This window comes from Dermacentor silvarum, chromosome 1 (genome assembly GCF_013339745.2).
Source record: "Dermacentor silvarum isolate Dsil-2018 chromosome 1, BIME_Dsil_1.4, whole genome shotgun sequence".
Lineage (NCBI taxonomy): Eukaryota > Metazoa > Arthropoda > Arachnida > Ixodida > Ixodidae > Dermacentor > Dermacentor silvarum.
The window spans coordinates 17779434-18041231 of record NC_051154.1 but is presented as its reverse complement, the minus strand read 5'-3'; the positions used below and the strand labels follow the sequence as shown (position 1 = coordinate 18041231).

General features: G+C 45.3%; 3 protein-coding genes across 5 annotated transcripts in view; 2 read left to right on the top strand and 1 right to left on the bottom strand.

Moving 5' to 3' along the window:
- The first annotated feature begins 19799 nt into the window (after nucleotides 1–19799).
- On the top strand, nucleotides 19800–162226 carry LOC119457473 (phosphatidylinositide phosphatase SAC2). Its single transcript, XM_037719048.2, has 19 exons — nucleotides 19800–20153; nucleotides 20918–20998; nucleotides 38403–38539; nucleotides 43917–44045; nucleotides 48600–48647; nucleotides 48733–48915; nucleotides 53954–54338; nucleotides 64356–64548; nucleotides 64608–64685; nucleotides 77036–77156; nucleotides 88117–88245; nucleotides 108313–108383; nucleotides 118012–118254; nucleotides 122424–122495; nucleotides 133567–133640; nucleotides 133755–133910; nucleotides 145160–145488; nucleotides 157571–157870; nucleotides 159725–162226. Exons 1-19 carry the CDS (start codon nucleotides 20057–20059, stop codon nucleotides 160130–160132), a joined length of 3234 nt encoding a protein of 1077 aa, XP_037574976.1. The 5' UTR covers nucleotides 19800–20056; the 3' UTR covers nucleotides 160133–162226.
- An 88-nt stretch (nucleotides 162227–162314) lies between these two features.
- LOC119457478 (casein kinase I) lies at nucleotides 162315–216708 on the bottom strand. 3 transcript variants are annotated; one of them, XM_037719061.2, is made up of 7 exons: nucleotides 216262–216708; nucleotides 215905–216011; nucleotides 215353–215479; nucleotides 203977–204075; nucleotides 184351–184864; nucleotides 164018–164083; nucleotides 162315–163721 (listed from the first exon to the last, which is right to left on the bottom strand). In XM_037719061.2, the coding sequence occupies exons 1-6, from the start codon at nucleotides 216391–216393 to the stop codon at nucleotides 164067–164069; spliced, it is 996 nt and encodes a 331-aa protein (XP_037574989.1). In that variant the 5' UTR covers nucleotides 216394–216708; the 3' UTR covers nucleotides 162315–163721; nucleotides 164018–164066. The 3 variants fall into 3 exon arrangements, with proteins under 3 accessions (XP_037574989.1, XP_037574997.1, XP_037575001.1); XM_037719069.2 differs by lacking the exon at nucleotides 164018–164083 and having other exon boundaries at nucleotides 216262–216705; XM_037719073.2 differs by lacking the exons at nucleotides 162315–163721; nucleotides 164018–164083 and adding an exon at nucleotides 170711–171007 and having other exon boundaries at nucleotides 216262–216707.
- An 18885-nt stretch (nucleotides 216709–235593) lies between these two features.
- The window catches only part of LOC119457459 (E3 ubiquitin-protein ligase KCMF1-like), an 83365-nt gene continuing 57160 nt past the window's right edge, over nucleotides 235594–261798 (top strand). Inside the window, exons 1-2 of the mRNA XM_037719028.2 lie at nucleotides 235594–235815; nucleotides 252808–252975. Of these exons, the coding sequence (XP_037574956.1) occupies nucleotides 235800–235815; nucleotides 252808–252975 (184 nt within the window). The 5' untranslated portion in view covers nucleotides 235594–235799. The remainder of the gene's footprint in view (nucleotides 235816–252807; nucleotides 252976–261798) is intronic.

Genomic DNA, 261798 nt, shown 5'->3' with positions numbered 1-261798 from the left:
GAAATAAGTACGTTCGCCCAGGGCAAAGAGTGGATACGGGGGACAAACAGGTCTGGCCAATGGTTCAACGGGGGCAATACAGTTCTGGTACTGGGTTCAAACGGGGACAAACAGGTCTGGGCTAAATGGGTTCAAACGGGGACAAACAGGTCTGGGCTAAATGGGTTTCAAACGGGGACAAACAGGTCTGTCTAAATGGGTTCAAACGGGGTCCCGTTCCATAATCCTATTTGATGAAACCCGTTTAAAATCAAATAGGATTTTTTAGTAGGGTGGTGGAGGTGCTAGTCCGTTCATGCACCGAACGCCCCCGCAAAGCCGCGACCCAAGCCCGAAACCGGAGGACGAGACCAACGTCGCCAAGGAACAGCGAGCTAGCCGTAGGCAGCAAGGACTTGTGCCGGAGTTTCCCGAAAAGGACCACTGCAATCAAGGCCAAGTCAACGACCAAAATGGCAGCACCAGCGTCCCCCATCCTGCTGCAGCAACCTCGGGAGCCACCGACTTTTCGTGGATCATCCGCTGAAGACCCTGAAACCTGGCTGGAGACATACGAGAGGACCGCGACGTTCAGCAAATGGAGCGACGACGACAAGCTGCGCCATGTTTATTTTTCATTGGATGATGCTGCTCGGACCTGGTTTGAGAACAGAGATACCACCCTGGTGACGTGGGACCTATTTCGTGAGAACTTCGTGAGGACTTTCACGAATGCCGTGCGAAAAGAAAGGGCCGAAGTTTTATTAGAAACCAGAGTGCAGTTGCCGAACGAGAACATCGCGATCTTCACGGAGGAGATGACTCGCCTCTTCCGCCACGCCTACCCCGATATGTCTGAGGAAAAGAAAGTTCGGTTCTTGATGCGGGGCGTCAAAGAGCAAATATTCGCCGGATTGATGCGCAACCCGCCCAAGAGTGTCGCCGAATTTCTTTCCGAGGCCACAACGATCGAGAAGACGCTTGAAATGCGCGCCAGGCAATACAACCGCCGTGCCCTAACCAACTACGCCGATGCTCAAGCACTAGGCGCCGACGACCTGCGCGAGACCATCAGAGCAGTCGTTCGCGAGGAGCTGCAGAAGCTCTTTCCCGATAGATGCCTCAAGTGGCATCTATCGCCGACGTCGTCAAAGAAGTTCAGCGCTCACTTGGAGATCCCGATGTGCAGCCGCAATCGCCACAACCCCAGCCGGAAGCGCTGACCTACGCCGCCGTTGCCCGTCGTCAAGGCCCCCCTTCACGCTCGCGCCAGGGCGCCGTAACGCCGCAGTTCCGTCGTCTACCGCCGCCGCCGCCAGCACGCCCGCCCGTCGCCCAGCGTAGCTACCCAAGAAAGACAGACATTTGGCGCGCCCCCGACCACCGCCCGCTCTGCTATCACTGCGGGGAAGCCGGCCATGTCTATCGCCGATGCCCATACCGCGAGATGGGCCTACGAGGGTTCGCCGTCAACGCGCCGCGTCCACAGCTTGGCGAGCGACCACGTGACATCGCCGACTACCTCGCCGGAGCCCAGTGGCAACCACGACGACCCTCACGCTCGCCGTCACCGGGCCGCTACATCTCGCCGCATCGCCGTCAGTACACCGGTCCCACCCGGGGCCGATCTCCGAGCCCTTACCCGGGAAACTAAAGGCAGCAACCGATGGAGGTGCGGTTGCTGTACGACGCAATGCCGAAGATCCGCCGCCGCCGACGACGACGATTCGCGAATCATCACGACGAGATAGCACGCCGCGTAGCAACAGCCTTGACAACACATCGCCGCCGAACGAAGAAGACCTTCCGACGCAACGTAGCAGCAGCAGAGCAAGCCGACGCAGCCGTGATCCGACGCCACGAATTAACCGCAACGCCAGACGCCGGTCTACCGATCTAGACGTGCTCATCGATGGTCATAACGTCACCGCTCTCGTCGACACTGGCGCCGACTATTCCGTCTTCAGTGGCGCGTTCGCCGCCAAGTTGAAGAAGGTGAAGACGGCCTGGCAAGGACCCGATATACGGACAGCGGGAGGCCACCTAATAACGCCGACTGGAATCTGCACAGCGCGAGTCACGGTAAACAACCGCACTTACCCGGCGAGCTTCGTAATCCTGCAGCACTGCTCCAGGGATGTCATCCTAGGCATGGACTTTCTAAATCAACACGGTGCAGTCATCGACTTCAGGTCCAAGTCAATAACGCTTTCAACGCACAACGCGATACCACCGGCTACAAGCATAAGTTACCAAGCCTTGAATGTGCTTGAAGAACAAGTCACCGTTCCGCCTCGCTCCATCGTAATGATTTCCGTCGGTACCGAAGTGCCTGCAGACATGGAGGGCGTCATCGAGGGCGATCATCACTTACTGCTCTACCGTGAAATTTGCGTCGCTAGAGGCATAGCTGAGCTACGTGCAGGGAAAGCAACGGTGATGCTCACGAACTTCAGCCCCGAATACAAGCACATTAACAAAGGCACCACGGTCGCCTACATCGACGAAATAGTACAAGCCAGCAGTGCTTTCGCCTTCACGGATTCCAGTGCAACCGCAACGACGACTATAGTACCTGAACCAACTTTCGACGTCAATCAGAACCTTCCCAGGCATAAGAAAGAACAACTAAAAGCGCTGCTCCTGCAATACAAGGATTGCTTCTCGTCGTCGTCAAAAGTTCGACAAACCCCTGTCGCCAAGCACCGCACCATAACCGACGAAAATGTCCGCCCACTGCGTCAGAGCCCGTACCGAGCTTCGGCGCGCGAACGCGAGGCCATAAGGCAACAAGTCGACGAAATGCTACGCGACGACATCATCCAGCCGTCCAAGAGTCCGTGGGCGTCCCCCGTGGTGTTAGTGAAGAAGGATGGAATCCTACGTTTCTGCGTCGATTATCGTCGCCTCAACAAGATCACGAAGAAGGACGTATACCCCCTCCCACGGATTGACGACGCCTTGGATCGACTCTACAACGCAAAGTATTTTTCGTTGATGGACCTCAAAACCGGCTACTGGCAAATCGAAGTCGACGAGAGGGACCGGGAGAAGACGGCCTTTATAACACCAGACGGACTGTTCGAGTTCAAGGTCATGCCGTTTGGTCTTTGCTCGGCACCTGCGACTTTCCAACGCGTCATGGATACAGTACTGGCAGGCTTGAAGTGGCAGACTTGCCTCGTCTATTTGGACGACGTCGTTGTGTTTGCCTCAAGCTTCGAAGAACACCTGCGGCGCCTTGAAACAGTTCTTCAAGCAATCAAAACCTCCGGACTCACGTTAAAGCGAGAAAAGTGCCGCTTCGCATATGAGGAGTACTTTTTTTGGGCCACGTCATCAACAAGTCTGGAGTGCGCCCCGACACTCAGAAAACTGCGGCCATCTCCAACTTTCCTCTGCCCGCTGACAAGAAGGCAGTGCGTAGATTTCTTGGACTGTGCGCCTATTACAGGCGCTTCGTCAAGGATCTTTCACGGATCGCAGAGCCACTGACGTATCTCACGAAGGCCGACGTCGAGTTCAAGTGGGAGACGCCGCAACTCGAAGCATTTGAAGAACTGAAGCGACGCCTGCAATCGCCGCCAATACTTGCGCATTTCGACGAAAACGCCGATACCGAAGTCCACACCGACGCAAGCAGCGTAGGACTCGGCGCCGTGCTTGTGCAGAGGACTGACGGACTAGAAAGGGTTATAAGTTACGCTAGCCGGTCGCTATCGAAGGCGGAAGCAAATTATTCCACAACAGAAAAGGAGTGCCTCGCCATCATCTGGGCTACATCAAAGTTTCGCCCCTACCTCTATGGCAGGCCCTTTAAAGTTGTGAGCGACCACCACTCCTTGTGTTGGCTAGCTAACTTGAAGGATCCTTCAGGCCGCCTCGCACGCTGGAGCCTGAGACTTCAAGCATTCGACATCACCGTCGTTTACAAGTCCGGGCGAAATCACTCTGACGCCGATTGTTTGTCTCGCGCCCCCGTCGAACCGCCGCCACAAGACGAACAGGATGACGACACTTTCTTGGGACCCATCAGTGCCGACGAATTCGCCGAACAACAACGAGCCGACCCGGAACTAAGGAGCCTTGTAGACTACCTGGAAGGCAAGACCGTCATTGTGCCGAAGGTGTTCAGGCGAGGATTGGCGTCGTTTTTCTTGCAAAACGACATTCTCCTAAAGAAGAACTTCTCGCCTCTCCGAGCCAACTACCTCCTCGTGGTACCCTCAGCATTGCGTCCAGAGGTTCTGCAAGCTCTCCATGACGACCCAACGGCTGGACATCTCGGTTTTTCACGCACTCTCGCGAGGATACAAGAAGAATACTACTGGCCTCGCCTCTCTGCCGACGTCGCCCATTACGTAAGGACATGCCGAGACTGTCAGCGACGCAAAACACCGCCGACAAGGCCAGCCGGACTTCTACAGCCAATCGAGCCACCTCGCCGACCGTTCCAGCAGATCGGGATGGACTTACTGGGGCCTTTTCCGACGTCGACGTCCGGGAATAAATGGATCGTCGTCGCTACGGACTACCTCACCCGCTACGCCGAAACAAAAGCCTTGCCCGAAGGCCGTGCCGCCGAGGTAGCCCGATTCTTCGTTGAGAACATCCTCCTGCTTCACGGTGCCCCAGAAGTCCTCATCACCGACAGAGGCACGGCCTTTACGGCAGAACTAACTCAAGCCATCCTGAGGTACAGCCAGACAAGCCATCGCCGCACCACCGCCTACCACCCGCAGACGAATGGCCTCACCGAGCGCCTAAATAAGACCATCGCCGACATGCTGGCAATGTACGTCGACGTCGAACACAAGACGTGGGATGCCATCCTTCCGTACGTGACCTTCGCATACAACACGGCCGTGCAAGAAACGACGCACATGGCCCCGTTCAACCTGGTCTACGGAAGGAACCCGGCAACGACGCTTGACGCCATGCTACCAGACGTCGCTGACGAAGAAAATCTCGACGTTGCCACTTATTTGCAGCGTGCCGAAGAAGGTCGACAGCTCGCCCGCCTGCGCATCAAGAACCAGCAGAGGACCGACAGCCGACACTACAATCTACGACGACGCTACGTCGAGTACCAGCCCGGCGACCGTGTTTGGGTCTGGACTCCGATACGCCGACGAGGACTTAGCGAGAAACTGTTGCGTCGCTATTTCGGACCATATAAGATAATCCGACGTATTAGCGCACTGGACTATGAGGTCGTGCCAAACGGCATTTCGCAATCACAGCGGCGCCGGGCACGACCTGAAGTCATCCATGTGGTGCGTCTTAAACCTTTCTACGCCCGCTGACGACGTTAGGTACTTTGTTGCTATGTTATTTTTTTACGCATGGTTTTGTTTTCGCTTTCGCGTTTGGTTGTAGCATCGGGACGATGCTTTTTAAGGGGAGGGTATTGACACGTATACATGTTTATCTCTCGCCGATGGCCGCTTTCCACCGGCTAACAAATGTTAAACGTTATCGCTCGGCGCAGGACGCGCCTGTATCGGAAGTTTCTATAGAACGTTATCGATGCTTCTTTCCGTTGCCTGTTTTCACCGACGCTTATGTTATCTGATTGTATGAGCGACGCGAATTGTCTAGAACTTTCTGGAAGACACGCGCGTACCAGGGATTATTCTGGAACCTTCGATGACTCAGGTATAAAAGCCGACGCGTTTTGCCGCTGATCAGATTTTCGACGATCGCCGACTGTGTTCGCCGCTATCGTTGTGCTTTGAGTGTAGCTTGCTTTTGTGGGCACAGGTTCGCCCAATAAACAACCAGTTTCGTCATACACAGTTTTGCGACTGTTTTCTCTACCGTCACTACTACGTGACAACATGCCTTGTTTGGTGCTGCACATACAACCGTGACGCCTTCCTTTCCGGCTATCTTCTTTAGCTTATGGGTTAGGCCGTGTATATAAGGCACAACAGCAACCTTCCTTTTCTGTTGACTCTTTTCTTCTTTTTGAGGCTTACTGTTCAGGAGTTTCATCTTCTTTAGTAACCCTTCGGCGACAGCTGTAAGCAGCCCTTTCGAATAGCCAGCGTTTTTGAGCCTGGTTACCTGGTGCATGAAGCTTTCTTCCATGAGGTGATAACACGACTTCTTTAGGGCGGCTTGTAGCACTGTGGTAACGATGGCTCGTTTTACATTCTTAGAATGGTCGGAATCGTATGGCAGTGCACAATCAACCACCAGAAGTACACTACCTGAAAGACAGGAGTGATATATGATATACCTTTATCATGTGGCCGAAGATATATAGGACAAACAGGCAGGTGTGTCAATGACAGGACAAGAGAGCATGCAGCATCTTTAGAAGGAATCTCCGCTGGACATCTCGCTTTTCATCATCGCCAGCACCATTGCACCGTACAACTTTACGACATACAGGTTTTAGAAAAAAGTAAAGACAAGCTGACGCGTGAAATTTTAGAAGCCATGGCCATTGATAGAAGCGGGCAATCATGCATCAGTACACCATCGATACTACTAACAGAAAAAAAAAACTACTTGCGCAAAGACGATATTTCGCTCTGAAAGACGGATAACCGGCATGACAAAAGGAAAAAAGCATTGGCTGTCCTGTGCTATGAAATGTGTGGGAAACCAAGAATAAACATTTAGTTGCTAGTCCAGCGGGTGTCGTCCCTTTCTGTCCGTGTCCATACTTTCTGCTGGAAACCATTTGTGCAACCAACGAGCTCAGGCAAACACTATTCTGAAGTTCCTTGCCGATCGCAAGTGAACGAACAGTACAATCAATTAAATTTGTGGGTTTTACGTGCCAAAACCACGACATCATTATGAGGCACGCTGTAATGGAGGGTCTCAGGAATCAGGCCTCAGGAAAAGTCAAAGTACACGGTAACAAGTGTATTCTTGCATTTCGCTCCCATCGAAATGCGGCCGCCGTGGCCGGGAATCGAGCTCGCGTCGTCGAGCTTAGCGGCGCAACACGTATGCATTTACGGCGTGGGGATCAAGGTGCCTTCCCGCGACTCGTCCACCAGCTCGCGCGTGGCGCTTTCTCATGGAACCGCCTCCGTAACGGCAACATGGCGGACATGGCTAGCGCGCCGGACCTACTTTCCCGCGCAAACCGTGCTTCTCCCCCCCCCCCCCCGGGATTGGACTTGCCCCGGGAGAACACGTCACCGGGACGCGCCCTGATTGGCCTCCCGCGCGGCGGCCCCCGGGCACTCCCTCCACCCGAGCTCTCGTCCGCTGAGCGCTTCCTCGCCGCGGCTGATGCTCACAGCACAGGCCGGCAACGAGGTTGTAACATCAGACCTTTGTTCTCGTGACTACTCGTTCTCGCGCTCGGCGGACCGCTACCCGGTTAGCCCTAGCGCAACGGGCGCTCGTACTCGATCGGTCTTGCGGTGAGCCTTGGCCCGTAACTTAAGCGCCGTGACTGTCGCACTGTGCTGTATCTTGGGTGAATAAACCCGTGTTTGTGGGCAATCTGACTCCGGAGCCTTCTCTACGCCGTGTCGGAGAGTCGACGAACCCTGCCGTAGCGCCTTTGTGCGTTGCGGAGTGGTGGAGCGTCGTGCCCTTTCCTGACCATCGCTCGTAGGGTAAGCCTTGTGCAAACCCATCTCCACATAACTGGCGCCCAACGTGGGGCCCGGCTAGCTCAGTCGGTAGAGCATGAGACATGGAACGTTATGAATAAGTGTGGAGACCAAATCATTTAGAAGGGGTGCTTTATTGATGATGACACTTATTGTCTACTAAAGTGTTCTGATAATGCAGTTTCAGCCAGTGTATTGAAAAACAGTGTCCCCAGTCAGTGTCCACTATTTCGAATTGCTGTGCTTTAGAAATTCACATAAAGCAGTGCTCTTAAATTACAGTTTTTAGCTTGCACCATTTCCAGTGCTATTAATGGCAGTTCGCCTTTAACAATTTTAGCCCCGTTGTAGAATGATGGGAATTGCTTTTTGCAAAGCACTTTTTAAACAATATTTAACATGCACACCACTTACGTCATAAAACTGACATTGTGCATCTGGAACAACTCCAAAGTACTTTACTTAACGGGACATGGAGAAAACCAGAAAAACAAAATAAAACCCGAGAGAGTTCTTTTCAAAGTGAAGAAATTGGCACATACCTGCAACATTTATTGAGAGAACTTTGTAACATCCAAACAAAATAGGCTCTTTCTAGGACTGTTTATTACGTTTTGTGCAAATGCACCTAGAGGTTAAAACAATATCCAGTGCTTTGATGCCGTGTCGATGTCGAATTGCATTGATAGGACGTAAGCTGCAGGATAATCGCAAGGGTGCTTTGCTTCACTTTGAGGGCGTCGCGCTACTTGTCCTTAGTAGTAGTGGTGGAATACGACATCTCTATCTCACAGGTTCCGATCTTGTCGGGATGGATTTCACGCATCGATCCTCGCAGCGTAAGCTCCTGCACCTGCATAGGTCTCGATTATATCAGTCGGCAGGACACAAGGGCACTTTGGTGTTTGGGACGGAAAGTCTCCCTCTAGAAAACTTGAGGGCGTCGAAGCGCGAAGCCCAGCCACGACGCACAACGAGACGCGAAGGGCGCTGGTGATGAGAGCACTTGCTAGGCTTGACACAACGGCGGCGTCCCCACAGCCGGCAGCCAATAGCATACATAAACAGTCCGAATATCGCATGTGCACACAGCCGGAGAAAAAAAAAAAAAGTCAGGCCTAGCACTAGCCGCAGAACACGTGCGTACAGCCGTTAAAAACAAAACGCTTGGAGCGAGCGAGAAAAAAAAAAAAAAAATCAGTCCGAACATCCACGTGCGCACAGCCGGAGGAAAGAAAAAAAAAAAAAGTCAGGTGTGACACTAGCAGCAGAACACGTCCGTACAGCGGTTAAAAAAAACACACTTTGGAGAAAACAGTTCGATCAGTCCGAACACAACACGTTGGCACAGCCATGGCGGGAGCGACTAAATCCCCACCAGAACACACCAGTGTTGCCAGATCTCGTCTTGTGCGGTTCCCTAGATTTGCGAGGCGGAGATGTCCCTAGTGAAGTCACGCGACTGCGTGCGCGCTCGCCTTCTTATCGCCTCCCCCTCCTCGTACGTGCGTGCGCCAGATTTCAACATGTGTGCACGCAGGAGATGAACGTGGGCGCAAGGTTTACACTTGCAGCTTATTCTGAAGAGAAATGAAACTATGTTGCATTTATTAATGAGAAATCTAAGTTAGCACGTGTAACGACACGGTGGGTGAGCCTCAGCTAGGCGACTGGCCACGGCCGTCTGGTGTTGAGCGATCGGGCAGTGACGAGACGCTCTCTCGAATCGTTCTTGACGCCTTTTATAGGGTCCCCCCCCCCCCCCCCCCCCCCCATTCTCAAAATTATTTTCTGTTACGTTAGTCACTGTCGCACTCTTCAACATTCACCTGATTTTTGAACGGCGTGGCGGCGCCTATAGCATTCCTATATATATATATATATATATATATATATATATATATATATATATATATATATATATTTTCTGCTTGGACTTCGAGGCCATTCACCTACCTGCCCTCCCACCTGTTTGTTGTGGCGGTTTCTTAGCTTCCCTGGCCCAGCCCACCCGTCCTTGACATACCTTGCTGTGCGCAAATCAGCGTTCTGTAGGTCGCTCGATGTTGTCTATGCTCAACACATTTAGCAAATGTAATGCTATCTATTCCGCAAGGCAGTTGCTGAACTTATGGTGGTGCAGTTTATTTTGCAATCAGCATGTCATTAGCACTGCATGGTTCCAGCTAGCAGGCTGACCTGAACCGATTATTATAAAAATTTTGCACGTCTGAGAAAACTCGATCTCGGTTCCGTTTGTGCCTTTGCATATTCTGCATCTCATAGCAGCACACACTTCACGACTTATCGATTCACAAGTTAGCCTATAACTTGCGTTGACAAACGCGCTGACGATCTACAGGTGCATTGCAACAGTCGATCGCCTTACTTTTTCAAAGACCTGCCACGCGGACTTCGCGTAGCTCTAACCGGCAACAGCTTACTGGTTCAAGAAAACGGAAAGATCATGTTTCTAACGTGACTTTTTGGAATCATAAGGTTAGTGGGTGCACAGATGTGAACAGATTGCGCAATTTGAGAACACAGAAAGAGCCTGAAGCTTTACCGCGGAGCGAACTAAATTTCTGGTCAAATAAACACACACAGGTTAATGCGACTAACCGATTCCTTATCACGCACAATCGATCACTTACATACACAAAAAGGGTCGCCACCAAGACGATTCATCCAAATGATCGCACATGCTACACAAGACATAAGGCATCGCCGAAGATGAAGTTGTTGACAGTCTTAACAATCTCCCCGTGAATTCATGTGAGCGCTCGCGAAATAACGCAATACTGGCTAAAACAAACAAACACAGAAAATATTATAAACAGAACAATGCGCATTGGCGGGTCCATCATTAATCATATGGGCAGCAGCGAAAAAATAGGCACAGCGAGTTTCACTTCGCCTGTTCAACTGGTCGACTTGACTAGGGAATTTCGGCCTCCATTCTGGGTACATGAAAGAGCTAGTTTTGGTGAGCAGCCCAGAGTTGCCAGCATGATGTTTTCTATACCGCTAACTTTGGGCGATGTTGTGGTCGGTATTTAGTCTCGCGCCAGCCATGGCCTCTTGATCGAGCGGCCGCGGCACAGCCGTGGCGCTGGGGAAGAAGAGCCAGGCGATAAAGCACCGAGAACGAGAGAAGTCGCTTAGGCGCCGTTGCTAGGAGTGACATCAGAGCGTCCCGCAGGCGTGTAAGCCAATAGCGTGGCTCTGCGGTTGCCATGCGTTGTGCTTACTGGATATTCTAAATAGGCAGCCCGCACAACAAGAATCGGCCGACGTCAACGCGAGAAGGCCGGTCCACTCCGGCTACTCCAGAACCAACTGGCGCCGTGCCTGTTCCTTCGACAACACCTCCAACATCCCTTCCAGCCGAACAGGCTCCCTGTTCCCCAAGTCCGCCGGTCTTACGGAGGTCTGCCCGACAACGAAGACCCGTGCAAAGACTGCAAGTTTAAGAGAGGGAGAATGGTGGTGACGCAGCCCGAGGTTCGTCGTCGTAATATGGGCGCGGAGAACCCACCATAGGACTTGGCGCATATGGTGTGGCGCTAGGCGACTGCATGCAACTACAGTGGCGTGCGACGTGGCCTGCGTAGCCGCACGCAAAACACATCGGCCGATTGTCCGCCGTACGCCACCGAGTCGCTGCGGCAGGTCCCATCCATGTGGAAGGACGCGTTGGACGGGGCGGCTGGTGAAGTGATTGCACGGCAGGTTGTTGTCGGGGCATAGCGAGTACTTCGGCGTACGTGAGAGGTCCCCGTTGAGGGAGTTGTTGAGGCTGGGTGACGACTTCCGCGTAGCTGAGTGGCACAGTCGTCGGGATCTGTTGGGGCCTGGCCATGACTTCGGCGTAGCTGTGAGGCGCAGCCGCAGGAACGCGCTGGGGGTGCTCAGGCTAAACCTCGTGCAGTTCTTGCGCTATGACGCGGCGAAGCGGCGGCGCAAAACTCGGCGTTGGCGCGTGTACCGGCTGCGGCTGTGCAAGATCCATCAATGATAGTTGCCGGGCAACTTCCTCGCGGACGAACGCCTTTATTTCTGCGAGCACAGCTGTCTGGTCGGACATGGCAGCCTAACCAGCGAGGTGTTCGTCACGCGGCAAAGATCGACGGGTCAGTGACCGCTGCCTGCGGACTTCTTCATAGCTCTGGCACAGTGTGATAATTTCGGCCACAGAGCGAGGACTTTTGGCCAGCAACATGTTAAAGGCGTCGTCTTCTATGCCCTTCAGGATGTTTCGAATTCGATCCGACTCCGCCATGGTCGAATCGACTTTCTTGCATAGGTCCAGGACATCTTCAATATAACTGGTGAATGTTTCTCCTGGCTGTTGAGCTCGTTCTCGCAAACGCTGCTCGGCACGCAGCTTGCGAACAGCAGGGCGACCAAATATATCGGCGAGGAAAGTCTTAAATTCGGACCATATCTGGAACTCTGCTTCATGGTTGTTTTACCACAGGCTGGCCACTCCTGCGAGGTAGAACAGAATATGGCTCAGTCTGGCCGCTTCGTCCCACAACGTTATGGGCGCTTACCCTGTCGTACGCCGTGAGCCATTCATCCAGGTCAGTGTCGTCCGCTCCAGTGTAGATAGGAGGGTCGCAATGACGAGGCACCCCGGGACACGCAGTGGGTGCGGGAGGAAGCGTTTGCTGGGAGGCGTCTTGGGGCATGGTAGATGGTAGGGTGCGGGACCGGAGTTCCATGATGATTGTCTGAGGGTACCCAGCACACTCCACCAACTCTAAAGGTGTTTATTCGGAAGTGCCCGGAGCAGCGCAACGTCGACGGGCAGAAAAGTGCACCCGGCAGGGATCTATAACTTACAAACTACTCGGTAACATGAGCGGTGCAGCGGCCCGCGGCCTCCTAGAGCACATCAACGAAGCCTGGGAGAACTCGTGGTTGCCGAAGGAATGGAAGGACGCCGAGGTCCGCTTCATTCCAAAGCCCGGCAAGGCCCTCAGGATAGACAACATGCGGCCCATCTCCCTCACGTCCTGCGTGGGGAAGGTGATGGAGCGCGTGGTCCTTCGCCGGCTGCAGAAGCACCTCGAAGAAACGGATCAGATGCCGGTGACGATGTACGTCTTCAGGCAACATCTCAGCACCCAAGACGTGATGATCCAACTCCACGAACTGGTCGTCAAGCAGGCAACGAGGCACGCACCGCGCGGGATACTCGCCCTCGACCTGAAGGGAGCGTTTGACAACGTGTCCCACGCGAGCGTGTTGCAAAGTCTGAACAAGACCAGGTGTGGCCAAAAGACATTCGGCTACATAAAATATTTAAACGGCGACCATCAGGATAGGGGAGGTGAAGTCGGACCCTGTCGAGCTCGGCGATAGGGGCCCCCTCAGGGATCGGTCTTGTCGCCCCTGCTCTTCAATCTGGCCCTTCTGCCCTTGCCCGATCTACTCAAGCAAATCGAAGGCGTGGACCACGCGTTCTACGCCGACGACATTACGGTGTGGACGGCCCAAGCCGGGTCCGATGCCTGGATGGAGGAAGCCTTGCAGCGGGCGGCAACAACCGTGCACGAGTACGCCAAGTCGTGCGGACTGAGCTGCCCTCCCCAGAAATCGGAGCTGCTCATGATCAAACCGGGAAAACTAAAGAAGGAGCTGCCGCCGAACGTGATCATCACCATCGACGGAACGGACATCAAGCCAACACAGCAGATTAGGATTCTCGGCCTACTGCTTCAGAGCTACGGGAAGGCACACGCCGCCGTCACAAAGATCAAGACTACAACCGACAAGATACTTAGTATGCTTCGGAGGGTATCTAACAGAAACCGAGACCTTAAAGAGGACGATGCCATGCGCTTGGTACGCGCGTTCGTCATGTCGCGGGGTACCTACTCCGCCCCGTATCTCCAGCTGACGAAGGCGATTAGGGACACCCTAAACACAATGCTTCGTAAGGCAACGAAGCAAGCACTGGGCATGCCCATATACTCGTCCACGCAAAGACTGCTAGACATGGGCGCCCACAACACGGTGGAGTCCTCGCTCATCGAAGCCCAACTCTCTAATCAGGGAATCCGGCTCAGTCACACGGAACACGGACGAGCCGTCCTACGCAAGATGGGATGGCAGATCGAGCCAGTACCCATGAAGGCGGCCCTTCCGGAAGACTGGAAGACGACCATTCAGACCAAACTTCTTCCTCGGAACATGACGCCGGGCAACGACGACGACAGGCGCACCGCGCGGGCCAAAGCCATGGCCCGGAAGCTAAAGAGAACCCCAGGGTCCTACGCGGACGCCTCGCTCCGAAAACACAGTGACCGAGCAGCGGTGGTGGTTACGTCAAAAGACAGGCTGATCGTCAGCGCGTCCCTGAAGACAGCAGACCCCGCAGCTGCGGAAGAAGCGGCCGTGGCCCTCGCACTCGCACAGCCGAGCGTGGACACCGTGGTCACCGACTCAAAGACAGCCTACGGAAGCTTCCGCAGGGGGGTAATCTTCTCCGAGGCCCGAGCCATTCTATCCAAGTGCAAGCCTCCGGGAAGAGCCATAGAGCTCGTGTGGGTCCCGGCTCACTCCCAGGTAGCAGGCAACACCATCGCCGACTACCATGCCCGTGAAATGTCAATCCGGGCCGAGCACGAGCCGGAAGAGCTACCGCACCCGGTTACCAGCTTTCGGGACATTACCCGGATGTACCGAGAGGAAAGGTGCAGACTGCCAGAACCGCACCCCAAACTCACCAGGCAACAGCAGACCATCCTGCGTCGAGCGCAGGCGGGATCGCTCGCGCATCCCGTACTGATGAACCGTATGTACCCTGCGGAACACGATACGCTCTGTCCTTTTTGCAAAAGGGAAAAGGGCACCCTGCCACACATCTTGGCAGAGTGCACAGAACTCAAGACCCCCCCTCCTCCCCTTCCCGCCAACACCCCCAATCCCCAACCCCTTGAGCGAGGGGAGACCTTGTTATCCAGCCCCGCCCTACCGATTCAGCTCGCGCTGACTGACAGGGGCCAGGAGGTGCTGAGAACATATGGGTCCCCGTAACTAGGGAACCACCCCGTCTGATGCCTGCGTGCACCACCAATATATTTTGGGTCCAATAAAAGTTTATTCATCATCATCATCGACGGGCAGGGCAGTCACAGCTTCCCAGCACGAGAGCCGTTGCTGAGCGAGAGCGCTCGACCCACTAGCGTTTAGAGCCAGCAGCGCTGAACCCACTAGCGTCTCTCTTCTTCGCTACATTTCTTTAATTCAATTAGTAAGTACAAGTAATTTCCCCTATGTTTTCCTTGGTGTTTTTGTCAACTTCGTATGATATTAATAAACATCGCGCCTACCTGTTTCCTGTCTTCTCGTGCATATATATATACATATAATGTGTGGCAGATACACACACACACATTGTGTGTGTGTGCATGGAGGTTGAACACCGCACAAGGACAACTGGACAAACTCCTAGCACTCCCCAGACAAGAATGCTTTAGCAACGAGGATGCACGTTTTTGCGTTGCCGTGACAACACTTTGCGTGAATTCTGAGAAAAGTTTTGCATTGCTAAGGCGTGCAGCAACTTTGCATCAGATTATGCTATCATCCTTATGCTATTTTTAAATATGATATTAAAAAAGTTAAATTTCGTTTACGAATTAATGCATTTATATAATGTATGTCGATGACCTAGGTGGTACATGACTTGGAAAACCGAACAGTGCTTTCGGCGTTGTTGGCATGCTATGTTAATCTATATTAAAAAAAAACAGGAATGAAGCTTTGCGCTAGAACTACGATAGTATCCTATGATGCAAGTTTCACTCACTTTCCATGACCTCCCAACTGAAATTGACCGACGGCCGATCGTTGGTAAACAACTGGGCAGTGCTCGGCAACCGGCATTCTCGGCCAACCAATGGCGGCCCAAGGTGGGGCCCTGGTTAGCTGCCAAATACGTTGGTTATTAGTTGGTCAAAGACGTTCAGCCAGCGATTGACTAATGATAAGGGATTAGTCGGCACCCAATGCTCAGACGACCAAACGTGGTCTTCTGTGGTGTAAGTGTTGTCCTTCTTGGTTTTAACAAAGGCCCCCACTCGCTAGATCAGCAATATTTCTGCTTTGGAGCATCAAGGCTGAACTTGGGAAATGGTAAGATGCCAACACCTGTGAGCTCCTTGAACAAATTTCATTGAGTTCAAGAAGCTCACAATTTGCATTCTTTTCTAATGTCATCTGCGATATAATGTCTCTGTGTTCTGTTGTGCTGTTTCCTGTCAAGATGCCTGCACCTACAGAAATCTTCATAGCCGAAATGCAGTTTTTAAGTGTAATGTGGGTAAGGTAACCATAGCAAGAAACTGGCCTGATTTATAATACAGCTGCGCACCAGCTGATGTCTGCAAGGTTGGCCTACGGCCTTGGGCCTATGGTAGCAGCCATAAGTCGGCCGGTGTAAGGCCAATCACCAACCCTGACCTGGGCCCGGCTTTGTTGACCAAGCTTGGGCCAGCATAGGGACGAGGTCGTTTTTTCAGTTGGGCTGCTGTCGACTTGTTTGAAGAAATGTTTGTAAGTAACTTTCGCGATCATGGTATTGGAGTCATCACGCGATGCATATTGTTATTTGATCACACTCGGGAATTGATGAGACAGACAGTCCGAAGCAGGGCTGCTTACTGTTTAGAAGCCTTTGTGCAAATTACGGCATCCGTAGGTCGCAGTAAAATAAGGGCCAGTACCTCCGAGAAATATGAAAGTATCGTGTCTACGGACACTGTCTATTCTTTAGTTAGGATTCGTATAGTTAAAATGCGCTCTCCGCAGCAAGCAGCACGTGTTACGACTGGGTAGGTGAGCCTCAGCTGGCCGCGGCTGTCTGGTGTTGAGCGATCGCGCAGTGACGAGACGCTCTCCCTATGTCCATATATTATTTTACGCCAACTTCGTTCTTGACGCCCTTTACGCAATTCTTGTCGTTTAGTCACTGTCGCACTCGGCGGCCCCTAACATTCCTATATTTCTGTTTCTGCGTGGACTTCGAGGCCATTCACTTACCTGCATGCCCTCCCACCTGTTTGTTGCGGCAGTGTCAGCTTCCCTGGCCCAGCACCCCCGTCCTTCATATAATATTGCTATGCGTAAATCAGTGTTCTGAAGGTCTTCCTTTCCTTCTTGTCCCGTTTTTTTTTTTTCGTTTTCATTCTTAAAACAGCGTGTACAAACTAGCCCAACAGCAAGGTTTCTCAAGTTTATTAACATAATCAAAGTCAGAGACAAGGGAGAGAAAAAGAAGAAGCAAAAGAAAAAATGTGGTTGATCCCTCTTATATAGGAATCGGTATAGAACACGAAAGTGAAACGTGTCTTCACAGAAGTAGTGTAATGTTTATTGCACATTGATATATAATGTCTATTGGTGTTTTGTGGCTAAAGCGCCCTTAGGCGTTGATGCACCCACGCTGACGCCTGGTGGCACGTCTCCTCCATCACGACTACCAACGTCGATGACCATGAGCAACCGTCGTGCATATGGAAGCTGCACTACGCTGCACACGCTAGCACAACGCGAAAGACGAAGCACGTAACTGACACACTAATACAACGCGCAAGACAAAGCACGTAACTGAATCGTCACCGAGTCAAATCAGCGCGTACAGCGCGTCGTAATTGCAGCCTCCGCGATCAACTTCAGAAACATTTTCAGAGCTAATTGCGGAGGCCACGCTCCGCTGTGCTGAGTACGGTGAACGCCACCTAGGTGGCGTTGGTAGTGCTTCTTGATGCCAGCGTCCCTTCGAATGCTGGCATCGAGGCGTCGTAGTACTGAGACCACCGAAGCGTTCACTGTCGGTGCGCGTTAAGGCCGGAATACATGGAGCGAATAACCGGCGTCCGAGCGAAGAACTTCGTCGGGCGGCGAACGTCCGACGGCCGGCGTCAAGAAATTTGCCGTCCGCAGCCGATCTGCCTGTCCAAACATTTTCGTCGGGCGAACGCCGCCGCCGGAAGCGTCTAGCGCGCAGCGGTGGACGACAGCCAATCAGGAGGCACTAGTTCCGGTCGCAATGCATGCTGGTGTTTCGCGCGCGCGCGCCTTTTCGCGTCGTCTGCAATCGCGTTGGTGTTGCCGTGTCTGCATGTCTCTGCACCGATTGAGTAGTTCCTAGTATGATCTCTCAGGAATCGCGTTGTATTTGTACATCCCATATCCGCTGATCTGCGAGGAAACAGACAAGCAGTGCAAGCTCTCTACAACAACCTTCAACAGAAATCTTCTGATCTCAGAGGCCACATGCTGTCGTCATGCCTATCTCCCGACTTCCCCGATAGATGGCGTTGGCATCGGATATTTCTTTCGCTAGGCTTAGACGCGTTCGAAACGAGAAGCGATCTCGAAAACTACTCAAGGTTATCCATAATACTCTGTCGTCGAAGCGGCCTGAGACTAAGCGAAAGCCGTTTACGCAGTCATTTGCTTCCAACTAAGTGAATTCTACAAGGACAACGCCAAATTCAGTTCGAAGCGGGCGGCCGGGACCGCCGCCAACACGGCGGCCAACGCGCGGCGGCGTTCGCCGCATGTATTGCAACACAGCAAACATCCTGCGTCGTGTCGCCGCGTCGTTACTTGACGCGTGAAGTTCGTCGAGAAAGTTCGCTCCATGTATCCCGGGCTTTAGTGTCATAATGCAGTACTTCTCTTTTCTGCTCATAGGCGGCGGCACCGCCCCGAGCAAGAGCGCGGGTACACGGAGGAGTGTTAGATATATAAGGCGCGTCTGTGTAGCTCTCTGCGAATGCGTTTGTGGCGCAATGGGTTAAACGCTCGGCGATCTATCGTCGCGGACCGAGAGGTCGTGGGTTCGATTCCCAAATTTTGCATGTTTGTGGAACTTTTTCTTCTGGTTTCTTTCTTTGTATTATGTTCTATGACGTATTTCCGTGACGGAAATACGTCAGTGAAGTCTTGGTGGACCCCGGAATAAAACACTTTCGTGTTAAAAAAAAAGGGGGGGGGGTGCTTGTAACTCGTTTCCTAGACAAGCAAGTGTCAATATTTTCGGAATGCTTTTCTTCCGCGCTGCGTGGTCGACCATTCGGTCAAGTACCTGAAATGAGAATTGCGCTTCGACGACACGAAGGCCTGGTGGAGAGCAACAATGCTGGAGAGCAACAATGCCTCCAAGCTCCAGGCCGTGGACAGAGCCGGGGAAGTGGCTGGCAGGCACGACCTGACAGACTACCTCCCCCCTTGAACGACACCTATTGTCGAATAAAGTTGTACCTACCTATACCTATATGCATGCGCTCGTCCCATCTTTAGCTGTGTGTGGAATGTTCTCGCACCTCTCCCCCCTCAGCAGTTAAGGTTATCACGATCCGGAATGAGGTAGAGGCGCGCCATGAGGGCCACAATGTTCTGTGCATGGGAGAGGGTATCGACCCCATCACAACCCCCCCCCCCCCCCCCCCCCCCCCCCCCCGGACCGCCACTAGCCCTCGCCTTGCTTTCAGATTCTGCTTGCCCTTTCATCCATGTCGCTCTTTCGGAGCCCACCTTCTCAAACTTTCTGTTCCGTGGGAAAGGGGAGAAGGGGGGTGGGTTTGTCAGACAATTTCGTGGACCCCCCCCCCCTCCGTCTGGCTAAACCAATGCACTGCGCATTGTGAACGATGCTGTGCACAAACATAAACACTGCATGACAATAAAGGTGTGACCTTTTGTGGTGGATATATAAGCATTCCATGAGATTACTCAATCGTTCCTTAGGACGAAAGTAAACAAAATTGTTCGCATCGCCGTTAGTTGTAAAGCATTTAATTAGCCGCTTTTACTGAATCATCGCGTCACATAGATTTTTGAACATGTACGTTGAAGCTGCATTTTTTTTTCTTTTTTTTTTTTTAGCTTTGCATCTCCTCTCCTTGCTCGACAACACGCTCGACAACCACCTCATGCCCCTTAAGAGCGCCTCTTCCTCTCTCATGCGCACGTCGCCCAATCTCCGAGGCCATGCCTCATGTATTCCGAGCGTCTTTGCCACATAAGCAGCAGTTTCGTTTCTTGCTGCGCCAAATGTTTTAATTTAATGCAGGTATTTTTGTTTTTGTCTTGGACGAAGTGATGATTCTGACAGTTTCTAATGTTGATAAAATTCCGCTTATTCTTTCTCTACTTTGTTTCTCTCTCTCTCCTTGCATTTTTTTTTCTCACTCACAAGTTCATTTGCGTGTAGGTGGTGGTGCTACGGTGCTTCTTCTCTCCCTGCTGTCACTCTGTCACTGTGCGGTGCCTGGCAGGGCCGAGCGGCCCCCGTGTGAGGGGTGGTAATGGGGTCCTATTCACTCGTGTTGTTTTTACGCACTCCAATCTGTGCCCCATGTGGCGAACAATCGGTGTTGCTAAGCTGTGAAATCATGGAGAAGTTTGCATGCTAGGATAAATTAGAATTTCTCCCTGCCCCGGTTGCAGTGGTGGTTTTCCTTGTCACCATGGAAATTCTGATGACTCCCGATTATTATGTGATCATCGATGGTGAAGAAACCTTGTGGTGCAGCCGTATTGACGGGAAGCTGGAACCGAGAAAACGTACGTCTGTCATTATGTTTGGCTTATGATTGTGTGAGCAGCCAGTCGTTATGCAGAACGATTATGTCGACGTACGTCGACTGCTTCTCAATTGCAGAAATTGTGCTGACATATACCACCGGGCGTAACGTGTCTACTATTTGAGGGTATTCTTTTTTTTTTTTTTTTTTCTTGCTAGGCGAATGCGGTAACCAAAACATCGCATATGCTGATCCATCGCATATATATGAAGACTATACATATCGATCGGTCAGTGTGTCTTGTAGCCATCGGAGCATGTCATTGGGTATTGTGGCCGTCTTTATTCATTGCCCGTGAACATTGCATTTGACCGTCTGAAAGTTTCGTTTAGAACATTCTGTGTTACTTTGAGAACATAATACAGCGGCAACAGCTGTGGTTTATAATGCTTCCTTTAATGACTTTGAATTGCACGCGCCACGGTAAAGTTTCTTAGTTTCGCTTATTTCTATTCCCGTTGGAGACACACGTTCGGCATTTCTTGCGTTGCTACAGCCACAGAGTAATTCATTCATGAACTTACACGCGACTCTCATTGGGAAGAATTCGCGCTTGGTTTGATGCAAACGTTTAATTGATGTATAAATAGCATTTAGTATGCGCTATAAAGAAGTTATGCACCGCGCTGCATGTTTTTATTTATTTATTTATTTATTTTTTTTTTTTTTTGTGGTGCACGCTTCATGCTGGGTTCGCTGCTTTTGTTAAGACCCCTTTTTTTTTTCTTTTTATTTACTTTGCAGGATCTGAATTGCATCAGCTGACAGATGCTGTCTGTTTGGGCACAGTCTATGGAATCATTGGAAAATTCCAGCCACATCCAGGTTTGCTCCTTGGCTTTTCTTTTATATTTTGTAACTATCTGCATTTCCCAAGCCATCGTACTTGCATTAAGTCTGATAATTTGCTAACAAAACCTCCATGCAAAATTGCTGATTTCTAAATGCTTCTGATTAACTATTTTTGATGCAATGTGGTGCATGGGTATTCAGAAAATTTGCTATATATTCAAAGACGATGTGGTATCATTAAACTTCTAACATGTTATGATCGGCTTGGAATTCGACCGCTCAGCTGTGGAAGCATCCCTGAGAAGCTGTCATTATATTCCTGGAAACTCGGATGTCTCAAGTGTGGGAACCATGCCTGTGCGCTTTCCCGTGTCGAGAGGCTGTGATCATTTTCCTGGAAACTCGGATCTCTTAAGTGTGGAAATTATGCCCGCGTGCTTTCCCGTGTCGAGGTAGTCGCCTTCATCCCCGAGAAAGCGTCACCCTTCTACGCTCTGAGCAGACGCAAAGGCGAGCAACCAAAGGAGAAGGCATGAAGGGGAGAAGGGGAAGAGGTTGTCTAATTGACAACCTGACAAAGGCACTGACACTTACACAAGTTCCCCAGGGAAACATCGGCTACCACAAGACCGCGAAGGGTTATTTAAGGCCATCCTGGCCCATGTGTTTGGCAGAACTGCTCGAGACTCTGATAGAGTCACATCCATGTACTAATGAAGTGAATACAGTCTTTTCCATTTTTCATCACGATGCCCGCCTTTGTTGCCATCTCCTGATACTTGCGGTGACGACCCATCTACCCGGTCGAGATCGTATCAACAGGGAGCCAGGGCCACAAATATTTTGTACCGATATCATGCACTCAGAATGTGTCCTGCTGACCAGGCTGAATTTCCTTTGCATTGTTTGCCAGTAATAAACCATGGCAACGTCTCTTCAAGTGATTGGTCTGGCCCCTAATTTATTTTATTTGGTATTTGGAATATATTTCATTAGTGTGCTCAGGCAGTTGTATTTATAATTGACGTGTTTTTAAAGATTCCCATTTTTCTCTTGCAATTTTCATAATAAGTGATGAACTCTGTGGAGATATGTTTAAATGCGTAAGCATTCCTGTGCCTACCCAACAAGAAAATGTGTCCGTCCGTCTGTCACGTAATTAATGTACAAAACAAAATAAATTTGAAACAATATTATTGGAGTTGGTGAGTTTCGAACCTACGACCCCACGCTCAGAAGTCCCGTGTCTTACCTATTTGGCTTCACACCTATGCTTGAAGAAGGTGAATATATCTGAACCACAGGAATGTGTTGTACCATCGGTACAAAACAAATGTCAAACGAGAACTGTTTGTATGAAGGTTTTGTTAAAAGATTTGGTGATGGTGGTACAAAAGCCATCTCTAAGACCACATGTAGAGCTGACTTGGAGCATTGTAGAAATCAGGAAAATTTCGACATTGAGAAAATTTAATGCCAGACATGTCACTTCCCCGATGTGTTTTGGTGGTCATGGCATGCGCCTTCTGCTGGGGGTGTACCTTCATGGACCGAAATACAAACAATATCTGAGGGCTCATGCGCTTCACGTTGTGCAACACACGCAGTTAAGTAGTCGGTGAGTTGATAAGCATGATAATGAGGGATCAGGGTTTATATGGGTCTCATCAGGCGGATGGATAAGGGGCTAAAGAGCGATAAGGGCTTATAATGGTCAGAGAAATTCTGATAAGGTTAATCACCGATAAGGGTTGATGAGGGTCGGATCAAGTCCGATAAGGACTGATAAATGTTGATAAGGGTCGGATCACGTCTCATAAGGTTGATAAGGACTTTACTCTGCTTGTAGTGGCAGAGTAAAGTGAACGCGTACCCTGGTGTGGTTGCGTCCGGCCACCGTGTCTGCTAAATTCTGCATGGCAGGCCGGCTATCTCTTGTGTTGTTTTGTGTAGCGCATCTGCTACTACGTGCGGGGGACGTCGAAATGAATCCCGGCCCTAACAAGGTAGACCAACTCTTAACCATTGTCAAGGATATGGCAACCTCTAATGAAAAATTTCAGAAAGACATCTTAGGGAAAGTAAAAGACGCCCAAACAAATATGACCAAACTAAAGAGACGCCTTTCCAAATTAGAAGGAACCACTGCCCCTGCCGAGGTAATTCAGATGCTTAAGGATGCCCAAAACAAACTGGAAAGCATAGAATCGAAACAATTGCAACACTCAAGTTTGGTGGTACATGACCTTAATAACAGATTGCGTCGAAACAACCTTATCTTTAAAGGAATCGTTGAGCAAGACTCGGAGATATGGCAGGAAATGGAAGAGCTTGTAACTGAGTTCGTTTCTAAAAATTTAGGGATTGCAGCTGGTGAAATTGAACATGCCCATAAAATAGGAAAGAAAAGACCAGGCCATACTCGGCCGATAATTGTGAAATTCCTCAATTTCAAAGAAAAAACCAAAATACTGCAAAATGCATTTAGACTAAGAAAGTTAGAATCGTCTCGCGTGTGGATTGAAGAGGATTTTTCACCGAGGATGCAATTCATTAGGAAGAAGCTCCGAGGTTTCGCCCATTCCAAACAGAAGTCCGGTGAAAGATTCAAACTTCTGTTTGACAAGCTTCTATTAGACAACGTGATTTATGTCTTTAACCATACCACCAATGAAGTAACTGCCCTCCCGAAGCGTTCACGTCCCCGCAATAACCCAGTGATGTAAAAATGCACGCTGTGATGTGTATCTGTCAATTTTTGTGTCAAACTTCCGCAGTTTATTTCGTACGGAAGATCACCTTTGTTCTTATGAATCCTGTTCCGTAGACATTGTTCTAGGCACCGAAACCTGGTTGTCACTTGACATTTCGGATCACGAATTGTCCTTGTCTCGTGAGTTTTCATTATTTAGAAAAGATAGGACTTAATCGAGAGGGGGCGGTGTGTTAATCACAGTAAAATATAGTTTGGAAGCTTGCTTTATTGAAACTGATTCCTGCCTCGAAATTTTATGGGTTGCTCTCTGTCTGCTATTAGATCTTGCCGTTGAGTGCGGAAGTTGGCCGACGTTGAGGTGGACTTAGGGAAATGGAGGTTTATTTACATTATTTACAGTAATAACACAAAGTAATGAACAGTCATTAAGTCATCGACGGCCGGCAGCAAATCGGACGCTGCGGCCCGTGGCAAGAAGAGGAATGTCTCTCGCTTTTAACCCCTTTGGTCTCTCGGGGTCACATCATTTTCCTCCCCTGGTATTGGCCCGTGCAAGTGCTGTCATATTCGGCCAATGGGGACACTCCAAGGGCTCCCTTGTCCGATGGTTGACATGCCTCCGGCGTTGCCTCCTCGCCTGGAAGTGCTCAGCTAGAGGGAATGGGTTGTCTTGAACGACGTTCCAGAGCTGCAAAATATCTTTGCTCGGAACCAAGGTCAACTACCTGGAACCGTGCCAGCCTCTCGTTGCACTTTCGGGAAGAGTCAAGCAGGGGGGAGACAATAGCTCGACGTGCGGCGCATGAGGTGGGGGTTGCCAACCTGTCTGATGGGTCCAGTAACGTGGTAGACGCGCCCCGGCGCACCATAATTCGAATGCAACGGTGATTGGATGTGGTCGGGTAACTTGAGTGATGCCAGGAAAAGGGTCCGTATCTAACACTGCCCACACATTCTACCTGTGTTTTTGGAGTCTGCTATCGTCCACCTGATTCATCCCACAAATTTCCGGATCATCTAAACGAGTCTTTTAAGTTTTGTTCAAAACAAGTACCCGACATCACCACTATTTCTTGCTGGTGATTTCAGCTATCATAATATTGAGTGGCATTCATGCAGACCTGTGGATGGCACAAGAAAACATGAGTGTCAATATTTTCTTGACGTGCTCTCATCGTTCGATTTGCATCAAATGGTACAAGTACAAGTACTGGTCCCACTCGTGGTGATTCACTTTTAGACCTCATACTAACCACAGAACCAAATGTCTCGGTAAATGTATTAGATGGCATCAGCGACCACAATATCTTGCATTGTGAATTCGTAGGCACCCTGAAAAAACGTTAAAATATAAAGAAAGTAATATTTGATTACTCGTGCACGAATGTGGACGGGCTTATCAGTGACCTTGCCACCTTTTCTGTCGACTTTTTGCAGTCATTCCATCATCGTGACGTAAACGCGAACTAGGTACTTCTTCGTGACAAGCTTAAAGAAAAGCATATTCCAAAAGTCAAAATAACAGCGTGCACGTAAAGCACTTGGTTTACGACGCATGTGAAACATCGTATTAACAAAAAGAAACGTTTATATTCCAGAGCTAAACTAACAGCATCTGTGGAAGATTGGTGGCGCTATCGCGAGCACGCGCACTTATGCAGAACCGTAATAACAACAGCCAAAGATAAATTTTTCAACCACGACATTTCAAACATGCTTCGCAATGACACAACAAATATTTTGGAGAGTTCTTAACTCAAATTATGCATCAAACTCGATGGTATCGTTATCCAAGGATCATGATGGTAAAATTCTTTCTCCGGCACATGTCGCTATTGAATTCAACAAGTTTTTTTTCATCTGTTTTCACGGATGAGACTCCTGCACCTAGTAGCCTTCAGGCCCCTATTTTACATTCAAGCATGCACGACGTTAATATCACTGCTGGAGGAGTACAGTCCTGTATCGATCGTCTTCCAACTAACTCGGCTCCTGCTCCTGATGGCGTCTTCCCTAAATGTCTTAAAATGTCGAAACCTGCAATATGTCACATTTTAGCCACACTATTTCAGCAATCTATCGACACGGGATGCGTCCCAAACGATTGGAAAGAAGCTCGCGTAATTCCCATATTTAAATCTGGTGACTCGTCTAACCGATCAAATTACAGACCAATTTCTTTAGCCAGCACATGTTGCAAACTTCTCGAACACATCATTTCATCTGCTGCAATGAAATTTCTTACAGAACATAACTTTTTCTTTATCAATAAGCACGAATTTTCACATGATCGATCTTGCAAAACGCAACTGTTTCAATTAATTAATGATTTGCATCACTCCATTCATTCCTTGCATCAAATTGATGCGATATTTATAGACTTCACGAAGGCTTTTGACAAGGTTCCTCACTTGCTGCTTATTCATAAACTGACATATCTTAGCATAAATGCAAGAATAATTAGGTGGATTGGATTACCAACTTTTTAACTGACCAGTTGCAATCAGTTTTTGTTAATGACTATTTGTCTCTGTTAATACACTTGAAATGAGGAGTACCGCAGGGTTCCGTGCTCAGGCCTATTTTGTTTTAGTTTATATTAGCGATATTGGTAACGGTATGCGTTCCATAGTCAGACTATTTGCTGACGATTGCGTGATCTACAGACAAATTATTAACCCTGATGATACCTGTTACCTTCACTCTGACCTAAACAATCTCAGTAAATGGTGCAATAAGTGGCAAATGGAAATTAACATTAATAAAACAAAAGCTATCAGATTCGGGACTACAGCTAAACTTGTGTTATTTGATTAAATATTTAAACAACGTGCTCATAGCCTCTGTATCCACAATAAAATATCTGGGTGTTCATTTGTCTTCCGATATGTCATGGAACACTCATATAGACACGATTGTTAATAAAGCATCCAGATCACTTGGCTTTATAAGGCGCAATTTGCACTTGGTTAACTCGAAGACCAAGCTTCTTGCTTACACCACCTTAGTACGCTCTAAAATCGAATACGCCTCCTTAATTTGGAATCCACATCAGGCGTACCTCAAACACAAACTGGAGTCTCTGCAAAATAAGGCTGCTCACTTCATCACAAGAAACTACTCACGTACATCAAGCATTACGGAAATCAAATCTTCAATTAATCTAGCTCTTCTCGAAAAACGCAGGCTACTGACACTACTGTCGTTCTTTCATGAACGTTACCACAATCAGTCGTCCCACGTTCCTCTAAATATATCAGGCCAGCTCACTATGTGTCTTCGCGACTTGATCACCAACTTAAAATCATACCTATCTTCACCCGTACTAATCTGTTTTTCCACTCACCTCTCCTCCTCGCTATCCGTCAATGGAATCTGCTTCCTGCTGACATCGCATGCATAGTTAATCATGACTCGTGTGTAAATAGTTTAAAGTTGTTCCTAGAAATCTGAACTAATGGTTATCAGTAATCCTTGCCCCCTCCCCAGGAAAAAAAACAAAAACAAAAAAAAAACGGAAAGAAAAATGTAAAGATGAAAGAATGAATGATAACTTTATTTATAATCCGGCGAGTTCTTCGGGGATTTGGGCAAATACCCCTGCCTAGGTGTCGGCCAGGAGCCCTTGAGCTCTGGCGGCTTCCTCGGCCCGCTGGACGGCCCAGAGTTGGTCTTCGAGGGCGGAGCTGAGCAGCGTAGTCTTCCAGCGCGTTCGGCTCGAGGCTACGTCCCCGTCTGGAACCCCCCCTTGTTTGCACTCCCATAACATGTGTTCCAGGGTTGCCCTGGCCTCACAAAACTTGCATTGGTTGGACGAATAAAGCTCTGGGTAACAGAGATTCAAGATCACCGGGTTTACAAACGTTCTTGTCTGCAGCTGTCGCCATGCGACTGCCTGTCTCTTGTTCAGTTTCTGGTGTGGTGGCGGAAATTTGCACCTCGCCAGTCTGTAGTGTTGCGTTATTTCTCTGTAACTCGTCAGGCGATCCTCCCACTCCCACCCCTCACCAGACGTCGTGGCCGAGGCGGCGGTAGTGTGGTTGGCGGCTCGGTCCGTAAGCCCTCGAGCCGCCCCGTGCGCCGCCTCGTTGCCGGCGAGTGATATGGTGTGGGCGGGTGCCCATAGGATGTAAACTTCTTTATTCCCGGTTTTGCCCGCGAGTAGTATTCGTAACGCCTCGGGGGAGATGCGGCCGTTGGCGTAGTTGCGAATTGCCGTCTGGGAGTCGCTGATGATCACTTCGGCCTCGGTGGTGGCCACCGCTAGCGCAATGGTTACCTCCTCCGCTGTTTCCGCGTGCACCGTGCGTACCGTGACACTAGTTTTGCAAGTGTTCTCGTGATCTACCACTGCGGCCATGAAGGCGCGCCTGCGCGCGTACCTGGCCGCGTCCACGAACACCGCGTCTTCACATTTGCCGTACTTCCTCTGTACGTCCTGCGCTCTCTTTTCTCTTCTACCCCTGTGGTATTCCGGGTGCATGTTCTTTGGTAGCGGAGGGACGACCAACTTGTCCCTGAGGCTGCTGGGTGCGTCGACTTTGATGCCGTGTTGAGCGTGATGCCCGATGCCTAACTTTTCTAATATGTATCTGCCCGTCCTGCTCTTGGAAAGACGTTCGTATTGCGCTATGTTCTGTGTCTCTATCAATTCCCCCAGCATATATTATGTAGACCTAGATCCAGTAACCTGTTCGTGCTTGTGTTGATCGGTAGCCCTATTGCCTGTTTGTAAGCCTTTCTGATTAAGCGTTCCATCTTTGTCTTCTCCGCAACGTGCCAATTGAGGTATGGTGCCACGTACGTTATTCGGCTAATTACGAAGGCCTGAACTAGTCTGATCATGCTACCTTCTTTCATCCCGCTGTGTCTGTTGGATATGCGTCTGAGTAACCCGACGGTCTGTGCAACCGCGCCTTCCAGTCTCCTGATGGTCTCGCCATTATGTCCGTTGGCCGCGATGTGTAAGCCCAGAACCCGCATGCTATCTACCCTGGGTACGGGGCGCCCGTCGGACGTCGTTAGTCGTATGTCCCTACTGGGATCCTCGTCGTTCGTCTCGCCGTTTGGCTTGCGGCCTCTTCGCGTAGGTCTGTAAACTAACAGTTCATACTTTTCTGCGGAGCAGGTCAGTCCGGTGTTCTCCAAGTATTGTTCGACCGTCTCGATAGCACGTTGCAACGTGTGTTCTATCTGGCCGTCGCACCCCTCGGTAACCCACAACGTAATGTCGTCGGCGTAGAGGCTGTGATTGAGCCCTTCGATTTCGTTTAGCTTGGGCGGCAACCCCACGAGAGCTAGGTTGAAAAGCATGGGCGATATCACCGATCCCTGCGGGGTGCCGGCGCTACCCAACTCTATTTGTTCGGTAGTAAGCTCCCCGAGAGTAAGCTTGGCCTTTCTATTCGTCAGAAAGTCTCGGAACGTAATTGTACGTTCGTTCGCCAAGGCCGAGTTCCTGCAGTTTGGCCAGTACGGTTGCGTGCATTACGTTGTCAAAGGCCTTCTTCAGGTCCAGGCCGAGTATGGCCTTAGTGGACCTGGTCGGGCTGTTTATGACCTGGTGTTTGATTTGCAGCATCGCGTCCTGCGTAGAGAGGTTTCTCCTGAGCCCCAACATAGTGTGGGGGAGCAGGTCGCGGTCCTCGAGGTAGTTGGTCAGCCTTGTGAGGTCCACGTGCTCCATTACCTTCCCCACGCACGAAGTCAGGGAGATCGGTCTGAGGTTCTCTAGCTGCAGTCGCTTGTCCGGCTTCGGTATCAGCACGACGTGCGGTCTTCCATTGCTGCGGTACGCGTCCGGTTTCCCAGCACGCATTGACGTATTCCGTCAGTTTCTTTATGGATTTATCATCTAAATTCCTGAGCGTTTTGTTTGTGATTCCGTCGGGCCCGGGCGCCGATTTAGTGTTGAGCTTATGTAACACGGCCCTGATCTCGGACTCGCCGATTGGTCTGTCTAGCTCTTCATTGATTGCGCCTTCGTATTCTGGATGCGTTACCGGTGGGACCGAACTAATGTACCGTTCCCTGATCTCCCGTAAGATCTCCTGTTCGGAGCCTTCATACGCATGTATGATTCTGTTGATGTTCTGTCTATACGCGGTTTTCGTCTCTTCTGGGTCAAGCATGTACCTAAGCAAGTTCCACGTCTTCGCGAGCCCTAGCTGATTCTCCATGTTACTGCAGGTGTTTTCCCACTGTTGCTTGCACAGCTGCTGTGTGTGACTCTCAATGTCCCTGTTTAGTTTCGCTATCTTTTTCCTAAGTGATCTGTTGTGTCTTTGCCTTTTCCATCGTTCCTGCAAACTTTGTTTGGCCTCCCACATGTGTAAAAGTCTGCTGTCTATGAGTTCGAGTTGCGCCTCTGGTGGGACCGTTTGTGTCGCCGCGGCAATGTCCCGCTTCACCGCATCGGTCCAATCGCCAATGTCCTGAATTGCTTCCTGCGAATCTTCCGTCTGCCTAATTTTTCTGAATTTGTCCCACTCGACCAATTTGAGCTGTTTACCTCTGATCTTGCGCGGTCCCGCCGTGACTCTAATCTCTATTATAAAGTGATCACTACCGACGTCCTGTTGCGTGTTCGTCCACTGCGAATCGCCAATGTTTTTCGTAAAAGTTAGGTCCGGTGTGGTGTCTACGCTAACGCTGTTACCTCTGCGCGTTGGCAAGGAGGGATTCGTAACGAGGGTGAGCCCCTCTTGCTGCGCGTCGAGCCACAGGTTCCTACCCTTGACGTTTTCGAATTTGTAACCCCACGCGGTGTGTTGAGCGTTGAAGTCCCCAGCAATCAGTACCGCCTGCCTGCTCGTGATAGCGATCGTTTTCCGAATGAGCGTGCGGAATCTGTGTTTGCATCGCGGACTGCTGTAGACGTTGAGAACGAAAAGGCTGCTAGGTACTTTCCGAGTCGGTATTATTTCTATTAAAGTGTGTTCAATTCCCTTAATGTCTGTGTCGTGTTGGACGGCCGTGAGATTTCGTCTGACCAGCGTGGTAACGGCCGATTTCTCCCCCGCGGCGCCACTGTAGGACTTGTAGCCCGATAATTTTCCCTTCCCGTTAGTTTCTTGTAATATTATGATGTCTGGATTTTCTTTGTTAATCAGGTATTGCTGTAAATGACATCTTTTCTTAGCGTAACCCCTGCAATTCCACTGCCAGATCGTGTATCTGTTGTGTTTAGCCATGGTGTTAAAGTTTTCCGGCGATCTCGCTTGTCTCTGTTACCGCAGGCCGACTGTACGGTTTGCCAGCCGTTTTAATGGGGCCGCAACTGCTTGCTTGCGAGGCTCTCATAGGTAGACTGACTGCCACCGATAATTTCGCTTCTAGCTCTCCCACGCGCGCTTGCATGGAGCCTAACTGCTCCTGTATCTGCTGCTGAATCGTGGCGAATTGCTGTTGCATTAATTTAGTGATCTGACCAATCATATCGTCCATTTTCTTTTCAAGTCCTTTCTTATCTTCCTCCATTCTTAGTTCTAACTCTTCCTGCAGTCTTTTGGTCTTACTCTCTCGCCTATATGTTATCCTTTCACTGCAGTCTGAATCTACTTCTATAGCCCTTCGTTTTGTGGGTACGGGCACTTCGTCCTCACCCTCGAATATTTCCGCCTAAATGAAATATTGTTTTCTCTCGATGAAATATTGTTCGATGGAATATTCTCTCGATGAAATATCGTCCTCACCCTCGAATATTTCCTCCTAAATGAAATATTGTTTTCTCTCGATGAAAAAATTAATTTCATCCTCTTATCCTTGCTGTTTTAGTCCAATTGCATTTCCTAATGTTCTGATTTAATCTGGAATTCCTTTCATGTTCAGTGATGTATACCAAAAATCATTGTCTAATTTGGAGCTGTTTTATCAGATGCATGTAATACCCCCCATTATGATAAGTGTTTGAAGTATTTTAGGAACCTTGAACCTTGTGATTACTATACTATTTTTTTTCTCCCGCTCATTGTATATGCTCTGTAATAAGTCATTGTTTTTGCTCTAATTCGTGTTTACTGATTCTTGTTGTTCTGATTCATGTCTTCTTGTTTAGTTATATATTTTGTGTATTTTGTGCCCCATTCATTGTAATGCTCCCTGTGTAATGCCCTCTGGGCTTTTAGGGTACCTGAATAAATAAATAATGAAGGGTTGATAAGAATCGGATCAATTGCAATAAGGTTGATACCAACCGATAAAAGTCAATAAGGCTTGGATCGACTCCGATAAGGTTGATAACCAATAAGGGTTGATAAGGGTCAGATCTAGTCCGATAAGGTAGATAACGACCGCTAAGGTTTGATAAGGGTTTATACTGGTTTGATGAAGTTTCATAAGGTTGATAATGATACCGGGCTGCGGGGAGATGAGCAAGTGGCACAATGCTTACGCATACGGAGACAACTCCCGGAGGAGTTTCTGCGTGAATATTTGCGATCAGGATATTAAAAATGTTGGAATAGAAAAGTTGCATGATGTATTTTGTTCTCCCTTTCTCTTCTCTCTCTCCCTCTGTCTATATATATATATATATATATATATATATATATATATATATACAGGGTGTCCCAACTATCATGCAGCACGATTTAAAAAAAGAGGAACGGCATTACGCGAAGCCAACCTAGTGCATATTGTTTTCAGTACAGTGGAGTAGCCGCCAGTAATTTTTTTGTCACTGGGATTTAATTAATTGTAAATAATTATCTAACTCGAGAAGTACTGTCTTAATTATCAAAGTGTCAATGAGAAATTTGTAGAGCAACATGAAAAACTCCCGATACAGCTTTCTACGTGCTACATAATACCTGCTACATAAATGTGTTTTTCCGAGTGTCAAAGAAGCCCGCGAATACACGCAGAATTGTCGCACGACTGGCCGCTCGAGGGACTTTGCGTGTATTCGCTGGCTTCTTTCATGCTCGGAAAAACACATTTATGTAGCACGTATTGAGCAACAGAAAGCTGTATCGGGAGTTTTTCATGTTGCTCTACAACTTTCTAATTGACACTTTGGTAATTAGGACAGTACTTCTCGAGTTAGATAATTAATTACAATTAATTAAATCTCAGTAACGAAAAAATACTGGCGGCTACTCCACTGTACTCGAAACAATACACACTAGGTTTGCTTCGCGTAACGCCGTTCCTCTTTTTTTAAATCGTGCTGAGTGATAGCTGGGACACCCTGTATATACTGGGTGGCCCAGCTATCACGCAGCACAATTTAAAAAAAGAGGAACGTCGTTACGCAAAGCAAACCCTGTTGCCTATTGTTTCCAGTGAAGTGGAGTAGCCGCCAGCATTTTTTTCGTTCCTGAGATTTAATTAGCTAATTGTAATCAATTATCTAACTCGAGAAGTAGTGTCCTAGTATATGGTTACTTCTATGATTTTTCATTTTTTTTTGTTAGTCAAAAGCTCAAGTATTAAGCTGTGCTTTATTATGGTACAGTTATACATTATGAATAGCACATATTAAACTCTTTAGGTGCTGGGTGTTTTTCTGAAGTGCAACAAATTTAATTTCTGTCTAAGTAACACATTAGCAGGCTGTGAATTCACATACTATTTATTGACAATATGTTGCTAACATTAAAAAAAGTTGTATGTACTAATTAAGACATGCTAATGCATTATTCTCATGATAATTAGTGTGTCTCAAGGGATGTTACCTCTTTGTCATTGCCATCGTTCCTTAAGTACACATCGTAATCAACACCAAAGTCTTCTGAATCAGAGTTCATACGAAGTTCTGGAATTTCTGTATCATTTTGCACTAGTCCACCATGTCAGAAAACGAGAGACGGGAGCAATGCCAACAGTCAATAAGCTTTACTGTGCTGTCCTACCATAAAATTTTAGTTTAACCAACTTCTCAACACATGGAACAACCAGTCTACAGATGTTTCATGTTCACGAATTATCTCTGGCATTACACTGGTGGCCAGACCAATATACTTGGGCACTGCACTTATGTGTTTGAACGAGAATATGAGAAGGCGCTGACTAAAATCACTGCTTTCTCAACAGTAAAATATATATATTGATAGTGCGCGTTTAATGGTAGATGCGCTCGGCGTTTTTATGAATGCGCCGAAACAGGCAACGGCCAAATGGAGCGAGCGCGAGCACCAACAACAAACGTCTTATTCTTCGTCTTCTGCTGGCGCCCGTATTTCTCACTACAATCACTCCCCGCGGCGAAAAAGGAGCCATCCTGGCGACCTATGGAACAGGTAGCACTGGTGGGTCGTAGTGCGGCTTCAGTCGATCGATATGAACAGTTTCGCGTCCGCGACGCCGTTGGTCCGTAGATGGGTGAATAGGCTCAATGACGTAGTTGACCGGGGATGTCTGTCGGCGAACTCGGTAAGGGCCGGCGTACTTTGAGCTGAACTTTGTTGAAAGGCCGGGAGTAGAGGAGGGAACACGGAGCCATACCAGTGTTCCAGGTGAATATGATGTAAAACACAAGCCTGCGTCGCGACTATGTTTCTGGCTGGCCTGAACTTGCGCGGTAAGTGAGCGGGCAATCTGACGACATTCTTCGGCATAAGTGGCGGCTTCGGATAGAGGAGTAGATTCTGAAGCGTCGGGGTGATACAAAAGAATCGTGTCCATAAACGAGGAAGGTTCGCGACCATAAAGAAGAAAGAAGAGAGAGAAGCCCGTGGTAGACTGAGTAGCGCTATTGTAAGCATACGTAACAAAGGGAAGGATGCGGTCCCAGTTAGTGTGGTTAGCGGAAACGTACATATCGAGCATGTCGCCGAGAGTACGATTAAAGCGTTCAGCCATACCATTCGTTTGCGGATGATATGCGCTTGTAGTTCTATGGACAATGTTGCATTCCCGGAAGAGGGCTTCTACAGCTTCGGGGAGGAATGAACGACCACGGTCACTCAGTAGCTCGCGAGGTGCACCATGTCAAAGAACAAGGTTGCAAAGGATGAACAAGCCGACTTCACGTGCTGAGGCCGCCGGAAGCGCTGAAGTTTCGGCGTAGCGCGTGAGATGGTCCACGGCGACGATAACCCAGCGGTTGCCATCTGGGGTGTACGGTAGAGGGCCGTACAAATCGATGCTGATACGGTCGAAAGGCCGGTAGGGACAAGGCAATGGTTGGAGCGGCCCTGTAATCTTGTTAGGTGGGCTCTTGCGGCGTTGGCACTTCGAGCACGAGTGGACGTACTGGCGAACGAAGCGGTACATTCCGCGCCAGTAGTATCGAAGCCGGAGGCATGCATACGTCTTTAGTACACTGGCATGGGCGCATTGCGGATCCGCATGAAAAGAGGCACATATGTCGGAACGTAAATGGCGAGGAATCACCAGCAACCATTTACGGCCGTCAGAAAGGTAGTTGCGGCGGTACAGAAGCCCATCGCGGATGGCAAAGTGACGAGCAGCGCGCCGAAGCGAGCGGTCGGTGGTGTGTGGTGACGGCTGAGATAAATACTCCAGAAGAGAGGCTATCCAAGGATCGTGGCGTTGCTCAGCTGGCATGTCGGTGTATGTAAGAGACGAAGAATCGTAGCTGGAGACAGACGCAGCACCATCCTCATCGGGCAGTGGCGAGCGCGAAAGAGCGTAGGCATCCGAATGCTTATGGCCGGACCGGTAGACAACACGGATGTCATAGTCCTGGAGACGAAGTGCCCAACGAGCTAGGTGACCAGAGGGGTCCTTTAACGACGACAACCAGCACAGGGCGTGATGATCAGTCACGACGTCAAATGGACGGCCATATACGTAAGGTCGAAATTTGGTGATTGCCTAAACAATTGCAAGGCATTCTGTTTCGGTGACTGAATAGTTCATTTCCGCTTTGGTGAGAGTTCGGCTGGCGCAAGAGACGACGTACTTTTCGAAGCCAGACTTACGCTGGGCAAGAATAGCGCCAAGGCCTACTCCACTAGCGTCCGTGTGGATTTCTGTGGGAGCGTCTGGGTCAAAGTGGCATAGGATAGGTGGGGATATCAAAAGACAGCATAATGTGGCGAACGCGTCTTTGCAAGCTGTAGACCATGCCGAGATGGCTGTCGGCAAGCAGCTGCGTTAAGGGGGCGATTATGGACACAAAATTACGAACGAATCGGCGAAAGTACGAACACAGCCCGATAAAGCTACCGAGTTCTTTCAGCGTAGACGGCCTGGGGAACTCGGCGATGGCGCGAAGCTTTGCAGGGTCGGGAAGGACACCGTCCTTGCTGACAACATGGCCTAAGATGGTAAGTCGGCGGGCGGCAAAGTGGCACTTCTTCAAATTAAGCTGCAATCCAGCGTCTGAAAGGCAAGTGAGGACGCTTGCGAGGCGACTCAAATGGGAGGCAAAGTCCTTTGAAAAGACTACGACGTCGTCCAGGTAGCACAGACACGTGTGCCATTTGAGGCCTCTAAGAATGTTGTCCATGAGACGTTCGAAGGTGGCAGGCGCATTACAAAGGCCGAATGGCATCACGTTAAACTCATATAGACCATCTGGGGCTACAAAAGCAGTCTTGGGACGGTCAGTCTTGTTACTGCCAGTACCCAGATCGAAGGTCTAAAGAGGAAAAGAACTCTGCTCCTTGCAAGCAATCGAGGGCGTCGTCGATTCTGGGCAGCGGATACACATCTTTTCATGTGATCTTGTTAAGGTGCCTATAATCAACGCAAAATCTAATGCTACCGTCCTTTTTCTTTACCAGCACAACTGGGGAAGCCCAAGGGCTGTGTGAGGGCTGTATTACGCCACGATGAAGCATGTCGTTGACTTGTTCATCAATGACACGGCGCTCAGCATGAGAAACTCGGTATGGACGCTGGCACAGGGGAGCATGGGTGCCAGTGTCAATGCGGTGAATGATGGCGGATGTGCGGCCCAAGGAAGACTGCTTATGATCGAACGATGTCCGAAAGCGGGCGAGCAGTTCCAAGAGTTGGGTACGCTGTGCAGGCGGGAGTGTGGAATCAGTTGACAGGAGTAATGCCTCTAAGGAGGACGAATCGGCGGAGGTAGCAGGAGTAATGCTGTCGACGAGAAGGCCTATCGCGTCGTCAGGCAGTTGAGTAGAGTAGGCAGAATCAATATCCTCAAGCCGGCCTATACATTCACCACGGTATAATGTGGCTGTGGAAGACAACCGGTTCGTGACGTAAATGGCGCTGCAAGAGTTTTTGACCGTGAGAACGGCAAAAGGGAGGAGGAAGTTCTTGCGAGAGGTGAAGGCGTCGGAGGGCGCAAACAGGGCGGTGGAATCGGAAGCAGAGTTGCAAGAAAGTGGCACAAAAACAGAAGACAAAGGAGGGATGTCAGTGTCCGCGGCGACGACCACTCGAGAAGGTGGCTTGTCAAAAGCGGCGGCACACATCGGCGACAACTCAAGTTCGACACGCGCACAGTCAACAACGGCATGGTTAGTAGCGAGAAAGTCCCAACCCAAAATAACGTCGTGAGAACATGGCGAAAAAAACAACAAATTCGACTGCGTACAAAATGTCCTGTATGACAAGACGAGCTGTGCATGCCACTGAAGGTTGAATGTGGTGCGCGGTCGCGGTACGCAGAGAGACATGGGAAAGCGGTATCGTTATCTTTTTTAACTTGTGGCACAGTTCTCCACTAAGCAGAGACACAGCAGCACCAGTATCGACGAGTGCTTGCACAGAAACACCTTCGATATTCACGGTTATTTCGTTCGCAGGTAGAAAACGAGGCCTTGAAGTTGTTGACACGAGCGCAGTTCTTGCCTCCGGAACTGCGAGGGCTAGTTTTCCGCTTGGACTGGTGGGGGGCGACGAACCATTGGGGAAAGTGAACGGCGACGTGGTGAGGGCGACCGACGTGTGTCGTAGCCACGGCGATTCGGTGAGCAGGTGCCCATCGTTGAATGGGAGGACATCGGGCGCGGTGGCTCAGAACGAAAGTAGTCCCGATTGTCTTCGCCTGCACTAGGACGGAAGTCACGACGATGGCAGAAACGTGCGACATGGCCAGGCAGACAACAGAAGTAGCAAATAGGCCTGTTGTCCGGGGTGCGCCAAGGATTAGTGGACGGCGGCGCGGGACGGCGAGAAGGTGGCGGGTTCGGGTGGACAGGCGCACGCGCAGCGAAGAAGGCATTTGCTGGTCGACCAGGATCCGGGCTGAGCGGTATTGCTGGTGACTGTCTGCGTGCGACTTCAGCGTAGGTCAGAGGAGCGGAAACAGGCGGATGCTGGAAGGTGGTTGGTAGCGTCTCAGAAATGTGCTCCTTTATGGCCTGTCGTATCGTCGGAGCAAGCCCCTGCGCTGAGGCTGGGACGCAGGGAACAAGGGACAATTGCCGTGCCACTTCCTCTCGGACGAACTGCTGGATCTGCTGCCATAACATTGTGGTGTCAGTAGAAACAGGATGAAATGGGAACCAGCACGCTCCACCAATTGATAGTGCGCGTTGAATAGTAGATGCGCTCGGCGTTTTTATGAATGCGCCGAAACAGGCAATGGCCAAACGGAGCGAGCGCGAGCACCAACAACAAACGTCTTATTCTTCGTCTTCTGCTGGCGCCCGTATTTCTCACTACAATCTATATGTATATATACACACACACACACACAAATAAAAGGGGGGGGGGGGGGAGAAAGCATCATGAGCCACAAATTATGTAAAGGGGAGCTTACAACTTGCAGTAAAAATTATGTGGCAACTTGCACAATTTCTTTGCCCGATAATCAGACTTGTTATTTTTCAGACTCGGACCAGCGGTTAGTCCTGATTCGACAAACAAGTCTTATAGGATCCCTGCCAGGAAACCACCAAGTCTTTAAGGTTAACAAGGTTGTCTTGGTGCCACTCTCAGTCCATGAAGCCCCGGAAATGGAGATGGAGGTAAGCCGAAGCTTCCAAAGGCAAAAACTGGAGAAAACAATTTTAGGCTTTTACTCTGCATATATGTAAAAAACTTCCAATGATTGTGTCTCTTGTCTTGTTTCTTACATTTAAAGTTTGTCATCTGTTAAAGTGACACTAATGAGCAATGCTAAATTGTGATTAGACTGGTATTCGTGTAAAACTCAATTTTCAATAATTTTGCAGAAAACAATGGAGAAATTAAGTTCCAAGCTTTCCTTTTCCAATTTTAGCACCAATACCTCACAATTTAAATAAGATCAAGAATTTTATGGTGTTTTTTTCTCATATTTGAACCATTTTGGCCCATGAACTGTTCTTGAAACTTGTTAAAATAAGTCTCTTTCTTCCTCAGAATGCAATTTCATCCTTCTTATCTCCCCCCTGCTCCTTTTTTTTTTTTTTTTTTCATATTGAGGAAGCGTAATTTACAGATAGTTTAATATTCCTCTCAAATATTTCTTTAAGGAGGGATGTGTCTCAGAAACCCATTTTTATTGCTAATGAAGTGAGAATGGTCAAGCTTGATGTGATGATTAGTATAATTTGCCCTTATTAATATTCCCAATAACGTTTATGTGGCTTCTCAACATGTTCTTTCATGTGGCCTAAAGGTGCAAAATTTTGCTTTTGTGGTGAAGGAAAGTCAGTAAATCCAACTAAAATCATGTATTGAATTTTCAGTATAAAATAAAATATTCCTAAATAGTGCCACTAGCGATTCAACCTTTATCACAGTGATGTGGTGTAACTAGGAGCCAGACACGCTAACCATAGAGCTTTTGCCCAATTTTCTTCCTATGACTACTATATTAGTAACTGTTTACAGTAGAGGTAGTCAACCCTAAACTTGGCAGACATGTTGAATACTAGTGGGTACAGAAAAAAAGGAGCAGAGAAAAAGTAAGGAAGAAAGAAAAAAAAGAAGTGTACAGGGGACTTCTACATTTATCTGTGCTTTACAAGCATGTATATATCCCTGCTTTACACTTGGAACTACTCTGTTGATAAATTTCCAGTTGTGCTTTGTTGGCTTCTGTGTTGTTTAAGAATTTGCCTCCATAGCAAACATGTTTGAACACCACCCCAGTAGAAATGAGAACAAGGATGGGGGAAGTGAAGCATCTGCAGGCTGAAGAGGCTGAAGAACACCAGGTGGTAGGGATGGTATAGGGCCTTGTGCGCTGCACCTTTGAGTCGAACATCCAGCGCCACCTGTCAACAGCGGCAGAAATCGGTTGGGGCCAATGTAGTATGGAGTATCGTTGCTAAAAGCTGAATCCTTCACATAAGAAAAAGAAAACGCAGATGTGCACTATTATATAGTGCTACAATAGCTCAAGAAGTGCAGTCGGGAAGATTTCGAATGCGGGTGAATGTTCTGTAGAGGCCGTAGAACAATGACACGTGGTAGCGCTTTGTCAAAGCTGATGGTCTTTTATACTCGGGAGGTGTTTACATATTGTCAAGCTGCTGCGAACAGCTTTTTCCAGGTATCTGTCCTCAAAACCTGTGCAAGTTTATGAACACACTCAACTACAAAAATTTCATAAACAAGCAGTCCATAAGCAAGCCAAAGCGACTTTTCCTGTTTATAAGGCGAACTTTTATGTTTGCATTGTGGAGGTTTGTGAAAGGCAACACCTCTTGATTAATCTTGTTTTAACACAAAAGTGTTTTATGCCGGGTTTCCCGACTGATTTCCGGCAACGGATGTAACGATGATGATATGATGATGATTTATTGGCATCCCCTTTGAAACGGGGCGGCAACAAATAGTCACCTAGCCTGCTTGATTTAATCAGGTATACTATACATGTTCTTTATCTTGCATTTTTGTATACCTATCATTATTTTTCTTTTTCAAAAATTTACCTTGTACCGCTGCCTATGATTTTAAGAGATCAGGTCGCATCCATCTTCTCCCTACTTTTTTTTCCACCAGTACTCTAATCGTCTCTTGCTGATCTCTACGGCTGATCTGTTTATGTTTCCTTCCACTTTAAACCCAAGCGCTTCTGGGAGTTGCACGTTACCTACGGTTCTCGCTGGGTGGATCCCGTCGCATTCCATTAGGATGTGCTGAGTGGTCTCTGGATCTTTACTGCAGCATACACATGTCTCATCTAATTCCGAATATTTGTTCCGATATGTTTTCGTCCTTAGGCAACCGGCTCGAGCCTCAAATAGCAAGGCACTGCCCTAACGTCGGACTCCGGCGCCGCCATCTAGGAGCTGGTGAAGCCAAGTACTGCATCGTGACATTAACGAGCGCCGACAGGGAGCACTTCAGTAGTCACAGTACAGCGGAGGCTCCGACGCGGTGTTGCCATAGAATAAACAACCAGGTGTAAACGGCTTCGTGACTTTGTAAACTCGTCATTTTCAATGAAGTACTGTGTAATAAATAATAAAATAAACATCATTAAAGTGTCTGATAGCAGGATTCGAACCCAGGACCTCTAGTACAGAGGCCCGACATTGAAACCATTACGCCACAGACGCATGCACCGCCACGTGGCTTAGAACGCCCTTATCAATTTCTCGCGGGCAAGTCGGCTCTTGAGGCGCCTGGCGTGTTTCAACACTGCTCGGCAACAGGACGCCGCGCACGAAGCAAACATGCAACACAGTCGTCGTTCCACAAATCGTGCGCCTTTCGCTGCAGCGGACCATGAGTTCATGAAGCAAGCATGCTACAGCGTCTCTGAAGACACGTTTCACTTTCGTGTTCTACCAATTCCTATGAGAGAGGGATCAACCATAATTTTTTCATTTGTCATTAAAATGGCCAATGTTTCTTAGTGGCGGTGAAATGGTTCTGTTTACGTGCATTACGCATTCTTTTTTAGTGACATTTTGATTTTGCTCTGCAGTGCAGACTCTGAGGCACTTAAGTGTATTGTGTCCTTCGTTAATTCAACTACGTTCATGTTGCAAAGACACATTTCAATAGGCTGTGAACATCTAAGAATAGACTATCAATGATTATTGACCGCCATGTTTACTTCCACGGACTGGTGCATGGTAAGGTGTTACGCATACATAGCATTATCATGCAATACATAACCTCTGGAAAGAAATATTCGCAGTTCCTATCCAAAAAATTAATTTTTGGTAGCTTACCTTGCATTCCTGTGCCACATGTTTTGCCTAACACTACCAAACAGATGGTGATCTTCTGCATGATATATGTGGTGGCGGCTAACACAAACTGGTGTCGCTGTGGCTCAATTGCATGATCTATAACATTCTGCGTTATGAGGAAGCTTAGCTGGGGACTTAATGTCTAAATATGCAGGAGCGAAGGAATCGTTTTTCTTCGCAACTACTGCACCTATTTCGATGAAGTTTGTTGCTTTAAAGGAAAAAGTTAGAACCTAGTGACTTTACAAAGTGTAATTAGAAAACAAAAATTGTTGGAAATTACAAAATCGAAAAAAACTCAAGTACCAGGTTTTCAACTCTGTAACTCAGTAATAAGTGATATCACACTTCTCTATACTGCACCTAATAGGACATATAAAGCAGACAAAAATGATGTATTATACACCACTCTGAAATATACCACTGCAGAACCCTCATAAATACTAGACAGTTTTAGTTTAGCGTACGCTATAGCATTGCGTACGCTATAAAATAGCGGGTCGTCAATGCGCATGCGCAGAACACTATATGACCCATAGCGTATAGCGTACGCACGCTATTTCTCAGATTTAACGTTACCGTCTTTGCGTGGCTTGCGTAGTTTAAGTAAAACATGGCGGTGGTCCCCGCTGCCCTCTTCAAATTTAATTTAGCGTGGCTTTTGTACAATTCGCTTTGTTCGTAGCAAATGACTGCATAAACAGCTTTCCCTTAGTCTCGGGCCGCTTCGACGACAGTGTATTATGTATAACCGTGTGGAGTTTTCGAGATCACTTCTAGTTTCAAACGACACGAAGCCTAACAAGGGAAACCTTCGAGATATGTCAGCACCAGCTATTGGGGAAGTGGAGAGATAGGCGCGACATTGACATATGGCCTCTGAGATCGGAACATCTCGCAAGCCAACTAAAACTGTAATAAATGTGCGCTGCTTAGCGTACGCTGTACTATAGCGTATAGCGTACGCTGTACTAAAACTGTCTATTGTAACAAATTCACGCAGGCTGGAAATTAATATATGAAATTTGTCCACATTAGATGCTCGAACGGATGCAGTTTACAGAACTGCAATATCTGTTTTTGGTGCAAGTTTACGGATTTATAAAGTTCGTGCTTCAAATTTTTTTCAACTTACCAATTTTAGGAAATTTTTTAAAAAACATTTCAGGCTATAAATTAAAATTTTTCCTTTCTATATTTTTCCTAGAGTCAGTAGAGCTTAATTTCTTCTCTCAAATGCAACAAATTTTATTCAAATTGGTCGACCAGTTCTGTGATAAAAGCGTTTCTGCCTTTTACATGTGGGTATTTGGGTAGGGAAATCCCAAGATAAAGCTTCCTATTATGTCTGCAGCTTGAATTAGTCCAGTTCTTTACAATGGTAACAAAAATATAGCAACAGCTAAAAAACCTGCATTTGAAATAATAATAGCAAAAATGGTGTTTACTTCAAAGTGCGTATCTGCTAATTATGTGTACCGCATATTTTTTGGTGACGTTAGATATTGCTACATAACAATATACATGCCGCATGATGCATTGGCCTTTTCATTTTCTTGTCATGGATGCTACTATAGTGCGCAGGCAACACACACATGGTTTAGACGTACCTGTTGCAGCACACAATGACGTTAAAGCAGCAGGTGCTGTTTCCGCTTCTCTGTCATTCAGTCTATGCTCCTGGAAGGCCCCAACCAAAATGTTCCAAAATGGAACATTTTCATTTGCACTTTGCATTTGCACTTTCCATTTGCGCTACCACTCCAAAGTGGAGAGGTAGCGCCATCATACCAGTGCATGAGGTTTATAGGAAAAAAGAAAAAAGAAAGAAATGACAACATGACACATATTTTGTCTGTTCGTTATGTGTGGGCTTATTACTTGATTGTGTGATCGTTACTGACTACTTTTTAGTTGTTGATTGAGACAGCATGCTTTATAGATAGGCTTTTGTGACTTCAATTTGAAGAGCGTTGGAGCATGCAAATCTCCCAATGGAGTCTTCATGGTGAAAGCATGCATAGAGAGGTTTTGTCTTCACTTATCTGGTTCCTCCTTGTCCAGAGTGTGGTCTGAAACTTGCATGACGTATAATTGTGCTTTCTTTCGAAGCAGACACATAAAAAGCAGCAGGAGGTGAAACAGAAACTTAGGTTGACTTAGTAAATAGTAGAGCAGATGCACTGACTGCTAGCACTCATCTTGACAGCCATGCAGCAAGCACCCATCAAGCTGGAGAAGACCTGAACGAAGTCCTGCGTCGGAGCTACAGCAGCGAGCTTTCCAGAAAACATGGCAAACCATCAAAACTGCCACAGGTCAAGTCAAGCCACGCAAGGTTTGCATGATGTCTATCACCATATTAGTATTAAGCTGTTGCCAAGTGACACTTTTGTCATTGGCGATACTGTAGACCTTTGAATGGCGGGCACAGTCTAATAGATTATGTATCAGGTTTCTAGCTGCTGCCCTGTAAGCGATTTATAGTACTATTTCTAGAGTCAGTAATGATGAAAGCTCTGTGGTGCTTAAATTTCTACTGCAGGGTATCATGTGCACATACTTACTGTGCATTGTGCATAAATGTTCATGTTACTTACATTCTGACCTCTGTAGTTTTGTAGGCAGGCAGTTGTCCTTTTGATTTCTATTAAGGTCATTCCATGCCAACTGTCCTGATGTTGGCATTCGGACCATCTCCGATTTCTTTTGAAAAGCTTTAGGCGCTTCAGTAAGACACAAACCATCATTTGATGAGATATTTTTTGTGAAAAAATATTTTCACCAGCTCAAGCATCCCTGGAACTTTTACTTATGGTAAGAAGGTATGTGTCATAGAAGGCTTTGCCAAAAATTATGTTTCTCCATGAAGTCTTCATAAATGAGTGTGAACGAGTGTTGCCTACAGGAGAAAAAAAAAAAGTTTGTTTCTTGCCGAGTTTTTCATTTGAGTTCAAAGTTTTTGGCTAAATTTCTTCCACCTATAGTGAATGATAAGTGGCAAGCATGATTTCTTGCATTAGAGCAGTAACAGAGGGTGAGGAAGAATAAGTTTAGCACGCGATTGCATTCTTTTACAAGCACGATCAGAGAAGAAAGACTAACTCAAAATCCCCATCTGTAATGGTATCGCACAGGTAATGTGGAGCAAATACAATGTAAACCACCATTTCACATCTGGCGAAAACTACTTGTACAAGTTTCACACAAAGCCACAGGCGGCTTGGGGTGAAGCTTGCTTTCAGTGTTTTGCCGCGTGTTGCCTACAGGCAATAAACTTATTGCTGAGGCACAGAGTGAGGCACACAGTGTGCCTCACTCGGTCCTTGTCTGCCAAGCACACCTTACCACAGCTCAAGCAAGGCTGTGTTGATTCATAAAATTAGTTATCTGAACAGGACTAACAACCGATTTTATTGCGATAGTAATTATATGGACCCTCCAAGCGGATTTCTGCCATCCGCATCGCCGTGAGGTTCCTTATTAAGTCCAAGGGACATAAAATCGTTGCCGCGCGCCGTATACTGTATGCGCGAGTGAAAGCGCACAAGGGATGCGCGCTTTCATGGAGAGCAAACGCGACGTTTCCATCGTGTGAAAAGCCGTGGGGGGATGGAAGCGAGGGAGGGGGGGGGCGCCGTTGTGCTCCGGAACCAACTGCACAGTTAGCAACCCGGCGCAAGGGGATCCGGCGAGTCAATCTCACGCATGAAAGGAGGAAAGTGGGAAGGCAGCGCGGGAGGGCAGGGGTGCGGCTTCTACTCTGTCAGTAACTGCATGCTTGTGCTTTGCGCGGCTGTGGACTGTTGCGCGCACCGTATCTTGAAAGCAATCTCCACATGGCTCTTATTTTGTATGTGCTGGGCTTTCGGCGCTCAGTTTCCGTTAAAGCAATAAACTGCACGAAACTTCGCTCACTGCTCCTGCCGTGCTTGCTCACACCAACGTTTTGACAGTGCTTGTCTGCGGTCTTCGAGTGGGATCTATTCATGTTTGCTTGTGCGCGCTGACACCATGCTTGTTAATTCAATGAGTAAGCAAATGTGTCCAAGTTTATGCAGTCAATAAAACTACTATCCTTACTCCGTTTAGCTCTCTACTACCGTATTTAATCGATTGTAACGCGACCGCAATTGTAGCGGAAGGGGTGACTTTTCATTGTGTCCATCAAGAAAAAATAAAACCGCGAAAGTAATGCGAGGGGTGACTTTTTGTTGCGTCCAGCAAAAAAAAAATGAGGAAGAAAACCGCTAAAGTAACACGAGACCACGGGATGCATGAAAAAGTCGCAGCTTCGCCCGAAAGGCGAAGCATCAATTGGGATAGCAAATTAGTAGAGAGCTATACGGAGTAAGGACAGTAGTTTTATCGGCTGCATAAACTTGGACATATTCGCTTACTAACTGAATTAAAAAGCATGGTGTCAACGCACACAAGCAAACATGAATATATCACACTAGATGACCGCAGACAACCACTGTCAAAACGCTGGTTGAGCAAGTGCGGCGACAGCAGCGAGCGAAGATTCGTGCAGTCTATCGCTTCAACGGAAACGGAGCGGTGAAAGCACAGCACATACAAAGGTCAAAGCCGTGTGGAGATCACTTTCAAGATATGGTGCGCGCGACAGCCCACAGCCGCGCAAAGTAGAAGCCGCACTCCCTCTCTCCCACGCTGCCTTCCTGCTTTCCTCCTTTCGCATGGGTGATTGAGTTGCCAGTTCCCTCTGCGCCCGGTCGTGAGATACGCATTTGGTGCCGCAGCTAAACGTTGCCTCTCCTCCCTCCCTCCCATTCTCCCATGGCCTTTCGCGCCATGGAGTCATGAAAGCGCACGTCCCTCGCACATTTCACTTGTTGAGTGGAATTGGGTGCATCATTGCACTTTTTAGACAACTTGAATTTCGGTATTCGATTGTAACGGGAGGATCGACTTCAGGTAGCAAAAATCTGGAACAAAACTCGCGTTACAATCGAGTAAATTAGGTAATTTGCTATCGTAATTGATGCTTCGCCTTGGCGAAACTGCGACTTTTTTAAAGACCTAGTTTTTTATGGTGCAATGAAAATCTCATCCTCGTAAGTGTTTATAAGTGCAGCGGTTACATCCAAAGGCGCGTGGCAATTTTGCAAGGAGTATTTTTTGATCTGAGCAGTCTCTAAAGAATAGGAGTCCCTGATGCCACTACTAACACTGAAAAGTGAGAGCGATGCCAATAGCCCGCCTGGCAAATTGGTAAAGCAGAACGATGGGCAAATTTCGCAGGTGTGAGTGCAACTTTCATTAACCATCCGCATTTTGACCTTTTCAACCACTTGTGAAAATAAAACACTGCTGCAATCAGTTGCTGCATTTGTGACTCCTGCAAATCCTAGTGGTAGCGGCAATATAGTGCCCTCTTTTGGCCATGAATGCAAGTTATCACAGTGCCATTATGGCCTCCGAGAACAGCTTGCGCTGCCCAATCTCGGAACCCATGGCACCACTTTGCCTGCTCATATAACAATAGAAGATTTAGCTGCGCATTGTAAGTTACAGAAAAACTTATGATAGAAGAAATGTATTGCGTTTAAATATTTGAAAAAGGCCCAGGAGCCGCATACGCTAATAGAAGGTCATGCAATAGGCCGTCTTGTTTGTTGTCATGCTTTTGCTGTGTGGGGGCGCCAAAAGTAATTTTTTATGACTTTTTGTGAAGATATAAAACTATAAATCTTTGTTTAATGAGGAAAACAGTGCTTGTTTCAGTCAATACTAGACACGATCTTCTATCAGGGGGGATATCTCAATACTTGTTCTGAACAGTTGTCTGTCCCTTTCAGGTGATGAATACTTTTTTAATTACTGCATCTTTGTCAACTTCACTGTTTTAGCGCAGGTAACCATATAAGTAAACACATCACTGCGAATGCATTTCTGGTGCTGCGTGAGAACTAGAAGCTGGTAAACAACAGACAGCAGTTGTAGTTTAGCTTGACTGAGGCTGCTCGTAGCTACCTAAGCAGAGAAGATAACAACTTGGAAGAAGTGTAGGCGCTGATAGACAAGCCATCTGTCAGCTCAGGAATGCTCGTGTCCATGCATTATATAAGCTCATATTTTCTGCGAAGAGGCTAGGTGGCAAAGATGAAACACAATGCAAATTTCAAGACCAGTACGTGATAGCTTCACAAATTTTTTTCTTGCTTAAAAAAAATGCCTAACCTGATAAAACTTCCTCAGTTTAGCAGCACTACAATGTGCCACCAGATGATCTATTTGGCGTAATTTTACTAGGACCACCTCCACATATGTCGAAAGTTAGTTTTTTGCATATTTATTATCACTTGTGCAGTGTTGTGTAATGCACTGTCCGAAAATATTTTTTCTGAACAAATTAAAGTTCCTGAACTTTAGTTTTTGTATAACTTTAGTTTTTATACAAAAACTTTAGTTTTTGTATAAAACCATGTTAAAGAAAGCCAAATATTATCATTTTTGTCCATTTAACGCCATATAAAAAATTGGAGGAGTGACTAATAATCAATGAATGCAATTTTAGGTGTAAGGCCATTCTTCATTCTCCTGACAAAAATTAGTATTGCTGTCTTTGAAGGAATGCAGTTTTTGGTTATGCCTTTTGTGAGAGATAATTTTGTGCTTTACGAAATACTTCTGGTGGTGCTTGAGCCATGAAATTAAATCTTTTTTTTTTTTTAAGTATTTCATGAAATGACATTTTGTGTTCTACTGCAGTGTGTGAAATTATAAAAGGAAATCGGAAATTGTCAAGCGTAAAGGTGGGGACAGTTGGCATGGCATGACCCATTGCAAAGCTGAATGTTTTATTCATAACTAGTGCAGATGCTTTGTGAGGCCGAACCTACATTTACAGATTTTCCTTCATACCTAGACTGTGCAGAATCGAGAGCGGGACAAATATGAACGGAGACTGCTGGATGTGAGTTTTTCTTTTGTTCTGCATATTATTGTTTGCTCTCAGGAGAACTGAATAATTGAGCTCAAAATGAGAACCTCTTTTATAGGAACTCTTGAAGATGTTTAATGATACAGACTCATTTTACTTCTCTCCAACTGGTGATCTGACCAACACAATGCAACGGCAAGTGGAACAGCCACCACTCCCTGCAGAATTGCCCCGCTGGAAAAGTCTGGATGAAAGATTTTTTTGGAACCTTGAAATGCTTCGTGACTTGACGGAAATTGAGGTCAGTTTTATCATTCTCAAATGTCTTGCTTCATCTTTTTAGTTTTTGAATATTATCAGCCAGTTAACCCTTTCAGTGTCCCTAATGTACCGGTACATTCCCACATTTCTGTCCTGCAATGTCACTGACCTACCTGTATATTCTCTACTCTCTCCCCTCGGATAGTAAGAGTGCATTTTTAATTAATGACAATTTTGATTCGCTAGCAATTATATGGACACTTCAGGCGCATTCCCGCCGAGATCGTCGCTGTCGCGGTGATGTTCCGTATAAAGTCCAAGTGCGATAACATTGCAGCCGTGTGCTGTAAGCTGTGGGTGTGAGGGAAAGCGTGGGAGGGTAAGCCGAGAAGGATGGTGGCTCGATCTTGCGTGCGCAAGGCAGCAGGGGAAAGGAAGGGGGGGGGGGGGGGGGTTCTACTTCAGCATGGTCAGGCGGGCCCTATCTTGAAAGCGATCTGCGGTGGGTGCAGAGTTTAGGTGCGCCGAGGGCTGATGCCTTGGTGTGTGCTGTGTCTCACCATTTAGTTTGCATTGAAGTGAGTGGCAGCGCAAAGGGCAATTCACTTGCTGCTGCTGCCGCTCTTCCTCGTGCCAGCGTTTGGACAGCGAGTATCCACGGTCATCGAGTGAGATGTGTTCATGTTTGCCTCTGCGCACATGACACCATGCTTGTTAATTTAGATAGTAAGTGAATCTTTACAGCACTCCATACAGCTAATAAATCTACCATTCTTACCGTGTATAGCTGTCTAATAATTTGCTATCGCAATCAGTGCTTCGCCTTTTGGATGAAACTGCATTCATGCATCCATGCTATTCTCCAATAAACAGTACAACATCTAGTACACTTTTTTACACCGACCTTCAGTGAGAGAGCCTTTCTCACTCCGTGTAAGGAAATTGAGTGAGGATGTAGGTGTTCTGCTCCTTACACATAAAATAGTGGCTCCAATGAATCTGCTTTTGCCATGGCGTTGGCAGGAGAAGAATAAACATGCTCCAAAGATACATATTCGTATGCACTTCCTTGAACTCCAGTGGAAGCACTTTTGCGCACAAGTTGCCCACAGATGCATTGAAGTCACATTCCGGCGTCTCGTATGCAGTTGCTGGCCCCATCTTTTTCAGAATCCGATGTCCTGCACCGCGAAACCAGCATCTTCACTGCAGTAGCCTATGCAGTGATAGTGGCGGTGAAACATAATAGGAAAACAAAGCTGCAAAAAGCCATTATGTTTACAGACTAAGTGTAGTGAAAGCTTTAAAAGCATTACACAAACATAAACATCTTATAAATAACGACCTTTATATATCTAACCAACATGACAACTTATATATCTTACCAACACTTTGTTATATGCTGGGTGCCTGAGCACAGAGGCACCGAGAGATAAAATGGCTAAATCCATAGCAGCGAAAGCTAGCAATCTGTCAATAGCAGTTCCTGCCACAGACTTGAAGCCATTCCTACATAAAAAACCAAGGAGCTATTGGCAACACTTGTGGGAGCCGAAACGTTGAATAAGCTCCACGTAATTAAACCCCACTTGGGGAATTGGCCGTCACTATCAAAGTCACGATAATGTGATGTGCTCTTTTGTCAACTGAGACTAGGGCACACATATAGCACCCATTCTTATCTTTTAGCTGGTGCTGAACCTCCCATCTGTGGTAGATGCGGCAAGAGGCTGACTGTCCTCCACACCTTGCTGGAGTGTCGGGAAGCAGAACCTGAATGGAAAAAGCACTTTCCCGTAGCATACCAATAACGTAGCCTCCTTCATCCCGCACTGTTTCTTGGTGCAGAATCGTTCTTCGAGACCAAAGCAGTGCTTAATTTTTTAAATGATGTTATGTTGCACGTTATCAGCCCAAGAGATTCGAAGCACGCCCTCTCTCTAGAGGGTACTGCTGTGATAGTAGTGTTGTAAGGCACATGATGCCTCTGGGCCCTTGCGCTCAAGGGCCCCGGTGAGGTGGTTGTGCTACTGGCAGTGACACATTTTATTGTATGATCTTCTTGTACAATATCTTTCATGGTCAGAGGCCATATCACTTGCCATTGTCATTATTTTAATGTCTATATATTTTACGCCATTTACAGCGAAGGTTTTTAGGCCTCTATACAGGCATGTTACATTTACCATTTGTCATTTACCACTTCATGGACTGCTTCATACCATTTTTCTTGGCACTCTTTGGCCATCCCTGGCGCTTGGGCCAATAAACCCCATAAATCGTCATCATTATTGATGTGTTGGCAATAGAGTGGGCGTACGTTTGTGTGCAAGTTGGAGTGGATGTGCATAGATAACGTGCGAGAAACTCACTAGGCCAGGAAGCGGCAGTACTCTATTTGTCACTGTGTAATGAGCAGTACTCACTCTTAATGATGTTCCGGAGTGTAAGTCCTTTCTTTGGAGGTTAGCGATACAACGGTGACGGATCAGTAAATTTTCTTCTCCTAGAGCAGGGGTTCTCAAGCATGTTCGTTCCAGGGAACCCTGCTAAGCTCCATGAAGCGCCAAGGAACCCCCCCCCCCCAAATTAAAATGTCCTAATTAACCGATTGTCGAATTATCGAGGCTATCAAGAAAACAATAAACAAATGCTTAACTACGTCGACACATTTTTATTTACTCAATGAATCAGCAAATCCTGTTTATATTTAGTACAAGACCAGTGCGGAACCTGAAATTCTCGTCATCTCACGACTGATTAGCGCTAGCAGCGGCGAAGGCCTCGTGCACGTGCATCCCGATTATTTTTTCGCCAGTCAGCTGCTCGCCAACAAATTGTCCATCCATCGCGATGTAGCCAGTGCTCTTAATCTTCGACAGCTTTGCACTGAGTCAAAGCAAAACTACTGCTTGCTGCAACCGCTGCGCACGAAACCGCGACCACTATCGACGCGATCATGGACGGCGACTTTGCGGTTCAGAAGGCAGGCGGCCAACGCATGCACAAAGTCAAAACGAAACTACCATTCGCTGCAAGAAGTGCGGACGAAACCGCAGTCGCTATCGACGCTACCATGGTTGGCGACTACGCAGTTGTGAAGGCATGCAGCCATGGCACGCAGTCGACGCAACCGCTGTGGACGAAACTGCGGTGGTTATCGACGCGATCATGGATGGCAACTACGCACTTATGAAGGCATGCGGCATGCCGCCAATGCTTTGTCACGGTAGCGGCAAAAAACGCACGTGTCATGCTGCGAGCGGCAAGTTACCGCACGGCAGCCCCTTGCCGCGAGGCCACCGTGGCAAGCGCGTCGCCGCGCGGCAGCGCGATAAGATCTCGCGCGCTCTCGAAACGCTGAGTCACTGTGAGCGGAAAGTGTACGATCGGACAGCGTCCACAAATCCCTCCATGGAACCATATGGAACCGCGAGAGACGATGATCATCGATTGGAAATCCGCTGCGGAGCGGCGGCAGTCCGGTTGCCAATGCTCCGTGACGTCAGCCTCGACGCCATTCACCTCGCGGCACTCAGCGCTTGCTGCAGAAATGGGTCTTGAACCCATTTCGCGCGGCATGCTACAAGACCCCTGATTCTTGCCGCTTTTGCCGCGCGCACTTTTGCTCCTAGCGTGGCCGTACCCTTACGCGCGACGATAAACGCAAGAATAAAGTCTTTAAGGGCACAATTAGGCACGAAGTGTTCCAGCATTGCTGTCAATCATGTGCTGCGCACGATTGCTGCTGAGGACCACGGCGATGCGGACTGCGCCGCTTCGTTTTGGTTGGACGCTAGCGCCGTTCTTGCTCTTCTGCGGCGCGTATTTGCGATGCTCCACACATTTTTTTTTCTTCATTTTTTTTTTATTCCTTCAAAGTACATTTCAGTGCGCACGCAATCGGCACCTACGCTATCTACAAACGAGAGAAATGCGCATGTTGTTAAATTACGGCCTTCGAGATTTAAGTACGAAAGCTAGGCGCGCTGCCCGTTTTCGGAGATTGGGCGGCTACAAGCTGCTTGCAAATTTATTGCGCAGTTCGCGCGTTGCCGTTACGCGCTGTGATGTGCTTTTTGACACTCGGGCATGAGTAATGGATGCTCTGGGGATCGAGCACACCTCCTTTTCGCCGTTTTAGCCACTTGGCGAGCACGGGACCACGGAAAATTTATCAGTGGCTCGCGGAACCCCGAGCAGGGGCCTGCGGAACCCACTTTGAGAACCCATGTCCTAGCGGAAAGCTGTGTATCGCAAAGGGCCAGCAATGCAGGCAGTCATTATGTAGCAGCGGTCCATAAACTTGGCCACACAGATTAATTTCATTCCTTAATATGCCAGTCACTATTTTTGCAGCCAACTACTGCACATATCTTCCCTCTGCCATTCGACAATTTGCAGCATGAATGGAGCACAGTCCATTAGCGAACACCAAGTTGCATTTCCGACAGCTCATCGCACAGTAGCAGGGCAGAAGCGGTAATGGCTTCGTATACGTGCGCTTTCGCTGAGGTAACTTAAGGCGCACCGTCGAAAGCATCATCGTTTCCATAGAGCAAACCGCTCCGCGAAAAAGGTCTATAAGCTTAAAATATTTCTCACGAAAGGGCTCATGCTACCTTGGTAACGTTCCTGGTCTGGTGTTGTGCATAACTGCACTGTATGGTTTCGTGTCACAGTGCACAGCACTGTGCTGTCAACCACATTTGTACAAACATTACTGTTGTACATGTATATTTGATGTATTGTATATCTCCCCTTTTTCACTTTTCTGTACGTCTATTATTTAATAATTTCTTTACCCTCATTTTTTCTCTACTCTTCCACCTTTCTCACGGCCGCAGGACAGTTCTGGCGTCCACTGAGGAGTTAGACAGTTACGAAGCCCGCGGCCACTCATTTCCTACCTCCTTCTTTTCCCCTTCTAATAAAACGAACAGTCAATCAATCAATAAGCCATAGGATGAAATTGGCTGACAGGGTAATCGCTGGGAGAGGCCATTGTTCTACAGTGTACTCAAGTAGGATATAGTACTGTCTTTCTAAGGTGCAGGCTGATTCATTCTCTCTTGCAGGGTGGCGACCACTGGGTCTTGCCTATTATTCAAGGCTTTGTGCAAGTTGAGCGCTGCCAGCTCGACCCCATCGATGACAACCAACCAGAAGCAGCACTTTGCCAGGATAGTTCGGGTGCCTGGTTTGATGTGCAAAGTGCTACACGACCATTGGCCAAGGAGTTCACCATGACCTTAGTGTCACGGCGAAGTCGTTACCGGGCAGGAACACGTTACAAGCGGCGAGGGGTGGATGAAATGGGCAAGTGCGCCAACTATGTGGAGACTGAGCAAATTTTTGAGCATGCTGCCCATGTGGTATCATTCGTACAAGTGCGTGGCTCAGTGCCCGTCTTCTGGAGTCAACCCGGCTATAAGTACCGTCCGCCTCCACGTCTTGACAGAGGTAGGCTTTTGTTTTCAAACATTGTAAGATGTTTAATGTACTCTACTTACCTGCTCATTTTATTCCTTCATGCAAGTGTTTATGAATTTGTCTGGCTTTACAGCATACATTTAAATATATACATGTAAAGAAGACAAGGTAGCATGCAAGTTCAAACAGGCATTCTACAGAAGAACGATGTGTTTGTGGAAATATAGGCTGGTAGATGCTGTAAAATCTCGGTGATACAACTCTCATTTGGTTGGATAAAATGTTCGTATGAGCTTAATTCGTATACAATCAAACCCACTTATAACAATATTCAAGTGCCACAAAAATTCCATTGTTACAACGAATAATTGTTATAACCGGGTTGCATAATAAAAAAAAAAGCGGGGGGGGGGGGGGGGGGGAATGGCACAGCTGTTGTGAGAAAACTACAATGACGGGGAAGGGCACTGACGTGGGAGGCCAGTGCCCCTCCCCACCACCTTCCTCCATCCGGCTGCAGATTGTGTTGACTCGTTTAACTGTTTAACTCTGCTTCCTGCGCGCTCTGATCGCGTGTAGCAAGTCGCGGCTGTCGGCGTTCAAGAATGGCACTGCTATAGTAAAACTTCGTCAAATTGGATTTCACGGGACCGAAAAATTGTCCGAATTAACTGAATGTCAAATTATCGAGGGTATCAAGAAAACAACCAAATGCTTTCTACGTCAACACGCTTTTATTTACCGAATGAATCAGCAGAATCCTGTTTCTATTTTGCACAAAAGCAGTGCGGAAGCTGCAATTCTTGTTAGCTCGTGACTCTCGTCCTCTCTCAACGCACTGCACTGAGTCAAATCGAAACTAAACCGTGGTCACTATCGACGCGATCATGGATGTCGACTACTCAGTCATGGAGGCACGCGGCCAATGCGGTGCTATGCGCGGCGGTAAACGCGAGAATAAAGGCTTTAAAGGCACAAATAGGCATGAAGCGTTCCGGTGTTGCTGTCATTCCGGTATGATTTTCACTGATGACTATAGTGATGCGAACTTTTGTTTTTGTTTTCGCTGACAAACACAACCTTTGTATGATGTAGCCTGCTACTGTTGCCACAATTGTATTAACCCCCATTTGTTTCCCGTTTAGGAGGTCCCCTCGACAGTTTTTACTTCGGGACCTCCGATTGTGCAATTATACTTCACCTGTTATATTTTTTTGTACTACTGATGAAAATAAATTCAACTTCAAATTCAACTTCAACTCCGTCGCTTCGTTTCGGTGGACGCTAACGCCGTTTTGGCTTATTGCGTCGCACATTTGCGGCGCTCTGCCAGCCCAGCACTATCAGCGCAGTTGGCGTGATTCATTCGTGTTTCAGAGGGTGGCGCGGCGCAGAGCTATGGGCACAGCCCATTCGTGTTCGGAGGGGTGGAAGGGCAACGAGACAGAGGCGTGCGAGGCTGGTGATGCGGAGAAGGATAGAAAACAGCGCGCGGCGGCGTGCAACGGCTCAAACTTATTTTTTTTCGTTTCAGGGAGTTCGCATTCCATTCCCTTTCGGCACGCACACCCAGTAGCCAGATTTCATCATTATAACCAATGTATTGTTAAAACCAGCATCGTTATAAGTGGGTTTGACTGTAGTGAACAAATGTGTGTGGAAGCAGCATAAATATGTTTATTAAATGTATACATGGCTGAAAAAGTCTGGCACAATTACAGACCAATATTTCAGACATGAATGTAACTGCAAAAATGTTGAAAAGGTATGGGGCAGAAACTTGGAGGTTAACAAAGAAGCTCGAGAACAAGTTAAGGACCGCACAAAGAGCGATGGAATGAAAAATGTTAGGCCTAACGTTAAGAGACAGGAAGAGAGCGGTGTGGATCAGAGAACAAACAGGGATAGCCGATATTCTAGTTGACATTAAGCGGAAAAAGTTGAGCTGGGCAAGCCATGTAATGCGTAGGATGGATAACCGGTGGACCATTAGGGTTACTGAATGAATACCAAGAGAAGGGAAGCGCAGTCGAGGATGACAGAAAATTAGGTGGAGTGATGAAGCTAAGAAATTCGCAGGCACAAGTTGGAATCAGCTAGCGCAAGACAGGGGTAATTGGAGATCGCAGGGAGAGGCCTTCGTCCTGCAGTGGACATAAATATAGACTGATGATAATGATGATCATTTTTGTGCTTAGTACAATAATATTTATTTGATGGTTGACGAGAAATGTGTGTTTCACATTCCTCTGACATGCAGTTGATTTGTGCTGTGCATTCTCACGAGGTGCGGATGCCATATGTGACTTTGACTGTGCATTGCTGGCAGCTTAGGTCTTCTTGTCTGGGGAATTCATTTTGCAGCCTACATGCGTTTTCTCTATTACGCCTAGTAAGCACACAAAATGACATGGTAAATGATAGGTACTCACAGAGGTTGCTAGCCAGTCACCTGTGGACCTGCAGACCACTTTTGAGTGGCTGTCAGTTGAACCCATGTGCATTATCTCCGACTTGATTGCCTATGATTGATTACTGCAGTGCCAAAAGTGTGGAATGGTGATATCTAGCATGGAGGCTCCCCCACAAAACTTGTGTTCACTCATCATACTCGAATGCAATATCCAGGAACTGCAGTGTGAAATGCAGCCCATGCACTTGAATTCATAATGATCCTGCATATAATTGCATATAATTTACAAGGACCAGATTTGAATTACACTATGAATCAGAGCTTACATTATGGCAAGCAGAGATGCTATAACAGTCTATTGATATGCTGACTGCTTTTTGTGCAATTGCCATTGCTCTATTATATGGTGTTGATGATGCCAGGCATGCTGGCAAGCAGATGAATACAAATAATTTTTTTTTAATGTTTATTTTGGTAGACTTGCGGCCACTAAAGAAAGACACAACTTGGTGGATTGATGCAACTTAAAATTTGCTTCTATATATAGAACATCCTCATGTGTTCTGGGTCAAGCATAGATCACCGAGGCAATTCCGCATCCATCTAATGGGCCCATCATGTTGAAAGTGGCTAGTGAAGCAGTAGCACGAGCAAAAGTGAAAGCATGATAACACTGATAACATGCAGAAGCAATTGATAACAAAGAAAATCTCTAGCGAAGATCCCATGGCAGTACCCCACTTCCATTCTTTGCCTTAAAAAAAAGCATTCTCCGGATGCTGTAAACTGAACGTAGAAGGAAAAATACAAAAATAAAGACGGAATCGAAAGTTAAACATAGTAAATCCAAATAAAGCCCAATAATCCATTGATGTGAATAGAAATGACTTTGAGCTGTACTACAAGTACACCATCTGGTCAAGCACTTTGTCACTGTTTATCACTCCATCGGGGGCCAGTAGTGCAGTGGCATTCTGCTGCTGCTGAGAACGAGTTGGTGGGTTCAATGCCCGGCTGCATTACAATAGAGGCTGAATGCAATAAACACTTGGATTTAGGTGCACGATAGGGAATCCCAGGTGGTCAACAGTGATACAAAGCCCTCCGCACTACGGCATCTCTATATACAGTGGAATCTCGATGATACGAATCTCACGGGGTCACGAAAAATATTCGTATTAGCCGAAATTCGTATCATCGAAACACAATTAAAACTAGCTAAATTGAAGAGTCGGAGGTGAACTCACTCAGGCACACGCACGTAATAAGCATTTACAGTATAGATCACTTATAGCGTAACTGTTTATAGTGCAGAACTGGCTACAACGCGGCCTTTTCCGACTCCTGTTTACCCTCCCATAGAACTCCATGTATACGCATACCGCTTACAGTGCAGCCGTGTGAGACGAAATACCGGTTATAATGCGGCTTCCGCTGGAAAATCTCGCCGACAAGGGCGGTAGCGAGCACGCTTCTCAACGAGGTGCGCCCACCGACGGGAGAGGAGATCAACGAGGGCGATGTGGAGAAGGAGCATGAGATGTGGAGCATGAGTCCAAGGGCGATAAAATCGTCGCCGCGCGCCGTATGTGCGAGTGAAAGCGCGCATTTCACGCGGGGGATGCGCGCCTTCACGCACGGAGAGCGAATGCACAGCGGAGAGCAAACGCGACTTCCGTCACGGCCGGGCGCGCCAGTCGAGCCCGGCCCTGCTTTCGTCGCGCGAAAGGCTGAAGGGAGGGGGCATGGAAGGGAGGGGAGGGGGTGACGCTGTGCTGCGGGGCACCAAATGCGTATCGTACAACCGGGCGCAAGGGTAACTGGCGACGCAATCTCCCACGCGAAAGGATCAAAGGGGGAAGGCAGCGTAGGTGGGAGGGAAGGGGGGGGGGGGGGGGCTTCTACTCTGCCAACAAATGCATTCTTGTACTTTGCGCCTGTGCCGGCTGTCGGGGTTGTCGCGCGCACCGTATCTTGAAATCGATCTCCACACGGCTCTGACCTTTGTATGCGCTGTGCTTGGCCGCTCAGTTTCCGGTGAAGCGATAGACCGCACGAACCTTCGCCCGCTGCGGCGGCCGCGCTTCCCCACGCCACGCCTGCGTGGGAAAAAGTGCAAAGGCAAGAAAAGCGCCTCCACGTCAAACTCTTTGCGCCCAGTCGCGGCCTCCGTGCTGTCTGGCGCCGCGTCCGTGCCTCCGCACCAAAAGAGAAAGGGAGAAAGCGCGTGACTGCGCGCTGTTCTCTTTCGCGGCCGTCGGATGGGGCGGCGTTTATTCGTATCAACCGCCGCAGGTCGAAAATCGATTCGTAACAACCGTTCTCTAGCACATTGCAAAGTAATGGCGCTCGGCCGGGACCACAGAAAAATTCGTATCATCCGGAAATTCGTATCATCCGGAAATTCGTATTAGCCGTGATCGTATCATCGAGATTTCACTGTAACTCCAGTGTTGCTTTTGCATGTTGAACCCCGCGAACCAACAATGTCGACAGTTTGGGTGAGTTGGTGACTAATCATCTTAACATGCGAAGCAGCGCGCAGAAACATGACATGAAGAAGCAGCAGTTGTTTTGTCTGTTCATTCTTCTTTTTGTCTTGTTTCTGTGTGCTGCTTCACATGTTAAAGGGACACTAAAGGCAAATATTAAGTCAAGTTAAAGTGATAGATTAGTGCTCGAGAATCTTTAAACCATCAATATTATCTCAATCAGAGCTTTAGTAATCAGAAATTGAGGTAAATGTAGGACATGATTACAGACTCCCTCGAGACATTCAAGTAGTTGCCTGATGACGAACGCACTCCTCATTTAAATTCTGTCACTAGTACTCAACCACTCATTATAAAAGCATCATTGTATTGCACTGGTGGCTTCGTGGGCACTTCTTTCCATGCGCCTAGTGTTCGAGGTCGCGTAACCTCAAATTTCGGAGCCAAATTGAAGCAAGAGGCAACACGAAGCAAGCAAGAGGCAGCACAAAGTGTGTGCTTCCTGCTGCTGGCACTCTTCATCATGCCAACATTGTAACAGCGAGCATTTGCGGTCGTTCAGTCAGCTCTGTTCATGTTTGCTTGTGCACGTGTAACACCATGCTTGTTAATTTAATTAGGAAGTGAATGTTTACTACAATTTATACAGTCAATAAAAACTGTGGACCTTACTTCGTGTAGTTGTCTAATAAGTGCAGACCGCTTATAACCTGAGTTGCTGGAGTCGTGAATATCCGCACTATAAGCAGTACCACACTATAACCAAAACGGCATTTTTGAAAAGCTACCCACATGCAAAACATGTCGACAAAGCAGCCGTGCGTATCCGAGAATCAAAGCATACGACCAAGATGTCTGCATCCGTTTAAATTGAGAAATGTTGAAAGGTTAGCATCCGAGGACCCGCGGCCTTCACACAAAGCAGGCAAAGTATAACGCACAAAAAGAAAGAGGAATGTAAGTCGTTGACTAATTTTTCAGATCTGCTCACTTATCTGCGGGCTTCCCCATGGCACCGCCACCAACTCCACAGAAACAATGTAAATTGGCGACCAAAATTTCGGACGTCGTATGGTGTCTTCCTTGATTTCTCAAAACGATTCACATGCGCACGATGGCAACCACAAACCAAGTTGCGCCCATTCAGGTGTTGCCTGTGCCACCTGTGCCCTCACTTTCGTTGCCAAGGTGGCTCCTCCGCTTTCCAAGTGCTGTACAGCCAGTGCAACGTTTTGATGGCTCGGCACCAAACCACAACTTTGGGTGTCGACTCCCGACAAGGCACGCTGGTTAGGCCTAGCCAGCCATGGTGTCCGGCGGCATGCCATCGCGAGAAGCTTGACCTTGATATTTGTACCTGTAGACAGTTACATAATAGAGATCGGGCACACAATATCTGTACTTCGTGACGACGTGCATCACGATGGGCAATTACAAGATGTACTCGTGGCCTCGACTGTCTCAAAATTTTTCCGACTCCGTCTGTGTCCGAAGAGATCAGTTAGCGACTGTATTTACTTCCTGCACTCAAACTGAAGAGTCAAAAAGTGACAGCGTGCACACGTTAAGTGTAGAGAGCGCGCTGCTGATGAACAGCTGGAGCAAATGTTTCTCCGTCACCTAGGCAACCCCTGTGTGCTTGCAGAGCAGATATACAGTAAAAGCTCGATGATACGAATCTCACGGGGTCACGAAAAATATTCGTATTAGCCGAAATTCGTATCATCGAAACACAATTAAAACTACTGTCGAATCTAGATAATTCGAACTCGAAGGGGCCCGAAAATTTGTTCGAATTAAAAGGACGTATTTTTGAAGTATTCGTGCACCATAGCACGATGCACGAACGGTGCAAGTCGTGAAATATCGCGGCGCGCAAGCGCATAGCAAGCGCGGGCCACGAAACTGCCCATAACGGTCGCTTCCCGATAACGACAGAAAATGAAGCTTCAGGGAGCGAGCGGGCGGCGCCGGCACACGGGTGCGCGCGGAGACCGTCGAAGGTGAGGGAGGAGGGTGGCAGGGAAGCGGATTTGGCCGCGTCAACTCCGCCGCTTCGGTGGCCCCCCTCGCCCTCCCTCTCAACTCCCTCGTAGCTCTCTCACCTTCCACTCCGTGCGCGCCCGCCGCCGTGCTGGCGCCAGCTTATTTTAGCCGCCCCCTGAAGTTTCGTTTTCTGCCGTTATCGGGAAGCGAGCGTTTGCGGGCTTGGCAGTTTCGTTGGCTCGACTGTGCCTCCGCCGCTGCTTCCCTCTGCGCTGCTGCCGCAGCGTGCAAGGTCAACATGTGACTAGAAAATAGAGGAGAAGGGTTCACTGCCATTTTATCCGCGTGGCTGAGACGTCGGCACTAGTGTGTGCTAGAATACGGTTGTCTAGAACACTCTAGTCGGCACGTACACGCTTGTTCCGGCGCGATGCAGAAACGGCGGCCTTGCAATTTGAGAGAGAAGGAAATTTCCGCCGCGGGTTCTTTTTTTTTTCGTTCCTTCGCGCGCGGCATTGAGGGGTCTCTCCTGAGCTTTTGCTCTATGGCGGTGTCGGAGCAATGCCGGTCGGAGGCGCCGCCGCGTGATTTGGCGCGCTGCTAAGAGCATTGTCGGTGCGCGGTATGTTCGAAATAAGCGTGTTCGAATTCGCGTTAAAGTTGAACGAAAGCACGTTTTTCATGATAGTCTCGCTGTGCAACAATTGTGCTCAGTGTTGACGTTGCGAGGCCTAGCTCCTTAGCCAACTCCGTCCACTTCCTCTTGGGATCCTCATCGACCTTTCGAAGAATGTCTAATTTCTCTTTAAAGGAGAGTGCTTTCCGCTTGCGAGACATAGCTCGCTGCGACTAGGCAAAATGGCGCAAACACGAAGAACGCGGCCCGAAGCGCAGCAGCCACTCTATCTGACGGCTCCCAGAAAAGGAGGAAAAGTACAAAAGCACCAAAAGCGCCACCGCTTCAAACTCTTCGCGCCCAGTCGCGGAGTCCGCGCTGTCCGGCGCCGCGCCTCCGCACCAAAAGAGGAGAGAAAGCGCGTGACTGCGCGCTGTTCTCTTTCGCGGCCGTCGGTGGGGCGGCGTTTATTCGTATCAACCGACGCAGGCTGAAAATCGATTCGTAACAACCGTTCTCTAGCACGTTGCAAAGTAATGGGGCTCGGCCGGGACCACAAAAAAATTCGTATCATCCAGAAATTCGTATTAGCCGTGATTGTATCATCGAGCTTTTACTGTACATATGATGCGCTGCCGCCACATTTTCTTGTATATAGTTTTTCTCAGTTTCTTGTTCGTTTGTTCCGCATCTCTCCTCCTCCACATCGCCCTTGTCTTGCTCCCCTCAACCATCGCGAACACTGTTTACCAAAAAACCCCATGCAATAACACCACTCCTTCTCTGCTTTGAAGAGAGATGCCAAGAATTAGACATAATGGACACATTGCCTCATATAGCCTGGAATCCCAACCCACTCCCGAGGCCTTGGTATTGCCTGCCCTCTGTGTACGACTTCACATTAACACATTTTCAGAAAAAACAAACACCGCATGAATATATATTACAAAAATATTTTGCACTAAACGAAAAATACACAGAATACACAGCGTTTTATATTGATGGTTCCAAAATAGCAGGCTACATTGGAAGTGCCGCGATACAAAACAAATGGGAAAAAACGGTGCACCTTGGTGCACCGTTTTGAATGCACCTTAGTGTGCATTTATTTTCACTGCGGAGTGTTATGCAGTCTCTGTGGCTGTAGAAAAAATAATAAATGAGAACATTGAGAACAGCATCATTTACACAGATTCACTAAGCGTACTCACAGCACTTCAGCCTATAAATGCAATTACACCGTTAATCGGCGACGTCCTACATAAGAAGAGCCACAAGCCAAGGACACAACATAAAATTTTGCTGGGTGCCGAGCCACGTCGAAATCAGTGGCAATGAGAAAGCAGATGAATGTGTAGCGAAAGCTCAGCATAAAGAAATCATAAATGTAAGAATTCCATACAAAGATTCCATGAAATCCATAAACTGTGAAATAAATGGCAGTCTGCATGGAAAAAAATGAAGTAAACAATAAACTACACCTAGTAAAACCTACCATAGAAGAATGGAAGTCATGCTTACACTAAGAACACTTCATCAAAGTCGTTTTATGTCACCTCCGCATTGGACACACGCACCTTACTCACAACTTCCTACTGACAAAGCAAGACAAGCCTGTTTGTGAAAAATGCGGAGATGAACTTACCATAAACCACATATTAATATCATGCATGAAACTCGAAACACTGAGAAAAAACTATTTTACTTCATTCTACAATCAACATATTCCTTTTCATTCATCATTGGTTTTAGGCAAAGATGCACTAGTCAATATGGCATACATTTTTAGCTTCTTAAGGGAAGAAGCTGTCCTTGAAAAACTATGAATTCTGACCCCGCGCTCCACTTCATATTATGGTACACTTCATCCACCTTGTCTGAGAAGAAGACTGAGGTCTTTAATTTGTTGGGATCCTCGGGGTCCTTGCCCAGACAAGGACTGTCGCTCAGGTTACCCAACTTTTGAAAATAAATTTTACCTTGTGTTTGGCACATGATAGCCTTAGTTGCTTATGCACCATTAAACACACAACACAACACATAACTTGAAGTAAAGCGCAAAAGAGCATGCAGGACGACACGAGGAAACGAAGACTGTGTCTTCGTTTCCTCTGTCGTTCTGCATGCTCTTTTGTGCTTTACCCCAAGTTAAGATATTAAGCTGTCATATGCCCCCACACTCTTTTTTTTTTCATCTGCAAGGGTGCAAAGCCAGGAACTTATCAGCACCGCCTCATATAACTGGTATTTTGTTTCGTACAGCTGCACTATAAACGGTATGCATAAAAATTGAATTCTATGGGAGGGTAAACAGGAGTCAGAAAAGACCTCATTATATCTGGTCTGGCACTATAAGTGGTTACGTTATAAGTGGTCTGTATTTACTTTGCTATCGCTATCAATGCTTCGCAGCTGCAAGTGCAGCTGCAACTTTTTATTTTACTTTCTAATTAGCCACCTCACACCTACGCATACTGTGCTTACAAGCTGAAATTGAACTTCGACATGGCTTTTATTATTTTTGCTGTTTCCATCTGCAGATGAAGAAGATACAAAACAAGCCTTTGAGAAACACTTTGCTGAACAGATAGCACTCTATGGCAGCCAGGTTATAATCAGCCTTGTGGAACAAACTGGAAAAGAAAAACTTCTTGCAGATGCATACCTGAATCATGTTCTTCACCTGGATTGCCCTGAACTGACATATGTCAGCTTTGACTTTCACGAATATTGGTATGTAAAGGAAGGTTACTTGGTGAAAAGTTATTCTGAAAATATGTTATTTGTTGCAGTAGAGGTATGCGTTTTGAGAATGTTTCAGTTCTCATCGACGGTATCAAGGACTTGATTCGTGACATGCGATACTGCTGGTAAGCATGCCTGCTCATTATCCACTTTTCACTTCTGAAACAGAATTTTTTTTTGTGTGTGTGTGCGTGCATGCATGTGTGTGTGCACTTGCAACTATGATCATTATGTCACATCTGTGTTGTGTCTCGCTGTTCGTAACCGAAAAGGCATACAGGCAATTTTAATATAGATGCTGCTTTTAATGAATGATGCATTTGTAAAATAAAAAATTTTATGGACTTAATTATCTAGTTTTGCGTGCACTAGTATGTTAAGACATCCTAATTTTACATGTCGAAGTGAAAATTTAGACAATAGAAAAAAATGCATCTAATGCAGACGTGGTGGCTCGAGAAACTTTAGATTTTGTGCTTCAGCTCTGACCATTTAGAACAGAGGTTATAGCTAAGCTTGCACTTCACTGGGGTAAAAATGTGACGTGAAGGTGGCAGAATGAAATGGAACGCAGGATAGTAAAGAGGAAGAAGCAAAAGCCATGGTTTTTAGGCGTGCAGGAATGGGATTGTTGCATCAGTACGCAGTTGTAGATGACAGACTGTAGGGAGAATTGCTGAAGGGCAACATGACGTCTTGTTGCTTTTGGTTTGGTTTTCTGCATTGCATATTTTTTCATGGGTTTGGGCTACCAGCTCTCCTCATTTTCAGGCTCTGGATGGTCCCTAACCAAATTCTCAGCTAACCTGATTGGTGGGCTGCATGCAAAGTTCTGTTCCAGGTGGATAGTAATACACAGGTTGTTTACTCTTCGCTACAAATGTTTACTGTTGCTTATACTATGTAAAACACAATAGCTGTGGCAATTACTGCTTGCACTTTGGGCAAAACTTTCGATTTTTTTCATGTTATCGTAATGTGCAGGCTGTCCCGGCTAACTTTAGCCAGTGCTCAAAAATATTTTAAAAAATTTTTAATTACCTTACAGGCCTCGATTGAGGCATTGAGTAAGAGGGGCAGTACATAGAAAATACATAGAAAATATGATATACATAAAACACAACCGGAAACGCAACCGAGGTACTAACGTGACATAGCGACATAATGGTACTAATGCAACAATAAGGTCCAAAACATGCAAATACTAGAATGCATGGTGTGACAACCATATAACACCTCACATTTTATTAGTCATATAGTCGGTCAAGGCATCACGAAATGAATCATAGTTGGACAGGCATGCGATGCTATCCGGGAGAGAATTCCAAAACCTGATGGCATGAGGAAGAGTAGAGTATTGGAATGCATGTGTAGAATCTTAAATGCGGGCATAGCTGAAATTATTATAAATCCTGTGTGATGTGAAGTAGGGTCATTCAAGCATGCCGGTGTTCAAGTGGAGTGAATGAATTTGGGAACAGTATTAACAAGGCAATATCTCGGTGAGAGTGTTCAAGGATTGTAATGAAAGTGTAGGTTTTATTTGTGTTACACTGGACTGGTAGCTGTAATCGTTTAAGATAAAGCGGCTTGCCTTTTTCTGAATCCGTTCTAGTGATTCAATTATTTCTGGTGAGGGGACCAAATGGGAGACGCATACTCGAGCTGGGGACGAACGAGTGTTAGGTAAGCTAGCTTTTGAACATTAGAAGGGAGATTTCTTAAGTTGCGTCACAAGTATCCTAACGATTGGGAGGCGTTAACTGAAATGGATGTGATGTGTTCTGACCAAGAAAGATTCGATGTGAATAGAACTCCTAGATACAGTTGAGTCCCGCTACAACGAAATTCACGGGTCACACGAAAAATTTTGCTGTGGCGGAACTTCGTTGACGCGAAATTAGTATGTATATACTTACGCCTAACAGCAAAGCTGTAAACGAAACCGAAACCATCGTCCGCGAAATCTTCTCAATGGCGAGGCAGCAAAAGTTGACACGTACCGAAGGCGGTCAATAAAGTGTCAACTTCACAAGAGAATGCATTTCGCGCCGCTGTTACAGCATTTTTCGTACATTGCAGCCGACACCTAACTCAACGTACGTGCCCGGCCGATCGCGAAACACTTATTTTGCGGCACATTCACCGTCGCAATGAAGCGGTTTGAATTATCACAATTTCATTGCATATTTATGACAAAGTCGGCAAAACTTGGCCGCTTACCGGAAGTTTTATTTCCAGAAGTCAGTCAGCCTGGATTTCTTACGCTTCACGGCAAGCAAAGGCGTTACGCAAGTCTCACAGTCCGTTAAAAGAGCTGTCGCAATGTCATTTTCATGGGCTCTGAAACTTTTAAGATGAGGTCAAAAGGATCCATTACTTTCAAAGCAGTCGCCGGAGTCAATGTGTCTAGTGGGTTGTTATTTTCCCCAGACGACGAGACGTTGGCATCATGTTGGCAACAGCGACTGCGGTGCGGCCGCTGTTTCTTGAAAGCAATCTGTGACATGCACAAAGTGCGCGCCCGCACGGGCCTCATCTTCAAAGTGATCTGCGATGTAGGCAAAGTGCAACTAGTGCCGATAGAGTCGTCTGCACTGTACTTTCGACGCTTAGTTCGTGTTGAAGCGAGAGATGGCATGGAGGTCAATTCGCTCGCTGCTATTGCCGCGCCTTCTCACTCCAGCATGTTGACATGTCAACACAGAGTTTCCGTGGTCATCGAGCGAGATGTGTTCATGTTTACCTGTGCACATGTGACACTGTGCTTGGTAATTTAGTTGGTACTTAGTGGTAACCGAATGTTTACAAGTTTATACCGCCGATACAACTACTATCCTTAGTTCGTATAGCTGTCTATTAATCTGCTATCGCAATCGGGCGAAACTGCGAAATTTTTCCCTTCCGCTTTCTGCCTCGGCGATCGTATGTGCCCTCTCCTCGCGAGAGAGAAATTTACGCTTCTTTGCGTAGCCATTTCAACCGGACACACACCACAGAAAACGGCAGCGATTTTAGTGATCCCGTGTAATCTTGCGCAGGCGCGTGATGACCATGCGTGGCTATGGATTGCAGCGGCGTAAATTGGTACTTTGAATTTGATTTCGTTCGCAAAAACCTCATTCAAGCGTACATACGATCGTCACAGGGCCTTCTATAATTTGACTGCTCGGCAGTTCCAATTTCAATTCAGTCCCAGTTCATTGAAGCGGAAATATCAATTAAAATGCCTTCGTTATGAAGAGACTTTTTTTTGTATTACTTTCTATGGGCAGCTGATGGGAAATTGGAAAATCTTCGTTGTGGTGGAAATTTCGTTGTAGCGGCGTTATTCAACTGTACTTATATTGTGTAGCCATTGCAACAGGGTAATTATCAATAGGGTAAGGATACATTGAAGTTGTCAGCTTCCGAGTAAACAACATTTCTTTGCACTTTGACGTATTTAAAGTCATTAGCAATTTATTGCACCAGCTAATAATTTGTTCAAGGTCTTTCTGAAAAACGAGAAAATCATCTGAACTTTTACTTGGGCGATAAATTATGCAGTTGTTGGCGAATATTCTATAGTGGAGGACACATTGTGTGGTAGGTCGTTAATAAAGATTAGAAAAAGCAGGGAACCGAGGACACTGCCCTGTGGTACACCAGAAGAAACCTCTGTTATGGAGGAAGAGTAGTTATTTGCAACACTAAGCTGCTGATGATTTGACGGAAAGTTACGGAGCCATGAGAAGGTAAGACAGTCCAATTGGAGTGCGGACAGTTTTGATATTAGGTGACATTGTGCAACACGGTCAAATGCCTTCGAGAAGTCAAGAAAAAAACAATCAATTTGTAAATTATAATTCAAGTTGGTGTGTAGATCTGTTGCAAATTCAAGTAGCTGTCTCGCACGGGAGGCCCTTCCTAAAACCATGCTTTTTATGAAAAAGGAATTTGTTAGTCTCAAGGTGTCTGTAAATCTGTGATGCGATAGTATGTTCGAGCAACTTGCAGGAAATACATGTCAAGGAGATGGGATGAGAATTTTCACAGGAGTTTCTGTTGCCATTTTCAACTACCAGTATAACTTTTGCTATTTTTCAATCTGTGGGAAGGTGACCAGTCGCAAGTGACTGTCTGAATATGTGAAGGAGAATTTTGCTTGATACTGCTACGATATTTTTGAAACCTTTGAGTTTATACCGTCTACGCCGCATGAAGAAGACATCTTAAGGTTATTTATCAGAGAAGAAAGGCCTCCAACAGGACTTCAGTAGGTTCCATGTATTGGTAGCTGAACTCGTGAAACACAAGGTATAATTGAAGTCTCCTCCTGTGTAAATACAGAGCTGAAGAATGAATTAAAAGCCTATGAACATTCGCTGTCTGGAATTGGAATATTGCTGCTGTTTTGTAAGGACACCTGATCTGATTCGTTGTTGGGCTTTATTATTTTCCAAAACTTGGCTGAATGGTTCTTAAGTAGCTCAGGAAGATCATTAGAAGAATATTTCTCCTTAGCTTCGCCTAAAGCTGAGCAGTGCGATTTAAGGTGAATTTTTGAATTCTGCCACGCAGCTGATGTGCGAGCTCGCTTAGCAATACTATACAAGCGTTTTTTCTTATTCCTTATGCGCTGAAGCTTTTTAGTAAACCAATGGTTTAACTTATCATTTGTTATATACTACTTGTTAATATATACTTGTTATCATTTGTTATATACTTGTCTACTAACACGCAGTGTATTTTTAAGCAGTAACCAGTTTTCTTCAACAGATCTATTGTAAAATGAAGGCCACATCGTGTTTACAAAAAAAGTTTCAAGTTCTGAGATTATTATTTTATAATTTCCCTTATTGTAATTACGAATTGGCTTTCTCGTTACACCGGTAACCGGTGGCATTATGTTTATTGCTATTTGGAGCCAATGGTGTTCGCTGAAACAATCCAAGTATTCTAAATGACTTATAGTTTAAGGTCCAGTAAGAAGGTCAAGAACATTGGCACCACATGTAGGTTTTGTAACAGCTTGAAATAGATTGAAATCTAAAGACAATTGATGCATTCAGACGATATATGACAAGGAGATGATAATTGCACCCAATCAATTAGTGGATAATTGAAATCCCCAAGAAGATAAACTAAGTCAGCTGGGAAGAGTTCAATGGCTTTGTTGATTGTGTCGCGCAGAGCAATTGATGAAAGAACTGTTCGAATCCGGTGCATGGTAGCAATTACCAGTTGGTATCCGAGAAAAAGAGATTGTGTAGGCCAACCCAATAATCTCGAGGTCGCAATTAGTGTTGACCAAAAATGACGTAATGGCTTTCTTTACCCTAATCAAGACACTACCCTCTCTTTTAAGAGGGGTCACACCTATATATGTCATACATTTTTGAAAATGAAAAGATTTCATCATCCTTTATTGCAGAATGTAGCCAGCTTTCCGTGAAAGCAATAATGTTGGATTTACTGTTTTCCAAGAAAGAAGAGATGTGATTGGACTTTGATAATATTGTAACGTAGGCTGAAGACGGCGGCTTGAAAAAAATAGACGCGTCCCTTTAATGGTGGGCCAGAAGAAGAACGAGCAGGTTACGCGCTTCATCGTCTTTCATGGCGCCGACCTTTGCGCGCGCCGTCCCGCGGTGCGGAAGCCCCACCGCTGTGTCAACTGCCCCCCATGTGAAAAGCAACCGTCTCGGTCGCGTCAAAAAGTCCTGTCAGCGAAGTCGACGGCAAGAAATAGAGCTTCTGAGGTGCATCTGGACGTTCACGTACGCGCATGGTATGGTTTCATGCGCACTACATGAACAACTTCAGCGCGGGGACGACGACGGAGTGAACCGGGGTCAGAACTGCAGGGGACGACTTCGTAGGTTACAATATGCTTTGTATGTTGGCGTACGATACTGATAGCGAGGGTGAGATCAGGGATAGCTTTGATGCTTGGCGACTTTGTGTGCATGCTCTCAACCGTAACTATCTATTCAGTGGGACAACTGTGCTTACAGAGGCATCGTTGATATAAATTCTTGAATCAATACACAGCTTGTCTACTGAAAGCTTAAAAGTTTTGTTCTGGGATTTCGCAAATTCAATTAGCTTTTGTCTAGCGCGTCGAGTTTCCGGTGAAAAGTCTTCGCGAATAGAAAATGACGTTCCCTGCAGTTTGTGCTCGGAAGAGAGAATGCGATCTTTGTACAGTTAAACCTGCTTATAACGAACCTCCATATAACGAATTCCTGGATATCATGGAAGTTTTTCTATTCCCCACCGTTTCTCCATAGAAGCACATGTATTTGAGACCTCTACGTAACGAAGTGGCAGCGGGAGACCCCCTCGAAATAACGAATTTTCCCCGCCGACAACATAGAGATTTCGCCCCAAATTTTGTCACTTTTGCGCAAGCAACAACCGGAAGCGCCTTCTCCGCCGCGACGATATGCGAAGCGGCGGCGGCGCGCTTGGCGCGCTCGAATTGACGGCGACTGTGAGGCGAGAGCGAGAGCACGTGTGCGTGCGTGCGAGCATGCGCGAGGCGGGCCTGCATCCCTCGACCCGGCGATCTTGCCGCCGCGGGCATGACCTTTCCCCCTCTCTTCATTCAAACCTGATCCCGCCGCTTGCTGCAGCTGGCCTAGCCCGCCAAGCCGGCACTCCAATTTTCCAGTTGATGTTGCCGATGTTTTGGCCTATGACGTGCCAAATTCAGGCTTACAGTTGAGTTCACAGTGTCTCATAGATAGCTCTGTGTGGTTGCATTTTTTCGGACTGAGTGGCATGAGTAGCACATTACCTTTTGCACTTATCTCTACGGCAAATCACACAATTTCTGAGGCTCGAACGAAACGTCGTCTTTATGTTCGCTTATGCAAGTACGTTGGCAGCATGCATCAGCTCAGCAATTGATGCCGCACTCCGGACTCTTATTGAAAGGATTCCTAATGTTATAGCTTCGACCATGATGGCGACACACCCCTAAGGTGTGCAACTCGGGAAGCAGACGACCTGTTCCAGTCAGTTGTTGGCGCTAGGGCTGGCTGGGTCTGCACCTGGAGCCCCCTTACTCACAAAGGCTAAGCAGAGCACACGGTTATCCTCAGCGTCTCAATGGAGCTCGCGGTAGCCGCAGTATCTACGCTACACAGCAGATGCAGCTACATGCAACTGTAGTTAACTGTAGTGTGTATAGCCAGCAGTGTTGTACACGCTCCTCAAAAATGGGAATGAAGGCTTGTTCCTCGTTCCTTTGCAATATTGAAACGAGTTCCCGTTACAAGTTCGTTTAATGCGAAAGGAACGCGTTCCAGTTACACTTCAAACATTGGAACGTGTCGTTACATTAACGTTACATTTGATTTTTGAAAATTAAAATATAGGGTCGGATAATCTTGAGGCGAAATAAAGTGAGCAATTTAGAACTCACATTGAAATACGTATATTATATGAATTTGAACATCACCGACAGCAGATTATCTGGAGATTAAAAGAATATGAAGGAATGCTCCTAGACGAATTTGTTCAGGGAGCATTGGACATACTCCAGGCATGTCTAACTGCAACGTTGGTGCTCGTCTATTACAATGCAACATATATGGCACCTTCCACTTCGGTCTTCAAATGCGCAGTCAGGATACTGCGCTTCAGATGTGTGAATAGAAAGTTACTCACATGCGTCAAAATAATTAAATTTTTTGCACAAGAAACCGCATCGAAAGGAACAATACATAGGCGTTTAATGAATGCTGATTCAATATTGCACTATGAGCGGAAGAAAAATGTACACTATAAATATTCGCAACTTAGTAAAGTCCTTGTTTGAACTCGGCAAGAGTTGCATCTCGATGTTGGTGTCCGACAGACCAACCCATTTCTTCGTCAGCACTTCGATGGCAATGTTGAAGAGCCGTTCCACCGAAGTTCTTGAGGGTAATTGCCGTGCTGTACTTGAGGAAAAGTTGGTTCAATCCCTTGAAGTTCTTCATCTGTGACAGCGGGTAGTCAACTGGTACCAGCAGGTACCGCGACAGCTCATCCTGTTCCTCGGCTGGAAGGGTTTGGTGCCCGAACTAGAAGAAATCTTTGGGCGTGGACGAGATGGCAACATTTGCGCTGGCTGGTTTAGTCACCACAGCCAACTCTGTCGTTATGTTGATGGTCTTACAGGAGGGAACGTCACGTGACAATCTTGAACCCTAGTCATAAAAAAAATAGCGGAGAACTCACAGAAAAAATGCACTATAGTCACGTGACAGGCAAGCGCTAGTTCCTTGCGCCTCACGCGGTTGCCCATCTGCCCTGCATGATGTGCTGCGTATGTGCGTGCGTTTGTTCAATGCCGTGGAACGTTTACAGAAGGAATGCCGTTCCCTTTGCCGTTCCTTCGTAAACCTAACGAGTTACCATTACAGTTCCAATTCAGTTCAGTTACAGTTCCAATGGAACAGTGGCGTTCCTCCTTTCCTCCCAAAAGGAGCTACTAGTTCCAGGAACGTCGTTCCGTACAACACTGATAGCCAGTAAGCGCAACATTTGCTGTGTGCCCAACAGGGCTAGAGCGTGCACTTGAGCTTATGTGCTTCAGTTTGGCCGTACCATGTGGTGTGAACTGGCTTTGTCCTGCACCAGCTTGACCGACGGATAGTAACCACATTCAAATTAGGCATTTTTAAGCATTTGCAGTAGCTCATTGTGAAGCAATGCCTGCCAAGACCGCCTAGCCAGGAGTGGCTAGGAGTGAGGATGTGCTGGTGTGATGGGTGGTGTGTGTGTCAGGGTACGTGTGGGCTGACCTTAAGTGTTAAAAACTCATAAAAATCATCAAGACCCGACGGCTACAACACCGATAAGCAGTGTGGCCAAAGTTAAATTCCTACATGGGTGGGTGTGGCTGAGCGTGAGCAGACAATATAGTTGGCTTTTTCTGGAAGTATGCAATTGTTATCAAAATTCGAAATGCAGATTTTTGGTTACTTCAGCCTGTTTAGTAAACTGTGTTAATAAATATATGCAGTAACACTAGGAAGAAGCGCACTGATGCAAATATGGTTGCAGGGGTAGGGCTTAACTGACACAGGACAAAAGAAAGATACAGAATGATGGACAAAGTGCTGACTTTCAACTGACAAATTGTTTTAGGAATACGTTTGCTTATCCAGGGCTTTGTCTGTCATTTTGTGTCTTTCATCCCTTGTCAATTCATCACTACCCCTGTAATCATGAACAGCTATCAACTCAGCCAGTTTACTTTTCTGCTTGATCCAAACCCTTCTTGATTGATGTCAGCTATCGGCGAAGAGCGGCAGTCTATGGGAATCAGTTAAATGACGAAATATGGCAGCTGCCGGCAACTTCTAAACGGGTGAGAAGAAGGCTTTGTCTGAAAGGAGAGTGTGTGAGAAAAAAAACTTTGCGCTGCACTAATGAGCTCCACGTGCTGTACACGACTGCAAAATTTGGTTGAGATGTTCGCAGCAGTGTATGCTATCTGCGGACTGTATTTTTTTTCATCAGGCCCGAAGAGTGGTTCAGGACCCCTTTAAGCGGCACTTACAAGGGAGCAAAGCACACCATCCTCCGTAGCACGTAGGAAATGCACATGAGAAACAAGAGCCCCCAGCAAGAAGTCCCCAGATGTCGCAGAAATCTCCAACCAAAATCCCCAGATATCTCTCTCGCAACTCTAGCATGTGCATGATCGTTTGAGTAATTACGAGAAAGAAGCTCTCGTGTAGACTGTGACTACCATGCGTCACAGGTCTGCGCAGTCGTATCGGGAAGCGTTGCGCGTACAAACGGACAAACACAGGAAAAAGACGTGAACGGATAGAGCGCAAACTTTCAACTGGTTTTTTTATTTGTGTAGAAGCCACATTATGTAGACTGCTTTGACACGTGCCCGAAAAAGGAAGGGGGGAAGGGAGAAGGAGGGGGAGGGTTGCAAATCACGCCCACCTCAATTCAACAGCAGCTGCGCAGAAAATTATTTTCCGCTCGATACAGGGTAACAGAAGTGTCACTTATGCAAGTATCGCCTTTTTTCTTGATATAGAAGGCTTCTAAAAGTTCTCGGGAAGTTTTGTCGTTACTCCTGCCTAAAACCTTAATGCTATGGAACATAGGCACACAACCTTTGCATGCAATGCAATGAGCGGGCAAGTGCGCTCCTTCTCTTTTTTTTTTGATTGACAAGGCATGCTCCCCCGCGCGTTCATTCACGCAGCGCCCTGTTTGGCCCACATATACCCGTCCACATTTGAGCGGGATTTGGTAAACAACGCCCGTGGCACACTTCACGTACGGTTCGGCATGCTTCACTCCGCAACCGCTTCCCCGAAGTCCTCCATTGATCCTCGGGCATAACCCAGATAGCTTTTTTGGAGCGGAAAAAACCACCGGGACGCCATGTCTGTTGGCCACTTTTTTTATGTTGTGGGCAACTTTGTGCATTGTGGTTTTTTCCGCTCCAACTTTGGGCAACTTTGTGTCCCGGTGGTTTTTTCCGCTCCAAAAAAGCTATCTGGGTTATGCCCGAGGATCAATGGAGGACTTCGGGGAAGCAGTTGCGGAGTGAAGCATGCCGAACCGTACGTGAAGTGTGCCACGGGCGTTGTTTACCAAATCCCGCTCAAATGTGGACGGGTATATGTGGGCCAAACAGGGCGCTGCGTGAATGAACGCGCGGGGGAGCATGCCTTGTCAATCAAAAAAAAGAGAAGGAGCGCACTTGCCCGCTCATTGCATTGCATGCAAAGGTTGTGTGCCTATGTTCCATAGCATTAAGGTTTTAGGCAGGAGTAACGACAAAACTTCCCGAGAACTTTTAGAAGCCTTCTATATCAAGAAAAAAGGCGATACTTGCATAAGTGACACTTCTGTTACCCTGTATCGAGCGGAAAATAATTTTCTGCGCAGCTGCTGTTGAATTGAGGTGGGCGTGATTTGCAACCCTCCCCCTCCTTCTCCCTTCCCCCCTTCCTTTTTCGGGCACGTGTCAAAGCAGTCTACATAATGTGGCTTCTACACAAATAAAAAACCAGTTGAAAGTTTGCGCTCTATCCGTTCACGTCTTTTTCCTGTGTTTGTCCGTTTGTACGCGCAACGCTTCCCGATACAGCTATGCACCAACTCGCCCAGCAAGAAGTTCTTCTAAACTATCTGCGCAGTCACAGCATCATTGCTGTATACAAGCATGCCTTTCACATTATGGGGCATGAAGTGCTCTTCAAAATTGAAACTTGACTGGTCATAAGATGCGAGCATATAACGAAACATTTGTCACACACTGGAGCAGATGAGTTTCTTCAGCATGATTACTAGGTCAGTAGCTACTAAGTGCAAAAAACAAAGCCCAAAGAATTTTGTGTCAGTACTCCTTTAACTTCTGTTTGGGCTTAGAAATGCAGCGCTCTACTTATAATTTTAATGGTTGCTATAGTATCTTTGTTGCAATCAAAATTTAACATTCCTCGCAGAAAAATTATACTTAAAGGAGCCTCCACCAGGTTTGAGCATTGCAGACACTCAAGCACGGTGCATAATCACGTGATGATTTTGCCTGTAAAGTACTGTACCAATGTTCACCTGCAAATGGAGCTGAAAATTCATATGAAAGCCTACGCGCTCTTGGAGGAGCCATTCTTTCCATCGGCAGAGATATAGAAAAAGTATACATCGCACAAATAGCCAGCAGCAGCGCAAATTATTTAGGGATTCTTGTAACATGCAGCGTGGGCAAAATCGTATCTGGAAATTAGCCGTGCAATGAGAAAAGGAGGGAGAAAAAAAAAGGGGGATGGGGGGGTTGTGACATCATGTGGCTTGGGAGAAGTCTGGACAGGTTTTCAGGCCTTGGTCAGGGCAACGGGAGAGATCCGGTAAGGGTAGCTCTCTTCCTTGTACAATAGCCTTGCAATGTTTAATTTGCTTCGATCTCACCTACTAATAAACTCTTTAAAAATTCTTGTGGTAGAACACTTTCTTCTAGTGTATAACAAATATTTTTGATGGGGCCTGGTGAGGAGCCCTTTAAACGAAGATAAGAAAAAAACACCTGGTAAAAACATACATATACATCAAACAAAACGTCCACATGCCAGAACTTGCAGATCAAATCACCAAATTAGCAGAATACTGTCAGCTGGTTTTCAGTGGCATTTTGTCAAGCCCTTCTGTAGTACATCATTTGGCAACATATAAATAATGTTAATTTGCTTCACTAAGAAAAAAATTATTGCCCTACAACATTTGTTATTGTGAACATGCGGTGTATATGTTTCTGGTGGAACTTCATTCAGGATTGAGACATTTCTGGGGCAGTGTTAGCAAACAGTGCAAATGCATTTTGTAATATACCGGACAAAGGAGTCTCATCATTCGTTAACGTTTTCTGTGGTTTTAATACTTAATCTTTTTCAACTGTTAATGATATTTTTAAATGTCTGAAGAAATTGATGGCTACATTTGTTCCAAACTTTTTCTTTCAAAGGTTGGACCAGCAGGGACTTATATGTGGTCAAAGAGGTGTCTTTCGAGTAAACTGCATCGACTGCTTGGATAGAACAAATATTGTGCAAACAGCCATTGCCAAGACTGCCATGGACACTCAGGTTAGTACTATGAACTGCTGAGCCTCCTAACGGCTGTGGTAGCTCTTCTGCTGAACAAGGTTCAATTCCTAGCTGCACTCTAAAGGAAATACAGAAGCGCTCCTTTCAGTGCATCTCAACTCTTTCATTACCACGTCTATACAAATCAATCACTGGTCTAGGATATTGACCTGCAATTTCAGCAGATTTCTCTGTTTCTCGGATACTTAGCGCTATCCAGTAGTTCGCTCAGGAAAAAGCCTTTTTGGAATCGGTTTGTATTTTGTTACTGCAGTAGAACCATAATTTTTTATGCAACTTTGGTAAACTGAAGTGCATGCATTGTGGCAAAAATTTGTAGTTTACATTGTAGTTTTTGAAAGTGTGTGTCTAGTGATTTTGATGCATCAGCATCAAATTGTTGTGATCAGTACATCAGGAATAAGTTGGAGGACAACATTACATCGTCAAACTTACAATCCCATAGTGCTGAAGGCCGATTGAAAGAAAAGGCCTGTAAGTTAAGATTAGGTTTCAACTCTGAGCAGTTTTATTCCTCTCAAGCATACCTATAAAGGTTTGGTGCACATCTCGCATGCAGAATTGGGTGTTTTTACAATGTTTAGAACAGTTTTAGAAAAGTGCTAACTTTCCAAATGTTCAAAATTGAGCTTGTCTGACAGCTGCTGCTGGTACTCCACAGTGAAAATCATGAAGACATTTCTGCTCAAAAACCAGTACCAGAACCTAAACACCAACCCAGGATGATGCATATGAGGCAGAACTTCAGAGTGTGCTATCTGGAGTGCTAAGCCAAACAACAAACGAAAGGGTGAACCAACTGTCGACGCTAAAAAATATAAGGTCGATGTACATGGTGGTACAGATGATTCTATCATTAAATGTTGAATATATCTCTCTGCAGTAGAACCCCGTAGATATGCTTTGTCAAGGAACTGCAAAAAAAAAAAGTAACAGCCGGGAAAATCCAACTGAGGAATACCACCAATTGCCACAGCTATGTCAGAAACAATTCTAAATGGCTGCCAGTACAGTTATTAGACGTCTCAGTGCTAGTACTCTGACCGAGGACGGTGTGTGCGTGCATGTACAATGTTTCGCGACAATGGCCCCTTTTAACTCTTAATATGCTTGACTGCTATAGTTTGCTTATGCTTCACCGCATTACACGGCTCTATTGCGGCGAAGCTGACTTAAGAGAACCAGCAAATCGCTGGTTATGCTACCCCCAAAATAAATGTAATGCTGCACTCATTGGATCTGGCCCAGTGTGTGGTTCCCGGTAAGCTTTAACTGATTCACACTTTGCCTCAGGTGCTTCGCCAACTGCTCTGTGCACATGTGCAGCGCCTGGCTGTGCAACTTTGGTTGCTTACCGCAAACTGTAGTCGCTTACTGCAAACTGTGGTCACTTACTGAAGACTGTGGTCGCTTGCTGCAAACTTCGGTTGCTTGTTGCAACGTGCCAGTCGCTTGTTGCAATGCACCGGTTGCTTGTTGCAACGTGCAAGCTGGCTGTATCGCTAAATTTACGTTACCACCACATTCAAACGTAGCGTAAGATGCAGGAACATTATAGATTGGCAACGTATCAAGGGGAACATAATACATGGAAGTCAACGTGATTTATGTCGGGACCGCGAAAAAGCGACTTAGCAGCTGGGAAAACGCAGCAACGAGAAATGTATCGGCGGGGTTCCACTGTATTCTGTTTCTTTCTGTCTCTTTTTCATGTTCATTATTCACTCATTTCATATCTTATTCGTATTGTATTTCATGTGCAATTACGTCGATTTTGTCTTGTTTAGCAGAGACTTGGTTTACCTTTTCTTTTTTCAGCATTTGACACTCATATGCCCCTCACTAAGTTTTCTTGTTCCTCTTTCACGCAACCACGAGGCATAGGGCCTATTTGCCTCAAGTGTTTGCAGCTTATTCAAGTACACCAAGGCTCAGGCGACGCATTCGCGAGGCCGGTGGCTTTCTGCTCTACCTGCTTCTCCGATCCAGCTCTCCTCCATTCCGAGCTAGGACACTTCACGCCATCTAGTGGAGGGCACAGCAATTAAGTTAGATGGCACTTGGCAGCAGCACGGCAGAAAGCAGCAGCAATACAGGCACACACATCCCACCCCATTTCGGTTAATTATACGCATTTTTGATTATATCCTTAGTTGCTAACTATTGCTACGTGTTCCTGGCATGGAGAAGTATCATTTGATACCATATTCAAATTCATACATCTACAAGTCACCTAACCAACTATTTTTTCTGGAAGTGGTGAAAAAGTAATAAGGTCACAGATATACCAACCCCGTGTGAAGTCAACTAAGAAGACCTTGTCTTCAAACGTAACGTTTGCTGCCAGAAATAGTCTACATCAAGAAGTCAAGTAACTGTTTCACTGCATGACACAAGCTCCGGAAAGACTCATCTTTTTATGCTTTGTACCCTAACAACAGTTGTGTGCCGATTACATTTTTTAGAAGAGTGATCCTCGAACATTTACCCAATTTTTTTTGACATTTATCTTCTATAAATATACCAATTTTTTACAGTCTTTTCTTTTCCAAGTGGCCATAAAAATGTAAGCTTCACAAATTAAAAAAAAATTATTTATTAAAGAGTTGTTTCTTGCTACTTAAGTGTTTGAAAACACCAGCTAGTTCTCTGCAATTTATAATGCTGCATTACATGCTTAAGTGTTGTTTAATTTTCTTTTTTTAATTGAGACCCCTCAAAATGGGAAATTGATGCATTCCTTGCGTTAATGTGTTCCTTACAGCATGAAATGTGTTCATTTCTAGTGCTCTTATATTTGTAATTTTATTTCAAGAAATATTACTCCTAACATATACTATGATGGGTACCCGCCGTGATGGCATGGTGGCTTTGGCGTTGCGCTGCTAAGCCTGAAGTCACGAGGTCAAATCCCCGCCACGGTGGCCGCATTTCGATGGGGGTGAAATGCAAAAACACCCATGTTCTGTGCATTGGGTGCGAATTAAAAAATCCCAGGTTGTAGAAATTAATACGTAGCCCCCACTATGGCCTGCCTCATAATCGTATCTTGGTTTTGGTGCATAAAACCTCAGAATTTAACTTAATTACTATGATGTGTAAAATCACCATTGTTTTGAATGAGACCAAAGCAATTTCACTTAGAACATTCCTGAAAGTTCAGTAACTTCAAAGGAGCAATCAAAAAAGCGTAAAGAAAAACTGGTTGGGATTTTACTGGAAAGTACTGAGAGTAAAAAAAAATGGAAATAAATTGTACAAAATTTTTGCCTTTCCCATGGTTTCCAGTTTCTCTAAGTTAGACCATGGCAAAGCAATTAGGGCAGGTTTTGATGTTGTAGCATACACCACTCATAACGCAAGTCGCTGGAGTCGCTAATTTTCGCACTATAAGCGGTACCGCACTATAACCAAAACATTTTAAAAAGGCTGTTGTACTCAAGGAGCTGCATGTGTCTGGTAATCTAAGTATACGACCGGGATGTCTACTCACTTGCATTGGCAAGGAGGTTCCTTCACTTTCCAAGTGCTGTACAGCCATTGTGAAACATTTCATTGGCTCTGCACCAAACCACAACTTCGCCTGCTGACTCCCGACGAAACGGAGCTGGTTAGGCCTAGCTGGCGGTGGTGTAGGGCGGCATGCCGTCTTGGGAAGCTTGCCCTTGATATATGTTCGTACCCATAAATGAATGCACGTTGATCTGGCATGAGATCGTGCGCACAGGCTGCACTGATGGCAGCACGCATGGCAGCACGTATGAAGATCAGCCAGCAACTACCGCGAATGCATATCGCGAAAGTTTATATGTGCGTGTACTGGTAGGAACGGCAAAAGCTCATGTGTGGACAATGTTCCGAACTGATGAATTTGCGAATGAGTCACTGTCCCGAAGTCAAGGTCGTACGTGCAATACAGTCAAACCTCAATATAACGAACCTCGATTTGATGAAATTCGCGATGTAACGTACTATCTTTATTTCCCCATCTTAGTTCTATTGAATTAATGAAACCTCGATATAACGAAATTCTCGATATAACAAAGTTTTTCGCTGCAAGTACAACTTCGTTATATCGAGGTTTGACTGTATGTGCACTTCACGACGACATGCATCACAATGGGCGACGCGAAATGCATTTGCAGCCTTGGCTGATTTTTCTATGGTACTGGAGTTGTAAAAACAACTAATTGATTTTGGCACCACAATTCATTTTTCCGACCTGCTCGATAATTCAGAGATTTTAGCTACCTCGTCCATGCTAAAAAAAAGTCAGTCTGCAACTGTTATTTTCTGTGCATTCCGCACACAAACCAAAAATCTAAAGAGCAACAATGTATACGCGTTCCGTGTGGACTGCGTGCCGCTGACACACGACCGTGACAAAAGGATTCTCCATTGCCTAGGCAACCCCCACGCACCCGCTGAGGCCGCACGCTACCGCCGTGCTTTCTCCCCCCCCCCCGTTCCTTGTTCACTCGCTCGTTCTGTCTCCTCCTGCTCCTTAGCATTGCCCTCGTCGCTCTCCACTCGGCCGCCGCACCTCGTTGAGAAGCACGCTCGCTGCCTCGCTTGTCTGTGGGATTTTTCAGAAACTGCATTATAACCGGTATTCCATCTCGCACGACTGCACTATAAGCGGTGTGCGTATGCATTGAGTTCTGTGAGAAGATAAATGGGAGTCAGAAAAGACCGCAGTACTATAAGCGGTTACGTTATAAGTGGTCTAAGCTGTATTGATAATGTCTGAATGATGCCCATGCTATGCAGAAGGCTGGTGTTGCATAATTGTGAACAGGTGCATGTCATTAATTAGGCAGAAAAGAGATTTTTTTTTAATCTTTGTACCCAGCTTATGGTTCTTTTCTCTGTACACTCTTCCCAGTTTTTTCTGCGGTAATTGGCACAGAAGGGAACATTCTCTACCCTACTTGTACTTAATATAATATGCTCCTCCAGCTATTCTAGAGAAAAGCTGATTGAGCACCTCGCCATGCACTTTGAACTAGCACTGAACCTGTGCATATTGTGCCCAGTATTCCTAGCTAAGCTTCTATGTAATGTTCAGCCGATATCGACAGTATATTCTGTGTGTGAAACACGACGGTTAGCTTTTCTCATAGTGTGTTGTACATAACACTGTTGAAGCTACAAAAGCGACCCAGAGGAGGGAGAAATGGAAATGCTTTTGATATTACTGGAATATAATCTAAACAATATGCACTCCAAAGCATGTGCCAAAGCTTGAGTCGTTGTTGAAGCAACATATATGTCAAAGTGGAAAATCATGCAACCTGACAAAATTTGTTAAGTTTTTACTGCTGTTAGCATTTAAAAAAAATGAAGTCCTGAGTTCAAAATAGTGCATGGCAGTGTTTGTAGAAGTATTCGAAAGTTGGTGTTCGGCAGTGTATCGAATAACTATCGACAAAATCAGTAAATTTCTTAGGGCATGTTAAGGAAAGACTCAAAGAACTCCGGGTTGTCAAGATTAATCGGTTGCCCTCCACTACTACAGTAACTTTCATAGCCACTGTATTGCTTCGGGATGTTGAATCAATCAGTCGCTCAACAGAAACTTGTCCACCTTGGTGGAACTTGCAGTGGTGAGAACTGCTCAAGGCAGGACAAGTTTGGTTTCCTCATCAAGGAGTGGGGAACAACCCATTGTGTTGGGCAAAAGGTGACTTAGTGTGCTCGGATTTTGCTGATATGGCATCACCTGAGACCACTACAGTTTTGCAACTTGGACATTGATGTTTTGCGATACGTGGTCACCAGCTGCGATTACCACTATGTTGCTTTAATCTACAATGCCATGCTGCTTGTAGCATGTTTAGAAGAACTTGCTGGGCGAGTTGGTGCATAGCTGTATCGAGAAGCATTGCGTGTACAAACGGACAAACACAGGAAAAAAGACGTAAATGGAAAGAGCGCAATTCCGTTTACGCTCTTACGCTCGGATTGCGCTCTTTCCGTTTACGTCTTTTTTCCTGTGTTTGTCCGTTTGTACGCGCAACTCTTCCCGATTGTAGCATGTGTTGTGAACTGGCCACATTAAAAAATATGATTGTTTATTGTGTGCTGAAGCAGCTAAAACTTCATACTGTGATTACTGTGTCGACAGCTACCTATCAAAGCAGACAAATAGGAAGACACACAAATTTTGTATTATGCAGTGGAATCTCGATAATTCGAACTCAAAGAGGCCTGAAAGTTTGTTCGAATTAAAGGAAGTTCAAATTAAAAAAAGAACTTACCGTAAAAACCGGAATATAGGTCGAACTTTTTTTCAAAACACCATTGCGAAAAGTCGACCCTCGTCTTATATACCGGACATTGGTGGAAAAACTACGGAAGTCTTGCAACAATGGGCAGATGAAGTAAACAGCTGCCTTCGCCATCGCATTCAGGCTGCTTTTTCGCATTTTCTTTCAAAATGAGCGGAAGCCGACGGCAATTCACCGTCGCCTTCAAGAAAAAGGCGATTGAGTACGCGGAAGCCGCCAGGTTGCCGTGGGCTTCGTATCGTGCGACCATCGACCCGCGTGTTTGTCAGCACCTTATCACGGCACGGAGCAGCATTTAAATAAATACTGTCACCATTGTGCAACCGACTGAATCGCATTTGTTTAAAGGTAAGGGTGTCTTTCGGTACTTTTGCCATTGAAAAATATATATATATTTTTTTCATTTTTAGAATCGGTTAGTTGGGGGGTCGACCTATATTCCGGTTCGACTTATAGTCCGGTTTTTACGCTATTCTTAAAGTATTCGTGCACCATAGCGCGATGCACAAACGGTGAGCGAGGACCACAACCCGGCCCACGCCGGCCAACGCTCACTTCCCGATAACGGCAAAAAACGAAACTTCAGGGAGCGAGCTAAGCCGCCGGCTCAGCGGCGCTGGCACGGCAGCGTCGTGGAGACCGTTGAAGGTGAGGGGGGAAGGCGGGAGGGAAGCAGATTTGGCCTCGGTAACTCCGCCGCTTCGGTGGCAGTGGATTCGGTGGCTCCCCTCGCCTTCCCTCTCAACTCCCTCACCTTCGACTGTCTCCGTGCACGCCCACCGCCGGCCCAGTCGTCCCGGCGCCAGCTTAGCCTGCTCCCTGAAGTTTCGTTTTCTGCCGTTATTAGGAAGCGAGTGTTGACTGGCGTGGGCAGTTTCGTTGGCCGAACTGGGCCTCCGCCACTGCTTCCCTCTGCACCGCAGCTGCAGCATTCAAGCGATGCCATTTTCTCAACGTGGCTGAGACGTAGGCATGTACACACATGTTCCAGCACAACGCAGAAACGGCGAGCTTGCTATTTGAGATAGGGTGAAATTTCCGCCACATTTTTTTTTTTTTTTTTTCCGCACATGGTATTGAGGGATCTCTCCTAAGCTGCCACTGCATGATTTGGTGCACTGCTGAGAGCATTGCCAGGGCGCGGTATGTTTGAATTAACTGTCGTAAATGCTTGTGTGTTCGAAAAACCGGCCGTTTTCGCCCATTGGGATACACCTAACTTTGACAGGACCACAGCGTCAGTTCGAATAAACCAGAAGTTTGAATTAAGTGTGTTCAAATTAATGAGATTCGACTGTAGTTATTTCACTATTAGTACCCACACTTGGGGTGTTGTCTCAAGCAGTTCATGTTTCAATGTGTGCATGCAGCACTTGAGATTTTTCAATGTCAATAAGACAGTTATTGGTAATTTAGATCACTTCATGCTTGCTTGTTTGTCTATGTGGTTATGCTGGTTATTATGCTATATTCTATGACCTAGATCAGGGTCTACCAAACTACCCAGCTTCAGAGGATGCAACCAAGCTTCACAAAGTGCAGAGGAACCCTGAACTCCCGTATGGCCTCTTGAGAAATGAATGTAGCAACAAATGAATCATTACATTTAGAGTTCAGTGTTCTCAGTTTAAACCAAAAAATGCAAAATACGCTAAATTTTACCCCTTTAAAATTTGGCTTAAACCAAAATAGGTCAGAGAAAGCAAATGTATAGAAAAGCTAGATTGACTGGCTTAACTGGTTAACATGTGCATAAAACCAAGAGGAAAAACATTTGCTGAATTTTCAAAAAATACAGAAATTCCTAACTTTAATTATGTTCTATGGAAACGAGAATCAAACCAATTTTTTGCAGGAAATTGATATGTGGCTCAGTGCCACATAGGATCAGTCTCAACTTGACTGTGTGTTTATGGACATCATACTTCGAGTGGGAAATGCTATAAACAAAAATTTTGTTAAATTGCGTTTTGCCTGTTTTAACAATGAAAATAATGCTGCCTATAGTGAACTAGAAAGACTAGGCTAGTGGTGCAAGCAGGAAGGAATGCACATTCTCATTTGGGTTGAAAACACCAGGTTCCGCCACAGCGACTATTTCCAGTAGTTTCCCGCTGCCATAATTGCTGATTGATGTAGTCACTAGCGTTTCTTTGCTAGTTTTGTTATTTGCAGTAATAAGGGTTTGTTACAAAACAGTATGTGCTATAATTAACTTAACCGGCCAGCTTCTTTTTCACTTTTCCTTATTTGGACATCTTCAGCCATTTGACGATTATTTAGAATTGTGTGGTTCAGCGTCGTCTGCTAAAGCTAAAAGACTGTGTTAGCTCATGCGGTACCTTTACTATAAATGCCTGTTGCTGGTAAATATTTCTTACTGGCCTCGCTTTTTTACTGCGATTGCATTTAGGAGCTTTAAACTAAGCTTTCTCCGTCTATTCATTCTGTTACACTGTGGCCTGTGGCGTCTTCATGCCGCCGCCATCATCATCATCTCTGTCGTGCCGTTCTTTTCGCTGCATACAGTGGGGGAGCTTGCAAAGGATTGCAGAATTTTTGCGCTACGCCGTGGACATTTGGAGTAATATCTGCTGTTGTAGTAAATAAGCTAATGTTTATTGCCCAGAAATCGCGGAAATGTGTGCGTGTGCATGCATGCGTGCATGTGTGTGTCCTTTTACTCGTGATTAGATCAATGCGCATACAGTCGATTTGCTTCTATGGAAACTTGTTTGACTGTTTTGCGTACGTTTATGAGCAGCGATAAAATTTCAGTGGACATTTTCCTTAAACCACGTAATACTAACTATGCCTGCTTTAATTCACTAACTACTTTAAATGTTTATCCCCTCGTATTCTGCTTAATTTTCTGGCAGTATCTGCTAATTAATATCGCCACCAGTATGACGCGAGATACAAAAAAGTTAACTTTTTTTCGTCATTATTAGTGCTAAGTTTGTAGCAATTCAGAAGAATAAGTAAATCAAATTTAGACTGGACAAGTGGCACATTCGTGATCTATTTTGGAGTTAAATATCCATGCCAGCTTAGTAAATTAGTGCCAAATACAAGCTTATTATAGAAAGAGGTCCCAGAGTGAAGCCACCATAATATGATTTCTTAGACTAAATATAGAAATGCAGGAAGCAAGAATGAAGAGAGTGAATAGTAGCAAAATATTTAGTGTGTGAAATGTAAGAAAACACAAAAGCAAGAAAAAATAATGTAATTGTCCCGGAAAAGATTTCATCCATGTCATTCATCAATGTGCTCATTTGATCGGTACATGTTATTGAGAATTCATCACGCAAACTAGTGAAAATATAACAAAATATGGAGCATACCAGTGACAGCTAGTGGAAGATGAGTTCGATAGAAACCATAGAAGTAAAAACAATGCATTGTGCATTAATAAGTGCAATAACTTATCTATAAGAATTAGAATTCGCGTAGGCAGATACACTGCAGATAAGAAATGATTGACAGATTGTGACCGAAGCAAAGAAATAGGAATGCAGGAAGATGAAATAATTGTACTAGCAAATCTAAACATATCTGTAGGCAACCTCATAAACAGTTATTACAAATTAGCCAAAATACAAAAGAGTAATGGTGCAAAAATGGCATTGAAGGACTGAGAGAAGTAAGCAGGAAAAAATGTATCATGCATATCTAGGTGCACCGATTAAAATTAAGAAACTTCGAAGCCTGGCATTTTTTGTCATTGTTCTTATTGACACTCTTCATAAAGAGGTGCAGCCAAGTCATCACTTAGAAAGCAGTGAGCGCAGCTGTTACATTTTCACTGTGATCAAGGCAGCCAAATTGACGTTGCTGCCTTGCCTTAGTGACTTAGACAAAGCTTTCGCCTGGAGCAATACAATGGGAGTCCATCTTGTTTTTCAGCATTGTCCTGTCAGCACTGCCTTCATAGGAATATTTGAGATGTTAGTCAAAATCCTGTATCAACAGCACCTAGAGAAGCTACCAACATTCACAAAAGTCATGAGCTTCATTGCTGGAAAGCCTCATCATGCCCTATAGAGCACGCCAGTACCTAGAAAAAGGTGCAACAACACCACTCGACGGCGGCTATCGTATTTTGCTTCAGCCAATGTGCTGGTTTGCTCTCCCGCTCGCGCCACTAGAGTATATTCTAGTTCACTGTAATGCTGCCAAAGCAGTTCTCTCGTAATTTTATTTTAAGAAATATTAGTCACAGCATATACTCTGATGTGTCGAATTGTAGTTAATCGTTCATGTTTTGAATGGAAGCAAAGCAACCATAATTGTTCAAGCGTTCCTGAAAATGTTTGGGTAGTTCCGAAAGAGCATTAAAAAAGTATGAACAAAAGAAACTGGTTGTGATGCCTAACCTAACCACATTCATACTGCAGTACGAAAATTGTTCACTAAATTGAGAAAGTGTGTAAGTAAAGAGGAACGGGAGTGGGGTGTTGAACTCAATTTGGCCACTTGCAGAACCCAAAAGTGCCACCCACAAGAACCCTGAAACCACTTTGGAAACACTTTTGAGTCCCAGATTGCAGTTATGCTTTTTGTTCAACACAATGTTCAGGTTCCCCCACCCAAAAAGTGTTGTTTTGCATTGACTCAGTCTGGATGAACGTATGTATGTTTTTCAGTTTGTTCGTCTGGGCTTGCTGCCACCTGAGGGAGTGCTGCCTACAGCTTGCCGGCGTATTTTCCAAATGTTATGGGCCAACAACGGAGACATTATCAGCCGCCAGTATGCAGGCACTGTAGCTCTCAAGGTCTGTACTTTATGGCTACTGGAATGTGCATTTGATTTTATTGGTGCCTTGGTTGAAATGATGAGCAACTTGTGTTAGCCATTGCAATTTGAAATGTGCAGCACCATTGTAGGTAATCACATTATTTCTTGAGCTGAAACTTTCTGGTTGCAGAGGCATTATTGCTGCTCAATGACCTGACTTCCTTAGCCTCCTTACCATAGTTTGGCCCTTTCTCTGCCTTGTCTGGTCAGTAGTACATAAACCATTTAATTCTGAACCAAAATGCATTACACACTGGTGAGAACTGTGGGGGGGTCATTCAGCTGGACTTTTGATTGGACGGGGCATCGACTTTTGGACAAACACACATGCAGTGCTGCCACTTTCGACAGTACACAACATACAATTAAAGTGCATTTGTTGGACCTCCTGCGACTAATGACCAGGACTCTAGGCAGCCTCAGTTACTTGGACCCTTTGGTACTGCTTGAAGTGAAAGCAGGTGGCACAGTGAAATGGTAAACAACAATACCACAGTAATAGCAATAGGCATGCACTTTTCAAACTAAGATGCTCTGTGTTCAAATGTTTGCCTGGGGTGAAAATTACAGGAGTTTAAGAAAAGTTTGTGTAGATACTAGTGGCAGGGCATGATAAAAATGCTTTGGTTAAAATGTAAGAGCCAATAGTAATTGCTAAGAATCAAGAAATTGCACAACACTTTCCACAGGTAGCGACAGTGTTTCCAAAACCTGTAAGCAATTGCTGGGAGAAAATAGGAGGAGCTAGCTAATTGGGTAATTAAAAAAAATTTGAGGTCGCTGAAAACCCTTGCGGTGTCTTGGATGTTACGGGTAAAGAAGCAGAGGAAGTGCTAGCAACAACATATTTCAAAAGATCTTGAAGAAAGCTTTTAATCCAAGACAGAATCTTTTGGTCATGGTTAAAGGGAACTCTGGCAATTTTTCAAGGTCAATGGAACTCAATTAAATTTGCTGGGTTCATTCCTCTGCACATTTTGTCATTTTTTTTCAAAACAGCAGGCTTGAGAGAGAAAGATGTTTATTAAATTAAAAAAAAAATTGTACATGTATTAAAGGCAACCCCAGTGTTTTTCTGGTGAGGTGCCTAGATTAGTTTAATGGTTTTCCTTCTTATAAGGTAGATGAGCAATCTGTCATATATAGCTTTGCGGTGTTGAGAAGTCTCTCTTGGAAGGATCCAGTTATTGAGTGTGACAACTGAGTTCTGCAGCCCAGCAAGACAGATTCTTCGCAGTGAGGATAGGCCAGGACATGCTCCCTCTTTTCAAAAGTGTCTCGTCGCTCATACCAGCGTGGCTCATAGTGATGCGACGTTGCTTACATGCACTAAATCTGCATGTTTTGCTATGTTCTGGCATGATTCAGTCAATCTGCGCATCAGTGACATGTCATGTCACTGATGTGCAGCTTGCATTGTATTTCAAGCGAACGGCAAGCAGTCGCTGTACCATGCCAATGTAAACAAGTGCACCGTCGGTGCTTTGGACTGTCAGCGGTGTTCTTTCGATGAAATTGTGTGTTCTATAAGTCGACATACAAATGCGGAAAGCAGCACTTCACAATGTCTTGTCGTGAGTATGTGCAACGCTTACTTGAGTGTGGAGATCGAGGTGCCTTCCCGCGCCTCGTCCCCCACTCGCGCGTGTGGCGCTTAGCTCGATCTCCGGGAACCGCCGCCATACCGGCAACATGGCGGACATGGCTAGCACGCTGGAGCTACTTTCCCGCGCAAACCGTGCTTCTTCCCCCCGGGATTGGACTTGCCCCCCGAAAACACGTCACCGGGACGCGCCCTGATTGGCCTCCCGGGTGGCACTCCCCAGACACCCTCTCCACCCGAGCTCTCGTCCGTTGAGCGCTTCCTCGCCGCGGCAGATGCTCACAGGCCCGCAACGAGGTGGTTACATGAGACCTTTGGTTCTCGATGAGAACATGTTCCTTCCTTCAACAACGTCTTCAGCGTGGATGAGGCGGACGACGGCATGGGCCAGCTACCACTTTGGATATGCCCGACTCCAACTCTTACCACTGGCGAGGCCACGACTCCCAACTCCTACAACTGGTGGGCAGCGGTGAGATTGACCTCACGGATCTTGGGATGGACGTGGTGACCCACCGGTATCCTGATCAAGTTGGAGGCGACTTGGGAATGACCACCTCTTGCAACTGACTGAATATGGCGGAGAAGGACTGGTGATATGGTGCTGCTTCTGTGGGCAAGCGTTTGGCTTTGGCTGTAAGATTTACCAGGCTTTTATTTCTCTGTGTTTGTCGAATTGAATCGCTGGGGATCTATTACATGTATTCTGATTTGCGTGGGTATCACAGCAAGTATTCTGTGACAGCAGAGCCAAATCTTAAAAGTAGCGACCATGGTCCTGTTGAGTTTGACGAGAGCTAGCCTGTTGTGGTTGTGTGAAGAGCTCACGGTAGACGTGGAGGAGAACTTAGCGGAAGCAGAGATTCGTAAAACCATTCTCCAAAGTGACAATGATTTGTATATCATTGAACATCTCAGCAACAAAATTCTAAGCAAAATACAGAAACAGGAAGCAATTAGGCAGGAACAGGGAAAAATTAAACAAGAACAGGAAGAAAATAGGCAGAAGTTGAAAAGAATTTAGCAGGAGAAATGCAGTCCGGAAGAAAGGGAAATAAGCCGGAAGTATGTAGCATCGTTGGATAGATACATTGGATGTTTGGAGCAGTCAATCAAAGACAGACAACGGATGCTTGAAAAATCTGTAGGTTGGAGGCAGCGAAAGTGGGAGGAAGTTGCTAGCAGGGTTTTGTCGAGAGACGAAGAGGTTAGTACCTGTGAGGTTAGCAGCGAGTTCAAAGATGAACTCAAAGTGTTAGCTGCTAACGATGCCTTATGGCGACAAAGGCCGTTGAAGGCCTTAGTGAGAGTGACGAGGTGCTGTGCCAACAGAGCACTGTAGAAACAGCTAGGCCAGCTGTGAATGAATTGGCACAGTCACCGTGTGTGGGCGTCGCAGGAATTGTTAGCGAGGTCGTTAACGAGGAACAGGGCACTGCTGACCCGACAGACACGAGCACCCAGGTTGAGTCAGGGCTGCGTGCTGATGCGCAGTGTGAGCTGGATGATGCAGTTGTGGGCAGTTCGCAGGATTGTGAGCTGCGTAGCTCAAAGGAAAACAGCTGCATGGTTCAGGGATCGGTAAAGCTGTCCGCCAGTCTAGGTTGCCAAAAGAGGGATGATTTAGGTACAAATCATTCAGACTGTGCGGGTGAGACAGCGATTGAGACTGACGAGCTGTGTGCCGATGCACAGCGTGAGCTGGAGAATGTAGTAGAGGGCAGTTCGCAGGAGTGCGAGTTGCGTAGCTCGAGTAAAGACTGCTGCATTGTTCCAGAGTCGGTCGAGTTGTCCACCAGTCGGGGCAAAGAGGGAGATGATTTAATAATAAATCACTCAGACTGTGCGGGTAAGACAGTGATCCGGACCGAGAAGATACATAACGGTCAGCACGAGGCATGGGCAGATGACTCAAAAGTGAGTTTGAAGAAAAGACATCATAGAAGGAAGCATTGTAAGGATTGGAATGCGGTAGAGAGTCCGACGCAGCCTAGCAAAGCGATAGGCGCAAAGATGCATGAACGGGGCGCCAAGAAAAGAAAGGTGCGATCGGCGTTTTCGATTAAAGCGTGTCCGAGCCGCCGGCTTAAAAGCGTCAAAGGAGCATGCTCTGCACGAACGCGGACAAAGGGCACGGAGCAATTATGTTCCCTGTCGTTCCGTCGTTTTTTTCGGGGTGCAGCATGCAGTGCGAAGGGGGCGCAAAGTGGCAGGACGAGGTGAATTGATAGGGAGACGCGACGCGGTCAACCGAGGTTGTTTTGAAAGCATGTCACCAGGGCACAAATTGGCAGGGGACTGTGACGTCTCTAATGAGCTCACGGACTGTCAGGCCTTTTGTTGTTCCTGGATGGCCAGAATAGCTTTCAGGGTGCGACCACCTCGAGTACGGCTCAAAATTATGAGTCCGTCATAAGCAATCAGAACGAGCGGAAGAAAGTAAAGGTTCCGCAGAGACAAACTTTGTTTTGTTTGCTTATTATTGAGCATTTAAAAGTTTCGCGATTTGGGATTAGAATTTCTTTCAATTAGTAATTTTTGAACTTTGTTAATTTTATCGTTTGACAAGCTCCGGGTTTGAACGATTTGATTTCAGTAAAGCTTTAGTTTCGCGAAGTAGTCAGTAATGAGTAGTTAGGCTTTCTTTTTGTGAATGACTTGAAAAGTCGAGGTCATTTGTTGAAAGTCTATAATAACGCAGGTTTGTATCAATTAGTTAACCTTTGATAAAAGTGTAAGTTTTCTGTCAAGGATAAGCGTGTTGTGTTTGCAGTGAGTGCACAATTTGCACTGAGAAGCATACGTTCCATTAGCGCGTGTCCTGTGCGGACAGACGGAAACAGAATATTTGCGACTGGTCTGGCTCATGTGTGTTGAGGGCGGCAGTGTTCTGTGTTTTCTATTAAGCGGGCGTGGAAGCAGTTATTGGCAGACGCGTTTTCTTCTAAAATTCTTGTGAGTGCGTAAGTTATGCCTGTTTAGTTTTTTGTTCTTTTAAGGCGTTTCCTGCAAAGACAAAAGGGAAAGAAAACATCTGCGTGAGACGCAAGTATGCGTTGTGATTAGGGATCTCAAAATTGGGATTTTGTATCCTTAGAGTTCACGAGGCTGTGCAGTGGCGCCAGTAGGTGCGATAAGTAGTCCACTGTGATAAGGGTAGGAACAGGCTGCTCGTGAAGTTAGGCTGCTGAAGGTATGTGGAAGTGTAGGTTATTTAGAGCCTCTGGTTCAGCTCTACGTGTGCCTTTGCTCTCGTGCAGCGCGACAGTCGGGTTTCGTTGAACTCAAAGGAACGTGAGCGCTCGCTTTGGCGGCACAAAATTTTGGGGGTCGAAATTTGCAGTCCCCAGTTGAGCAGCTTATTTTGAAATTGTGGTATGAGGCCTGGTGAATTAAACAGCTGATTCCAGGCGTTTGCACGCTGAGTGGTACTGTGTTGCCGGGATCGACTCTTCCGTGCCGGTTGTTGCGAGATGGTTGGGGGCATTCTGAGTGTGCAGTTGTTGCAGAATGCCAAGCCATCTTCTTGGTCACCAGCCATTCTCTTCCTGACCAGTGGTTGTCAGCGCTGGCCGGTCGAGATTTTCCGGGCCGTGGAAGAGCTGTTACGTTCGGCAACCAGCGGGGGCAGCGATCTTGGAAGTATCTCCTGATTGCCTGTGACGAATCGCTTCGGTAGGCTGAAAAACGTCCCGCCGGGAAAAATCAGCGGTGACACCATGCCTCTACACCTTTCAAAGAGTACATGTCACGACGCTATAGGAAGAGGAGACTCTTGGAAAAGGGCCGCTACTACGACACTTTCTCACGGCCGCTCGACAGACCAGCTGGCTGCCAAGGCCGTTCTCCAAACAAACCCGTCGATGGCTGGCCATTCCAGGAACAACCGATGCGTCAGTTCAAGTCTGGCGCGAAACCACCTGTCTACGAGTGTCCCCTCCTTTCTGTGGGGGAGTGAGCAGTGTGTGCCCAAGGGCACTTCTCCGAATGTGTTCGGGAAACGAAGGCGACGGGGGATTATGCGCACTCTCGCCCTCAAGGCGGACTCTTCGGTGACTCTCGACGCTCCGATTGGAGGATGGTGGGACCGCAGCTTGAACAGAGGGGTTTTAAGAGACCTTTGGGGGCCATCGGGAGTGCTCTCCCGTCTGCCCTGAGATGTAGGAAGATGCTTCGATCCAGTGTGCCTCGACCCAGTCATGCTAGACTGATGAGACGTAACGTCTCGTTCTCCTACTTCTCATGTAAATAATGTAAATAAACCCGGTACTCTTCTCATCGACATGTTCTCATCGAGAACATGTTCTCAATGAGAACATGTTCCTCCCTTCAACAACGTCTTCAGCGTGGATGAGGCGGACGACGGCATGGGCCAGCTACCACTTTGGATATGCCCGACTCCAACTCTTACCACTGGCAAGGCCACGACTCCCAACTCCTACAACTGGTGGGCAGCGGTGAGATTGAGCTCACGGAACTCGGATAGACGACGACTCCCAACTCCAACAGCGCTCACGGATGGACGCGGCCCTTGACCTGGCCCGTTCCAACCTGGCAAAAGCGCGAGCTGGACAAAAAGCCCAATACGACCTGTCACGTTGGGACGTGCACTACGGTATCGGCGATCTCGTCCTCAGATGCAACCACATTTTGAGTGACTCCGCCGAAGGCATCTCTGCCTCCCTGTCGGCCAAATGGTTGGGTCCGTACCGAGTGGAGACCAAAATGTCCCCTCTGGTATACAAGCTGGCTCACTCCGAAGGGAGACTAGTCGGCGGTCCAGTTCACGTCTCGGACCTCAAACCTTTCAATGCCCGTAGCAACGACTGGGGAGAGGGGGAAGTGGTTAACGAACCGCAGGCAAACCGTGACACGGCTGGCCCCAGGCCACGCCACCGGTACAACCTGCGGAAACGCGCCTAGGCAGGCTTTCTCCCATCAGCTGGTAGCCAGACTTTATTCCCTACCACGCCGGTGAACGGAGAGACACAGCTACGGTGCGAGGGCGCAAGTTGAAGCGGTGACAGGCCTTTTGGCCTAATATACCCTCTCGTACTCACCCGCCTTCTGACGCCCCTAGTCAGCTTTCTCCCACTAGCAGGTAGCTGGACTTCATTCCCTACCATGCCGGTGAATGGAGAAATGTAGCTATGGTGCGAGGGTGCACATCAAAGCGGTGACAGGCCCATGTGGTCTAGTATATCCTCATATGTGTTGCCCAAGCCTCAGCCTGGCAAACACCCCTTTTTGGGCAGTCAGCCAGGTGGGCAACTTTCTTGGCACACCGGCTATGCCGGGCGGCTTTCCTGTCCTTACCCGTGTGTCGTCAAGTCTTCTCCCTGTGCCTGGCTCCACTGTGCCACCAGTCGTCCTGACCACGAGGCCAGCTGTCCCTGGTCCTACCATGCCAGTCTGTTGCTGACCTCAACGCCTACAGCTCCTGGTGCTTCCGCCATGACTGACTCCCGCCTTGGGGGTCACAAACTCGTGCTAGCCTTGCCTCCTGCTGCCTTGGCTGCCGCTAACTGCGGCTTGTCTGCCCAGTCAAACGCTGACCCCTGGCTGAGGATGGTCACTACGGCTTCCGCTGCTATCCTGGCTACCGGTCATCACAGCCTGCTGTTCCTGCTAGCACACAATCTGCAGAGCTCTGTGACCTCCGTGGTGGCTGCTGCTCCAAAATGGCAGCCATGCCGCGCGCGTTCCTGCCAGCTTCTGCTCGACAGACCTCAGGCATTGCTGGCTGTCCCTTAGTGCTGCCCCGCCCCGTCCTTCCTGGGCGGCCGACCCCTTCCTCCTGGCAGTGAGCCCTTCCTGTGTGCGGAACTTTGGTAGCCAAGGTAGGCCTCTGGCCTCGCATTAATAGAAGCGACGTGTTCCCTTTTTAGACTGCTGGGACCCCTTCTGCCAGCCCTGGCCCTGAGGAAGACGATGACACCCTCTTGGACTTTGCCCCGTTGGCTTAGCCCTCTTTGGCTGAGTCAACCTTGCCACTTGGCCTCGGTCAGCCACCTTTGGAAGCTGGCCTCGGTCTTTAGGAGGGGGGAATGTGGGAACCGAGGTGCCTTCCTGCACCTCGTCCCCCAGCTCGCACGTGGCGCTTAGCTCGATCTCTGGAAACCGCCACCGTACCGGCAATATGGCGGACACGGCTAGCACTCTGGAGCTACTTTCCTGCGCAGACCGTGCTTCTCCCCCTCGGGATTGGACTTTCCCCGCGAGAACACGTCACCGAGACGCGCCCTGATTGGCCTCCCGGGTGGCGGCCCCGGGGCACCCTCTCCACCCGAGTTCTCGTCCGCTGAGTGCTTCGCTTCCTTGCCGCGGCAGATGCTCACAGGCCCGCAACGAGATGGTTACATGATACCTTTGTTCTCCCGACTCCTCGTTCTCGCCCTTGGCGGACCGCTACCTGGTTAGCCCTAGCACAGCGGGCGCACGTACTTGATCGGTCTTGCGGGTGAGCCTTGGCTCGTAAGCGCCATGACTGTCGCACTGTGCTGTATCTTGGGTGAATAAACCCATGTTTTTTGGCGATCTGACTCCGGAGCCTTCTCTGCGCCGTGTCGGAGAGTCGACGAACCCTGCCGTAGCGCCTTTGTGCATTGCGGCGTGGAGGAGTGTCGTGCCCTTTCCAGACCATCGCTTGTAGGGTAAGTCTTGTGCAAACCCATCTGCACAAGAGGTAAAACACCAAAAATAGCAAGCAGCATGTATCAAATCGGTGGTTAGGGCTTTCCTTGGTCTTCATTTTGCAGCGCAATCTGTTGCTCTGGGCGCTGGCTCTTGTGGTGGTGGGTTCAATGCGAATGGCAATTCATGACTATTGAATTCATTGGAATTGCAGCTCTCTCTGTTTGACAGCTCCAAGGAGCTGGTGCAGCTGACATTATCACCTGAAGACTTTGTGCCATTGGTCCGGCTCGATCACGAATCAACTGAGTGTTTGCTCTTCGCCGCTTTCGTCCTCTGCACTGGCGAGACCAGCATTCCTTGCACGTCTGCTGCACTGACAGGCCGCCATTTACATCACACAAAGGGTTTACTCAACTACTTGGCGAGGTTTTGGTTTAGTTCTTGCCCTTTATGTTCCTGAGGAGGGTTTCAGGAACATAAAATTGTTGTTACTTTGACTTGATCAAAAAAGTGCAGAAGTTGCCCTTTAAGCCTGGGCAGCATACTAACTTGCCCACCATTTGGTTATGGTTTAAGTTTTTCAAGGTTAAATATGAGTTACTGATGAGAAACGGTGTCAAAGGCTTTGGTGAAATCAAGAAAAATGCAGTCCAACATCTTGGTAACAACATGGCAACACCAAACTGCTGGCTTGACTGCATAGCTACACACATAACTGCTGCTTTCACCCGCATTCTGTGGCGTACTACCTCTGCCGTTCGCTGCTTTTAAACGAAGCAAGCGATGCATGGCAGCATCGACAATAATCTAGGGTTGTTTGTTTTAATTAGTGGACGCAAGAAAATTAGCCAATATAATCAAATCGGCATGCTAAACAGTGGTATGCCAACGCAGACATTGTTGCAGACCAGGTGTGGCCGTTAGCAGGTAAGACTAGCATTTAGCATACATCTTGTTCCCTTCTGTTTTTACTGCTACTAGTAAAATAGTATGCCACCCACCCTTCTTCTGAAAAAAAAAAAATCATTTTTGTTGTATTTTTAGCCACCTCAAGCTTTGTTGAAATTTGCGCTCAAAGGCAACGACTAGCTTCCGAATGAAAAATTGTTTTAAAAATGTCTTTACGACCAGCATACGACCATGACTTTTTTTTTCGCGTGGATGGCACTGCTCTTTTATAGCAACACGTTTCTAAATTTTTTGGCATTTTAGCTAATAAAGCACATGGCTAGGCTATAGTGGGCCGAGCAATGCGCTTGCAAGGTTGCTCAATAGTGCACTGTGCTTGCAGCCGGAGCATCTGTGATCAGTAAAGTCCTTAACTTACAGGCACAAAACCACTGCAAGAATTAAGCATTGCGCAGAACAGAAGAAAGAGAAAACACGCGCAATGCTCTATTGGGCAAAAACTTATTACGTGCTGAGACGAACGGAAGAAAGAAGTGCACGAAACCAAATAACGACATTCAATTTTCTGATTACGTTTGTCCTTTGTTTTCACAGGACATGCTTTTGCGACCTGACTTGCACAATTTCAGCTAGCACATTCGGTGCAAGAATACAATGCGAACAGAGCAACCACAGTTCTCATTAGTTGCGTGCAAGTAGCTTTATTAATCAGATTTGACGAACAGTGCATAGTACCAGAGCGGCGATTTTTCACGTGTGACGCTGTTTCTTGCAACGAAACAGGCATTTATTGCAATACAATGTGTTTTAGAGGCTTGATGCGAAAATGTGAGTGTGAATGAATAATTTTTCAGGACACTTAGCTCAGGTTCAAAGCGCAAGTCGTTGCAATAGAGGCTCGGCGCAAGTTTCGTTTTCAAACCATTACGCTTCTTGCGAATGTCGTCAGGACAGATATTCAATAGTGCAAAAACCTGCTGACATGGCTTCCTTGATTTCTAGCAGCACAGAGAATTTCGCTTTTTTTTTTTTTAGTCAGTGGACGATTAAGGCAATCGTTGCATTTTAAAGTCCTGAATAATAGCAACACGGCAATGAACGGTGAACCTGACAACATACATCTGCCTCGCAACTACATCGTTGCCAAGATGGCGGGCAAAGCCACTGTTGCCAGATCACTCTGCATTTTGAATATAGATGATGGTGACGGTTCGCTGCATATCGGATGTAACGATCGAAATTTTGCTTCTGGGCGGCGTTTTTTATGCAGAATAATCGTGAAATTTGCGTTACTGAGTTGTGCTTAACCGATACGGGGCGAAAAGCTTGCCTACGCGAGTTCGTATCTGCAGCCATTACCGCGCGGCGCATCCCGCCAGCGCGTCGATTGTCAAAGCCACGAAAAACATCGCAAGTTGGCGCAGCGTGCACAAGATGGCGCAAGCTGCTTCTCGTCGCTAGCGGTCGTGCGAGCGTCCATAGAAGAGGAGGGGAGGGAAAAAAACAAGCTGTCTGTCTCTCTCTTGGAGAGCGCGGAAATGCGCCGTGGAAGCGCAGCAGGAGGTGCCCCGACAAAGCGCAAAGCTGCATCTCTCTAGACGAAACTGCAAATTTTGCAAGACTAGAAGCAGTACGAGCTCGATGATATCGAAGCAGTTTGATGATATCGACGATTATGAAAACCGGGAACGCCACGATAATGAAGGCTAGAAGCAGTGGCAAATGCTGATCAAAGGAAAAGGCAAGCTTTGTTCGTCAGGACGAAACCCCCATGGGCAAAACCAGCGCCTCCTCTATTTTAGGAGGCGCTGGCGAAACCAACATGGTGGAAGCCGCTGACATTACCAAACTCTGGGAGCACGCCTCTACTGATGATGAAATAGGTGGTGCTTCGATGGAAGCACCTTTCTGAGTTGTGGAGATGGGTTTGCACAAGGCTTACCCTACGAGCGACGGTCAGGAAAGGGCACGACGCTCCTCCACTCCGTAACGCACAAAGGCGCTACGGCAGGGTTCGTCGACTCTCCGACACGGCCCAGAGAAGGCTCCGGAGTCAGATCGCCAACAAACACAGGTTTATTCACCCAAGATACAGCACAGTGCGACAGTCACGGCGCTTACGGGCCAAGATGATGAAATACTGATGATGAAATAGGTGGTGCTTCGATGGAAGCACCTTTCTGAGTTGTGGAGATGGGTTTGCACAAGGCTTACCCTACGAGCGACGGTCAGGAAAGGGCACGACGCTCCTCCACTCCGTAACGCACAAAGGCGCTACGGCAGGGTTCGTCGACTCTCCGACACGGCCCAGAGAAGGCTCCGGAGTCAGATCGCCAACAAACACAGGTTTATTCACCCAAGATACAGCACAGTGCGACAGTCACAGCGCTTACGGGCCAAGGCCCACCGCAAGACCGATCAAGTACGCGCGCCCGCTGCGCTAGGGCTAACCGGGTAGCGGTCCGCCAAGCGCGAGAACGAGGAGTCGCAAGAACAAAGGTCTCACGTAACCACCTCGTTGCGAGCCTGTGAGCATCTGCCGCGGCGAAGAAGCGCTCAGCGGACGAGAGCTCGGGTGGAGAGGGTGCCCGGGGGCCGCCGTGTGGGAGGCCAATCAGGGCACGTCCCGGTGACGTGTTCTCGCGGGGCAAGTCCAATCCCGGGTTGGAGAAGCACGGTTTGCGCGCGAAAGTAGGTCCGGCGCGCTAGCCGTGTCTGCCATGTTGCCTTTATGGCGGTGGTTCCCGGAGATTGAGCTAAGCGCAAGACCGATCAAGTACGCGCGCCCGCTGCGCTAGGGCTAACCGGGTAGCGGTCCGCCAAGCGCGAGAACGAGGAGTCGCAAGAACAAAGGTCTCACGTAACCACCTCGTTGCGAGCCTGTGAGCATCTGCCGCGGCGAGGAAGCGCTCAGTGGACGAGAGCTCGGGTGGAGAGGGTGCCCGGGGGCCGCCGCGTGGGAGGCCAATCAGGGCACGTCCCGGTGACGTGTTCTCGCGGGGCAAGTCCAATCCCGGGTTGGAGAAGCAGGGTTTGCGCGCGAAAGTAAGTCCGGCGCGCTAGCCGTGTCCGCCATGTTGCCATTATGGCGGTGGTTCCCGGAGATTGAGCTAAGCGCCACGCGCGAGCTGGGGGACGAGGCACGCGGGAAGGCACCTCGATCCCCACAGAGTGCACCTTTCTGAGTGCAGACAATGCTACCTCGTTCTGGGAAGAGATCTATGACGAGGCGATCGTTGTCGTGACAGACGGCGGCGGCCGTGATGACAAGATGACACCGACCCCAATGTTCAACCAAAGTGCAATTTCGTCGATCGAGTCACTCATTGATTTCACGCACGCTAAATTATTGCCACCAGAGTTCGCGCAGCAGCTGGACGCGATGCACACGGCGTTGTGAATCCGAAACTTTTGCGAAAGCAAGTGCAGATTTCTATTTCAGCGCGCCGAACGATTGAGGTGCTATTTAGAGGTACAGTTAAACCTGGATATAACGAAACTTACAATGTCCCGAAAAACTTCGTTATAAAGAGGGTTTCGTTATATGCAGGTTCGGCACAAGAATTAAAAAAAAAAACGCTTACAGTATTTGCTCGATTGTAACGTGCCCTCGATTGTAACGTGTCCCGTTTTCCTTGCGTTTCTTGTGTTTCTTCATCAAAGAACTCATCCTTGCAATGTCAAACCAGGTACTGAATGCGTGGACGCATGTCGTTTCACACAAGCGCGAGGAGTCGGAAACGAAGAGCGAGTGACACGACGGCATTGTAGCGTCGTATAGTGGCACCTAGTGTCAGGTTAGTGAAGTGAAGCGCAGAGACTTGCGCAGTAACCAAAGAGTGGCACTGCCAGTGCGTTGAAAAAAAAAAAAAAACTTCGGCAACATCAACTGGAAAAGGAGGGTGCCGGCTTGGCGAGTTAGGCCAGCTGCAGCAAGCGGCGGGATCAGGTTTGGATGAAGAGAGAGGGAAAGGTCAAGCCCGCAGCGGCAAGATCGCCAGATCGAGGTATGCAGGTCCGCCTCGTGCACGCTTGCACGCAAGCACACGTGCTCTCGCCTCGCAGTCGCCGCGAATTCGAGCGCGCCAAGCACGACGCCGCCGTTTCGCATTCTGTCGTGGCGGAGAAGGTGCTTCCGGTTGCTGCTCGCGTAAAAATGACAAAATCTGGGGCGGAATCTCTAGGGCGGCAACGGGGAAAATTCGTTATTACGAGGGGGTCTCCCGCTGCCACTTCGTTACGTAGAGGTCTCAAATACACGTCTTTCTATGGAATAACGGTGGGGAATAGAAAAACTTCGTTATATCCAGGAATTCGTTATATGGAGGTTCGTTATAAGCAGGTTTGACTGTATAAACGTTTCATTCTTCACAGCCTACTTTCTACAATGTCGATATCTTATCACAAGTGGCAAATTTGGTTTCAGGTCTACAAAGGTATATTCGGCAGGTTTTTTTTTTATGCAGTCCAGATATAGCGATGTTCAGTTATAACGATAGGATTTTTCATTCTTCTTGATATCGTTATAAGTGGACTGCACTGTACATGTATCTTAGATACTATCTTAGATACTCTTTGGGCATCTTGTAGCTGTATTATGGTACGTCTGGCAAGGCGTGTATCAGTATCTGTATTTCCGATACATGAAAGAATGTATCGTGTACCTTAAGATAAAAGATATTGCTATTGCAACATCACTGTGAGGAACTATAAACGTTGGCTGAACACCTCTTGTCAAGCTGATACTGCTGCCACTAAGCCACCTGAATAAAACAAAAAGCAGCAACATTCTTTTATTTTTTCGCCAGAGCCCTCTAGCAAGAGCAGGCTGTGAGGTCTGCACGTCCCTATTGGTGGAGCAGAGTCACATGGTGGCGCTCGCGCCGTCTTGACAAAAACAAGCGCGCTAACGTCTGAGCGCAGCCAACCTTTTCTTTTCTTGATAGTTTTTTGTTTTTTAGTTGCGGCAGTGCCATGACACTTGCTCGTAGCCACCGTACTGTGCTCTATACACCAATGCATGGGTGTCTTTTGCGCAAATTCTGATGCCGCTATAATGTCATTATCGAAGTTTCTCTTGTGTGGTGCTTTGTTACAAAGTCTGAAGAATGTAAGAACGGAGTTGCCTTGCGTCTAGTGGCCTTCACACAACAGCGGTTTGAAGGATCTCGTGGATGTAAGTTTGACTGTTGTAAACTAAAGCGTGGATGGCGCTGCTTCCGGGAGGTTTCCGGCAGCTATTTTGTGTATGTGATTGTCGCTCGCAAGCACCAAAAGCAGTTTTTGGACAACTTTACAGGGTAAAAATTCTACGAAATATGAATAAGCGACTGCACATTTCGGACGGACTAGTGCTTGTTTATACGTTGTGAAAGTTTGATCTGCTCTATCTTTAGTCAGCGCGTTCTAAACATAAGGCTAATTTTTTGGCACTCAGAGTGACAAAATTAGGCAAACAATGCTAAGAGATCAAGTATTAAAACCATCAACTTGGGCCCAAACAAGCCATGTGCTGACCGCATTACATTAAGGATCGGTGCGAGTGCATTCTAACGATTCTGCCAACGCTGCTTATATTGGACCTACCCACTCAAATAACTAAGCTAGCACTTGCTCTCTGAAATAGTCGTGGCCAACAGGTGAAAAATATTGTTCACTTCATACCATTACAAGCCTTTCGCTTGCCTGCTTCAACACATTTGTGCGATCCTTTTGTGGCAAAAATTGAATCAGTTACACCTCTGGCCCGCCTAAAAGCCAACGTCCATGGAGCTATCTTTCGCAACGAATTTCACGTGAAGAAAAATCTAGCACGAAGCGCCACTGTGTATCCGTCACACCACACTCCCATGCAACTAAGAGTGAGCGTATGCCACCGACAGGCGGTGTACGCTGGTGTAGCGCGCCGACTTATCACGCGAGGAGTCATTGTGGCCAGATGAGCCAGGCTACAAAAGCGACATTGGCGAATGGAAGCAGAAGGCAAAAATGCGCCTAAACCACTATTTTTACACATAAAATAAGGCAACTGACCTGAAAAAGTACATACATAAGTGTTACCTATTTAGGTTGCAACTTTTTTAAAAATATATATGTGACGCGTCGGTGTTTTGCCGATGCTATCCCTCATCTGTGACCCTGTGTATGTTTACGGCTCGCTCCGCTCGTGCGCAGCTGAATTTTTTTCCCATCAGCTTCCGCCTTCGAGCCTGCCCTGCAGTCGAGGAAACACAGAAAGCTATTTATGTGACCACGGACATGGCAATCGTTCGTCGAAACTATCTTCTCCAGCTGAAAAAGAACTTGCTACTTTTAAAAAAACAGAAGCAAGAAGAGAAAGGAGCGAGGCATCGATAGTGGCCATAGTCGTCACTGCAACACTTATAGTCAACAGACTTTTCCAGAAAAAAGATCCCGCCAAACCCAGCACGCACCACCTGACGGTCACGCCCTGTCGTCGCGTCGTAATTGTCGCCACATGGAAAAGGTGTAGCCCCCCGCGAGGTGCCACACAGATGGCACCTATTTTGACTGTGTCGTTCCGCTGCGTCGCGAGAGCTGGGCAAAGGATATACAAAAGGCGCACGCCAAAATGAGGGGTCCCGTACGTTGCTTGTGAGAAGGCTCTCTTCTTTTGTCTTAAAGTAGCGAGCCGCCCGTATGCCGCGATGCTTCAGCTCGCATTTTTCTCGGATGTGCCAGTGATCTACACCCTGCAAACATCAATCAAATGTCTCTCCAAAACACAATGGTACGCAAGGCATCATGTTGCCGGTATGCATGGAAAAAGCATCATCGATAAGCGAAGCCTCTTACTACATAGTGTAAACAAAACAAGCAGTGGCCACATATTATTTGCTAGAACATTGAGGCAGAACAACCAACAAGGAGGAGAAACGGCGCTGGAAACAAGCGTTTGAAGCGAAGGTAGGAAATAGCTAAACAGTAGCCAAGCGTCAACAACCAAAACTCCTGCCAACGGGTGACCGACGGAAGGCAACCTCTGTGCTATGGTCCGATTGGTCCACGCTCTCCGCTGCGCTCAATGACTTCTGGTGGCGGCGGTTTGCTGGGCGGCAATTATTTGGAATATCTGAAATATCTGGAAGGCGGCAAATATTCTTCGAGCACGGCTTATGTCTGGATGTCTTCACAAACAGAATTTACACTTGACAAGGTTCTGGTGTCCAGAATGGACACCCCTGCTTTCTGAAACTCTTCAATTGTACTCCTGCCGCAGAGCAGTGCTCCTTGACAGCTACAACGATTAAAGTGCTGCTTACGAGCATCGACCCCAACTGTATGCTCTCTGTCGACTTGCCGACAGCGAGCAATGGCCTTGTTACGATGGGCCTGAAATTCATTGTAGCAAGTTCGAGCAATGTTCCAGCTCGCTGTCCTTTGTCGAGCTAAGCACCCTTCTTGAGTTCTTGAGTGAACGTCATTTAGTGCACCCACGCCCACTCTATTGAGGATGGACAGGCTTCTGGTGTGTCTTGCCCTGGCTATAATTCGCACTCAAGGCCGCACCCTGAGATGACGCGGTTGTACAACAACAAGCCACGAGAGGGAAACCGGCATCCCACTGAATTCTCCGACGATTGTCTCAGCTATACATCTACCAACCACGACAAGGAGACCAGCCTCCTGCAGAATTCATTAATTGTCTCAGCTTTACAGCGATAGACCACAAGAGGGTAACCAACCTCCCGCGGAATTCTCCGCTGATTGTGTCGGCTGTACAGCTAGTGTTATTTAAGGCCGTCAAGACCCCACTGTTAGCAGAACCGCTCGATACTCTGGTAGAATCAATACCTTGTACATATCATATAAATGCATTTTCTTCTCATTTTCATCATCATGATGCCCGCCTTAATCATCATCTCCTGATTTCTGTGGTGAAGCCCACTTTGCCTTGTCCTGGTCGTATCAGTATAGAAAACACGATAGTCAAAGCGGAGTTTTTTCCAGAGCCAGCCACCACTTGCAGTGCTTCTTGAATACATTCTTTGGTATCACACTAACTGGAGTTTGCATGTCGACGTTGATACGCAGCTCCCTCCATTCCCGTGTCAAATCTTGTTCGAGGGGCCGCAATATGGCTCAGATGGCTGTGGTGTGCATGACCAGGGCAGGAACGTTTCTTCTTCACTCTGACTTCCATCTTCTTCCATGAAAAATGCACCTGCTGTGCGGGAATGCCCCCTGTTGCACACACTGGCCAGGTGTCCTTTTCAGCTGCACTGGTGGCACGTGGTGTTTCGAGGTCCACATGTATTGACAGCGTGCAGGCCGAAGACGTTACTCAGTGTCGATGGTCTCTGGTGCCACTGTGAATGTAGAATGTTAACGCTGCCACCTCCGTTCCCTTGGTCAGTTTCTCGCATGCCTCAAATGCCTTCTTGTGCCTTCTCAGAAGCCATGGTGAATTCGGTCTCTTCCAAAGTTAGCTTCCTGCGTGCCAACAGGCATCGCCTTGTGTCATCATCCAAGATTCTGCAAATTACGCAGTCCCACAGCTATGGTCCAGTGTGCTGCCGAAGTTGCAGCTTTCAGCAAGTCTCCTGAGGTTGGGAGTGTAGTCTCAGACGCTCTCCCCTTCTCCTTGCTTGCACAGAAAAAAAGGAATAGCTGGCTAATATTTCGTTAGCTTGCGAGTTATTGTGTTCTTCTAAATACAGTTAAACCTCGATATAACGAAGTCAGTAAAATAGGCAATTTGCTTCGTTATATCGAAATTTTGTTGTACTGAAACACAACCTTTTATGCAAATAAGTACAGTCACCGATAGATTTTTCTTGCATGGAAAGTGGCCGCAATATTTTCTGAATTAACGGGCAGTTGAAAAAGGCAAATTTGAATTAGAGAACAAGTCATTTTGTTGAATTTGGGAGTCGGCGACTTATGATACGGTTTCATGCCACGTCAACGATATCTTCACATCGGCAGTACGAATTAAGCGAAGCCAACCACGCTTTCGCATCCGCTCCTCCCCATGGCTGATAGCATGGCCCGCAGTGGGACGACGCTATCATGAAAACACCGTAAGCGGGGAGCGAATGCTCTGCCTGCCTCTCGCTTCAACGGGTCTCTGAAACTCAAGATGACGCAATCTCCAATACTAAACGCGTGGGAAAATAGCTTATATGATGCCACTCCGTCTCGGCATGCCCACTCTTTGCACACCCAACAGATTGCCTCTAAAGCAGGGTGCGGGGCCATGTGCAGGCACTTACAGCCATGTGCAGGCACAGCCAAGACGCGCAACTTACCCCGTCCCCCATCCCCGCCACCCCCTCGCGCGTTACTGCGAGATCGCTTCCCTCCCCTAGTTTCCCCTTGATCTTGTGGGAAGGTGGCACTCGTGAAGCCACCATCTTTCTTGTCTCACCCTCGCACGCTTTCACTCGCACCTAAAGCTACGGTGCAGGGGGCGCAATAAGATCTTATTGCACTTGAACTTTATACTGAACATGACGCTGCTCCACTTCAGCGGTTGCTTTTGTTGCTCAGCGAGCGGTTTGAGAGGTGCATTAGCAAGCAGCCCTATGTAATTCAATCATTTGACCATCTGCGTTCGCGTAAGTTTCCATTTATTTTCTTGGTATTCCTTTGCGGTGGCAGTAGATTTTCTTAAATCTTTGCGCAAAATGAATCTGTTCCAACCAGGCCGACTCGCAGTTATGCTTCAGTAGATTTTCGTTATTTTGAGGTCGTGGTGTTCTATAGACAAGAGGTTATGAAAATTGAAATACTTCGTTATATCGGGAATTTCATTATATTGAAATTTGTTATATCGAGGTTTAACTGTATCTCACGGAATCGTCATAGCTTAGACTGTTGACCAAGGCGACTGGATGGCATCCTTGCAACTCGTGTCGCTCAACAAAGATAGCAGCAAAGCACAGCGTCTTGCAGGACCTATTCATTTTCCTCCAGGTAGGCTTCCAGGCATACACGGTACGTACTCCAACTACCCGCAGTCTCGTCGAAAACCATTGGGTTAGAGATTATTCTTTAGTGTAGTCGGCAAAAGGCTACGCTCGAAGGGGATTCCATCCTCGTCGCCACTAAAGTAGCACCCCAAACGACACATTTGATGGTCTTCAAAAGAGTAAGAAAGGTGTGGTTATTCAAGATAAGGTGCATGCTTTTATTTCGTATGAATCTTTGGGTGCATACGCCATGCTTGCCATGAAGCGAGCTGTATTGAACGCGATGCAGCAGAAACCTAAGATGCACTTTAAGGATCCAGCCGCTGCTAGTAGTAAGTAATTAATAGGGTTTTGCATACCAAAGCTGCACTGTGGGCTATAAAGGGCCCCATAGTGGAGGGCTGCAGACTAACAAGAATGTTCGCATGAGTGTTCTTGCAACCAGGCATCAGACCTGTGTTCTTGCACTCAGCAGTGGAAACACCAATACACTGGACCATCACAGCAGGTATCAGACCATAAGACCCTTGCAAAACGTTGCGATCTGCTTTTGCAAAGGTTTTGTTGTAGCCATTCTTTTTTTAGTACATAAACCAAAATCAGCGCGATCACACTGTCGCATCTCTTGAAAGTATTGCTGAATTGCTTACCAGTGACTTGTATTTCTTGTTTTGATAACTAATTGGTGCAGTATGGCAAATTAGATTAATTATTGAGTGTGTGTGCTGTTCTGCTAAGTGTCAGGTCATGCAAAAAGTGATTCAACTGAGCTTGAAGATAAAATCATTGTACTTCATGTGGCATTTTTGGCATAGTTTACTACACCTTTTGTATGGAAGAAGTCCGTTTTTGTTAATGCTGATATGACTACAAAATTGGATCTGTGCAGGCGTTCTTGCCTAGCTTTTACACATTTTTGTGACCAGTCTTTCCAGTAACAGTATGTTCCTCTGTCATGCAGGGAGACTTCACAAGGACTGGTTCCAGACGCCTGGCAGGAATGATGAAAGATGGGTACAACTCTGCCAACAGGTGCGTGCCTTATTTCCTCCCAGAGTGCAAGCAGTTCAAGAGTGGTAAAAGGAAGAGCAGTTTCAATGGCTTTGTTGGGTTTGTAGACAAACTAACTTTATCAGCACAAGTGAAGCTTATTGTCATTGCCGACTCTGGTCGAGGTTCACCAACTTTCCAATTGCACCTGAATTCAGTTGGAAAATATATTGGTCTGATGATAAAGCCGCAATCTTAAAGAGTCCCTGAAACGGTTCGGCCAAATTTTGTAGACGTATAGGGTACAGCTACAGTAAAACATTTGTGTCACAATTTAAGTGAAGCATCTCATATTAAGAGAGCTAAGGGCAATTACAAGTTAACCTCCTCCTTAGCCATGCTTTTCCTCCTCAACTAGTTCGCTGAGTGACCGGGGCTAAGCTCGGCCTTCACTGGCTCTGTGTCATGATGTGACTTCGTGTCGTCTACTTCCGGTTGTCTTGGAGAAAGCGCGCAAAGCCTCTCCAACCTCTCTGCTAGCCACCTGGCCGTCGATCCCCCGCGAGAGCTATCCAAGCGGCGTGCATTGCGAGTGCTCTGTTGGTAACCACAGGCGAGCTGGGCATTTTGGCAGATGGGCGGAGGCGTAAACTAAAACCCCTCCATATACTACCACCGCTGCGATGAAGGATCTTTAGCATAAATGTGAGCGGCCTGTACGGTGTAGCCACCTGGTGGCGCAGAGCTTAACCAGCCAAACACACAGCTACTATTGCTGTAACCAAGTGTAAAACATTATAAAGATTTAAAAAGACAATGTGTTCACGATTACGCTCCTGTCGAAAATTTGCACCAGCAGCAAAGTAGAATACACTTGGTTACTGCTATATTAGCTCTGTGTTTGGTTGTGCTTTGTGCCACCAGATGGCTGCACTGTGCAAGCAGTTCACGTTCGCGCCTCCGTTCATCCCGTAAAATGCCCAGTACACTTGTGCTTGCGTTTACCCGAATACCGGACACGCTAAACTCTATTGAGGTAGTAATCCTTCGGCGTGAAGTGATGGCCGCAAACGCGTAGATGCTGGCGCCATTTGGATACTGACAGTCCGATGCGCTGCAGCCACTCCACTCGTCTGCTGCCTTGCAGAGGGACACGATGTCACCGCTTGACATGTCGCCGATCGCTACGTTTGCAGCCCACAACACAAGGGCAGACCATGGTGCTCACGAAAAGAAAGAGCGAGGCCAACACTGACCGCGCAGCTCTCGTCAACACGGAGCACGTTGTAATACAAGCAGACGACACTTGCTGCGGGCTGGAAGTGCTTTTAGTGTAGTGATACATGTCCTTGTGTTACTCTTTCTGTTACTTCCTTTTTATAAAAACAAATAACTAACATTTAAACTATTACAAACAACATTTGTTAACCATAATGTTGGAAAAATAATCGATGACGCGCCCTGGGCATCCAATCTGATAGCTCGCCCTACTGGCGTCATATGGTCAAATCGCGTCACTTGGTCATGGGCAGCTGAAAACTTGACCGATTGGCGTGCTGGGATCGGTGGCGATGTACCTTTTTAAAACCTTATAATAAATTACACGCTTTACGTGGAGTGCTTAGATGCGTCAATTAATGATCAGAAGGACCTACTCGTAACTACTCAGTATGTTTGTACAATATCGTCAAAATCATTTCAGGGTCCCTTTAAAGGAGAATTGACACAAAAATCTTGTTTTGAGGCTTTCTCTTTCTTTTCTCTCTTTTTTGCAATATTAGATAGTTATTAGCAGCATAATTATAGTATGCTGTGATGTATCCTGTCTCTTTGTCCCGATGCCTGTTACTAAATAGTGTGTATTTGTTTGTATGTGTGTAATGATCCACTTGCAAAGGGTTATAGAAATGAGAGAATCAAAAGAAATACTGTGCAGTGTTGTATTCTAAAGTTGTAGTACTACAGTAAAACCTTGTTAATTCGGATTTCAAGGGACCGAAAAAAATGTCCAAATTAACTGAATGTCGAATTATCGAAGGTATCAAGAAAACAATAAACAAATGCTTACTACGTCAACATGCTTTTATTTACTGACCGAATCATCAAATCCTCTTTCTATTTTGCACAAAAGCAGTGCGGATGCTGCAATGCTCGTCATCTCGTGACTAATTAGCGCTCGCAGCAGCGAAGGCCTCGCGACTTCCTTCACAACGCGGCCACGGCGCGCATCTGAAACGCTTTTCACTACCGCGCGCACATCCCGATTATTTATTCGGCAGTGTCGCCAGGTAGCCGCCCATCGTGATGTAGACCGTGCTCTTCATCCTTAAAAGCTTTGCACTCAGTAAAAACGAAACTACTGTTTGCCGCAACCGATGCAGACGAAGCCGCAGCCACTGTCGACGCGATCATGGACAGTGACCTTGTGGTTCTGAAGGCGCGCGGCCGACGCACAAACTGAGTCAAAACGAGACTACTGTTTGCGCGACCGCTATTGATGCAATCGTGGATGGCAACCAAGCAGTTGCAAATTAAGGCACGCGGCCGATGCACACGCCAGGTCAAAGTGGAACTACTGCCGCAACCACTGCGGACGGTACCACTGCCGCTATCGGCGTAATCATGGATAGCAACTACACAGCCATGAAGGCATGCAGCTGACGCGGTGCTATGAGCGGTGGTAAACACAAGAATAAACTCTTTTAATGGAACAAATAGGCACGAAGCGTTCGGTGTTGCTGTCATTCACGTACGATTTCCGCTGATGACTATGGCGGTGCAGACTCTGCCGCTTCGTTTCGCTTGGACGTTAGCACCGTTGTTGCTCTTTTGAGTCACTCATTTGCGGCGCTTCTTGCTCGCCGAGCTCTGAAAGTTGTCCAAAATAACCGATGTGCAGCCAAGTACGTCCGAATTAACGAGAGTTTGATTGCATTGAATAATGCATATGCCAGCCGGGACCAGAGTACGAGTCCGAATTATCCGATTTTCAGAATGAATGAGGGTTGAAATAATGAGGTTTTACTGTAGTAGCTTTACACTCCTCTCATTCTTGATTTATACGGTATGGCGTATGAGCAGAGAGAATATTTTGAACAAATTGTTCAATGGCAGACTAAGCAGGAGCGTCTGCATCAGCAAATGTTTGGTGTGTTGCGACACCACAGACACGAGCACAAGGGGGTTGGCCCCTCCCTCATATAACCTTACGGGGCTTAGCCATGTCCGAGGAAAAGGGGATCCTGGGGGTTAAGCCAATGCTGAGTGTTTGGACTTTTAAGGTCCCTTAGACGGAGGCAACACACCCCTTTGGCTTCAGCTTCGCATAGACAGCACCCCCAGACTGATCTACCTCGCTGAAATCGGTAGTTGCCTTTTCCTATCTTCTCTCCAATGTTCATCTTTCTCGCCCGCTTTCAATCTTTCCTGTTTATTACTCTCTTCTGTATTACTTCCGATCTTATAGGCAGCGAGGGTTAACTCTTTGTGAATAGCTAACCTAGGTTATGTCATATTCGGTTGTAGTGGTAACGTACAGCTGGCATTTGCAGAACCTGTTTTTACAGGTCCTGCAGCGTGCCCTTGTAGGGCTCCATGGTTGATGGCTGGCGTTACTGCCGAAAAGTACACGTTCACTTATGCCTAGTTCCTTCCCCCCACTCCCTGATCACCCCAGAAAAGGGGGCACACCGAAGAAGTTTTCAATTTTTTTGGTAACCAAAAATTTTCCCCTGCTATTAGGTAATTCACAGTGAAAAACCGGAAAAACAGTGAGAATAATCTCACCATTCCTTGTGGCAAAATGTCTTACAATTGCTATAGGCCCAGGTTTTAAAGCTGTGAAATTGGCCAGCAGTGACCTCCTCTTGGAACTCCGCAATGAGAAGCAGCACGGCAAGCTGCCCAATCTATAGTCTTCTTTGGAGACATTCCACTGACTGTCACCCCACACAGCACACTGAACACCACCTGCAGTGTCATTTCTAACCATCACTTGCTGGAACTGACCTAGACAGAACTTCTAGAATGATGGAGTGACCAGAATGTTACCAATTTCAAGCGAATCAAGTTGAGGCGTGATGGCAAAAAAATCCAAACAATGCACCTTCGGCTCAAGTTTGTTGCCCGAAAGTATCAAAGCAGGCTATGTAAAGATCCGTGTCAGGCCATATGTGGCAAACCCTCTCAGATACATATTCTTGGTATAAGCGCGAAGAAGACACGGACGGTGGCATAAGAAGACAGGACGAGCGCTAACTCACAACTAAATCTTTATTGGAAATAACAAACATATATAAGTGATTGCGAAAACCATAGCAAAGAAAACATCACATGGTCGAAAGCATAACAGTTATCAGAAAATGGTGAAGCCGCTAAAATATAAACAAGAAAAAAACACTACTTCGCACTGACGTACGTGCTGAGCAAATATTGAAATTCATCTTCTGACAATGATAATGATGCCTGGCTAACACAAGTTTCTCCTAGTCTTTTTGTGTGAAATGCCTCAATTATTTTGCGTGTAGTTTGGCATTTGTGTCTAGAAAGGACTTTTGTGTCCTCAAACAATGTCCTACAACCGCACGTAAAACAATGCGAGGCTAGATGAGAAGCATTGGGATTGTTAAGAGAATGCTGATGTTCATTTAGTCTAATATTGAGGCACCTGCCGCTGTGTCCAATATAAGCTTTACCGCACTTGAGTGGAATGTGATAGACTATGCCTGTGTCACACTGTGCTGAAAAGGACACGCCACAATCATTTTTTCTTTTTACTCCACCCCGCTCAAGTTTTCTTTTTATGATAGGGCACATCCTTTGCAACTTACAGGGAGCCGAAAAAACCGTATTGATGTCGTATCTACTGGCTACATTCCGTAAACCATGTGACAACTTGTGCACATAGGGCACAACCGCAAACCGTTCTTTTTTCTGTTTTTCTGGCTGTTTTTTTGCAGCACTCTTGACCAATTTTGAAAGCTTTTCGCAGGTTAGTGGTAACAAATGTGCTGGATATCCAGCCTTCTTTAGCCTATCTAGCTGTTGCGAAAAACTTTGTTGCATACAGTGTGTACATGACTTAGCGATAGCGGACCTAAGTGCTGAATAAACTGTCCCCTGTTTTACAAGTTTGGTATGGCATGAAGAAAAATCAAGTAGTGTTTTTTTTTTCCCCCTTGGCGAATAGCACCAACAGACATGTTCCTGTTGGAACGTAAGGCATAGATCTAAAAACTGCAATGTATTATTCTGGATAAGCTCAAGAGGGAAACCCAGGCCCCCACCACATTCTTTAAACACTTTTAAAATATCGTTAGCTTTTTTGGTGTAGTTATCACTTGAACAAAACACGAGGTAATCATCTACGTATCGAAATGTACATACTGTCAAGTCCTTTAGATTGTTCTGTAGCTTTCTATTGATGTGACTTAGGTACAGATCACTCAAAACTGCTGCAACTTTTGAGCCAATGCAAACTCCGGATTTTTGTACATACATAGAACTACCCCATTTTATCATAGTATTGTCTAGGTAAAACAACAAAAGCTTCAAAAAAGATTCTATCGGTATACCAGATCGCTGTGTAAACAGGAACTCATCATTGAAGAGCATCACCGCTTCTTTAACACTACACATAAGTTCTTTTTGCGGAAGCGAATAAAATTCGTTTATTGCGGAAGCGAATAAAGCTTACATTTATTCCCCATATTAAATACCTGAAGACGAAATGTCCGAATACACTGAACCTCTTAAAGCTTCTGTCATGCACAACATGGGGTAGTGAGCGAAAATGCCTCCTGGTTTTCTACAGGAGCCTTGTCCACTCTCACCTTGACTATGGTGCTTTGATCTATAATTCTGCAATGCCAAGTGCACTAAAAATCCTAGACCCTGTTCACCATTTAGGTATCCACCTCGCAACTGGTGCTTTCAGGATAAGCCCTGTAGAAAGCCTCTACATAGAATAAAATGAGTGGTCACTCCGTCTACAGAGGTCATATTCCAGCTTCACATAGTATCTGAAAGTGCATTCGAATCCTGAACATCCTTGTTACAAAACTGTAAACAATGTTTCCTGTGCCTTACTTTTTAATAATTGGCCCACAGCGAGGGAGCTGTTCTCAGTGCGTGTGAGGAAGCTCAGTGAAGAAATGTGTGTCCCACTTCTAGAACATTGTGTAATGCCTCCAGTAAAGGTGCTACTGCCATGGCAGTGGCAGCTGGTAGAATGTGATGCGTCACTTATCAAAGTCATAAAGCACGCCCCAGAGGCACACATTCAAATGCAATTCCTTGAACTTCAGGTGATGTACTCATGCCCGGAGTATTACACTGACGCATCAAATGTTCACCGAGTCCTTTGCAGCACTCATCCTTTTCTGAATCCGATGTGCAGCACATGGAAACGAGTATCTTTATGGCTGAAGCATATGCAGTACTGCCGTCTGTGAACCATACCAGGAGCACAAATATACAAAAATCCATTATATTCACCGACTCTAAGTGTTGTAAGATCTTTAAAGTTGTTCTGTAAAAGTAAAAATGCTGTACTAAGTTCTCTTTGTTCACTTCAGTGTAGAGTATACATGTCTAGCCAGCGTGTCACAATATGCTGGGTTCCTAGGCAAAGAGGCATCGAGGGCAATATACTGGCAGACAAAACTGCCATATCAGTAGCAACAAAAGCCACCAACTCTGTAGCTGTCCCTGCCATAGACTTGAAGCCTTTCTTACGGAAAAAGCTTAGGAGCAACTTGATGGGCTCATGGGACACTGAAACATCTAATAAGCTGCATGTTATTAAGCTACAGTTAGGGCATTGACCACCCATAACAAAAACACAACAAACCGAGGTCATCATGCGTTGACTAAGAATCAGGCACACATATAGCAGACACTCATAACTGTTGACCGGCGATGACCCACCTATCTGTGGTAAAGTGGCGAGGCGTTAACTGTCCTGCACATATTGCTGGAATGTTGTTCAATAGAAGCACAAAGAAAAAAACACTTTCGTTTACCCTACTGTCAGCAAATTCCACTTCATCCAGCAATGTTCCTCGGTAATGACTCGCTTTTTGATAGCAGATCAGTTTTAGCTTTTTTAAATGTTTGTTTACTGCATGTTATGCACACACAAGTGATCCTCTTATCAGAGGCTGCTGCTGCGATTGTAACATTTAGAACACATGCTTCCCTGCCCTTGTGTACAAGGGCCTGGGTGAGGCATTAGTGCTACCTGAATATTCTTACATTTTAATCTTACTATCACTTCGCAACATATATTTTATGTTCATAGCTCACCCCACGTCATAGTTTTAATACATATACACTATATTTTACGCATTTTACAGTGCATATTTTAGGCCACTGTACAGCCAAGTTCTAACCATTTGTCATTGAACACACCATCGAATACATAATCCTCTTTATCAGACTAAGGCACTGTGCGGGTATCAGTATCTCGAGTACCACAATGAGGAAGAGCAGCTGAAATGGAATTCTGTACTGAAATTGCCGATGTTCGTCGTTCAGCTGTTATACAAATGCTTTTAGTGAGCCCTCAAATAAAAAGAGTTTATAACGAAGTATGTGATAATTAACCTGTTTTTACCCACGCAATTTCATATAAAGGCACCAGAAGAAGGATTGTATGTGTGCGTGTGTGAGGTTTCTTTCATGTAGTCACTAATTCCTTTTACTGCATCAACATGTTACTTAACACTTTAGGGTAATGTTTTTTTAAGGAAAATATGGTATCTGTGTTGAAATGCTAGCAGTACAAAAAGATTTAATACATGGATTCACTGTGTTCATTGTATAACTCTGGAATCTTGGGATCACTTGTTAAAAATTTCTGGCTTTGCCTTCCAAGATACAAGATACCATGCGTCGTGCTGACAGAGAGAAGGTAAAAGTTGGTGATGAGCAACAATAACAGCACAAGAGGCTAGCTAGTACATAATTTATAAGCTGTACACTTCCCAGGTAGACATATGTGCTTCACTGCTTTACCTTAATTTGCTGTGTTCATTGTAGAACTCGGGAATCTTGGGATCATTACATTAAAGAATTCTGGCTTTGCCTTCATTATGCCATGCGTCGTGCTGGCAGAGAGAGGATAAAAACTGTTCATGAGCAGCAGTAACAGCACAAGATACAGGAGGCTAGCTAGTATGTAATTTACAAGCTGTACACTTCCCAGGTAGACATATGTGCTTCACTGCTTTTCCTTCACTTGCTATGTTCATTGTAGAACTCGGGAATCTTGGCATCATTACATTAAAGAATTCTGGCTTTGCCTTCATAATGCCATGCGTCGTGCTGGCAGAGAGAGGATAAAAACTGTTCATGAGCAACAGTAACAGCACAAGATACATGAGGCTAGCTAGTATGTAATTTACAAGCTGTACACTTCCCAGGTAGACATATGTGCTTCACTGCTTTACTTTCACTTGCTATGTTCATTGTAGAACTCGGGAATCTTGGGATCATTACATTAAAGAATTCTGGCTTTGCCTTCATTATGCCATGCGTCGTGCTGGCAGAGAGAGGATAAAAACTGTTCATGAGCAGCAGTAACAGCACAAGATACATGAGGCTAGCTAGTATGTAATTTACAAGCTGTACACTTCCCAGGTAGACATATGTGCTTCACTGCTTTACCTTCACTTGCTATGTTCATTGTAGAACTCGGGAATCTTGGGATCATTACATTAAAGAATTCTGGCTTTGCCTTCATTATGCCATGCATCGTGCTGGCAGAGAGAGGATAAAAACTGTTCATGAGCAGCAGTAACAGCACAAAATACAGAATAGCTAGTACGTAATTTGCAAGCTGTACACTTCCCAGGTCAGACATGCGTGCTTCACTGCTTTTTGCTTTCATGAACAGCTTGCAACTAGAGAAAGACCCACCGGTGGTATGGGAATAAACATTGCTGACGACTTGTTTGCTTTTTATCTTGTCCAATACTTAACCCAACTGACTACAAGCGACAGTGCTTACCGAGCTTTCATTGGTGAACGGCATTTAGCAGGTCACTTGCCTGTTATAGCGCTGCATATGTCTATACTATACAGTCCCATCTTTTGTGCTGTTCGGTTTCCTTCCAACAGATCGCTCAATTTTGGGAACTCATCACTAAGATTTTGAAAAAGTGCTGCCACTACCACCTTACACAGAGCTACCATAGCAAGTGTACCATGCTTTCCTGAGCATGGTGGAATATGACAGCGCACTTCAAAACAAGGATGTAACGCAGTGAGCAAACACAAACGCTGTTACGTCCTTGTGTTATGTCACTGTGTTATGTCCTTGTTTTGAAGTGCGCTGCCATATTCCATCATGATTAACCAACTAGCCCACCAGTATGTCTTAAGCAAGGTGAGCATGGTGGCCACAGATAAAAGTTGTAGAAGGCACATTATCACCTGTACATCCATTGTGGTTATTGCAAGAAGTAGTGTAATCTGTTTATATATAGGGCTACTTCACGGCATGTGGCTGCTCTTTCTGTCCTCTTCCTGGACTGAATCCCCTGACTTCCTTACACAGAAACCTAAATCTGGTGACACATGCCTTTAAAGCTCAAAAGGTAATTTGTTGTACGAAACATGTTTATTTTCACTGAGCACAGGCATGTTTAGCTGACCTACTTCATTGCAGGTACTATGTGAACCGGTTCAAGGATGCTTACCGACAAGCCACTATTGACCTGATGCTGGGCAATCCGATCACAGAAGACTTTATGGCAGTCAGCCCAGAGCAGGATGATGAACCTGTACTGGAAATGCAAGACCAGGAGCACCAAGAGCATGTGAAGCAGTTGATAGAGCACTGCAAGAAGATGCTGATTCCTGAGAGTGAGGTGGTGCTAGGAGGATGGGCTCTCATCGATGCAGACCCTGTGTAAGTGGCCGTGCCTTTTTCTGTGTCTGACTGATCTTGGCTGCTGCTTTTCTGCTATAATTAGGCATTCTCCAATAGGTCCCCATAGCCTTACACAGCTGTGACTGAATTCTTGCCAACCCTTAAGTTTGGCATTTTTTCTAGCCACTGCAGCAGCAGTAGAATAGTAATAAAACTCAGTTAGTGTAGTACATTCAACATTCGACCAAGACAGAACCAATGAAATAGATTGAATTATCGAGATTGTCAAGCTTAGTCATGCAGGTCATGCGGCTTTCACATCGCAAAAAATGGCCAGAAAATAGATTTCTTGAAATTGACATTTTCAGTTTCTATAAGCCTTTCTTTTTTATTTTTTAATCCGATTCCGAAATATCATCACTGAAAACCACATGCAAGTGCTCTAAAAAATTTGTATTGGCAAACTTAGGGAAAAATTTCGCGGAAATCGCAAAGGAACTGCGTTTTTCAAGCCACAATATCTCTGAAATGGCGCAAACGGCCGCCGCCATCTTGGTCTCGTCGGAAAGCGCATTTCTCCATCTTAAAATTTCCCACTTCAGCTATCCCCTCCATACAGAAACAAGCGCACAAAAGCAAATGATTGAAGGTCGTTCCGGAGTCTCTGATTGGCCATGCCCCCCACGTGACTCCAGCGCATTTCGCCATTGGTCCGACATTTGCTCCATAGGGGCATTGTCTGGTCTTTGCACCTGACAATCTCTCGACGTCTCGACCACCGTGATCTCGACAAGTGTCGAAACAGGCACGCTGCAAACATCTCAGAAGCGTGGTTGATGCCTCCGTTACTGGACGTCTCAGGCCTATGGCTAAGCACTCTAAAGAAAGCCAGCGTCTGTAGCAGCGAAACAGCACCTAAATTCCCATTGGCTGTGGCGCCACGTCACAAGCGCATCTTAACGGAGTTCCGATTGGCTGCGACGCCACGGCACGAGCGTGCCTCGACGGAGCAGACCGAGCGAAAGGGAACACCTGCTGCCGCATTGGCGCGCCAGGTGTTGTGTCAAAGGAGAGGGCATAGCCGCAACACCACGTCACCTCCGCTCTCGCTCTCCGAAACCGGTGCTATCCGCGTGTTCCTTGTCCACGCAAGCTCTCGCCTGCGTTTTAACTGTGCCTCGGTAAGACGAAATCAAAGCACGCCAAACATCTCAACACGCTCGCTTGCCTGCGAGGAATTTATAACTCAAAGGACTCAGCGGCGCGAGCGGAAAAGGACAGGTGTAGGGACACCAGAACAGGTGAATACCCACACAAAGGCGCCGGGGCATACCTCAATCCCCACAAGCTGCATTGCTGCCTATGTACCAGTGCCTTTCTAATGTGCAGCTTCCTCAGCATTTGTCTAGGAAACAAAATTCAAAATTCTGCTTAATACCTTCATTTAGCCGGCTGGTCATTGCTACAAAAAGACAAAAATGTGCCATTAAATGCGACAGAGATATTATGTCAGTGATGCTAAGGGGTAAGCCTCTCTGCTTTACTAGAGACAGCCATCAACAAGGCAGTATGCAAATACAGTTCTGGAACCTGCTGTTCTTTTGTGAGATATTGTGCAACATTTGGTCTGCAACCTTTCCGACATGCTCTTCACAGAGCAGTGGATAAGGATGTCTTGGGGAATAAAAGGCAAGCAAAGCCCATCAAACTAATGGCAAAACAATCCAGAAGCCCCGCATTTGATGGGACATGTATGACTACATCCCTGGTGCTTTTTGATAACTTAAATTTTAAGGTAGAACTTTGAAAGCCATTTTCTTAAAACTGTTTTTCTTGCCTCCTGCTCAGCTTGTCCCACTGATTTTTTTGCGACTGCTAGGTCTATTTCAGTTCTGTTTTTTTTACTATGTTCTTTAAAGTGCAGTTCAGGGCAAGAAATTCTTCCTTTTCCAGTGCGACTTTCTGAAATAATGATTCAACTATTTGCTCACAGTCTAAGTGCCTGTTGTACAGTCACCTCATAAAAAATTAGAACTAAAAAAATCATGTTTTAAATTAAAAAAATCTAGGAATGTCACGCCTTCAACCCTTCATTTTGGAACACACAGTGCTTCGAACAGGTCTTCTATTACATTTTGTAAGTTGTTCAGGCTAGGGACAAGCCCAAAAGGAGAAAATACTTGTAAATAAAGAAGTTGGTGAAATATTTCTATGATAACATCACAGAAACATTACCACTACCTCTGCCAATTTTCATCAAAACCCATGAAGAAATATAAAAATTAATTTCGAATGTTGTGTCCCCCTTAAAGGGACACCAAAGGCAAGTATTAAGTCAAGCTAAAGTGATATATTAGTGCTTGAGAATCTCTAAGGTGTCAATTATATCATGAACAGAGCCTTAGTAAATGAGAAATTGAGGTAAATGCAGGACACGATTAGAGATTCCTCCAGAACATTCAAGTACTTGCCTGATGACAAAGGCACTCCTTATTTAAATTGTCACTAGTACTCAACCACTTGTTATAAAAACATCATTGTATTACATTATAAGACGAAAGAAAATGCTACTTGTCCAGTTTTATTTTATTTTTAGAAAGAAGAACTCATTGATGTTACCCTTGGCAATGACGCAGGCGGTTGAAAGATTTCATTTGCGCTCGACTCTGCGCCGCCCGTGCTTTCGCATTTCAGTAGTTTCGTTATCGCGTAGTGCTGCGCTGGTTTTGCTTGCTCACAAAACTCGCACAGACTGTAAGTAGTAGAGAATGCTATGTCCATGTGATGTCGCGGGATGCTCGAACGGTCCACGCCTCTTGACCAAAAGCAGCTGCAGCGGCGAATGTACCACTCTGTCCTGGCTCGGTTTCTCCATGGCCACCACGCATTTGCGTTTTGTGCAAAAAACCTGAACACCATCTGTCGGGCGCCATTTTACTCACTGATGGCAGAAAAGGGCGGTGATGGCATGTGCAAAGTCGTCACTCTCTGGTTGGGTGGCGGGAGACTTGAATTGCGGTAAAGGTATTCGGACCCTTCAGATGCAATTTTCTCGTAAACTAAGTCTTTTCTTGGCACGAAACAAGCGTTTCGAGGTTTCTGGAATGGTATTTAAACAGCCCAAGTTGGACTTAGTATTTGCCTTTAATGTCCCCTTAAATAAAAGGCAGAAAAAATTTGGAAACGCCTCTAATTCACTTGGATCTGCCCAATCCTAGCATGCCATTGAATCGGAACATGCACCTACTTTTTATGGGTTTAAAGTAGAGTACTAACGTAGAAATTACATTAGAGCTGCTAAAAAAGCAGAAATGTAACGCACTAGAGATTTTAACAGTAAAAATGTAGCATACCTCTAGCAGTCAGAAAAAAAGTAAGCCAGCGAAATTTACCTTCGCAGAATGGAAATTTATTTACACTTTAGTCCATTGTCGTCTTTCTCGGACAGCACTTTATCGCACTGCGTATAGACCACAACATGTCATCCTCTGTGTGGTACATTGTGTGTTTGATGTTTTACATTTATCAAAAGATATTGCAGCAATCACAAACAGGATGGCAGCCCATGCAAAAGCTAACCACTTCGCTAGTTCGTCGTGTGATGCATGCAGTTCTCTGGAATGCCAAAACCATGTGATGCGACTTATTGCCACTTGCTTAGCCTGTAAAATGACATCTTTTGAATTAGTTTATAATTAGTTTATGTAACCAAAGACTCCAAGTGGAGTGTCGTCATCCCTGCATGAGAACTGTGACTGGCGCTGCAGCGCTTATCCTCGTCTGCTTGTGTGTTTTCGTTTTCCATGGTGTGCTGGTCGTAAAATCTCCTTGCATTTATTCATGACAGATTACACATTGTGTAATTCATGCTTCATAATGGTGAGAGTGATGCATACTCTGCATCAGCTTTTTCCGATCTAGTCCATAAGTTATTGAATGTCTTCTAATGATCTGAATGTTTCTCCTGAATAATTTTAATAACTCATTGAGTGCCTCTGAGTTTTAGATTGTAGCTCATTTAGCACTTGAAAGAATCCTATCAAAGGTAGAACACTTTTCAAGACATCCCTGCATCTGAAACGTGATTTTACCGCCGTCCTTGTTGCCACAATAAAAATTTCTGCAAGTGCGTACCACATTTTGTTGTAGTGTCTCGACGAGTTTGAAAACTTAACCTTAATGACATTGAATATACTGTCTTCTTGCAGCACTGGTGATCCTGGGCAGGCTGACATGGACTCCATTCTGGTGTTGACTAAAGATTCCTACTATGTGGCTGAGTGAGTATCTTGTGTGTTTGGGTTGTGTTATCCAGTTATGTAAATTTATTTACATTGATTAATAGGACTGTTAGCCAAATTTTGTTTATGTTCAGGAATTGCACTGCACAACTTTGTGTGACCAACTGCAGTGGTTCAGTGTCCTGCTGCTGAACAGGTTGCTGCTGCAGGTTCTATTTCTGGCTATGCCAGCTGGTATTCTCATATGATTAGATTCAGGTGCACATCAATCAAGACTGCATCTTCATAGTTCAGGTGTTGCTTTGGGAAAGGACTGTGCAGCATTTTCTAGCAGAGTAAATAACTGTGCTTAGTTGCTAAGCAACATTGTCATAAACATAATGCTGACAGTCAGCTGCATCTTCAGCGCCAGGCCCAACTGCTCCATAACAATATGAACCTAATATTATTACTCATTTCCGAACTGAACCTGGCAATGGTCAACACACACACCCTCTCGAGTGAGGCTAGCTTAGCAGGGCTGTTTGAGTTTGAGGGATTAGCAGGCATTGCCTGGGATATTATTGGCCTTAGTGAGGTTAGAAGAACTGGTGAGGCTTATACAGTGCTGACTAATGGCCACGTCCTCTGCTACAGAGGTCTTCCAGATATGAAAGAATACGGGGTAGTATTTCTAATCTATAAGGACATAGCGGGCAACATTGATGAATTCTACCGCATTAATGAGAGAGTAGCAGTCGTCGTAATCAAACTGAATAGGAGGTATAGAATGAAGGTAGTATAAGCCTAGGTTCCAACCTCTAGTCACGATGATGAAGAAATAGAAAATTTTTATGAAGATGTTGAATTAGCGATGAGAAAGGTGCAAACTCAGTATACTGTAGTCATGGGCAACTTCAATGCAAAAATGGGGAAAAAGTAGGCTGATGAACAAGCAATTGGCAACTATGGCATCGATTCTAGGAACACTAGAGGAGAGATGTTGGTAGAACTCACGGAAAGGAATAGGCTCCGTATAATGAATACCTTCTTTAGGAAGTGCAGCAACAGGAAGTGGACCTGGAAAAGCTCTAATGGAAAAACAAGGAATGAAATAGATTTCATACTCAGCCAATCCCCGCATAATGCAGAATGTAGAAGTGTTAGGTACGATAAAGTGCAGCAACCATAGGTCCAGCTCTTATCCGGCTGTGCAACAACAGCTAACGGGCTGGGCTTTAGTAGTCGCTGAGAAGCACCAGCTCCCAGCCACTACACGCAACCAAGAGCCAACCCGTTCCTAAGGTGTAACCGCATAAGGCTCAAACGACTCAATAAAGTTTTCACCACTACTATAGGTTAATGAGGTCTAGGATTTCTCTCAATTTGAAGTGAGAAAGAGTAAAAGTAGTCGAGAAAAAACAGGCCAAACTAGACGCAGTAAGGGTAAAAGCAGACCAATTCACGCTGGTGCTCACAGACAAAATATATCGCTTTAGAAAAGGAAGATGAAGATAACATAGAGGTAATGAATGAAACCGTAACTAGGCAGATTTCAGAAGCAGCAATTGAAGTCAGAGGTAAGGCACCAAGGCAACCAGCAGGTAAGCTCTCCCAAGTAACTGAAGACCTAATAAAGAAATGACAAAGCATGAAAATGTCCAACTCAAGAGATCAGATAGAATTCCTTGAACTGTCAAAACTGATCAACAAGAAGAAAGTAAGAGATATTCGAAATTATAATGTGGGAAAGATTGAGTAAGCAGTAAAAAGTGGATGCAGCATGAAATCAGTGAGAAGAAAACTTGGCATAGGACAAGGCAAGACGTATGCACTGAAAGATAAGTAGGGTAATATCATCAGCAATTTCAATGATATATAGTAAAAGCAATGGAAGAATTCTATACTGACCTGTACAGTACCCAGAGCAGCCAAACTACCTTCATTCAAAGTAATGATGAACAGGATAGAGAAGCTCCCACGATAACTAGCGAAGAAGTTAGAAGGGCTTTGCAAGACATGACCTGGGGAAAAGCGGCAGGAGAAGATGGAGTAACAGTCGATTTAATCAAATAAGGAGGAGACATCATGCTTGAAAAGCTTGCCGCACATTATATGTAATGCCTCATGACTTAAAGTGTACCAGAGAACTGGAAGAATGCCAACATTATACTAATCCATTAGAAGGGAAACATAAAAAAAATTGAAGAATTATAGACCCATTAGCTTGCTTTCTATATTGTATAAAATATTCACCAAGATAATTTTCAATAGAACCAGGGCAACACTTGACTTGAGTCAACCAAGAGAACAGACTGGCTTCAGCAAGGGATATTCTATGACGAATCACATCCATGTCATCAATCAGGTAATTGAGAAATCTGCGGAGTACAATCAACCTCTCTATATGGCTTTCATAGATTATGAAAAGGCCTTTGATACAGTAGAGATACCAGCAGTCATAGAGGCATTGCATAATCAAGGAGGACAGGAGGCATACGTGAATATCTTAGCCAATATCTATGAAGATTCCACAGCTACCTTGGTTCACCACAAGAAAAGTAGAAAGTTACCTATCAAGAAAGGGGTCAGGCAAGGAGACACGACCTCTCCAATGCAAATTCACTGCATGCTTAGAAGTATTCAAGCTCTTAGACTGGGAAGGCTTAGGAGTGAGGATCAACGGTGAATATCTCAGCAACATTCGGTAAGCAGATGACATTGTCCTATTCAGCAACAATGGGGACGAATTACAGCAAATGATTGAGGACCTTAACCGAGAAAGTGTAAGAGTGGGGTTGAAGATTAATATGCAGAAGACAAAGATAATGTTCAACAGCCTGGCAAGAGAATAAGAATTCAGGATTGCCAGTCAGCCTCTAGAGTCTGTACAGGAGTACTTTTATCTAGGTCAATTACTCACAGGGGACCCTGACCATGAGAAGAAAATTTACAGAAAAATAAAAATGGGTTTGAGTGCATTTTGCAGGCATTGACAAATCTTGACTGGGAGCTCACCACTGTCGTTGAAAAGAAAAATGTACAATCTTTGCATTCTATCACTGCTAACATATGGGGCAGAAACTTGGAGGTTAACAGAGAAGCTCGAGAACAAGTTAAGGACCGCACAAAGAATGATGGAACGAAAAATGTTAGGCGTAATGTTAAGAGATAGGAAGAGAGCGGTGTGGATCAGAGAGCAAACGGGTATAGCATGTGGATCAGAGAGCAAACGGGTATAGCAGATATTCTGGTTGACATTAGGAGAAAGAAATGGAGCTGGGCAGGTCATGTAATGCGTAGGGTAGATAACCGGTGGACCATCTGAGTTACAGAATGGGTGCCAAGAGAAGGAAAGCGTAGTAGAGGACGGCAGAAAACTAGGTGGGGTGATAAAATTGGGAAATTTGCAGGTGGAAATTGGAATCGGCTTGCGCAAGACAGGAGTACAGTGTATACTGCTTATAACGTAAGTCGCCAGAGTCGCGAATATCTGCACTATAAGTGATACCGCACTATAACCAAAACAACGATTTTCAAGCCCTGCGCGTATGCAAAACATGTAGACCAAGCATGTAGACACGCTTTGTACTATCGCGCGCACATCGCGATTATGTTCTGGCGAATACATAATCGGGATGTAGCCGGTGCTCTTCAAGCTCGACAGCTTTGCACCGAGTCAAAACGAAGCAACTGTTTGCTGCAACCGCTGCGGAAAAAAGCGTGACCGCGATCGACGCGATTATGAACGGAGACTTTGCGGTGCTGAAGGCACGCGCCTGACGCACGCACCGAGTCTGGATGAATTAACTACCATTCGCTGCAACAACTGCAGTCGAAACCGCGGTCGCTATCTATGCGATCATCAATGGTGACAACACAGTTTTTTAGGCAGGCGGCCGACGCGCGTACCGAGTAAAAACGAAACTACTGTTCGCCGCAACCGCTGCGGAGAAAACCACGGCCGCTATCGACGCGATCGTGGATCATCGTGGATGATGACTATGCAGTTACGAAAGCCCTCGGCCAACGCGGTGTTATGCGCGGTGGTAAACGCGCATAACAGGCTTCAAAGACACAAATAGACTCGAAGTGTTCTGGCATTGCTCTTATTCACGTACGATTTCAACTGATGGCTGTGGCGTTGCGGACTCCGCCGCTTCGTTTCGGTTGGGCGATAGCGCCATTCTTGCTCTTTTGCGTCGCACATTTGCGGCGCTCCTCGCTCACCGAGCTCCGAAAGTAGTCCAAATTAACCGATGTGTGGCCAAATAAGTCCGAAGTAACGAGAGTTTGATTGCATTGAATAATGCATACGCCGGCCGGGAGCACGCACCTTGTTGAGAAGCTTGCTCGCTGCCACTCTTGTCGGGGAGATTTTCCCGCAGAAGCCACATTATAACCGGTATTTCGTCTCACACGGCTGCACTGTAAGCGGTATGCGTATACATGGAGTTCTATGGGAGGGTAAACGGGAGTCGGAAAAGGCCGCGTTGTAGCCAGTTCTGCACTATAAACGGTTACGTTATAAGTGGTCTATACTGTAATTGGCGATCACAGGAAGAGGTCTTCGTCCTGCAGTGGACATAAAAATAGGCTGATGATGACGATAGTGATTATTACTACTCGTGTGTTTTACAGCAACAAGCCTACAGTTCCATTCAAAATACCACATCCCCTTTTCTTCCGTGTCATAAAATCACTTTTTTTTTACTCTTGCGCAGAAGTAAACACAATGGCTACTTCTCGTGATGTAATGACTAAGCAGTGCTTTCAGTTAAGCAAAAGTGAAAAAATCTCATCACTGAGGGTGTTGTAGTACCGTGTGGTGATACAGAATGGTACTGCTGTGTCAATACTATGGTCTATGACCTTAAAGGGCCCCTCACCAGGTCTGGCCATTTTGAGCTGACAAGTGCAGTGTATACAATGCGCGCTGACGATTGTGTCTGCAAAGTATTACACCGCCGTGCGCCACAAAAACAGCTGAAATTTCAAACCAAACACCATGTACCTTCCTTCTCGAGGGAGCCCCGCTCCCAGCCGGAGACTTGAGGTCAGACGTACAAGTGCACCTACGTACAGTTCAACCTGGATATAACGAAATTGACAAATTCCCGAAAAACTTCGTTATAAAGAGGATTTCGTTGTATGCAGGTTTAGCACATAAATTCTAAAAAGAAACACTTACCATATGTACTATCTCAAGATTTACTCCCGATACACTAAAGTTGCGATGAACAAAAAAGTCCCAGTTTCGCCCAAAAGGTGAAGCATCGATTGCGACAGCAAATTAGCAGACAGCTATATGAAGTAAGGATAGTACAGTCAAACCTCATTAATACGCACCCGCTTAATGCGTAATTGCAGTTTAAACGTAGTCGCGAAGATTCCCCCACCCAGCCCCCATTGAACCCCATGTATTGGCTCACCGCTTAAGCCGTAGTCGCTCATTGCCCACTAAACAGTTAGTCCGTACTATTTTTCTTCTTCTACTCACACAGGCACAAAATTGGCAAAATCTCATGTGTGCAGACGTTCGATTCTCGAGTTGCGACGCCTGGACGACAGTCGCCAGCGATAATGAACTTACAACATGGCCACCATGATGTATTTCCTGCTCGTACAGTCGTTGCCCATTGCCGCGCACAAAAGCATGGCCTTCGAGATAAGTTACCCGGTATCGCGGAGAAGCTGCCAGTAGGGGGTGCAAATTTGCTGTCGCCATCGGAGTAGTAAACGCGCAGAAGCACGTTGTATTGCGAAGCACATTTGTGCCGTCACCGAGGACGTCGCTTTGAGGTTCCGTGTAAAGTCCTAACCCGGCAACATCGTCGCCGTGCCCCGTTGGCTACTATTGCTGTAACCAAGTGTAAAACATTTGAAGCATTTAAAAAGACAATGTGTTCACAATTATGTTCCTGCCGAAAATTTACACCAGCAGCAATGTAGATACACCTGGCTACTGCTATATTAGCTTTATGTTTGTCTGGCTGAGCTGTGTGCCACCAGGTGGCTGGCACTGTGCAGGCTGTTCACATTTGCGCCTCCGCTCATCAGACGCGCTAAAGTTCTATATGTTAGTATGGTATTAATCCTCTGGCATGAAGTGATGGCCACAAACGTGTAGCTCTTGGCGCCGATTGGATACTGACAGTCTGATGCACTGCAGCCACTCCGCTCGTCTGCTGCCTTGCAGAGGGACACAATGTCCCAACTTGGCATATTGCCAGTCGCTACGTTTGCAACCCCCAACGCAACAAGGGCGAGCCAAACGGTGCTCACGAAAAGAAAGATCGAGACCAACACTGACCGCGCAGCTCTCGTCAACATGGAGCACAATGTAACACAAGCAGACGACACTTGCTGTGTGTCAGAAGTGCTTGAGTGTAGTGGTAAATTGTCCTTGTGCATTCTCTTTCTGTTCCTTTTTTTAATAGAAACAAGTTAACCAACATCCTAACTATTACAGTATAGACCACTTATAATGTAACCGCTTATAGTGCAGGACCGGATATAGTGCAGTCTTTTCAGACTCCCGTTAATTTTCCCATAGCACTCCATGTATACAGGTATCACTTATAGTGCAGTTGCGGGAAACGAAATACCGGTTACAGTGCGGCTGCCTGGGAGTACGGAAGTCAGCGGAGACGGCGAACGCTCCCCTTAAACGGGCGCCCCAAGGAGTGCTCGAGGAAGAAAGAGACGAAGTGGAGGAGAAGGGCATGTAGTGCGAACGAACAGCCAGTGAGGCTAAAACCATAATCTTGAGTGTGAGTCATGATATATCACGGCGCGCATAGCGAGCAAGGGCCGCGAAACTGCCAACGCCATCCAACGCTCGCTTGACAATAACGGCAGTAAACGAAACTTCAGGGAGCGGGCGGCGCCGGCATAGCACGGCTAAGTGCGCACGTGGGGACCGTGGAATGTGAGGGAGGAGGGCGGCAGCGAAGCGGATTTTGCCTCGGCAACTCCGCCGCTTCGGTGGCTCCCCTCGCCCTCCCTCGTAGCTCCCTCCGTGCAGGTGCCGCCGCTACAGACGGCCCGGCACCAGCTCCCCGATGTTTCGTTTTCTGCCGTTATCGGGAAGCGCTCGTTTGCCGGCGTGGGCAGTTTCGTTGGCCGGCCTGGGACAGCGCCGCTGCTTCCCTCTGCGCTGTAGCCGCAGCGTGCCAGGTCAACACGTGACTAGAAAGTAGAGGAAGCATAAAGGAGAAAGAAGGGTTCACTGCCATTTTCTCGCGTGGCTACGGTAGCGTGGCTGAGATGTCGGCACAAACACGCATGTTCCGGGGCAACGCAGAATCGGCGACCTTGCCATTTGAGAGAGGGTGAAATTTCTGCCGCATTTTTTTTTCTTTTTTCCTTTTTCTTTTTTCTTTTTTTTGTTCGCGCGCGACATTGAGGGGTCTCTCCTAAGCTTTTACGCTATGGCGGTACCGGAGCAATGCCGGTCGGAGGCGCTGCCGCGTGATTTGGTTCGAATTAACGAGATTCGACTGGGAATTGAATGCAAACGTTCCAGCCGCATTCCTCGACTGTCGCATATGCGTGGCGGCTCGGTGCACATGTTTTGCATATGTGTGGGAGTTAAAAATTGTTGATTTGGTTATAGTGTGGTACCGCTTATAGTGCAGATATTCGCGACTCCGGCGACTTACGTTATAAGCGGTCTACACTGTACGAACAAAATTTTTTCACCATAAGGTTGGAAAAATTTGCAATGACGCGCCCTGGGCAGCAAATTGGATAGCTTGCTCTACTGACGTCATATGGCCACCTCGCCTCACTTGGTGTGGGGTGGCTGAAAACTCAGCGGAGTGGCGCACTGCGATCTGTAGCAGTGTACATTTTTAAAACCTTATAATAAATTACACGCTTTAGGCGGAGCGCTTAGATGTGTCAATTAATGATCAGAAGGACCTACCCTAACGACTCAGTACATTTGTAGAAAATCATCAAAATCATTTCAGAGGTCCCTTTAATGATCAGAAGGACCTACCCTAATGGCTCAGTACGTTTGTACAAAATCATCAAAATCGTTTAAGGGTCCCTTTAAGAAAAAGAGCATTTTCATAAATTCCTCAAGTGGTCAGAAGTAATTGCATGCAGCGCACTGCTGCACACATTGGCGCAGCAAAGTCTGTGGTATTGGCGCTATCTAGACAAAATTTGTCCGAAAACTTGCCTGTTGTAGTTGCTAGTCCATTATAGCCGGGTCCACTAAAAGCGGGATTGGTTGCATTGATAATACAGTTAAAAGTCGATCTAACAAAGCCTGATTTTACGAAGTTCTCGATCTAACGAAGAAATTTCCATTCCCCGGTAGGTACCCATAGGGTTCAATGTTCTCATCAACCCGAATTAACAAAACTAATGGCCACTAAACTCAATTTAACAAAGCTTTTCCTGAAATAAATGAGTAAAAAAAAAGCGGTGATTTCTTTCCAATTTTGACACAGACAGGTTTTTCTTCGAGCATGCGTTCTAACACTATCGCGTTAAAACATTAGGCACCCTAGCACACAGCCCTAGCTTTATTTTGATAAGGCTGCATGCCATGCTCATGCACGGAACGATGGACTCAGCACTCAGTAGCACTCTTATGTACCTGATGGCGCATGGGATGGCAGTGGTTGCTTTCGTTATTTCATGGTTTACGTGACAGATGCCACTGATCGTCTCCTCGCAACTTTCTTGCTCGGCCTGCTCACACAATCACTGCATTCGTCCTCCGTGTCTTTGCATATCGGCAGCCTCTCATAGCTTCACGTGACCATATACCTGGCCTGCATCACACATTACACAAGCAATTCAGGCCATCCTCGCAGACTTTTCACACATGCAGGCATGGGTTAGCAGCAAATACAATGCCGTGGTAGCTTTTGGGTGTCGCTACATTAAAATTTTAGATTTCGAAGGACCGAAATATTCCTTTCTCGATTTTTGGAACTTCCCGATTTAATGAAATAATTCGAGCGTGGTCATCACTTCGTTAAATCGAGTTTCAACTGTATAGGCAGACCAAACTAAGTGAGAATTATCTGTAACAGTGGAATCTCGTTGATACGATCTTCGTGGGAACCAGAAAATAAACCGTATCATTTGAAAATCATATCATTCAATGTATTATCCAACTAAATCGTATTATCCGGAAAAAAAAATGTATCATCCCGAAAAACGTATTACGCAGAATCGTATCAACGAGGTTCCCCTGTATATCGAAAGTATGTTGTATGCAGATCTGTTGTAACGGGCGTGGATTGTATCGCCTGCTTTCCAAGTTCTTAAAAGCTCTTCTCTCTCTACCGAATGGTGGGGCTTCGGTGAAAATAAGCACCTTCTAGATGGATGGAGCTCGCTGAGCATTGCTAGTATTAATAAAATGCACCATGTTAAGTATTTCCTTCACTGCTATGATCGTGATGCAACTAAGGTGCCTCTCAACTTTGACCTTTTGAGGGGTGTGAAGCAGCCTCGTGCGAAGCATGCACAGAGGATGAGTGCTGAAGAAAGCACAAGCCAGCGGAAGGCAACAGAAGAGGAGCAGCCCACTCTTGAAGCAGAAGAGAGAGCTTAGAGGACCAAGTGGGGGCTAGCAAGGCATTGCGCAATTGTGCTAAGGAAATTATCAAATCAGATGGGAAGCAAAAAGACATGAACAAGACAGAAAGTGGCCATGTGCTTTTAACGAAAGGAAATGCAAGCCTTGAGCAGACACTTGGAAAACTTGGGGAACTTGAATAAAATGTGGAAAAAGGTTAAGCATTGATGTCAATGACGTCTGCACTAGTCATGTATGAGCTGCTAGTTAGCTTACAGTCATATGTAAGAGCAGTTTGGTCTTGTGTTATATGTATCTAGTGTAGTCAGATGCTGCTCAGGTTTAATGACTGGTTTTTATGCAAATAAATTTAGGCTAGTCAGATTAGACAGATGCTACTCATGTATAAGAGCACTTTGGAGTACAAATTTTAAAACAATTGTAATTTTTATACACACCTTCTTCTTCTATGCTTTATGTTTCTTTTCTCGGTACTATAAATATTATAAGCATTTAGATCAACCTGTCTTGCAGGTTGGTACGAATTCACCACACTTTGCGGGTTTCCGCAGAATTCATTGATCACTTTTGCAGGACCTTGTCCACTGAAGCTAAAGCATGATTGCGTTGAACTTGTAATGGTTTGTAGCCCTGTCACATTGCTGGTGTGTATTGTAAATAGTTGCTGTAATAAATAGTTGTGTATTCTAAATAGTTGTAAAAGTTCACATCTTTTTGTGTTCTGTTTCAAAAGTAACCTTTCTGCTCTGTTAAACTGCTCCAAATTTGGAATTTGGTGCTCCAATATGGAGCTTTTTTTCCCATAGCCTGTTTCAAATTTGGATTTTCCTGCTCCAAAAATTGCTCCAAATCCTATTTCAGCTGTTGCACCCCTGTTTAAGTGGTGCAAATATGATCTCAAGCTTATGTCGATACAAAAGCTCAGCACTACAATAGGCTGGGTATGACAGCACAGATTTGAGTGCTATTTAAACAGGGACACTGAAGAGAAACATTGTTGATAAAGTATTATTTCAAATATATATTTTTAGTAACTTTGTGTTGAAAGGTTGATCACTAGAACAGGAAATGGAGGTCAAAGCTTTTCAATTTTGCCCCAAAACATTAGCACCAGTATGTCAGCATGACATCATGGATTTCAATGTGTATACTTATTCATACTTGGGTCATTGTGGCCCAGTAAAAGTTCTTTAAGTTTGTCAAGTTCCAACGTTTGCCCATTTTAGAATACAAGGTATTTAACATTTCTCATTAAAACAATTAACTAAGCCAGAGCAGACACTCAAATTTCATGACTGTCATGGCAAGCTAGTGCGGGAACACCACACGTCTTTTGTTTTTGTCTTCATTGATTTGCCATGCCTCTTCTCATTGTAAAAGTAACTTTTTTGTTATTTTAAAAGAGTAATTTACTAATACAGCTCATTATTTTTCTCTTTAGTGTTCTTTCAAGTTTGATAAAAATGATTTCAGAGACCTTTTAATGTCTCTCTGCTCTGCTAATGGACCCTAGCATGAAGTCTTGTACAGTGTGTGGCAGTATATTTGCCTCAATTTCTACAGGTATGATGACCAAACAGATCGTATTACCAAATACCAAAGAGTGTTCCTAGAGGACCTTGAGAAAATGGAACTAGGTGAGCAATACTGTTTATATTATTTCTCATTTATATGGTGCCTGACACCACAATCTGCCAGATATCTCACCGGGCCTTTCTTTTTATGCCTGTGAAACTTATTTGCCTTCGCAGGTCCTGAGCCATCTCTCTTCAAGTCAAGACACTACTGTATTCGTTTCCATTATCTGGTCAATGGACAGAGTGGCTATTTTCATATGTTTCGGTCAACAGGAACTCGCTTCTTCAATAATGTGGCTGTTCCCATCAGTGGAGAAGAAGAAACCATTGGTATGGAATGGACACACTTTTTAGTTTGCTGGAATATGGTTACTTGGGCTACAATGTGTGGCCAGAATGCCTACCACTTGACTGAATGAACTAAACAAAACCATAGAAATCCAGCTAGGGCACACACAAAAGTATGCAGGTTCTTTCAGTTAAAGGTAAATAAAAATAAATGGAGGAGGGGCCTCATGCAGATACAATCAACTATATGTGTTCTGTGTGATGCTACCAGTTGTGTATTCTTTTATAGTGACTTATTATGCATTAAAACTAATTAAATTATTTTTAAATTAGTTCATTCATGATAATCATGTTGAAGTTGTATGGAGTGTAGAGAACACAAATGAAGTGTTTCTGACAAAATAATTTTACTGGGATTCCTTTTTTAGGCCCTAAAATCAACCTAGATGCAGCAAACAGATCCATACTACATTTTGAGTGGCAATCAGTACCCCTTAGTTCCCTGGCATTTTAATAAAAACCACAAAAAACTTTGCTCGACAGAAACAATTTATTCAGCTGCTTCCCTGTTCCCTTTACAATTTTTAAACTGACATCCTGGCTATTAACATACCGTTTGGGTGCTATAAGGGACAACACTCGTTGAAGTCAGAGGAGAAAGACTGATGCAAGTGGGAGACTCCTCCAAATGATTTTGCTGCAGGAGAACCACAATCTTTGCACAAACAAACCAGTTCTTGAGCAAATACATGAAAATCGCTTCTGCAGAGTCTTTTCCAGTCATTAGGTAAGCATGTCTTGCCTTAGGCCGCCTACGAATTTGCAGAGTCGATTTAGGCGAAGCAATCTATTATTTGGCCAATCTCACCAAAACAATGTGTGCTGCTGTGGCTCCTTCAATGCTTCAACTTAGATCCTTCATTGAGCACTATGCTGTATTACATGCATCTGGTGACTTGCTGTTCCTTTGTTTCATTGCAGTCATTGTCGTGGTGTTCCAGATCCTTTATTTCTTATGTAAAAGCTTCTTAGTTGACCTGACATCCAGTTTTTAATGCCATCTTATGTGCAAAATAATGTTAATGAGCCTTTTGTTGTCAAACTGACTCCATGGAACTTTTATATTGCACTTTTTTAGAAGTTACAAATATATTTGGTATTCAGTTGAATAGTCAAAGGTCATTTTTCTAGAATATTCATTGTCACTTAGAAAATGTCACTATTCAAACACCCCTAGTGAAACACAAATGCAATAAATGTAAACATTTCATCAAACCAGTGGTGCACTTCTGCCTGAGAGTGCAGAAAATCTGCTGCAGCTGTTTTTGCACAAGTGCATTTGTGTGCATGTGTGAGGAAAGGAGTAAAATAGCTTCTTCAATAAAGCTAGGCTCTATGGTAACTTGTGAGGCTGCATAGAGAAAGAGGTGGGGTGAGAAAAAAATGTGGTTGATCCCTCTTATATAGGAATCGGTATAGAACACGAAAGTGAAACTTGTCTTCACAGAAGTAGTGTAATGTTTATTGCACATTGATATATAATGTCTATTGGTGTTTTGTGGCTAAAGCGCCCTTAGGCGTTGATGCACCCACGCTGACGCCTGGTGGCACGTCTCCTCCATCACGACTACCAACGTCGATGACCATGAGCAACCGTCGTGCATATGGAAGCTGCACTACGCTGCACACGCTAGCACAACGCGAAATACGAAGCACGTAACTGACACACTAATACAACGCGCAAGACAAAGCACGTAACTGAATCGTCACCGAGTCAAATCAGCGCGTACAGCGCGTCGTAATTGCAGCCTCCGCGATCAACTTCAGAAACATTTTCAGAGCTAATTGCGGAGGCCACGCTCCGCTGTGCTGAGTACGGTGAACGCCACCTAAGTGGCGTTGGTAGTGCTTCTTGATGCCAGCGTCCCTTCGAATGCTGGCATCGAGGCGTCGTAGTGCTGAGACCACCGAAGCGTTCACTGTCGGTGCGCGTTAGTGTCATAATGCAGTACTTCTCTTTTCTGCTCGTAGGCGGCGGCACCGCCCCGAGCAAGAGCGCGGGTACACGGAGGAGTGTTAGATATATAAGGCGCGTCTGTGTAGCTCTCTGCAAATGCGTTTGTGGCGCAATGGGTTAAACGCTCGGCGATCTATCGTCGCGGACCGAGAGGTCGTGGGTTCGATTTCCAAATTTTGCATGTTTGTGGAACTTTTTCTTCTGGTTTCTTTCTTTGTATTATGTTCGTGTACATTGTGAGCTGACGTATTTCCGTGACGGAAATACGTCAGTGAAGTCTTGGTGGACCCCGGCATAAAACACTTTCGTGTTAAAAATACGACAGATGTTAACAATAGTGTAATGGCAGCGGCCACAGGTGGGACACAGAGGGATTATCTCACAACAATGTATTGGTGCAGCAATGTCTTCTTCTGGTAGCAGAAACATGGTGTGTTGCTGGTGTGTGCAGGAAGTAAACTGCAGTGACTGCACACACTGTGGAAGATTCAAATTCGTTGTGTAAACTTCATTTTAAGGCCACCATAGCCAGAGTAATGAGGAAAACTGCGTCAGAAAGATTTGCAGAAACTCATTCAGTTCAGGTAGTACATAGACAGAGTCACATAGAGTACGAGTTGAGGGGGAACGCCATGGCTTGAGACGAAGGTAATGTTTCATTATTTCTAGCTCTTTTAATATATTGTGCTGACATAAAATTCTTATGAGTAAGCATTCTATGAGAGATGCCATCTATGTCTAAGCAGTTCGAAAAAAATTGTTTCAGAGACCCTTTAACTCATTACAATAAAAATGTAACACTGATGCACAATTTGTTGCAACACACAGACATTTCCATTTGCAGGCCTCTGTTCTACCTTTATATATGCCATAGACCTCCTGCAGTTGCTGACGTAGGCAGTATGTGGTGGCACTGTGGAAAGTAACAATGGCCGACTGGGGTTACCAGCTTTTTTTCCCGACCCCCATAGAAATATACATGAGACCAATAAGTTTCCAATTTAATTTCTCATTATGCAGTGCAGTTGTGAAGTGCACATTTCATAAAAAATTTCCTCTTGTATTATAGAAGAGCTCACAAACCATACCCGCAACCTTTTCAAACTAGATAAATATTTAAAACACAGGTCTAGCAGCAGGAGCAATACCCCCAACGCATCCACCCCATTGGAATTCCAGTTGACAAGCACTTCAAAGGCGCTTCATTTATTTCAACAATGAACAATAATGCAGGTAATTTGTCAGCTGCTTTCCAGTGCATGTTGCAAAAGCTTTTACAAAATATCAATGTTAACACAGCTGATTTGGGAATGGATCAATAAGGCAGCAAGAAACAGCAATGGATGCTTTGGCTAAGTCATGGGGCAACAAACTACAAGGGAAATTCAATGCGCTTGACGTTGAGCATGTGCTACTCACCGATGAGAAAATTCAACATGTAAAGAATGAAGCAAAGAAAGCACAGTGTATATTGTCCTTTAGGAAGATTTAGGAAGGCTGATGTATGGTGCACTACTGATAGAATACCTCTTTGCTACCACTGTGGCGAAGCTGGCCACCTCTACCGTATGTGGCACTATTGCCAGACAGGAACGACTTTGTAGTTTTCCGGTAAATGCACCTTATCCTCGAAATGGTGCACGTCTATTTGAAGTCGAAGAGTACCTGTCAACTCGTCAAAGCTTCCCATATGCCTCTCAGCAGCACCAACCTCGATCAACAGCGCTGTTGAGCTATCTGTTACCGAGCCCCCGTCCGTCATCAAGCTCCCCAAAATGCCGTTCACAAAGCCAGCGTCGGGAAAACTAGAGTCAGCGACCTGGGGAGGTAAGGCTGCTGCTGACGCAAAAACAGAAGAACCTCCATCGATGACTCTGAATGCTGACGAGGGACTCGGAAACCAGTGCCATAATAGCGACGCCGCTTCCGATTTACGAGTGCTTGTTGACGGTTATGGAGTAAAGGCATTAATGGATACATGTGCAGATTACTCGGTAATAAGTAGTGAGCTTGCCAGAAAACTGAAGAAAGTGCTGACTCCTTGCCTTGGTGAGGGCCACAAGTTCGCACCGCATGAGGACAGACACCTCATCGACCCAACGGGCAAGTGCACTGCTAGAATAGGCATACGAGGCTTCATGTACGTCGCTAGCTTCATTGTGCTTTCCGAGTGCTGAAGAGACTTGATTATTGGCATGGGACTTCTTGCACGCTAATCGCGCTGTAATCAACTTGTGGGAATCATGTGTTTCCTTTTCAATGAGGCATGCTGTTGCAACATTCAACACTGAAGTAAAATTCGATGCCTTCTGCATTGCAGACGACAACGTGATGGTTCCTCCGAGATCCAGCGTAGCTGTCGCAATAAGGAGCAATGCATTCAGTGACTACAAAAGGATTGCAGACAGCAACACCAAACTCCTGATTGAAAAGGGGATCTGCATGGCAAAAGTCCTTGTTCAGTTGCAAGGAAGATGTGCCAACGTTTTCCTCAATTTTTTAAATGAGGTGCAACATTCTGTCCTTGCATCCATCGACATCGAACCAGGTCTATTGCCCAGACAGAAGGAGCAAATAGAGAACCTCGTAAGAATTCAACTAATGCTTTTCAATGTCATCCAAAGTTGGACATACATCTATTGCTAAACATTGAATAATTGTTGACGAATCAGTGAAGTCTATTTGCCAGCATCCCTACTGAGTTTCAGCAAAAGAGAGAGAAGCCATCAGAAGTCAAGTCAAGGAAATGCTTAAAGATGTCATAGTGACGTCGCAAGAGATGGCATTTGTGACATCAGACAGACTATATGAGTTCCAAGTACTTCCGCTAGGCCTTTGTTCTGCATCTGCCACGTTTCAGCGGATGATGGGCACTGTGCTCTCCAGACTGAAATGGCAATCCTGTCTCATTTATCTTCACGATGTCAAGGTTCTTTCTGCTACCTTTAAGCAGCATGTAGAATGACTGTGGGCTGTGATAAAAGCTATTGCAGACAGCACATTACATTAGATCAGCAGGTTTGATGATAAAACCCAAAAAATCTAATTTCAGCTTTCACAAAGTTCTTTTCCTTGGCCTTGTCATCAGTTCAGAAGGCATTCACCCAGACCCTGAGAAGACTGCAGTAGTGGAAACATTTCCAAAACCAAAAAAGACAGAAACGACAAAAAGGCTGTTAAGCGATTCTTGGGACTTTGCACCTACTACACACTTCATTACACACACTACATTTTTCAAGGATTGCCGAACCACTAATGCAGCTAACAAAAGAAGACCTGCCTTTCGTCTGGTTGAGTGAACAGGAGAATGCCTTTAACAAGCTAATCTGAAGTGTCTTCAGAACCATCCAGTTCTTGCGCATTTTGATGAGGAAACCGAAACAGATATCCACACAGACGCAAGCAATTTAGACCTCTGGGCCGTCCTCATTTATTCGCAAAATGGAGAGGAACGCTTCATTGCTTATGCTAGTTGAACTCTTTCGTAGGCTGAGGTGAACTACTCGGTGACAGAAAAAGAATGCCTTGTGGTGATATGGGCCATTGCCAAGTTTAGACTATATTTACGTAGACCGTTTCGAGCTACCAGCGATCATTATTTGTTTTGGTGGCTGGCAAATGTCAAAAGACCCATCTGGACTGCCCGCAAGATGGAGCGTGTGACTACAGGAATACAATATACGGTCATATACAAGTCCACTCACAAGCATAGAGATGTTGATTGCTTTTCACGTGCACTGATTGAATCCACGAAATTTATGATTGAATTCCACTACATCTGTGGAAAATGGACAAAATTGTCCGTTCCTAGAAGCTGTGACATCATTGCGAATGGTGCAGCATCAGCAGTTTGACGTGTAGCTACGTCTGCTCATTGATTACCCAGAAGAAGACTCTGTCAACGTTCCACGAGCTTTTGTCTGCAGCTTGTCATCATTCGTTCTCAAAAATGATGTCCTGTACAAAACAGAATTTTGAACATAGTGCAGAGACATTTCTGCTCATCGTTCCTTCAAAGTTACAACCCAAGATATTGGAAGTGTGCCACGATGACCCATCAGCAGGACACTTAGGAATGAGCAGAACATTCGCACGCATCCACATGAAATATTACTGGCCAAAGTTGTTGAAGTCTGTGCAACACTATGTGAGAACCTGCCAGGATTGCCAAAGATGTAAAACACCAGCATTGGAGCTAGCAGGTCTCCTTCAACCCATACAGCCACCGGAAGCTCCATTGGCACAAGCGGGAATGGACTCTCTTGTCCCCTTTCCTACATAGTAATCAGGAAAGCAATGGATTGTTTGCAACTGGCTACCTAAGTCGATATGCCAAGACAGTGTCTCTTGTTAGGGGAATGGCTGTTGAAGTAGCCAAAGTTTTTATCACTAACGTAGTGCTACGGCATTGCGCTCCTAAAGTTCTCATCACAGACCGAGGAACCATATTTAGTGCCCATTTGACACAGTCCACTATGAAATTGACGCACACCAGCCACAAAAAAATGGACTGCCTGAACGACTCAACAGAACGCTAACTGATATGGTGTTACTATACATGGACATGGAACACCGAACATGGGACAGGATACTCCCGTACACAACTTTCACGTACAATGCTGCAGTGCAAGAGACGACTCGAATGACTTCTTTACAACTTGTTTTTGGCTGGACCGTCACCACACCCTTAGATTCAATGCTACCTGTAGATGAGACCTCCGAAAATAGCCATATATTAGCGACTTCATACCAAGAGCTCAAGAGGCACGACAGCTGGCGCAACTGCATTCAGCAGCAACAGCAAACCTACACGGCTCGATAGAACTTGCGACGAAGAGACGTCGAGTACGCACCTGGAGACAGAGTATGGATATGGACTCTTGTATGGATGCGCAGCCTATCCTAAAAGCTTCTTCATCACTATTTTGGCCCATACAGGATAATTCGCTGACTTAGCCCCTTGAAGTAGTAGTAGGGAGTAGTAGGGAGTAGTATCTGGTGTGACCACCAGATACTACTCCCGAATACTTACAAAAATTAGAGGACGAAATGATCAGGCACAAACCGAATAAGATTATATTGGCGGGTGACTTTAATTTACCGAGCATCGATTGGGATCGCCTTAATACTGGAAACGCATACAACAAGCACATCAACATTGTCTTCAATATTATGCTACGTTATAACCTAAAGCAGGTGGTATGCGAGCCTTTTGTATCAGCCGGTTGAGTACCTCCATGCATTTCCGCATTACTGAAATTTAAATATGGTGCCGAATACGCAATGTGGCTCGCAATCAGAGCCTGCACTAGTTGGATCAGGTCCTGTTCCTTGAGTCCCCTCCTCTTGCTGGTAATTCGTTGCATCGTGCGCAAGATCTGCGTGGTCATATGTTGTAGTTTCTGTATGGTGTATCCTCCGCCCTCGTCTTTTTGTAAGCCGAGAATACGAAGTCTGTCCACCTTGGCGATTTCTCTAGGACCTATTCGCAGGTGGATGGTTGGTGACTGGGCTGTTGATCGTTTTCGTGAGCGCTTCTCGATTATGAGGAGCTCCGACTTCTCAGGCTTGCAGTCTGCTTGTCTCCGCGTATCTTGCTGTGATGTCTACTGCCTCCTGTAATGCCTCTTGTTGTTCTCCCACGGACCCTCCGACCGTCCAGATCGTGATGTCGTCTGCATACAAAGCATGTCTGACCCACGATATTTTCTCTAGTTGGGATGGGAGTTTCAACATGGCCACGTTGAAGAGTGTCGGCGACAGCACTGCTCTTTGTGGCGTTCCTCTATTAGGTGTGTCTACTTCCTGTGACCTCACATTTCCCAGCCCTATTGTGGCTGTACAATCTGTGAGAAAAGCCCTCGCGTAGTTGTAAGTTCGTCGGCCGCAATTCGTGTCACTGAGATTAGCTAGTATGGCTTCGCGCCCCACTTTGTGTGAGAATTGCTTTCGGGCAGCACAGTGTCGCTGCTTTCAGTACTTCCTCTTTGAGCTGCAGAAGCACGTCTTGGGTTGACAAGTTGTGCCGAAAGCCAACATCATGTTCGGCATCAGTTGACATTCTTCGAGATGCGTCTGTAGCCTAAAATCACGTGTTCTATCAGTTTACCGAGGTAAGACATGAGCGAAATGGGTCTTAGGTTCTCCAGGCAGGGCGTTTTTCCCAGCTTTGGTATCAGCGTAATCTCCGCATGCTTGAATTCCAGGGGTGAGGTCCCTCTGCTCCAGTGTACATTGAAGAGTTCCAGTATTGCCTGCACGGTTGCATCGTCCAGGTTACGTAGCAACTTGTTGGTGATTTCGTCCTTGCCCGGGATGGTGGTTCGAGTAAGTCTTGCAATCGCTTGTGTCAGCTCGGAATGTGTTATGTCCTGGTTGAGCTCGCTGTTTTCCAGTCCGGCGTAGTAAGCCGCAGGCTGTGCACCAAGTATCGGCTGGCCAATGTATCTACTTTGTAGGGCACACAATAGCTGATCGTCTGTGCCTCCGAAGTTTTGTAGCGCTTGGCTCATTGTGTGCTTGCTTTCTCTCGCTTTGTGTCGGATCTAGTAGATGTCTGAGGATGGCCAACGTCTTCGCAGTGCCCAGCATTCCTTGAAGGGAGTTACAGAACTGGTCCCAGTTTTGTCGTGCAAGTTGCTCTGCGTAGCATTCTGCCTCGTCCATTGGCTTCGCAATGCAAATTTTTAGTTTACAGTTGTGCCGCTGCCTTCGCCATCTTCTCAGCAGACTGTGGCACGCTTCCCACATGTGTAAGAGGCGTGGGTCCACTGCCGGATTGTTCGTGGTGAGTGCAACCTCCTTGGAGTGTTTCGCCATTGATTCCTGCAGTTCTCTAACCCAGCCTCCAGATCGCTTATTGCTTGGGCTTCTTGCGTTTCTCTTTCGCTCTGGAACTTTGCCCATTCCGTGGTTTTTGTGGAGCGTATCTTTCTTCTTGGGAAGTTTCTCACGTGTACCGCGATGCCGACTGTGAAGTGGTCGCTCCCTAGCGTCTCGTTAGTGTTTTTCACTTGACATTCCGAAGTCTGGACGCCAGCGCAAGATCGGGACAGGTGTCGCGGGCCGTGCTGTTGCCTACTCTCGTTGGATATATTGGGTCCGTCACTATCGTAAGTCGGTGGTGTTGTATGACGTTGTACAAGGTTGTTCCCTTTTTAGTGTGTCTGATGTACTCCCACGCCCCGTGCACACTATTGAAGTCGCCTAATATGAGGAGGCCGTTTTGTCCAGCTAGCTGCCTTGCTTGCTGCTTGCTGTGTGGCATAGTTGTCTAAGGGTCCCAGCGTTTCCTTCGGCGCGCTGTATATATTAAGTATAAAAAGACTCGTCTTTCCCTTGTGCTGTGGTACTATTTCCGTGTACATGTGATCGATTCCCGTGTCCACATAAGTGTGGTCTATTGTGGTGAGGTGTTTGCTCGTGAGGGTGGCCATACGTGCTTCTGCTGCCGCATGAGTGTGATGCCCGGTGATTCTTAGTGATTTTCCTGTTTCCTGTAAGGCTATTACATCTGGTGGTGTGTCTTGTTTGACAATGTACTACAGCAGCGTCGCCCTCTTGCAAGTGAAGCCACGACAATTCCACTGCCAAACGGTGATCCTTTCGTTTTAATCATTCGGTTTTCTGGCCATTTTGATCCTCTTGTAGCATTTGTTGGAGGGCTGCCTCTCTGTGTCAATAGACTCGCGGCTTCTTGTGGCCTTGATCCTTTACCAGAGAGGTGAAAACCTTGTGTAGTTGTGTAATCATCTGTCGGAGCTCGTCAAAGCCCTTCTCCATTTGCAGATGTAGCTCTTGGATGGCTTTTCTGTTTTCCTAAATACCTTTTTCGCAGGCCGTTAGTCTCAATTTGAGCGGTTGCGCTGTTGAATCCGACTCGGGCGACGTCTCTGTTCATTACCTCGACTTTCTCCTGCACTACTGAGGGAGTGGATGCCCGCTGCGGCGGCGGTGGCGGTGTTCAGGCAAACTTTCTTGCGCTCTTGGCTTGTTTCGGCTTCGTTCCTCCTCTAGCTGTGCGCGCAATTCGGCTATCTCTACCCACAGTTCCTGCACTAGGGCAGTCAGCACCTGTACAGTGTTGTTTGTGTTTGTGTCTGCGTCTCGTGTCTCGTGGTGGCTGTATATGTGGCTTGGTTTTGTCATTTTGTCTCTGTGATTTCGGGAAGCAGCATTCTGCCCAGCTAACCTGTTGTTCCTTGGAGCTCACGTGACTCAGGGCTTTCGACCTACTGCCAGACCTCGTTCTGCTCTTGGACCTGGTTCTGCTCTTCGACCTGGTTCTGCTCTCGGACCTGGATCTGCTGCTGCCTCATTGTTGCAATGCCGCCCTGGGTCTGGACCTGGAGCAGGTCCGAGATTGGGATCGCTGTCTGCAATCCTTGCTCGGTTGTTCCGTCGTGGTGTTTCTTTTGTGTGCCTGTTCCTTGCGCAGCCTGTGCGACGAGCGTGGCGCGAGTAGCAGTCTCTTGGGGCATTCTTTCTACGCCGTCGCGTGATCACCCTCGCACAACAAACATTTCAGTTTGCACTTGTGTCCATCACTAGGCTCTGCTGCACCGCATCTTTCACAGGTGGGTTTATCCGGGTGCTGGCAAATGTCGGTTTTATGCCCCATTTGATGGCACGCGTTGCATCCGTCGAAGGTGATGTACCTCGGTAGCGTTCTTCCCTCGAAAGTGATCAATGCGGTCACACATGGCCCTAACATCCACGCTTGTAGAATTTGTCTTGTGTGTGCATACAGCCCGCGCATGAGCGCTGCGTCCGTCATTCCCTGAGGGATGCCATTGGCCACTCCACCAGCTGAATTAGCCGGTGGTGTGATATATATTGCCACTGCATACTTCTTGGTGCCGAGATGCACAGTGTTGATGTCTCGTATCCTAGGTGCCATGTCTTCACTAAAGGTGCTCACTACTGTGATGTTCTGCTTGCTTTCTATCCACTCGATAAACTTCTGGGTCTGAGTGGTGTGTGGGTATCCCCCTCTGTGAGTACTTCTTGGGCGATGACTGGGATTGGCCACTTCGAAAAGACATTAAAAACATTAAAAAAGACATTAGAGTTCCATGTGGCAGTGCTTTGTGAGTGGCGGAGTGAGTGGCAACTTTGTTTTCTAAGAGAGCGCATTTGGCAACAAAACCTATACTCTGGTGCATCAGGTGTAGAAGGGATGTAGTGACCACAAAAAGGCCTCCATTGCAGCAGCACCAGAAAGTAAAGAAAAAGGTGTAACAGGTTGACACTGAATGTGTGCATTTGTTTTCAGAGTCACTGAAGGCCATCTGCGAGTCCTTCAAGGTGGCACTGAGCGTCAAGTCACTGAGTGTGCCATTGTTCGAGGGTAAACTGGAGCGGCGCCGCAGCAAGCTGCCCTTTGTCCAGGGCGAGCGACCAGGCAGCCTGGGCTTGGCCCCTCTGGGGGCCATGACACGCAACATGTCTGAGGGTCAGCTGATGGCCTTTGTGAGTGTGGGCTCACGCGCCCTCAGCAATGTGACCTCGCAGTTCGCCCGGCTGAACCCCATGCGCAGTGTGCGTGGCCTGGCCAAACGCCCTGCGGCTGCACTGGGAGCACTCACCGAGGGCTCCTTCCAGGTGGGCCCACTCTTTTCCTGAATAAGTGCTGCACTTCACCATTTGACTGCTGTGGGATGCTGCAGTGAGAGGACCAGGAAAGGCAGACTCGGAAAACAGGGCAACCTGCCCATCTACTCTTTAACTGAGCGAGAAATTACTACACTTATAAACCCATCTCTGCACGTAATGTGCAGCCTAAATTACTTTGCTCAGGCACTATAAAAAGAAAGTATTGGTGTGCATACAGAGGAAAGCACATAAATATATCACATACACAGAGTGGTTATGCACATTACAATGCTTTAGCATAATGCACGCCAAAAAATATCTGCACCCTTTCTGGCTTACCTTGTCAACAAACAATAATCGTCATCTATCTTGCAATGCCTTTTCTTTATTTAATTCTGTATGCCTGGTTCTTTCAGGTCATTAACGGCGAAGTTTATCAGCATGACATAGCATTTCTGACGGAATCTAGCGAGGACAGTGTTAAAGAAAGGAAATTCACACCAGATCAATGACAATTAATGTTTGGGGACAAGATAAGTCAGAAAGGGTGAAAAGTTTTTGGAGTGCGAGATGCGCAATCTACTATCATGTGCATTGATGCTCGGGCACACAGCGAGGTGGCATCTTGCCAGTGCAGATGACAGTAACAAATCATGCATCGTAATCATTTATGTTCACTCTAGGATAAAGCCCTCTGCCAGCAACCTCCTACAGATGACTTTATAAAGTTGCGTGCATCCTCAAGTGGCCACCAGTAAGGCATATGGGAATCTTGAGGGAAGGCTCTCCACATGTGCTTCACTTGCAGCCACCCATGTAGGATGCACTGAGTGCATTCCTGCTCTGGCACCTGCTGTTTGCCTGCCGGGTATATGCTGCAAAGCTCATGAGTCGTGACCTGCTTTTGTTAAAGGCACAAAACACACAGCCACAACACACTGCTGAGAAGGCAGTGGCACGCCATCACAACCTGGAGTTGGTTTTACACTACTACCTTGTTGCATTTCGACTATCCAAATGTGCGGAAGCATTCTGACAGCAATCATGTTTAAAGCGATTGGGCACGTAAACAGTTTCTCGTGGTGCTTTTAGCCGTATGTGTTATGCACTGGAATATGCACTGTTGTGTACTCGAATACCGAAAATGTTATTTTGAATGGATATCTGTGAATGTGCCTTTCAACACGTTTTGACATGTTGCCGGGACCACCGATGAATTGCGTGTAAACATTCCCGCTCGTGCTTTCTTCCGAGCATGTGATTAAAAAAACGCCTTGGTGTATTCTGGTAACAGCTACGAGGTTCCTGTGAGTGTGTTTTTTTATCTTTAGGAACATGCGAGACCACACTGTTTCACGAACTGCTGCGCAACCCTGATTGATTGTAAAAGCCATCTGATAATGTTTCAAGCCTTTTGCACATTTCACAGGTAGATAACTTCTCAGGAATTTCTCACAGAATGGTGGTTGCGTCGGCATGTGTAGTCGAAGAGCTCATGAAAAAAGAACATAAGCTGCTGACCCTACACATTTTTGTGCATAAAGCCAGCATGTGCAGATGGCGTGAGAAATTTTGTGCGTGTCGAAGTGCTGTGTGAGCTCGGGCTGGCTCGCTATGACACGCTACAGGAGCTACGTCGCCCACAAAGACAAATCAGAGCACGTGGTTTTCCAAGCATTTCAGTGGCGAGAGGGCTCGTCACAGCACCCCACGGTGGCTAAGGTGTCTAGCTATGCAGCATATGGCCTCCAAAACTGAAACTGGCCCTCAAAGTTTCCATAATGTCCTTGGTGCCACAGGTGGCGCTGACTTTTCTAAAGGCTTTTTGCCCCTCTGTTGATTGACACTATCCTAAGCCAATTTCATCAAACCACCTAATCCTCTGACATTCGCAACTGTGTTTTCCTTCCCTTAGAACCGATCCTGTTATTCTAAAGGACCTGCTCTATGCATTACACGACCTGCCAAACTCCACTTCTTCCTCTCTGATTTACACGGCCATCTTCCTATCCCTTCATGTTATGCCAAACATTTTCTATTCCATTGCTCAGTCCCTAGCTCTCGAGCTCGTTACCCTTTCAGCCCAAGATCAGTAGTGCCAGAGTACACTGGTTTCTTTTCAAAGATATTGGTAAGCTACTGTGTGTTACTTAGGCACTACACCATATTTTTATGAATATGAAGTGAATTACTGTGTGCATATGTGTAGCACCCCGTGTTACATTCGGAAGTGTGTCTTTGTTGCAGTTGCCGAATGCAGTTTTTTGCCAGACTTTCATACTTTAATTGCAGCAAGCTCAACCTTCCACAGAAAGGCCAAGTTATCAATGTGCTTTTTATTTATTTATTTATTTATTTATTTATTTATTTACTTCCTTACTTACTTGTTTCTTTGTTTGTTTTACCCTCAGAGTCTGCACCTTCCAGAAGGTAGGGCACATACAAACTGCAAATTAGAAAACAACCTGGTTGATACAATAAACATGAAACAATAAATACATTTGTACAAAAATGTAGAGCTGAAACAAAGCAGCTAAGAAAAACAAAAAAAAAACAAGCCAGAAGAACAAATTAAGTGCCCATTAAAGAACACAATCAAATGAAGTTATGCATGCTATTCAAAAACTCTTAAAATGTGATTGGTCCATGATAGCAGTAGCTGCTTCTGGAAGCTGATTCTATTCAGAGGTAGTCCTAAATAAAAAATTTAAGCAGAGTCAACTCCAGTTGACCTACATGTTACCACTTAGGTGGTGTGCTTTTTGTTGTTGTTGTGATACCCAGTGGCCCAAGCTTGCATCAGAGAGGTTCATTGAGAAGCTTAACATACCCAGGGACATACCCAGAAGCTCCATGGAAACATACTTAGTGGTGCACATAATCAGTGGCACATACCGACAGGAACAGCCCAAAATTTTATACTGCCCTATCTTCGGGATTGGCCCATGAAAACGGCAAGATAGTTGGGTTGAACGTGCCAAGAACACTTTGCCAATGGTCACTTCTAGACAATTTTAAAAGAAGAGGTTTAACAACACGTTCACAAAGATTATTGTTATGATAATAAATTTTATGAAAAAGAGTGAGTCAGGTTGTGAGATGCCAAATGGTAAGTTCTGAAAGGTTAAGCTGTGACTTCATCGTGGTAACACTGGCTGTGCGGTTATGATTGGATAAGATGAAGTGACTGGCACAATTCTGCACAGCTTAGATTTCATTTATAATGTAGTGCCACTGGGATCCCAGATGGGATGATGCATACTCGTGAAAGGCAAATGTAAGCAGTGTAGAGAAATTTTTAGGTGATGGGGGTGCCACATAGAAGTTTCTTTGAAGTGACCCATGTACTACACATTTAGCTTTGGCGATATTCTACTTCATGTGATGGTTCCAGAACAGGTTGCGAGAGATATGAACACCGAGATATTTGATAGATGAAACCAGCTCAAGAAATGTGTTATGAAAGTTATAGTGTGCACATGTTAATGAGGTGCAAGAAACATGCATTGATTTGCATTTAGAAATGTTTAATTCCATGTTCCATGTTTGGCACTGGGTAAGTATGTCAAGTCTGTCTGGAGAGAGGCAATATCGTCTTTATTAGCTGCTTCGTGGTAATATATGCATTCAACCGCAAATATGCAAACCTTTGATAAAATGTTAGTGGGTAAGTCGTTGATAAAAATTAGGAACAGTTAGGAAGAAAATATGGAACACTGGACAGGTAGTCAACATTAGATTAGCAAAGACAAGTTGAGCAAATTTAGAAAGGAAAGCCCGAATCCAGTCAAGCACATTAGGATCTACATTTAATTGGCAGAGCTTAAAGGGTAGTAAATGATAAGTAACCTTGTCGAATGCTTTATAAAAATAAAGAATACAATCTAGTTTTATGAATCCTGAGTCGGGTAATAGATGCAGGCGAGTAGTAAAGACAAGAAGCTGCGTTTTACAAGAAATGTGTTAGTGGAAGCCATGTTATGAAGATGTAAAAAAACTGGTCAGATTCAAGAAAGTTAAGAACAACTTGTCAAACTTGTCAAAAATAACAAACTGGTTTTCCTCTTACCTCAGCTTTCACAAACAGTTCGTCTACCTTGGAGGTTTTAAATCGACCCTTTCCCCGGTGGTCTCAGGTGTGCCTCAAGGGCCCTCTTTTGTTCCTGGTTTTCATAAATGATCTACCAAAATCTATCACAGTTCCAGTAAGATTGTTCGCAGATGATTGTGTTATATACAACATAATTCAATCCCCAAGTGACCAAGAGAAGCTAAGCATTAACTTACAAGAAATAGAAAAATGGTGCTCCACATGGCAAATGGTGCTAAATCCGGACAAGTCAGTAATCATGTCCATCACTAGAAAGAAAAATGTAATGAAATACCCTTATATCATTGCAGGTAACCAACTTAATAGAGTGTAACAGCACAAGTACCTGGGTTTAACCTTCACTTCCGACCTACGCTGGAATACGCACATAGATAATGTGTGCTCCAAGGCTTATCGGTAATTTGGGGTCTGAGCCGTAACATCCGCAATGCAACTCCCGATGTAAAATTACTTTCCTATATCACACTGGTAAGACCAGTTATTGAATACGGAAAAATTGTGTGGGATCCCTACACCGCATCTAATATAGCAAAAATAGAAAAAGTGCGGAGACTGGCTTCCCGTTTTATATATAATAAATATCGCCGCATATATTCACCGACCGCAGTATGGAAACAAGCAAACCTTGAAACTCTTGAAGGCAGAACAAAGGTTGAAAGGATGAAGTTTCTTTTCATGCTGATTCACGGTCACTTTAAGATTAATACAACACAGTACTTAACAGTTCACCCCGACCAACCATCTAGACATCGCCACAGTATGTACATTCCTGTGCCACTCTCTCATAATAATTGTTTTAAATAGAGCTTTTTTCCTCAAGTGATTAAAGAATAGAACCAGCTGCCTAACTCTATCGTGAGAAGTGACTCTCTTGATGTCTTTATTGATCGCCTCGTACTATTTGTACACCACAGCACACCTAGACAATAGCACAAATCCCTGCCTCAACTTGGGTATTCTGTAATTCATCTGTTTTTTGTTTTTTTCTTGTCCAGTACATTTGTTTGTATATTATGTTGGATGTAGTTGTTGAGCTTATGCTCATGTATACTTATGTGCTTTTTTTTTTCCACTCCTGTAATAGCCTGCAAAGGCTGTCAGTATTAATAAATGAATGAATGAACATAGTGAAAACAATGTGTTCAAAAATTTTACATGGAACAGATGCGAGTGAAATTGGATGGAAATTTGAGAGATCTTGTGTTATCCCAGACTTGTGTAGAGACAGCTTTCCCTATCAGCCACTCATCGAGGAGGCTAGCATGTTGCAGAGACTGAAAAAATGTGTGCCATAATGATGGGAGAGTAGTGAACAGTGTTTTTCAAGAATTTGGTACAGATTGGCATGTCTAGGAAGATGAGCAGGCCCATGATGTCAATGAAGTGCAACAATGACAAATTGGGGCAATGCAAGGCATTCAAACAGCCGGACATGCTACAGCGATACAAGCTGTGCAGTCTCAGCCAGCCCCCTGGTGCAACTGTTACTGCAGTGGGCACCCACTTACGTGTGACCCACTTCCCTGAATAATCTTCGAGCTTGACATGCTTCAATGAGTAGTTAACACAACAGTACTGACAACAGTTTCTGTTTGCTGCCTACTGCAAGCCCCATATGTTGCAGTGTAGCAGTGTAGCCACTCTGCATTAAAATTCACTAATGGTAACACACGCCCTCGTTTATTAATGCTAAATTTTTGGTGCAGGGTATATGGGACAAAGTAAGGCATGTTGTGGCAGTGTAATGATAATAGTGGAGAATAGATGCTGGAAAGAGACAGGCAGAGAGGAGCGATTGCTGACAATCTCCAGCTGTCTTGTCACTGCTTAGCTATCATACACAGGCAGGTTTATCAGAAACTTGTCACTCCCCAACCTCCAGTGAAACATCCTGGATGTGAGAAGCGTTTGATGGGGGGCTAGTTGGTAAGACATTTAGGAAAAATTATAACTGCGCTAAAACGAGACACGAGAATGAAGTGGACAGGACGATCGCAGACTAACAACTGGTTTATTGGAAAAGTACACCACCCTTTTTGATACAAACTAAGCGCATGCGCAATGACAAACATGACAAGTTCCAAGACTTCTATCTACTAAAAATGAAATCGCGCTCTTTGCTGGAAAGATACACGGATGAGTCGCTGACGCACTTATCAGGCCCGTGTCTAGCTATCCAAGATGCCTCCAAGATCTCTCTTGCTCTTTGGCTCTTGGCTCGCCCTAACACCTTGGTACTGCTGAAGATGGGCCTGCATTCCTGCATGCATACGCCATAATGAACTGGTAGATGCCTCCCACTCCCGTCTCCTAATGAATTAGCATGCTCCATAAACCGCATGTTATTACACCTTCCAGTCTGCCCCACACAAACCATTCCACAGGTCAGGGGGAACTCGTAGACCACTCCCGTTGTACAGGGTACATACGCACGTCTGTGCTTAACATCACATCTTCCATTGTTTACTTTGCTTGCGTTGGACATGGCGCACAAACGCGATAACTTGCAAGGCGCTGAAAAAACCAAATCGACCCCGTATCTTCCCGCCACCTTTTTAATGCCATGCGATACCTTGTGTAGGTACGGCATCACTGATGCAAGACTTCTTGGATTTTGCCTAAGAAAAGGTGTACGACCTCCATGTGTGATGTGGTTTTTTGGCTTTATGGGGTGTTCGGATGGACACTGGAAAAGATTGGCAAAGATTCTCAGGAGCGAGTACTGGAGACATGTCCGTTTGCTGAAGGAGTGGCTGCGCTTCCTATGCTTCAGCTGGAAAGGCTGTGGTACTTCGGGGTACAGAAGGGGTACAGTGAAAGGCGGAAGGTTGAAGTGATGCCGTACCTACACAAGGTATCGTATGGCATTAAAAAGGTGGCGGGAAGATACGGGGTCGATTTGGTTTTTTCAGCGCCTTGCAAGTTATCGCGTTTGTGCGCCATGTCCAACGCGAGCAAAGTAAACAATGGAAGATGTGATGTTAAGCACAGACGTGCGTATGTACCCTGTACAACGGGAGTGGTCTACGAGTTCCCCCTGACCTGTGGAATGGTTTGTATGGGGCAGACTGGAAGGTGTATTAACATGCGGTTGATGGAGCATGCTAATTCATTAGGAGACGGGAGTGGGAGGCATCTACCAGTTCATTGTGGCGCATGCGTGCAGGAATGCAGGCCCATCTTCAGCAGTACCAAGGTGTTAGGGCGAGCGAAGAGCCAAAGAGCAAGAGAGATCTTGGAGGCATCTTGGATAGCTAGACACGGGCCTGATAAGTGCGTCAGCGACTCATCCGTGTATCTTTCCAGCAAAGAGCGCGATTTCATTTTTAGTAGATAGAAGTCTTGGAACTTGTCATGTTTGTCATTGCGCATGCGCTTAGTTTGTATCAAAAAAGGTGGTGTACTTTTCCAATAAACCAGTTGTTAGTCTGCGATCGTCCTGTCCACTTCGTTCTCGTGTCTCGTTTTAGCACAGTTATAATTTTTCCTAAATCCTGGATGTGACCTGCTATTCTTAGTATCTGTGAGAGCCGTACTTCATTGTGCCAGGAATTCTTGTAGAAACCTCTCTTGATGTTGTGGCCACTAATGATGACAAGAAAGACAGGTTGCCATCAGGGCACCATAGAAAAAAAACTTTGATAGTAGACATGTAAATGTGTAGTGTGATAGGCTGGGCATTGGTACAAGCACCATCCCTGTTGATGTGGTACAGGTGAGGAAAAAGAGGGATGGAAACACCGATGACGAGTTAATGCATTGTGAATTTTCCACAATTTTCCCACATGTGTATAGTATGTGCAGTTTCTTGTAAGTTTGACAAATAAATAATACACAATGACTTTTGCTATATTTTTTCAACAAAGCCAGTAAAAATTCTAAATCATTCCTGGTATCATATTTTTTTTAGAAAATATTGGCACAAAATATGCGTCTAAAAAAAAAAGTAAGCACTTCTAACATTCATTAATAAATTTGTCATGGCAGTTAACAGTTTAATGTTCTTTGAGCTTGCCATGCTTCAATGAGTAGTCAACTCAGCAGTACTGAGAACAGTTTCTGTTTGCTGCCTGCTGCAAGCCCCATGTGTTGCAGTGTAGCCACTCTGCATTAAAATTCACTAATGGTAACACACGCCCTCGTTTATTAATGCTAAATCTTCTTCGCTTTAAGTCTTGCAGGTATACATTTCTTGGAAGGTCCATCCTAAGTACTTTCTCTCTTATCAGGATGAAAGAAAAACATTATGCAGATTTCATGCACTGTGATAGTTGGGTTATCTGGCTATCTAGCATCGTTTGGGTTACACAAAGTTTTACCAGATGGTGCAACATGTTTGTGTAAGGTAGTGTAAGGCAAGCAATTGTATAACGTGAGTGCGTGTGCTATGACAATGATGATGACAGCGAAAGCTTATCTATTGTACTCCACAACGGTAGTGTTACAACGTGTACCCACCCTGGTAGCTCAGCGACTATGGCATTGCGCTGCTAGCCGTAGGTTGCAGGTTCGGCCTCAGTGGCCGCATCTCGTTGAGGGCGAAATAGAAAAATGCTTGCGCACTTATATATAGGTGCACGCCAAAGAACCCCAGGTGGTCAGAATTAATTCGGAGTCCTCCATTACGGCATGCCTCATAATCATATTCCGGTTCTAGCACGTAAAATCCCAGAATCTAACGTTCCAACTTGTGATGATCTCCATCGATCCTAAAGGTAGTGCACGAGGTTAGCTGGACCGATCACCAAGGCAGTGCAGTGTCACAAGTCTCAAATAGTTGTCACGAGAGAAGGATGGGGGATATTGGTGCGCTTCTGTAGTCACAAGCAAATCGTTGCTATACGACATGATGCACATGCCAACCATCTCAATTAAAGGCATGGAGGAAGGAGAGTGGTAAGGATGTTACTCGCTTGTGCAATGCATGCGTCTGTGCCCTGATGAGTATAGTATTAGGCTATATGTAAATCAAACATCAGCAGTCAATGCTGCATATGCTAAGAGTACAGTTTCACAAATAGGCTTGAATGAAAGTGGGGCAAGCAGCTCCAGCAGTGGCACAAAGGAATCCATATAGTCTCCCCCACATGAAGTAGTCGAGTAATGTAAGTGTGAGCAGCAGTTTAGCTAACAGACCATGATTTTTGTTGCGTTCAAATGACTCTTGTATAGAAATATTTCTTGCATGTAATTTGTAAACTTATTCCATTTGCTTTGAGTCTAAGCACATATCCCCACTTTTGTCATGATGGGCAAGAATGAAAAAAATGGGTGCTTACATTCAAGGAAATGTGATAGCCTGTTACAGTATGTCAGGGATTTACTGTATTTCTGGCTACACAGTTACAGAAACTGATACAAGTTCTACACTGTTTACCTGTTGATTTAAACTCGCGTTCTTGTGCCCCCACAAAAGAAAAGGAATTTGTAATGCTGCTTCTATTTTCTGATTATGACTTGACTGCTTTAAAATCTGAACTGCAACCTTGCACACTGGCATGCACCCGTCTTGATGCCTGTGTCCATGTACTTTACTGCTCTGTATTTTACAAAGAACAGGAAGTACAGTCAGCTGCCCTGGCAAGCTGTGTTCCAAAAACCCTTAGTCATTTCTACCTAAAGTGTGATCCTTAGGCAAAAACACAGGTAGAAAGCCACTGGTACATAAGCAACGTTACAAAGACTTCTCTCACTGCTTGCATTTGCAACATCCGTCATATAATTCAATGTAACAATGTATCGTACTTTTACATTGTAAGATATGACATAAAATTAGTACATTGAAGATGTCATAGATATGATCCTATTTACCACCAAATGAATGGAGTAACATGTTTCTGCGACCAGCGGCTGCAGCGTACATTATTGCTCGTGACCAAAACATAGTATGTTACGTACTGGAAGCACAAAGTTGTGCAAATAATACATCATTTGGCATAACCTTACATCCACAAGGTTTAGTTGTAATATGTAAAGTAGTTATTCCATATAAAGCATCGCAGATAGAAAGAAAAGGCACTGCGAAATGTGCGGTGTGAAACTTCCATGACCATGCTGTTTACGCAGCCTCGACTGCATTGCCTGCTAAGTATGAACCAAGTATAGCTTCATTATCCTCACTTCCTAAATCACCTCTTCCTCCTCCTCCATAAGCACTTATCTGGGAATATGGCAGTGCCAAGTATAACTGTCCCACACTTGTTCTCAACAAGACTGAAGAAAGGCTATTAGTCATTGGTCCATCCGCTCCCTTAACTTCCATGTCATGCAATTTTTCTTTTGGTAGATGGCATCCATTTTTGAAGTGAATGTAAAAGTGTGTCTGCAAAGTCTTTGGCTGGAAGCAGCTATCCCATGTAGCCAGCGTTGCATAAATATGCAAGTGTTCATGGTTTCTCTTTGTATTTTTTATGGGATAGTTTTATCACACAAATGCTGATCAGTGACTACTTATTGTGGAGATGCATTTATGACAAACATTACTGCTTCATGATTTTTCATATTATTTGCGTTGGCTTTGCAGATTCTCCTGCTTTGTCAGTAATAGAGGCTGAATTTTTTTTCTTTGTACCTAGCTATGCTTTTTTCGCTGTTTAGCATGAATAAAGTTATATATATAAGTCTAGCACTGCTTTGATAGTGTTTTAAATGCCTATTACCGAAAATGCGGTTCTTTGTATACATTTTTGCTTTTGGCTTGTTAGGCGGCAACATGGCAACATTAAGTGTTCTTAGCATCAACAAGCTTGTTAAAATGCTTTGTATGGAAATATATATCCTTTTCAGACACCAATTAATTCTGTTGATTGAAAACCTACTTCACTGCATTCCTTACATTTTAAGAATCATTTAGAGCACAGTGCTGCAGAATACATTAAGCATTTTCGATTCTCTAGCGAGTTTTTTTTAAGTTTACAGAATGTGGACTGCATGCAAAAACTCCCTACAGAAACATCAGATATGAGAACATCACTATTTCATGTCTAGCAGACTTGAAAAGCACCTATCCAGCCACTTGAAAATTATGCCTGGTTCAACATACTGTGAAAAACGTTGTATCCACTGCATTGAACCGTTGAACCCACTGCGTTGTCAAAACGTTGAACCCACTGCATACGACATACTCTCACCGTGCAAAAATACCCAACCATCTACCTTCCCGCTCGTTTTACTAAAACATTTTGGATTTGTTATTCAAACTTGCAGCACAGTCTCAGTCAAAAGTGTTTCAAGATGTATGCGACAGATTTTAAACATCATTACTTTTATCAATGCTTTTGCTGTTGATGCACTATCTTGGCATACTAGATTGTGTACACAGCACTTGAAAGGCATATACACGTTGAAAGTAATTTTTTTTTTAATGAACAGTCGCTCTCAAGGCACACCTTTCATGACCTAGAGGAGTACTAACACAAAAGTTTTATTCCTGCTTTTGCTTACTTAGATAGCTGCCGATTTCATAGTGGTGATATGATGCCTCGGTGTCTTGAATGCACAACAAACCATGGATTATGTCATCTTTTAATGTGACAAATCCACAATACACACCAAATGTAGTGCAGCTGTTGAATGTTGGCCAGACGCCCTCAACATGTCATGAAAATAGGGGGTTGTGGTCTTGTGATACCACTGACTCGCAGGTAATGCAGAGTTTACCACCACACCCCTTGCCGAAAGACCATAAATCAATGGAATGCGTTACCGTTGGAAGCATTTTGTAATGGGGATAATCCTGACTTTGAGAGCTGTGTACCTTTCTGTTCGTTTGGAATTTGTACAGACAGCTCTCACGTGTATGAACTGTAGGTGTATATTTCATCTGCTTTACATAACGAATGTGACACCACTGCAGCCAGATATCCTGCAGTTTGGCCTTCCACTTTCAAAAGAAAGTGAGTAGCGGGCCAAACTTCTATTTGTATCCTTAACTTGTTTTTCTGCACTTTGCAATGCGTTTTCTCTGCCCTCTACTTATAGGTGGACAGCTCGTCAGACTCGGAGGAAGACTCGGCACGTTGGCTGCGGCAACCACTGCCAGCAACCGAGCGTACACTGAGCTCGGACTACTCAAGTGATTCAGATGCACCAGAGCCAGGCCATGATGCCCTACTAGAGAGCTGTGGCATTCTCGCCACAAGCCCTGGCTTGGCCAACTGCGAGCAAAGGCCACCTGCCCACCAAGCTGTGGACATTGATGACTTTGTACTAGATGCCATGCGTCGTGCTTCGCTACGCCAGCCCAAGACCCAGTCGGCTGCTCTGGCACCACAGATACAGGTGCTTCTTTAAGCATCAATCTGAATGCAACCACACAGCTACATGGAGAAAGTTTCGTTGAGTGCTATAAAGTTTATAAAATTGATTAAAATGGTACATTACCAAACACAGCTGGTGGCAAATCAGATAAGAGCGCACTTCAGAGTTTTCTCATTTTAGTAAGTTCTGGCTAAAAACATTAATTTTTTAGAAAAACGAAATGTGAGCAAGACAGTGATATGAAATTGGGTCAGCTCTGCAGTGACAGTCAAGGCCACTATTTTTCAGATGACAAGTAGCTCGAGTGTCCACTTGTGCAGCGAGACAGTATTTTCAGTAAGCTATCGGTAAAATAGCAACACGATGAAGTGCCAGTGCGGCACTGCCGTCAAGTTGTGCATTAAGCTGCCACCAAACTCACGAGTGCTGCCAAAATTGAAGGCTGCATAGCATAGCATGACTAAATTTCACGCGTTTCGATTTTGATCACGCTTCAATGGGAACTGCTATTGGACTTGTTGCAGGTCCCCCCCGACTTAATTCCAAGGTTGCTCACACAGCCACACCATCAATGCAATTAAGATTACCAACCAATAAGATCCTGAATGTGTGCCACGTTATGAAAAAAAAGGGGGGGGGGGGGGGGGGGGAGTCAAGGGGTGGGGCAGAGTTAAAGCTGTTTGAATAGCACTGAAAGCTTTTTCACATGGTTTGTTTTAGTAGCTGTGGGAAATCTCTGTTGCTATACGTACACAACCTATAGATACTATCTGCACCAATTAAAATGTGAAAAGTTAGGGCAAATAAAGTTAGTTACCGGCTACATAGCATTGTAACAAAAGGCCAAAATATACAATTCACAAAATATACATATTTACTTAAAGAAAGCTCAAAATTTGGTAACTTTTAGGTCTTTGCACAACTTAAAAAGTAAGTTTAAGATGTGCCACTTGTGTTAGCTGTAGGCAGCCATGGGTGCTGCATCAGCAGAATCGCAGGCATGTGAAAGGCACTCCTAAAAAAATCGCAATGCGACGCATGCAACTACCAATTTCTTTGGCTCCATTTGTAGCATGTAAAACAGCCATAATAAATAAGTTAAGTACAACAGTAGTACATATGTCCTCCTATTCAAGGCCAACTGCAATAAAATTTTGGACCGTGTAAAAAGCAAGAAGTTGTAGGAAAACTTGGGCGCGTTGGTGGAAGTTGATATTTGACAAGCAGCAGCGCTAAAAATACAACTACGCACGTGTTTATTTCTATGTGTCATGACTTTTGTTGCACCTGGCTGGTTTCTGCTGCGTTTTGTTGCCAGGTTGGCAGTTTATATATTCGTGTCGTTCTCAGATGAACTTTTTAGTTAGTCAGCGCTTGTGTTGTGATCCTCTTTTCTTCGTCCTCGTCTTTTTAGTGCTGCTGCTTGTCAAATATGTAAAAAGCCTAGCTGCAGATATTGTAGATATAAAGCTGCCTTCACACAAAATTTGCACAAAATACAAGTGGATGTCTTGGGAAAAATAGACATTTTAATATTAAATCAAAACCCCCCAAAAATGCTGCCATGGCACATTACCATGACCTACGAGATTAGGTGGCACTCGCCACATGCTGAAAATCTCGGAGGCCATGGTCTAGGATTAGAGTAATATCTTCTAACCACCAAGTGCACGTCTGCTTTCAGAGAAATATCTGAGAAAAGAAATCCAGACACTAAAAGGAAGAAAATGATACAATTAGCTGCTCTGTAGATTTGCAAAGATTGCTTTAATAGTATATAGTACTACTTATTTATTACCAATTTAGCCAAAGTGAAATTTTGTTACAGTTGGCCTTTAAACAAAGGATGCTCATGGGACACTTGGGCTGTTCCAGGTGAGCGGAGAGTCTCCTGCAGAAGCACCTCCCGGAGGCCGCCTACGCCAGCTGTCCAAATCCTCGGAGGAACTGGAAAGTCGACCTGCCAGCACTTCGCCGGGAAATCTGTCCAGACTGTTTGTGCTAGAGGAAGGCCCTCATGAGCCAGCAAAAATGAAAATGTCCCACAGTGAGAGTGCCATTCAAGATTTTTCGCTTCCTGGTCCGAGTCCAGTGTCCTCGCCTATTGTAATCAAAAAAGATCTGGTACTGTCACCCTTGTCGCGCATTGCTAAGGGTGTACAGACCTTAGGCTTAAACCTACGGCCAGCAGCTATTGTAGGACGTCGTGCACCACTGCCTGTGGAGAGCGAAGATCTGCAGCAGCGTAAGCGGGCCTGCCGCTCACAAATCATCGAACTTTGATGTTACACAACAGGCCAGGTACTCTCCATGGGCAGTGTGTACAACTAGGGTGCAAGTACCAGTTCAGAGCTTGCACACACACAAAAATTCTGGTTCTGGTCATGGGGCAGCTAGTTCAGCTTCTGAAACAAAGAGAACAAGAACTGTCGCTAGAAAATGCACCTAGCAAAGTCTGCACCCTTGAGCAATGCCTCTTTTTGCACCTGTGGGCTTAGCAACAGGGATGTCCCTGTGGCATAAAAACAGCCTCATTGATTTGTTACAAGATATCTAAAAGTGTTGTCAATACCAAAATATGCAGTAGTGGCTCTCCCAAGCCTTTTCCTTAGCTCTGTCCAAAGCTCAAACCTGTACCCAGCCTAGTCTGTCCCCAACCTGCATATTACTACTTACAACTATTTCCCTGCCTGAGTGATAGCTGCCAGAATGTTGTTGATAGCTGTCGGCATGTTGCACGAACAGTGGAATGAATGCAGCAGTCCGTACAGCATGCTTGACAGCTCTCACTGGGCACTTGCTGCAGTTTTGTACATAATTTGTTGCAGCGAGTTTGTATAATCATGTACTCAAATTTGTACCATGCATGTTTTCACCACACAAGAATGTGATTTCATGTATCGTACATTTGGTGTGCCCTGTGCCTGCAGTTTCCTTACCCCTCAGTTAGCGCACAAGTTTTTAGTTGCCAGCCATTGTTGGGAGGCATTTAAGGGAGTGCATTTATCACTGAACACATTCCACGCATTTCCTGTCTTAAGCTACAGTAATTTTGGACCAAGCAAGCAGCAGCTGCAACTTGGGCTGTTAGCGAAAACAAATACTCAGCCGCACAGGCATCACCTCTGTCACATAATCATGTTCTTGTACAGCTTGTTATAGGCTTTTCTTGCCTTTTCAAGCAGCGTGGCCATTCCTCTAACATTCTTTGGCTAAGCAAAGTCATGAGTGCATGCTTGCTGGTTATGCTTCACAATCGGAGAACATGCAGGCCTGACATTTTTGCACCTACGGACTGACTGACTATGGATGGTTCAGTCCTGGACCACTCCAGAGGAACACTGTGTTGAAATTTGACATTGAAATTTGGCTGTTTGTGGCACATTCCTGTTTTAAAAAACTTCCACAGGCACCCACGTGGGCTGTAATCAAAATTAAAATTGACGTGATGTAAGGCACTTTTGAGCTTAGAATTGTCCGGAGCGTTTCCACAGGTAGCTTATTTGTGGTAATAGCATATGAAGCACCAAAGAGTCGATACCACTTTACCACAGAGGCTAACAGTACCTCCTAACCAAACAATGTGTTAATGTACAAGTTAAGCTCTAGGAAAGTGCTTGCAAATGTGTATCTTGTTATAGTTATGCCAGTTATACAGCAGATGAGTCACTTTGTGTGTACAGTGTCGCATGTCTAGCAAAATGGAAGTAGCAATGTGTACTTTAGAAAGCATTTTAGTGTGCAGAAAGGCCTTCACTATAGTGAAATTATACCAGAAGGTCCGATTCCAGCACAATGTGGCCGTGCACTTCTGAAGAAAACAGGTAACAGCGCTGAAGAGTACGAGACATGACTGAGACAAACGAAGCGCTGTCTCAGTCACGTCCCATTGTTCAGCGCTGTTACTCGTTTTCTTCAGAAATGTACCAACCAGCCCAAGTTAGCACGTTATTGTAGCTGTGCACAACTGGTTAAACTTCATTTACATGCGAGCTGTGCTGCTTGGTGTATCGGGACTGAATTCCCGGTTTGGTACAGATCTTTAATTTAAGTGATGTTAACTATACCAGAAAATTTTCTGCAGCTGCAATGCTTGTGCAAATTGTTTAGCATTGTTTAGCAACTAGTTTCTACGTTTACATTTAAACTGTACAGCCCAAGCAAATGATGTATCTGCTATTGAGTGCTCCTAGGCATATCCCCTTTGCAAGACCATAATGCTTAGCACAATCTTTTTTGGTATACCAGTTGGGTTAAAGCCAAAGCAACATGACATGTGAACACCATGTGCTCAGCGTCTTGGCACTGCAGTAGCCCAAACGCTTGGCCCATGTACTACCATATTGGTTCAGCCTCTAAATAAAATTGTGTGGCCTATGAGCGTGTGACTTGTGGTGTGTCATGTCAAGGGAAGTAAAGGAGCTGGATAGTAAGCAAGCCCTTCACAGTGAAAGACGCAGCAAAGTGCATTTTGTTGGTGAATTTATTCCAAACACAGTCAAATTAATTTGCACAACCAGATACGACAAACATTTCATCTGAACCTATTCTTGCTTCAGAGTAAACGGACAGGCTCCTACAAAATGCAACAAATCATTGTACATTGTTCCATTAGCTCTTAAACATAAGAGCAGGCAGGGGTCATGGTTTTCATATTGAGTTCAACAGAGAATGGATCAGTACTTTAAAGAGAAATGAAACCTTCAATATTTCCCCTAAAACGGGGGAGCAGGGAGAGAGGCAAGGATGCTCTTAATTTTCAACAACTCTTCATTTTAAAATAATGAGACACACCAGGCTGCTTACATTTGTCAGTGGACAGTATCACTCTGACGTGCATAAGAGTTGGGTGTCTCAATGTTCAAGTACACTGTGTCGCCACCTTCAATATCAAGGTCAACAGCCCCTATGCAGCTCTCCCAACCTCTGCTATGAAGTTCTCGTTGTTTCATGGAGCAGCCAACACAGTAGTAGAATGAGAACGCCCACATGTGATAATGAACTGTGTAGCAACCAGCTTATGTCCGCATGAGTGAAAAAGTTGCATGATGCAAAAAATCTGTTGTACAGCTTCAGTAGTAGCCTTGCTTTTCATAAAATAAAGCAGAAGAGGGATAAAAAAAAACACTGACCACAGGCAACTCTTCAAAATGGATGCATTCCAGGCAGGCACTTAGCCCAACTGGAAGCACTTTCACATGCTGCATCAAAAGAAACACTGTCGGGCCACTATTCAGACTACACCAAAGCTTTTGTCTCCATACGCTGTGCCTCTCATTAGCTGCTTAGAGCAGCATATGCCAAACAAAGCAGTAAAAGAGGAAAGAGAAACTACGGCTGTCCAAGAGCACCACTTAGTGATGTGCCTTGCAACAGGCCACCTTGGCTATGCCATCGAAACCACTTCAGATAATAGCAGAGGCACTCCAGTTAGCTCACCAGGTCTCTTAAGGTGGCGAAGGGGACAAAGTGTGCACATATCGCCCAGAAAAGCCATGACAGTGTGCCCGTTAATAAAAGAAAAAAAAACTGCTCAAAAGAAAGGTGGGATATGTCCAAATCACTAGGATTTGGAGCCGGCCTAGGGAGGGAAATACCCGTGCCTGGCAGCCCAAGTAGCAGTTAAGTCAACTGAAGCGAGCTTTATTCTGTACAGACGTGCACACGTGGAGCAAGAGCAGGCTTCTGGAGGCCCTCCTGGTGACACGATTAACACGTGGAGCAAGAGCAGGCTTCTGGAGGCCCTCCTGGTGACACGATTAACAGCAAGGGCTAGAACAGGCATGCCTACCTCAGGATCTACCAAGCCAGATGTGAAACTCAGCAAACTTCATTCATGGCCATTTCATTGACCCCAAACCCTAGCGGCCTCCTGTAAGGCAGAGAGAAAGAGTACACATTTGCTTTGTCAGAAATATCAATGATACACTAACATGCAATAATCTGGCAATAACTTTAACAAAAGCAAAACGAATGCTATTATAAACACACCACACAATGAACAAAATATGCTTTCCCCTGTCTGATTCACTTGGGCATCACTTCTTTCTGCAAGCAGTGTGCCAAATTGTTTTCCCAACAACTGCCTCTAGTAATTAGTACCAAGAAAACACTACCAAAAGCTCATGCCACTTGTTAACCCTGCCTGCAGCTGAACTCTTTTTTCACCTTTTCAGGTGTAGTTTTGTTCCACAATGGTCATCATTTGAGAGAGCATCTAGGTGGTATTGCCAACTGGAAAGAACAGGAGAAATAGCTCTAAGGAGACACACCTATGAATAATGTTTATTAAACGGTACAATTGCACAAGTCTTAACCCTCTAAAATGCTTTCCTGATTGCAGGAAAATAAATTGTTTATATACTGATGGAAAAAAAATTGTGATACACCAAAATATAAAGCTATAAATGAAATATGCATGCAGAAAACTACTCGGAGATCTTGGAAAGTTCTTCCTCAAAATTCACATGAACCCTACCAAAAGCATAAGGAAGAAAAAAAAAATGGTTGTAATGATATTCACTATGGTTTTTGTCTCGAAGTTGGACCCACCGCGGTGGCAGCCCAGTGGCCACGACATTGCACAGCTGAACCACGACCACATTGTGATGGGGCACATTGTGATGGGGGTCGAATACAAGACACGCCTGTGTACCGTGCTTGGGGTACACATGTACTCCAGGTAGTCAAAACCAATTTTCACTACGGCATCCCTCGCAACTAACAATGCAGTTCTGGGACGTTAAACACCACATTTTAACCCCGAGTTGGAGCACACCACAAAACTACCTGGATGTTCGGACGAGGGTGTCAAACCAAAAAGTATCGGGTTTGGTTTGGGTTCAAATTTCTACATATTTCCTGGTTCAGTTCAGGTTCAGCTCTGGAACAAAAATAGTTTGAACCAGTTCATACAGGTTCATAACGGTTTGTAATTAAGTATAACAAGAAGCTTTAAAAACATTTTTGTGATTGGAAATGCGCAGACATGCATGCTGCAATTGACCACCAATGTATTTGATTGCCTGCTTTGGGAATGAACATCTCGAAACTGGTGTCATCCTGAGAATTCAATCCAAATATACCTGCTGCACTATCTGCCATAAAGTAATTAATAAAAAAATGTATAATTAGTTGATTTCTTGTGCAAGTAATCTCCACTTCAAGTATATGAGCTCAAGAACTAGAATTGTGCTATATGCCAGAGGCGATTTTTAACCCTTAGAGGTCAATTTTTCTCGCCAAACGCGACCCCCCAAGTTCTATTTTTTTTAATTGCTGATCCAAAATATTAAGTATTGACCTATTTCTAAAGAAATTACAGCAATTTTTTTAGTGATCGTTAAGTGACAAAAAATTATTTGCTATAGGTAAACATGCATCATTTATTCATGAATACAGATGGGCTTGCATAAATACGTATAAGAATAAAAAAGTAGATACATTGAAATACATATATTCCGATAGGGCACTAGGGCAGGGAGGAATCTGCGTTCGACTCACTTGCAGCAGCGCAACCAGCGTGGTGCATCGCCCATGGCATAATTGAACAGTGTATGTGAGCGCATGCTAAGAAAGCTTGTTCAGAAAAACCTAACGAGTCGGAAACTTGCAGTAATCCTTCGTCCCATTGCCAAGGAGGGGGCAATCAGTTTTCGCGAGTCTCAAGAAAAGAAACGCAAGAATGGCAGCATCTTTCACATACGGCGGCATCGTTTGTATATACCAGCACCCGCCTGTGAACCGATGTAATCGCACCTTTGTGAGCAATAAACAAGTGAGCATCTAGCGGTTAAGATTAGAAACAAGAGATTAGAAACAAAATAGGCATTAGTTCTTGAGAGCGTGACAAACAGAAACGGCCTGGGAGACGAAACCGAAACTATCCACCACGCACCCGTGCAAGCGGTTGCTGAAACGCTAAAGCAAAGCCATGCAATGAAAACAATAAGACTACAGAGCAAAAAAAAATAAAAATTCCTTGTATCCACACAGGGTAGCAGCACTTGCTAGGCAAAGAAGAGTTAAAAAATTAAGGCATTTTGCAAACATACAGACAGTGTCATAAATATATGGCATCAACCATTTGGGATTTGTTCACGGCACTGTATACACTGACCTACAAAGGGTTAAAAATTCTGTATTGTCTAAAAAGAGAAAGCCCGTATATTCTTACTATTTTAATGCCAGCGAACTCTTACACTTTCATCCAAGCCAATAATAATCAACTGAATGCCTTGGCCCTTTTTCTGCTTGTGCTTAGCATGTGGCTGTAAAAAGAAACTGACAAGATCTACTGTTCCTATTGGCAGATGTTATGTGCATGTTATCCATTCAAGGCACACAAAGGCTCGACCTCATTTGCATGAACTGAACTGTGCCAAATTGTGCGAGAAGTAGCTAATGTACTTACAGCTTTTTCAAAGAGCACTCTCGGGGCCAAGATATTCTTAGGGGATTGTATGGGTGGAACAAGTGTGCATTAATTAAACAATGCAATTGGCACCATGTTCATGGCACCACTGACAGTGATAAAAAAAATGAATGGTAAGGGGTGGCTTTGTTGGAAGACAAGAATTCAGCAAACTTATGCAGCAGCAAGTAAAACCACAATATTTTTTTAATCGGTTAATTGAAAACATTTCTCACTGAGACTTTGGACGATGGCATGCCTGGCAATTGGCTACAAACATACGCAAGATGAGAGCACAACGAAATGAGATACAAAAATGAGGTGCAATTGGACATTTCTGCATGTGCACATTCAAATGCCAACGAGCATGCTGTACTCCTTGTACATGCGAGTTTTTTAATTCACAATTGCAAATCACAACGTGACGAGTAAATGTTACCCAAGTTCTGTGACAGGCTTAACTATTATGGAAAACGAGTTCTATGGAAGCCCACAAGGTGGATGCCACATGCAGTGTTCCTGTGGTTCGAGTTGCCGATTAAGGGGAGATGCTCCTCAAAAAAGACTTTTTTTTTTTTTTCACCTAGGGCTTTGAAATTTTGATCTGAAGTACAGTATGTGATGCTGATTTTAAAACTAATTAGTTTTATTGTAGTTGTAATAGTTGCAACATCTGCAAGAACAAAATATAGGGTTTTTTAGGGATGCACTTCAGCTTACAATTTGTTGCAGAGCATCATGCTGTAATTCATTTCGCTCCATATGAACTGCAGAGTGCAGAAAACTATCGAAAATGTGTGCATAACACACTACATTTTAAAAAAATTGAAGAGTACCACATGTTTTTATGTTCCCTGTAACAAGATTAATCTTTTTTTTTTTTTTTTGTAAGAGTTAGACAGTTTTAGTTTAGCATACAATGTGTACCATTGTGTACGCTATAAAATAGCGGGTAATCACTGCACGTGCAGAACGCTAAACAACCCATAGTGTATAGCATACACACACTATTTCTCAGATTTAGCTTTACTGCCTTTGCGTGGTATACATAGTGTCACGACTAAAGAAGACAACGAAGTGAGGGACACGAGCTCAAGCATCTCTCTCTCCGAAGAAGATAAAGTTGGCGCGGCCAATTATTGTTGGGCTTGAATATAGAGCTTGTGCTTGTTGGCGCACCGTCGTTCTGTGTGCTGTTCTTCGCATCTCGTGAGACTGGCGGAGGTGCGGGGTAGTGGGTAACGCCCTTCTTAGTGATCTGGTTGAGTTTGTGGTAGTCGACGCAGAAGTGCAAGCTGCCATCTTTCTGTGCCATCCCGCACAGAAGAAAATTATTCCACCACAGAAAAAGAGTGTCTTGCAGTGGTTTGGGCGGTGATCAAATTTCGCCCATATTTGTACGGCCGCTCGTTTGATGTTGTCAGTGACCACCACTCACTTTGTTGGCTGACGAACTTAAAATACCCATCAGGACGATTGGCGCGCTGGAGCCTTAAACTTCAAGAATTCGACATGGCTATTGTGTACAAGTCTGGAAAGCGGCATACGGATGCCGACTGCCTTTTTCGTGCCCCATTCGAACCTGCAAGTACAGAAGATGTTGCAGTTGTCAACACGACTACGCTCGCACAGCAGCAACGCGAAGATCCAGAATTGGAGCCCATTATTAGCTGCTTCCTGGAGGGTCGCACTTCTGCTCTGCCAAAACGTTTTGGAAGAGGACTTCCATCGTTTTGCTTACGCAACAACGTCCTCTATAAAGTGAACTTTTCTCCGAACAGAAGCCCCTACTTGCTCATCGTCCCACCATCTCTCAGGAATGAAATATTGCAGGCATGCCATGATGAAGCAACATCCGGCCATTTGGGCTTCACACAAACGCTCTGCAGAGTGAGACCAAAGTATTACTGGCAAAGATTGACGGCGACCGTTCAACAGTACGTCTGCACATGCCTTGATTGCCAGCGGCAGAAAGCGCCAGCCGTCAAACCAGCAGGCTTTCCTCCATCCTACCAAAGTACCCAGAACCGCATTTGCACAAGTCGGAATGGATCTGCTAGGCCCATTTCCAACTTCTGCTACGGGACACTGATGGATTATTGTAGCCACGGACTATCTCACGCGCTACGCTGAAACCAAAGCTCTACCACGGGGAACGGCCAGTGAAGCAGCTCGATTTTTTATAGAGAATGTCGTACTGAGACGTGGCGCCCCCACAGTAATAATAACTGACAGAGGAACTGCATTCACAGCCGAGCTATTGGGCACAGTTTTAAGACTTAGTGGCACATCTCATTGGCAAGCAACGGCGTACCATCTGCAAACGAATGGACACACTGGAGCGCCTCAATAAGACACTTGTGGATATGATTTGCGTGGAGCATAAAAACTGGGATGAGATATTGCTGTATGTCACCTTTGCATACAATACGGCTCAGCAAGAGACGAGGATGACACCGTTCCGCCTTCTTCACGGTTGCGATGTCACAACCATGCTGGACGCAATGTTGCCGCATGAACATGGATGCGATGGCGTCGAAACTGATGCTGACTACATTACTCAGCGTGCTGAAGAAGCCCGACAACTTTCACGCATACGTATTCGTCGGCAGCAGGAGTACGATGCAGGGCGCTATAACCTTCGTCACCGAAAAGTCTCCTACGAGCCTGGAGAAAGAGTTTGGGTCTGGACTCCTGTTCTCCGTCGTGGCCTTTCAGAGTCATCCGATGTCTCTCTGATGTCAACTATGAAGTCATTTCCGATAGCCCACATTCCTCAAGGCACCGACGGCATACACCTGACATTGTGCACATCGTCCGGATGAAGCCTTATTTATCCGAATGAAATCACTGTAACATACACGTGGACAAATCCTGGCGTCGTCACGATAAAGCATCGGGACGATGCTTTCTTGGAAGGGAGGCATTGTCACGACTAAAGAAGACAACGAAGTTAGGGACACGAGCGCAAGCTTCTCTCTCCGAAGAAGATAAAGTTGGCGCGGCCAATTATTGTTTGGCTCGAATATAGAGCTTGTGTTTGTTGGCGCACCGTCGTTCTGTACTGTTCTTCGCATCTTGCGACAATAGTTTACATAAAGCATGGCGGTGGTCCCAACCGCTGCCCGCTTTGAATTGAATTTGGCGTTTCTTTGGTAGAATTCACTTCCTTCGTAGCAAATGTAAACAGCTTTCACATAGTCTCGGGCCGCTCCAACGACAGTATATTATGGATAACCTTGTAGAGTTTTCCAGATCGCTTCCTTTTTTCGAACGAGTCTAAGCCTAACGAGAGAAACCTTCGAGATGTCAGCGCCACCTATCGGTGAAGTTGGGAGATGGGCACAATGACGGCAGTTTTTTGTCGACTATGATGTAGCACATCTTGACAGAGGGTTTCATGGCATCTTAGCCAAATCTAATAGCTGAAGAGATACAGCGGTCATCCAAGCATCACGAGCCTCGATGCATCAGCACATGTACTCTCAATATCTGTAGTCGATCTAGACACACTATGGAAGCAGATTAGTACTCATTTGCTAACTCGCACACATACAAAAGCACTCGCATTTGCTACCATGCAATGAGGGATGCCACGGCTCACCACGATGTTGCCGTTCCACTCGTTGTCGCAAAGACAGCACAGCTTCTTAGCGCACTTTTTTTACATCATAATACGCATACGATAAAGCATGAATGGATATATAATATAAAGACTGCAATTTTAAACAATACATAGAGTGCACTTGATAACAGCAGACTTAGTTACAGTAATCTGCAATTACATTGTCAGAATCCAGCTCTAGTATAAAGGTTTCACTGCAAATGGCTCGACTTGCCATTTTTCGCGACTGTCTGTGCTAATTTAAAATTATAATTCTTACTTAAACTGCTAACAGCATGCTCGATCATCACTATAAATCATGGTCTTTTTACTCCCATTAAAATCTCTCGACACATTTTGGGCGGTTGTCGGTCCCTTTAAAGTATGTATTTCGTCATGTAGATTTCTACGTACTGCTGTGTTGTTCGTAGGCTACTAATAAGCCTTAAGAATAAATCTAAATCATTTGCAACAACAGCATCAAGATTTCAAAAGTATACAATACCTTATATAAGACCTTTCAATAAATTTAAACCATGAAAGGTTTGTACCCAGTGTATCACCACTTTATTTTATTTTCATTGTGTTGGTATTTTTGCATGTACTTTTCATAGCACACACACACGCACACACCTCAGAGCTAGTTTTAAAGCGAAGCTTTCCAGGCAAACCCTCTCAGACATTGCTGACTGTGGATGCTGCTGCTGCTGCTGTTTTGCCAAATAATTCACACAAAGGACAGTACCCATATCAGATCACCTCATGTAGCCCCATCTGTAGTATCCAAAAGATGTGCCAGTGGCTGGCTCTGTCCACTACAGAATTACACATTGAAACAACGGTACCTAAATATCCTCAGTGCAAGAAATGTGCACCTTCAAACGCACAACTCCTTTATTAAATAGAGTGAGGCTTTCTATGCCTTCTTTCCCAAGGTTTGGCGCGTCTGCTCGGTTGGCTTCTTGCCGAGTAAGGTGGGCCGGCCCTGGAGATAGTGCAATAGTAAACTGGGCTGATCCCGGAGATGGCATGATGAAAAAGTGGGCCGACCCCGGCGACAGTGTAATCCGCAGTTGCGTGGGTCGCATGGTGGGGGTTTCCACATCTTGCTGATTTGGCGGGCAGGCATGTAATCGCTATGCTGCAAAACGCGTTGCAGAAGACGAACAGTTTTATTTCATTTAATTAACTGGTTCACATAATTTCAAAATGTGCTCTAGACCTGCATAACTTTTTTTTCTATACATAGGTGGCAACTGTCTTCCCCATTCTTGTGTGCACTGCGAAGCAAATTGGCTCAATTTCAAATCATTATGGTCAAAACCAAACTATAAGGGCAGTTTTCATTGTCCAAATTGTGTAACCTTCAGTTCAGGTCCGCCAGTGGCAGATGCACAAACTCAGCAGCTAAGCTAGGCCTAACCTCTGGTGAACGGGATCGACACTGGCTCAAGGTTAATTTCTGTGGCTAACAAGTGCTCAAGCTTGTGCATTTCAACTTTGAAAGTATGGTTCGATCCATGCTGAGCACAACTAAATATAAATACAAGGTACTGTGGCAATCGCATTTCGGTGACTGCTATTGTCAGCGTAGCTGGCATGAAAGCCCGTCGCACTGCAACTAGTGGTTGTTGGTCCACCAGAGTCATCGTCGGCATCAGTGTCCTACCCAGGAAGTATCCATCGACCAAAAAAGAAAATTACTAAAACAACTGATAAACACACAAGAACAATTAAGTTCGCTTTCATGCAGCTGTGTACATTGCGGCGCTCAATGCCATACATTACGTTTCTCGCGGCATCTACTAAGGTGGCACCACAGCGCAATACAAAAGGTGGATTGTCAGCACTTATCTAATCACAAAATGGCAGCTATCATAGGATGCGAGCACTGCAACTAGCAACATGATGCATGATCACAGCTCACTTTTTGAAGTACACAACAAGCGTTTTGACATGCAGAAAAGGTGCGCTGTATAGCATTTAGGCCTTCAGCAGTAACTTGCACCTCTGAAGGTTAGCTGTAGCTTGTTTGTGTTTCTAAACTACATTTTGCCACTACTAAAAGGCACACACTGCAGATCACAAAATAGAATTTTTTTGCTACATTTTATTTGTATCTCAGCACAGTTTGCAATTTTATTGTGCTAAATTTTGAAAAGCTTTAGATTCTTAGTTTATGAAAATAGAATAAGCGAGCTTCCTTCATCAGGCTTGGATACCTTACAAGATGCTCGCTGAAAGCAGACTTCTTCCAATAACTAGGAGGGCCTTCAGACTGCTTTGTCCGATATAGTAACACCACAGTAGCAATAAAACGACAAAAGCATTAGGCTGGTCACAGTGGTCACAACCCCTAACTGTCAGATACCCATTTAGCAGAAAACCTGTGCCCAAATTCTATGGCGAGATGCAGTGATGCTCCACTTTACACTACCGTATTTTCCGGTGTGTAAGTTGCACCCTACTAAGAACAGACACTTCTGCAGAAAAATTAACAAATGAGTTGCACCTTCATATAAGACGCATGCGTTTCACGCATTGCGGGTTCGCACACAGGTAACTTCGTCGCGAAATGCCATACTTACCCGATTCTGACGCGCTTAGCTGCTACATATGCACCGCTGATGAACCGAATATTTTGGCCAACCAAGACATGAGGCAGCCGATATCAAAAGTGAGCTAGGGGTGATATCGAGCGAGCACCTCCCTCTCCGAACGTTCGCTTGCGCTCTCGTTATCTCTCGTGGTTGGCCAGCACTGCACTTTCCTCAGCGGTTGTCAGCATGGCAAGGCAGGAGCGCAAATTGAACATAGCCTACTAAGTGACATAGGAGCAAAAACATGTTCAAAAAGCCAGACGCTTTCGTGGTTTATCATCATCAGTAAAATAATGGAGGAAGGGCCAAAATTGTGGCACGTTTCGACGCATAAGACCTATTTCGCACTGTCTGCGCATGCATAGGCACGTATAATGCTAGCTTGCACGCATCGGCAAGCACATGTGCTTCGAGTGCTGCCGTGTAACGCCTGCCATCTTCAGTAAATTCCATATATAAGTCGTACCTGTTCTATAAGGCACACCGACGAAAATCTTGGAAAAAATTACGTCTTATACACTGGAAAATTCGGTAATCAGCACTGTGGCCACTAATCATCCATTCACATGCTTGCCCACTCTCCCAAACTTGCAAACTGCAACTTGCTACTATATGAAGAAGGCATGAAAAAAAGGCGAAGAATATGCAGATCCCATGCACTGCAGAAACTAACGTTATGCAAAGCATTTCGCAGGTAGCCAACTACGCAGCCTCATTTACTGCCCCGCAATGTGTTACCAGATGGTGCAGCATGCCCATTTAAGGCAAGCAACTGTATGTGGTGTGCAATAACAATGGATTGATGGTGATGATGAATGACTTATTGCGCAACAATAAAACAACCTGTGCTAATGCTGAAGGTAGTGCACAGGGTAAACTGGCCGTTCTTTAAGGCAGTGCAATGTCATATAGCGTCACAAAGCACTAGCTGCCACAGGGAAACTGGTATGCACCGACTTTCGTAAGCGCATTGCTGCTATGTGATGTGACAGATGCACCTAACAGGCACTATTGTTTTAATTAGTGAGACTCCTCTGTACGACTACTGCAGCAATCATTGCAGTTATGATAAAATAGGTGAGATATTGCCTATTACTGTTATGAAGAGTTACAATTGTTTACGTTAATCCTGTAAAACCCAAACAACAAAGTTCCATATCAAGCAAAATTAGAACTTGTTCACCTTTACTTCCGGCCAAGGAGAGTATATTTGTACAAAAGAAACAATGATATGTTATTAGAGTAAGAATTTAATTTGTACAGTAATTAACTGATTCTTTATTCAACTCTGAACTATCCACAACTGAAAATTTGCTCCGGTATATCAAGAACGTGATTATTTAGGCTAGGCGTTAAGTTTCCTGGGCTTAGACCAGAATTTTGAGGCATCGAACTCAGCGTAGCAAAAAATGACACATGTGGCATTACAGGGTTAATACAAAGTAAAGCTTCCTGTTTAAAGTCTCGTTTCAATCCGAGTTCAAGCTCTGGTTAACTGTCAAAGGGGTTGAATTTTTCTGACTTTTTTTGGTGTGAAACAGAGCTTGCACAAAGCATTAACGCTTTCGTCACAAAAACAAAACCTCAAGTAGAATAGTAACGTTTTGAAGCAGGAACAAAACTTGGTGAAACAACCCAATCTGTCTGTCCTAACGCTTTTCAAACCGAGTCATGACCGTATGGTGGGTCATGACTCGGTGGGTCATGACTTGAGGCCCAGGGCCTCAAGAACTTGAATGAAAGGAATGTGAGCAAATTTTTTGAAAACCAAGCTCGGCGGCCTGTTGTCATATGCAAATGAGCTTGTGGTTGTAGACACAGAAGTCTTTATCCGCATTAACACAGAGATGTGCAAGTTTCAAGAGAGATGATAAGAGGCATGAAACGTATGCATTTGTTCAGAGCACATAGTCCAGTGAAATATTTAAGGGCATTTAATTTCTGGAACGAGAGGCATAGTACTTTTCGTTAGTAGGCACGCTGCCCTTCAAACTGAAAATGCCTTTCTAGAGCTTCCCTCACCACTTCACTCAATATTTTCGGTCATTTGCGTTCTTTCATTGTGGCCAAATACAGTGATCATAACTTTATTGACTGACTTTCGAGGCTTGGCATTCTGGGTCCTGAAGAACCAGAATGCGATCACTGCAATGCCCATTGTATGATACACACCATCCTTCTATGACAAAGCCTCTGCACAATATCCTAACCAAGCTGTATTTGTGACGCATCCACTTTGCATTTGGTAAGCATTCTACCATTGGCAATTTCAAAAAGAACAATGTGGTCTACTAATATGTTTAGTGTCTTCGCATACACTTGAGCCATGACTTAACATGCGGCCAATATTATGGCACGAATGCTATCAACCACTTTTGGGGTTATGCTGTTGGAAGTTTTTTTGTATGCATGCCTTTGGTCTCAAATTCTGGCTTCTAAAATTTTTTTTTAAATCAACAGTGGAATACGAATAATGCTTGTCACTTAATGCTTTCATCATGCAATCAATTCATGTTATCGGTTCTCTTTCTCGCAGCATAAACTTAAGTTTGAACTAATAAGGTGTCTACCAAGTTGACGTTCCCAAATTGCCTGTTTCCCAGGTTTTGCCCGATTGCTTTTGTAAAATTCCCTGAGTGACGCACTTCTGTTTTATATAGAGACGGGCTGGTGCTATAACACCTAATGGAAGCATGCTAAACATAAAAATGACTTAGAATAGGTGCACAAATATCAAAATTGTGTCTGCAGAAACGATTAGCGACATTAATGGAATCATTCGTGGTATTCAGCATTTAACTTGCTCCATGATTAGTGTGTGTGCATGTGGCGAAACATGTTTGACAACAATCCTTGGATAATATGAAAAGTGTTGCATGAAATGTTAATGCACTTCCTTAAAACATTCCTCAATGTGTTTGTCAAGTTCATGGTCACACTCTTGGCAAACCTCACGTGGTTGGTTCTATGCACAAAGCAGGAGAACGCTAAGGAACCATTTTGGTTCAAAGGTTGTTGTGCCAAATCTGGGGATTAAGTAGAATGAGGTGTGCTCATTTGCGAACAGATTGGACAGACTGTACCTGGACAGCAGCTTTTCCATTTGACGCAGCAACATCTTTACGCTGTGCTGATCAGTGGACAATGTATGAGGGATGCTGTCATAACATGGCACAGCTCTCCCACTTCCACCGCCAAGTAAGCCTCTTATTTTTCGACTCCCAAGCACATTCCATGTCTGAACAGCTCAGGTCAGGTAGCTTGACAAGCCTCACACTTAGGATGTACTATGAGCTTAAATTTTGCAAAGGCTAAGTAAATAGCATTCTGTGTATTGGATTCAACCACAGTGTTCAACAGGATCTGCAGTCAAACAACACATTTCAGTGTCAACAGCATTAGTTCATTATATTAGGCTCATTATATTAAGGCTCAACTGTACCTCTTTAACGATATACATATTAAGACATTTTTAGTTCAACGTTAGCGTAATAGCAGGGTTAAGGGAAATAGTGTTACCATTTTGCAAACAAACTTTGAAGAAAGCGAGTTTCAATAAAGCGTGATAACGCAGTTTACGTGCCCAGAACACTATTCAATTACACTTCAAATTTCGCATGCATAGTGCATTTCGAAGCGCACAGCCATGGCTGCCACTATGTCTATGGAAAGACGGTAATGTTAAATCTGAGAAATAGCATGCGTACGCTAAACGCTATGGGTCGTTTAGCGTCCTGCGCATGCACATTTTGGTCCCGCTATTCCAATAAACATGTTAAACTACTGTCTATTCTTGCAAAGTTTGCTTGGTAAGCAAAGTGCATAGGCTATGAACGTCACACCTAACATCAATCCACACTAAACACTGTGGCGTCATATCTCTGCTCTTCTCTCAAGAAGTTGTCCTAACAAGGAACACAATTTTATTTTTAAACATGCTCATTCCTTAGGCATAGAGAGTTATTTCTTTCTCTATGACGAATTTATTTGGATGAAAAAGCAGATGGAAAATATATTTACGGGGTATTCATGAGATGGGATAGCAAAAGGTACTAATAGGATTTTGACTACAGTTAATTCCGGATATATCAAACTCGGATATATCCAATTACTGTGTATATTGAACAGTTGTAAAATCCCCTTGAAAATACCAAGCAAAAGTACAGCGATGTACTATGTGTACATCAAACTCCTGTTCATCATTATTTCAATATGTTGAATACTGCGCCGAGCTGCGCCCGGAGACATGATCGCTTCTCGCATTATCGGCAATATTTAAAGTTACCTAACAGTTTGGACAAACTTTGTAAAAGCGTAGGGTAAAGCTACAGCAAAACATTCGCTCCACAATTTAAGTGAAGCGTCCGTATTAATAGAGCTACGAACGATTGCAAGCTACCCTCCTCCCTAGTCATGCTTTTTATCCTTAACTGCTTCACCGAGCGAATTGGGGCTAAGCTCCACCTTCACTGGCTTTGTGTCCCAATGTGACGTCATGTCATCTACTTCCGCTGACTTGGAGTCAGCATGCGAAGCCTCTCCAACCTCTGCTAGCCGCCTGGCTGTCGATCCCCAGAGATAGCTATTCAAGCAGCGTGCATTGTGAGCGTTCTGTCGCAGCACCAAGAGTGCCCAGTATTTAGGTAAATGCAGGTGAGCTGGGTGTTTTGACAGATGGGGGAGGCGTAAACATGAGTGGCCTAAGGAACCTTAGAGCTGCCTGCACGGTGCAGCCACCTGGTGGCGCAGGGCTCAACCAGCCAAACAGAGCTAATATTGCTGTAACCAAGCAGTAGAACATTTTAAACATATAAAAAGACGTGTTCACGATTACACTGCTGCCAAAAATTTACACCAGCAGCTAAGTAGAATACACTTGGTTACTGCTATATTAGCTCTGTGCTTGTCTGGTTGAGCTCTGCGCCATCAGGTGGCAGGTGGCTGCACCCTGCAGGTCGCTCACATTTGCGCTTCCGACCATCCTCCAAAATGCCCAGTCCACCTGTGTTTACCGGAATACCAGACACGCTAAAACTCTCTATTGTGGTAGTAACCCTGTGACGTGATACACTTGGTTACTGCTATATTAGCTCTGTGCTTGTCTGGTTGAGCTCTGCGCCATCAGGTGGCAGGTGGCTGCACCCTGCAGGTCGCTCACATTTGCGCTTCCGACCATCCTCCAAAATGCCCAGTCCACCTGTGTTTACCGGAATACCAGACACGCTAAAGCTCTCTATTGTGGTAGTAACCCTGTGGCGTGAAGTGACGGCCGCAAACGCATAGAACCTGGCACTGATCGGATACCGACAGACCGATGCCTGCGGCCACTCCGCTCTCCTGTTGCCTTGCTGAGCTACACAATGTAGCAGCTTGACATGTTGCCAATCGCTAGATTTGCAGCCCACAACACAACAAGGGTGATTCATGGTCCTCGCAAAAAAAAACCTCGAGACCAAGACTGACGACCGCGCAACACCGGTCAACACTAAGCATGTTGTAACACAAGCAGACGACATTTGCTGTGTGCCAGAAGTGCTTGAGTGTAGTGATAAATTGTCGTGAATTCTCTTTCTGTTACTTTTTGTTTTATAGAAACAAATTAACCAACATTCCAGCTCTTATGAACAACATTTGTTCACTATAAAGTTGGAAAAATAATCGATGTAACGTGAGCAGCCAATCGAATAGCTTGCCTGAGTGACGTCACAAGCGCCCACAACATAGATGGTAACAGGGCTGCTGAAAACTCAGGGGAGCAGTGCTGCTGCAATCGGTAACGATGCACATTTTTAAATCTTTAAAATAAATTACCCGCTTTACACGGAGCACTTAAATGTGTCCCTTAATGATCAGAAGGACTAATGACTGAGTACATTTGTACAACATCGTCAAAATCGTTTCAGGGTCCCCTTAATGCTGACAAATTTGAAACGGCACTGTTTTGGCAGATGCTGTCAAATAAGATTAAATCTGAAGAGCAGTGCATGCCATGAACGAAGCTCTCAGTTTTGCTTGCTGCGAATATGGATGGCTCGTACAAATTGCGGTCATTTGTTATCGCGAATTGCATTTTAGGATTTCGCAAGCAGCCAAATCGAATCCGACCCCTACCTCAACTCAGATGAATCTTAACATTACAGTTTGAATATAACAAAACCACCGCACGCCACATCGACACTTCATGGAAAGACCCCCCCATTGCGGCAGCAGCGCGCAAGACTTATCCCTGTGCGATTCGTGGGTTTGCGCTAAAGGCATTTCATTAGTGCTCGCACAGTTGGGCTGAGAACGAAGCAATGTAGCGGCCGCGAGGCGTCGGAGTGTTCAGCGGCACACAAATAGAGGCAAGCGGACTTTTTAGGGCGGTCAAGAAATGAGGACGACTGGTTCCAACAAGAAGTCGATTCCGGAACCCGAAAGACTGCTTGCTGCCCATGTATGACGTTCGCTCACTTAAACAGCGCATTGTTTGTATAGTAACGGACACGCGGCCAGGCACATTCACATGCAATTCGCACTACAAGTGCGCAGATGGCGGCATGTTGCGTATCCATACAGGCTAGTTTGCTGCCGCGGTGGGTTAATTTCTATCTGATCTTCAATACGAACATGCAACAAGTACTTCGAAGTGCGCAAGTCACACACCAGTCTCACATCCAGGAAACGCAGGCTTTTAGGGTTAGCGATGTGATCATTATTTCAAAGGTCATGCCGCTGTGAGAGCAACTTCCAAGTGAGCAAAAAATTAGACAACTTTTGTCCATTTGACACAGCCTTGGAGAAGCAAATGGTCAAGTTCCCACCTTTCACGATCTTGAGAAACTGTCCGAGACGTGCGGAGGTCTCAGATTAGTCTCAGATTAGCTTCAGATAGGCATATTTTATATTTTTAATCATCAATATATCGAACATTTTGCAACCCCCTTCGAGTTCGATATATTCGGGATCAACTGTATACTACAAAATAATGGTGCGGGCACAACACAGAAGACACAAGAAAACACACATTGCAGTGTTTGGTTTCCTTGTTTCGTGTCTTCCATTCTGTGACCAACTCACCCAAGCCTCCATACACCCACCTATTCGCAATGCACACTGACAATATTCGTGACTCCAACTAAATGCTCGCCCCCTAGCTAGCTACACTGAGAACCAGCCGATATAGGCTCCGCCACAGGTTCTCACATTACAGCGTGCACTGCAACGTTGCCCCATAGTTCTCAAATTGTCGCGATGCCGCCGAACGTAAATCCAAAAAAGAAAAAAAGCTGATGTCAAAAGAATTTTGCTGTGTACCATTACAGCGGGTCATCGCGGTGGAAAGACAGCGAATTATCATTTATGGCAGCCAACGTGCAATGGAGAGCAACTTGGATAAGAAATTTGCGCATTGGGAAAAAGGTGACTGACACTATGGTGTTTTTTTTTTGTTTTTGTTTTTCACAACACTTCACTTGGGATGACTTCTTTAATTAAACCTGGCAAGTAGACCAATGCTTTCTTTTGATATATTTTAAGTACATTGCTGGCATTTCAAGTTGCTGAGTATACTTTCTTTAGGCAGGCGCTTTAATAAATTTGTGATAAACGCTCAAGCTTCATTTCGTTGGGTTAATTTAGTTTTGTGCCCCAGCATTAGTGTTACTAATGGCTTGAGCAGCAGAAATATTCTTGCTAATGTGCTTTTGTCTGCAGGCACTGGTAGCATGGACGATAACTAGCTCGGAAGGCCTCAAGTTGATCATGACACGTTATGCTGCAAAGCGACATATCTTTTTGATAGCATGCTTGAGTTTAGCAGTGTAAGATGCTGCTGTTTTCTCATTCAGCATGGTGAGTTGCGAGTTTATTTGCTTGCAAGAAATTTAGAAGAAACTGCAAACAATGCTCGTTTCAGATTTGGAGCATTCGGCGTGGCCACAACGTAGCTAGTTTGCTTTTCGACAATGTGCACACAGCCAAATTCCATTACAATTGGTTCGATTCATTTCCAAGTCATGCATTTACACTAATACAAGTGCCATTGCTCAAAAGAAAACCCTCGCTAAATTTCTGAAACTTCTTGAAAGAAAGGCAACTTGGTCCAATTGATTTCTGTGTTCCCAAGCCTTGACCCTACCTCGAACACTGCGCACTGCGAGCACGAACAAGCACCAGTCATCACACGCAGACTACCTTATCACACGGATTAGCTAACTATAAAGAGAAAGGTGCATCCCGACTCACAAACGGAACTCGCATTTGTTTTTATCCCAAGACACACTGACCAGGTAACTTAAAAGCCTTTAGCCTCGTTCTATCAGTGCACAATATCCCTATTTACCTTCTGAAAGCACGACAGACGTTACTGCCTATATATTGTGGGATGCTATGTGATATACCGCAACACGAGGCACAGTGCAGAGTTGCCTATGAAAGTTGAAAACAGTCAGGTATCGTACCTGTAGCAGCGGAGCAACACCGCGAACAAGTGCTTCCACCTTTCAGAGGCCCGCTACACACCAACACTTTCCTTTTTTAATCTCTGGCTCACATGAAAAGCTCCTTGTCTTTAAAAAAGACTGATGCGGCTTGATAGGCAGGCCGGACGTTTGCACGCACAGCACGATTTCCAGTTTCATCGCCGAGATCCTTGAGACCGATCTAAATAAAATAGGCACCAAGGGACCTGACGAAACATCTTAATTCTACGCCACAAACGAGAACTTGGAGCACAGCACCAAGCGAAACAGCCGCCTCGAACTAGGATGTCGTAGCCATCTGTTTATTTGGACAGTGCTGCCAGCACAAGTAACAGATTCTGGAGTTGACAATAGGTGGCACGCAAGGTGATCCATAATGGCTGCCACAGAGATTATCGGGATCAGTGATTGCGCGTCTGCGTTAAGGCACACCGAGCTTATTCTCATCGAGTGCTGAAAAAGGTAGCAATGACGCTACCTAACTGCGAACAGGTGTCTCTAGCAGACCTGATGGATCACCTTCAAACCTGAAAAAAAAAAGGGGCTCCCATGCCTAATAGTAGGCAAGAAAGTGCTGAACGCCAGCTATCCGATTTGTAGCGGCATTCATCAAGTCATGCAGCGCTGAAGCTGTTACTATTCAAGGGCTGTTTGCACATTCAAGGTAAGCCGCATAGGAATTTTAGTTTATTTTTTACGAAAGCAGTCGTATCAATATGCCTGAGCCTTTTGTTGCATTTTTCAGTCTCGCTGTCTGCACGCCTTGCGTGTCCTGCGGAAATACATAAATGACATTATTGAATATAATTCATGCCCCGCGCAAATATAAATGACTATTGTGCATATCCAGCAAGGCGTGCATGCTGGTTGCGCGGTACACAGCCGTTTTTGCATTTCACCCATATTGAAATGCGGCTGTCATGGCTGGGATCGAAATGATGATATATGGATTTTATTGGCGCAAGGGCCAGGGATGACCAAAGAGCGCCAAGAGAGATAGTATGAAGCAGTCTATGAAGTGGTAAATGGCAGATGGTGATTGCACATGGGCTGTATAGAGGCCTAAAACATACGCTGTAAATGACGTAAAATATATAGACACTAAAATAATGAGAATGATAAGTGATATGGGCTATGATCATAAAACATATTCTATGTCTGGATAACACAAAATGTGGCAAGGCAATAATGGCACAGCTGCCTCACCAGAGCCCTTAAGCACAAGGGCCCAGAGGCCTGTGCCTTACAGCACTACTATCGCAGCTGCACCCTCTATAGAGAGGGCGTGCTATGAATCCCTTGGGCTAATAACGTGCAACACCACATCGTTTAAAAAATTGAGCACCGCTTTAGACCCGAAGAATGGTTCTGCACCAAGAAACAGTGCGGGATGGAGGGGGATACGCTGCTGGTAAGCTTGAGGAAAATGCTTTTTTTGTTCAGGTTCAGCTTCCCGACACTCCACCAGGACGTGGAGGACGGTCAGCCTCTCGCCACATCTACCACAGCTGGGAGGTTCAGCACCAGTTAAAAGATAAGAATGGGTACCATAGGTGTGCCCTATTCTCAGTCGGCAAAAGAGCACATCACATCGTCGTGACTTTGATAGTGGCGACCAATTCCCTAACTGGGGTTTGATTGCGTGCAGCTTATTCAAGGTTTCGGTATCCCACAAGTGTTGCCAATGGCTCCCGAGTTTTTTACGAAGGAATGGCTTTAGGTCTGTGGCTGGGACTGCTATGGAGAAACTGCTAGCTTTCGTTACCATGGCTTTAGCCATTTCATCTACTAGTACATTTCCTTCGATGCCTCTGTGCCCAGGCACCCATGGCTGGGATAGAAAAAATTTGATTAATTGCTTCTTTTGCTGTAACAAGGAGTGGTACTGCATAGTTCAAGCACCAATAAATTATAATGTTGAAAACCAGTCATGAAACTACCACACTAAAAAGTAAGAATGAAAAAATACTACAAAACACACTCCCACGAACATACACAGCGTCACATACGGCCTGTTAAAACTATCGACCACCTCTCAAAATTAATTTGCTGTTCACTTTCTATTGCAACTTGAATACCAGACACAGCTGTGTAGCGGGTCTACAAATAATGAACTGTTGCAGTAGCATTACGACAGACTTATAACGTTGTAAGGCATAGGCGCAGACTCGATAGCTTGTCTTTTCATGCCCCGTTGAATGTCACATTCACGTGAGCTACAGCCACAACGTCGTAAAAGCTTAATGTTTATGCTTTTATGATCAACGTCGCGAATTACTATTTTGCTTACCAATGCCACTCCTGAAGAAGTCTCTGGCGACAAAGGGAACAATAGAAACCTTCATTGGCACCTTTCACATGCTTGCCGATCGGGAGCTTCACCGCCCATTTCTTTTTATACACGCGTCCGTCAGAAAGGAATGAAGACTTATTTCATCCTTTGCCACTCAATAGGTGCACTGAGGCACGCAACATATCCTGTTGCTTTTAAAAGCAACAAATGCGCCTCATACACGGAGCCATATGAAGACACTGTATGGATAACCCTTGAAGCATTTTTCTCACTGGCCACTCCACGGTACAACCGTCTGCGTGCATTGCAAATATCTTTAGGAAAAGAAAGCCGGCGGAAAATACATCTAGACTAATGCAGAAGTAGGACAGCGATAGAAAGAACAGCACATGCTAATCCACAGCATCATTTAAGAGTTTTTAGCATGTCCACAAACTTCTGTTTGCGGTTTACAGGAGCCATAGATGGCACTAGCAAATCTGGTAGTGACACCTTGTGCTGCTTTGTCCAACTACAATGTGTTTAGAATTTTTTTTTTTTGTCATGTCAGTGTTATAGTCAAAGGAAAAGCATAAAAAGAACTGAACATAAATGATTGTCACAACAAACAATTTACGCCAGCAGTCAAGTAGGACATGGTAGGTCATTGCAGTACGAGTTTTGTGTGCTCTCTGGTTAAACTCTGCATCACAAGATGCCACAACCATCACTGTTGCTGCCATACACCTCTTTGGTAATCCAGTAAGCTGGAAATGGTAAGGCGTTTGTGGACAAGATAAAGCTCTCTGTTATTATACGGCCCTACTGCATGACTTACAGAGCAAGTTTTTGATGAAGATGAAAAAAGAAAAGAAGGTTGTTAATTTAAAGGTTTTAACCATGAGATTTGGTGACACTTTTAGCACATGAAAATTTCTGTCCCTTCATTTTTACCCGTTACTGCATATGCACTCACATTGAAAGGGTTGTGCCATAGAGAAGAAAAAAAATCATCACAAGGGAGGGTGAGGGGCATTTCTCTAAGTGGCAGCATTAGAAAAGTCATAGCCTATCCTATTCTATGCAACTGTATCAAGGTAAAAATTATGGCATGGGCAGCATCCCTGAAAAAAAATCCTCCAGTGCTCACCTGCAGCAGCACCGGGCTGTCCAGCCATGGCACCTGAAGCAGCAGCTGAGGCAGCTGCCTTCTGCTTGAGCATGGTCCAGTCAAAGACGTAGTCATACTGATGATTCAACGTGCGGAAAAGAATGCGGAAGATCTGGCGCAGGTACTTGTAGTCTGGCATCTCCTCAAAGCGTAGGCCGCGGCAGTAGTTGAGGTACATGGTGAACTCAGCCGGGAAACCTTTGCAGAGCACCTCGACAGGTGTGGACATCTTTTTCTCGCTGATTTTTTCGTACTTCTGCTTCTTCGTGGCCGCCTTCAAACCTTGCCAGGGCAAGCTACCCCGGTTGAAGTACATAAGAACATAGCCCATGGACTCCATGTCATCCCGGCGACTCTGCTCAATGCCCAGGTGCGCGTTGATGGATGCGTACCGAGCCGTGCCCGTCAGGTTTTTGTCCTCCCGGTACGGGATGTGCTGCTTGTTCCGGTTGTCTCGGTACTTCTTGGCCAGCCCAAAGTCGATCAGGAACAGCTGAAGAAGCAAAAATGTTCACTCGACTGAAGTTAATGTAAATTGTCGAATGCGTGGGTACTCAAAAACCAACTCAAAAACACCTGTTTGTATGACCTTATGAGGGCACAGGTATGAGGCTGTGGTGACAAAAGGTCGCATACATTATGGTCCCCACCTATTACTCATCCCTTGTTGGCATCCCTTGGAGTACAAGTCCTGGCTACCCCATCTTTTTATTTACACAAGTGATCTACCATTTCCCATCTCTTGCCAAATGTGCAAGCCTGTGGGGTGTCATTCATCAATCAATCACAAATGATACCAATTAAAATGCACTACAAGACAACCTTGAAGTGAAACACTGGCATTACTACTGGCTAAAGACACTGACCTATACAAAAAGTATACTATTTATTTATTTACTTATTACACCTCAAAGGCCTCGATGCACGGCATTAAAATGGGGAAGGGCATGCCAAGTATAGCAGTCGTGGGTTAAATAATATGTTCTTCCACTGGCAGAATTGAATTGGAGGTGATCCATTAGCATAGTGATATGAACAGGCACGTCATTCCAATGATGGGCCATACGAAAGATTTTTTAAAATTATGTTGCTTAACAGTTTTGATGGCTGCTGTGCGATATGCAATGTGAAGGTTGTATGAAATTGTTGTTTGGTGCTAAAGAATAAAAGTGCTTGTAAAAAAGGCAGAGGCATGCGATCGTGCAAGAGGAAAGTGTAGAAACTAAGGTGCTGCGATTTGAGGGCAGTAACACGGGCATGGTAGCAGCAGTTAGAATCAATCCGGAGGCATGGTTTGGGTAATGATCCTGGCATTATGAAAAACAGAACTAGCATACTCAAGCTTAGGTTGGATGAATGTTATATAGGCGAGTAATTTGACAGGTGGTACAAAGACCTAATTATGCCGTAAGTATCCAAGTAGGCCATTTCAAAATTAGAAATTTGATGCATTCCAATACTATACCCTAATCTTATGTTTCTTCACAGAATCGCTAACACATCTGTCAAAAGAGATGAACTATTTAAATATATGGGTGTCAGCCCCTTGAGTAATTTAGGTTGGTACAGGTACGAAGAACACTATTTCGTCTGCTAACAAAGCTAAGCTTCTTGATGTCATTACACCCCCAACATGCAAGGTTACTGGCACACAAAACACTTGCCTGCCCCAAACATCAAATGCATAAACCCTGTAATTTATGCACAGATTTTAATATTTATACCAACCACAGCAACAACTATTTTCTCCCACTGCTGCACCGCCTACAAAATGTGAATGGACCTCCCACATTACTTCTGCAATACTCTGAATATGTATTAAATGATCTTTACTTGAATGCATTTTCAAACTAAAGCACTCATTTGTACATCTCATTTTAATCCTGGTCATTCCTTGCCATGGTTAACCCCTTCTGTGCCTCGAACAATCTGGGTTTGTTTCTGGTTTGGTTAAAAATGGCCACGGACAAGCTCAGTTAGTCGGCGGTACTTTGCATTTTCTAGCAATGCCATGGATGAGCCTAGTTTTGTCTCGGTGCTTACTCAGGCTTTTGGTGGATGGCAGCACACAATCCATGGGATAGCAAAAGTAGAAGCCAATTTATGCTTTCTGAGGAGGTAAGAGGTGTCAGCCGCTGGAGTCTTCAAAAATAATTCGGCCATTTTTGGTCAGACTTTGGGACAATAGCGCAGCATGGAAGGGATTAATGCCAACATGGATCCATTCATTTTTTTTACGTTTATTAGTAGAATTAAACCTCGATATAATGAATCGGCAAAATCGGCACTTACTTCATTATACTGAAATGTCTATACATTGAAGTTCGCTGTCACCGACCGATTTTTCTTACACGAAAGTGTAAAATTGTTGGAATAAAAATTGTTGGAATAATCAGGCAGTGCGAAAAAACAAATTTAAAGGGGCCCTGAACAGCCTTCGAACTTGACGAGAACACATTCCACAGATAACATACGCAGTTGTGAACATATCAGCCAAATTTTGCAGTTGTGCGTGGCACATAGAGTTGACAAGCGAAGCGCGAAGTTACCTTTTACGCAAACTCCCTCTTTTCAAACAGAGGTCTTCTCCTCACCCATTTTAAAGCTACCGGCGACTGGCATATGTCGTCATATGCAAGATTTCCATAGATGGCTCCTATTGGCCGATAGCTGCCAGGCTCATGTTACTCGCACATCCGGTGAAGGTACGCGTCTGGGAGGTGCTGTTCCCATGGAGCGGCAGTGTCTGGCCAACACCTTCTATGTCGACAGAAAAGGTTGCTGGCGCTACGGCTCTCCTGTCACCGCTTCGCAGCAGCAGTTGCCAATTTTCTGTGAAAGGTGCCAAACGCTATCTTTGTTTCCCAGGATCAGTAGTAGGGACCCCATGTAATGTTGAGACATAGGCTTGCCACTGGTAGTTCCAGCAGCTCCGGTACGTATTGCGTAACCTGGCGACCAACACGGGATCCATCGGCAAGCTGTTATGCGCTCTACCGATGTACGCACACGTTTGAAAACACGCTACACACAAATGACATTACAAATCATGGATCGGTTGCACCGCCCCGCTCTGTCTGAACAACGAAGGACGTTGCGGGGGAATGAGAAAGGCAAATGTGCCACTAGTATCTGCACTCGTACAAGGTCTTGAAAAATGATTTCGGTATTCCTGGGAGGCACAAAACTCGTCACAAGGTGTTTTTGAGGCTTTAAAAAAAAAAGGTGATTCGGGGTCCCTTTAAATGAAAAAAAAAAGTTTCGTTGAATCTGAGTCTGTGACCAACGTCATCGTTTTATACAGTGTCGAAAAAGATTTCACAGCGACCGTGCAGCGCAAAAAAAAAAAACAGGTCGAGCACACTATGGTGATTAGTGTAAGCGATGCTTTTGCCTCCACTCCGCTGTTGCAGCTTGCCAACACAACCTATGTTTTTGTCCAGAGTTGGATAACCCTGAGTGCTATGTTCACCTCAGCGAACTGCCCTCGTGTAAGCGATGCTTTTGCCTCCACTCCGCTGTTGCAGCTTGCCAACACAACCTATGTTTTTGTCCAGAGTTGGATAACCCTGAGTGCTATGTTCACCTCAGCGAACTGCCCTCCACACAAGTCCAACCAGCGCAGCAGCATCGAAACCCCGCAGACATCGCAAATAATGTTTGCTTTGAATCGCATAGATCAGGGCGACAACTTTAATGACGAACACTTTGTTCATGGCAGCTACATTTGCTATATTTTTCTAAGGAAAAAATTGTCATCCACCCAACTTTAGTACAAAGCTACAAAGACCTAATTTCCACAAGCTGCTGCCGCAGAACTTACTGGCCATTTGCTGTTTTGCGACATTGCACATGTGCATCATGTTTGAAAAATCTAACAAAATTTAGTACGGTGTCCGAAATTTCTGTTGTCATTATGCACTGCTTCGATTAGAGTCTTTATTACTTTTTTCGCTGGTCATGAAACTTCATCGTACTATGGAAGAACTTCGTACACTATCAACAGTGACCGCTGACGGCACATTGGAGCCACCAATATAAGAGGGCACCCCGCAGTTAAAGCTGGGTGGTGCGTTGGCGCTATAGTTTCGTCGCAGCTTTACACGCTTTCTGCCTTTTAACATCTGCAGATAAGCTGGAATGGTCCTCAGGAGCTTGACGAATGATGCCGAAGACCTGTTGCACGCCACACTGCCATTCAAACTACACAGAAACGGATGAAAAGGTATTGTTCGCTTTACCCAGTGACACTGAATGGCGCAAGAACTGTAAACGGCTTATACCGTAGCAAGAAACCGGTAGTTTCTCTTTCAACTCTGCAATCATTTGCACTCTGAAGACATCATTCGTGGCAATGAGTGTGTCATGCAGGGGACTGTTACAACACAGCAGTGGCAAAAAGCAAACCTTTGGGCCTCCGATCCAAGTGTAGCTTGTTTGGTGCATTGGGATCTTTGGGATTTCACGAAAGTGACTGTGCAACTGCACGGGGTCAAGATAATTTGCATCCTTCACAGGTGAATATATTTTTGCATGTGGGGGAGGCTCACCGCTGTCGCACACATTTTCTTTTGGACAGGTTTACGATTCCTCTGTGCCTGCGTGCTGCTGCAACATCATTCAATTGGGTTACACCTTAAAACTCAGGTTTCCCTTTGTTCTCAAGCGTAAACAGCAAATTGTTTACTTGGCATAAAGTCGAAAGTAAACAGTTTAGTGCTTTGCATATAACCTCAATCATGCCAGCATGCATTGTTCCTCACCAATCAACAGCACAAGGCAATTCTTTTCCAACTTTTGTCTAAGTGATACGCGCCGCTGGAGATCTTAGCGATGAAACTGCATTAAGCACTCGCTCCAGCACATTGTGTGCAGTAATGACAACTTTCTGCAGCACTTATTACAATTATCTGTTCAGCCTTCGAGAACGATTTCAAGCATTTTGCACATTCCCAAGTAAAAATTTGTCTTCAGAGTTGTATTAATTATGTAAACTATGCAAGATAGCAAGACGAGTGACGTGTGCCTTGTCATTTCTGTAAGACCCTGACAGAAATGTCTTTGCTGCCCGCAGCATACTGACAGCAGCAAATCTGCTTCAATTTGTCAAGGACCTTCACGTGTAAATCTACAGCAACGCTCTGACACAGAGCTAAGTTGCAATAGTGCTGCACAGTTTCTTTCAACGGTGTCTTCTAGCATGGTGGTGTTAATCCGAGCTTAGCCGTGATGCTCTGAATTACCCAAAAGTAAGCTAACTTGTAAAATCTGTCAGAATTATTTAGGTGTGGCACTTTAAGACAAAATTTTCTACATACTGCCAATACATCCGTGAGAAGAAGCATCCTCTCATCACTCAAATGTTATGCAAGGTTTAATTTCACAACAAATTTTTGCTCATACTATATTTGTTCCATGCAATCGAGTGGAAGACCAGAATGTGAAAATAGCTATGAAAGGTTACCATGAAATCATGGCAGTCAGCAACAGGAACCGCCAAAGCAAGCGAATGACACTGTCCTATAGCAAACTTGACTGGATATTTTGTAACCAGCAAAAAAAGCATTATAGAACTCTGGTCCAATGGAGTAGGTGGCAGTGCTATGGGTTAATTCTGACTGAGACCTCATATATAAAGGCGTACAAAACTACAGTCGCCGTTATATATTTGTTCCACAGAATACCTGCAAGTTACTTATGGAGTAAGTAGAGATGCTGTGGTTACATAATAGAGCAGCTATGAAATATCGGTTACTTATATCCAAAACTTGTTGCAGATGTAGTGCACTCACCTAAAACATTTACAGTACAAGTAGTCAGTTTATTTTAACATCTCCGTTGACGTTGTCATGAGTCTGTCCCTTTCTTCAGAGACAAAAGGATAGCTCTTTTAGACTTTAACACAGCGGAAAGCGAGCACTGTGGTATCTCGAAACGAGTGGCGACATACTTTTTTCTTCTCACCATTTGAGATTTTTCGCAAGATATCAGCCCACGGAGTAAGATAAACAGGAGTGCCGACTCCGCCACCGCGCAACGCATTCGCTCGGGACAAACCGTGCAACGCAAATTATACATCGCGTAGCGCCATCTGTCGAGGCGCGTGGAAAACACTCAACAGCTTGCTTCCATGTGCGCATGCGCTGAGTGGCGGAGACCGGCGGAGACCGGTGGCGACGGCGGCGCAGAACCGGCCGCGCGGCACCCATAGAGCGTGTCGTCTGCTACAAACGTTGACCCTCGGCAGTCTCAATTTGACAGCAATGAAACACAAAAAAATATATGCGCACAAATAATAAAAGCGCAAATAAACACGCGGTAGCGTTTTTATGCACGCATAACAAACATTTTTAGATGTCTTTAGAGGAAACAGACGATAAATGATGCTGTACAAAAAGACACAACAGAAGTACTTGTTTTTCACTCAACGTCTGCGCGAAAGCGAAGGTGCGAAATTTTCGTCTTCCTCGCTTTGTTTACCATGTCTGCAGTATGTTTATTCATGCCTGACGGAACAAGGTATCTTGATACTTGTGCGTGAAGAGACTGAGCAACAGGACAGTGTTTTTTTTTCCCGGCTGTAAATCTGGGTATGGCAAAGGACGCGAGAAGTTTTTGCTCATCACGGCGCCATCTGATCTTCAACTACTGCACCAGTGGCGTCAAAAATTTCCTGAAGGTAAGCCAGCGCTTAAAGCAATGGACAAAATATGTTCGCGACACTTCGAGCAGCAGCTTATTCTTGATAGTTACTTTAGCAAAGACAAAGGCGATGTCCTACTAGATGTAAAGAAAGTGTGTTGACTTCGAAGCGGAGCAGTTCCTTCAATTGGTTTAGGGAAGCCTGGCGTAGCTCACTTGATGCTGAATGCCAGGAGGAACCAGAAGACGCCAATGCGGAAGGATGAGAGGAGCTCAATTTAAATTTGTATGGAACTACACACAGTGCAGGTGTCTTTCCTTGTCCAGAGACATGCTGTAATGTAGAGAGAGAGAGAAAGGGAAAGAAAGACAAGGAGGTTAGCCAGCGTAAATACCGGCTGGCTACCCTGTAAATTCTCAGCCTCGCCTTCGAGATGATTCCCCTAGTTATGCAGACACATAATCAGAGCTTCTCTTGCGAAATAATAAGCAGGAAACACTGGCAGGAATTCCCAATTATTATGTTTAATGAGAATGTGGGGATTCTGCTCGCAAGAGAACCGGGCGACACGAAAAGCACCACAAGAAACAAAGAAGCAAGCGAAGCATCTTAGCACTTGATGCGTGCTCAGATAAAAAAAGAGTGATAAACGTCAGCTTTTGCATAAAAACTTCTTTTCGCTGTCGTCTGTGATTGCTTGAGACCACCCGAACTGCCATTATATCGCCTTACCATTTGCTATAGTTTTTCTTTCCGTCTTAGTTTCCGTAATTTGTTTATTTTCTGTTCCTGTACCTTGTAAAGTTCCATGTAGGCCACCTGACAAAGGTCCTGCATTTGGCCTGTATAAAATAAATAAAATAAAATTATACTTGACTTGTTTCTCCTGCTAACGTCACTCCGTGAACCGCAAGAGCTATGTACACTACAGGTGTCAGGGCGTGCGCGAAGCAGACGACAAAACGGATAGGCAAGCAAATGCCGCGAGAGAGTCCCCGCGCCTTTGCTCCTTCGTTTTGTTGGGCCCGCCTCTCCGCTGCAGAGTTTTTCATCATTCGTAGCGCCGTCTGGCAAACACGGCGTGAAGCAGAATGTGTCCCTTCCAGACGAGCGGAGTCGGCGCTCCTGTCTTATCTTACTCCGTGTATCAGCCTCAAGCAATAGGGTCTTTCATTTAGTCCCACTACTCAATACTGCAGACATTTAGCTACAAGAGGCTGGGATGTAAGCTGGGATGTAACCAGCAGGGAGGATTAGACAACAAAAACACTACATCAGGCACTGACACAAGGCATACGTGGAACACCGAACTATACTGTGTAGAATGTGCCAATACGGAATGAGCAATAAAATGCTCCAATATGTATGCCGCACTAGTGTCTTTGCTCGACATCGCACTCACCAGATCATGGCCTCCATGATCGGACATTGTTTTTGCTGCCAGACCTCGGAGGCCATGGCCGGCTATTTGGCAAACCACTTTGGCGGCTGCTCTTTGCCGCACAGTACATGCTTTGAAGGGTGCGTTCACAAACACAATCTCGTGTAATTCATCCTTTGGCCACTGGCACCCGCAATAGTAGGTTCCATTTATTGCCTCAAGTCTTCTTGTTACAGCAATAAAATTTCCTTACATTGAAATTACGGATATATTCGTTACATTGATGTTTTTAAAAATGCATGGAGTTTTATGGGCATGAAAAGTTAAATACTTCCTTGCATTGAGGATTTCATTATAGTATTCAAGTTTGTTATATCTCGAGGCTTAACTTTACAGCGCATATTATAGAATGACTGAGCATGGCTACAGCCAGTTCATTGCCACTAGCATTCACGCTTCCATGTTATTATGTGTGCGCCAAGTAATGGAAAGCACATGTTACAACGTTTCATCTTGGACAAGTGCATACCTTGGACGTTTCCCACAAGGCAGTCCATTCATCAGCGCACACAGCGACAGCAATCGGTCGTGTCATAGACTGTGACTCATTAACAAAGGAGCTCGCGTTGAGTCAACAACCACCACCACCACCATTGATTGAAACGGTAATTACCATGAAGATCACTACCTAATCCTGATCCTGACAAGAGAGCCGTCACGTAGAGCCCGCCATCGTCGCCTAAAACCGTGGGAACAACTTCAAGCTCAGTTTCCCAGGTGGCCTCGCAAATTCAAGAATGCGGCGGCGGGGGTGCGACATTGGAGGCGGACCCGGTGGAACGGTGCGTCAACATGGGAGGGATGTTGCAACCGATTCAACGACTGCGATTGGCCGAGCTACTGTCATCAGATTCCCCAGTCCAGTCTCCTAGGGAAGACGACAGGATGAAAAGCGGAGGCGTGTGGTGCAGTGGTGGTTCTGACATGTCCTGATGTGAACTCGACGTTTAATATGCTCCCGATGGAGTGGGCTTTCGTACCGGGGGCCAGTGTAAATAATGTAAATTAAACCATTTTCCATCATTCCTACTACCGGACGTACTCATCAATGGGCTTGGTGGATTCCTGGGCCCAAGCGCCACCTCAAGCCGCAACAATGCGTTTGTAAAGCTGCAAAAGGCTAGACACTTGTGCCCCACAATATGCAATAGCAGGTTGCCTTGCCAAAACGTAATGCACTTTACTACAAGCTACTGCATCAACTCTCTCGTATGTGCATTCTGTTATATGCATTCTGTTATACCCCGACAGGGGTCCTTAAGGGAAAATAAATGATGATGATGATATACATACAGTAGTGAACAAAAAGATATATTCAGCATTTGGTTCCTGTGAGGTGAACTGCTCAGAATGTTGGTGCTGCATTATGCCAGACCGCTAGCCTAGGGCAATAGTATCTTGAGCATGCATTGCCATCGTACCTTATTCACCCCGCATAATCCACTCACTGTGTACATAATTTCCACATCCCAAGAATTTTTCAAAAGAAAACCGTAATATCAACCAGCAGTGAAAATATGTGCACGCTGATGAAAAATTTTAATGACAGGTGAGGAGGCTAGCCAAACAAAAGGTTTGGCATACTACTACAGCTTTAGTATATAACAAGAGATCAAAAGACGAGAAGAAAAAAAATTCACATGCAATCCTTTTGGCTGCACCACAGAAATGGATAACATTTTAGTTATTGACAGTGCCATAAATCTCCACTTTCCACTTGGTTCATTTCATGGTGCCCTTTCCAAGTTTGTGTGCAAGTGGATGCGTTTTCCGTGCTCAAGATACTATTAATACTATTATTGCCTTAGGCTAGCGGTCAAGCGTAACGCAGCAAGAAGATTCTCGGCAGTTTACCTCACAGGACCCAAATGCAAAATATATTGTTTTCTTTACTACTGCATATATAAATTCAGGAGTTTTATGCACCAAAACCACGATCTGACTATGAGGCATGTTGTAGTGTGGGACTGCAGATTAAGTTTGACCACCTGGGGTTCTTCAACTCTTTCATGCAGAGAAGTTTATTTTGAGAGTAAAAGCGAATTTTATTTAAATAGGTGAAAATCTACAGGGGAACAGTTGAAATAGCATTTGGAACAATTTTTGGAGCAGGAAAGTCCAAATTTGAAGCAGGTTATACGGAAAAGAGAACTCCATTTTGGAGCACCAAAGTCCAAATGAGGAGCAGTTTAACAGAGAAGAAGATGAACGTAAGCTTTATTATCAAATCAATCAGATTTGAGTCCCGCGTTTTTTTAGTGGGTCTGGGCACCCGCCGCGGATGCGGTTCCGAGACCTTGTCTCGAAGCGGCTTCCTCGGCTCGCTGGACGGCCCAGAGTTGGACTGTCAGGTTCGAGCTGAGCAGTGCGGTCTTCCAACGCAAGCGGAGGCTGGCGGTGGAAGACACGGAGGTGTCGGAACTACCCGAATTGTTTGTTATGTCCTGACATTCCCATAACATGCGATTAAGTGTGGCAACCTCGCCACAGGATGTGCATCTGTTTGTAGTGTACATGTCAGGATACATGGCGTGCACGAGTCTGGGGTTTATGTAAGAATCAGTTTGTAATTGCCTGTAGTGTACTGCTTGCGCCCTGTCTAATCTAGCATGAGGGAATGGGTATACGCTTACTCTTTTAACAGAAAACAAAATGATGTGAACTCTTACAGGAACTACTTAGAATTAACCCCAGCAATGTGACAGAGCTAGAAACCATTAAACTTCAGCGCAATCATGCTTTAGCTTCAATGGACAAGGTCTTGTAAAAGTGACCAATGAATTCTATGGAATACTGCAAGGTATGGTAATTCGTACCAACCTGCAAAACAGTTATTCCAATGCATAAAATATTTATAGAATTAAGTAAAGAAACAAAGCATAGAAGAAGTTTGGTATAAAAACTGCAAACATTTTTTTTTTAATTTGTACTCCAAAGTGCAGTTATACATGACCAGCCCAAACTTATTTGCATACAAAACAGCTCTTCCAGCTGAGCAGCACCTGACTACACTACATACATATACGTACTAGGTGCTGCTGTGTGCGTTTTGTGCTTTGCCTTTATCAAAATACGAATAAGCAGGTGTGTGCAAATAATTTTCAATACATAAATATAGAGTCATATCTTAAATACTTGTATAATACAGTCGAGTCCCGCTACAACGAAATTCACGGAAAACGCAAAAAATTTCGTTGTGGCGGAACTTCGTTGACGCGAAATTAGTATGTACAGTCGAATCTTGATAATTAGAACTCGAAGGGGCCGGTAAATATGTTTGAATTAAAAGAAGGACGTATTTGCGCACCATAGCACGACGTACGAACGGTGCGAGTAGTGAAATATCGCGGTGGGCAAGCACATAGCGAGCGAGGGCCATGAACTGCCCAACGCGGCGAACGCTCGCTTCCCGATAACGGCAGAAAACGAAACTTCAGGGAGCGGGCGGCGCTGACAAGCCGACGGGCGCGGGCGGGGACCGTTGACGGTGAGGGAGGAGGGCGGCAGGGAAGCGGTTTTTGTCTCGGCAACCCGGTCGCTTCGGTGGCTCCCCTCGCGCTCCCCTCGTAGCTCCCCGATACAGTGTACTAGAATATTGGATAGTGTGCTCTCTGTTCTATGCGGCGCACGCTTCCGGCTGAAGGCGCGCATGTCGCCGGAGGCCGCTAGGGGCGCTGGAGCTAGTTCCACCTGAAGACCTGTGCCAGCATGTGCGCTCCCGTCACTGCCTGTCGCTTGCTGCAGTCTCCACACGAGGACGCGAATCGACTTGATTTTGATTGTTTTTGTGAAGTGCAACGTTCGTCGACTTGTCTCTGCAACATCCTCGGACATCCTTTGTGCTCGTTCTACGGTGCGCTAAGAAACTATGCCTAGTCGCCGGCGCAATTACTGTTTTGCATAAGGCTCCGTTCAGTGAAGTTTGCTGCGATTGCTGCGCCATCTGTCGCAGCGCCGCGAACAATAATGAGGCGGCCAAAGCGCGCGGGGGTATTCGTAGGCACGGCGTAGATGGTGCTGTTCGGTCTTATCTGGCGTTGAGACAATGTCATCCTTCAGTACGACTAATTCTAATCCATCGACTGAAAGCGTAGGAAAAAGGAAGAGAAACAAGTGCCGGTACTGCTGCGTAAAAAACTGCCACAGTCACGAAGGCCAGCCTGGCGTGAAATTGTACCGACTTCCTGGCCGCCCGTGGGAGCAAGAACGACGGTAATGATGGACTGTTGCTGTTCGAAGAAGAGTTAAACAAGTAATTGTGAAAACAGCGTTTTCCTAGTGTCAATGTAACTATATGCTTTAGGTCTAGCTGCTTGAGGTTCTGCAACTGTATTTGTGTGCTTAGCGCGGTTGGAAGTGCATGAAGCACGTTTTGCACAGCAAGCCTGCGTAGCGCTAAATTTTACGCGCGAATTTGTGCCTCAAATGCTCTTGTAGGCTGCATGCGAATCTTTGTTGATTCGCTTGCATGCTTGTAGTCCGGTAATTAACTGTTAAATTGCGTTTTTCTGTGGTACTTTCCGCGAAGTAAGTAAACTCGGTTTGCGTTGATTTTGGGGATAGAGGTTGTGCGTGTAACATCTTCAAATGCCTTCACCAAGTGGCGCCCGCCGTGAGACTGCTCGCTCTCGTCAGCGCTTTGTGGCGTGTTTGCCTCGTTTATAGTCTCGTGAAGAAGTCATTCGGTTACTGCATGTGCGCTCTTGCTTGCGGCCGCATGCATAGGCCACTGCGTCGTCAGTATGAACTGCGTAGTATTCGCAACCATGCACCTACTGTTTTCTTCAGCGAGAACGACGGCTCGCCGTGGATGCCGAAGCAGACGACCAGGATCTGCTCCAAACACTTCGTGAACGGCGCAAAAAGCTCGATAGCAAGGAAACGTCGTACACTTGTTTCCCTTGCTGCGAGTGACACTTCGCCCTCAAGTCGGTGCCGTCGGTCTCCTTCACGTCGTAAACGTGGCCCGCCACATACGTAAGTAATTTTCAATACAGCTTATCGGCTTTAAGCCGCAAAACAACTTATTTTTCACTGCTGCAACAATATTGTACATCGTTCTTGTTTCAATGCTGTTCCTAATAAAATGTACGAACTTAATTGAAAATGCATTCGAAAATAAAAGCAATTTCATGCGCTCAAAGATCAATGCCGGTTGCTCGCTGACATCATTTGCTCTAATTATTGTATACAATTAGAAATAAGCTTGTTTGATATTTTAACGAAAATAATTTTTCTTAAATATATGCGCCGTATTTTTCTTTCCGGCGATGTGTACCCACACGTCGTGTATATGCATTTATGACGCAAGAAAAATGTCCGCAACTCGACCAAGTGCGGTCAGCTTGGGCAACGGTACACTGCTAATGAGAGCGGCGCTAGCTCGACGCTGGCCTTAGTGGGCCGCAGTGGACGATTACACGGTGATAACTGGTACCAGATGTATATAAATCGAATCATCGCGCTCACACTATCGTCACAGTAACTGCTACAAACTACCGCAAGCTGCCCACTTTAATGGCGAACCAGCGCCCAAATCCGTGCACTCGCGAGGTCATCGATAACGCCTCCCGAGCCGTCGCAGTCACAACGGTAAAGTTTTGTATCAGTAGCGCACTCAGGATCTCTGCCTGGGGGGAGGGAGGGGGGGGGGGGTTGTCAGTTTGCCTTAGGTTGCCAATACCATCTTAACAGCACTAACTTCACTTTCTTCACGGGAAATTGTCAAAAAATGCGCTTTTTGCGAGTATGCAGACGATTGCGCGTCTTACATCATAGTTGCAGTACTCAAAGGCGCAAGGAAAGAAAAGGGGTTAAACAAAAAAAGGGGGGGGGTACCACCCCTGAACCCCTCCCCCCCCCCCCGTCGGTGCGCCATTGTTGTGTAAATATATAGCACAAAATGCGAATTGACGCCTTTCCGGTAATACAGATAGCAAGAACTTATTTAGATTTACGCTACGCAGTGAAATAACTCGCATAGCGTAGGCGCAAGACTGCAAAACGTTTCAGGTGAAAATGTTAGTAGCGCCATCTCTCGGACGCGACATCAAGAGCCTCATGCGGAGCTGTGATCTGAGCCCAATACCCCTATTCTAGTACACTATACTCCCCGACCTTCGACTGTATCCGGCGCCGCCCGGCCCGGCGCCAGCTTAGCCCGCTCCCCGAAGTTTCGTTTTCTGCCGTTGAAGCGAGCGTTGGCCGGCGTGGGCAGTTTCCTTGGCCGGACTGGGCCTCCGTCGTTGCTTCCCTCTGCGCCGCAGCCGCGTACACGTGTTCCGGCGCGACGCAGAAACGGTGACCTTGCCATTTGAGAGTGTGAAATTTCCGCCGCGGATCTTTTTTTTTTCCTCTCCGCGTGGCGTGTGGCGGTGTCGTAGCAATGCCGGTCGGAGGCGCCGCCACGTTATTTGGTACGCTGCTGAGAGCATTGTCGGTGTGCGGTATGTTCGATTAAACGTCGCAAATGCTTTCGCGTTCGAATTACCGGGCGTTTTCGCCCATTGGGATACACATAACTTTGACGGGACCACAGCGTCAGTTCGAATTAACGAGATTCAACTGCATATACGTGCGCCAAACGGCAAAGCCGCGAACGAAACCGAAACCATCGTCCGGGAAATCTTCGCGATGGCGTGGGGGCAAAGGTTGCGACGTACCGAAGGTGGTCATTAAAATGTCAAACGAGAGAATGCATTTCGCACCGCTTACTCATTTTGCGGCACATGCACCGTCGCAACTAACCGGTTTGAATTTCACAATTTCATGGCATATTAATGACGAAGTCAGCAAATTTGGCAAGCTTGCGCTTACCGGCAGTTTTATTTCCGTTGGCCAGCCTGGATTGTGCGACGGCAAGCAAAGGCGTTACGCGAGTTTCACAGTCCGTTAAAAGGGCCATCGCAATGTCATTATCGTGGGCTCTGATAACTTTCAAGGTCAAAATGATCCATTACTTTCAAAGCAGTCGCCGGAGTCAGTGTGTCTAGCTAAAGTCCCTATATAAGAAAAGTACCGCCATCTACTCTTTCCTCCGCCGCCTCCTCTCCTAAAGCGCTTGCTTTTTTTCTTTACTTTTTGCTTGCGAAAGCCAAGTCGACGGTGGCGCACCTAGAAAGTCCACGTTGAAGCTTTCAGGCCGGGCGCGCGCCGCCGCCGGCGACTGCGGCTGCGCAGAGGACTTCCAAACTTGGCTCTGAGGCGGAAAAAATATATATAAAGTGAAAAGCGCGTGCTATCATCGTCCAATCGGAGATACAGGAGAGAGAGAGAGAGAAGCGGCGTTTATCAAAGGATGGCGTACTTTTCTTATATAGGGACTTTATGTCTAGCTGGTTGTCATTTTCCCCAGACGACGAGACGTTGGCATCATGTCGACAACAGCGGATGCGGCGCGGCCGCCGTATCTTGAAAGCAATCTGCGGGCCCGCTCAGGCCTCATCTTCAAAGCGATCTGCGGTGTGGGCAAAGTGCAACTAGTGCCGCTAGAGTCGTGTGCGCTGTGCTTTCGACGTTTAGTTCGCGTTGAAGCGAGAGACGGCACGGAGCTCAATTCGCTCGCTGCTATTGTCGCGCCTTCTCATTCCAGCGTGTTGACACCGAGTTTCCGCGGTCTCAATATTGAGCGAGATGTGTTCATGTTTACCTGTGCGCGCGTGACACCGTGCTTGGTAATTTAGTTACTAAGCGAATGTTTACAAGTTCATACGGCCTATAAAACTACGATCCTTTGTTCGTAAAGCTGTCTACTAATCTGCTATAGCAATCGATACTTCGCCTTTCGGGCGAAACTGAAGTTTTTTCATTCCGCTTTCTGCCTCGGCGATCATATGTATCTTCTCCTCGGAGAGAGAAATTTACGCTTCTTCATTGGCGTAGCCATTTCGACCGGACACACACACACACACCACAGAAAACGGCAGTGATTGTGGTGATCGCGTGGTCTCGCGCAGGCGCGTTACCAAGCGTGGCTATGGATTGCAGTGGCGTAAATCGGTACTTGGAACTTGATTTCGTTCGCGAAAACCTCGTTCGAGCGGACATACGATCGTCACAGCTTTGGAAGGGCCTTCTAATTTGACTACTCCGCAGTTCCAATTTCAATTCAGTCCCAGTTTCGTTCTCGAAAAGTTCGTTGAAGCGGAAATACCGAATAAAACACCCGTTATGGAGAGATTTTTTTGTATTAGTTTCTACGGGCAGCTGACGGGGAATCGGAAAATCTTCGTTGTGGCGGGAATTTCGTTGTAGGGGGATTCTACTGTAGTTATAATAGTTTTCGAACAATGAACAGCTCTTTCCACTGTATAAAGCAACGTCCACATCCTAGTATTCTAACATTAGCAAATATGTCATTACATTACACATTATAAAGCACGTTTTATTAACCCTATGACGGTTATTGCCGTACATGTACAGCGCCACTCATCCATCCAGCATGATTTTTGATGTACATGTACAGCACCGATCCTACGTTTCATATTTCGCACATATTCAACACGACTGGTTGTTGAAAGTTACTGTTCTCTCTATGGAGTCACCCAAAGTCATTTAAAATTGAGTTTCCCCTCACCGGGCCACACAACTGGCCTTTTTACCTCCAAGCGCTCACTCACGTGGTCGCATGGGCGTCGTGTGCTACCTCTAAGGCGTTCGTGGAGGAGAAGCTATCACTTTTTACGGTAGCTTAGATACAGCCCTGCACAGCCAAAGTTCAGAGAGTCGAATAAGTTTTCTTAGCCTTCAGTTGCGGTTCGCATTCCCGTACGCTCGGTGTGCACAGTCATGATTTTGGCATGGCTGCACGCAGTGCCATTTTCACGGGGACTGCTCCAGTGTTTCTTCTTCTGATGAAACGTTTTTTTGGAACAACAAATTCACAGCCATAAATGTTGCTAGACATTTTTCTCAATATCTTATTGCATAGTGTATTAGTGTGCATACTGCTGGTGCGAGTAAAGCATTCTTGAGACAAAATAATGCTTGAAATAAATTTTTTTTGTAATGATTAATTTTTAATCATTTCCTATTACTGGAAAGGGCAACAAAAAATACTAACCATGAGGACACGGTTCTTGCAAATATCAAAATGTTCAAATACAAATCGAAGAAGAATGCTTAGCTTCAAATATTGACGCAAATAATGATATACACATGCATTTATTAGCAAGCTTGGTTTTGAATAGAATTCTGTGGTTTTATGTGCCAAAACCACAGTTTGATTATGAGGCACGCCGTTGCGGGGGACTCCGGATTAATTTTGACCACCAGGGAATCTTTAACGTGCCCCAAATGCACAAGACAGGTGTATTTGGATTTGCACCCATCGAAATGCGGCCACTGCAGCTGGCATTTGATCCCGCAACCTTGTGTTTAGCAATGCAACACCATAGCTGCTAAGCCACAGCGGCGGGTCAATGCAAGTTTGGTTATCTAAACACGTTGGAACACCGCAATTACATTTTCAACGGTAAGAAATTAGACTAGTAAGCTGTTATACTAAAACACTGTATTTGGCTCATGTTAACGTGGATAATAAGAGTAATTCCCACTAGCTGTCTGTTCTCACCAACCTGTGCCTTAATAGACAACATCAAATGCTCATAAACTCGGAGGCATTTGAACCTGTGCCAGCCGTCACTCATCACATTTGGCATTTGCTGTCAAATGTGATGATTAGGGGTGGTGCTACAAAAATGAGCAAGGCAAAAGTTGCGCTCACACCTGCCCAAAACGAAGTGTTGCTGTACAGCTTGCTATAACCAATGCTTAAAAAAGAACTCTAGAACATTGTCTTTTTTTTTTTCCTGTGTTTAATGCTACATGCAAGCAGGACTTCAACATAGCTCAAGCAGCAAGCCCAATCTGTTGTTTTCCTTCATTGTGAGAAATCTTACCGACTTACCGTTGTCGAGGTATTGCATTTGCAAGAATATAACAGAACCACCAAGATAATGTAAGGTATACTACATTATACAACAGGAAGGAGAAAGCATGATTGCATGAAAAAAATGTTTCGATTTTAACTCCAAGTAAACATGTGCTATACATCTGTACTCGTTTAGAATAGCACCTTCAAGCAGTGTATCACGGTAATACCCATTGTGGAACGCCCATCACCTGCAAGATGTGTACTACAAGTCCCGGGTTGCAACGCAGGTGCATACTGCGGTAGTAGACCGGCCATCGCTGTATCCTGAAATGTTGTAGCATGCATGCGATACGCTGCACGGAGGAGCGTCATGCGCATGTAGCGGGGAGCTGGCATTGTTGCATATGCAGGCCACGTGGTCGGGCATCACTGCCAAGGATTGGCCTATTGGACCTATACTCCCAGAAAGCATTCTTATTGCTGTTGGATTCTATTGTGCAGTTGCCCCAATCCCTTTTTCTTGCACTATAAGTGCACCCCCACTGTCCGCACGCCCGCGCCCCTTGCTACTGGGAGGCTGGTTTTCCCGCAAAGCTTAGCATTAAATGGCTGAGCGCACTTTTGCCAGCAGCATGAAATCACCCCAAAATTCAGCAAAAAATCAAACACATATTCTTAAATTAGACAGAAACAAATGTCAAGAACCACGTTTGCACTTGCACAGCCAGCAATATAGTCTATTTGTTTTGAATATTGGTAGCCAATCAAATACGAAAAAACTTTCGAGCACCTAGTTTTCAAAGAATACAAATATTCAAAATATAATATTCAAAAATATTCTCAATTTTTGAATACTCGCACACCCCTAGTTAAAAGCACTAATAGAGCACCCAAAAGACAAGAGGACTTCTTTTTGTCAGGGTAACAAGGTGCTTTCCATGACAGCATTTATATACAAGGGAGCATTAGGGACAAATGAGCAGTTGTTTCTCATACTGAGGGCTCCTCTGAGCACAAGTGGTCCTCAATTATCCGAATGATGTTCAGAGAGGCGGTCTTATAGCATGTGCATGTACTGCAGAGATGAAATCAAAAATGCATGTCATGTATAGCAACAGAAGAACGAAAAAAGAAAACACTTTTTCTCTAGTTGGAATAATCACAGCAGATGGTGTCATTATATCAAAGGATGTGGCAACAAAGCTTATTCTGATTTTATTTGAAGAGAACACAGATGTAGCACCCATTAATTTTACCAAACAATACAACCCCACTGCTAAATGCCATGTACAAGCAAAATCCGAATGTGAACTAACACAATTTAGATGAAAACGTCTGGCACCATGGGTGATGCAGCCTGCTCACAATGCAATTTCTCATGCTTTATGTCCACCATGTCCAGGGTAAAAGTTGGCGCATTATTGCTTCAGTTTTATGTCTGATCACGCACAGTTGACGATGTGAATGAAGCATTATAAAGCTTTTACAAAAATATTTAAACTTGCAAATGACTATTACCTTCAATAACTAAACTGTTTAGGAATATATTTGATTTGCTATTCTAATGTTTTAAATATTCATACACCCCTACGAATATGAAATAATAAAGAACACACATAACTTCTGCACAATAGAACCACAACATACCTTGTTGCAGTGACCACCAATTCCCATAAGAAAGTTGTCAGGCTTGATGTCTCTGTGGATAAAATTTTTATTGTGCACATATTCAATGTGGGTAATCATCTGAAAAAGAAGAAATGCAAAAATGTCATAAAAGCTGCGCTGCACACTTCAACTTGCCCTATTTGCAGCACTCAGTGAGTGATGACACCTTAGGCAAACTCAGTGATGCTACAGGCTCATGCCATTTTGGAGCAGCCAAAAATGCATTTTGGAGCAGTAAAATGGACTTTTGGAGCTGCTTTATGAAAACAATTTAGATTTATGAAAACTACATCATATGGAGCTTTTACAGTGGCCAAGCAGCGTGAAAGCAGTAAGTGGTCGCCAGTTCATTAACTCAATTTAAACACTAAATATTAATCCCGCCCTCCCCCCCTACGTCATCGCAATCCTTACTATGGACTACAACAGAGACGTGGTATCCTAAGATGTACGTAAAAAGCACAGAAGCACTTGGACGTGCTACTTGCCGACTTCATAGGCATTTTCAGTGATGGAAGTGACATTTTACGTTTTGGAGCAGGAAAAATTCCACTTTGGAGCAGCCATAAGTGTTTTCGGAGCAGAAAATAATGCTAGTTTTTGCAGGTATATGTGTTTTCGGGGCAGATGACAAAATATGCCATAAGAATCCTGGAGTTAAGAGCATCACCGAAGCATCTTGTATATTATGAAGCATATTGCACATACAATAACCAACGCAAACAGCAAGGAACAAACAATTAAGAAGATGGATGGTTATCGAACACGCAGTAAAATGAGCTATATATTTAAAATGCCAGTACTTGTGGCAGAAATGAGATCAAACCAATAAACCTGAGCCCGACATTATAAAGGTAACTACAATCCCATATAACCGTTGCCAAAGCAGCAGTTGATAATCGGTATCAGATCGCAGTAATCTCAAGTCACTTTTCACAAAAATGCAGTGGAACCTCGATTATATGTCCCCCGATCATGCGACAACCCATATTTTACGACGAATTGGTTTGGTCCTGCCAAACCCCCCCAGATATGATGTATTAAAAGTCTCAAATATACGACGCAATTTTACGCCGAGCCCGCCACGTATGACGCCTCTCTGGTACCATCCTGAGGAGGAAAAAAAAAATTTTGGAAGATCCCTAAGCATATTCTTATGAGATGAGAACGCGAAAGCGTTTCTGTTGGCTAGGTTGTTGTTAAGGAAGGGTGCTGCAAAGTGGTGTGGTGGAGTTGTTACAAAGAATGAGGCAACACCACATTGCAGCACCCGTTCATAAACAACCTAGCCAAAATAAATGCTTTCGCATTCTCATCTCATAAGAATATGCTTAGAGGTCCTACAACTTTTTTTTTCTTTCTTCTTTGTAGTTGGTGAATTGGGTGTACAGCGTACACGTTTCAATTCACGCTCGTCCCCCGAGTCGTCCTCGTCGAGGGAGCGCTTCGTCGACGAGTCATCTGCCGATGACCAAGCCTAAAAGCCTCGACTAAGCCTAAGCACTAAGCCTAAAACCTCGACATCTAACTGCTGCTTTTTGTTACAGAATCACTATCCATGCTGCTGCGACAGTACCTTCACGGAAGCTGAAGGCAAACTGAGACTGAGGGCGCGCTCTTTTTGTAGATGCTACGTCAGTGACCACATGACCTCGCCGGCTATTCCCCCCCCAATCCGCCTTCCTTCTCTTCTTCCAAGTCGGGGCTTCCCCTTCTGCTGCGGGGATTCACCTCTCCTACGCTGCAGCTGCAGGCGGTTGCTGCGGCGGAGTGGAGTTGAGTGTTGCTGTGGAATGCGTTGGAGCCGGCGTCAATTCCGGTGGGAGAGGTCACGTGCTTTCCGGGCACGGCTTTTGCGGACGCGAGCCAAGGTGCGCGCTTTCGCCAACCTAGCCAAGAAACGCTTTCGTGTAAAAAAAAAAAAAAAAAAAAAAGAACCCCTAAGCCGACGCAGGCTGGCACGTGAGCACACTGCAGCCGGCTGATAATGGGTGCGCAATACCGTATTTACCCGAATGTAATGCGACTGCGACAGTAATGCGAGGGGCAACTTTCGAGTCACGCGAAATAAAAAAAATATTTTTAATGTGAATGCAACGTGGGATGAACGGAAAAAGAAATGGTACCTTTATTTAAGGAATCGCATTTCGGAAACTAGTTCTCTTCACTCATCACCATTGTCAAGGAGACGGAACTTTCCTTGGGCGGTATTCTCGAGCGATCACTTTTGTAGATAGTGTCACTTTTGCGACATTTCGCGTGAGTTGGCACTGAAAGCATCCCCGACAAGTGTTTCTGACACTGTCCTGAGCTTGCCATCAGCGCTTTCCAAGTCTTTCCAGTCTTTCAAAGTCTTTCCAACTGGCCTCGCATTTAAAGAGGGCCTGCCGCTGGTCCCCCCATCCATGAATCGTCGAGACACCGAGCCCTTGCGGACTTTCCCAGCTCCTCGGCCACCAAAATTGCTCGCCTCTCAAAGCGGCAAAAAAATTATGGGGTTTTACGCGCCAAAACCACGATCTGATTATGAGGCACGCCGTAGTGGGGGACTCCGGAATAATTTGAACCACCTGGGGTTACGTGCACCTAAATCTAAGTACACGGGTGTTTTCGCATTTTGCCCTTATCGAAATGCGGCCGCCGTGGCCGTCATATCGAATGCGCTGCGTCGCAAATTAACGGAGTCGATCCACAAAAGGCCGTAGGGTATTTCAGCATCTTAACCAGCCACAAGCACAGCAAAAGCAACGTAGATTCCGTCGATTCCACCCAAAAACAAAATATTCTGACTTTAGTCGACTTGTCTATGGATTGGATCAAAGCATAAAGTTACAGGTTGCCAACATAACGCTAGTAATCGGGGAGTTTAGTTAGCATATGTTTTAAAATGGTCAATTTTGCCGTTATTCAAACGCAACGCGAGGGTCGAGTTCCAGCAACGAAAATCATGAAAAAAACTGATGTTACAATTGAATAAAAACGGCAATTTTTTTAATAATTTAATCTACCTTCCTTGCAACAGTCCAGGTTCGTGCCACGGGCTTATTCATGTAGTCTGTACCCGTTTTTTGGGCAAGACTGAGCGTCACTGCCTATATTCTTCGTTTTTCGATTATACAATGCCCGGATTATACAACGGTTTTGCGTGGTCCCCTCAAACTCGTATAATCGGGATTCCACTGTAGTCTACATGTCAAGTCCAAAAATTCAGCTAAATGAGCTATATACAGTCGCAGACGGACTTCGCGGACTCCAAAAATTCGGACTTGTTGGATATTCTGGACTTCATAAATGCGCCGTCAGGGTTTCCATTGAGCTAATGCATTTTCGCAACCGATTTTTCAGGAGAATTTACACCCAAATTTGAATTTTCGAACTAAATCACTTGTTCCGAGCCAAGCTACCCGATCTTAGAGGACGCCATGTTGAATTCTCCATTGGCTTGGCTGCCAGTGGCTCGCTCTATAGCCTCCAAGATTGGGAGGCGCACGCTATGAATAGAGAGAGCGCACCATCCTCCAGTCTCGGAGGCTATGCCCGCTCTTCCTTAGTTGACAAACGCCCCAGGGGATCTCTTTTCTTTTTTCAGTCAGCACTATCGTCATAATCGCTTAATGCGGGATCAGAGATCAGTTTTAGATTTCTTAAGTTTCGGTTGCTATTTTGCACATGGTGTGTACCACGACCTACTGTAGTGTCTCCACTGAGCAGGTGTGTCTCGGAGACGTCGCATTTTGTGCTTGTGCAGCTTTGCATTTGTGTGATCAGCGCCACCTCCTGTGCCTTCACAAGAGCCAAGTGGTGCTAAGTAACGGGGCTCGTTTCTGCCAACACGGTGACACTCTTGCAGACTGTATACGGAGACGACGTCAGTGTTGCGCTAATTCAATCAAATCTTATTGCCTCCAGGCGTAGTAAGGCAGGGCATTATTAGAGATATTTTTATACCACTCTAAGCCTAATAAATTTTTTGGGGGGGGTGATCGAGTTTTTCGGACTGTTCGATTTTTCGGTCCCCGTGAGATCCGGAAAATCGGTCGGCAACTGTATTTAAATGCCGTTCTTATGGCAAAGATGAGATCAATGCCTATAAAGCTGAGCATCACAAAGTTGCCACAGCAGCAGTTGGTAATCAGTATGAGATCGAATTTCCCAGCACCGTTTCGGAGCTGGGAAATCGTGGTTTCGGAGCGGGTTCAGAGCAACTACCAAAAATGACAGTTTAGAGCAGCATGTAGGAGCATTTCTCTTTTGGAGCAGTTTGGAGCAGCACTTCCATGACTGCATTTTGAGAACCTTCAGCATGATCTCACTGTTTTAAATGTATCCTTCAAGACTGAGCACTCATGAAAAAAAAAAAAAAAAAAGGTATGTCGATAATACAGCAGAGCCTAATGTAATAGGCACACTCTACTGCTTTACCTCCCTAAATGGAATTGGCAATTTTCTATCTTTTTTTTTTTTCATTGTCTCAATGCTGTTATCTCCAGATTACACAAGTTCTCTAGAGAATCTATAATTTTGATAAAACTAATGGTATCTATGCAAATAGTTGCATGCATAGGTATTTTATCTGCTTTGGCAGGCACAGCTTTTGCGAAGAAGTAGAGCTGACAAATAATGTTTTTTTTTTTATTTTACGGTTTATGGCACGCATGTTTATATTAAAAACTTGAGTAATCAATTAGAGGACAATTTAATTTAGTTTAATTCTTTAAGAACGCTTCCGTTCTGAGATAGTCATCTAATTTGATACTTAGTACGATAATTTTGCATTAATAGGCGAAGTCTCGACACAGACTCTCCACCTCCCCCCAATTGAGGTAGCTTATTGCTGGGAAATGGTAGTCGAAAGAAGGCAGTAGCGCAGCTATTAGCTACACCAGGCTTCTAGGCTGCCCTGCTACATAATCACCTAGATCCCACGGTGATTCATCTTTGTGTCGGGGCTTTCGCCTCTGAATGTTACATTAGCATACTGAGTGTCAAACTTGATGAAAACAATCGGAGACCAATTCTTATAATTTCTTGTAATTACGCCTGGATAATCATGCGGGCAGTCCAAAAACATGAACTTTAGCATTAAAATTAACTTCATTGCCTTTTACGACAGCCCCTCCAGCAGTATGAAGAATTTGCTTAACTTCGCCCTGTGCTGTGCTTCACTGATATACGATCTACTTGAAATACCGCGATGGTGGAAGCTACGTGGGCAGCCCTGCTTTGGCTTGTCTCGCGGCTCAATGTGCTCGCGCGCCATCGGGAAAGCACAGATATGCAAGCGCGATTTTTCACTGTGAACCGCGATCAGATTAAGCTGTGATGCAAGCTTTCTACGTACACGGAAGCTTTCGCCATTTCGTCCAGTAAGCAAAAAAAAAAAAAAAATTACCGACGATTAAAATAATCTCTAATTCGGTAATACAAAATTTCAGTGCAGCAGTTGGTAATCAGTATGAGATCGAATTTCCCAGCGCCGTTTCGGAGCTGGGAAATTTCGCTATATATTGGCTGGCGCAGACAATCTGTCTCATCTGGCACGTTGCAAACAGAGCGAAATGTGGCGCGACTGCCTCACTAATCTGGAGATCCCGAGAGGCAGCACGTGGGTGACACGTGGGCGCGATTCACAGCAGCCACTGCAGACAGACCTCCCAGATGGCGCGTGCTACTCTGGCGCCATCTTGTAGCCATCGCCGCTGCACTACGCTTTTCTCACACTTTCACCATACCCTCCTCCGCTTTCCTCTTCGCGTCTCATCTCCCACTGCACTCCGCGTTTGCTCTTTCATCCTTCACTGTGCAGGTTCGCTTGGTTACGCTGATGCTCGCCGCCGGAATGGCCACCTAAGAGCTGCGCTCTGAAAACAAACTTCGCAAAAGCATTTGCGGTAGTTGCCAGCATGTTGCCGTGGGCCTAACTTCCGGCCACCAGTCTAGCCCATGATCTCACGCCCGCTCACCAAGGTGGTTTACTAATCATATTGGAGGCCACCTTGCCACGACGACCTGCTGCCCGCCACCATTGTCAGCTGGCAGAAAATTTTCTTCATGGCTATACGATGCAGCTAGGCCTAACCAGTGGCGCTTTGTCAGTATCCAGTGGTAAAAGTAGCTGTTAGGTGCAGAGTTGATTAAAATTTTAGTAGCAGCAGTACGGCATTCTTAAAGCCGTAAAATCGCCTCCAACAAAAGTGCGGAACAAGGGACAAATTGAATAGCAACTATTCACTGCTGCTATGTCTGCGACATCGTGCGCATTACGTGCAAGAAGTTGAGTGAGACACCATACAGCGTCCGAAACTTCCATCACCGTTTTACATTGGTCATGTAGGAGAGGAGCACAGGATCTGGCTCAGCACCAGCACGATTGCCTGAGAAGCGATTCTCTCCTGTTAAATATTAAATCAAGCTTAAGTGATAGATTAATGCTCGAGAATGTCTAACGCGTCAATATTATCGGAAACGGAGCTTTAATAAGCGAGAAATTGAGTTAAATGCAGGAAACGCTTTAAGGCTCCCCCGGGACATTCAAGTACTCACCCGATTTCGTAGCGACTTCTCATTATAATTCTGTCACTAGTACTCAACCACTCGTAATAAAAAGATCAGTTTTGCAGTATAAGACGGAAGATAATTCTACTTGTCTATAACCGACGAAAACTTTCTGTAGCAGCACTGCCAAAGCTATGCGCATGTGCTCGCACATGCAGAGCTTCTACTTTTGTGTTACTATGCCAAGTAGCACCAACGTTTTGCTGGCAGTTTACAGGGCCAGGAAAACCAGACCTGAATACCAGAAAACTAGGACAGCAAGAAACAAATCCTTTTCCTAAGGCAACATATAATTTCTTATAAAATAAATCTTGAACAAGAAAATAATAAGTGGTACGGTTTGATTCAAAGTACATAGCTTCCAGTTGCTTACATTCGTAGGCTACATGCAGATCCGCAGTAAAAAAAATGTAAGCTCCAGCTCCGTAGCTTACGCTACGCTGCGGCAGAAAGTTGTCGCCGGGTGTACTTCTAATCAATGCTCATAAAAAATAACTTTTTGATGATACTCTCGGCAATCACACAGGCAGTCAAAAGGTTTCGTTTTTGTTCGTTTTAACTCTGTGCCGCCTGCGCTTTCGCGTTTCAGTAGTTTCATTATCGTTAGTGATGCACTGGTTTTTCTGGCTCACGAAGCTTATCCAAACTGCAAGTAGCAGAGAATGGCACGTCCATGTGATATCGCGGGATGCCGAAACCACAGTGGAAGCATATGACAGGTGTACGAACTGTGCGGTGGCACCGTATAGAAAACGTCTACACAACTCAACTTGCTATAGTTTTTGGTGCTCAGCCGGAACATGTGCACACTTTCCCAGCAATGTGTTGAACTTTTTAGCACATAACAGAGAAAAAGTGCTTTGTCCGCGTTATAATATGAAGTACAAGTCATGCAGGAAAAAGTTTGTTTTTTTATGTGGCGATCCATTTGAAGGGTGTGTGCAATCCTGAGGAAGGATCGATTCCTTCAGCCGACAGACTATGTTGGAGAAAAACATTTCGGGCACCGTCTTCGTCTGCTTGTTCCCACGTCGAGCATTCGTGCGTGCAGACAACGAAACTGTCATTTTCTACCCCATTCCAGCGCGCGATCATGCTCTGTGATCCGCTTGTGTCTGCCTCAGTGTTCCTGTAGCACTGACTTATACCGCTAGTTAGGTGTTCTTGTGCTGCGCTAAATCATGCGCTGCGCTAAACGAGACAAACGCAACGAGTCACCCACAAAACTGTCAGTGGAAGTACGCCACACAGCAAGAGAAGCAAGGGAAAAAAAAGGCGGGGCCCGTGACATAAGTAGGGTTGTTCGTTTTCACGTAAAACTTGATTTTACACTATTTTTACACCCCGGACATGTTTCAGGAGAATCGGGGTAAACCCGATTTCTCCCCGAATTCAAAAACCACATGCCAACCTATTTTTTTTTTTTTTAAACGCTGCACGGAGTTTGCGATGCACATGCGATAGCTACACTGCCTCGGGACAACGAAGTTAGGTCCTGTTGGCTTAAGTGAACCCCAGTGAACTATAGTTCATTTCACAAGCTGCGCGCAGCACTGTGGATGCTACATGACTCTCAACCAACCGCCCAACGAGCACGCCTAACTCTAAGTCAATAACACACCGTGACATTCTACGAGGCCGGCTGAAGAAAAGTGACATGAGCAGCGCCACGTTAGTATAAGCATGTTCTCAAGAGTTTTGCATGAAACTTGGCATAAAATGGTACTGCACTGTTAACGGAACGTCTCAGACAAAGACGAAAACCAGCTAACAGTATGGAAATTGGGAGCCGTCTTGGATCAATTCCAGAAGCGTCAGCTGAGCCATTCGTTCGATGACTACCGACCTCTCTTCATTTCCGTGACCGACGACGTGGATTCCCTTCACGACGAGTCTAACTAGTACTTGCTGGAAGCAAGTCCCACGAACACAGCTATCGAACTCATTGAGTATTGACATGACTCTACCGCTTGCTACCCCAGGCTGGCAAATGCTGCACTGACGTTGAGCCTTGCTAATGGAAGCTGTCATGCTGAGAGAACTTTCTCTCAGCTGAGATACGTTCAAAGATCGGGCACGTCTCGGATGAAGACCAACATGTTGCGCATGCAGATGATAATGTATGTCAACAAGGATGTGTAAAAAATCGATCGATGACCAGCTTTTCATGTATATAATGTTTAATTTCCAAAAAGTTACTAATGCTCCCCCCCCTTTACTGTCCATTATTACTTATTAATTTCCAAACAAACGCCGTATTTTGGAATATTTGATAGAAAACCCTCATGTCCCCCTGATTACCAGCTTGAAACAGATCCCTAGTTTTAACGTGTTGGCATATTGGAGCTTATGATACCCTCTAATATATACATAAATAAATATGTATTACTTAGTGCATTTGTACATTTAACCCAAAAGAACCCTAATTTCGGAATAGTTCCACAAAAGAACCCGATTTCTCCCCGATTATCAGCTTGAAAAATAGCACCCAATTTTTACACCCCCCCCCCCCCCCCCCCGAATTTAAAAACATAAAACCCGGAAACGAACAACCCTACGTATATGTCACGCAATCCACCAGCTCCAATATGCGAGAACGCTGGGAAGAAATTTCGCTTGCGGACGCTAAACGGGGCAAGTGGAGAGAGTCTATATTGGCAGTGAAGCTCGCCTCCTGAAATCATGGGTTCACAGCACTGAAATATTTTTATCTCGGCTCTTGATGAACCAATTTGAAAAATTCTTGAGGTAGAACGCTCCCTAGAGGGCAAACAACTTCCAACGTATAACCGAAATTTTCTATGTGGCTGGGTGAAGCACCCTTTAAAAGACATTCGTCTTTGCCTTGCCACAGCACAAAATCATGCCAGAGACAATCGTATATGTGGCATCTGCGTGTTGCACTGATATGTGTGAAATGTGTCTTTCTGCAATTCACTGTCATGTGACTAAGGGTCTGGAACAGACATTTGGTTGCTTCGAGTTTGTGTTTCTAACTTCATTTTGTAGTCGTTATTGCATAGGGGGGTAATTTAACGTACTACAAACCACCGAGTGAAGCAGCCACCTGAATACCTATTATGTTCTCTTGATGGCAATTTATACGCGCCTAAAAATTTTTCCAGCATAAACAGTCCATAACCGCCAATTGAAATGAAATAAAATGGACGAAAATAAGGGTCAGAACGTGTTTCATTACTTATTATACTTGGCCATGCTTTTCTAATACACATGAATGGCCCCTCCTCTCCCACGCCATCTGTTCCAGAAAGCGTGCAACATTAGGGAGTCCTCCCTCGCTTGGAGGCCAGTTCATAAACATCTCACATTCTTCCATCGTAGCCCTAACGGTCTACACTACATGACCAAAAGCAGATGCAGCAGCGAATCCAAGCCCTGTCTTGGCTCCGTTTCTCCATGGCCGCGTGTTTGCGTTTTGTGCAAAAAACCGTAGTACTGTCTCTTGGGCGTCGTTTCACTCACTGATGGTAGTAAAGGGCTGTGGTGGAGATTTGAATTGTATTAAAGATATGCAGACCCTATAGACGTGATTCTCTCTTTAACCAAGTATCTTCTTAGCACGAAACAAGCGCTTTTGGAATGGTATTTAAACATTCCACGTTGATTTAATATTTGCTGTGACCCTTTAGGTAGCGGAGTGGAAGGTATTGAGTGAACAACAGCCCACGGAAGAAACAGCGGTACGATCCGGGCTAAACAAAGCCACTGGTCCATGCCATGCTGCTTTTGATGGTGCGGAGAAACAGCGTTTGAGGGCTTGGTTTAGTTTTCAAAAGTCTGAGCAACCCCTTCAGCGCAGGGTGGGTGCAGATTTCTCTGCTGAAATGTAGCAGGGTTCGCCTCTCGGCGTAGTTCAGCGGAATTGGTGCAGTGGTAGCATCGCTGCAAATCCCAGTAATGCAGCCAGAATCTTCATGTATCAATTCTATATACGTAAAGGGCCTCATGTCTTTACATAGCTCCCCACAAGCCACAGTGTGTTTTCTCCCACACACAACATTTCTTGAAGAAAGTACAAATGCAGGGAGGAGCAGGCTGGCACATGTACTAAATGCTGCGTTAATAGCAGCACTCAGTATACCTTTCTGCATAATATAATAAACCACATTTGGGTGCATTACTTGCTTGTTCTGCCAAAGATAAATCATAAATATGCTTTATCTGCAACGATGTCATACAAAGGATGTAGACATTGAAAGAAACAGTGGCAGCACCTTTCATTTGTAGGGAAAAACATGACATGCAGCATGCTTCATCGTTACTGTGAGAAAGCATCATCATTCTGTTCCTGCAAAATCAACATTTTATGTAAGGCATCACTGCTGATGACCACATACTTTTGATTTATTCTGATAGCCAATTTGGACAGCTCCTTGGCAATATTGTCTGTAGGAGACAGCATGCTAGTACAGTGATATCTTTTTACAATCACAGCAAACTTCACCGTAAGCATGGTCATGCCCTTCGCATTATCACAAGCATTAAAAATATGGGCACTGCACGCAAATGCATGCACCCCTAGATATTTTTACATGTTATCTCTCAATTCGCCAAAAATGTACACGCACTGTATTTCCATGCCAGTCCATGACAGCTGCTCAGCAAGTACCGAATGACATATCCTCCAGTAGTTTTGCCAGCTGAGACCAACTGTACGAACAGGTATGCAATACTGAGCAAGTTTCACACAAATAGTAATATTGTGATGTAACACAATGCTGCCTAGCTTCTATAATTTTTGAGCACCTCATGTAGGTTTTAGAAGAAAAATTTCCTTGCCTGATCAAACAGCATTAACACTGTCTTCATGGTGAAACGTCTGGAGCAGAAGTTGAACAGGTCTTCCAAGCTAGGGCCCAGCAGGTCCATCACAAGCACATTATAATCTCTTTCAGTGCCAAACCACCTGAAAAGTGTACGTGCCGTTCAAACGCCCCAAAGTTTGCTATTTTTCTCAACTGGTTGTGCGAAGGGCGCAACCAGGTGAGAGAAATGGAAACGGGTTATCACTTCCCGAGTTTCCTATCATAAGTATCATGCAACAGAGCTCACAAAAAAAAAAAAAAGAAAAACACTCAGGTTAACACCTAGCGTATGCAATGGCATCGTGAAAAGGCAGCGTCAAGAGTGTACGAGGACATCATGCAACGTCACATGTTGTGACCTCAATACGAACCGAATAGGGAAGCGCTACACGGTCCCCTTAGAAATTCTGCTCTTCACAACATTTCTAGAAAAGTTCATTTACTGTGTCTAGAATTTCTCACCAAATGGTGTTAGCTTCGCACATAATATGCATCCTTCGCGCAGCACATAAACAAAAATAAGTACCTTGTGTGAGGAATCCCTTCGTGGCCTTGCAATATCTTGTACAGTTTACTTTCATACAGCAGCTGTGGATGCCTCGCCTTGGTAGATTCCATCTTGACTGCAACCTCCTGCAATTTGCGCACTGAATTATTTACGTAGCATGAAACGCTACGACCTATCAGCGACCGATATCACAACCACGGGAGCACCCTAAAACTTGCTCACGCGTTCCGGGACACAACACTACCAACACTTTACAAGATAACTGCAAAGTGTGAAAAGGAAGCTCACGCACAGCCACATAAAAGTATGCAAATGTGCAGAAACCAATTACGACAACCCACAGCCTTAACCCTAATTGTGTACTAGCATACACACCTCGCCGTTCACCATGTTGATTCCCAGGTAGATGTCCCCGAAGGAGCCGCTTCCGACTTTGCGAACCAATTTGAATTTTCCACCGACAATAAATTCGGCCCTCGATGAGCCAGCCGCGCTAGCCATTGCCATATATTTTACGCTCACTGAAACTACGGGAACAACTTAATCGAGCATAGAACAGTTCGATTCCCAAAACCACAGCGCTACACACAGCTCGCAGTCATCGCCGTCATCTTCCCGAGATGACGTCAGCATCGAAAGCGACGGAAACCGAAATGAACAAAACTAAATATGCCGAGCTTCAATATGTGAACAAAAAGCGGCTTTACAGTAAAAATAATTACGTTGCGAGGCTGTTTCAACAGACTTGAACGCACAAAACTTGCCAATCTACTCGAGAGCCTTCCAATTGCTTAAGTTACATAGCTTAAGTTTGAAACAAGCATAGAAACAAGAAGCCGTCAGTCGTTATATGGTGGCGCCCTCTAGGTGTGACGTCACTTGACGTCAGTCGCATAGAAGCGACGGCTACGTTGCATGTGCTGCATGTTTGTAAACAAACGTGTACTGCGCCAGCGGTTGCATTGACACTTCGCTTTTCGCCGCTTTGGACAACAATATTAGCCAATTAAAAGTAACGTCAGAAATCTTCGCCATATTTGGTATTCTTGCCATCAGAGTTGGTCGACTCTTTTTTTCTCTGACCGAATTATATTGCAAACTCTGCACGAAATATATAGGGGCCTCACACGAAGTGTGACGGCAGCGCATAGCTGCCTCCGCATAGATATGTTCATACAGTTCTTTGCAATAGGCTTTGCAGAACGTTAATTATGGTGTACCTATTCCAGTACACCGTACGTTCCGGCAGGTAAGTGCGCGGCTTTCTTTCTTTCGAGCTTTTTTCTGGAATTTTCGTTTACTGCACGTGTGATTTGGTCTACGCGATATATATAGCTAGATATTATACCGGCGAACGGAGGCCTCAGGAGAGCAATTAAGATGATTATAAAAAAATGCCGCAGTATCGCCCGAAAGGCGAAGCACCGATCGATTGCGATACCAAATTAGTAGACAACTATACGACCGATTACTAAGGATATAGTAGCTTTATCGGCCGTATAAACTTGTAAACATTCGCTTACTAACTAAATTAACAAGCACGGTGTAACGCGTGCACAGGTAAACATGCATGAACACATATCTCGCTCGAAGACCGCGGAAGCTCGCTGTCAAACGACAGCGAGTTTCTGCGGTCATCGAGCGAGATGTGTTCATGCATGTTTACCTGTGCACGCGTTACCCCATGCCGAATGTTTACAGCTTAGCAAGTTTAAGCGCTGGAGTGAGGAGGCGCGGCACAGCAGCGAGCGAATTGACCGTTCCATGCTTCGCTTCAACGCGAACTAAACGTCGAAAGCACAGCGCATATGAAGCTACCGGCACTAGTTGCACTTTGTGCACATCGCCGATCGCTTTGAAGATGAGACCCGCGCGGGCGCACACTTTTTCCACGTCGCAGATCGCTTTCAAGATACGGCGCCTGCGCGGCCGCCGCCGGATCAGCCTCGCGCGCGCGATTTTGAGCCGAAGTCGGCTGACCCTCGCAAGCTTTCACTCGCACATACAGCGTACAGCACGCGGCGACGATGTTACCGCGTTTAGGATTTTACACCGAACCTTACAGCGACGTCCACGGCGACGGCAGAAATGCGCTTGGAGTGTCCATATAATTGCTACCACAATAAAATTCAGTGGCGATTTAGATAGAGCGGTAAATGCGAGAGAAATGTGTTAGCATTATGTCGCACCTCATTGAGGTCCTGAATCCATGATTTGAACCAACGCGTTCTCCAAAGTGTTGTTCAGGAGCTCACCCGACACACGTCCTCCTTAGGAAAAATTTGAATAGAACTATTTCATTGGTTTCTATAGGTCTCATCTTACTGGATTATGAAACAATAAACCTAGCTGATACGTCAATAAAGCTGATAGCCTGTATTGTTCTGTTATGCAATAGACCTGATACACTAATAAAACTGACAGCCTGTATTGGTCTATTGGACTATAAAGTAATATGCCTGATACACTGGTAAAACTGATAGCCTGTATTGGTCCATTAGCTTACAGGTGTATTGGTGTAAATAGGAACACTAAAGTGGTTTGTTCTACAAAGGGGCATTAATTGTTCATTGTAAAGTGAATCTTTCTACGTGAACTGTGTGAACCCTCCCGAACTTTGCTGATCGTGGTTGCTGCTGCTGCCTTGCCAAAAATCTCACACATACACAGGACAGCACTTATACAACAAATCATGGCCTATATATATAGCCCCATGTATTCTAGACCTATGTGGTGGCAGCCAGCTCTGATTTCTACGAAATTACACAGTGAAACAACAAACAGTACCTAAATATCCTTAATGCAACTGTACTGAAGAAGAACGAGCAGTATGCACTGCTTCGAGAAGGACGACGACGACGAGTTGGTCGAAGCCATGTGCCTGTGTTGCCTGCGCTGTGTAACCTCTCGCTGCAGTGCTCTACGCTCTAATTAATTAAACTAGAGTGCCTCTCTACATTTGGTGGACTTGCTGGGCCCTTTACCGACCTGGAACTCCGCAGCCGGACGCTTCCTCCCGTTTCTGCCATGCCTGAGGACGCCGAGCAGCCCGATCCTTCCCAGGCATCGCCTGTTGTCTGCTCCGGTGCTCTACGCCAACGCGATCCTCCTGTCTTCAGTGGCACCGACGACCATGACGTCGAGGATTGGCTCTCCTCATACGCCCGAGTGAGTGCGCATAACAAATGGGATGACAAAGATAAACTGACTAACGTCATCTTCTATCTTTCTGGAGTCGCTCATCTCTGGTTCCGGAATCATGAATCCAACCTTACCACCTGGACTGCTTTTACTAATTATTTCAAAGAGGTCTTCGGTCGCCCTGCTGTGCGACAGCTTCGTGTGGAACAACGCTTGCGTGGTCGCGCTCAGCTAAAGGGTGAAAACTTCACCAGCTACATTGAAGATGTTGTTGACCTTTGTCGGCACATTAACCCCACTATGCCAGAAAGTGAAAAGATAAAGAATGTCATGAAAGGCATCGAAGATAATGCCTTCCAGATGCTCTTGGCGAAAAATCCTCGAATGGTTGACGAGGTGATCACCCTGTGCCAGAACCACGACGAGCTCTGCAAACAACGCATCTCTACGCCCCGAGCTGCCGCGCCGGACGACACGATTTCGGCCCTAATCCACAGTTTCAATGCTGCTCCCGCCCACTCTGCGTTCCTCGACCAAGTCAAACAATTTGTTCGAGAGGAAGTCGCGTGTCAACTGTCCCTTTTGCCTGCTACCCGGTCGTCTGAGTCCTCCTTGTCTCCGGAACTACGTCGGGTCATACACGAACAAGTGAGCAACGCATTACCTCTCGCTCATCAGCCCCCTCCAGCGCCGGTTCCGCTCACGTACGCTGCCGTCATTGCCAGTCCAAGACCTACGCCTGCAGTTTCGCACTACACGCTCACAAGCGGCTTCTATGCGTCGCCTTCTGCAGCTGCAAACTACGTGCCCAGAAGCGACTTCTGCGCGCCTCCGCAGCCCCTACGCCCGGCTCAGCATTGTGCACCCCAGCCTGGGCCCCCTGTTCACAATCCGTGGCGTACCCAGGACAATCGGCCCATCTGCTATGCGTGTGGCTTTGCTGGCCACGTGGCACGATTTTGCCGCCGGCGGGGTTGGTACCCTCCCGATACTGCGAGACCACAAGGGAATGCACCTGACTCCCAGTCCCGCTATGTTCTACCTGTTCCACACTTCGCTTCCTCGTCTCCTGCTCCTCGAAGTTTCACCACTCGTCAGTCTCCCCCCCCCCCCGCTGTGGAGGAAAACTAAAAGGCGCAGTTCCGGAGGCAAGACCTGCGATCTCATCGAACTGCTCAAGCCCTCGCTTATTCCCTGCAAACGTCACTGAAGTTTATGCGGAAGGGATCGCCATTCACGCGTTTGTCGACACCGGTGCCGCGGTGTCACTGATTGCCGACCAGCTTCGCCGTACGCTCTGAAAGGTCGCAACGCCGTTTTCCGCTATTTCGCTACGTACAGCAAGCGCTGAGCCAATTGAGCCTGTAGGAACTTGCACCGTCCGTGTCGCCATACAAGACAGTTTATATCACATTGAGTTTGTTGTTCTTCCCCGCTGCTCTCATGCCATCATTCTAGGATGGGACTTCCTCTCTTCTAATCGCGCAGTTATTGATTGTGCCCGTGCAGAACTTGCGCTGACTCCATTTTGCGGAAGTCTTTCTGAAGATTTGCCTCTTTCTTCTGCTAGAGTGTTCGTCGCCGCCGACACCGATATCCTGCTTTCTCTTCCACCCTTGAGCCCATTTCCTGTGCTGCTTTCTACAATTCCACAGTTCTCTTCACGCCGTCGAAACTTGCTACACGCTGTGATCCCTTCTTGCTTCCCTTCGCCATCCTTCCCATTCGCCAGAGCTCCAGCGCACTTTACATTATGAACCCGTTTTCGTGTCCATCAAGCTTACACCATGGCGAGTGCCTCGGGTCTGCTGACGAATTTGAGACGAACTTTCTCTGCGATGTGCCTGATGACTCGACTCCTCTTCAGGTTGACGCCATGGCTCTTCCTGTCTCTGCATCTGAGCCAGCATGTGACAGAACGTTTGCTCGGTGTATTGATCCGCAGCTCACTCCGATTGAGCGCGCGCAGATCGTCGACCTCCTTACCCGATTTCGCACTTCTTTTGACCTCCAACAACAATGTTTAGGGCGTACAGCTACAGTCATTCATCACATCGACACCGGTAGCCATGTCCCACTGCGGCAGCGTCCATACCGTGTGTCCGCGACGGAGCGCCGTGTCATCGACGAGCACGTAGGCGACATGCTTCAACGCGGTGTGATACAGCCTTCCCACAGTCCTTGGGCCTCTCCAGTAGTGCTGGTGAAAAATAAAGGTGGGACAATTCGTTTTTGTGTGGACTATTGACGCCTGAACAAAATAACCCGGAAAGATGTCTATCCTCTCCCCCGTATCGATGACGCACTAGACTGCCTCCAAGGCGCTGAATTCTTCTCATCCTTAGACTTACGATCTGGTTACTGGCAAGTCCCGGTGGCTGAGTCAAATCGCCCAAAAACGGCATTCGTTACGCCTCACGGCTTATATGAATTTACCGTGATGACCTTTTGCCTGTGCAATGCGCCTGCCACATTTGAAAGAATGATAGATAACATCCTCCGCGGCCTCAAATGGCAGACATGCCTTTGTTATCTCGATGACATTGTCATCTTTTCCCCGGACTTTTCTTCTCACCTGCGCCGACTTGAACGCGTTCTCACTTGCCTCGCAGATGCTGGACTTCAGCTCAACATCAAGAAGTGTCGCTTCACCGCCCGACAGCTAGTCATCCTTGGCCACGTTGTTTCGAAAGATGGTGTGCTTTCAGATCCTACCAAACTCCAAGCAATCGCCGAATTCGCACGACCAAAGACCACCAAAGAACTCCGCAGCTTCATCGGATTGTGCTCATACTTTCGCCGTTTCATCCTCAACTTCGCCACCATAATAGCGCCTTTGACGCAGCTTCTCGCGGGTAACCACGACCTCTCGGCCTGGTCGCCACTTTGCGATGCTGCATTCACGACGCTGCGTCGTCTTCTAACCTCACCCCCGATTCTCCATCATTTCGACCCCAGCGCACCGACAAAAATTCACACGGATGCTAGTGGTGTTGACATTGGCGCTGTTCTTGCGCAACGAAAGACTGGCTTCGATGAATACGTCATTGCTTACGCCAGCCGCGCTCTGACGAAAGCGGAAGCCAACTATTCCGTCACAGAAAAATAATGCTTGGCTATCATTTGGGCCATAACTAAATTCCGCCCTTACCTCTATGGCCGCCCATTTGACATAATAATTGACCATCATGCCCTCTGCTGGCTGTCATCCTTAAAAGACCCTTCAGGTCGACTCGCTCAATGGGTGCTCCACCTCCAAGAGTACGACATTCGAGTGCTGTACCGCTCTGGCCGTAAACATACGGACGCGGATGCCCTGTCCCGCTCCCCTGTGTCAGGCCAGCCCAATTATTCGAAGGTACCATTATGCGAGTCCTCCCTCACCGCCATGGACATGCTTTCAGAGCAGCAGAAGGATCGATGGATTGTCTCTATGCTGGCTTTTCTGTCCAACCCATCAGCGCCTTCTTCTGACCCTACACTGCGTCGCCAAGCACACCACTTCGCTGTTCGTGACGGACTCCTTTACCGCCGTAACTACCTCTCCGACGGCCGCAAATGGTTACTCGTGGTCCCACGGCATCTACGTTCGGACATATGTGCAGCGTTTCACGATGACGCGCAATGCGCGCATGCAGGAGTACTAAAAACGTACGCACGCCTGCGACTCCGTTATTACTGGTGCGGAATGTACCGATTCGTCCGCCGATATGTGTGCTCCTGCCTCGCTTGCCAACGCCGCAAGAATACCCCTTGTTCCTCAGCTGCCCCATTGCAACCTTTGCCTTGCCCAGGACGCGCCTTTGACCGCGTCGGAGTTGATCTTTACGGGCCCCTGCCGAGTACTTCAGACGGCAACCGCTGGGTGATTGTGGCAATAGACTATCTAACGCGTTACGCAGAAACTTCGCCTCTGCCCAGCGCATCTGCGCGTGATGTTGCATGGTTCCTTCTGCGTAACATCATACTTCGCCATGGAGCCCCCAGAGAATTGCTCAGCGACAGAGGCCGTGTGTTTCTCTCTGAGGTTATATAAGCCCTACTCAAGGAATGCCACGTAATTCACCGCACCACTACTGCATACCACCCGCAGACTAATGGGATGACTGAGCGCTTTAACGGTACTCTTGGCGACTTGTTATCCATGTACGCCGCATCTGACCAGACCAATTGGGACCGCGTTCTACCCTTCGTGACGTATGCTTACAACACCGCCACACAGACCACTACGGGATGTTCCCCGTTCTTGCTTCTTTATGGACGCGAGCCTTCCTGCACAATGGATACTATCCTCCCGTATCGCCCCGACACAATGGAGTCTACTGCCCTGTCCGAAGCTGCTGCACACGCGGAAGAGTGCCGACAGCTCGCCCGCACATTTACTACGGAAGACCAGCAGCGACAGAAGCACCGTTGGGATACTTCCGCCTCTCCTGCACCCTATGCTCCTGACTCACTAGTCTGGCTTTGGGTTCCCGCCACCAGCCCTGGACTTTCACTTAAACTCGTTTCCAAGTACCAGGGTCCCTACCGTGTGGTCAGTCAAACGTCTCCTGTGAACTACATGATAGAACCCCTTGAGCCACCTTCGGATAAGCGCCGCTAAGGGCGCGAAATCGTGCACGTTCAGTGGCTAAGCGTTATTTCGACCCCCCTGTGCTATCCTGCCCGTAGGTCGCCGGGACGGCTCCTTTTCTCCGGGGAGATAATTGTACTGAAGAAGAACGAGCAGTATGCACTGCTTCGAGAAAGACGACGACGACGAGTTGGTCGAAGCCGTGTGCCTGTGTTGCCTGCGCTGTGTAACCTCTCGCTGCAGTGCTCTACGCTCAAATTAATTAAACTAGAGTGCCTCTCTACACAACAAATAAGCAGCTTGGAACGCATAATCCCTTTATTAAAGTGACGCCTGTTTCTGCCTTCATTTTCAATGTTTGGCGTGTCTGCTTTGTCGACTTCTTGCCAAGAAATACTACCAATACAAGTTTATATCGAGATCGCTACTCTATTGAATTCATTGGGACCTATAAAGCATTTTATTTGTCCAATACTAGTTTATATCACTACTTCTATTGCTTCAATTTGGACCCATAAACCATTTTATTTGTCATAGAACGCTGTGTTGCCCTATGCAGGACTGGCAAAAAATTTTTAATGGGACCTGTACACTAGTTGCTGTGGGACCTGTACATTCTGTAGTGAGACCTGTAGGTTTTCCTATTGGACCTATATATTTCGTATAAGACTAACAGAGATTTCTATGGGAATTTTTCTTAGTGTGGCCTCTTCGAGGAGTGAAGTGCAACTGCGGTGGTCCACAGCAGACCACCGTCACTTGCACTATAATTACCAGGTGTGTGTGTTTAGCTCAACCAATTTTTCTTTTTTTAAATTGCCTATGGCAGATAGGACAATTCTAACCCTCGAGCTAAGTTACACGATGAGGCGGCCATTACTTCTATGAGAAATCAAAATGCTTAATTGAATAATTAACATAATTAATTCATTATTTTACAGCCCATATTGAGCCGATCGGTAAGGCGTATTCAATTGGAACGAATTCTCAGGACTATACTGCAGTTTCGAGATATTAATATTAATTTTCAAGGTTTCCGATGGAATGCATTGGCCTTCCCTTTATTTATGTGCTTCAATGCTTAAAACAGCGTTTTCATAAAAAAGTAGGTGGAACAACAGTGGATTTTTATCGCAAGTTTTATGGCGCATATCTCGTAACAGCCATCAACAAAATTCATTCCAAGTCGATCTGCCCAGACCCACTAGCTTGTATGCGCGGATTGAAACGTGCAGTAAGGTAATTAACTAAAAAAGCTAATTAGTGTAATTGTGTTAATTATCTAATTAAGCATCTTGATTTTTCATAGAAGTAATGCCTGCCTTTTCCAAAGGTTAAGGGTTAGAGGGCCAAGTGTTAGATCTTGTGGTATCTGCCAGAGGCAATTTTTTAAAATTTGGTTCAGCAAGAAATAAACTATATATATATATATATATATATATATATATATATATATATATATATATATATGTATATTGCCAGGTTCATTTTCCATTGGCGGCCTGTCTAATGTTAAGAGACAGGAAGAGAGCGGTGTGGATCAGAGAACAAACGGGGATAGCCGATATTCTAGTTGACATTAAGCGGAAGAAATGGAGCTGGGCAGGTCATGTAATGCGTAGGATGGATAACCGGTGGACCATTAGGGTTACAGAATGGATACCAAGAGAAGGGAAGCGCAGTCGAGGTCGGCAGAAAACCAGATGGGATGATGAAGTTAGGAAATTTGCAGGCGCAAGTTGGAATACGCTAGCGCAAGACAGGGGTAATTGGAGATCGCAGGGAGAGGCCTTCGTCCTGCAGTGGACATAAAATATAGGCTGATGATGATGATGATATATATATATATATATATATATATATATATATATATATATATATATAGAAAGCAAAAACAAAAATTGAATTTAAACGTTGCGGCCGGGGTCCGGCCTTCATCGAGTCTTGACTGAAGGCCGGGCCCCGGCCGCAACGTCAAAATTCAATGTTTGTCTTTGCTTTTATACGTACGCCTGCGCTTATTTAAATTTATTAAACACTGGATCCGATAAACTAGTTCCTTCACATATATATATATATATATATATAATTGAAAAGTTGACGCACTTGTTGAAAAACAATTGTTAACGTTTCGGCTGGAGATCACATTGAGAAAAGTCCGTCTCCGGCTGCAACTTCGACAATGAACAGTTGTTTTTCAAGAAGTGCATCAACTTTTCAATTAACCTTGCGACAACCATAGATACCTCTACCTTGAAGTCATGTATATATATATATATATATAGAACTTGAGCGATGCTACGAGGTAAACAGAAGTGTTTCATTTCAACATTTTCCACTGGTGGATCAGTCTTCATCAGGGTTTACAAAAACATGGAGGACGCTTAGGCTTCGCCTTCAAGAGTGTAATGCGAAAACATTAAAAGATCCCTGACTGAGCTTCCCAGCAACTGCAGCTTATGTAACTGTAATGTTTACCTACAAACGCTGGCGGCAAATTCTATGCACGAAGGCGAGCTTTCTGGTTCTTTTTTTTTCCCCGCACGGCGAAATTCGCCGCTGCAGCGGATGTGAGCGCAATCTGGTTGGTGTTGCAAGGAACCGAGCATGGCACGCCGCTCCCACTAATACAGATCTCAAACGGCCGCTGGAAAAGGGGATTGTGTTTGAGTTTCCACGTAACAGAATTATGTTTTCTCGAATGTTCAAATTACAATCCGACAAAATCATGTCTGTAGGCTGTGTGTAAGTCGTACTTTACCAATTTTCTGATGCATTTTACTTAGAGAAATTCAAATTTCAGTAACGGCTATGCGCCACGCGGAGGGTTTGCGTGGTTTGGGATGATTTTTATTTAACGGACAATGCTGCCAACGCCGACACCAGGTTTTTTGTGACACGGGGCCATTAATGCTATCGCGTTAAAATAGTGGCATTTCGGCACTGATATGAACTTAAGATAACAGACAGCGTGCTTGGACGTTCTTTCATACGTCAAACCGAAAGGGACAGCAGTGAAAGTGACTGACTCTTTCTAGGTGCTTTGACAGATTTACAGCAGCCTTATCAGCAACGATGCAGGGCAAGAGAGGAAGACAGAGTCCTATGAATGTAGGGCAGGAAGGTCAGTGAAATTTAAAAAAAAAAAAAAAGAACGAGTCCCGAGCACTGTGGGTATCAATGTAAGCGAAGTTTTGTATGTTGTTTGCTTTGATTGATGATAATTATTGTTCTGCTTGCCGTTTCTGGTCATGGTGCTCACGACGCTCGTCGTCTTTCATGGCCGCCACGTGTCGTTGCCTTGCCTTGATCACATACATTCGCAATGTGCACCACGTTTCGCTGCATAGCAAAGATGTACCTGTTGCACGCGACGCTTCTTTCGGGCCTGGGTGTCCTCTAGCTAGGTAGGCTGAGTGCACGCTTTGGAGCCATTTTGCTTGCGCGTGTTTAATAAATTAATTATTTCATTAATTCATTCATTCAGTTTATTCAACAGATAGTATTGGATGGCTACCTGGGCTAAAAGCTTTGTATACAGCTTGACAGAGGCCCAGGTAGCCGTTACAAGGCAGATACAACGAAATGGCAAAAACAAGATACTTAGCAACAATACATGAAGTGGACATGTAAGCATATATGTTGATAAACAAAGCCAACAAATAAAATAGTATAGGATCAAAATAAAAAGAGTGTGTCATCAATACACAAGAAACAGATAGAAGTGTGAGGATTTCATTAAAATATAAATTGATACAACAAAGCATTTATTACAACACTTTTACAAAAAATGCTCACAACTAAGATTTCGACATGTATTTTGTTTCTTTGTATTTGTTCAGAAGTAAAGGAAGATTGTATTGTAGCATGAAATTTGCAATCTGTGTGAAAACGTGGCACAAATCAAACCACATGTCTGTGCTGGGCGTATTTAACACATGCCTGTGTACATGTAAGCTTGCCGTTGTTTCTAAGTAGTGCCTAAATATTTTATCTGAATGATAAAAAGACGCCAGAACACGATAGCCGTACATGTTTTTTTATGCGAATTATGTTGAAGATTTGAAAAGCGCTCACACTAGATTCACAATATTCAAGGTTGGCGATCTGTCATATAACATTTTTTTGCAATATTACAACTTTTTGTCTGTTCGTTGTAGTTGTTGTTAGCCAGACCAAACTACAATAATTAATTCGAGAAGGAAACAACACATAATGTATTTTAATTTTAATATTTAAAGGAAGCGCACAACAACACGACATCGCACCACTGACAGACGCAAGATTTTTATACATAGGTTTAAAATGTGTGAATCCCATGTAAGATTCAAAGATAGTGTGCATTATACCGAGAATAGTGTGTTCCTCAGCTATTTTAATGTCATCATTACCACATCTAATGACGTGCTCTAGCCTATAGCATTGTTTCTGGCTCGAAAAACATAACTTTTTTTTTTTGAAGGATTAATTTTAAGCGAGTTTGAGGAAGACCAGCGAACAATTTTGCCAAGTATATTATTACAGTCAACTGCCAGTTTGGTCGCGTCAGGACCAGAAAAAAGCACGGTGAAATCATCTGCATATATAATGAACGTTACTGACGAATAATGTTAATTATGCTATTTATGCAAACATTAAACAGAAGGGGTCCCATGCAATACGCTTCCTTGCGGTACGCCTGTTGTTTTTGTTAGTAAGGATGATTAGTGAGGATACATACATACTGGCTTCTGCTCTTGTACTTCAAAAATATCCTTCCCAATTAAGTAGTAGACAATGCAATAGAATGGGCCCACAGGTTAAATCGAGCACATATATAATGGGAGAAATGATGAACAAATTAACCCAATACCCAATCGGATCCGAACTTGATCCTCACATACACTACTGGTGCTCCACAGGTCAATGTCATTCTTGACCGCCCCTCTAACATAATCAAAACAGAGCAGTGGACTCGCTGCTATCTTCCAGCGGCCACCTCATGTAATATATAGAAGAAACAAAAAAATTAAGGCATTTAATTGTTAGTCAGGGCAAGGACACAGTATTAAGCCCAACGTGCCCAAGGGTTGTCGACCACGTGGAATACCTCGCTGCAAGGTATGTCGTCACATGACAACAGACACAGCTGCAGCATCTAATTCAATCTTTGTATAAAATCTTGATTGTGATTCCAGTAACATCGTGTACAAAATTAGATGCGAGGTGTGTAACTAGGAATATATTGGACAAACAGGAACTTCTTTTTGCCTGCAGTTCATCAGCCACCGCGCACATGTGAAAAGTCTCCCAAATTAACCCTTCTCCAGGCACGTTTGACTGCCTGAACACTCCTTTGAACGCATGAGCGTCGTGCTCTTGCAATCTGGTTTCCAATACACCCGTGCACGTGAGCAGAGAGAATCATTTTTCATGCATAAATTTGGAACGTACGCTAAAGGAATTAATGAGAGTCCGGGGCGGCTAACGTGTCTCCGGGATATGCAGTGATAGAGGGGAGCGTGGACACATGCTCTCTACTCGAAAATTGAGATGCTGGCTGCCGCTTGCCCGCTTGCTGTTTCCTCCGCATGCACCTCAGGGGGCGAGCAGAAAACTAATAAATCCACTTTCCTTCGCCCTGCCACTCAAGTAGAAATTCTGAGTGACTTATGCCCTTACTAGGAATCCGCACGAGCTGACGTGTTGTCAATTGTTCGGTAAACTTTCGAAAACTGTACTTACACGTACGGAGGCATCCTATTACTCGGCTCCCTAAAGCTGTAAGCGCAAGGACGTACTCATTTTGCAACACCTGCATACATACATATATATTTTGCTTTTTTTCCCGCACCTCAGCTGGACCACAAAGATCGCCGGAACGGGCTGTGCCTTGTATACGTGTATTGTGACACTACATGTGTTCCGTTCCACAAGTTTCTGCCTTTCTGTCTCCCTTCCGAGCTCTTCTATATTGTGGCCCCCACTGCCCTATTCAAGTTACCCCATCTCACGCTCCGCTACAATGGCGACACGCGCACTAATGCTGTGCTTCGACCATGTCCTCCTTTCCTGCCTGGTGTCAACAGTAACATAGCTACCGCTACTCTCGGGCCCTGTGCCGTTCTCCGACCTAAGTCCTCCAATATAAATATATATATATATATATATATATATATATATATATACATACTGGCTTTCCTGCCCTACATACATGGGACTTCGCCTTCCTCTTGCCCTGCATCATTACCAATAAGGCTGCTGTAAATCTGTCAAAGTGCCTAGAAAAAGTCAATCACTGTCACCACTGTCCCTTTCGGTTTGATCGACGTATGGAAGAACTCCAAGCACACTGTCTGCTGTCTTCACTATCAGTGCCAAAGTGCCACTTTCTTGTAAACCCTGATGAAGACTGGTCCAGTGGTCGAAACTGTTGAAATTAAACTCTTAGTTGTTCTGTTTTCCTTGTAGCATCACTCAAGTTCGTTACGTTTGAAAGGTAGAGCCTGAATAATTTTGCTTTAATTATTGATATATATAAGGGTGTCCTAACTATCGTGCACCAATATTTTAATATATGCAAATGTCACGTAGCTGGACAGAACCAAGGTAATGTTGTTTGCTGTAGCTTGAGATACTCAGATTATTTTTTGCATTCTGCCTAATTACATAATTAGTCTTAATTAATAAATCAACTTCTAAAATATTATAATTAGATGAAAAGTGTTAATAAGAAAATTGTAGAGCAACATGGAAAACTCTTGATACAGCTTTCTGTTGCTCAATAAGTCCTACATAAAAGTGTTTTTCCAAGCGTGAAAGGAACCCGTAAATACACGCAAAATTGTTGCATGACTGGCCGCTCGAGGCACTTGAGCTTATAGTCCTACTTCGGACTAAGTGTTTTCACTGGGTTGCCAATTAAGTGGTGTGGTACGTATAATGAGACCTCGATCAGTGTGGTCATTTATATCAGTAAAGTGTAGGGTGTTAGGCGTACATTCGCATGTAACATGAGCTGCAACTTGGTGCCCGTGTTCAAAAGAGCTTTAATTGGCCATGTTTACAGTACGTGCCACATGGGCCTGCTTTGTGTATGCTCCGCCCAGCCATGAGCTTCAGTAAAACCTACAAATAAATATTTTACAATAAAAATAATTAGCACCAACAACCTGTCATTATTCACTTTCATTCAGATCACTTTCACTGTGTAATATCGCACTCGACATATTTTAAGCATGAAATGCTTTTAGCTCCCTTTGTCGGCGACCATTAAGTGACCTTGACCCAAAAGCCAGAGCCGTTATCTGGGCACCCAAACGAAAACATCCGGCATCATGCCCAGTCAACCGGGTTGACTGGGTGAGGGGTTTGGTTTGGGCCCATAGTTCCTGGACAAGGGGGGCTGCTGCGGAGGGGCGCGAACTGTGCTACTGCGCTCAACACACAAACACCCATGTTGGTCATTAGGAACATAAGCCCACGACCCTAGGATTGCCTTAACGTCCAAGAGATTAAGGCAAACAACCATGGAGACCAGAGAAGCCGCCCACAGCGCAGCGCACTCTGTTGCGCCACCACCGGTTCTAACCCTGTGTTACACTAAGACGAACGAAAACACGTGGATCGACTGGCACACGGTCAAGTTGAGTGTGCTTGGACCACGCAGTAAGATAAGACAGGAGCGCCAACTCTGCTCGTCTGGGAGGGACAGATTCTGAAACGCCGGCTTCTGCTTAACAGTGTGTTCGCCAGATGGCGCTACGGATTAGGAAAAACTGTGGAGCAGAGAGGCGGGCCCAACCAATCGAAGCAGCAGAGGGGCGGGCAGGTCAATAAAAAAAAAAAAAAAAAAAGCTTGGGTCTGTCGGTCTTTTTGTCATTGCTACAGTTGCTATAGCAATGGTGCCTGCTTGCCAACCTGTTTTGTTGTCTGCTCCGCTCATGCCCTGATGCCTATAGCGCGCATAGCTGGCATAGCTCTTGGAGTGGCGTTAGCAGGAGAACCAGGTCATGTATCATTTTATTTCATTTATTTTATACAGGCCAAATTCAGGGCATTTGTCAGGTGGGCAACATGGAACTATACAAGGCACAGGAACATAAAATAAATGAATTATGGAAACTATAAGACCGAAAGAAAAAACTAGGCAAATGGTAAGGAGATATAACGGCAGTTCGGGTGGTTTGAAGCAATCACAGAAGACAAGCCTTTTATGCAAAGCTGACGTTCATCACTCGTTTTTTTTGAGCACACATCAAGTGCTAAGATGCTTCGCTTGCTTGTTTGTTTCTCGCGGTGCTTTTCGTTTCGCCCGGTTCTCTTGCGAGCAAAATTGCCGCATTCTCATTAAAACATAATGCTGCGGAATTCCTGCCTGTGTTTTCTGCTTATGAATTTCACCAGGGAAGCTCAGATTATGTGTCTGTATAACTGGGGGAATCTTCTCGAAGACAAGGCTGAGAATTTACACTACCGCATGTCTCTGGACAAGGAAAGGCACATGCACTGTGTGTAGTTGTAGACAAATTGAGCTCCTCCCGTCCTTCCGCATCGGCGTTTCTGGTTCCTCCTGGCATTGAGCATCATTGAGCTGCACCAGGCTTCTCTCAAGAATTGAAGGAACGTCTCAGCTTTGAAGTCGAGGCACTTTCTTTACATCTAGTAGGACATCGGCTTTGTGCTCGCTGAAGTAACTATCAAAAATAAGGTGCTTCTCGAAGTGTCGGGCACATAATTTGTCCATTGCTTTAAGCGCTTGCTTACTTTCAGGAATTTCTTGTCTCCACTGGTGCAGTAGCTGAAAATCAGATGGCGCCGCGAAGAGCGAAAACTTCACGTGTCCTTTGCCATACCCAGATTTACAGCCGGGAACAAAACACTGTCCTGTTGCTCAGTCTCTTCACGCACAATTGCAAGTATCAAGATACCTTGTTCCGTCAGGCATGAATAAACATACTGCAGACATGGTAAACAAAGCGAGGAAGACTCAAATTTCGCACCTTCGCTTCCGCGCAGATGTAGAGGAGTGAAAAACAAATACTTCTGTTGTGCCTTTTTGTACAGCATCATTTGTCGTCTGGTTCCTCTAAAGACATGAAAAAATGTTTCTCATATGTGCATAAAAGCGGTACCGTGTGCTTATTTGCGCTTTTATTATTTGTGCGCATAATTTTTTTTGTGCTTGATTGCTGTCAAATCGAGACGGCCGAGGGCCCGCGTTTCTAGCAGACGACACGCTCTACGGGTGCCGCGCTGCTACAGTCGTGCCTAGAATGTATATTCTAGGCACTATAGCGCTGCCCGTTCCGCGCCGCCGTCGCCGGTCTCCGCCACTCTGCGTATGCGCACATGGAAGCAAGCTGTTGAGTGGTTTCCAAGCGCCTCGACAGATGGCGCTACGCGATGACATAAGTGAAGATCCAGAGACCACTCAGCACATCCTAATGGAATGCGACGGGATCCACCCAGCGAGAACCGTAGGTAACGTGCAACTCCCAGAAGCGCTTGGGTTTAAAGTGGAAGGAAACATAAATAGATCAGCCGTAGAGATCAGCAAGAGACGATTAGAGTACTGGTGGAAAAAAAGCAGGGAAAAGATGGATACGACCTGATCTCTTAAAATCATAGGCAGCGGTACAAGCTAAATTTTTGAAAAAGGTATACAAAAATGCTAGATAAAGAACATGTGTAGTATACCTGATGAAATCAAGCAGGCTAGGTGACTATTTGTCGCCACCCCGTTTCAAAGGGGATGCCAATAAATCATCATCAAGTTAGAGCAACGCCTCCTATAAAGCAACGCCTCCTATATATATATATATATATATATATATATATATATATATATATATATATATATATATATATATATTATAAGACGCGTTGGTTAGAGTTACTGGGCCGGTATTTTGTAGCGATGCCTTTCCGGTAATAATGCCTTTTCGCGCTTATCGCGCTTTGTCAGTGGTCAGAGCGACGGTCCGCTCGCGTTATCAACGGGATCAGCCGGCCGTGAGCGGTGGATGATAAGACTAGTATAGAATAAGTCATAAGTCATGGCTACAAAATCGCGGCCCTGTATATGCTCCCTACGTAGGGAGCATATACAGTAACTCTAACATAAGTAGAAGGGAACGAGAAAGCACTCGCGGAAGCGTGAAGAGGAGCGGAGGGAGAGAGCAAAGGCATAAGCTAGACCCCCGGCGTCCGCGTTCGGTTTGTCTCGAGCGAATGCATTGCGCAGCAGCGGAGTTGGCGCTCTTGAAATTTATTTTACTCCGTGGCTTGGACGCACGCATAATAGCACAAACGCTCGGAACATGAATTGAGATAACCCTGCTGATGGAAATATTGTTAATCGTATTGGCTAGAATGGGCCTTGTTTTTCTCATTAAACGTGGATTTATATTTTTAATTCTTCACTAGAAATTACCTTTAACGCCCCACGCGGCAGAAACATGAACGTAATTATGAGGTCTATACCACATGACCTAGTGTACGCAATTCCTGGTCTTTTTATTAATATTTAAATGCAGTAACATTCTTTTTATTATAAGTTTTTTTTTTAACTTGCAATGTGCAGATAAGCCTTTGTTTGTCGCGAGCAGAAAAGTGGCGCTACCTTCGCCTTCGATGAGTTGGCTTGGCTCGTCTTTCGAAAGAATAACGACGCCGGGGCAAGCCAGCCATGACGTAGGCGTGTACTTTATATTTAACTTTAAAAGTGGTTGGAAAGGTGACAATATAGGTGGTTAACCATAGTTGCACTCCCTCCAGTGAAAGCAGGACGATGGGCGACTTTCACAATTTGCGAGGTGGGCTATCGGCATCGCTATCACTTCACAGCGTTGCTGGAGGAGGGAATTAGTTTTTTAGAGGCTGTTCGGATGAAAAAATTCTGCTTACAAAATATCCACGCACTTTTGAAAGTAACCGCTGCAGCTGTAAACACTAGCGAGAGTGAGCTTTTCGTGGCGCCATAAAAACTTGGTCCATAAAAATCGGTTGTCAGCATTGGTTGTCAGTCCCTTTAATGCGAGAACAAAGCGAGATTATCCGGGCAACTAGGCCCCCAACCCTGTGTACAGGACCGCTTTACATACGCTAGTTGCTTCCCAAATAAGTCACAAAAAATATTGCTTACGATTTCTTCTTAATGTTTGTTCACAATATCACTCAAGCTGTAACTTCTAGTACGCTGAAGTTTTATTTGTCATTTTGCAACGTTCAAAAGGTATGGACTAATAATACCATGGAGGAAGAAAAATACTTTTTTGTTTTTTTCCTTCCTCCATGAATGCAGGCTTTTGCGCATGGAGGAAGGAAAAAAACCATGAAAAAAACCTCCATACTTTTGCGGTGAGACAGGGTTGCCTGTACTCTATCGAACGCCAGCGGTCCATGAGTTGGCCGCACATTTACACCCGACCACTAACAAGAAAAAGCGATAGACGTTGAGCACGCTGCACTGCTGGAAGAAGAAAAAAAAGCGGTTGAAGGCGGCGGCACCACAAGCAGCAAAAGACGCCATATGGTAGCTATTTCATGCTTACGTCTATCTCGATTACGGGAGAGCCAGCAATTTTTTCACCAAGTCTTTCCTTCCTGCATCAAGTGATGACAAAGCCGATGGTACCGCAGAAATGGACGAATGGACGGTGGTCGAATCCTGTCTAGTAACTTTGGGTCGAATCGCTTTTTGCATGTTGCGCATGAATTTTGTGTACAATTACAAAAGACCTCCGTCACTGTGCTCCCATTCTCCCATACACGAAACCGAAACCAACTTATCCATAGTTGTTGAATGTGAGTAAAATGTCGCCTTTATTGGCTAGCCATTTCTTTTCGACCATGTGAGTTTGATTAATACATAGCACTGATACCAACCTATGTTTAATTTATGATGCATAAAAATTACGTTTAAAATTGTATTTACCTAAAATCTTGCTTATTAATGAGTTGTTATTTCACGTTAGCCATGTTTTCATGTTTTGACCACTGTGTGTGACGTCATCGAAGGCAGGAACGTCGTGTAGACGGAGTACATCGCGGTGGTGAACACCTTTGGCTAGAATGAAAAGTTTTCTTCGGCATATTTGTTAAAGGACAGCCGCCGATGCTGGCATAGTGAATGTATATTTCCGCTGTAAGCTCGGAATTATTCGTGCCGCCTCGTCTTACGGGCCCTGTTTACTACTTTATTTTGTTTCTAGGATGTCTCGGCATGAAGGTGAGTTAGCTAGGGTCACAAGGCTTAAAGTACTCAACATCTTCGTGAAACGCCTGTTAAGTTATGTTCTCATGGAGTCGCACTTTCTTTATATACAGCTCTGCGCCAGTTTTGGGGTGCATAAGGTAACGCAGCTACTGGAAGCCTCTTGCTCCTCTACGATCCTCTGTAACGCTTAAGCCTATGGATTTTCTTCATTGCATTGCAATTTTGTTGAACCAACTGCAATAGTTCTTTGCTTTCGAATTCATTGTGCTGCGTTGCATTCTAGCCCACTGGATAAACGCAAGTGTTCATGTCTGTCAAGTTTCCACCCTCGTAGTATAGCACTTTCAGCGCTGTTTCGTTGTGCTCATCGCAATGACGTCTGCATGCAGCATTCCGGCTAACGTCACAGGAGAACGTACTGTAATTGCAGTCGTTGGTGTTGAAACAGAAACTTGAGGCGTTGGCTCTGGAGCGCCGGCTCCGAATGCACCGAAGTGTGTTGCCACTCACCTACACGTTCTAGAATATGTCCTACAATCCGACATTTTTATAACGTCCACGACGAATCGCTTGTTTCTCGTCGTGCGTTTGACACAGTGTGGCGCCAAGTGTAAAAGTTAAGGCAGTGGACTTTTCATGGTAATTGTTCATGTGAAAAATTGAATGTTGCTTAACGTGACGAATGTGTAATGGCTGTTTTGTAGGATCTTGGCAATCAACCATAGCGATTGTCATTCAGAAAATTGTTTGGCATATTGGGTTCCTTCATGCTGAGCTGTTCGGTTGCTCAGCATTGCGAAATTTATGGCGTGTTTAAGCAAATAAACAAGGTGCTGTTTTTTTATGAACTGTTAACTGAAGTGCAAAAGCAAGTCACTGTTATTAGAGCTTGCTTCTGGCACTTCGTAGAAGTTCGTACACATATAAAACCTTTACAGGTCTGAACTTTTTGTCTCGTAAGAGAAAAATAACTTCAAAACAAAGTCCTGGATTGACATCAAATCAAGTTTCACATTTCAGTGAACGTGGCATCCAATTTGAGATTGTTGTAAGTTGTCCTCTGTGCTGACATACTGCACATATTTTTCTAAGTAGCACCACTAAAATGTTCTCTAGATCACTAGGAGAGGGCTTCTTGCATTGGGTCACGACCAAGAAAATAGATGCTTGAATTGTGCTTTGCATCTGTTTTCTTGAACTTTTGAGTGTGCCACTTCCATTCTTCTTTATTATCTTTGATGCAAAACAAAGTTGCTGAAATGACCAGCTTGCATAACACTTCACAGAAATTAAGAAATTGCGTGAGTAGTGTAGTCTGTTGCAATTAGTGGCCATAGCTCTCTCTGAATCACCTGTTTACCTTCTTTCTTTAGTTCTTTTTATTTTGCAGTCTTTGCGAACCTCGCAGCAGACTGCTCAATCTGCATTTCTTCTTCCTTTATGGGCCTTTCATGCGCATTCAGCCGACCACTACTTCAACTTCTCTTTAGCGCATTCTTGTTCACTACTGCACAACTTGCTTCCCCTGTTATGCTAAGCATCTATATTGTATGGCGAATAGTGTTTTGAATTATCCAGCAATTGCCCTTTCCTCAAGTGTGCTCTTGTGTGCAAAGTCAGAGATTTACAAACTTTTGTTTCTTGCATATGTTTTATGCTTACAGGGTTTGTATGTTTTCTTCAACCCCTTTTGTGGCGAACAAGCTGGATCCAGTGCTAATGTTTCTTCTCACATGGCATTTTTAGAAAGTGTCCATTCTTGGCAAATTGCTGTGGGTACTGTTGCAGCCCACGACATAATTCTTGTTACTGTGACCAGAACGTAACACAATGAAAACAAGTATAAAAAGGTTCACAGTGTGAGAACACAAGCACTCTGGCTGCTCTTGCCCAGTCAACTGCTCAGTGGACTGTTACAGGCTAACTAGCAATGCATATTCTGCTGCTAGAGGTGACTGACTTATATTACAGGGTGCCTATGAAAAGAATTTGCTAGGGCTCTACTGTAGTGTGGTTTAACACTTAGCTGCCATTTTAGTGTTGTTCCCATAGCAGACAATATTTGGCGCAACTTGGTATTTTCATGCTGCAGCAGTTTGCATCCCTCAGTCTCATGTTCCTTGCCACTGCTTCAAGTTTTCCACATTTGGGACTTTCAGTGAACTTGCTGGAATGAAAAAGTACATAGTACACATAAAATTCACGCTGCTGCTGATGACCACATAACATTGAGGCTGGCTGCTTAGTTATTTGTGCATGTTTAAGCAGCCATGAAGATTATCCCGGCTGTGAAAATGTGCGGAACATGTGCTTATTTTCAATCCTGTCAACGAACTTTCTTAGCCCCTTGTGAAAGAGTCATTTCTTCTCGACTGCTTCATTGTGTGGTCCCATAGCCACCAGTGCAGAGAGTAATTATTTGGGCTGTGATGCCCTGGTTTTCATCCCTGGCAGTATGTGGGAGAAAATAATGTATGGCTGGTCACAGAATGGTTGCACTTTTTTGTTGAAGCATATGCATTGAAAGAATTCTGCCAACCTGAGGGACATGTGAGCTGAGCTGCCCAGCATGTCGCATGCATGTCCAGCAAAATATGTAATCTCTTTGTAAATGTGGAAACTGCATCAGTAATTTCTGAAGGGCAGAGGTCAGGACTGTTTGATTTTTTGGCAGAGGAGCAGTACAGCAAGGTGCAGCCACAAATGAAATTGCAGCTTTGAGTGGTAACTCCCAGCACTTTACTGCACCTTGAATTCAAAGATAATGTAAGTGCCAGAGCAGTTCTTGTGTGTTGTGGCCGCAGCACAGTAACATTAATGTGGAGCCATTTCACAGATGATGTAGCGATCGTGGCTTGAACGCAAATGTCTGCAGTTATTTCAATTCCCTTCCTGCAGATGACTCAGCATTCCAACTTTGTACTTTAGCTAGAGGTAGCATACGTAAACCCAACAGGACACTGTACCACACCAAGACGCCACTGTAAATTTGACTGCACGCCTACAACAAAATAGTACACAAGTGCCACTCATTGGTTGAGGTAGGCTAATGTTGTGTTAGATGTTACTCTCAGCTAAAGCAAATAACATAGCATTGAGTCTAAATACTTTACAAAGTGGTTTGTCATGTGTATATGCCCATTCCTTCCTGTTACCTTGCTTCAGCTTTGATTATCTCCGCAGCAAGAGCACTTCATGTAGCCAAAGGTCCACGCTGTACTGCTTTTGAAGTTTAGGACCAAGTTAATGCCAGTGGGGGGGGGGGGGGGGGGGGAGGGAGGGTTAATCCATGAGGATTGGGAAAGTGGAAGAGCTTAAATTTAAGACTTTGCCTTCATTTTTGGTAAAGATAACACATTTGGTTAGTGAGCTCCGTCCTCAATCCAAAATTCTTTCAGTGCTGTTGTGTAAGTTTGTAGTTTGCTTGACCAGTCATTCTGAAATTCATGTGCATGTCACATTGTCCTAGCTTCTGTTAGTGTAATGAAAAAAAAAAGCAAGAAAAATCTGCGTTTCACAAATAACTGCTTTCTGCATCAGTGGCAATGGTGCTGCTCAGTGATGCTGTCATTATGAAATGGCTGCTCTGCTGTGTTCAAGTAGTCTTTGGGGACTGGAGAAGTTGAGAGGATTAAAAAAAAATTCACAGCATATCCACGGGGTGAATGATGATGAGTGGGCAAAGCTCCGGAGGGAATCATCGGATCTCCCGCTTAAGGGGACGCTAGCACAAACGCGTTAGAAACGTGCAGTACTCTCTAGTAAGGGGGAGCGGCCACAGCGTCTTACGCAGCCATTTACACATGCCGGAACGTGCACCGCGTTTGCCGACGCCATCACATGACTGCTGAGAGAGTATACCCCCCGTATTCATAAACGCTCCTCGACTTGAACTTGACTTGCCACCGCCTTGGGCAGCGCGTTCGAAACGCGTTGAAGGTAAGGCGGAGAGGCCACAGCGTCTTACACGGGCCGTAACGCGCTAGCACAAACGCGTTAGAAACGCGCTAGAAACGCGGCCTTTCGTTAATGTTGGGTATTTATTGCCATCGTGGTGCGTGTGTCTATGTGCGCTTCGTGGCGTAGTGGGCTAACGCCGCGCGCTCGGAAGCGAGGGGTCCCTGGTTCGATTCCGCGCTACGGACACAACTTCGGAATTTTTTTTCTCATTTTTCTCAGACTGGTTACACACTACTACTACGACGACGGGGATGGAACGGGTGCCGCTATAAGGAGCTTCGCTCCTAGAAGGAGCAAGTGTCTAGAATGCTACTGGAGTTAAGACAATCTTTCGGCTGTTTCTAACGAACCGCAAATGATGCCTCAGTAATATATAGCCAGCCCTGACATTTTATGATGATCAACAGCTTGAATTTCATATACTGCACACGTTTAAATTCCAGCAAGCAAGACTCACTTGGAAGTCTCAAATGTGTAAAAAGTTCAGGCACCAGCAGGGAACGGGTGATGCAGATGGATGTGGTTTACTGCAGAAGGAAGTGAATGTCACACTGTGTCACATTGTCTGCTACTGAGACACCACAGAAAAGGTGTCAAGCAATGTGCCATGGTACAGCAAGAGCACTAGAGTGTGTTTGTGGCCCACGTGAGTCTTCCCTCTAACTGTATATTCTAAATCGTAGGGTACTTCCTCTCTCACTTAGTGCAACTAGTGTTGTGCTGTGCCGGTCTCGACAGTTGAACAAAATGAAATGTATGTAGTTATGAATTAAGGATAATGTACTGACTTTTTTTTCATTGCAACTAGATGTTTTTTCATGGCTTTTTTTGAAAATAACTTGCAGAAGTTAAGTTTTCAGGATGATTGCTTGGGTCATTTCAAGTTTCTTTGATATTGCAGTGAATTGTGATAGTAGGCTTTTTGCAGTGATGGGAGTGAAACACTATGTAGCAGTGCTTGTTCATCACAAGGCTGCTTTGATTTTGCAGTCATTTGTAAGTATGCCAGCGATCCACACTTGGTGGCTGAGTGGCTATGGTGTTCCAATGCTAAGCATAAGCTTGCGGTTTCAATTTCTGTCCATAGTGGCGTCATTCTGATTAGGGTGGTATGCAAAAGAGTGTCTTTACTGAGGTGAGCCTTGGGTGGATGTTTAAAGAACCCCTGGTGGTCGGGCCCCGTGGTGGTGAGCTCCCTGCTACGCCATCGCTGATACCTCTTTGGGCTCGAATCCCACTAGCCATATATTGCCGCTACAGTTTAGAGCATGCGCATGTTACAATTGTACAATTCAGAAGTAAGTTTTCATTGGCAAGATTGAGCGACAACATGCAAAGGCAGTTGTATTAAGTTACTGTCGTGGCTGCACATGTGTCACTGCCTTCAAATATTTGAGACAGGCTTGCTGGCTGGGGGGGGATTGAGTTATAAAAGATGCAGGGGTGTAAATGTATTGCAGTTACAGATGAGATCTTAATTCTTAGTCTGTTTTCAATGTCATGTGTTATGGGAATAGGAATTAGTGAAATTTTAAGCAAAAACATTGTTTCCCAGCTGAAAACAAAAGTAAGCTGTGTATAGGGTTGGCTTGTGCAACTTGTAAAAGAGCCTGTAAGTATGCTCATAAATGAATGGTCATAGTGGGCTAATCTCGGTGGTGATAGAATGCAAAAGAGGCCTGGTGTACAGTAAAAGACGTAAGTTGTCAAAAGTTCTTCACTGTGATATTTCTCATAGCCTAAATATAGCTATAAAACATTCATAGGTGTATGTGTAGAGCAGTTTTATATCTCCAACACATCTGCCTACTGTGTGAATCAGTGTGCCACTGCTGTCACAAGTTGAATTGAAATAGGAAACTGATGGTCTTGATCTCAAACTATTGAAACCTTGCATCTCTTCTTGTTGCATAAGCTTGTATCCCTGACAGGGTCCTTGTGTATGGCTTTTGCGGAACTAGACTTGCATAGTAATGAATGAGGAAGCAAAAGATTTAATGGGTCTGTTCGAAATATGGCAAGTAAATTTATTTCCTTGAAATCTTCGTGGCAATGCATGGCCCATTAAAAATGCATATGCTGAGGAAGACTTCCTTGTGACTATGTCCATTGAACATTGTGGACCGTGTTTAAATTTCACAAGTCTGCTCTGTATGGCATGAGCAGTTATTCCAGCCATGGCTGCAACAACTGCCCTGTTTTGCCCTTTTAATCTATTCATCTGGGGCATTTTGATGGATATGGAAACATATACACTGTAATTTATGTATCATTTTCTGGTTTACAACTTGCACCCTTGTATAAGTTGCTCCATATTTTTGTAATAACAGCCGTTTCTACAAGAAATATTGCACGTAAGTCTCATGTTTGTTTTAAATGCACCTGGTTTTGTTTGTGATGTGATGAAATGGTAGCGTTTGTGCATGTAGTCTGTTCCACACTTAAGGGAAAACTCAGCACCTCGCAAGGTGCTGAGTTTTCCCCTAAGTGTGAAACAGACTGGTACATTCCTGTTGCAACATGCTGGGTTTAATAATTTCTGTCAAGTGTATTGGGCTCAGTCAGAAAAGCCTTGATGTGCCACCTTTTCTAGTATGCTTAAATTTTGGTAATAAATGAGAAAGAGCATTTATGCCCTCTACCATAAGCAAAGTTTGTTTTGGACCTGCTGCGGTGGCTTTGTCTATATGGTTCTGCTCATTCGAAACACGAGGTGGTAGGTTCGGCTGTGTTTCGAAAAGGGCAGGATGTCCATGTATTGAGTGCACATTCATGTGGTCTGAAACTATGGCATCTTGCATAGCCCCAGGCATGTTCATGTCCATCAAGGCACCATGCATAGTGCCAAAAACTTGTCTGTTGGTTAAACATATTTTATTATAAGTTGGTTTTCTTGAATCCTGCAACTTTATAAACTGCTTACAGCTCACTCTCTTGTGCAACCTGTACGGATGAAAACTGAAAAAAAAGAGGGGGGGGGGGGGATTTAGGCATTTCCTGCAAAGCACAATAATTGCCAAATCCTTCAAAATGACATGTGGCATGAGTGGCAGCAGGAACACTTTTTGGAAGTTTAAGAAAATTATTTTTGAAGCACCAAAAAGCAGTTGTTAATTACAGTAGACCCCCGTTGGTACATTTTTATGGAAACCACAGGAAGAGAATGTATGATCCAGGGAAATGTAACATCTGATAATGCTTGGGGCAGCACTACTGATAAATAAAAAGGCTACTCTTGCACAAAACCCTATTTGAAGTTGAGTACAACGTCAGCAAATGTTGAAAACCTGCACAAGAGATCGTTATTCCTGCCTGGCAGTTAGGTTGAACATTACACTTTTTTTGATCGATTGTAGCTGCGAGTGGCACTAAATGAAGCTTGTAATTTGCATCTCGCGCTTGTGTCGAATCTTGTAGTGAATTCCACTGGTTGATCTAGAGCAGTGTGCCGGGTGGAGAATCCATGAGAGAGCAACAAAACTTGGCACAGAGCGGCACAATTCAGATCGACTAGCGAAAAATGATGATGATGAAAATGTTTTTACTTGGGGATTACACCATCTTCCCGTAAGGGAACCCTGAGTAGTATGCGAAGCAGCCATGGGATCGACTAAAGTTCCCATTAGTTTTCAGTTCGTTGTTTCCGTTAGGTTATGTACGTAGCTACCGTTATATTTACCGTGTGTTGCGGGAGGAGAATGAGAGGAGCGGCGCGCGCGTCATTATACCGCGAGCTACAGTGGCGCCCCCCAGCGCAGTATGCAGCGCCTACCGTTGCGCCTCTAACCTAAGTAAGCTGCTTCGCGTTATCGTGCGCGGAGCCGCAGGTGTTGCCATTCGTTGCGCAATCCGGAGAGGAGAGGAGATGAGACAAGGAGAGGAGGGGGAGGAGGATGCGCATGCACAGTAGGGGTGTGGACGCCGCACGGCGGATGGACGGAGGGAGGGAGGGAGTGACATAGTCCCGACCATAAGCTGCTTCCCATCTAAAAAACGTTCCAGATTGACCAGTAGTATTCACTATTAGAAGCCTCTTTGTTAGCCCTCACTGCTTTTTCCCAATTTCCGTGCAGCCTTGTATATTGTAGCAACCGCACAAGGTATCAAAGGTTAGAAGACAGCATCTGCGAACGTTGGTTGTGCCTTTCTCCACCTTAGAATGACAAAGTTGAGCTAGTTGGTAGGGATTTGGGTTAAAGAAAAGGTTAGGCATGCAGACATAAGCACAAGAGGGAGACTGCATTTGTGTTGTTCAATTCCCTCTTCTTATGTCCACGTCTGCATGCCTAACTTTTTTCTAACATGAATTTATCCACCTCTTGGCTTTTGACTTGGTAAGCCGTGTTGAGGTTGCTATTAGTTTATGAACAATGGGGAAAAGAAACATAACAAATTGATACACATGATTGTATGGTAACCAAACAGTACTGGTGCTTTAGAGTGTAAGAGTCAGAAGAATGTGACAGGAATGGATCAACGAGGTTCTACTGTATTTATAATTATGAGTCCTAGTCTGTAAAGGTTCTCGGAACAGCAAAGTTTTTTTTGATGTGCAACTTACGTGCATTGATTGTATTGAGAGATGTATAGCTCTCATTCGTTGTCAATCTATGTTTAGTTTATATGAAAAAAATCTACTATTACTGTTTTAATTGAAGACATTCTAATTACGGCTGTTCATTGCATTGGATTACCTCACTTAAATATTAAGAATTTCAATTTTTCTGTTTAATTTTTAACATCGAGGTATTGGCTGGAGATTTGCGTCGCACCCCGCCGTGGTTGCTCAGTGGCTATGGTGTTGGGCTGTTGAGCACGAGGTCGCGGGATCGAATCCCGGCCACGGCGGCAGCATTTCGATGGGGGCGAAATGCGAAAACACCCGTGTACTTAGATTTAGGTGCACGTTAAAGAACCCCAGGTGGTACAAATTTCTGGAGTCCCCCACTACGGCGTGCCTCATAATCATATCGTGGTTTTGGCACGTAAAACCCCATAATTTAGATTTGCGTCGCATGTGAATCTTAACTAATCGACACAACTATGAAAAACATTTCGCTTCATAAGCCTCTATACAAGGTAATGTGATCATGGTTTGGAGCACAGAGTTGCTTATATTGCTGTCTTTTTCTGTTAATATCAAACTTTTTTAAACTTCCTTAATATGTGAAGCATATGTGTGTTAGTTGATTAGTTGTTTTATCTGCCACTTGAACTGGAGCAGCATGCTGACCTGTAGGACTTGTCGTAGGCGATACAGGGGCAAACTCCAGTGTCATTTGTGCATCTTGGCTTTGGGAGTTAGCATGTGCAGTGCTTGGTTTCTTAAAGCACCCTTCATTTTGAAAAGTGAATATGGCGTAAATAGAAGCACTAAGTATATCGCTGGTTCATACAGACTCAGAATTTCACATGGGGGTGTTTTCAAATAAGGACAGTCAAAGGGGGGTCCCGACTAATTCAACGAAATGTTTATATGGCATAGCAAAATTGCTCCACACATCGAAACTTACGTTATTTTTTCAGCATGAAGAAATGTTAACCGAGACAAGGTGGAAAATGGGGCTTGCAATATTGCATGATGTTTCGACTTTGAGAGGTTAAAAAAAGTTAATCATATTTGCTATGCTTTCATACTTTTCGTACCTACTTAACTCAACTTCAATAATGGAAATAATATGCTCAATTGTCTGCGCAAGCGCACAACATGCACACACACGCATACAAACACAAACAAAAGGCAAACATGGCTTTTGAACAGGAGACTAAAAGAATGCGCCTTTTTGGCAAGCTTTTAATGTCTTGTTACCGTTTCTTCTGAAATTTTTTCTGGACATACTTTGCTACATGCTAAACATGTAGCATAGTGTATTAGTCTTTCTTATGTTCCGGTATTTTTCATGTTGGCAGCAAAATTTGATAAATTGCAAAACATTGAACATTTGACAGTTCTCGCACTCAAATAAAAAAAAACTCCGATTTTGCTTTTTTCTTAGATGCTCTCTTGTCATTGGTGATCTGTTGTATGCAAGGACATGTCGCATCATTTTCTTCTGATTAAAAAAAAAAGTGAGCTATGTGTAGTGATGTATAGGCTGCGGTGTAGACGATCACACTGCGTAAGCGTTGGGTTCGATGTTGGCTTTCGTTCGTGCCATGAAATAAGCAACCTCAGTATCTGTGGATGCACCATAGGTGCTTTTTATAAAAAAATACAAAGGCGGTGACTAGCTCTAATTACGGTGGCTCAGTGGATATGGTGTTCTCTTGCTGAACACAATGTCAAAGGTTCAATTCCCTGCTCCAGTGGCGATATTTCAATAAAGAATAATCTCAAGACGCTCCAGAGAGAGAAATAACATTTATTAGTCGAGGTATTAATTCCTGAACTTAGCGGAGAAATGCATTGGCGTTCCAGTTACTTTCTTAACAAAGCGCCGTTTTATGCATTGAAGCACAAAAGTAACTGGAACGCCAAGGAATTTCTCTGCAAAGTTCAGGAATTAATATCTCGAAACTGGTGTTATCCTGAGAATTCGTTCCAACTAGATCCGCCTCGCGAACTCGACGGCTAGAATTTGTAAAATGTAATATGGGCCATAAGGTTAATTTAGTTAAAACTTAATTAGTGAATTATTGTTAATTAGTTGATTATGCATTTCAACCTTTTTTGTCAGTAATGTTCGCTTCTTCGAATAGACCAGCTCATGAACTAGAATTGTGCTATCTGCCACTCGCAACCTTTAAAAATTTTTTGCAAGTGTTCGCTGAAACACCCTGTATATTATGACAAAGGGTGGCATCTAGCTGATTACATATATAGGCAGGTAAATTTGTGAAGAAGCGTCAAACATGGAATAATTCTGTGCAGCTGTGGTCAGTCCGCAATTAACCTAACACTGTGAACAAGCAACAGCATGCAATGATTAGCCATAGATGGGGTTGAACCTAAACTATACATATATTTTATTCAGCGATACGACAATGTATATGCGTGCATATTTGTGAGGCATAAGATTATTCCATAAAATGACTGCATGATGATTATACTACGCCAAGCTGTTTCCTACCGACCTACTTTCAATAGAATGACCATAACAGCACTGCCTTTATTACAGTTATTTTTTTAATGTGGTTTTGTGTTGGGTTTGAATATTTGCTTCGTGCTGCGATTTTCATGTGCCGAGGCTTCTCCATAAACATGGAAATAAATTCTTTGATGCTGGCTGGCAATCAGTGAATGGACATGAGGTCCAGCCGATTAAGCCGCTCTTCAGCCGTCAGTGTTGACCGTTTGAGTACTGTGTGAACTTTTGAGAGCAGGACTCATTCAACTAGAACATACATCGCGTAGCGTGGAAGCCTTTCTTCTTGCATTGCCTACCGTTTTGCCTTTCAAATGTCCCATTCCCTTTTTAGCATAGGGACATGTGCTGTTCTGATATATTTGACATAAAACTCAAAGGCTGGTGGCACACACAAGGTTACCCTTGGCAATGTGGCTTCTTAAGACAAATTGCAAGCTCTGTATAGTGTTGTTGTCTGGTGGTTTGCAGAATGGCGCTTGAGAGGTTCACAGATCGTCGATATAGGAAATGTACGAGGCTCACTTGTGGGGCTCCTCTACACAACTACAAGAATAATGGGCTCCATCTTTGTGTGCCGACCATGCACCCGTGGCACTTAGCAGTTTACTCCTAACTCGGTCGCTCTGTGTGACACCCCCCCTTGAGTGCCTGTACGTAGCATTGATGGCAGAATTTTGAAGAGTACAAAGATATTGTGTAGCTTTCCTTGCTGAACTTACCTTGCATATTTAATAGAAGTGTATGGGTAGTTTTTGTGAAAATCAGCTTTGGTAGGTGACACAATGACACATTGACACAATGAATTGGTGACATTCAACACTTAAAGGGACACTGAATAGAGATATTGAATTAATCCAGACTGATATATTATTAAAAAAGAGTGCTTTCACTTCTCCGGCTAGTAAATGCTTGTATTTTTTTATAAAAAGCACCTATGTTGCTTCTATAGATAATGAGGTTGCTTATTATTTCATGGCAATGTAGAAGTATGAACCACTTTTCCTTGAATGGCACTAAGCTTTGCACTATTGATAATGTTGACAACTTGTGTTGCTAATTTCCGATTTTTCTCGTTACTGCAATGCTTGGAGGTTATCCTGCTGGATGTCGAACCAAGCATAGACAGAAAGAGTACCTCAACCGGTATTCTTTGAACATGCACCAGAACAAAGCCTGAAGCCCGTTCCCCCCCACCAAAATATTACTTGTTTGCAACATGATTCAAGCATATATGCTGATAAAGGGGTACAGGAATGTCTTTATTCTCTTTTACGTTAAGTGAAGCAAAGCTCTTATTAGTGCATTGCAATCGGCACACCTTGTTAGGGGCCTCTTATGACTCACCAGACTGGTTTCAAGTCTGGACAACAGGGTGTATGCTGAAAACCACATTGAACTTACCTGAAATGCCTGCAGTCCAACACTCTTGCCAGCCAGTCTCAGAGGTCGAAATGCTTGATGGCCACCCTGGAATTGCTGCATTGAGCTCATGGTCTGGCCTTTGGGTTATGGAACTTAAACATGAACAGTTGAAAAGGAATTTGTGTGTTGCAGGATCTAGTAAGCCATCAAGCATTTAACCTTGAGGTATGTGTATCGTAAGAAAGTTGTGCTTGCATTGGAAAACTGGGAACCCACTGCAATTGAATACTGCTCTCACAAAAACCCTAGCTTACGCCAAGATGCTTGTATGGGCTTGTGAGACGCATTTAGACAGCAAACTGGGTCTGGGTGGAGTGCCTAAAAAGGCAGCATGGAAAGTGAACCACAGAGATTTAGATTTACGATTGCCTTGTGTCTGTAACAGCTATGCTAATGAACCCATGGTGACATGTCCAGTGGTGACTGGCTGCTAACAGGCTGTAGTCGGAAGCTTAACCACTGGAGGACTGATTACAAGAGACAATATGCTAGCAGCTCCTCTCACTTTTGTAATATTTCTACATGGTGTCAAGTGGAACTGTGCACTTTTTCGGGATGAGGTTATGATGACAGTTCCCTAAGCTCCATACCAAGGTACCACGCAGAACTTGGCTGACATACATTTCCTAGAGCCTGAATAAAGCTTCTGCCATTCTCTGCTTAACATGCTGTATGTATCCGGATGGCTGCTTTTGTAAAATTAATTGCTCCCTTTGGGGATGTTCCCATTCACTTTTTTCTTCACTGAACTTTATGTTCATCTTCACTGAAGATGAACTTTATTTCCATGGTTGGTACTTTGAGGCTTACCTTGCTGTTTTGTTGACATATACTGGTGTTAGAAATATACTAAGTGTCAAGAAGGGAAGAAGAATTGGATGGTGGAAGCCAGTGATGTGGACTGCCGATAATTTTGCATTTTGAAGCTTGTGGTGGCGGCCTTTGAGAGTAGTGTAGTTGCCATGACCACAGTTTGTTTAGGCCTACCAGCCATGGTGTAGACAGTAGTACTAGGATCAAGAGGATCATGTGGCCACACAGGCTAGATATGCTAGTAATATTTGATAGTGTACTAGCCTTACACAATGGTCATAGCCATTGTCAGCCATACTGCTGACAAAATAGGGGGTTGGGGGTCTATAAAGCTGCAGGAGAGCAAGTCAATCTATTATGCAAAATTGTGGGCTCCTTGCTGTATGCAGTGGAACAGTATTTGTCTTGCATTCTCAAGGTAGCATTTTCTTCAGATTGGGAACGCTTTCTCACCTTGCTTAAATTGCACTGCTAAGCACGAGGTCGCGGGATCAAATCCCGGCTGCGGCGCGTGCATTTCGATATGGGTGAAATGCAGAAACACCTGTGTTTAATGTGCATTGGGTGCACATTAAAGATCCCCAGGTGGTCAAAATTAAACCGGAGTAAAACCTCAGAATTTTATTTTATAACCTTGTTTGAAAAGTGTTAGTGCTCTAGAAGTGGATGGAAAAGTCTGAATGGGGAAACAAGGAATGAAATAGATTACCGAGGTGTGAACATGGGTGAGTTGGTAATTCATAGTAAACTTGCAAAATTGTGTTAAGCATGGGACATATGCAAAGGGTAGCACCGTGTTTGTTGTAGTTGTTTCTTTGCCTATGTTCTATTTGTAACGCTTTTTTGTTAGTTTAGAATGAGATGCGAGTTATCTTGGGGCTGAAATTTGGAGGATAAAAAGAAACCTGAGAGACTAAGGATTGTGCACTAAGTGGCTGAATGCAAAATGATAGGTAGACGGTTGAATTGGACTACAGTATTGATAGAGGTAAGGTGCGGGTAAATATTATTTTGATTGACATAAAAAGAAAAAGTGAATTGTGTGATGTTGAGGGTACGTTACCTCCCTACCCCCCACCTCCCTTGCTTTAATAGAATGGTTGCCAAGGGAAGGGAAATTTAGATGAAGGAAACAGATTTAGTAATTTCTAGACGCTAGATAGTCTGGTGCGAGACAAAGGTAAAGCACAAGGGAGTCTGGTGAGGGTTGCTGGTAGAGGCCTTTCTGCGTTGCACTGAAAATATGCAGATAGTCACAAGTTTAGCCCACTATAGATTTGGACTCGCACTCGAAATGTAATTGGTGTAATTTTACTGTCCCAGTATGCTTATTAGTTAGTACTTGCTGTGTTCCCTGGCAGACTACACAGAAGTCTGGCCATGAAAACGATGCCTGCTCCTAGCTGCTTTGCAACTTCAGTGTGTGCCACATATAATGGGTAGATATGGCACCACCTAATACAGTGTCTTGGGATATGCATACAGCCACAGATGTGGGGCAATTGTAGGGACCCACTGTGGTGGCTCTGTGACTCTATGTTCTGCTGCTGAGCAAAACAATGCAAGTTCAATTCCCTCCTTTGACAGCCACGTTTTGTTGGGGGTGAAATGCAAAAATGCTCCTGTAGTACTTTGGTGTTTTGGTGTACACCCGTGAGCAAAAGTATATGGACCAGGGTTTGCGCGCTAAAGCCGATTCTTTTCTGTCTGTTAACGCAACTTGAAATTGAGGACTGCAGTCCAAACTTGGCGTTGCAAACTTTTCAGTGTACCCATTAATTTCAGTTTATGCCTGTTAATTACAAAGAAATTCTGTTTTTTCGGCGATGCCGTGGTCCGTATACTTTTTTTTGCTCACGGGTGTGCATTAAGAAACACCAGGGGTTCAAAATTAATTTGGAACCTTCAATACGACATCCTTCACTTAACTTGCCATGCAGTTTTGGGATGATGAAACTCGCAACTTTATTTATTTACGTCGTTGGTGTGGCACAGATTTGAATGCCACTGATATCCACTAATTTTATGAAGCTCAGGTGGAGAGGAGAAATATTGGGTGTGAAAAGAAACATTTGATGTGAAGTTTCATAATTTGGTGAAATGTGTGGCAAAATGGCTAGCTTTCAGTGCACTTGCATAAGCTTGTTAATTGTAGTCAATCTTGAATAAAAATGAAAATATGATTCAGCTGTTGTTATTGCCATGGAAATTTGCATCAGACTGTAGTTGTGATACATAGGTTGCAGCTTTATCTAGGCATGTATACACCATTAAATAACTGGGTCAGTGTTAGCAACATTTTTAGGTAACATTAATTGGGACATTGTCAACAGTAATACCTGGCAACAGTAACATCTCTTGCCAGGTCGTGGCCAAAGACATGCCATTTTTAGCAAAGTGATGACTAGGATTTACAAAAAATTATTTCTCGATTATTTCCTATGATTTTTTAAACTATACCTTTAAGTCATGTGCTGTCATAACTAGCCAATGGTCGTAATCTGAAGAGGGAAACCAACCCCGGATTTTCGAAATGGTACAAAATCTCAAGATTGTGCTTTGCTTAGAAGAGTAGCTTTGATGCACCATACTCTGTTTCATACATAGCAGGTAACGCTATGACTTCTGTCACTGTTTGCATCAGTAGTGCGTTGCATATGAAAAAAAAAAATGGGTACAAACCATGCAATTCGATATAAAATTAAGTATCATAATTTTATGTCGCAAAATAGGACGTGTTTATTACGTGAAAGGCGTCGGAGATCTGAAACTCTTTACCACTAAACAAGCGGAGTGACATGCTTCTGTGACCAGTGGCCACAGCGCATCAGCTGTGATTACGCCCAAAACACAGTATGTCGCCTACTAGAAGCACAGATATGCACAAGTATTATGTGATTTGATGTAAACTTGCGTGCAGATGTTGTAAATATTAAGATCTTCCTTACAAAATATTGCAGATCAAAAACAACTGGCCTGCGGAAGGCCCGGAGCAAAACCTCTGTGGCCGCACTACTTGCATAGCATCCGCTGCGTAGCCTGCTACGTATGAAATTTGGTATATTAGCACACCGCCAAAATGACACTTGCTGCGTCAAGTGCACCAGCTCGAAATGTCACTAAATTTGCCCATCTGGCTGGGGTGATTGTGATTGTGGGTGATACGTGATTTGACGTAAACTTGGGTCCCCGAGTTGTAGTTGTAATATAAAGTTATTTCATAAAAAAACATTTCGGATCAAGAAAAACTGCACTGCGAAATGCATAGTGGGACTTCTATGGCCACACTACTTGCGTTGCCTGCTATGTATAAAACGGCATAATGAGCTCATAATGTCTAAAAGTCGTGGCAAATAAATGTGTATATGTCCCCCTTGGGATAAAATGAGGCAATGAATTGAACTTCGCCAAAGTACCTTGAGGAATTTTGCAAGGGCAATTTACTGGCGATTTATGTCACTAAGGGGTTGCTACGGCTCCAAAAAGGTAAAGTTGTCATTAAGGTGACAAAATACTTGCTAAATTTAGTGACCTGCTAAGTTAGGCACTGAAGTGGGTATTTCAAAGAAAAGAAAAAGTGTAAAATAGACACATGATGAAGTAGGCACAATGCAGTATTCAGTATTTTATGGAGTATTTATATATCTGTATCTTGGTGAACATTTCTTCAGTGAAAGCTATGGTCTTAATGAAAACTGTTCATTTGAATGTTCTTTTACAGGAGTGAGCTGTGATTCCTGTATGAAAGCGAACTTTCGTGGCAAACGTTACAAGTGTCTAATCTGCTACGACTACGACCTGTGTGGCACGTGTTACGAGGCAGGAGCAACCAACACAAGGCATACTCCAGACCACGCCATGCAGTGCATTTTGACACGCTCAGACTTTGGTGGGTGTGCTTGCATTGACTACACAAAAGTGTGACCTCTCATATCGCTTACTTACCCCCGTATTCAGAAATGCAACTTCGCTTCAAGTCCGTGCTTGACTTGGTTTAAGTGACTCCTATTGTGAACGTACCCAAGCAAATGCAATGAGCGTCCTGGGCATGTTTGCGTAAAGCGTCCTTTAAATCGAGTCAAGCACGGGCTTCAAGCTAAGTTGCATTTCTGAATTTGGCGGTTATCCTCCTAAGACCCCTTGTACAATACATTGCACATTGCCTTCAACGTTTTTTCAAAATTCACTTGGAAGTGATTACACAAAATATTCATTTTGGGTATGAAGCACGGTGCTTGTGGTAACTGTAAAGGAGTGTTTTACTCATATTCTTGTCATCCGCTTATGAGAAATTTGACACTAGATTGATTAGACCTCTGTGTCGTCCCAGACAGCAAAAAACAACTTTGAGGTGTGCTTCGAAATCGCTGAGATTGTGTGAAAATACCGGATGTGGCAGCAACATGGCGATGTACTACACATAGTTTCATCTTCATCTCTACATTTAGGCAATGAAACACTGTTTTTACCATAGCAAACATGAGGGGATAGTTATTTTTTTTTTTTTTCACATACGTGGAGACTCAGCTTTTGGCATTTAACCATGGTATCTAAATTTTCAAAATTGTTTTTCAAGTTCGTAACATAACAGGAGACAGTAAAAACCACCTTGAAGAGCGATTATGTCTCATAGCTGTATTCGGATCTCGGGAGGTTTTTACTCTGTGCATTCAGGTTTCTAGTCAAATTCTTTGCACATTGCAGGTCGAAAGACTCCTTCGTTTTTGCTATGCGTTTATAAGAAGGCATTACCCGCCACAGCTTAGCGGCTATGGTGTTGCGCTGCTAAGCACGAGTTCGAGAGATGAAATCTCGGCCGGGGCGGCTGCATTTTGATGGGGGCGAAATGCAAAAATGCCCTCGTCTCGTACCTTGGGGGCATGTTAATGATCCCCTCATGGTCAAAATTAATCCGGAGACCCTCACTATGGTGTGACTCATAATCAGATCATGGTTTTGGCACGCAAAACCCCAAAATTAAATTAAGAATGCATGTTTTTGATGGTTTGGTATATGCTTTAAGCACTCTCTTTCAAAGCTTAACAATGGATTTTAAAAAACAGTTCAACAGCACAGTGAATTAGACCCTGTGCTGACATTTCATAGAATACTTCAGTTCTGTTGCAGTAATACATATTAATGTTGAGAATGCATATCTCTAGTGTTAGGCCAAAAGTGAGCATTTTTGCATTTTAATTAAAGAATTGACTAGTAGTTTCACAACAGAAGCTGTATAATTCTCTACTAGCAGTCTTAGGGCAAAGTCTTACAAAATTACTTGTCAGATAGCCGCTAATTTGTGCTGAACAACATGGAAGCACTATCTACAGGTACATGACAGCTTGTCGGATTGGTTTTGCTTTAAAAGATTTGTTTGGCTGTTCCACTCAATACTTGACTGCATCCTGTGTGGGCTAGCTGTGTGGGCTAGCTCCAGTGCTGTCAGTGTTTAGACAAATTTTTTGATCTATGATTTTTGGGAATTCTTTCAAGAAAAGAAATTTGTTCTAAACCTAGGGAAGTTTTGAAATTTTACACCAGTCTTCCCGGCTGTGGCTACCAATTGCAACATGGGGACTGTTGCTGGTGTCTGTGTGGGCTGTCTGAGTGAATAATACATATTGAGGCATACTGCATTTGACATTACGGAAAGCCTTTGCAAATAAGTACTGTTGAAAGAAAAAGAACTTGTGGCATCATTTCAGCTTAACTACAATGACCTCACAATTCAAATGTGTAAAACAAGTTTAACACATTGTGATCATGTGCATTTACCCATTTTATGGTTTCAGTCAGGAACCACTTCGCGCATTTAGATGCCATGCAGGAAAAGCACTCGGGTAAACAAACGTATGTTAAGAGATTTGTTTCAGAAAATTTATTTATTCCTGAGGTTCTCAACAGTACTTGGGCGCTATGTGGTAGTGCTCACAACACAGTTGTGGGTGGAGGCCAGGATTTGCACTGCAAGTCTGTAAGGTCCTCGTCACTTTCTTTTAAGCAAACATCTTCATCTGAGGATGTTTTCTGTGACCATCTGGAGACAAAATATATTCATTCACGGCACTGAAATCATCTTTTGATTCACTTTCAATGAAACACACACGCAGAAAGCGTCACCATCCTGTCGGTGCTTCACGGCACAAGTTGCACGAAAATCCCTTCAAGCATGCAGGAAGGAAAAAAAAAAGTGCTGCCCTTATCTGGAGACATTGCGAAATGCACTTACTAGTTGAAAAAGTTACCGAAAGCTGGCATTTCCAGCCCAAATAACTGGTGAGCACACATGCGTGTTGGCCGCCACGGGACATTTGACCTGAATAGATATTTTCACGGGTTATGAGTTGCTCGACACACAACTGCAAAGGGCTAAAAAGAAAAGAAATGAGCTATAATATTTTTCATTTTACATAATAATCAACATCAGCTGTGAACAGTTAGATTTTGTAGTTTATAACTGTGCATGAAAAACTGCACTTAACGAAGCGATCATGGGGTATGAGAACTGCCATGATGACGTGGCTGGACATAAAAAGCAATGCAGTGTTACCCATGTGACTGTTCACGCTCGGTGATTAGGTGTTTCAAGCCCTTAGGTGTTTCAACCTGTGCCACGTGCAGGCAGTGCTTGCATAGAATTCAACCCAAAGCTTGTGAACTTTAAATAAGCATGTGGGTGGGTTGCATCTGCTCATAACCAGCAGTGACCATTATTTTTGCCTTCCATGAATATTATTTTATTGCAACCGGTGCTTTCTTTTTCTTGCAAAAAAGGCATGAGAGTGACGAGTGTGTTTCTTTGGTAGAGGTATTCATTCTGACTGTTTAAAGGGATTTCTTGTGAAGCCATTTTCTTCTTGCTTTTCGTATTAGCATTGAACAGTCTTTTTTTAACAGAATGTTTTTTTTTTTCTAATCTAATAAAGAGTGTAGTAAAAGACAATTTCAAAAACCACACTGAGCAGAGGACTTTTCAGTTGCAGTGTAGATCAGACTAAACCTGTTTCTCCTCCCATCTGCTTTAACCCTTTAACTGCTGTGACCAATTCAGCAAAATTTTTTAGAAGTGCTAAGAAGAATTTGCAAAAGTCATTGTGTATTATTTTCTTGACAGTTACAAGAAACTGAACACATACACATGTGTAAAAATTGCCAAAAATTCACGACGGTTTAACTTGTCATTGGCACTAGCTCGTTGTGATGGCAAGTTACTTTGTCATCAGCAGTTAAAGGTTTCACACTTGTACAGTAACTTATACCTCAGCCAGATGGGCAAATTTAGGGACATTTTGAGCTGGTACTTTTTGTTGCAGCAAGTGTCATTTTGTCGGTGTGCTGCTATACCCCATTTCATATGTAGCAGGCTATGCAGCGGGTGCTGTGCAAGTACTAATGCAGTCATAGAGGTCTCGCTCTGGGCCTTCAGCAGGGCAGTTTTTGATCTGCAATGTTTTTTACGGAAGATCTTCATATACTGTCAACGTTAGATTTTTCGGACTGCTTAGCTGCGAAAACGTCCGAAAAAACGGGCTGCCTGAAAAAATGAATGCATGCCTTTTACTGCCCCCAAGGGCTCAAATCGCCACAGGCACGTCCGAAATAGCTCTGAAAGCCTGCCAGTACATTTCTTAAAGGGACCCTGAAACGATTATGATGATTTTATACAAACGTGCTGAGTCGTTAGAGTAGGTCCTTTTGATCATTAATTGACGCATCTAAGCACTCCACGTAAAGCATGTAATTTGTTATAAGGTTTTAAAAAGGTACATTGCTACTGATCGCAGCACGCTGATCGGCAGAGTTTCGTGCCCAAGTGACGCGATTTGCCCATAACACATCACTGGGCCAGCTATCTGAATGGCTGCCCAGGACGCGTCATCGATCATTTTTCCAACATTATGGTGAACAAATGTTGTTCATAATAGTTTAGATGTTAGTTAATTTGTTTCTATAAAAAGGAAGTAACAGAAAGAGAATGCACAAGGACATGTATCACTACACTAGAAGCACTTCCGGCCAACAGCAAGTGTCGTCTGCTTGTGTTAAAACATGCTCCGTGTTGACGAGAGCTGTGAGGTCAGTGTTGGTCTTGTTCTTTCTTTTTGCGAGCACCATGGTTCGCCCTTGTTGCGTTGTGGGCTGCAAACGTAGCGATCAGCGACATGTCAAGCTGTGACATCGTGCCCCGCTGCAAGGCAGCAGACGAGCGGAGTGGCTGCAGCGCATCGGACTTTTGGTATCCAAATCAATCCAAACGGCGCCAGCATCTACGCGTTTGCGGCCGTCGCTTCACGTCGAAGGTTTGCCACAATAGAGTTTAGCGTGTCCGGTATTCAGGTAAACGCTAGCGCAAGTGTACTGGCCGCTTTACCACGTTTTTCGTGATGAATGGAGGTGCAAAAGTGAACTGCTTGCACGGTGCAGCCACCTGGCGGCACAACGCTCAACCAAACACACAGCCAATATAGCAGTAACCACGTTTTTTCTACTTTGCTGCTGGCTCAAATTTTTGGCAGAAGCGTAATCTTGAACACGTTGTCATGTTTAAAATGTTTTACACTTGGTTAAAGGAATATTAGCTCTGTATTTGGCTGGTTAAGCTCTGCGCCACCAGATGGCTGAACCGCGCATGCCGATCAGGCCGCTCACGTATGTCTACGAAGCTCCTTGATCGCAGCGGTATGGAGGGGCTTTAGTTTACGCCTCTGGCTATCCGTCAAAACACCCAGCTCGCCTGTGGTTACTGGAATACTGGACACGCTCCGCGCTGCGACAGAACGCTCGCAACGCACGCTGCTTGATCGCTCTCGCTGGGGATCAACGGCCGGGCGGCTAGCGGAGAGGTTGGAGAGCCTTCGCGTGCTGGCTCCAAGGCAATTGGAAATAGGCGACAACACGTCACTACGTGACGTACTACGTGACGTAGAGCCTGCGAAGGCGGAGCTGAGCCCCGCTCATTCTTACATCGTGGCCCCGATCACTCGGCGAATGAGTTGAGGAGGGTATGCATGGCTAGGGAGGAGGGTAACTTGTAATCGTCCGTAGCTCTCTTAATATGAGGCGCTTCGCTTAAATTGTGACGCGATTGTTTTACTGTAGCTGTACCCTACGCATCTACAAAATTTGTGCGAACCGTTTCAGGGACCCTTTAAGCATATTGTACCACGCACTGTGATAGGAGACAGCGGATACCCGCATGTATAAGGAATACATACTGTGTCCCGTCACAGTTGCCCCTTCCCACTCTTGGTATGCTTCACTGCAATATTTTGCTTATACTTCACTGCGTATCACTGCTGCATTGAGGCGAAGCTGACTTTCGGTAACTGGCATTGTGCAACGGCACCGTGCTTTCTGAGCTTCGAAGACATTGGCGAGGATTACAAAGGCGGAGTCAGCTCCATTGCGAACAGTGGTGAACTGTTTCAATAAAAAACACGGCGCCAAACAGGCAGAAACTTAATAGCGAATGTCGAAGCAGCTAGGCCTAGCCCTTCCACGGTTAGCTATGGCTGCCAGCTGATCTGCATACGAGAGCACCGGTTCGAGGCAGCGCGATAATCAAAATGGCGGTGGTGGTGGCTATGACTAATGCCGTTTTGGACCTGCGGTCATGGAAAAAAGTCTGGAAAATCGGATGGCAGAGAGAGAGAAAACATTTATTTGGACCATCGAGGTCGTTGATCTTGAGGACGAGTGGGTGGTGTCCTCGTTCCAGGACTCCACTGGCCATGGCTGCTCGACGTACTTGCTGGACGAGAGCTTCTTGTCTCGCCAGGGTATTGCCGGTCAGCTGTACCTCCCACCGCTCAAGGTTTTTTGCGTTCAAAATTTCAGACGTTATACATTGACTCTAGGGGTACGTGGCGGGGCCGCGAAGGCGTTCGAATTATCGGGCGTCCGGAAAATCGGTCGTTGACTGTGTTACAACATATGCACGCAAGTTTACATCAAATCACATAATACTTGTGCATATTTGTGCTTCTAGTAGACGACATACTATATTTTGGTCATGAGTGCAGCTGATGCGCTGTGGCCACTGGTCTCAGAAGCATGTCACTCCGCTCGTTTGGTGGTAAATAGTTTCAGTTCTCTGACGTCTTTCACGTAATAAATGTCTACATCAGTTGCATCGGTAGCTGTTAATTCTACCATGACTGTCCTTGCTGAAGATCTTAAGCCTTTTGTACGCAAGAAACTAAAAAACCATTGGCAACGTTTGTGGGAGGCTGAAACGAATAATAAGCTGTACGTAATAAAATCGCACTTAGGCATGTGTACCTCCACAACGAAAACACAGCACATCGATGTCCTATTCTGTCGACTCAGAATAGGGCACACGTATGGTACCCACAATTGTCTGCTGACTGGTGATGAGCCTCCAACCTGTGGCAAATGTGGTGAGAGGCTCACCGTCCTTCATGTTTTGCTTGAATGCCAGGAAGCAGAACTTCTACGTAGAAAGTATTTCCCTTGAGCTTGCAGAGAGCATATTCCTTGCCATCCGGCAATGTTCCTTGGACCAGAGCCGTTTTTCGATAGCAAACCAGTTGTCAACCTTTGAAATGATTTTGCTCTATTGAAAGTAATAGGCACTAGACATTTGTAGCGCATCCTTTTTCAAGAGGCTGCTTTCAAATGCGTGTCCTTTTTCAAGAGTGTTTCAAATGCTTTGAAACACTTTCTTCCATTGGTCAGTGATCAGGTGAAGAGAAATGATTTTTTTTTATTTGTATGGACAAATTTTCCCGCTTAGAATAAAGAATACGAGTTGGTCTTAAGCCATCTCAACAAATGCACTCTTGGCACATACTGTGAAAAATATTCATTTGGAATTGTTAAATGATTTTTGAAAGGGTAATTTTCATTGGAAACTCCACTGAAGTCAGCTAGTGGCTTCTTGAAAACTTGTCTATGCCGTTATGAATTTTTTGTAGGCACGTCTGATTCTGATTATTCTGATGTGTCTTGTCCTCCATTGTCAAAAAGACTCATCTTCCTCTTTGTCTTCGTTTTTACCCACGTCCTGATACAGGGTGTTTCAGCTAAGTCGTGCCAAGCCTTAAAAAAATCCACGTTGTGAGAACGCAACCAGCTTAGTTGTGTTCACTGTTCTCTTGAACAATGCAAAGTATTTTTAGTATGAGCTTCAATAATTAAGAATGATTAATTGATTAACCTTTAAAGTATCGCTTTAAATGCAAAATCTTCAATGAAGAAGTTGCGAAATATTCAAATAATTTCTTTCTTTGATGGTACGTGCTGTGATTTTAATTCTTCCGTGCGGTAAAAAAAGTGCAATAGATTTGAAAAAGTACCATGTGACTAGGTGCTAGCGCACAGCCACATTAGTGCCCTCAAACATGTTAGTACAAATTGATGATGCTGCACGCAGACTGAATTGACTGATAGAGTTAATAGGCCGCAAGCAGAGACATGGCCACACCCATCGTAGCCGATACATCGCCATCTTCCGCCATAACACCCTCACCCTTTACGCTGTCTGTCAACAGCAGACATGCTGACACAGCTTCAAGAATTTCCATGCATTATTTGTCGCATATTTATCGTGCAGGTGGTGCCGTGCTGTTTTAGCACAAGAACTGGCACTGAACTGGTGGGAACTACTAGTTCACGGAGTGCAGGGTGAATCGAATTGATGTCATATTTCGCCAGATGTGAAAGCTAATATATGCAATCCATCCTCGTTGCTTAACTCTTTCGTTACCGTGGGAAAATGGTTTTTAATAGGTTTCAGAGAAAAAAAATTTTGACACTACAAATAATATTCCAGCATACATTGCAGCATAGCAAATTGTACATAATGAAGTACTCTTTCTAAAAACATGTGTTGCAAAGCAAAAAAAATTTATTAGGTAGCACATAAAAATTCTAGAAAGCACCATTTTTGTTGCCAGTTGACAAAAACAACACTAAAAAAACGAGATATCTACAAAACCATTAATATCAAAGGAAATTCAGAATATACATTTCAAAGATAAATGACTCGGGAAAAGTGTCTCAAAAATAAATGCTCAATACACAGCTGTTCTTTGGATACAAAGAAGAAACTAAGACCAGGAACTGCTTTTCAGTCATGTCATACGGTGAAGCATCTCCTGGCTTTTGTAAAGCGTAGGTGCACTACACATTTTTTGCACAACACATTTGTTTTTGTTCAACTTTGCGGCCCTCGTAACACATTTTGCAGTTTCGCTTTTTCGGCATTTTCTGAGGATGGTCTGATGAAAAGTCCAATAAACTTCGCCAGTTCGTCTGGACCCGCCTCTTTCCAGGACCCATCTCTCTTAGTGCAGCTGGGCAACTCCAGAATATGCATCCACGCATATTTGTTTGTTTCCATATGGTCTTAATCACCTCCGCAGTGAAGAAGAGCAGAAAGAAATCCCACGCCGTTGTAAACAGTCTTGCACTGCTCTGTAGTTCTGTTCCAATATGTGTTCAGGACGCTCTTCTTGGCGTGTAGTGAATTTTCTTTCCTGCCGGTGCAGCACATCCTGACCAAACAAAGTACGCAACCTGCAGACAATCGGTGAAGCACAAAGATCGGCAGATAAGCGTGCATGAGGAAGGAGACCACTCAAGGCCGTAGACGAAATTTGCCGGTGAACAGCTGCAGATGTCCCCGGCTGACTCGAAACATTGTTGCCATCAGAGCTTGAATCTGGTTTGCTGTCATCATCAGACTCCT

Excerpts from the sequence above, each read along its gene's own strand:
- LOC119457473 (XM_037719048.2), top strand. The coding sequence starts at position 20,057 with ATGGAAATTCTGATGACTCCCGATTATTATGTGATCATCGATGGTGAA. Across the intron at positions 44,046-48,599 it reads GTCAAGTCAAGCCACGCAAG|ACTGTGCAGAATCGAGAGCG; the intron begins GTTTGCATGATG and ends CTTCATACCTAG. Across the intron at positions 133,641-133,754 it reads CCTTGAGAAAATGGAACTAG|GTCCTGAGCCATCTCTCTTC; the intron begins GTGAGCAATACT and ends TTGCCTTCGCAG.
- LOC119457478 (XM_037719061.2), bottom strand. The coding sequence starts at position 216,393 with ATGGCAATGGCTAGCGCGGCTGGCTCATCGAGGGCCGAATTTATTGTC. Across the intron at positions 215,480-215,904 it reads GAAGGGATTCCTCACACAAG|GTGGTTTGGCACTGAAAGAG; the intron begins GTACTTATTTTT and ends TACACTTTTCAG. Across the intron at positions 204,076-215,352 it reads TGTTAATGCTGTTTGATCAG|ATGATTACCCACATTGAATA; the intron begins GCAAGGAAATTT and ends CTTCTTTTTCAG.